The following is a 288358-nucleotide window of genomic DNA, read 5'->3' as shown; positions in this document are numbered from 1 at the left end:
CTTTGTCTGAAACAGATTGCAGATGGAATTACTCCTGACCTTTTAATATGTCGGTTGTATTTAATGTCCTTTGAATCGTTATCATTTTAGGCGATATCAGAGTAGCTAAAAGGTCATTGGTCCTTCCCCCTGTTTGAGAGGCGTTGATGGCAGACTTTGTGCATATCTATAAAATGTCTTGACATTGGTCGTTAAATTATTACTCTTGCAATGTCAAGTTGCGGAACTACGGATCAAATTACTGCTCCTGCAATACCAGAACATGGAGTCTCACACCTAGTAACAACTCGGAGACTGCGCTTGTGAGGGTACCGCACACATGAATTTCTTATTTTTGTTAGGTCCGCTTCAGGAAAAAACACGAACGGCTGAATTTGACAAGCAATCCTCAAGGGAGAGTCAAATTTGCAAGCAAATAGTTAACAAAATATCGTTGTAAATTGCTGTAAATATTTAAATTAATTCTTTGGGTCTGTTGTAAAATTTTGTTTCATTTTACTTATTTATTTTTTATCTGTTGTGAAAAGCTTAGGGTGTTTTGTGTTTAATAAACTTGTTGCATGTGTTTTAAATATATGGAAGTGAACTCTCTTCTCTCCCGACGTCCAGCAGTGATATTTCAGTTCTGGTTAGTGATCCCAGTTCTAATCCGTCTTCACATTCAATTCGAATTAAAAAAGAAAACGTATCAGTGAGAAATTATGTCACAATTGTTTTCACTTCTTATAGATAGATGGCTCCAGTGTTTTCTTTGCTCTTCCTTAGCTGGAACTTTCTCTTATTTTTATCTTTTGTTATTGTCCGAGGAAAATGCTTCCTCGTCGCCATTTTCATTCCTGCAGTTGAAGACGAAGATTCTATTTAACCTCCGAAATCACACTCGTGCAAATTTACTGTCCTTTGCTGATTATTTGAAATAACTATACAGTAAAATTAATTATCAAAGGGATAATACGCGGAAGAACAAAGTGTTATTTTTGTGAATTACGTGCTCCAACTTTAGCAAAAGTGTTAGAATTGGCATTCTGCAGAAACTATAAATCGAAGAGCCCCATAACACTGGCTTGGACTGCGAGAATTGGCAAAGGTCAAGGCGCATGGTGTATTAATGCTGCGTTAGCGCAACGAAGAATGACGTCAAAAATTAGAATTCTCGACCATCCCACACCCGTCATCTGATAATGACCAATGTCGAAGAGCTCGAAACAATATATAAGAGAGAAGAATGAAAATTTAAGCTTAACATTTGAGCAAATTGAATTGGCCTTAGATTGAAATAAAATTAAAGCTTTAAGGAAAAAATACATTTAATCTTTCAGGCTTTAATTTTCATGCTCACAAGCTCATGATTTTAATTATAATGCATTTATAGTGGAGACAGATCGACCTCTTGCCAATCACAACTTTAATTACAATTAGCTTCTTATTTGCTGCTGTAATACTTGCCCTAAATTAACTCAAATTCATGGTTACATTTTAAGGCAGTTAAACTCAGTGCAAGAAAGAAGAATAACCCGAATTATAATTCAAAAAAAAAATAAGCAATTATTTTAACATAGAAAATAAGCTTTTATTTTAAAGATTAATAAATTAAAAATAGAAAGGTAATTTATCATGAAATTTAATGGAAATAAGAGAATAATTCTCTTTACACAATTCATCTACAGCCTTCTGTCACGAATGATAACAACGTAGGACTCCTTTCATAAATGTATAGAGGAAATAGCTTACATTTTTGACAATGCAGTCAAAGTAATGGATTTTGTTATTTATGTACCCACACACTTATTATTCGCTGATGCTTTTATTTATTTTAAATTATGTATATGGTTATAGTCCCCCCCAAAACATACATATATCAGTATCAGTTTACTTACATTTATGAACATCTAAGGAAAACTGGCTGGAATCGTTACACACGGAGAAAACGACTAAACTACTCATGCATCCAGCCCATTCACCAGGAATCGAACTCAGGTCAATTTTCCAGTGTTCAGGAACTTTACTGGAACTCGCAGTAGGCGAGAATGATCATGAACCTCGTTACCAATTGGTAAACAAAAGTTTTAATTTATATTCTCTAAATATCGTTGTTTAGTAAATTAATCATTCAAAAGGGCATTTAACTTGCTCCATAATAAATTTTGCAACATGTATTATTTTATGACAACAGTTCCATAAATAAGAAAACGGCTCATAAGCTACACTATAAGGCATTTTCTCTCTCCTTTTTACATCCCTTCGTGATGTAACGGTAGCACACTCGGCGCGTATTTGAGCGGTCTAGGTTTGAATCTCGGGGAAGGCATTGCTCATTTCTCATGTACTCCTGCTTCAAAAATACCTAATGTCTCCACAACACAATATTAACTGCAATATTTCTAATTTGCGTCCGTTGTCGCTTTCATCCAGAATTTTATTTAATTTTTGTGAGCAAATTGTGCAGCTGTATACAAATTTCCAAGGCTTCTTATTTAGCTTCATACAAAGAGTAATATGCGTTCAGTATTTGAATAATTTCCCGTTAAAACATTTTTACGATAAACAAAAATTTGGATATTTTTTTTGCACTGAAATTCCTTTTTAGTCATAGCATTTAATTAACAGTAAAGATTTAGTTTCACGAGTTGGCAATAATTGCTTTATTTTCATTTAAGAAGAGAAATGAAATATTTGTATAAGTTTAATATTGTTACTTTTTACTTCCTTTTACGAAGTAAAGGAAGTACTGAAAAGGGAGTAGAAAAGTAGCGAAAATTTTCGGGTATCATATTTCAACGAAAATATCCAATTTTTACCGCTATCGAATGCAATTTAACGATGATTTTGCGTAACATCTGTACGTAAGGACATAATAAAGGACTCTTTTTTCTCCAAACGAATTATAAAACTGATTTAAAATGGATTCGGAAAAGATTTTTTTCGTGGCGTCTGTACGTACATACGTACGTATGTATGTATCTCACATAACTCAAAACCAGAAATTTTGTGTATAGGGCTGTTATAACATGTAGTTGTGCACCTCCCGTTTTCGTTGCAATCGGCTGAACCAAAAGTATACATATGTACACCCACTCTGTTACTCGGCTCGGTGAGCTCAGTTTTTTCTTATATGTTGGTAAATTATGTCTTTTTTGCTTTAAAAATCGTTGAATTATGTTATTCTTATCTTCAGGTTAAAGTTTTTATGCCTTTAGTTAATCTGCATGTAATAGTTGTAGAATTATGAACAATTTCAAAGTTGTGTATTTTACCATAGCAGCGATATTTGTTTTGAAACTTAGCAGAATAGTGAATTAAATCTGTTTCCCCATCTTCAGTGTCTTTTTGTGGAATGGGACCAAACGTAATCCTTCAGTTTTTGCACCGAAAAATCTGCCTTCTTGTTTGCTTGACAAATTACTTGTTTTTGTGTACAAACGCTAATTTTAATTGTAAGAATTATTTTTGTTTTAACTGTATTTGATGCATTTTTTCTATATTTTTCAAATTTTAATAAAGATAGTTTGAGGTTTTTATGTGTTTTTGCTTTGCCGCGAAGTGAGACCTGAATTGAGTCATTCAGAGAAATATCTGTAATGAAATTCGACGAAATAAATTTAAATGAAATGCAGCAAAAAATTCGTACAATTTAATGTTCCGTGTGGTTTACACATCATATTTTTTAAATTAAAATTTAATCGTAGCAGAATACGACAAGAAAGGTTTCGAAAACTTTTAATTTCCCGAATAAAACATGACATTTCTTTTACTAACAAGTCGCGAAACCCATTTTTAAAGCCATTAAACATGTAGTATGCGAATTGTAGTTAATTAACCTATACATCTTTCATTTTGTTGCTTTAATATTATGTACAGAATAAAAAAAATCTCCAATTCGCACTAGTTTGAAGCGAGCTAAAACTACTGACGTGATTCTGTTTTTCTCGAGTTGGCTTGCACTTTTCATGCAAACGAAAACACCGTTTGGCCTTTTAGATCGCGAAACTGCCTTTTAAGAATAGAAATCAGCATGATTTGAACTTTGATCTTCTTCAACAGGTAGTTTCGACATATTATTCCTATTTGTGTCGCTTGATGCGAGCAATGGAATGCATCGCTGAACAGAATCATCGCTTCAAAAATCCTAAAATAGCTTTCTTCGTGACTCGAGAACAATCATCAAGCGTAAGCGAAGCTCCGGTTTAAAAAAAAAAAAAAAAAAAAAAAAAAAAAAGCTTTAAGTTTTTTGAATAAGTGGATTGTAAAGAAAACGAACAAAGCTATTTATAAAATCTCCATTCAGGAGAAATTGTATTTTAAAGGAGTGTTTTTAATAGGTACATATAAAATGCAAACTATATATACTTGTTAAGTACATAAATTTTGCGATGTAAAAGTGTATTCAATTGAATTTTAGTTTTGCAAACATTTCTTTGTGTGTATACATTTACAAAATGTTCCTGATTTTAAGTATCTTACGTGCTTTCACGATCACTTACATTTTTTTACTTATTCATTCAATGTTTAATCATGTATCTTCTTCAATATTTACTTACACGTAGAACAATTATGTACATTAAACATGAGTATAAATCTGTCGATGTTAGATGGGACTTTAACAAGTAATACTAATTCTGGTGACGTAATAGTGCGGTGGTAGAGGTGTTGCGGTCTGTCCTTTTTTTTTACCTAATATTTGGTAATTAGACCATTTGTTGCTCGAGAATGCTGCTTTGGATTTCCTGATGGTGATGCTTGCCGATAAATTGCAACATTGAAGGTCGATAAATTACTGCCGTTCTGTTCATGTCAAAGTTCTATGCGATAGCATGATATGACTTAAACGAAAGTAAAAAATGCGCTTCGGCTTCAAGCATTGAAAAGTCCTTTGTTTCTTGTAGAGAAAGAGATCATCTGAACGTGAATCCGAACAGGAATTTGCTCTTACCTCTTATCGGCTACTTGAAACCAACGATTAGGTTTTTGTTTAAGCAGCGTTCTAGAATATAACAATGAGGATGTTTAGTTCAGATTTTAACCTCAGTTTTATCTTTTTCCTCTCTTGTTATAGATGAGCTCTTTTTCAACATTATATTTCATCAGTTTTCCTGATAAATAAATTAACTCATTCATTCCACTTATTCCACTTAGCCAGCATATTTACTATGCGTAGTTACGCAGAATAATGCATAGTAACGGTGATCTGATACTACTACTCTCGAGTTGGACGCAAGTGATTTTAACAGTGTTTTATTCTAATTAACAAAGCTAGACAATAAGTGGTTTATAAGACTGCGAATTCATACTGGAGAATAAACGTTTCGCCATAATTACCGTAATTATTATAGTCAGAAGTTTTTGATAGACAGACGTTTTGAGGGCTTTGGTACTGAAATGTTTTTTTAATCTGTGATGTTATGTCTTTAAACAAAACAATGGGCCTCGAAATTAATACTGAAGACGTGAAAAAGTTACTTGACAGCCCAGCAAGAAATATTGGAACAATTTCAGGAGCAGTAACAAACGTTGATTGTGGAGGAAGTGTCTTTTGAGGAAGAGAAAGAAAGAGTAGACGAGCAAAGTTCTTCTAATGTTCTTTCGAAATTTGCGCAAAATGGAATCAGATGCAAGTATTCATGTGATAGTATCACCTTGATAAAGCAATAGCAAGTTATAACTTAGGCATTTTCAGTGACAGACCCATATCTCACTTTAGCAAACTTTTAAATAGTAGGCAACAGCAAAGCAAATTGCACACATTGAGTGAAACCGGAGCTCTAGTGAGTTTTAAGCAGAGTTGAAAGGTGCTACGAAACACAATAAATAAATATTTAAATAAAATTCAAAGTGCTCCAGAAAAAAAATGTTTCCTGATGTTCTTATGGAAGGAGATTGCTTATCTAAACAATAACATTACTTTCCATTTATACTGTCCGTTCTCCTTCGTAAGGGCCCGGTAAAATTAAACTAAGTTTTCATGTTATTTTTATTTGCTTTCACAGTTTTTCTCTTGGATTTAAAGATTTTGATTTGTTTTGTGTTATAAACATATGCACAAAGCACTATTTTTAATTTTATATAATTTACCATCTAAGAAAAGAAAGCTTCAATCAAGTTTTCTAGTAATTTTTTCGGAGGAGTGGATCGGTTTCAGTTTATGAACATTCTGTATGATGAATGGCCTTCCGGAAAAACTTAAATACGTGAACTAAAATTTCTCTTTATTTCAATAAGTTTCTAAACCTTCTATAACGCAATTAGGAATTAACTGATGTGGTTCTTTTAACAAATTTCATCCAGAAATTCTTCTAATTACAATTTTTTACTCTGCAAACGGTGCGACATCTATAAGAGAACACAAACTACGTCATTATAAATACTGAATACGGAACCATTTTTATTAGCTCTGCTTGAATATAAGATAAAGTATATTGAGCCTAAAGAAATTTTAGTTTCTAAAATGCATTGGTTTCTAATTCAATTTTTCTGAAAAATTAATTTTTTAAAAATTTAATTTTTTTAAAAAGTTTAATTTAATACTTGACTTTACAATACTTATTTCTCAAAAAACTTCATTGGTATTTTCCTTTTAGAACTTTAATTTTTAATTGCTAATTTCTAAAGGTACCACTTTATTGGTATTTCTTTTTGGACATTGTTCACTCTTTACTTTTGGTTTTGACTTTCACCCTTGCCTGCATGAATGACGAAACACGAATAGAATGATTGAAGAGTTAGGTTTGGAGGCAACTTTCGCTTGATAAGTCTGTCTCCTGCCTGATCAACAGTCATTCACTTATGCATTTTAAAAAAAAAAGTTTTTTTAGATTAATTTTAATTTGCTAAATTGGTGAATTTATTTTCATGGTTTGGTTTTGCACTTAATTTGCTTATGCTATCTGAATTTAAATGATATTGTAGATTAGTTCGAAAATTAAATCTTTTATATGTTTGCACATTTTTTAATTATTTTAACTTTAAATTTGCTTTTTGAAGTATATACATGTTTTTAAACTTTTAATTTGTTTAAATTTAAATTTCATTACTTGCAGCAATGGCTCAAAGAATGAATTTAAATTAAATTTATTTAAATTAAATTTATTCTTATGAAACAATTGAGCCTAAAGAAAATATTTCTGTAGGAATTATTGGTTATAAAAGAGTTTGCAAAGAGTGTTTTAATGTCGTTGAACGATCTCTATATACATGATATTTTAAGTTATCACATAATCTATAATCTCAGTTTCAGATCTAGAAATCTGGATTATCATTCATACACGAAACCCTTTTCACTATAGTTTGAAAGTAAAAGAAAAGCGATATTGATTGATTCTCTGGCTTCCTTGACTTCTAATGTCTGTATTACTTCCAGTTAAAGAATATTGCTTATAATACTTGAGTATAACGTCCACTTTTCATGGCGATAGTTCCATGGCTCAGTTGTTATTTTCATCAAGCTGTTTCTGTCTAATGGCGCATATTTTATTTAGCAGTTAGAACAAATTGTTCTTGGAGAATGTTCTTTTTGAAGTTATTAAAGGCTGTGTTTGCGAGTAGACGGTAACAAATCTGACTTTCTTTGTGGTTATTTTTTAGTGCAGAGGCTCCATCTTGGACCTTTAGGGGCCATCACATGACGCTTTGAATGATTAAACTAAAAGTGCACTCTAGGTTTATGAATTGCGGTACCTACATCTATGCCACTGCAGTTCAAAAAACAAGGACATGGGCTCAGAGCACCTTTGTTTTTCGTCTGGAGCACATAGTTGCAATTAAAGAATTTTATTAATTTTATTATAAAATATATCTAATATAATCCATAATTCCACTCATTTCTGTATTAATTATCTTAATATATTCCCTAAGTACACTGAAGTACATAATGTTTCAAAATTGTACTTGCTTGGCACTGAATTCCATTTAATTAAATCTGTTTAAAGGTAATGGAAGCGTAAACCATCTTTATTTCATGAGATTAATAATATCAATGAGGAAAACAAATATGCAGAATTTGCTAGCAAGCAAATTAATCATAAGTCAAACAAACATTTTAATGTAATAAAAATTAATATTAATGTAATAAATGCAACCGTAAATATTCACGAACTTAAGTCTCAATTTAGAATTATACAAGTTATTCATGAAAGACATGTACTTTCAGTTACAAAATTTCTCTAAAAATGGTAGATAATTTTATAAAAATAGGTCAGTGTTCAAGACAGAAAGATTCTTAAAATTTATTATAAAAATATTTTTAAAAAATACAATAAACTTCATGAAATTTGCTAACAGTAGTTTTTTTACGCATTTGATCCTTCGCAGAGAACTGTAAGAAAAAAACGGATAAAATTTTCTTTTTTCCAACGCAAAGTAGGCTTTCTTCTTTGTTTAGAAAAGAAATGTAAAGTTTTATTGGAACATGATTTGAGAAATTGCAATCATAGAGACGAACTGTTTGTTAAAATAGCGAAAAGTAGCTTCTAAACGCAATTTCTGCCTCATTTCGTTTCCTCGAAAAACATTATAACATTCAAATAAGTTTCAAAATATTCCATTCAGACAAAAAAGAAAAAAAAATATTTTGATCTAATGTTAGCATTTTGATGAAAGCTTTTTTTCGGGGGGGGGTCTGTATGGAAGAAATGAATTTTGAAAGGTTTTGTTATTTCTCAGGGAATCTCTATTGTTCCATTTACATCTTAATGCAGTCTGTCAGATATGTTTCAAAATCATTTGTTTGAGAAATGATACGCTGAGATGCTCACGCTGACAATTTTTGTTCAAATATTTAATAACGTAAGTTAAATTAATGCAAAATAAATTCAAGCATCAAACGGTATTTTTTTAACTTTTTTTTTCCGTGAAAGTATCTGAATATTTTCCTTTTCCAAATAGCTTATGATGTTTCCAAATAGCTTAATGATATTCCTATGATCGTTTTCTACATTAGATTTAAGCGCATTTTCAAATATATTTATTAATTATGTGGTCGAATATAGTTCACTAATCTGAGTGGTCGAATATAGTTATCTGAGTTATATTTTGGCCATATTTTTTAACATTCACATACATACATATAAAGAAGGGTAGAGAGAGAGAAAAAAGAAAAGCACAAAAAAGGGAGGACGCAGAAGGTAAGCTTTTTTTATATCGAACAATTTTTAAACTATTTTGAGTAGTATCTATTTTTTAGGTGTTTTTCTTTTCCAGAAAACTTCCTGGAAACCGAAAAAAAAACATTTCCCATAACATCTTGTTTTTACATTTTATATTATAAAAGTTCCTAAGTAAAAAATATTAACAGTGAAAGTATTAAAAATTCTGAATTTTTTTCAAATTTCTTAATTAATTTTCAACAGGTGTTATTAAAATTTTTGTCATCAGCAAAAAAAAAAGTAAAATGTTTTTAATCTGGTACATTAGCCCGTTAGGACTGAAAAATGAAACAGGCACTTCCATATGGACTGTAATTTTTTCTTACGGTGTAGAATCCTCTGCGAAGCCAGTACTATAGCGATTCTTTTTGGGATAGAAGATTTGTACAATCAATCAATGATATATCTACTATTCCACTAGTAAAATATAGTCCATTTTAATTCACAATAGGTGGAAAAGTTTCAAAGTTAATATGAATATTAAAGGAAGTAAGAAAATGTACTCTGTAGAGTTCAACTGGCATCCTGCAAATGATCCCATATGCATAAAACTTTCAACTGCTGCTATGCTATTTTCCCTTATTCTAAAAAAAAAAAGTTTCTAAAAGATAATTTATTGCTCTGTGAACTTTATCCCTTTATATTCGTACAATACGTACTTATCCTTTGTGAATTTTTTAATTAAAATTTCAGATCAGATGATTCCTTCCGAATTACCTTATTAATTGATGTTTCTTAAACATTTGCAAAATGAGTGCATTAAATTGAAAAACTGTACGCGCAGATGCTCAATATTGTAATACATTATTTGTGACATAGGAAAAAAGAAACAGTTGGTAAATATTTTCCTATATACTGATGAAACTAAAAACAGTTAGCATACGATGCCTTATATTTCCAGAATGATTCCGCTTATAATATATATGGCCATATCTGACGACTATATATGCCTTATATAATGGACCCTCCTACTTGAAATATCGGGCCCTTTATAAGTCTGCTATACTATATTTAATACTAAATTTATACAATAGTTTAATTTTGGGGGGCCCAAAGTTATAGCTTTTGTAGCTTATACGTAAACCTTGCACTGTTTAAATGCATTTATTGACCATACTTCGTGACAGGAAATCTCATTCTTCTAAATGCGAAGATTTTTTTCCGTGAAAGATTATCGGAGGCTGTTGATGCCCTGCAGTGGTTCCTCCTAGAGTATGTCTGTCATACATACTCTATTGAATTTACGTACGGAGACTTTGCTGGTCACACCAAACGGCTAATATCCTTTTCTTTCTAAAGTATATTTACGGTTAAATTCTGCGTAATCTCACATTACTGACCATAAACGTAAAATCTTCCAGCACAGCTCCTTAGATAAACCTCGTATAAGGTGCAAGAATCCATCCGTATAACGATGTGCGTTTACACTACCTGTATGGAGACATGCATTGGTGTGCAGTCGTCTAACCTCCTGCCTTCTCATTTAAAAATTCCATTTTCGCCAAAGAGGGCGATTTCCTTTACGCTGAAGGCTCTATAGCATCTTCCCGGTGACCTTTCAGATAAAAATTGGTCTCAACTGGTCATCTAAGAGGACAAGGCTCTAGTTTTGTTCGGTCCAAGAATGATGTGCCTGACTCAACAAACGATAGGCTCTTTTGTGCAATCTGTTGAAGGAGGAAGAACATATCATACAGTGTCTGCTCTGAAAAGCACTGTTACAGACGCAACGGTAGTCATATTTCTCTCCGTCGGCTTGCTTTTAACTCCACCTACTGACCTCCTTCAGTAGTTGAGACTAGGCCGGATCACCTAGTGATGGTACTGTAGTTTGAAAATTTAAAACCTTTACTTGTGTATCAGCAATCAGTGCACTTGTAACCATTGGGAAACGGATCTTAAAACTGGCCAGCCTCAAACCTACTGCAGACTTAACATCTCAATCTATCGTCTAAACAATTGCAAGAACTAATTTTAACTGAACTCAGTCTTGCGATTGGTCTTCCAGGAAGCATAATTCTATAGATGAATTTCACAGTTTCGGAAACCAGATCACTTTCACGGTTTCTTAAAAAACGCATCGTTTTGAACTTTTAACAAACATCACATGCATACGTTACATTTCCACACATACACACAGTGGTATTTTTATCCGTACATTTTACACCTAGATATAGTGACAACTCTGCCGGCCGATCGCTTAAGTCATCTAGCCAGAAAAGTCTCTATCTAGCAGAAGAGAGAGGAATGTTACTGACTATGGAACTACTGAATGTAATAATGGAAATATAGAGTAAAAATAGAAGATGTACATCGCTTTTACCGTTTCATAAATTACATTCTTTTGCAAAAACTCGAAGCATCATGAAGGAAGTAGTTGTTTGTGATGAAACTGAATATGTGTATAGCTCATACACAGATAATAAAAGGATTAAAAAATCGAGGTCATAGTACCTGTTCACGGCTCACAATCACCCAATGAATGTACAAATTGGTAGTTGGTTGAACCGCCCCTGGAGGCAATGCGTGCTTGAATTCGTCGAGGGAAGAAGTGGTAGAGGTTCCTAATGCCATCCTGCGACACATTCTGCCAGGCATTCATCAGCTGTCGCTCCAGATCTGCGACATTTTGTGGTGCCCGAATCTAGAAGCCTACCATTTCCCAGACATGCTTGATTGGTGAAAGGTCTGGTAACCTTGCTGAAGGAAGAGTATCAACCGCACGGAGACTGTCCAGAGATATGCGATCGGTATTTGGCTTGGCATTATCTTGCTGTAAAATGGCCCCAGGATGACGTGCCATGAAGGGTAATGCAATCGGCCGCAGGATGGCATCAACATATCATTGAGCTATCAAAGATGTACGGAGGGTGACTAAAAATGGCCTGCTCTCATACGAAATAGCGTCCCACACCATCACACCAGGGGTTATGACTATATGCTGTTGTAAAACAAAGATAGATTGGAACCGCTGGCCCTGTCCTCTTCATACACGAACACGGCAGTCATCTGTTTCAAGAGTGAAGCGGGATTCATCGCTGAACACTATACGATGCCAATCTGATGGCAGCCATGAAAATCGGCAACGAAACCATTCCAGACGACTCAGCCGATGTTATGGGTTCAATGGCAAACGTCTTAAAGGCCTCTGTGAGCATAATCCCGCCTCAGAAAAGCGTCGTGAGATGGTGGACAATCCTTGATATATTATGAATGTACTTTATTCAATTGTATCTCTCTATGCCCTTGTTTGGCCATGTAAATATTTCTTTAATAAATCTGACGCCTGGGCGACGGGGTGTGGGTCCCCTATGGGCCTTTGGTTCGTTGAACTGCCCTGGGTGGATCCGGCGTTGGGCTTGGTCTCTCTGTGCGCGGCTCTCGTATGGCCTCTTTGGCTGCTCTAGATCTTGGGGGACGCGGTGCTGAACTGATTCACCCTATGGTAAAGGTACAGTGCTCGCGTCTTCCGTCAATGGAATGGAATGGTACCGCGGGAGGTATACACGTGGCTGTAGCTCGTTGAATGGTCGACAATGACGGTTAGGGCTTGGAGAACAATAATCCTATCTTGCCTCGCATTTGTGCTCATTGGCCTTCTAGAGCCTTCGGCCTTGTAGAGCCTTCATTTCGTCGACAATTTCCTTGTAGCAACCATTGCTGTCAACATGTTTGCACAGCAGTGTCTGTACGCTGCAGGTGGCGACCTGTTGCTTCGTATGACCACCCATCTTCACGCAACCCTACAATGCGACCACGTTCGAAGTTGTTTAGTTGTCTATAAGCTCTTTGATATCGTTGTAAGGGCATTTTAGTTGCTTCTTTGTAAGGATTATGTTAATTTTATTAACAGTTAAATTTTAAGTTAAAATTCCTTTCCTGTCAAATTCTTAACTTCAACTTAATACTTCCGGCCAGAACGTAGTTTTGGAATCACTCTGAATACTTAATGAGGAGGATCGGTATTTAAACCGCGAAGTTGTACTTGCTGAGTTAGAGAGAATCAGAGTGATTTGCGCGCGTCTGCCTTTTAGCTACTCTCTTTCAAAGCTGTTATTACACTCGGCCGTACTGAGGCCCTTGATAAACTTCGTAGTCAAACAGAGTTAAAGGATCAACTGGATTAGAATCTTGATAGCTTCAGCTATATCTCTTTAGTTAATCTCAGTTTCAGTTTATTTCTTAGTCTCTTAAGTTCAAGCACAAGTGTCGGCTTTTATTGTACACTCCAAGACCGAGTTTTGTTAAGTCTTATTGGAGTCATAGAGGGTTAGTTACCCTTTCATCTTGTTGTTTCTTGTTACACGAACTTAAGCGATTATTCGCTAACTAGTTCTTAAGGTTACCCACTTTTTACTTAAATTACACAGCAACAAAAAAAGATAAATTTTCCGTCTCTGTTACTGGTTTTATACTTTGCGAATTTTGCACTAGAAATGCGCCCTATGATTGCAATTCCTGTTCATTTACCTTGAAACTTTGATTATTTGCGTGTTCGATCAAGATGTCTTTGCATACCAAATTTCGTCACGATCGCAAAAGTCCTCCTTGGTGCTTCGATTTTTTTGCAAAAGAGTGTATATATGAGATGAGGTTTAAAATATCACTGTTATCTACTGCAATTAATGCACTAAATATGCTTTGTGTTTTATTTTATTTGATATAACGTGTATTATATATATAATACTATCAGAAGCCCCCGATGCCAGTTAAGTTAGATTGAGAGTAACGCATCTAACAATAGAGAGAACAATACCGCTCTAATCCTTCTCTAATAACGATGCAAAAAATACGATTCATAATCATACATTTTTCAGTTTGATGCGATACGGAACCCACATAAAAAATTTCGATAGAAAAAGAAGCTAAATCTCTCATTATATCAGCAACAATGGCACGCAGTTTTTAATGATTTTCGTTTTTCTAATTAAATGGTCGTAAAAGTTCAAATTCCATCCAATATTTCATCTCTATTTAAATTTTAGACGATTAAATGTGGCAAAAAATTTATCATAGTTGATCAGAAATCAGTAACGCGAACAAACAAACACACATACAGACATTTTTTCTTTATATGTATAGATTGTGTAAAATTTACAAATTTTTGATTAACAAACTCTACGATATGAAAGCGAGCAGTAATAACACTTTTTTTTTATCTCCAACACTCGAGACTGTTGCCATTCGGAAAAATGAGTGCGAAAATTAGCGCTTTCAGAGTTTTTAATTAATAAGCCTGATTTTAGCTACTTTTGTTTTTGGAAAAAATGTGAACGTCGACCTTTTGCAGGACCCAGGAAAGAATCGTAAAAGGTTTGGCGACGATAGCTATAGTAGAGACTGAGTTATTAGAGGACAAACAAACATACTTTCCTCTTTATATATAGAGAGATAACGGGTCTCCGAATAATTATTTTTGTCATGCCTACAAACATATTTTCTACATCTTTAATTTCTCTTTCAGGAATTATTTTGACGGTCTCGTTTTCGAAGAAAAATTAAACATACTTTCTGTTTTTCCACTATTCTGTTTTCTTCTTCTGTGTAATTAGTTTTTCCCGACGGATAATGATCAAAGAAACAGGAATGAAGAAGACGAACCGCTCGTTAAAGTAACGAAAAATATGTCTGAAACACAATCCCGTAATTCCTAGCACATTTGTTTTCTCCCGGGATAAAATAACATTCAAATAAATATTGAAAGATTCTTTGATTGTTCAGGAAATAAAAGTGCTTAATTTATTTTAAGCTCACGTTAGCATTTTTACAAAGCATTGACTAAAGAAACGATATTGAAATATTTCCTTTTTTTGTTAAAGAGAATCATTTCTCCTATTACTAATAAATTCACTAAAAGGCTAACTGAATTCAAAATCGGATGTTTAAAAAATGCTCAAATCAGAATATAATATGCCACCATTTAAAGATATGAAATCATTTGTGTCAGGTTAAATTCAGTTAAAGTGTCAAATAAACCTGCGGTCTTTGTTTTTTAATAAATAGCTGGAGGTTTATTCTTCAGAAAATAAACTTATTGTTAACATGCAGTTAAATTTAAATAAAACCGCAAATAAAAGCATTGATTAAACAGACTTTTTTCATTCTTTAAACTTATTTGCATTATTTACTTGTTGCATTCATTTGTTACACGGAAATATTACAAGCTGAAATATTTTTCCTAACTTTTTTTCTGGAAAAAGCATTTGAAAAAGCTTGCCATAACCTTTAATATTGATCCTAGACATGTTCTTCAATTATAAAATATCTCAAAATAGGTACATAATTTTATGAAAACACTTTCAATATTGTTAAGTACATTAGCGGCTGAGCGGATAAAAACCACCGAACACTGGTAGTTCGCCACGTCTTCAAATCTCAGCAAGCGTGTAGGATTGCCCATTGTGTAATTCTCAGTTGAAAGTGAAGAATCTTAAGAACTAGTAAGCGAATAATCCCTTGAATTCGTGAGACAATGAATAAACTTGGAAAGAGTTAAAATTTTATTATTCAAATAAGATTTAACAGAACTCCATCTTGGAGTTGTACAATAAAGCCGACACTCGGGCTTCAAATTAAGAAACTAAGAATTAAACTAAACTAATCTTAACTAAAGAGGTATAGCCCAAGCTATCAAGATTCTAACGAAGTTGCCCCTTAACGCTAATAGACTGCGAAGCTAACAAGGGCCTAAAGTACGGCCGAGCGTAATAATAGCTTACGAGAGAATAGCCTAAAAAGGCGGACGCGTGCAGCCAGAATATCTCGTATCTCTTTCATTGGGGGGGCACAGTACCTTTGCGTTAATCGAAATAACGTTAAACACGACTAAACGCTACCTTCTGTTACACAAATAATATCATAATAATTTCTATTTTTTGCTTATAGATGTGAAACACACACCTTTTTCAACATTGTGTTTAAAAATAAAAAGTTTCACTTCAATAATAATTTTCAAATTGTTGATTTAAAATACTCATGATTAACAGATAAATAAAAATCAATAAGTACGGCGCGCATCATAAAATTTTAAAAAAAGTATGCAGAAAACAATTTTTGGTCAAAATCCTTTTAGAATATATCTAACTTTAATTTAAAACCAAAATATATTAAAAAAACTACTTAAATTTATAAAATGGTAAAACAATTTTAAAAAATTAAAAATTATCAAAATATTTCGATACTTTTTAATCAAAAATTTAAAATTTTTTATCAAAATATATTTTTTGGTTTTAACATGTAGATAATATAAAGATACACATATTATTCAATTTTCATGTATTTATCATATATAGTTTGAAAGCAATTATGCGCGCAATCTTAAAATTTAACATTTTGAGAAAACTCAATTCAAAGTTTTAATATTGATTTTTCCTTATTTATATTTTAGTAACATTAATCAAAAACTTCCAGGTGCATAAACAACACCTTCTTTTAGCTTATTCATTTCATCTTGTTTCTTTTTGTCCCTTCGCTTAGCTATACGAGCCTCTAAACTGTTAATCAGCGTTCGTTGCTTAGCAAATTTTAAGAGAAGTTCATCTTCGTTTTTAGCAAATGTTTTGCTTTCAGCACCAGATGTCAATTGTAATTCACTCATCAAAGATAAAATTGCACATTTTCCATCATTTAAGCTTGCTACAGCTAAATTTACTGCAATTTCCACAATGTTTTTTGCAGAATTTGTTGCTTTGGGGCAAAATGTCCAAATCAATGAATTTAACGATTCATTCGCATTTTGCGTTCGCTCGCCAATACACCTTTTTAACAAGTCTGGGTGAGACAAATCTTTAAAAATAGGCTTTATGGCATCCATAACGGCCACAGGTACAGATTTTTTATGTTTAAAATTTTTCAGTGCACCAGTAAAAAAAGCTTTTTTGTATTGACATCAAGAATCTGCTCCATCTAGACAAAAATCGTGAATTGCTTCGTTATCATTATCAATATGGGCCATATAGCCCATATTGCTTTCTGCATATCACGATAGTTGTTACAGTGTTTTCATATAGCATTACCATAATACGTAGTAAGTTGGTCGATCAAGACATCGGTAAGACGACCTTTACCACAAAGAGGTTTTCCGTGACTTAGCTTTTTTCCACGAAATTCACTTTTTAATTTTCTTAAACGTGTACCCATTCTTTTTTGAACATAACCAGCACATTCTATTTTAGAAATGGGATCACTATATGTGTTATTATTCGAAAGTGCTAAATAAGTTTTACAGTCATCATCACCAATATAGTTCACATAACGAACACCATATTTTTCTTCTGATCGAGAAAACATTTCAACCATCCCGTTCACTTCCATCTTGGCAAATGATCCCGAATGATTTTTTGCACACTCTTTCGCGTGAAGACGTTTCCATTCTAAATAGTTTTCTGTTGAACGAAAATCTTTCGCAGTTTCACAACCTTTACAGTGCGCACTAGAAGTATATCTGTCTATAACTTTGCCTGTCTCACTGCCAATTACAGACGTCACACCGAAACGTGACGAATGGCCCCTAGTTTTCCAGATGCCATCGCCACTAACTGTCAAATCCATGGAGACTGGACAGTCCACTGGACCTCTTCATCAGCTGCATTTTTCATACTTTTTTCTGCAACAGTATATGTAGCTGCATGTATATGACTTACAATCTTGTCATAAGTTTTTTGTGCGACAGGCGAGGGTAAGTCCATAAGTCCACAAAAGGTTTTACTCTCTGCTAGTCCTTTGCCAATGCACCTCATGGCCAAAATAAATCGTCTATTTAAGTCAGAAGCATTCTGTTTTTTTCCAACCATCCTAGAGTTTTTGAAAGAGTAAATTATTCCACAGGAACTGCATGTAACATTGATTTTTATCGTCAGACCATAATTTATTTCTGAATTTATATGTATTTTATTATGGCATATAGAACAACATAAACATTGTTCTAATGCTGAAAATAACAGTTTTTTATCAATAATAGCATAACCATCAAAATTATCATTCATGTTATCCACAAGTTCAGCTGATGCAGATGAATTGTTACCGATCTATCTTGCTGATGCAGAAATGTTTAGGTCTATGTCAACACACTCACGCTTTGTATATTGATTTCCATAATACTGATGCCTCTTCCGTCTTTTTGGTCTTTCACCAGATGCTTTTAGCATTAACAGCATTCATTTTGCTTTTAAAAAAGCAGTTTTGTTTTGTGAAAACGGCAATTCAAACTTTCAAAATTGAAAGAAAACGATAATGTATAATTCTAACTCGAGGTAAACAAACAGCTAACGGAAACGAATATATAAAGATGAGTAGTTACCTTCCTGCTTCTCAAAAGAGGAGTGAAAATAAAAAATTGTGAGGCAGCAATCATAAAGAAAATATTCGAAAGGAAAGAAATATCGCAGCTGCAGAAATAAAACGTAAACAGTCACGTGGGCGTGTCCGCCCCTTTAAATGGCAATGGCTGCCCTTTTATCAGATTGTCTCTTGCATAAGGATTTGCGTAAATGATAGAGAGATAATAGGAATTTTTCAATGCGGGTTTTTGCATCGTGCTCAGAAATGTTAATAGAATCAGATTAAATAAAAAAAATTGATTTTTTGAATAAATAAAGGTGCTGTGCCCCCTTAAGACAGTAGAATTTCGCGGTTAAATACCGCTCTTCCTCATTAGGATTCAGACGTGATTCTAAAACTACGTTCTGTCCGGAAGTGGTAAGTGGAAATTAAGAAGCGTTAGGAAAGGAAGTTTAACTCAAAATTTAACTGTTAATAAAATTAACATAAATCCTTACAAGCGAATTGGTTTTAAATGGGAGATTTTGTGTATTTTGTTTCATGTGTATCGTGAATGCGATTCAGTTTCTCTTAGAGAATTAAACCACCAGCGGTATAGAAGCTACGATAGCTGACCACTTGTAATTAATAACTCATTGAAATCTTCCTGACGATAGCTGACCACTTGTAATTAATAACTCATTGAAATCTTCCTTAATGAAGCAGCTGATTGGGTGCTTTTATAGAGTTCCAAATGTGTAAAGTGAATGCAAGCCAATTTCTGCAAGAAAGCCTCACCAGGTACCCTTTCCCTTAGTTACGTAGCCCGAGTATGGTTTGTATTAATTTATTTGATTTGCCATAATCCTAATACAATAGTATCTTAGATGAGGCAACACGAAAGCATTCTTTTCTTTAAACAGATATCCCTTGAATATTTTGCCGTAATCTAATAAAGCCAAATGGAACACTGAATATGGGAAAGTTAAATAAATAAAAATATCTTCCTCTTCTTGCTGTCTTTTAGTGTAAAAAAATCCAATTAGTAGCTTGTTATACATGAAAGACGTTCATTGACTTTAATGAGTTAAAATATCGCATATTGTTAGAAAACAAATTTGCAGAGACATGCGTTATTAATATTTTTGAACGATTAACTACAAAATTAAAAATTATTAAAATCTTACAAAATGTGAATGCAGCAGTTTTATTCAATCCTATACTTTGTTGAAAAACATTTTCATTTCGGCAAAACAGGTGCTGAAAAGAGTCTAAGACAATTAATGTATTCTTGAAAATGTAGAGCATTAGGTTAATTAAAAAAGCCGGAGAGATGAAAAATTAGCAACAGCCTTCGCGGGGAATCCAACCATGGACCTCTGGAACACCGGCCCAACGTGCAGAACCACTACACCACGAAGGCACGTTAGGAAAGTGGGAGAAATACCTTATAAAATATCCGCTGATGCTACGAATAGAAAAAAATGGAGCAAACACACTACTGTTAACACAATAGAAGAGGTGCCAAATTATCAATGAAAATAAAGAAACTCATTTTTAAAATGAATTATGATTTTTTTGCTTTCAACATTGGAATACGCCAAAAGAAAATGAAAAGAATTTTTTGTTATAAACAGCCTACCTGAATTTTAAAAAAAAATTAACAAAATCAACTTATTCTCAAAAGAGATGAGGTTTTACTGAAGGGAATATATCATTTTCTAACATTAAAATTTATTATGACAAGTAACATAATGAAGTTATTTTGTACTTGTTATAATGAACTGCACATATTTAACTTGCATAAAAGCTATCATGTTGCTGTAATTTTCTACATTGTCTTCCATTACTTTGTACTGATCCTTTTCCGCCATAAGAAACTTTCCAAAGTCCATTTATAAGGTATTTCTCCCGCCTTCTTAGCATGCCTTCGTGGTGCAGTGGTCAGCACGCTTGACGCGTATTCGAGAGGTCCATGGTTCGAGTTCCGGTGAGGGCATTGCTCATTTTCACATCTCGTGCTTTCCCCCCCCCAAAAAAAACTTAATGTCTCTACAGTGGCGCCCGAACTAAAAGGTGGTGAATGATGATTCTTTATCACCACTATTCAGCGATTGGGTCCCCTAATCCCCAGTCGCCCTTTAAAACGGGGTGTATATTCTCTCGCCTTCTTAGCAGGACTTTAGCACCGTCGACCGTATTCGAGAGATCCGTGGTTCGAGTCCCGGCGAGGGAATTGCTCATTTTTCACATCTCCTGCTTCCAAAAAAAACCTAATGTCTCTGCACATTAATTGAACATAGACTCTTTGCAAATGCTGCGCTAAATGTTCTGTCAGCTAAATGCCCCTATATTCTAAATTTCTATATCGCTTGTCTGCTAAATGGCCGTGTTTACTAAATGTCCTGTCGGTTAAATGTACGTGTGGGCTAAATGTCCTCTCGGCTAACTGGCCGTGTCGGTTAAGTATTAGCAAATGATTTTTTGCAGGATTACGCATAAGATCCTATTGTAATAGCATCCAAAGACTAACTAAGGATGTTTGAAAATGAAGTGTACCGTGTCATTAGTCTTTGCTCCAATCTGTGTAAAATTTTCTATCGAACGAAACACATGGTTCGAAGTTTGTCTTCTTGCACTAACATTCAGTTAGTGAAGGAACTATATATATGGTTTGATTTATGGATATCGTATATTACTCGTATTATTTTTGAAGCGGACCCATATTGACAGGAGAATTGAATAGTTTGCCTCATTCTTTGTCGACAGGAATGTAAATATATATGTTTACATTTCTAATACAATAGTATCTTTTTTAAAAAGAACTTCCTTTTTTAAAAAGATTTTTTTTATTTATAGTGAAATAATAAAATTAATTTTTAGTTTCATAGGAATACAAATGGAGGCTTAAAATTTTGAATATCTTGTAAGAGATTTAAGGCAAATTGTTCTGCCTAATTCTAATATGACAGATTCTGACATAAAAGAGTACTTTCTAAAAAGTCTGGTTTTAATCATTAATTCTCTGAGAACACAATTTTCTCACGGATGGATTTAATCCTCGTCCATTTAATCGTAAGTTCAATCGTCATTGAATAGCTGCATGCGGGAATAAATTCTCGCAGAACTGGTTTTTTCTCTCTCTTTCTGACGACGTGGGCGTTTTCGTGGTTTTCCTCGTGTGTAACGTGTATACGAGCCAGTGTTCCTTAGAAAGTCCTTTACGAAGGCATCCCTTCCCTTAGGCAGATAGCCCTCGAGGCTTTGCCATAATCACACACACACACTTTCTGACGACGACGCGAAACGGGTGAGAGGAGTTTCGTCCCTTGCTCTTCCTGTAATAGAATGTGCGCAAGGAAGACTTAGTTGAGGCTGAAAAGGAAAGAGCACGAGAAAGGGATCAAAAGTCTGCGTGTTTCTAAAATGTTTTCAGATTGATAATCTTCTACAACATAAGTATGTTACATCGTGGTTTTTATATTTCTGCAATTTTTATGTATTCCTTCGTCATGATTGAAGCATGTGATGCGCATTTTGTGAAACTTATGATGTAGCTGAGAAAGACCTAATGGTCGAGCTTAAAAAATGAAATGAATTCCATTCCAGAATCTTTTGGGCAACAAATAAGTGATACTTCATGAGCAGCTTGACTGCACCAGTGCAAGTGAGAATAAATTAATTTTTGCAAAGAGGTATAGCCTGCGATGATGACAGATTATATCCGAAGGAAAGTGGATGCACGTACCGCGTTGTGGTTTTGTGTGCAAATACCTATTTAACTAGATACTTACAAGTATCAAATCAAAGTTACATGTGCCCAATATTTGCTGGCTTGAAAAACGATATCTCGTACATTGCGTTATAACCCTAACATAGAGAATAATAAAATGCTTCAATACAGCATGAGGCTTCAGAGACAATTTCCTTCCTCAATCTCACTTTATTTAACTACTTAATCATTATCTGGATTAAACACATCATATTAAAATCATAGCACACAAAAATATAAAAACTGCGCACTTTTGTAAAAATAGAAAGCAACGCTAAATCTAAAGTCATCGTTACCTTATCTCGTTGGAAATCTCTCAGCGTTTCGAACACACATTGAAGATGTTGCTTTGCACAGGTCTAATGGACTATTCCTTTAAATACATCATGTATTTCCAGCATGAATGGTTGGTATCTATGCCACTCGCAAGAGAATTCAATGGACACGGCCTCAGCAGCTCCACCCCTAGGTAACAACTCGATGACAATGGCAGCTACCTCTTGAGCAAACACACAGCAACAAAGTTAGTTCAAGATATATTAATTTTCAGTATAATCATTTCGTGCAATTTTTAGCCTGCTTCTCTCCATTTTTACCATTGATGATACGACTGCATTTCAAGAGTGCGAGCTACGCAAGGGCCGCAGCCCCGCATACTCGTTGGAGCCGTAGTCAGCAAAGAGAAAGAAATCTGTTTGGCGCGTATTTATGCACGTGGTAGTTCTGAGATTCCGATTAATGTTACGATAGTGTCCATGATGACGAACTGCGGGGTGTGAGAAACTTCCGTTCTCACACGCGTCTCTAGACAATATTTGGAGAAATAATGTTCCCGTATTTCAGATTTCATATTTAACCGAGAAGATGATATTCATTCATGAATGATTAAATAAATGGATTGATATAATTACGAATGTATTTATTGAACAATTTATTATTATTATTTTACGCAGCGAAGTAGTGGGTAAGTGAAATGTTTTATGTATTTTTCTTTCTAGGGTTATTAACACAATGTACTAAAATTTAGTTTAGGCCAGCACTTATTGGGCATATGTAACTTTCTTTTCGACGCCCAGAGCGTGTTTCGTTTACTATTAATTACTCACCACCACGCTATCACAGATTCTAAGGTGATCAGTATAAAAGAATATTTTTTAAAACATATGTTTTTTCCTCAAAACATTTTAAAACAATGACGTTTCGAGATGACAGAAACGCGAAGACAATGAAAAACATTAAAGCGATGAAATGTAATTTAAAATTTAAAAAATTATTTAAAACATCTGAATCATTATCTCAGGATTTTCGTTCTTGATTATTGCTGAGAATACAAATTAGTGGAAAATTCGTATTTGCGAAATTTAACTCTCCTTAATTTTAAAATTGTTCTTATATTGTAGAAATAGCACTGTTTTTCTAGTTACAAAATCACGTAAACACGTTCGGATATTTTAAGAAAAGCCAAATGGTTTCAACATGACAATTTTGTTCATTTTGAATTAATATTACCATCTACATAAGATTATTAATGTAAATTAACAATTGCCATGTATTTTGGAGCGTTAATAAATAAAATAGGAATAATAGCGGCAAACTTTACTCTCGATCCCGCACTTCGAATACAGGAACCTCCCAGCAATTTATATAAAGCGTTCATTTACATGTTTGCCTCAAGTGAAATAATAAGTAGGCATAGCTCTGTTTAGGATATACGTTCTTTAATTTAATGCAACGATTTTCTTACTTTTATATCTGCTTATCGAAATATTCAGATGATTTTCAACATTTTGATGTGTTACTATATATTAAAATACGTTACCCGAAATGCAGAAACAAATGCCCGAGGTTATAAAATTGTAAGTTTATTAGCTGAACTTCAATTTTTATTTCACAGTAAAACTATACTTTATAATTTGGCAACTACAGGCATTATATTTTATTTATTTAATGGTAAAATCACTTCTAAAGTCTTCAACTAAAGTTATTTAAAATTTTGGGAATCTGTTTGTTTTTAGAAATTATGCAAATTTTAATTGCAAATTTATCCAGCAAATGGATCCAGGAAGAACATGCAGCGGCAGCGCCAAACAGGCGATACGGACTTAAAAACTGTACAGAAAAGCGCCAATTGGCGAAACAGTAAACCCGTTTGGCAAACCTACAGGCTGACGGAGAGAGAAGATTTTTCCCCGACAGTCAAGCGGAACTACTTCAACAAATGTGTGCGTCTCTGCTTCGCCGAAATATGTGATCTTGTGTACTCGCAGCTGTACTGTGCTCTGAATTTCTTAAGCCGTTATAATGTACCCGGCAACTGTTACTTTTCCTTATTAAATTTGATTATTAATTGTAACATGTCTATCTTAACTAAGATTTCGGCTTTCCTAGTTAATGTTAGGGATATTTTCGTATGCACGTGTTACTCACACGTACATCATTGGTGACCCTGTCCCTCGCTCCTTCTGTTTCGATCCCTAATGACTATCTGTCTCAATCTTTGTTTAAAAACTAAAAATATGCCTTATTTTGATGCCAATGCTCTTCCTTATGACTGATAAAGGCTCAACCCTATTTATTTCCTCCTCATTTTATCGTACGGATTACACGTGGTTTATCACACTTAAGGAGGATTTACAGGTATGTGGTCAAATTTTTTTAATTATCTGTGATTGGTCTTAATTATGTTTTTGTGATATGTTTTGCTCTAAAATTATAGTTTTAATTTAATTATTGATTGTTTAAAATTGATCTTTGGGTAATATTCGTGCTCACACTTTTATTGAGATATTGAATGTCTTCATTATTTTATTCTAAATTGATACTGTTTTGATAAGGTATAGTGCAAAACATTAAGTTTACGATTTACGATATATTTATAATTGGCAACCATGCCAGGATCGGAAGGCCAAACCAACGAGGAATCGAATATGGCGGTTCAGGAGCCACAAATCTCACACGTGGCAGTTAAAATTTATGGAAAAAAAATGTTAAACTTTGGTTTATTCAAGTTGAAAGTAACTTTGCTTTAGCGAAGATTAGTAGCGATAGTACAAAATACAACCACGTGGTTTCTTCGATAGACCCTGAAACTCTTTCCGCAGTATCAGATATTTTATTTAATCCACCAGCGACGGCTAAATATGATGCCCTTAAAGCTAGGTTAATAGTAGAATTCTCAGATTCGGAAAGCGAGCAAATACGCAGACTTATTTCTGAATTGCATTTAGGGGGCGACAAACCATCTCACTTATTGAGAAAAATGAGAGAATTAGGTGGAAACTGTATAACTGACGAATTTTTAAAATCATTATGGCTGCAAAGGTTACCTTCCGAGGTGCATGCCATTTTATCAATAAGTTCGGAATCCTTAGACAATTTAGCAAAAATGGCTGATAAGATAGCTGAAGTGCGCACGCCAACGAACAACAGCGTGTTCGCGGTCCAGGCAGCTTCGGCGAGTTCCCCCAGAAACCCTAACGATTCTGGTGCCCCCCTCGAGGAGCTTAAGGCCTTAAGGAGTGAAATCTCTGCCCTAAGTAAACAAGTCGAGCGACTCTCCCGCGGAAAAACGAGGAATAATTTCCCCCGGGATCAACATAACAAAGCACGTAGTTTATCGCGTGGGCATTCCCGAGAGCGTGTGAACAATTATTGTTATTTTCATTCGCGATTCGGTAATAATGCACGAAAATGTCGAGCACCTTGTTCCTTTTCTCAGAACACTACGGCCCAGGAAAACTAGCAGTAGCGGCTGTCGATCGAAATTCATCGGCAGTCGCGCATTCATGTCGTTTACATGTTTACGATAACAGACTAAATTTAAACTTTTTGATTGATTCGGGCTCGGATGTTTCATGTGTGACACCGACTTCTAAGTTTAAGAAAATGCATCCTGATTCCCTTCAATTATTTGCCGCGAATAATTCCAGAATTTCTACGTATGGAACAAAATTGTTAACTGTGAATTTAGGACTTAGACGAAACTTTTCTTGGAAGTTTTTAATCGCCGATGTACCAGTGCCTATAATAGGAGCCGACTTTTTAAGGCATTTTGATCTTTTAATCGATTTAAAACGAGGTAGGTTTATCGATAATACTACGAAATTAACTCGTATTGGTTCTCTTTCCGATTCTAAAAATTATTTTTCGGTAAAGTTAATATCTGGTGATTCACCATATCACAGAATCTTGAAAGACTTTCCGGAAGTACTGAAGTTAAAATCCGATTCGGGTAAAGTAAAGCATAGTACGGTTCATTACATCGAAACAAACGGTCCTCCTGTGCACAGTAAACCGCGTAGGTTAAGCCCTAAGTTATACGAAGCAGTAAAAAAAGAATTTCATTTTATGATAGATCAAGGTATTTGTAGACCATCAAAATCAGCATGGTCATCACCTCTTCATGTAGTTTCTAAAAGTTCGGGCGACATACGGCCAGTAGGAGACTACCGAAAACTAAACGCGTGCACCGAACCCGACAGATACCCTATCCCGCATTTACAAGACTTTAATAATACGCTTAGCGGAAAGACAATTTTTTCAAAAATTGATATCGTTCGGGCATATCATCATATACCAGTCCATCCAGATCATATACCGAAAACTGCAGTTTGCACCCCATTTGGTCTTTTCGAATTTCCGTTTTTAAATTTCGGACTGTGCGGAGCAGCTCAAACCTTTCAAAGGTTTATGAACGAAATTCTTGGAGATCTAAAATTCGCCTACGTCTACTTAGATGATATTTTGATATTTAGTGATACGGAAGATGAGCATAAATCTCACCTACGTACTGTTTTTGAAAGATTAACTTCATATGGATTGACAATTAACGCTTCGAAATGTGTTTTAGGCGTTCCGGAAATATCTTTTTTAGGCCATATAATCAATAAAGATGGTACCAAGCCTCTGACGAACAAAGTGGAACCGATACTTAACTACCCACTTCCTAAAACGGTAAAAGATTTGCAGAGATTTTTAGGATTTTTAAATTTTTACCGTCGATTTTTACCCAACGTAGCCCAGAATCAAATACATTTAACTTCGTATTTAAAAGGGGCTAAGAAAAATGATAAGACAATCCTGACTTTGTCTGAGGAAGCGCGGAGTGAATTTCAAAAGTGCAAACAGCTAATCGCTAATGCTGTTCTTTTGGCACACCCGAAGAAAGATGCCCAGTTGGTTTTACAGGTTGATGCGTCAGACTTCGCGATCGGTGGAACGCTATCACAAATAGTTGATAGAAATTTACAGCCTCTCGCATTTTTCTCACGAAAGCTTTCGCAGGCGGAAAGGAACTATAGTGCGTATGATCGAGAGCTATTGGCAGCTTATGCTGCTATTAGGCATTTTAAGCATATGTTGGAAGCACGAAACTTTTCTTTAATCACCGATCACAAACCGCTCACGTATGCATTCCGACAGCGTTTGGATAAGTGTTCACCTCGTCAGGCTAGGCAGTTAGACTTTATCTCACAATTCACCACTGAAATTCGCCATATAAAAGGTTCGGAGAATATCGCTGCCGACGTACTTTCGCGTATAGAAGCAATAAGCATGCCTAACCCTATCGACTATGAGGAAATCGCTAAAATGCAAGAAATCGACCCAGAATTACAAACATTGCTTAAAGAGTCAAAAGTTCTACATCTCAAAAAAGTTACCTTACCGAATTGTAGCTTACCGATATATTGCGATGTGTCAACAAGTAACGCCCGTCCTTACATTCCTCCGGCATTCCGTGAGAAAATTTTTGCCACCTTGCACAATTTGTCTCACCCCGGCATTCGCGCATCAACAAAGTTAGTATGTTCACGGTTTGTTTGGTCTTCCATCCGCAAAGATTGCGCGAAATGGGCACGGCAGTGCATTCCGTGCCAGAAAGCAAAAGTAAGCAGGCATACTAGAACCCCGTTAATGAAGTTTCCAGACCAATCACAGAGGTTTGATCACGTCCACCTTGACCTTGTTGGTCCCCTACCTCCTTCTCAAAATAATTATTACTGTCTAACTATGATAGATAGATTTACTAGATGGCCCGAAGCAGTACCCTTACCAGACATAACAGCACGCACAGTAGCACAGGCTTTCTATGACCACTGGATTACTCGATTTGGTTGTCCGACTGTTATTACTACCGACCAAGGGCGACAGTTTGAAAGCGACTTATTTCGAGCCCTTTCCCAATTATTGGGAATCAAGAGGATCAGGACGTCTCCTTACCACCCACAGGCGAATGGACTGATCGAGGAATTCCACCGTCCTTTGAAAGCTGCCTTAAAAGCGCACGATACCAGTGACTGGGTTGCTGCCCTTCCAACGCTGCTGATGGGTTTCCGCGCCGCTCTCAAAGAGGACATAGGTGCAACCACTTCTGAACTGGTGTATGGAAAGACTATCCGTCTCCCAGGAGAATTTTTCAATCCGACACCTCCGGATGCGTCCCCCAAACAGTTTGTGGAGGATTTAAAATCTCACTTTGCCAGTGTCCGCCCGACCACGACTTCTAGCCACGGCCAGCGAACATGTTTCATTCATCCACGCCTTCACAAGTCCACATATGTGTTTGTTCGACACGACGGAGTTAGAAAACCACTTCAAACTCCTTATGATGGACCATTTAAGGTGCTAGAAAGACGAGATAAAACGTTTGATCTCGAAATAAAAGGGACTAAGCAAACGATCTCCATAGACAGACTGAAACCCGCTTTTGTAACCATGGACTCTTCTCAAGTTGCTTCCAAGAGTGTGAAAAAAACTTCGGACAATTGTATCACCCGTTCTGGACGATTAATCCGACCCCCGCATCGGTATGTCACATTTCGTTGACACTGCGGAGGGACTATGCAGCGGCAGCGCCAAACAGGCGATACGGACTTAAAAACTGTACAGAAAAGCGCCAATTGGCGAAACAGTAAACCCGTTTGGCAAACCTACAGGCTGACGGAGAGAGAAGATTTTTCCCCGACAGTCAAGCGGAACTACTTCAACAAATGTGTGCGTCTCTGCTTCGCCGAAATATGTGATCTTGTGTACTCGCAGCTGTATTGTGCTCTAAATTTCTTAAGCCGTTATAATGTACCCGGCAACTGTTACTTTCCTTATTAAATTTGATTATTAATTGTAACATGGCTATCTTAACTAAGATTTCGGCTTTCCTAGTTAATGTTAGGGATATTTTCGTATGCACGTGTTACTCACACGTACATCAAACATATACTAGAAATCATAAGGATATACGTTAATGGATAACGCTATGAGATAAAACACCATGATTTTATCATGACATAAAGCACATTCAACGAAGCGTTACTATCTTAATAAGGAAACACATACTTCAATATTGTGGTCTCTGAACTTTTGGACACGTGGTAGAGGGTTAACAGTTTATTGAAACACTCAAAGGGTTAACAATTTGTTGCGAAATTGCAAATTATCTTTCCAAATAAGGTAAAGGATCAATAGTTTCTTGAAAGATTATAAGAGATCATTGAAGCAATATAAAAAATCAACAGTTTGTTGGGAAATTATAGAGAATCTTAGAAAGATGATACAGAATCAACAGCTGGCTAAAAAAATATAGAGAATCTTTTGAGATGTGGTAAATCTCTAAATCGTAGACTTGTAGAGTCATTAGCATCTTTTGAAGTAGGAGACGTGAAAAATGAGTACGCCGGGACTCGAACCTTCTATTTGTATACGTTTCTGATATGAGTAAATATCATGACGAGCTAAGAAGAAATAGAACAAAATTATATTTAAAAAAACCTATCGTTGGTAAAACTTAAAGCAGCTACAGGTATTATAAGTTGCCACACTGGTTGCTGCAGTAGTTCAGGATGCTGAGTACTGTATTCAAGAAAAGGCTTGGATGTTTGTAAGTGTACCAGTACCTTTAAGCAGGGAGCGCTGGAAGACCTTTGAACCTATTCTCCGGAGAATGCTCTTTCAAAACCGGTCTTGATTTGAGGTCGAATTGTTACCCACATAAGGTAACCAACGATCGTGCCAATGACAAGCACATTCGTGCTCTCCTCACCACGATAAAATTCGTGAACTTGTTCTGACTTCAGATAACTGAGATAAGTCACAAGAATGGTAATTAACAAGCTACTACCCAAGTAGCAGTAATAATATATGATGTGTGCCAAATGTGATGATAAATGGGTGGTGTCCGCAATAACCCAGAAATACTGGATAACGTGCAGGATGAAATGTGTGATCTGAAAAAAAATATGGAAGTAGAGTAACTTACCTCCAAAGGATGACACTTCAAATAATGTGAATTACGAAAAATTTATTACATCTTGACATCGTGAAAATTTAAATTAATACTAGTATAAATCAAGAAAAGATCTCCAGACAGAAGACAATAGACCGCGACTACTGCAGCAGTAAGAATCAGTCCTATCATTTTGAGTCCCAACATTTCGTGCACGAAATGCGTAATATTCCAATCTAAGTAAATCTCAGTTCATCTTCGTTAAACAAAGTTACATGATAACAAAATTCCATTTTTATAGCGAAGGACATTGATTTGACTTATTATTCCAATATATTTTTGTGGAAACACGAGACCAATTCTAGCACCAAGATGCAACACGTGCACATGAATTCCTTTCGAGGACGTCTCAAGTCGTAAAACATCATTAATTTACCGCAGAAGTCAGCATCTAGATAAACTTAGTTGAATCTTCATACCACTTACTTTACTTTACTTTACGCCACGAACTGAACTTCTATCGACCCACAGGCTCAGGAGAGGCTGGCAGGTCAGGCAGGCATTTATTTTCAATATTCAAATTTACATAGATCACAGTACAAATGTTACAGAGGAGTCATCTTTGCCAAAAGGCCACAGAGTAATACAAGTAATAATTTAGCACAAACATGATGAACAGCTATAACTGTATACAATAATATGATGTGTTAATACATAATTCAGCGATATAAATATGATAATACAAGACAGCTATACAACTATAAAAGAATATAATACATATGCTACATACAGTGCAGTGGTACTATACAATGCAATATAAATGCATAGCTTAATATGACATTATATAAGTATGATATTATAAGACAGTTATACAACAATAAAATAATATAATACATATATGTTACTTGCAATACAGCGATACTATATAGATTTGATTCAATGCAAGGTGGGAAATACATATAGTAAGACATTAGGGTGACAACATGAGCATACATATAAGATATACAAGTGGTACATATACACAATATATATAATGGGTTGGAATACTAATTTATAAATAGAACAATACAATACTATACAAATAAAATGAAAAAGAATAAAGTAACATAGAAATATAATAAAATAAAATGAAAAATATAATAATAATAATAATAAAGTAATAATGGAGAAAAGTTAATGTGTCCAACAATAGTCTTATGAGATGAGTACATTAGTTCCAGTTGAAATGGTACATGCATATCTGCATATGATAAACTTGTCAACTTATACTAATTTCAATCAGAAGTCATCATAGATCATTAAGTCATTATCAATAGACTTGGTAATATGACGCAGAGTTCTATATGATAGATAATATTGGACTCTTACACAGGAAATGACATAGTGGCAATACAGATGGATTATAACTAGGAGACAATTTTATAATACAAATGATAAGTGAATATATAAGGAGCATATAGAAGATATAATTTATGCAATAATATTGTGTATTGCAGAACATATACTAGAATGAGTAGGGTGAAGGGATGGTATATACAATAGACTTGGTCAAATAACTCATAAAGTTCTATTGAGAGTCATCGTGAGAGTTCAATAGACTCGGTCAGGGAGTACGCAGAGTTCTATTTGATGAACAGTTTTAGACATATACAAAAAGTGACACAGTAGAGAGTGACAAAATAACGCATAAAGTTCTAGTGTTAGTCATCGTAATAGTCCAATAGACTCGGTCGATGAGTACTCAGAGTTCTATTTGATCAACAGTTTTGGACACATATATGAAGGGACACAATAGGGAGTTATGGGATTATGATAAAAACAGTACATTTGTCGACATATAGACAGTACAATCAAGTGATATGAATATAATATGTAAGTATATCATAAAGACACAGACAGGAAATAAAGAAATATAAGAAATAACAATGATGTGATTGTATTGATACAGTGTAAAGAATATAGACAATGTGAATTAGAGTGAGACAGAGAATATGAGTGTATATGTACATGTTGAGTATATGTATAAAGTGGAGCTCAAAAAGTTGGAGTTCTGCATAAGTGTCTAGGCAGTTGGCGAAATGTCAGTGGGATTATCTGCAATATTGCGATAGGCACAGCGTTCATTGCACCAGGACATGATCGGGAGGCGTTTTCCATAGAGTCGAGGATGGGAGAGGGTATGCTTCAGCCAAAGTGGTCATTGTTCTCCGGCAGGACAATTGAGATGGAAGTTGAAGTCAGTGCACTCAAAGATATAGTGATAGGGCGTGCCTGTAGCTTGTAAGCATTCACATTCGTATCTGTCCTGGAGGCCAAAACGATAAAGATAAGATCGAAATGGACCATGCCCAGTCAAGAACGCTGTCCAGGCTGAAGACGTAATAAGGGAGTCAGTGGACACTTTTGGTAAAAATTGAAAAGTTCTTCCTGTGGATGAAGTCGACCAGCGTTGTTGCCAGATCCGTAGTAAATGTCATACCACTTACTATTATTTTTTTGACAAAATGCATTCTCTTGAAACTATATGGAGATGGTCATGAGAAAGGTACGAAAAAGAATAAATTCCAGACGCGCATCATCCGCGGTGAGGACGGACAGAAGCCCGCCTTACACCTTCGGAGTCTAGCAGCAGAAGAGACAGAAAACAAACAGACAGAAAACCGGTTGTAGTGGTCAATCTCGCTCTGTCATTGAGCGGTCGCAGTGAAGAGACTTGATGTTGAATAAATGTGGAGGCTTGCCTGCACAGTAGCAAAAGACCTTGCAAACTGGTTCGAGAGGTTCCAAAGCAGTCGTAGTAACTTTTACGATGTCTTTACCGCGTTGCGAAGACTCAAAATATTTGCAGTTGTATCTTGGCAATTTGTCGACGTCGCTGAAACGTCATGATATCACCGCTTTTAGACGTAGTGGTTTTAGCACTTTTTTCACAGTTCATCAGCGTTACATTTAAAATGAAAAGAGACTAAATCTGCCCTTTCAAGAATCTGAAGTCCGCATAAGATTTACTTTGCAATGTTTCAATACTTTATTTCATCTAAATATATTAATGTAAGGTAGATACATCTAATGAAATATAAACTTAATATAAATAAATACTTTTGATTCATTAAATTTAATTAGTACTAAAAATACGTGCTAAATTATTGTTTAAAATTTTGTTAAAATAATCAATACTTGAAATATATTTTTATAAATATTATAGAAAAATATTTAAAATTCAAACTAATCTATAAACCAAATTATTAAGTTATGCATTTGATATATTTAAAAAAAATCATAGTTCCAAAATCAATGCAAATCACATGTTAGCACTACTGAAATATGACTTTATTTATTATTTTTGAAATAAGGACGAATTTATTTGAATTAATATGGTGACATAATGTGGAATATTTTACCACATACAGTGCAAAAAGTAAAATTTTCGCGAAGATATGATTGTGCGTGAAGATGTATTCACGAATAAAAATGGGGCGATTTTAAGAATTCCGAGAAAACGTCCAATTTTAAAGACGATGCATATTTAACGGCTGTCCAATATATATCACAGAGAATTCACCGACAGTCAGGAGAAGCAGAATGGAAAAATTAATGGAAAAGAGAAAGAAATATTAACACTTTTCATTGAAAACGACAAAATTAATGGATCTGATAAATTACTAATAAATGTTGACATAAAAATTAGAGAAACTATGAACAAAAATGCAAAATTTATTACCTATAAAAATTCTGATGAACTGTTTGTGATGTGTTTACGTTTTTGTCCATCTCCATGCATTCAAAAATGCTTGGTTTAATCCTATACGGTGCACTCGGGATTTGGCGACATTGACATTATAAATCATCAGAAGAACCGTCGAAAGGTTTAATGCAATCTTATAAATCGCTGAAAGCTGCATTGCATTGCTCTTCAACCGATGACATTCCGTGTAGTCCATTATTTACCGAATGCTTATATAAACGAACATCTCGAGATTTACGCGCTTTGGCTAGCTGCCAAATTTGAAGTTGTTAACTGCGCAATTACTTGAGATTCCAACAGTTCTTTCAAGTAATTAGGTAAAGATGCCATCTATAAAGCATATTTGAAAAGACTGACTGCATGTTTGAAATTGAATCAAGCAATCACTGATATAAATAATATTGCTTAAATAAAAATTAAATGTAATGCACTGTCAATCAAAGAACGCACTGTGAATCGTTTTCATTGTTCTGCCCCTATCTACTTACTTCAACTGCCTTCAGCGAGTGAAGTTGCATTGCTGTAGCTCTTGTTTGGAAGCCTCTGAATTGAGGAGTAAACATCGTGAGAATGCTGAATTAGTGCTTATTTTGTTTCTGAATATCTGCTCTACATGAAGACACTAAAATTTTGTATACATCATTTAGAAAATATCGGATGCAACGTGCTACAATGCTAAATCGTGAATATAGTGTTCGTGAAATACTGTTCTGTTTTGGTATTTTATGTGTTTCCGGTGATTAAAAAGTTATATCATGCTGTTTTCCAATCTTATGTGGTTCAAGTGGTGCAATATTTGGATAACCTGATTAGCGTTGTGCTTCCGTTATAACGTTTTAAGTGCTATATCGTATATCATTCATATTAATCGATTATTGCGTTCATAGTGAAAGGTTGGTGCTCAGAATTAATTCATATAAAACCAAAAATAACAACGGTAACGCACTTTCTGGTTTTGCTGAAAGTGCAATCAATGCAGATGCAACAACAACTTACGCTGTTATGGTATTCATTCTTTTCAAAATACAAAGAAATTATTAGACTGGTACCAGTACTTAATATGACTGCTGAAAATTAATTAGATATTTGTAATAACAAGAAGATTAATTAGATATATGTATATTAAAATTAATAATAATGCACATTTCATAATCTGCAGAAAGGTTAATGATTTTAAACAGTGTATAAAATATATGATCGAAAAAATAGTATTAAGGAAACATTAGCATTACTATGAAATATTGTAATCTACAATTATGCGATATTTAATTGTGTAATATTAGAAAACACTAAATTTTTTTTATTGATTGCATATTGCAGTTTTATTATTTTTCGTTTGGTATTTATTCTTCCAAAACTGTGTAATTCGCTTTTTTTAAATATTGCCGTTATGTATGTTTATTAGATTATCTCAATAAATGAATTTTGGAAATTAGGTTTTATTTTTTATTAAATTTAAGTATATTCTATTTTCTTCGCTTACTTTTTATGTGCTTGTAATAACAAAGAAATTCATAATAAATAGAAACAAAAAGTTTCATAATGTGCTATTTAACGAAGAGCTAAATTTAATGTACTTAGTTTACTATCGTATATTAAATTATTTAAATTATTTCTGCACAATAACAAAAGAAAGTTATTGATTGTAAAAAGTGCATGAAATAATCATTGTAATCTACCATTATTCTAAAACGTAGGAACTGAAAATAAGTAACTACATTAACATATGATCGAAAGAAATGGTGTTATGAAACATCAGCATTACTCGTAAATACTGCAATCCATAATTATTGCACTTTTAATTGCTATTTAAAAGCACAAATAATTTTTTATTAATTGGAAATTTTAGTTCTGTTTCCTTCCTTCTGCAGTTTATACTTACAAACACTGCTATTTCATGTTTTTTCTTAAATAGTGCTGTCGTGTATGTTGTTTGTTATGTTATTATTTAATTTTAGATATGAATATGGGAAGTTTTTTTGGTTATTAGATTTAGGTATATTTTTGTATGTAATATTTTGGATCACATTTATTAGCTACTTTATAGTCTTTCATTTGCATATCTTGGAGCTATAAAAGTTATTGGTTATATTTTTAACTATGAAACGCCAATAAATTTATACTTAAGTTCAGGTAAAATACTGATTATGTTACCTTAAAAACCGCTTCCTAATTTATCATGACAGGGGCAATTTTCAATATCTCTGAGATTTAACAGAAATAAATGTGATAATGCTGTTATAATCAGAAACGCTCTTTTTTTTAACCCACATATATATCTTTACTTTAATTTATGTCTGATTGAGTTTTATTTACTTAAAACCTACTATTTATATTATATATTTATAATAACCACTTTCATACTTACTCTCACTTTCATACTAAAGGATTAAGAAAAAATGATGAAATCTTAAATAATCGTAACTTAGAATTTAAGTTTTTTAAAAAATATAGTTTAAAGTATTGAAAATAATAATTATATTATTAATTATGTATATTTAGTCTAAAGAGAAATTTAAAAACTATAATTTAAAGTACTGAAAATAATTAAAGCTGTTATTAATTATATTTAGTCTAAAAAGAAAAAATTGTATTATCTTCTGGTTTTCAGGAAATGATAAAATATTTAGAAAATACAAGAAATACAAAATTTTGAAAAAGAAGAAAAATATAATAATTATTAAGCTTATTTTTCTGCATAAATCAATATGTAACACAAGGACATAATAACGACATTTTCACAACTAGCAAAAAGGTGGAATTTTGCGAACATTTAGACATCGTGATGCAATGCTTTCACAACCAAAATAAACTGCGAAAGACGCAATAACGACGTCTATGCAACAAAAACCTCATCTGCAAAGACTTAATAAAGACATCTTTGCAACGATTGCAAAACAGTGGAGTTTAGCGGACATCTAGGCATCTTAAAGACGGCATATTGCAACGTTTTTGCAACATGACTCGCGACCAGTTTGCAACGTCGTTACGACGATTTCTACCCAAGTAATACGGCAGTTCTAGTAATACGGCAGTATTGTGAATGTAATTGAACTGCCGTATTACCCAAGTAATACGGCAGTTCAATTACATTCACAATACGGTTCTTAAATAAATATATATATATATATATAACAATATGCTAACAATACGGTAACAATATGCTAACAATATGGTTCTTAATAAAGTTCTAGTTACAATTACATTCACAATATAGCTCTTAAATAAATATATATATGTATAACAATATGGTAAAAATATGCTAACAATATGGTTAACAATATGGTTCTTAATAAAGTTCTAGTTACAATTACATTCACAATATAGTTCTTAAATAAATAAATATATATATATATATATAACAATATGGTAAAAATATGCTAACAATATGGTTAACAATATGGTTTTTAATAAAGTTCTAGTTACAATTACATTCACAATATGGTAACTAGAAAATGCCTATAATAAAAGAGTATAAAAAGAATGAAATCTATTTATTACGCGTTTCTATATTGGGTGTGTAATCTGTTCAAAGAGAATTCCCTGAAATACGAGATTTTAAATATGTATACTGACTATTAGTATGTTTCTTAACGCATAATTAACAGACCAACTACGCATGGACAACCATCTGGTAGACCTAATTGTAACTCGAAAATACTTACGATAAAAATAAAATAAAATGCATTTTATGTATTTTTTCATTTTCTCCGAATTTGTAATTCATTTTTAATTTTAATTTACTTGAAAAGCAAAAAATTTTAATTTTATTAAGTAACATTAAGTAACTGAAATTTTTTCTAGGTAGTGTAAAGCATATCAAAAGTTCTGTAATTCATACAAACTTTTATAACAAAATTTAGAATTAGGTAGAATAAATTCCTGTTGCAATACTTGTCATCTGTTTTCAGTAAGGTTTAGTAGGTTAAATTAAATTATTCGAAGATGGACAAACCACGAAGGCTCTCTGCCTAAAAGGAAGGATGCCTTCATGGAGGACTTTCTGAGGGAAACCAGCTCGTATTTATATTACACATGGAAAAAAAAGCACAAAATACAACAATGCATCAGCCAGCCTATTCGCCTGAAATTGAACACAAGTGAGATCAAAGTATCAGTATTCAGCGGTCTTAACCACTCAGCCATCGATGTGGATAGCCTTTACTAAAATTAGGCTTTTGAATTGGATGACTCTGTGTCAGGTCCTCTTTCAAGCATCAAATTATTGTCTTATTACACTATGCAATGTATTAATTTAGAAGTCAAACAGCAAAAATCAACGCTATATTTTCAAATTTTCACATATCACATATCATATATATATATTCACTATCGACTAGTTTCGATGGTTTTACCGAACCATCATCCTCAGCTGCAAAAGCGTAAATGAACGAGATAAGATATAATGATTAGACAAGATAAGATAAGAAAGCCTGGACAGGAGATAAGCTACTGGCACCATTTTCTGGTTTCATCAACAGATGGCACCAGTAGCTTATCTTATCTTATCTTATCTCGTTCATTTGCGCTTTTGCAGCTGAGGATGATGGTTTGGTAAAATCATCGAAACTAGTCCTGTGAAAATATGAAAATGTAATTCTGATTTTTGTCGTTTGACTTCTAAATTAATATTTGTTCGGCGTGTTATTGTATCTTAATTATGTAATGTATTTGTCTCCAGAAAAAACTTTCTTTTTCCTAAATTGTTTGATATTGGCTAAAATAAAGTAAAAGAAAGGGAAGAAGAGAGTAAAATTCCCTCATCTGCTATACAATAAACACATATCTAGGGTATTAATTGTTGTTTTACGCTATCAATGTACTTGTTTCCTTTAAACAATTATCTTTAATTGTTTGGTATTTGTTAAAAAAATAAAAGAAAAGGATGGGAAAAGTAGAATTCCCTCATTTGCATTCTAGTAAATACATATTTAGCATGTACATACATACACACAAATACGTACAAAAGACAAAAAGACAAACCAACTATTCGAATTTTATCCGGACGAGTCCAGTTAGATTACATATTTAACATCCTACCTTAGGTTTTCACTGTCACGCCGAACAAGAAAAACGAATAACCTCGGAGAAAGTGGAACTCTTCTGTTCCATTTTATTCGAAACATCTCTCTTTACGGAGGCCACTCCAGAAGAGAACAGCAGGGGTGCTCCCACTCCGTCACTTAACTTTAACCGAGTCAGCTTTCGCCATGTATCTCGAGGAGAGAGTCTTTTGTGGTCTCCGTCAGCATGTGAAAGGCAAACTGTTGATTAACTCAAACGTCTACAACACGCAAAATACATATCCCGGGCAATTTATCTCCAGAGCCTTCTTTTGTTGTCACTCGCACCAGGGAAACACCATTTATTTTGTCACTGTGAGAATTTATGTCCCATATTAGGCTTTTAAATGGGAAAGGAAGGCCTGTGTGAGTTACTTTCGTTTATATGGAACTCATCTGTGAAATTCTTTAGCGTGGGTAAATAGGTTACAAAGGTTTCTTTGAAAGTAGAAAATTGGTTAGAAAACTACGCATTTAGCTCTTTATTTGGCAGCAGAAGCAGCTTATTATAGAAAGAGCAGAGGGCACTTATGTATGCACTGATATTACAAAATGCAATGCAGGGTTGTACTTAAACCTGTGAAACATTTTAAAAGTTCATACTAATAAACTACACAACCGATACCGAGTTTCTTTTTATTCAAACGGAGCTAAACTCACTAAGTTATTTTTAATATACAAGGTTCCCGATGCCGAGTTCCGTTCTACTGAAACGAAGGTAAAGTCACTAAGTTTTTTTTTAACATGCAAGGTTCCTAAAAGAGATTCTATAAAAAAGAGAAATTATATAATTATTTTAATGAGTCCGATTAGTGTAATTTCAGAAGTCCAGTTAGAAAGTAAAAATAATAGAGATTTTATTGTTTCTGAATCACTGATTTTGTTAGTCAAAAATTCCTTAAATTCGCATGATATATGAAATAAGTTTTTAAAAAACCTGAAATTCGCAATTCCTGATTCAAGGTATACATGTTCTGGTGAAGTACCGCCATTTATTCACAATGTGATAAATAGTGCACACATACATACATACATATATACATACCGATACTTTCCTCTTTTAATGATGAAGATTTCGCAAATGCACCTACAATCCGTCGTTGCTGATATTGCACATATATCAGCAACTAATCCATTTTTCCCACAGTCAGTAAATCACGGTTCACCACAGCCACAATTGGCGATACGATAGCGATGATTCTGAGGGTCAGCGGAGTTTGAAGCTATAAAGACAGATCGTCGCAACAAAAGCTGACATAGCGTTAAACCCGGAGATCGGATTTGCCTCAGCATATCAATGTACATTAGGTAATTTTCCTCTATGATATAGTGGCTAAATGACTGACGTGTTTTATATTTACAGACGAATATTTTCCACCAAGTGTCTGACCGTCAACAGTAATTTATACCTACTCAATCCGGTGGTGATGCGAAAAAAAGAAACCAATCAGAAATGATTCCAAGAGGGGTAATTTTCGAATTGTGGGAGATCGCTCTAATTGATCCAACTTCAGCTTTCGCCCAATTTCCGTGTTAATCTGAGATAGCAGGTAACTACAGAATATAAATCAATAATATATAATGTAATCTGGTGTAAATTGACGTTCGTGGAAAGCGTTTTTTCTGCGTTTGGGGAGAGAGAAGAACCGTAAGTTTCCTATTGTGCACTTATCTCAAATTGCAGTCACTCTGTAGGCACCATTTTCCTGAATTGTTTCAATGAATCACCTGAATTTTCCCTATGGATATTTGCTTAGATTATTTAAATTTTATACAGTTTTATACAAAAGCTATACTGAAACAACAAAACATATATACCGGACTCAGTTTTGAACATAACTACAAAACTCTTAGAATTTAAAGCAAGCACTGGACAGCAGAATTCAAGAAGGGCAAAATTTTCAGAATTTAGTAAGACACGGGCTGCAGACTTTTCATAATTTGGAGGTAGCACACCACAGCAGAGTATAGAAGTGGAACAATTTTTAGAACTTAGGTGAGATGCAATTTTCAGAATTTAGGGATACAATGAGCAGCTTAATTTAAAACTCTGTAGAGAATGCACCAGACGGTAAAATACCTAGCGCCGGCCATGCTTACACCATAAAATAAAATTAGATAGACATCTACTCAATAACAAGAGAAACATCCCACGAACATCATCGGCAAAAACACAGAAATCTTCTAAAAACCGCAACAGGGTTATTTTTAAAACTGTTTTTATTGTTTCGCAGGGAAGAGCCCCACCGTGTCCTCACGTGAAACGCTTCATCGAAAGCGACATATCTGGGTCGAAGGAGGGACAGAGTCATTCCGTTTATACAGTGGTGGTCACAGAGAGAATCCATCACCGAGTCAGCGATGGGGCGGACGTGACTTAACGAACGATATCATTATTTCGGATGACTATTTATAGGAGTGAGACCAATCCATCATTTTTCCGGTATGAGCAGTGACAGGATGCGCTATAAACTACTTATTCCAAAATGCGACCGGACTATTCGTAGAGGTAAATGGGAACTCCTGGCTTCCGTCTCTTTTATTGAGATCCCGGTAGCGATAATTTTCTATTCTTTGGATTAAATTAAAAAAAGCAGTCTATTTTCATAAAAGCTAAACTTATTTTCATTCTTAAAAGAAGTTCTCTTATAAGTTGTCGAGCTAGGCAAGTAAGTGTTTTTGTTATGCTAAAACACTCGAGAGTTATTTGTATGAGTGTAGCCAAACTTGCTTGACAAAAACCGCACAATGCATAAAGAAGAAAGGATATTAATGTAAAAAAATTACTTTTGAATATGCGGAAAGCTTGAGAAAAAAGTAAAAAAATACTACGAATACTTTCTATGACCAACGTTAAGCAAAACATGTTCCTGTAAACATACAATAAGGAAAGCATAATATATGTATTACGGGACATTAAAGGATCAAAATTACCAAAACTTCTCCAAACTGAGTATTATGTGGGAATCTCTGCCATCTCAAGGTTATCCACTTTCCTTTTACGGAAGTTCAGTTTTATGTTGACAACGTTGTCCGATGTCTAAGAGATACTCAGCACTCCGCATGGAGCAGGCAGCTAGGTTTTGCATCCACTTTACACTATTGTTCAACGTTTCGCAGCGCGCATGTTTCATGTTATGTCTTCATACAATACTTTCTGCTTATCTTTCATAAAGTACTGCCATCCTTTAGTGACTTTATGTTGGGACACTCTGTAAAAATAGGCATAATTGTATGCAATTACGACTAATGATATTATCTCAAAACAAAATTTCAAAATTTTTAAAAAATGAAACTTTACAATAACTAAAACAGGATATTCATTCTTAAGAATTCAGAATTACATGCTGATTTCGAATTGCGCGGGATGTTTGCATCCTTACTCTCTATGTTCAACGTTCAGTTATTCAAATTAACTTCATTGCTTACTAACAGTATCAAAATGGCAAATGTTAAACTAAGGTAATTTAGCAAAATAATAAAACTCTTTTCGTAGTATGTTTTGATCTTAAATGACTGAATTCTATTTCTGCTACTGTGTCTGATCTATGTGTTTGTATCCTGTACTTTATTTATATCTTTTCGCTTAAGGAACACATTTTCAAATGTGTTTTGAACCCTGGAAATAAATATAAATAAATAAAGAACAGTAATTAGTAAAATTTATTAATGAAAGTACATTACATTAACGACTAAAATTTAGTAATTTATGGCAAATTAGTGGACTAACAAGACAGCAGTTAGACAACCTTGAAATGCATTTATAATATAGTATTTGTATCACGGAACCCTTAGCGATTTGTCCTAGAACACTGAGGTTCCAGCCAGCTCCAGTTCAGAAATGCTGAACTAGATTGACATTCATCTAACGCTAAAAAAGCCCGTTTCTGTTTCCACTTTGATACTAACATTATTCTGGCATAAAACTAAAAACAGAACGGACATCAATAAATATAAAAACTGAAATTTTCATCACAATAAAAGCTTTCTGCTATCTGCATATATAACAATTGAGTCGAAATTTAAATAATTTGGGTAAGCTTTCGCAACAGAAAATGCAATAAAACTGTCATCTTTGAGTAATCTGACGCTTCTTCCCGAGGCAACAGACTGAAATAGACGCTATAAATATGTTATATTTCTACCATCTTCTTTTCTCGGACGACGTTTCAGCGCCGGGCAACCAGCGAAGAAATAAACCTGTCAATTTATTTTTCAGCTTCCGACGTGCAAACCTATGTTACAACATTATCTCTAATAAATCATCCAAATATATCTTAGTAATTTGTGTCCGAGACATCTTCAATATCCATATCAGTAATTTATTCTTTTATTTAAATAGGACTCTTTAGAAAATAAAATAAACGTTTAAGAAAAGCATTGCTTGCGCTTTTCAACAAACTTGCCGCTTAGTAGTAGTTATAAAAATGAAGACATACATTCTAATGATTTGATGATATCGACTAGTGTAATTCACGGCTCTGTTTAGGAAGTAATAATAATATAAATGAAGAACTACTTTTTATCCTTTTAAATCTCCCTGTTTATGAATCAATAACGATAGGATTAAATTGGAAAAAAAAAATTAATGTCTTACTTTTTGCCAAATGGCAACATACCGGACAAGAGAAAAGAAATATTTTATTTCAGGTAGAGTATATTTCTTTTAAATAGCTGACATTTTCTAATTAAATTTGAAACACTAACATATTATGTTTTGGCAAACATTTCTTTTAATTCTGTTAATTAAAATTTCAGCAAACAAAACAAAAAAAATTAATTTAAAATCATTCGAAATTCAAACATTCGGCTCCGAGGTGCCCATGTTAGAATGTAGGATTGCGTGCGCTTAAAATTTTCTGGCCCTGTTATCCACCATTTTTCCACAATGCGAGAAATTATGATGCCATAAAAATAATAGAGAGACTCTTCATTATTTGATAATAAAACTTAAGTATGATTCGTTAATTAGTTATGGCAAAATACTCTTGAGTTTTATGTATTTTCAAACAACATTCTCCATACTATTCATCTTACAATGTTTGATTCTAGTTACAAAGTCTCTCGAAGTAAAGTACGGAATTTTACGAAAGTAATTTCAGTACTCATACAAAGAGGATATTTTCCTTTTTTCTTTTCTCCCCCTTTCTCCCCCTTGAAAACAAACTCCAACATTTTATATTAAACCATATCATTAAAAAAAAACTAATTCGTAAAACGTCCATTATACCCCGATCTTTAAACATCGCTACGCAGCCTGTATTTTCACAACCGTTGGTCGCAGACATATACTTCTAATTGGAAAAAGAAATTGATGGCGTAAATATTCGGTTTTAGTAATTTTAAATTTTAAAAAAATCAGTTTTATAAATATTATGAGATCTGACATTTTAAAGTGTTTTTTATGCCTCATAGTTATATATAGTAAGGTTCATCGTTATATTCATAATATATTCATTATGTTATATTAGAAAAGGCGAAAGCAAAAACATATGTGTGCCGTGAACGCCCTCAACTGATCAATGCTTGCGTTTACAAACAGTTAAATGTTAATTCAGAAGTCAAACAACAAAAAATCAGCGTTATATTTTCACATTTTCACAGGACTAGTTTCGATGGTTTTACCGAACCAGCATCTTCAGCTGCAAAAGCGCAAATGAACGCTTTAACGCTGATTTTTTGTTGTTTGACTTCTGAATTAGTATTTGTTCGGCGTGTTATTGTGTGTTAAATGCTGCTAATTTTTTTTTACTTTCTTGTACGAAGTTAAAAGGAAGTATTGTAATCGCGAAAATTTTCGGGTATCATATTTCAAAGAAAATATCCATTTTTCCCGCTATCGAATGCAATTTAACGATGTTCCTGGGTGACATCTGTATAAGGACGGAATAAAGGACTCTTCCCCCCCCCCAAAAAAAAATTATAAAACTGATTTTAAATGAATTTCGAATAGAATGTTTCGTAGCGTCTGTGCGTACGTACGTACATAAGTATGTATGTATCTCGCATAACTCCAAAACGAGTAGCCTCAGAACGTTGCAATTTTGTATATAGGACTGCTATAACCTGTAGATGTGCGCGTCCTATATTGGTTGCAATCGGCCGCACCAAAAGTTTATAAATATGTGTTTGTAAAATATAAAAATTATGATGGCTTTGCTCTAAGCGAACACGCAACCTCTAATTAACTTTCCGCAACTTCAGGATCTCCCCCTAGACCAATACTTTCGAGAACATTCTGGCATGTTATGTAACCGCTATTATAAATGCGGAGTTCGTGACATTTTTAGTCAGCCTGTCGACTTTTCTGCCGCTTTTCCCATCTATCTTCCTTTATTTGAACAATATGGCACAGTAAATTTAAAATTAATCCTATTTAATTTAAATTATTATCGCATATGTAATCTTGGAGTATCTAAAAGAATAATGATTTGCCATTTGAATTGAATAAAGATGTGAAATCAAAACAGCTAACTTCTTCTCTGTCGTCATTTAGATACCGCCTTACACTCCCAGCCACGATGACTGCAAGCTGATTACTCATTTGTGTGCCCGGAAATATTACATGTTATATATATCTGCACTTTGTTACTCGGCTCAGTGATCTCTTTCTTTATACTTATATGTTTGTAAATTGTGCATTTTTTGCTTTAAAAATGATTTAACTGTGTTGCTATTAGCTTCCGGTTAATGTTTTTATGCCTTTACTAAATCTACATGCAATATTTGCAGAATTATCAACAATTTAAAAAGTTGTTTAAGTGCGGTTGTGAAAAAACTGTTTCTTTTTTGTTTTGTTTTCTTAGTTTCTTTTACATATCGTTGTAGCTTTATTATAGTATTTGAATAGAACGTGTGGCAACGATTAGATAATTCTTCAGATGATATAAATTTTGTGCATTCTGAGTTATAATATGAAGGAAATATAACGCTGTTAAGAGAACCTAGAGAGTCGCTATGGTAAACAAATATAGTGAATTTTAAAGAATGCGTTTATTATGTTGTAGTAGATTTATTTATTATGTTGTGGTAGATCCATGAAGTAGATTTAATTGAATCCAATAAGCTTAAATGAAATGCAAGAAAAATGCGTATAATTTAATATTCCGTACAAGGAAGTCCTGTGGTGTACACATCAGATTTTTTGTTGCAGTCATTTAGGCAAATCCCTGCTCAAGCAAGCTTAATAATGTTGTTGTTGCTTATGCTCACTTGGCTGACGTAGTCAGCCTAAGCCCACGAAATTCCTCGTGGGAAAGAGCGCTAGATTACGCCTTTATCAACAGTCTTGAGCACCATTCAGTGATATTACAGTGGGATTTTGCTCAGTTCCGCACCCAATTTTGATGAAGAGCACCGTGGGAGAGACGGTCTGAGGGTCTCCCACCCCTCTCCCCATTCCACCAAACCATACGAGAGGATTTTCGGCTTGCCGCATATATAGAGTGCCGCCATGGTGCACCGACAAGATACATTTACAAACATCCATGCCTTCTCCGGGATTCGCACCCGCGCACAGCAATCAGCGATGCTAACCACTATACCGGTTGGGCGGTGAAGGATCATAATGTATTTCCATTTATCCCCTGCTAAATGTTTTTCATACAGGGTTATACAAATTGTTTTGCTTTGAACCACATGCCTCGAGAAAAGCTGATGAGTATTATGTTTTATTTTTTTAGCTTTTTTCAGTTGTAAATCTTAGTTTATTATTTTACTTACTGTTGCTACAGATGTATTTAAAGTCTTCGCAATTGCGTCGGCGGTTTTTCTTTTGTAACGAACGATTTAACCTTAGGAACAATAGAAACCTTACGTATCTTCTTCACATATTCGTTGGAGCAGCCTTCCCATGTAGAAGTAACAATAAAATTTCGCTCTTAAATATTTTAATACCATGTATTTCGCACCGTTTTTAAATTATGGAGCAGAAATATTTTTCTTCTGAAAGCGCAAAAACATATTCTTCAATGCTCAGTTTATTCACACGAGACATTTTGGAAGACGAATAAATTTAAAAGCATATGGTATTTCTCATTTTGAATAATACCTGTGGCCAAAAATTTTTAATTCGAAGCATTTCTTTAAAATTTTTTTATTGAAATCGATCTAAAAGTGTTTAAACACCCTCTGTTAGAGAAGAAAATGTATATTTTTCTAGCAATGCTATATTATGAAATGCTTGCAGTTACAGATATTATAAAATGTCAGTTAAAAAAAATTAACCGTTTTCGTTTGCATGATATTTTATGAGACAGAAATAAAATATGAAATTTACGTGCTAGTAAATGATAACTTTTAATTTCAAACCTAATAGCCATCTAATTATTAGTGCCGATAAAAATAAATGTTCGTAGAGAAAATAAATGATAGTTTTAATAATAAATATTAATACTTTTAAAAACATTTTTATTTTCTTTTAAAACTAAATATATTATTTCGCTTTTCAATGCACTGTTTTGTTTTATTAGGAGATTAAATATTTTTTAATCAAACGTAACAGCGAATAAATGTTTAAAAAATAATACTAACCAATAATAATTTTTGTTTATCTAAAAACTTTCAGGTTTCATACTATGCTCAAAAGAGCGTTTTTGTCATTTACGCAGACTTACCGTTTCGGCAGCATTTGGTCTAATGTCCCTTTGGGCTAAAAATACTTAAAAACAGCATATCTTTAGAGCTTCCGATAGACAGTCTCCCGCACTGGAGATAATTTTTTTTTTCATAGTGTTACCACTGCACGCAGTTTGTTCAAAAATTCGTTAAAGTTTGGCAAAATGTGAAATAGACAATAAAACAAATTCCAAATTTCAAATTTGGTATCCCAGGTGCTCAAATTCGAGTGGATGACTACGTTAATTAAAATTTGGTGTCTCTAGGTACCGTTGTTTTTTCAGTATGCGAGAAATATACATACATTCATGCAGATTGTTCATTATTTAATTTCTTTAAAAATAATACAGGACGATAATATTTAGTGGCAACAATTTGAAAAGCGATACACCTGTTGACAGTGGACGACGCAAAATGCCGTTTCGAGACTAATAGCTCTTCTTGGTTAACGCCGCTTTGAGGTAAAATATAAATGAAAAAGAAACAATCCAATAAAAATGTAAGTAATTTTACTCAGTAAGGACAAAAATGCTTTATGAAATAAATATTATGAAACTAATTATTTGTTTAAAATACATTAATTTGCAATAAAAAATTGCAAAAATTAATGAATAGTGATTCTATTAAACTTTCTTCATTAGAAACTGAGAAGAGCATTTTTCACGAATATAATACAATTGTAGCAATCAGCTTCTTACAAGGATTTTGATAAGAAATCTCAGATTTTGCGAAATTGTGATGAAAAAGAAGTATTTCTTGGTTTTCATGCCACAATAACCTTAGGATTTAGATTTTTAAGTATTGCCATTATTTGTTGAATATATTTCAAGATGCACGTATATATAGTACTTCTTAAAAGGTCACAAAAATATTCTAGGCCGTAATATATATATATATATATATATATATATATATATGGCCTGGCCGGGCAGAGGGCTAACCATGCCTTGCAAAAATTCGCATTTCAGTTTTATATAATATATAAAATTTATAACTGCGTGTAAGAGTGCTTTAAATACCAAAGCATCCTTACACGCAGTGATGTTGCGAGACGTTTTGCCGACAGAGGCAACATCCGAGTTTGTTGCCCAAGGCGATCCGTGAATTCGTTACTTTTCTCGACATACAAGCAAATAGATAAAAAAAATGCCAAAATAACCATACTCTAATGCCATGCAGGGAAATAAATTTATAAACTCTGTGCTTGTCTTTGAAATGTGAATTTCGACATTTTAAAATTATATTAATTACCTCATTTTTCTGTTCGCAAAACCTTACGTTTATGTATACACTGTAGAAAGATTTCTTAAATACAAAATATTATTAATAGGTCTTAAATACTTTTTAAATGATTCTTATTAAGAAAATTCTGCTTATAAATAGCAGCACTTTCAGTAACTATGAGGAAAGTTTGCCGTAAAATTATAATATTCATTACTTTGTTCTGGAGATTGTGTTTCAGAATAAACTGCAAAAGTTAAAAAGGACAAACCTTCTGAGATCCTGTTTTGTTTTTCCAAAAAATAACGGATGAAAACTTTGAAATATTTAACGAGGAATACTTCCCTTAAAGTCATTGTGATCAAAATTTATTTATTATTCACTGTTTTCATTCAAACATTTCTTCGGAGTAAAGAAGATATAACAAGTAATATATAATACAAGAATATATTACTGTTGCAATCTCCAAGTTACTTCTTTGAATGCTTTAACATAAAAATAGTGTTTTTCCTGAATTTAATTCGTTACTGCAACTCAGGATCTCGTTATTCTACACTTGCTTAGGTGATTCACATGGCTAACGCCTATAAAATAATGCTTCAAATGAAAAATGGTACTTCCTAAAAATATACTTCCAGGAATGAAACACCCCTTTCACCCTCCCCTGTAAATATGCTTTTTTTGAAAATATGTACAGATGGAAAAGACATATAATCGAATAGCAGCTTAAAAATGTATTACGTATATTTTATAGCTGTAGAATTTGAATCCCACAAAATAATTTACAAATAATTTGGTTACAAAAATGATATTTTTAATTAAATAATTGAAACAAATATCGCGTTTATTTTATTCAGTCTTACACTAATCAAATTTCTTAATATCGGTCTCTGAATGGAAATTTTCAAGCATTTTTTTACAGTCTTTGAGTCAAGAGTAAGTACTTCGAGGAATCCAGGTGAATATCATCGTTCTCCATTCAGCATTATCGCTGTGTTTCGTCTTGTGGATAATATCATCTTCATTTTTGCCCATAGCATAGCTCAGGCATTTTCTTCATTTTTTGCCCAAAGTCCATAGCTCAGGCATTTTCTTAAAATTGCTTCTACTTACTTACTTTTACTTTAAAACTATTAGAATACACAGTTTCCTTTTTGCATGTGTGCGTGTGCGAGGGCATCTTACAATATGCAGAAGAAATGAAGAATCATATTTTACTCATTAAACCTAGAGCGAAACTGTAATGTAGAAAGGTTCTGCATATGTTTGAGAATGATAATGGTGATCACAAACGAGAATTAAAGTAAAATTCACTACACTATTTTCAAAGCGCCAAAAGTTAGAGAATTGAGAAAGACAAACTCTATCCGCCAAAAGTGCCTCTTCATTCTATAATGCTCTGCTCCTTATTTTTCAAATGATAGCCGGAGTTGATTTGGCATTCATCTTGAGTTCATCTGATAAGTCTAAGTCTAAGTTAGTCGTCAACTACTTATTTTCACGTTTTGGTGACTATAAGCTGGATTTATAGGATGATTTTATATTCGGCTTATATATAGGTTTTTCGATTTTGGCTAAATATTGTCGAAAAATTTTACCTCCCCCTTCATACAAATATCGACTTACATTCGGAAATGTACTGTAATCCTCATCTTTAGTTTATAGAGTTTGACTTGCTTTGACAGCATAACCTATTTCCAAACATTTAACATAGCAGAGCGAATTATCGCTGTATCTGAAGTAATCACAGAGACTTGAAAAGGTTTCAAGCAGAAAAAAGAAACTGAACATAAACGCGCGTCTTGTGCTGAACAAAACAACCACCACTTGCGGCGATAAAACTGAACAGGCGAATTCAAATTTAAAACCCTGATTAGTAGTCAAATATTACATAATTATATTTAATTCTAAGTTGGCTCAAAAACCTCTCACCGGTTTAAATATCGGCAGCAAATAACGCAAAACTGAATAATTACAAATTTAAATAGATATAGCTGAACTAAAGTATCGTGTCCTCGAGGGGAACAAACACGCTGTGTCTTACAGACCAAAATCCTCAGCTTAATAACTCATTTAAATTTCTGATGGTAAGAAATGGCAAGGAGAAGTTGCGATAAACATCAAAATCATAATAATTGTTTAATTTCAAATAATATCTCTACAAATTTATTTAAATTATTATTTATAATTTAAGAAAATAATGAAAATTTTTCATTTTTAAAAATCATAAAAATTCAAAACCGCATTAGTATTTAAAAAAAAATGAGAAAGAACATGTGTTTATTTTTGTTAATGGCTTTGAAGAAATAACACCTTTTTCCCAGGAAGATTTCAACTTAGGCTTGATTTCAGTTTTCGACAATAAGTCTTAAACGAAGTAATAGGAAAGCAAAGAACAAACAATCCAATTTAAACGTGCTTTTGCTAAAGTGTAGAGGAATAAAGCGCTTGCTGTCAGCAAATTGTTCACAGTGAATAGCAAATTACTCCCGAATGAAGTGCCTTCCATCAGCCAACCTATCTATTCAAATTCCATTGTTTATGCTATCCTTCCAACCTATCTCCCAGTTACCAGCTGAATTGAAGACTTCTTTCCAAGTTCAAATAAACCATGTCTTCCTTTCTCCCACACGTATTCCAAATACAAGTTTGCAGCACTACCAAGTACTATAGAAATTACTTTCGAAGAAATCTTTCAGCTGTGAACGAAATATCAATGAATAAATCGCAAGGGAAAATATGTATAATTAAGATTACTCATCGTATAAATGAAATATTTTATCATTAATATGAATGAGTAGGAACTATAACTGAAATAAGACGGCGTTTAAATGCTGTTGTTCTTATCTCAAATGGTCGGACACTTCCAACTTAATGCATTCATTGGGAATGGCCAGCAGTCATCGGTCGTTTAGCTGTCTCATCACGAAGGGTGTTGCCCACTGTCCAAAGTGCACGTCAAGGGAAGATCCATTTCACACCCATGATAACGAGTTTAACGTTCCAGTTTTAGCGGAGAACATCCTTAACAACGCATCCGACTGTCTTGCACCCCTCCTCCTTCACCACCAAACCTCTCGAGAAGATTTTTGGTTCGACAGTATTTTAAGTTACTCTATGCCGTAAAAATACTACAAACTAACAAAATTCTATGTCTTCTTTGCGACTCAAATTGTATTGCCCGTATTGTCCCAACAATACGGTAGCCAACAGCGCTAACAACTGTATCGATCAGTCTGCAGATTTAAATGTAAGAGACGTATAAACGATAAACATATAACTGGTGCCTCACTGTAAATAGTTTAGTTTGAAAAGGAGGTAATTAATTAAATTTATTTCGCTATAAAATCGTCTAGAATGGCAGGCCATATTATGTATATATGCAATTAAAAAATTGAGTTTAGTTTGATAAAACTTTAGGATTTCTATACGAAAAATACTCTTATATAATTGAAACAAAATCTATTATTAAGGCCATCATTAATTTGAAATTTATTATGAGACAAATATACATTTTACTTCTTTAACAGCCAAAATACAGCTTTAATTGTTTGGAATACTTAAGTAATTATAACTGCTAGAAATAATTACCTTAGGTTATCCGAAAAGTACTGCAATCCTTGCTCGAGTTACTTAGAAATTTGTATACACATTAATTCTGTTAATTTCTGTTTCACAATAATACTTAAGGCCAACAATCTAGAGGCATTATTCGTTCCAGATAAATCACTACAGACAAAACAGACGTAAGCATTCAAAGAAATAATTCGCTTCTGACCAAACAAAAAGAAATAAACAGTGAAAATGAAAAATAAATAAATGAAATAAGTTTAACAAAACATTCAATTTCCCTAAAAGCTACTTTTCTAGATCTTGTTCAAGAACATAACAAGACAACAACAGAAAATTGAAACATCCAGATCCTAAAAAGTCTGAATATTGTCGCTGAGGTTTGGTAATAGTCCAAGATTCAATCAGACAATTCCAGAAAAGGCACATTGCCAAAACCACTCAACTCGTCTCGCGAACAAGCGAATAAGATGTGATACAAGGAAATTTCAGATTAAAATGAAATCTGAAACTATGTAGACAGCTCTTGCCTCAAAGTGTGACGATATTTTATCTTTTTGACACATTTATCAGAAATTTTATCGAGTGATAAAAGTATTTCACGCTTCGTGTTTGTAATCAAGCTTGTAAAGGGGAACCATTTGGGACGTTTTATTGCAGTTTAATTCTAACAAATTCTTGAATATTTGCATATTCGAAACTCTGCGTCTTTTACTTGACTTTTTTCCTCCAGACGAATAACGGTTGTAAAGAATTTTGTTCTTTTTTACCATGTGGTGTAATTGGTTGCACATTTTCTCCTTATTCATCTACTAAGTACACCAGCTCTTAATACACTTAACACTGATAGTTTGGTCCAGATTCAAATTCTGGGCTAGGTTCATGGTTTTACCATGTGTAACGTGGGTACGAGTCAGTTTCCTTTAAAACGTCCGGACGAAGGCATCTCCTTCCCGCAGGCAGTTATCCCTCGAATTGCTTTATTTAAACAAATGGTCTAATCGGATCTCTTTCCTTATCGTCTGCATTTGTAGTACAATTAGAAGCACATCTGGCTGGCATTTGAATCCCGACAAAGGTATTGCTGATTTCCCGTGTTTCCTGCTCTGTAAAGTGTAATCGCTCAGCGCAGTGGACATTTAAAGACTACAGAAATGAATTCGCGAAATTCCTCATGTAAAGTAAGCAATTTATTTGTTGTTTAATTTCTTACTTTGTAGAGACATTAGCTTATTTCGAAGCAGGAGACATGAAAAATGAGCAATGCCCTCCCCGGGACTCGAACCTCAGACCGCTCGAATACGCGCCGAGTGTGCTGACCATTACACCACGAAGACATGCTAATAAGCCGAGAGAACTACCTTATATTTATATTGAAAGAAAGCACGGTTCATATTATACACTTTCTGAGCACCCATATGTTGATATTTGCTCTTAAAGTCAGTGTGATTTTATTTAACAGTATGTTTCGTAGTCTTATCAGTGCACTATATGACAGCCATGATAAGTCCTTGGATGGAATTTTCTAGAATATTTTTCCTGTTATTGTGTTGTGCACACATGCGTCCTCCTCATCATTTTCACTCATGCAGTTAAAGTAGTGTCTGTTTAATTTTCAAAATTAATTTATTCTACAAATTAACGCAATTTATTCCGATTCTTCCTGCCAAAATATTTTAACTTTTGAAGTTCTGCAGTTTTTTACTTTTTTATATGAAGTAAAATAACTTTACTTCTTCCTTTCCTTGTATGAAGTAAAGTAATTTAATCGCAAAAAATTTCGGGTGTCATATTTAACGAATATATGACCGCTCTCGAATTCATTTAGACGCTTTTTTTCCGTGACATTTATACAGACAGAACAAATCATTATTTTTTACAAAACAGATTGTGAAATGGATTTAAAATGGATTCATAAGGAACTTTTTTGCTACGTTTGTACGTAAGTATGTATGTATCTCGCATAACTCAAAAACAGTTAGATATAGAACATTAAAAGTGTGTATATGGGACTGCTACATATGTAAAATATAAAATATGAAACAAAATTACTAAACTTAATTAGAAGCGAATGGAAATAGATCTTCAAATTCATAAGTTTTTATTAAACAAATCCCCGATTCAAAGACAGGTTTTGCACCAATTTGCGCTATTATGCTGTATGTTACACCGCTCTTTCACTACAATATCTCTCTGCTGCTACGTCTTTAGCCCAATCGCTGCTTAGGATTAACACATCTCGGGTGATAAAGTTTCGAGAACTTACGAACACTTTTCCACAGCAGTCAAACGCATGGGTTTTAATTATTCTGTCGACTGTCTGTGATGATGTGGCATTGGGGGGAGATGATACCCAATTCGCACTTGAGTCATGGCCGAGATGACTGTTGCTTAGATGACGACTAGTGCGAAAGTTGCAGCTGGCTTGATGGTTAAAACATCATTTTTACTTTCAGAGAAAAAATTACTCTGAAATAACACATCTTTGTTTAATACTGGTACAAGACTACGTGTGTTAAATGCACCCCACAATTTTGATATATGTAATTTACATTTCAGATAATAAAGTAAAAGAGTGAAGCGAGAGACGTTGTTTGCTCCAACAGCAAGCAAAGGAAGAAAAAACAATGCCTACTAACTTCGGTTCTATTTATAGTCGGAAAGTCATTATATTAAGCCTCAGCAGCGATTGGCCTACAAATGTCGCAGTGCAGAGAAATTGCAGGAAAAGAGTGACGCAAAATGGTGTAAAGCGTATCTTTGAAGCAGAGATATGTTTAATTAAAATTTATGAATTTAAAGATCTATTTTCAATTGATTCTAATTAAGTTTAATGATTTAGTTTCATATAGTATATTTTGCTTCATATTTTATATAAATATAATATTGTATATATTACATATATATCCACTCTCTTAACCGGCTCATTGAGCTCTGTGTTTTTACTCTTATACGTTTGTAAATTGTGCATTTTTTCTTTTAGAAGTCATTGAATTATGCTCTTCTTACGTTCCGGTTAAGGTTTCTATGCCTTTAGTTAATCTGCATGTAATAGTTGTAGAATTTTCAACAATTTAAAAGTTTAAAGTGGGGCTAAGTTAAGGCGGGCTACCTAACTAGGCCGCGATTGATTTACATTTGAAATTCTTAGTAAAATAGCTAATTAAGACAACTGATGTACCGACTTCAGTATCTTTGTATCCAACGGGACCAAAAATAAACTTTCAATTTTGTCTATCGAAAATTTTGTCTTCCTCTACGTTTTGGCTTAGAAACTCAAATTTTAAAAGTAAAAAATTTTTACCCGATTTTTAACTGTAGAAATAGCAGAGGAACATCTTTGTGTTTGGCGTAGAAACTCAACCGATTTCAAGGGCAATCAGCTGCAGGTCCTTCTTCATCAGGAGTAAAGAAATCTACAAGACTAGAAAGAAGCGGTTGAATTTATGCCTTTACTGCCGCAGGGTATAAATACGGAAGTTGCGCCCGCTGCTTTCTACTCTTGCAGATTTCTTGATGAAGAAGGACTTGCACATGTTTGCCTTCGAAACCGATTGAGTTATTGACTAAATCTACCCCAGACACAAGACTGTTGCTTTAATCTGTGTTTATTCTGCGTTTCCCTTTGGCGGGCTTCTCTTCTGTTTTGTTTTAAACTGCATTTGGTGTTTTAGGTTTTTCGATATTTTTAACGAAGATGGTTGGAGTTTTTATGCATTTTGCCTTGCCGCAAAGTGAGAACTGAATTGATTGAATGAGAAATATATTTCTAATGAAATTAAAGGAAATAATGCGTTTAAATGAAGGGCAGCAAAAGTTTAGTTATTATAAACAGTAAAGATTTTGACTAAGTTCTTACGAAATGAAAAGTTGAGGAAGAAAGCAGTGCTTTTACTTCTTAGCTTTTCAATATACAATCGTTTTAACGAAGACGTAGCACCTCCAGATAGATGCTATATTCTTTCATAGCGGTCTTATGGAATCCTGTTTAAGTCTGTGTTTGCGGTTTTCTGAATCACTTTAATGCTATTAAAATAATGATCTTTACGAAGAAACTTCACTTTAGAGAAGAAGAGTTTTCGAACACTAATGCTTGTAAATAACTGGCTGGCTGACTTTGCAACACTTTTCTTAGCCAGAAATAATTTGGCGGGAAAGGAATTGTGTGGAATCTCATTGTCGTGTAGCAGCAACTAGTTTCTAAATTGTTCTTTTTCATGACTAATATACATAATTCCGTTCAGAAACCTCTCTATTATGTATTCATCAAATAGAGAGTTTAATTTTTGATTTTCCCAACAAAGTTTTGTTGCTCTTTTTAGCTCAGATTTCAAATCTATGACGCTAGAAATTCAACGGTTAATGTTTTTAGTCCAAAGAGGCTTTGTCCCTGAAGAACTAATGTTTTGGTTTTGCGATTTTGTGTTGAATCACTATAAATGTCCGTTTCACTTTTCAAACTGTTGCCACCAAATGTTAGAGTCCTGCATTATATTTGAAGAAATTAAATAATGAAAAATCTGCATAAATGTATGTATATTTCTCGCTTTGTGATAAAACAACGGTACGTAGAGTCATGGAATTTTGAATGACATAATCCTCCTACGAATATGGGCATGTGAAAGACCAAATTTGAAATTTGGAATTTGTTTTATTATCGATTTCATATTTTGTAAACCTTTAACGAATTTTTGATTAACAGACTCAAGGATCTCAAAGCAGACAATGACAACACTCTGCGGGGGGAAAAAAACTTTTTATCTCCAGCACGCGGAACTGTGTATCGGAAATTCTAAAGATAGGTTCATTTTGAAATTATTTTGCGACATTGCTATTGAACTGAATTTTATGATTTAAGTGCGAAGAACATTATATTTAATAAATAAAGGTAACACACAAAACCCTAAAAACGCCCCTTTGGACGTAATTTAAAATCTGAAACTTTTCAGATTTTTTATTTTATTTCATACAACTACTTTTGTCTTTTTTACTAATTTATTTATTAATATGTTCTTTTACAAAATTCTTAAATAATGAATACAGAAGAAAGGATCTTTGTCGTGTAATGGCAAATCATGAATAAAACTGAATGAAATAAGATACAAATTAAAAAAAAAAAAAAAACTTAATAATTCTGGATTTCCAGTAAAATGATTTATTAACTTTTGAACAACTTAACTTGATCCGTACATTATGAGATAAGAATAAGACGGCCAAAGACAGAACACTAAAAAAATTGAACAAATTCGAAAACTGTTCGAACTGAATCAACAATTTCTGTTAGGAACTAATGACACATGAATCTCTGCTCCCCCTCCTTAATTCTGCACTTTAAGAATCTATATTTTATTTTATTTTTTATTTTATTTTATTTTATTTTATTTTTATTTTTATTTATTTGGAATCGTAATTGAGTTATAAAAATAACATACAGCAGTCGATAAAATATTAGATACTTAACGATTATGACTTTAAAAAGTCCTTCTATGTGAACTTGTTAACAATATTTTGCAACAAGTGAGTTATTTTATATCACTACTTGTCACAAGTATGTTCCTTACAATTTAAATTAGGTTAAATGCAAAATTTCTGACTCTATTTCTTGTGAATGATGTTAAAAACAAAATGTAATATCAATAATGAAATGTTTTAGAAATATACCGATTGCAAATATGTTTCTCTTATCTTCCTAAATGTATTCAATTAATGACGGAATTTTCTTATATTTAAGTACTTTTCTGCTTATACTATTTTGCTTCTAAAAAAAGAAGTACAGAAACAGAGTTTTTCCAAACTGAATTACGTTTTGACCTGAGGTTTAATATTATTATTTCATTTCATGATTTCCTAGCAATAAATTTTCTTTGAAGATGAAAAATATTTTCATCCTTTTAGAAAAATATTTGGATGCATATTATTTATTTTTTTAAACGGTAGCACTTTTAGAGGTGTTAGATGTTTGTTTGAAATTTACATTTTAAAAATTATTTTATTTACATACCTACTTTTCTATATTTTTGGATAAATCATAAATTATACTGGATAATTATTTCATATAGCATATGCAGTATGTACAGTAAACACTTGCCGAATGCATAATTTACGTTATCAACATACTGCGCGTACGAAACAGTCGCGTTCCTCAACTTTAATTTTTATGGAAACATGGATTAAATACAATTCAGATTAAGAGAGTGTGTACAATTTATATAAAATTAAATATTAATTAAAAGAGGAAAATGAAACAAATGCTATTGTAGTGGGTTTCTATTACTTCCTAATAAGTATGTATATGATATTATCACTTTTTAAAATAGTTGATGATTTTTGCTAGGGCAGTACCTGACGCAATTTATATCATCTAATTCTTCATTTCGCATTTCACAATCATCATTCTAGACTATTTTGATTTCGCCTTTTTCCATATCTTAAAATCCTTCACCACCTATTCCTTTTGCTGCTGGTACGATTTCCTTGAGTTCATTTTCAATTAATGGAAAGCTTTCAACATTGTTGACAACTTCTGGCCAGCAAGTTTACATTGTCAATGCAAGCAACAATGGCCAGCAAGTTTACATTGTTAATGAATTCTCTTGAATAATGAATGTGTTGATGGATGCGGGTTTAATCCTTTCTATGCAATTTTCTTACGCTGGACTACTTCCAAAATACCATTAGTGTGGGAATTGGTTGTGTTAAAAAAGTGGTATTCCGTGGTAAGAATGAAACCTCTATATTTAGACTGTTGGACATTTGGAACTTCTACATTGTTGATGAAACCTCTACAGCTGGATTGTCGTAATTTTGGATTGTTGGATTATTGAATATTTGGAGCCTCTACATTGTTGGTGAATTCTCTTGAATAATGAATACCTTGATGGATGCGAGTTTAATCATTTTTATTTCTTATGTTGAACTGCTTTCGAAATGCAATTAATGTGGAAATTGGTTGATGTTCGGTGGAAAGAATGAAACCTCTACATTTGGATGCAGCGATGTACCGTGTCCTGGAGCACTATCGAGAATTACAAGAAGTTTAAAGCTCAAGTTTTGTTGTTCAATGTAATGTTTGACTTCTTTAATGCATGAGTTTTGAAACCGATCGTTAATGAGGACTTTCGTGACGTGGCCGACGCTCTCCAGCATACCCATATAATTAAAATTCTCTTGTTGAATGAATTAAATGGAGATAATTAAGATAACGCGTATATCCAAAATCGCGTTTCTCAAGTTCGCGTTTGGGAGTGGTTTACTGTATAGTATTAAAATGCAAAATGAAGTATTAAGAACTATTTTCCAAGTCTTTCAATTTTTTAAACAATTAGCCGATCAAGTAGTTATACTACTTTAATTTTTATTATAAAAATGAAAGTCCTAATAATTGTTTCAATAAGTACAGCTAATGAATATCACGGGTCTATGTAATAATTAATAATAATAAAGATGAAAAAATGCTTTTAAATTTTTTAAATCTCTCAGCTTGTTAACAAATAACACACAGATTAAATTTGAAAGGCAAATAAATCATCTTAAGATTTCACAGATGGCGACTGGCGCTTAGAAATTAAAATATTTGGTAATATATTGTTAGAACGGCACCAGTTAAAAATGAAGAAAAAATGAGAAGAAAACAATGCTACAATAACACGCCAAATATCGTAGCTCGAGATTTTCAATTTTCGTTTGAAATATCTTCACACGTTAATATTTTTGCTATATTTCGCCATTTTTTAGTACTATGAACTACACAATTTGGAAATTGCCTTGCCTAATAGCGAAGAGGCTGCCATACAATTTATTCAAGACAAAAGAATAATTCATAACAATTGACTTTGTTCTTAAAATTATTCAATGAAGTTAACTTTTGACTCAAACAAAGCTCCGGTATGGCGCTGTAAGGCCCGTATGGCAGCAAAATCGTAAGCAATTACGTTCTTGCTGCGAATAAAAAAGGATTGAGACACAAAACATAATTTGAAGGCTCGCATCTGCCTTTCCACAGTGCCGTTCCTTTTATTTATCTGTGGTGACGGAAACTGATAATTAGAATAACCAGTTGAGGGAGGTATGTGCAAAAGTAGCTTGATGTCTCGCAAAAGAAATAAAATTATAAAATTAGTGGAGCCAATAAAATTGTAGAAATAGACGGAAGTCTTTTCATAAAAAGTAAAAACAACATTGGATATGTTCTTCCGAAACAATGGATATTCGGGGGTTTATGCCGGGAAAGCAAAGGATGTTTTCTGGTCGCCGTACCCGATCGTTGTCCTACAACATTGATGACTGCCATTCAGGAAAACATCGCGCACGGCAAGACAATATTTTCAGACTGCTAGAAAGGCTATGAGAAAGAGGAATTAAGAAATGCTGAACATTTCACTGTGAATCACAGTTATAATTTTGTAGACCCCGAAACCGGATGCCATATTGAAACTGTGGAATGATTGTGGAGCTCTACTAAATGGAGAAATAAATTTCAGCGGGGTACTGCTTATTTTTTATTTATGTGTAGAATACTCTAGATTAAAAAGTTAAAAAGAAAAATTTTCTTTCTTTAAGAATTATGAAACTTTAAAAAAATTATTATTTTTTAGTCTTTTGAACTCTATTATTAGTTCATAATTTTATACTTGGCAACAATTGGGGGCCAAAAAAAGTGGCGCATTTTTATCTGACACTGCTCTTACGAAATAGTACCAAATATTCTATTTGAGCAGTGGCAACACTTTTTTTTTTAATTAACCAAGTTTTTGGTTAAATTTGAAAGACAAATATCTTACACTTTGCTAAATGGAACCAACAAACGTACATACATACATGTGTACAGATTCTTTATTATTTAACAATAGCGACAGATATTACAGTTACTTTTTGCGCAGTGACGAGCATATGAAACATGGAATGCCGATATACTCAGAATTAGCTGTTTGACAAGTCGCGTGAGTAAGGGTAAACATAATTAACAATGGAATTATACCTCTTTAACCTTTTTTCCCCTGATGAATTTTCGTAACAAATTTCGATATATAAACAATATGAAACTTCAGTTATCAATTTGGCTCCAGAAATGGGAATCACAAGCCCTCTCATTAAATGATGTGACTGACTTTGTAAACAAATATACAGGTCGCCTAGATGGTCGTCGTCTTGGCTAACCAGCTATATTGCCTTGTTACCCCAACAGTTTCCAAAACTACAAAGTCTCTCACTGTGGGAATTGTAATAATGGCTGATGGAAGAAATAGAAAGCATAAAATAGAGACGATTAATCTAAGAGAGAAGAATTAGCTTAAAATAAATCTTACAGTGTAGCCTTTTCTTAACGGTTTAATATGCAATGAAGTAAAGTAGCTTCATTCTCTTCACTTAATATCGTTCCAATAAGCTGAGCTTCTCATCAGTTTTCGTAGCCGTAAAATTTCGTGCTTCTCTCCCAAAAATTAAAAATCTAAAAACCATAAAAGACTACGAGACCAGCAGTTATGAGATTAAAGGAATAGAATTCCTCTCTCCGAAAATGAGAATCGCATTTAAATGGGGAATGCATGGTTAGACTTCGTAAAATGATTGGCGTTTAAATTCAATATCTTTAGCATTCAACTTCGATGGCTGCTCTGTATGTTAACTGTAAATCGGATAATGAGATTAAACATTTCATTTCGATAGCCTTAACGAAGCTTTCCGAGTATCATAGAATCGAAGACATTATTCCACCTGTGGATTAGAAATTGCGAATTTAGTTTGAGAATCTAATAGACAAATCAGTTGCACTTACCTTTTAAGTACATAAAACCAATTTTGTTTCGTTCAACGACATAAAATAATTAAAAACACGTAGATAAACTACAAGAAGCATAATTATGAATAATAAATTGATAGACTAGAAGAGAAACACGCTAATGTGACAATCAAAATCGTAAAAAACAACCTTATATTTAGCGTAGGTATAATGAAACACTCAACCGATTTCGAGGGCAGCTAAAGGTCCCTCCTCATCAGGAGAAAGAAATACATAGAAAGAAGAAAATAGGAATCACAGAAACACGTGGTGCTTATCAGCACTGCACGTGGTTATAACTAGATTTTTTAATCAGAGTTGCACTGGCAGCCTACTTTTACTGAGCCAGGCTGTCTGATCAAGCATAAAGAAATATTAGCGAAGTTAAAATAGGGAATGCATGGTTAAAATAGGGAATGCATTTGCCCCTCGCTCCCTATTTTAACTTCGCTAATATTTCTTTATGCTTGATCAGACAGCCTGGCTCAGTAAAAGTAGGCTGCCAGTGCAACTCTGATTAAAAAATCTAGTTATAACCACGTGCAGTGCTGATAAGCACCACGTGTTTCTGTGATTCCTATTTTCTTCTTTCTATGTATTTCTTTCTCCTGATGAGGAGGGACCTTTAGCTGCCCTCGAAATCGATTGAGTGTTTCATTATACCTACGCTAAATATAAGGTTGTTTTTTACGATTTTGAATAAATTGATAATTGATGAATAATTTACAATTATTATTATAAATATCATACTATGTATTATTAAATTATTTTATATTATTTATCATCTGATACTTACTACTATATTATGTATTACTATTGTACTATATATATATATGTTTTTTCATCGTGAGAAAACGGTGTTATCTAAAACTATTAAATTGCGTACACACATGGTTCCCAATCACCCGAACACGTGCACTGCAAAACCCTAATTTAGAATTTTAAGTCTGCTTTTTATTTACCACATTTGGTTCGCGTACTTTTCCCACTCTCGCAGTTTTTCCATTTAGCTTTTCAGCGCAAGTTTCTGAAAAACTCTTAAGTGTTTATGTAATTTTCTCTTTCTTTAAGGCATTCAGAAAGCAAGCTTTCTTAAATTTTAAAACGGAATCGTCTGCGTAGGGATTGTTTCCATCTTACTAATTAATTTTCTTCAAGGTTTTGAGTGCATAAGCTCTGATTGAATAAGTAGTAACATCGAAGAGATTCAAGAAAACTGAGTTACGGTTCATAGATCGTGATATTTCATGATGATTCTAGAGAACACTGCGTGGGAATAGAGACTGAACGGTAACGAAGGTGATGACAGTGATAACGAGAAAGACATCTTCTAAGCTGTAACAGGTGACACAGATAATAGTTCTACCAGCATTCAGTCATTTGAGGCCTAGGAAGGAGTGGTGGACAACAATAAAAGAGTGACCAAAATTGAAGATACAGGCAGTAGAAATGAAGATATCTTATTAGGTATGGGTAACATTAACATTCTTATGCATTTTATCGGAACATAGGTTTCTTTTATATGAAAAATATTGAGATAGTTACCAGTAGTTTATTCATGAATACTTTTCATTTGTTAAGTTACGCCATACCTTGGTGAACAGCCTTGCGTACTTTGCTATAACAAAGAAACTAAACTATTCATAAAAATAACTGTGGCATCCCGTAAACTATGCATTTTTTGCTTCCTTGTACGAAGTAAAGGAAATTTTGTAATTGAGAACATTTCGGATATCATATTTCAATGAAATATCCATTTTGACAGTTTCTGAATCAGTTTTGACTATTGTTGTGCGAGACATCTGTACGTACGGACAGAATAAAGGACTCTTTTATCCAAAATAAATTCTAAAATAGATTAAAAATAGATAGATTTTTTTTGTGACATCTGTACTAGAGTTGGACGATCCGCTCTGGAACTGATTCGAAGAACGGACTCACTTTACTGGACGAATAATTAGTGACCCAGCGAAAACGGTGAGGTACTACTTTAACACTTTACAAAGAGCTTTTGTTGAGAAGCGCACCACAAATTTGATTCCTCTTATGTAAACACTAACATTCTTTCCTTTATTATTTACCTCAAATGTTTTGTATCTTTTTTATATATGTATATTGATTTATATGTACATATATGGGCTTTTGGTTTGCTTGTGTTCCATGCAATATTTTAAAAATAAAAGATTAAGTAAATCGACGCATTTCAATTGACCACCACTGTTTGCTAATGGATTGAGTTTTTTCCCATCTAGCAGTGCGAGGATCTGCTTAAAGAATGTAAATTATAGGCAATAAGTTTTCTCCTCGGACGCCTGTCATCGCTCCGGCGGCACTTCTCTAGCCTCAGGTCTGGTTCTTTCGGAGTCTTGATTATTCGCTCTTTTCAGCGCTCTGGCGCTCCTCTAGCCGCACATCTGGTTCATACGGAGTATGTCTTCATTATTCGCTTTTTTCATCGCTCCGCGGTTCCTTCTGACTCCTACGTAGTCTTGATTATTTGCTCTTTTCGCTTCCTCGAAGCTCTTCCTTTGAGTTTCATTTCAATTCTTCGAATACTTTGTCATAGTACAGCGATGCATATTACGTATACTTTCGTATACTTCAGCTATGCATACGTATATTTTCGTATACTTCAGCTATGCATACGTATATTTTCGTATACTTCAGCTATGCATACGTATACTTTATATGCATTGTATACTTTACTTATATGCATTGTATACTTTACGTATACTTCAGCTATGCATATTACATATGCTATTACGTATATAATTATTTTACATAAATGTTATAATGATAATCCAATATCATATTTTTATTTATTTTACTAATGACTTGTAGTCAAGAGCTGTGAATTTCTCCTTGATTTTTTTTAGTCATTAGCTTTTAACAACATAAATTTTTCCAAATTTTTTCTAGGTTGCAGAACCAAACTTCGACCCTACCGCATAGAAGAACCTCGAGCGATATTTGGTATCATGTCATATTCGACAAAAAGGAAAATTCCTCTATTGTCAGCAGACAATTTCCTGTTCTTTGATATCTGCCTCTAATCTAAAATTTTATTTTTACACTGTGTTAGTAGTAGCAACAAAATATCAATTATAGTAATAAAATAATGTAATCTTTAAGAAAAGTGAGTTTAGTTTTCATTATTTTTTATTTTTTTTATTTTTTTGAGTACATTGTCATTCCAGAATTTTATTGTTAGTTCTATGTAGAAAGGTGCTTTTAGGAAGCCTCAAAAGTGCAGTTGAAAGAAAGCAGACCGGGGAATGAGCGAGTTGCTTCCACCGATCCTATTCCTTCTTCGATTCTTTCTGTCTTAACTCCATCTTTGCGTACTGCTCTTGATCCACTCCTGGTCCGAATGCACTCATGAAGGTTAGTGAGTGATGAATGTTATAAAAGAACTGATTTACGTCAGCAACCGAACGGTTCCAATCTGATCCCTTAAATGAGCGGTTTTGTCCACCTCTAATCTGTACGCGAGTATATTAGCAGCACTAGAATTTACCTTACTTGTGTTAACCCCCTTTATTTAAGACTCTTGCCCAACTCTAGCGGTACAGTTTAACTTTTAAAGATATCAAAAAACTTAAAATTAAAATAAAATCCAAAAATTAAATAATCTTAAATTTAAAAAAATATTTGGATATTTAAATCATTACCTATCATTCCTATGTTCTAAAACTTACTATAACTTCATGCACAGTTAATTTTATAGTACAATTAGGAAACATTTATTATTTGATTTGGCGTAGGGTTCTGGTAACCTAGGTACTCAGGTATTACACCGTTCTACAGAGTATATATCTTGCATAATTCAAAAAACCATTAAGCATGGAACATTTAAATTTTGTATACCGGACTGCTATAACATCTAGTTGTGCACTCTCTTTTTCATTGTAATTGGCCATACTAAAAGTATAGCTACATCTATATCTATCTCTCTCTATATATATATCCTTACCCCTTTTACCTGGCTTAAAAGTTCTTACTCAGCTTTATTTTCGAAATCGTTAATCGTAGTCATATACTTCCAGTACAGAAATGTTTTAAATGACGAAAATATTCATATTTTGGCAATGTCAATTTTTTAAAAATTAATTTTGTACAAATAATGAAATCTAACTTTTAATGCGTCTCCCGTTTATTATACTTATATTAAGTTTAATAAAAGGTTTTAAGTTTAATAATTAAGTTATATAAAGTTTTGTTCTTTTTATGAAAAAATAATATTATAAGAAATTTGGCTCCCGTACCTCAAAATTCGACTATGATATTTAATTTCAAAATTTGCAGTTCGTGATATCATTGCCGACCTTGAGGGATCGGTTAATTAATTAAGTTAGAATAATTCGAGAAAATAAACTTAAATGCAATGCAATTGAAAAAATTAGTATAACTTAATGGGATGTAAAGAAACTCATTTGTTGCTGACACCAGATTTCTCACATTGCTTTTATTTCGTTACGCAAATTTCGTACTAACCTAAAATACTTTTTTTCATACTTTATTATTTCTTCAACAGTATGATGGAGTTTCGTTTCCCCAGAATTTGCTGGAAAAAACCTCGTCTACTTCTGGAGATCTTTCAGGCAGAGGCTCGCCTTCTGGGCTATAAATGGAGGCTCAGAAACGCAGTCTTCAAAACTTGCACTAAGAATAAGAACTCTTGCTGTAAAAATAGGTAACAGAAGGTAAAACTATTACCTATTTTTACAGCAAGAATGTAGTTTATCTTCTCTCTCCGACTCTAAGTTCATTTGAAACAATGCTATTATTTATAGTATGACTCAATATTACACAAAGAGCATTTAAAGTGGTCAGTTTGCCATACTAAAAATCATTGAAAGTATATAACTTAAAAGGTAAATGAGGCATCTTAATTCAGGAAGAATGGTAACAGATCGCATATTTGGATAATTTTCAAATGACTTCGAAGGCCAGCCTAGTAATAGCGCAGTATAATGCAACGATGAAAATATCAAGGCAACGCTTGTAAGATATTTTATGCTAATTAACCAATTATTACGATTTAAACCTTTACTATAAATTCTCCTTTCCGTATCCCTCATCAGGTTGCACATCAGATTGAAAGGTATTCAAGTCAAGGTTTTCAATATTTCAGGTATCGAGCTGTCAGCAGCGACGCCAACTGCTTACGTTCTATCGTCCAGCTGTATGTCAGAGAATATTTCGGTTTCAGCCATTTCGCTAGCCGACATTAATACTAGCCATTTGATCACCTTAAGTAGGCCAATTTGTGTAGTCTCTGACTATAGTACCTTTAATTTGAAACTTCAGCTTTGCTATTTTAAATATCTCGAAGTGGCGAAGTTTATTAGTATGCGCAAGTTGTGCATGTAAAGAATTAGCAAAACGTTTTATTTAAATGTTCTTGAGAATTTGAGCCATAATTCGCTTGTTAGTCTAATAGGGACTGAAGGACTTACTAGTCTAATAGGATCTAAAGAAGTTAATATTAAATAATTAGGATCCTATAAATGCTAAAGAAATTTTTCAGTTCTACTATCAAGAACAGCAATATCTGATTTCAACACTGGAATGAACCACGTCCATCTACCGTTAGTCTCTAGAAAAGATTTTGGAGAAGCGGTCCTACTAGGTTAAAACTCAACATTCACAAATACCTATACTTTATTTGGCTTTGAACCCGCGTTCATCGATTAGGTGTGGTGTATTTAATTATGGCAAAGCACACTAGGGCTCTCTGCCTAAAGGGAGTGGAGGACTTTCTAAGGGAAACTGGCTTGTATACACGTTACACATTCTTCGATTAGGAATCTCTGTTGACAATCAAACTGGTCGTGAGGACATGCTTACTATGCAAACGTATATTAGTTTGAATTTTCCCTTAATTCCATATGTTGAAGCATACATTTTTCGCAACATCGATTTTTCCGGTCTGTGGTTTTGGGTTAATGCCTACGATAGGATGTATTTGCTAAACATAAATTACGTATATTGAGGCAAATAACTGCTATAATTCACGTTAGGCAAAGTTTCAATTTATAAGAATTGCGCTAAGTGCATAAATTGGTTTTCGATCTGTTGTTTTTTCCTTAATTTATTTTCCGTTGTTCTTTAATGTAGCCAACCAACTTTTCGATAATGAGAAAGACTCTACTAACTCAACCAGTTAATCAAATTTCTTAACCTTGGTAATACCTTTTTTATTTCCATTCGTAGCATCACAACTCCGACAGAGGGCGCTCCCACCTGATCAATAATGCCTCGATCGAAGCGAACCGCTGCTAGCAGTCGTTACTACTTAAGTCAAGTGTTGAATTTGATTGGATACGTTAATGTCATTAAATACCATAGTTCGCAATTTTGCTTTTGGAGCCGCGCGTAATGTTTTGGATGAAAAAAATTACTGGTAATGAGGTCGAGAAACATGTTTTTCAAAATTAGTTACCTGGATTCATCATGTATTAAAAAAAATGAATATATACTTATTAAAATGGTTTTTGATGTCAAAAACGTTCTTAACGGAATCTTTCAAAAATATTAGGAGCATTATGTTACATTGGTAAGCTTAATCTCTAACGAATCGAATAAACGTACGCGCGAAATTTGTTAAGGCATGAATAGCATGAGAATGAGAATGAGAGAATTAAAAAGTTGATAATAAATCTAACTTTAAAATTGTGTGCTCATTCTAAGACTTAGAAATAAAAGATTACATAAAATTCAATAATAAATAATAATATTAAATGAAGATTAAGCAAAGGTTGATAGATTATTTCATTGTTTTATTTTACGATATAACTAAAACTTTGTGTAACAATGAGTAAAGTTAACAGAATTAATCAATTCATAAAATTAATGAAATACTTCACTCAGTGTACATTAATGTTTCGGGTAAAAACACTCGTAAACACTGTTAAATGTTATTGGACATCTAACACACATGTACAGTGATTTAAACTAAATGTAAACTTCGGAACAGAAAACACACCTTTGATTTAACTAAAATATAATAATAGATTGTAATACAATCAGGTATACAAAATTGGTTCAGGCTTGTGCTTTGCGGTAGGGAAGGAGGAAAAAACGAAAATCTCTTTGACCTTGATTTTCTGAATGCGACCCATTCTTTATCTCTTAGCCTTCTCTCATATACAATTACATTACGCTACCATTATTGGATTAGGTTATTTAGATGCACAAGGGTCAGACATTCTTTCTTGGAAGGATTTTTGAAAAATTGTCGGGCATTCATTTTTACACGTGCGCAAAATCTTAAAAATTTGCAGGCATCTAGCTCATATCTCTGAATTAAAATCCTGGCGGAACATTTAAAGTTGAGTGATTTCAATGCATGACAACTGGTGAGGCTATGCTACCATAAATTTACCATTCATGCTGCCCGGCACAGCAAGAAAAATTTTACTGCTCTGCATTAATGACAGAATTACCACAGATCACTGCCCTTGACGGTTAGCAGACAGTCAATATACTTGTTGGCCACCAACACATTTTCTTTCAACTTTGTTTTAATAATTTATTCATATTGCCAAACTGTAGGTCATCTTGCCACTTACACCGAGCAGATGACTTTCGTCCAAGCCTCCCGCCGTATGAATTTCAGTGGAGGTAAAAAATACATCTGAAGAAGATGTATTTATTACCTCTACTGAAAATGTAATTATACAATTTCAGTGAAGTTATCATTTTCAGTGTAATTATACATTTTCATTTATCTTAAGATGTAATTATACAGATTTCGAACATGCGTAGCCTTCCCAACCTCGATGAAAGCATTTTGAACATCGAAATTATTTTTTATTTACGTTTGAGTGAAATTAATAAATTTTGATGCAAATTTAAAAAGAGTATATCGTCACTCCGTAGAGATTAAGATAAAAATTTAATCAATCTTTCGAATTTAATTAACAAACCTATCGATTTAAAAGCCACTGCCTCAAATTATATGCTTCTGTTTTCCATACGCCAGTGTGTTATGCGCTAGAGTGCCAGTGTGCGCCACTCGTTAGTGTGCCCGTGTGCGCCTCTCGTTAGTGAGCAAGTGTGCTGGCAAAGTAGAATTATTCAATTCTTTCTAACTTTTCCATTTAATTCTCTATTTTTCTCTTTCATTCTATTCTATTTAATTTTATTTTCGAATTTAATTCTATTTCAATTAATTTTCTCTTTCATTCTATTCTGTTTAGGTTTCCTGCTTCTAAAACAATTCTACTGAATTTTTCTTTCAAGTTTAATATGCCTCTCATTAATTACGAAACTAAGAATTTAAAAGCCATCGATTCAGTTTTTTTTTTTTTTTTTTTTTTTTTTTTTTTTTGTTTAAATACAATTAAACCGAACGAGAAGGACAACTCAAGGCTAATGATCACTGATCAGCGCAAGACCGGGATACCATATTTTATAGGTGAGAAATACTTTAACTTATAAAGTCAATGCTTTCACTTACAAAAGATATAATTAAAACACTGCCTATCAAAAAATCATCTAGTGATATTGATTTAATACTACTCTGGAACAATAGAGTTACGAGCTGAATAAATGATACGATTAATAATATAGAATCTGAACTTAAGAATAATATAGCAGAAACTATGTTATTCATTTCAGATAGACGAGACAATATAAGTTTCGAATGTTGATTGAGTGTCGAATGAATGTAGCAATGCCATTCATGAAGATATGTTGTTTTCTAAGACAAATTTTTAAAGTCCTAAATGAGTACATGCAACAGCATGAAATTGATCAAAAGAAATGTATAGGTTTCTAAACTCGGATGGGGCTTCCACGCTCGTTAATAAGTACCGGTCAATTGCACCTTAAGTCAGAGCCGTGGCAGCTGATGTGGACCCATAGTTTCATTCACAAGAAAACCCATGGCGGCCAATGTTTATGTCATTTAAATTCAAAAATTTCTAAAAGATTAAGATAATCATCTTTATTAAGGCAGAGCCAATGAGCAGCATAATACGGAGATTGTAAATTAAATAGTGGCAACTTAACCTTGAAACTCGCAGAAGGGCGGGCGTGCGCAAATAGAATATTGTAGCGGTGAGGTGGCACTGTTGTCGATGTGTAGAATGTAAAAAACAGTCGATCTGCTTTAGAAGGGTAGTTATTGTGTGGCGTTAAAGTGAAGAGTTTCGTTTCCATCGCTCTAAAGAATGTTTTCAAAAGGTTGTAAGGATCTTAAGTTTTACTAACGTTTATTTTATTTTAAATCTTTACTATCACTTCTTATTTTCTACTTCCGGCCAGAATTAAAAGCGTTAACTTATTTATGCAAAATTTGTCTGGCGAACGCCAAGTACTTAAGTTGTGGCTTTTTGCCAAGCGAGAGAGAGAAAGGAGTTAGTCGAAGCAGGCCGCTTGCCTTCGAAGTTTTACTCGGTTGCTGGTTGCCTTCCAGGCCAGAGGTTTAATCCTCGTGATAATTTTAAACGTATTGTAGTAACAGTTCTCTGTACTACATACGGCTTCCTGTTAATATAAGGCCAATCTTCCACGTTTATTATTCCAAATTTAAGTTAGAGTTTAGTTATATTTTTATATTCTTACGTTCAGACCACAAGTAGTTGGTCTCTGTATTCCGAAGTACGGAAATTATTGTAAAGAGTGAAAAATAAAGGGTTTTGTATACCCTTCCTGTGTATCCTGTCTACTTCCCACATTTATTGAACATAGCTTTAGCTCCCTGTTCCGAGTCAGGTCCTTGCATGTTCCCAAAGAAAGTAAGGTGGAACATTGAACCTGATAAGGTGAGCAGCGGTCGTGGCTTATAATCGAGGTTGCCCGTGTCAAAAATGCAACAGAATGCTATCGAGGATTAGTGGAAGCCTCTGGCACAAATACTTTACCGTATAGGACAGTAACACGATGAGTTCAAGCATTTCGTTCGGGTCGGAATGAGACTGCGGATTTGCAACGCACAGATCGGTCGCTCACATCAACAATCAATACCTTGCCATTGGTCTACAACGGCTTCCCGACATTTGGCAAAAAGTTATAAGCTTTGCTGGTGATTACATAGAAGGAATGTAATGCAATTGTACTTGTAAGTTCATTAAAAATTGATTTATACCTATGTTGCCATTACTTAATTTACAGCCCTCGTATTTTCATTATTTTGCGATGACATGGGTATCGAGCACAAATAAGCTTCTTCTTCATTCTGAAATTCTCTGATTTTAAGGAATAAATCACAAGAATCTTTGAATTAAGACAAGAAGTCCTGTTATTTGTAACTGAAATTAATGAGGATTTCACGTAATATTATATTGAGGACAAGTGTCTGAGTACATTGGAATACCTTTCAGATATATTCTCAAACTTAAATCGACTAAATCCTGTCCTACACGGTAATTATTTGGTTGTTTCAGTGCCTATGAGAAAATAAAAGGGTTTGAATTAAGACAAGAAGTCCTGTTATTTGTAACTGAAATTAATGAAGATTTCACGGAATTTATAATTGATGACAAGTGGCTAAGTATATTGAAATATCTTTCAGATATATTCTCAAACATAAATCTCTGTCTACAAGATAACTGTTTGGTTGTTTTCAGTGCCTATGAGAAAAAGGGTTTGAGATGAAATTTGATTTGTGACTTAGTTGTATAAAACAGAGAAAATTTTCGTCATTTCCAATCTCATCCTTTTCAGTAGAAAGCCATAACATTATTGGAAAAGAATTATGCAGTTATTATGTTTGCAACTCAAAATACTGAGGCCACAGACTGAAACCTTTCATTAAATGGATATAAACTGCTAACTAAACTCTCGAATAGCACCGGAATTAAAATCAAATTCTAAGCAGATATATTTTATTTCTGGGAATCATTACTAGTGCAAATAGTATATCGTGATCTGCACAATGATGCTTTAAAAATTATAATTCACTTTACATCTGCATATCTACGTGAGAAAGTGTTTTCATCGCTAACTGAAATCAAAACAGAGTACCCAAATCGAATTCATGTATGAACTTATCTCAGAACTAAGTTTATAAGGTATTTCTCTCGCCTTCTTCTCGGAGGGGTTCTTTCAACTTCGTAGTGTAGTGGTCAGCACGCCCGGAACGTATTCGAGAGGTCTGTGGTTCAAGTCCCGGCGAAGGCGTTGCTCATTTTTCATCTCTCCTGCTTCGAAATAGCATAATGTCTCTACAGTGACGCCCGAACAAAAAGGTGTGGAATGATGATTCTTCACCACCAGGTTTTGGCGATTGGGTTCTCTAAAACCCCAGTCGCCCTTTAAAAAGGGGGAGTATATAAGGTATTTCTCTTGCCTTCTTATTACACCTTCATAGTGTAGTGATCAGCACGCTCTGTGCGTATTCGAGAGGCCCGTGGTTTGAGTCCCGGCGAAGGCGTTGCTCATTTCCATCTCTCCTGCTTCGAAATAACCTAATGTCTCTACACGTTCACCAACATAAATTACGTTGATAATTAAGCTTATCAACCAAAATATAAAATAGCTGTGCAAGAGTCCGAAAGCTCATCCATCTCATTAATATGAGTACCAGCATCTATTTAATATTTAATTAATGAGAAAAATATTATGCTAATTCTAACAGCTTTCATTTCTTAAAAACAAATGTAAATTTTCTTCTATTAACTTAATATCAAAGTAAAACTAAATTAATTTCAATTAATTGTGATTTAAAAATATAAATATAATTTTAGTAAACTTCTGCTAAAACTTTTCTTTTGAAGCGGCCAGGGATAAGGTGGTATGCGAAACAATCTAATTTATAAAAAATTTGGTTCCCAATTGAATTAAACGTTTGAGAAACGCTGGCAAAAGAATGTCTTTGAAGGGCATTTAAGGAAAAACGTGAAATTTGGTTGGTAATTTACATATTCTGTTGGTAATTTACTTAGCAACCTATCTTTCAAGGCAAATTGAAAATGATGCCAATTATCTAAAATTTTGAAATTTAATATCTCACTCAATTTTTATCGGGAGTTAAATTTCTTGTTTCTTATTTTTTTGTAATGAGCATAAAATTTTGTTAAATATAAGCAACTCGCCGTGGGAACAATATAAAAATTAATATTTCGTAATTTCTTTCGTAATACGCAAAATAGATTTCGGAATATATTTTTTGTCATGTTGAGTTGATTTACTGTTTTAATTTTAAAATGCCAAAATATGACTCTTTGTATCATGTAAAACAACAATATACCTGAAAGTACATGTCTACGCCCAACATTTAAACGAAGGACCATATGTGAATGGTAGCACACAGAGAAAACGTTTTACAGAGAATACTTTATGCATTGTAATAATAGTACTGTCAGTGTGTACATGAGTGCAAGAAATAGCGCAGAAAAATACATCAGCAGGATGTAGGTAACTAAAGGTCTTAATGGAAACTAGCGTCGTTTTATTTAAATTTATTTTAACATTCTATTTGAATTTAAAGTACGATTATCATCGTGAGAAACCGCCTTGACGGGCACAGTATTTATTTTATTTCAGTCATCTGCTTACTTCGTATAATTTTAAACAATATAAATTTATAAAAGGCCAAATTGATAACCTTTAAGAACGCAACATAATTTTTCTAACGCATGCAATTTAATAAATATGTTTTTAATACTATATATTACATACATGACCCTATAATTTCCTTTTATTTATTCCACTTCAGAAATTATTGCCATTCGATGCCGCTTAAGATCTCCAGTTTATTTTTCAGTTTGTAATTGTAATTTCTTAATAAACTGGCTAATTTAAATCTAATAAACTTACTTTGAATGAAATGACATAACTTTATTGATATTAAAAAGGCCTCCGAAAGAATCTGGAAAGTGTTTATACCGCCAAGGTTGGCACCTTACATTACTGTGCATTGATAGCTTCCGCAAAAAGCATGACAGATTTTACCATTGCATGAAACGGACGGAAGAAAATTATGATAGAGGAGAAACACGGGTAGATTTAACTTAAAATTCTATCAATTTCGAGAGAAAAACTCTAAGTTCCTCCACAGCAAAAGCAAAACAAAACAAAAAAAAACGCAATTTTTGAAAGCCTATTAATTTCTAATTTTTGACTAGAAATATTAAGCTTTTTCATATGCTTTATGTAACTAATGTAATTTGTAACACATCTGGTTGATAAATTTTATAAAAAATAAAATAATTCTGAGAAAAGGTTCCTAAAGTTTCATATTGTGTTTCGCGGCTCCTTATTTATGATAATACACCTATTAAGGAGTTTGTTGTATTTTTTAAATCATTCATATTTATTATTCACATTTTAATAGGAAAGCGCAATGTCAGTACTTTATACTTAAGCTTCTAAATTAAAATCAATTGAACGTTAAAACTCTGAGTTCACAAATTAAGCCTCCAATTTACAAATTACTTTCAGAATGATAACTAAGATTCTTCAGAAAAGCTCACTAAGATCGATAATATGAATAATATTTGAAATCTTATAATCATATTTGCTGCTGAAAGCAAATGAACCATCCAGAATTGAATAATAAAGACACTAAATTTAAATACTAATCACCTGAAGCCACTGCTTTTATCAGGCGAGATCAGTTTAAATACGATAATTCTCATTTCCTCTTACAAGGATTTTTTTTCACTTCTTTAATGTCATAACTACCGGTTTCATAAGATTCCTTTATTTTCTTTTTTAACATTTTTTAATAAATTTCTTTCTTCTGGAGCACGAAAATTTGACGATAGAAGTTAATTAAGTTTGTCGAAGTAGATCGTAAAATAAATGGGAAAACAAGATTTTCTTTTTTTTTTTTTTTTTTTTTTTTTTATGTTAAACGCATTTTTTTAAATAGAATTGCCTTCATCTTAACCTACGAAAGATGGTAATAAACGTCTTCAGACGTAAAATATGAAGGAGATAAAATGTCTGGAGGTGATTTTGGTATGCTGTCAGAATAACGAGAGCATTTTGATATTTATCATACATCACCTCAATAAATCTGATAGTAATCATGCAGATAGTGATTATACATTTACATCAAAACACACATAAATTTACATATTATATGATTGCCTCCGTGTTTAAAGAGAACACCTAAAATGTTTCATTTGTCTCATCGGTTATGACAAAATACGCGAGGCCTAATCCTGTAAAGCAAGGGATGTCTCAATAGAAGATTTATTTCATAAGGAACATTTGCTTGTATTCACGTTACATATAGGAAAACACAACAGAATGTGAGTGGAACAGGACATTTGTTTGGATCGAACATGGTTGGAACTGTCAGTGTTCCCTTACTGAAAGAAAGCGAAAAGGTTCTGAATGTTAAACAAAATATTAAGCGGTTAAAAATCTTAATTATAAAACATATTTTTAAATATAGTGTTTTGCCCACAGTTTCGTTATGAAAATCAGTAGGGATACCATTCACCACTTTTATTTTCCCATTAAGGGAAGGCAGGCTCCATAACATTTAAGAATATTAATTTTGCACTGTTTCATTAAGAAGGTATCCACTTATGCTTTTTGTATCCCCATTAAAGATTAAATGGCAGTTGTTGAAGTAGGTCCCTCTTGGAATAGCCAGTAGTAGGTAGCCCCACGTCATGGGCAGTCAACCGATATGCCTTAAATGATGGTACAATTGTCCATGTTGTGGTTCCTTGCCCTCCCCATTAAAGGCAATACTGAGCACTGCTTCATTTTTTTATTCAATGGACAATGTTCAGTTCCCACATTTTCGCAAGAAGGTCGCCACTGATTACAGCTCCTTTATTTCATATGAAAAACACCTTTGAATAAAGTTCGTCTTTCACGTGTCTCCAAGAAAGTCACCACTGAATCTAATTGACACACTGATTCGAAGTCTTCTTTGAATGCAATTTGCCTTAAATATTTCCCCAAGAACGTCACTATTGGCTGCAGTTTCCTGGAGTTCATCAGTGGTTCACTGTTCATTTTTCATATTTCTGCAAGAAAGTCATGTAGACAACAGTTCATCCTTTATGTACATGTTTCATGTTTTCTTTTGAAATCGAATCGCTATTAGTTTAAGGTCCAAACTTGATGTTCTCCTGCGAAGTTCCGCCGAACAAGGTTCATCTTTCAGGTTTCTCAAAGAAAGTTGCTATCGGATAAAAGTCCAGAAACGTACCTCATGTATTGCATTGAAATATGAGGTAGAATTATGGTACCGAATAACACAAAAGTGTAATAAGAGTGACATTATTATGAGTAATATCTAAACTTCAAGAACGATACATAAGATTTACTAGATATTGTAAACAAAGGGAGGCTTACATAAATATATTATTTCTATAAATGCTTTTAAATTATGTGTTTACTAAATGATATCTGATTATATTTTCCTTAAAATCTAAGATAGGATCTGGCCAAAAACTGATAGGCTATATCATGTTAAATGTGTAGGGTTATTATTTAAATTAAACAGTTTTTGTTTCTTCAGTCATTACTGGAACTTCTCTTTTCCGTATTCCTCGCAAGAATGCAAATGAGTTTTCAAGTATTTAAACTGAGGTTTTGGGATTTTAAGACAGAGTGAGTTTCTGCTTCGGTTTCCTGCCAACTCTGATAAGGGTAAATATTTGACTTTACATTCTATAGTTTCCGACCCTTTGGTTTCGACGCTTCGGTATAGTAACTGAGCCACATTGTAGTAATATTTAATAGTGTAGTCTTTGACTGGTGTTCAACGTTTGGTTTAAACTGGTCTATTCTATTTAGTTGCATCTCCATGAGCTGTGGCAGATGTTTCAGAATAAAATGAGTTTATTTTCTAAATTCTTTTTAAATTTAAAGGGTTATTTAAACGTTCTCACAGCTGTTTGTTTAATTTTTTCACGATTTATTAATAACCTATTTCGACAATTTTAACTTTAGAAATTCAGCACTTTGAAGAATAACCATTTGTTTGTTGTTGAGAACAACTTCTTACATGATTAATTATTCGCTAAATACCTATCACACTCAGAAAACTTAATGCACTGCAATCCCATTGTCTATTAACCAGGAAATACTAAACAATCATTCTATATCTAAATACGAAATGCATGTGGCATTAGAAATATCTTCCATAAATCACAAAAATATTTTAACTGATTGTAAAAAATTACCATTTGAATGTATAATAAACTAAATTACTTAAAATTGCATTAATTGAATATAATATTAGGAAATTAAGCAAAGACCTCAGTTATTAATGTATGTGTGTTTACTTATTTTATATCGCACATTTTGCTAAGCAGTTATAATTTGAAAGATAACTTAAGATCTCATATTTCTCGCAATGGCGATTGTGAATAGTAAATGTATGGAATCATAACGAAACGTAACGTTAGGAAATATTTCATAGGAATTAAATGACATTTTTTTTAAAGTCAAAATAATGTTAAATCGTATTTTATGTAATTAAATAATGGATAATAAATATATATGTATGTATGTATATTCCTCTCATTGTGGGAAAAATAGACGCATCTAGAACCACGAAATTTTAAAAGCACCTGCTTCTCTATCCGAATATGTGCACCTCAAAGCTGGAATTTCGAGCTTTTTGTTTAACTTATTTTATGTTATGGGCAAATTTAATGGAAATTTTGGTTAACATCTTCAGCGATTTAAAAGAAATTTATTACACCTGACAAAGTTTAAGATATTTATGTTTCAAATTTAATCAGAAAACTGAAAATTTTTAAAGAAATATGTTGTTACTGTCCTGAATAAAATATTTTTATCTTCTACGCGCCAGTGTGCTGTCATACGGTAAAGTTATTTCATTGTTCTTTCAAATTTAATCTGTATGCAATTGATTAACAGAGAAATTTAAAGTATCCGACTACTTTCGACACCTAAATTTTTGAAAATAGTACAAATAAATTTATTATTGGTTTTATTTAGCAGAATGCTACTTAACAGAAACACATGATAAACATATTATTATAGTTTTTCTTTCACATATTGAATTAAAAGTGAGTTAAAATTTCAGGATTACTAGATATGTTCCTCCAAAAATATTTATAAATATTTTACTTTTATTTTTTCCACATACATTTATTACGGTATGATTAGTTAAATAGACTAAAATCTAACTAATAAAGTAAAATGTCAAAAAAATGTGACAGTTTATGTACACGCACCAACTATTTTTTGAAACATTTTTCTGTTTTCATTTACAAAATTTTCTGCAAAAATTTTTAAAGTTGGAAACATCGTTTTTAAAAAGCAGGTTTATAATGTAAGGTACACATAAATAGGATGAAAAGAAAACATTGCCAAATATGAAAATTAAAGTGCAAATTTAATCTTGTTCCCGAGCACATAGAAAGTTTCAAAATCATCTTTTGAATATCACCGAAAGTGTTTAAATGAAAAAGGTCTCAGTTTAAAGTTATTTAAAGTAGTCTGTATCTCTTTAAAAGTCAAGTTCTTAAACAAAAACTTCCGGTTCACGGTGTAGAACAAGAATAGCCATTACTGTGCTTCTACCGACTGGAGAGACAAAATGGAAGTAGTTTAGGGAAGCTAAATATATGAACTTCAAAAATTTCATCAAAATTGATGATTAGAACTTATTCGGTTACCTTAAAAGCAATAAACGCACGTCATCCCCATTTCTTCTTATTACTAATTGTTAAAACATCTAAAACGTATGAAACAGCACTAGCTCGATTTGATAAAATTATTACATATATATATATAATTTTTATAATATCTATTTTAGGCGGCTGGTCGCTTTAGCAGCTAGTGAAGTTGTCTATATGTAACTGTGATATGAAGTTTATGTTGCTATATAAAATGTATCACCTGACAACTACCATCGAGAAGGAACAACTTTGGAATCGAATAGCTGGCTGATCTGTGTTAATCTATTTATTTTACCTCTTGATGTAATGCTCGTTGAGGCCAGTTGTAACGAAAATAAATTAGAAGGTTTTCTTTCAACGTAAACCGCAAGGAATAAGTAATGTTTTGAGTATTGTGATGCGCAGCAGGGTTTCGAAACTCGAAATTCCAATGTAAAGAATATTCATCGTATATATAGCGAAATTTTACGAGAAGCGACTAGAGAGAGAGAGAGTGAGAGAGGAGAGAAGCAGGGAAAATGCAAGGGCTTTAGCGCCATCTGTTGAGCAAAGCGAATTACAAAAACAATGATTCGCGTATATGGTAAATGTGCAAGAACATTTTAGCACATTTTTGCAGTTTTACATCTTCCTCGTGATTCCGCAAAGTATACAGTCAGTCAAATAAAAGAGGAATTTTTTTTCAATCTTTGCTATGTTTTTGGCATATGCAGTTCCTTTGAGTATGTGTTATGTTCCGAGTACTTAACTTACTGCAGTATATACAATTTACCAGCCAAGTGAATATCATCTGACACTAACTAACATACTGAAAATAGTTCATTTATATAGTCTAATAATATGATAAGGAAAAAATCGTATCTCATATTTAAGCAATAAATTCCTAAATATGAACGAATACCTTACTTTTAAAAAAGGGAAGTATGATTTTATGTTCTTTTACATAGAATTCGGTGGTAAGAAAATACGCTTGATCAATAGAGTTACGTAGCATAATTAATTCTTTATGTCGTGCCACGTGACCCAAAAGTCGTTCACATCAAACGTCCAAATTTTGGGGAAATTCTAAAACGGCTATTAAAGATAAATTGTTACAATAGATGACTCCCTTGTGATATTACGAACTCAAATTTATGCTGTTAGCTTTCTAAGCTGCTTGTTTGGTTCAAAGTGGAGACGAGCTTTTCTTATGCAAAACGGATTTTTAGAGATGAGCATTACTTCCCAACGTATCCATTTGAGTGCGATGCCATCTATCTCACATTCCTTGTTAGAAATTGTATCGTTTGATTCCTGGATTCACGAATTTTCTCTTTAATCAGAACATAATCTTATGTTCATAAAAGAGAAATTAACAAATCTTCAATGGTTAATCAAAGTTAGAAATTTAATCCGTTTTGACTTGGGCTCTGCAAAAATTATCCTAAACCCTTCTTACATTGGTGAACTGGATTTTCTTGAAGCTTTTCACATTCACAAAGGTATATCTTGTTTATGTAATGGCTTTAACTCCAGTGCAGGCCTTCCCAATGCTTTTAAAATTCTATTAACTTAGTTTTTCAATTTTTGTTACTATTTCTGTCAAATATGTTACTATATCTGTCAAATGGCGCTATCATCTTATTCGCTTTACTACTTTTCGGTATAAATACAACCGTGGCTTCCTCTTCCTTGCAGGAGCAAAGAATCAGCAGCGAAGATGCTGGAGTCTTGACTAAAATCTATGCCATACACTAAATTATTGTTTTGCCTAAGTTTATGCTCCAGAAAAGCTGAAGACTTGAGCATATTCTGTTTTGTTCCTTTTTCTTGCTAATCTCAAAGTTCAGCAAGTACGTTCAAAACAATAAAATATAGTACTCTAGTATCTAGAGTACGTATTTCATATAATTTTGAACTGTATCTTATTTGAAGCAGCAATGTCTCCTTTTTCGAAACACTGCTGTATTTTAAATTACAGAAATTTAGGGCATTAATTAATTTGGAACACATTACATCCTAAAATGTCATTTTTAGTGAATTCTAAAACGACAACTAATATGTAATTTTTTTATTTATCGATTATTTTAATATGGTAAACTTCAGTGGGAAAGTATTGATTAATACTTAATACAATAAAGTTCACGTTTGAATGTAAATGACAGTCAGTGGCAGTCAAAGGATTGCAGACAAGTTTAAGAAGTTTGAGGGACCAGAATATTAAATTTGGAAACAAGCCATGCTGTTTTTGAAGGTAAATATTAATAGTTTTTAATATGTGATATGCGGTCGAACTCTTTTTACTTCCTTGTACGAAGTAAAAAGGAAGTATCGTGATCGCTAAAAGTTTCAGGCAGCATATTTCAACGAAAATATCCATTTTGACCGCTATCGAATGCAATTTAACGATGTTTTTGCGTGATATCTGTACGTAAGGACAGAATAAAATACTCTTTTCCTTCAAAAAAATTATACAACTGCTTTAAAATTAATTCTGAAGAGAATTTTTCGTGGCGTCTGTACGAACGTATGTACGTACGTACGTATCTCACATAACTCAGATACGAGTAGCGTCAGAACGTTGAAATTTTGCATATAGGACTGCTATAACATGTAGATGAGCACCTCGTATTTTAGTTACAATCGGCCGCACCAAACGTATATAAATATATTTATATATATATCCACTCTGTTACCCGGCTCAGTGATCTCAGTTTCTTTACTCTTATATGTTTGTAAATTGTACATTTTTTGCTTTAAAAATGATTGTATTATGTTGTTTTTATCTTCCGGTTAAGGTTTTTATGCCTTTAGTAAATCTGTAAGCAATATTTTTAGAATTATCAACAATTTTAAAGTCGTCTAAGTGCCGCTAAGCCTTTTTTCCATGTCGGCCATTGATGTTTACATTTGAAACAGGAGACTAGTGGATTTGTTGCCAATCTAGAGAAACTTAGCTTCGCAACAACAAAGATAACGCATTCATTTATTATTGCCAATTAAATCATGCTTAATTCTTTCTGGAATGTTTTCGAGGAAATAAGTGTTTAAGATTTACTTTGTAATTTTTAATATAGATATTTTGAGTTTTTATGTATTTTTGCCTTCTCGCGAAGTGATAACTGAATTAATTAATGAGAAATACTCAATCGTTTGTGAAAAACTGTTTCTTTTTGTTTTGTTTGCTTAATTTCTTTTATACATCATTCTAGCTTTATTATAGTATTTGAATAGAACATGTGGCAACGATTAGATAATTCTACTCTTTAAATGATATAAATTGTGTGCATTATGAGTTATAATATGAACGAAATATATAAGTTAACTGTTATATAATTATCGGATTATATAACAGTTAACTTAGTTTCCGTTATATAATTATTATATAAGTCAACTGTTATATAATTATTAATACTGTTAAGTGAATCTAGGGCCAGAGTGTCGCTATGGTAAACAAATACTAGAGCGAATTTTAAAGAATGCGTTTATTCTATTGTGGTTTATGCGCTGTCGGCGAAGTAGATTTAATTCAATCCAATAAGTTTAAATGAAATGCAAGAAAAATGCGTATATCTTAATATTCAGTACAAGGAAGTCATGTGGTGTACACATCTGATTTTTTAAATTAAATGCAAATGGATGCGTTTCGACGGAGTTTAATTTCTTCTCAATATGGTTATAAAAGAACTGCCTCATTTCTAGGAAAAGTTTTGACTGTTTCACTTTTTGGTTGAATAAGCCTGCTTAAAAATTGTGTAAACGAACTTACAAAAACAAATGATACACTTAAAGTTGTAGAGACATTAGGTATTTTTTGGAGGCAGGCAAGATGAAAAATTAGCAAACGCCTTCGCCGGGAATCGAACGACGGACCTCTGGATACCGACCCAGCGTGCAGAAGCACTACACCACGAAGGCACGCTAGGAAAGTGGGAGAAATTTCTTATAAAGTTAAATAATCTATTTAAATATTTAAAATCACACTTTTGTGGAATTTATTAACCTATCAATATTCAAACGAAAATTTATTTATCTTTATAATACAGCAACCTGTTACTTACTATACAGCAACCTGTCACAACTAAATTCCCAAAAGATTTTTTACGAAGAAACAGGCCGTTCCTAGCGTTGGGCCACTGCGTAATTTGCCTTTCACTGACAAATTTATGCCAATCTACACAAGAGTCAAGTACATCTTTTCAACATTCTTGTAACGGCGGAGAGAGACGTTCCTTTCTCTCTCTTGTTCTCACTCGTTTATAGCATCTAGATGCTAATTGATAATTTATATTTAAAATGGATAAGATCTCTGTAAATATCTCGTTACAATCATAAATATCTTGCCTGCATTACAAAGTGATTAACTTTTAAATCAGTACTTACCAATTGATGTGCTGCGGGGAAATATTTAACCTCAGATATCTGAGTTTCTGATTATGGGTGACAGTACCGGAGAACAGAAACATTTCTGAGTACAAGAGCAGCGACAGACTAAGAAGACAGTTAAAAGCAGTGCTGATGGAAAATTAACTGGAAAATCTGAGTACTTGAAGAAAAGAAGAGTCTGTTGTTTTGACCTCTGATCAAATGCTGATATTTTTGTAGCCACCAAAAAGGAAAAATCAGTTAAAGAAAAGCGAAATTTTGAGCAGTGATATATAAGTTGAAAATGTACATGATGTCTCGGAAGATGGCCATTTTCGTTCCTCTCCCATTTAGTTACATCTGTTAGAAAAGTGCATTTAGTCGTGTGCATTTTGCATTTGATAATAGGCTGTATATCACTTGGCACATATATTTGAAACTTTACACTAAAAGTGATCAATGAGTACTTTAATACAAGCAAACTTTCATGGAAAAATTAAGTAGGTTTTGAAGTCGACAGGTGCATAAACTTGTATACTTATGCACCAAGAGGCTGCAATGTTAGGAATGGTTCATAGAGAAGATCATATATCAATTAGTTTACATCGAAAACTAAAATACGCATTTAATTACGTTATACAAATGGTGGATGCGTTCAAAGATAGACGATTTCATTTGCTTTTTTTTTTCAGTTTTATGAGAAGAAAATGGATCAATCTTTGTTGTTCCTTATTGAAGTTTGTTAGAGACTATGGAGAGGAAACGTACTATATACATTTCATGACATGAAAAAAGAACTGAAAGCAGTTTTTGCAGGTAACTCTTAGTATGCAACTAAGGTGTAGGATAATTTTTGATTTCAAAATATGGTCTACTTAGCATAAATACTTGAATATCTAATTGGAAAACGCAAGGGTCACTTGATAATACATTAACTTATACTGACAAAAATGGATTCAAAAACAAAATTCAGCTTTGAAAAGATATATTGAAAAAATATGCTACTTTTAAAATGTTTAGCTTGTGTTGTAAGTTTAAATCCTAGAACAGAACTAGTAAAACTTGTGCATCATGCCTCTACGCGTGTTAGGAAGGAAGTTCCGTTGCTGCTTTGAATTATCGAAAACAGAGAAATTCGAATGGGTTCAAAATACCCTTTGTATCTTCATTAGATTTCGCTGCATTTGATTTGCGTGAAACAAAAGGAAGAGTTACTAGGTTTGAAAAATTACCGTAATTCTTGAAGTTGAGTTTAAGGATGCTCCATAATCTGAATTCTGGACGGAGTTCCCATTCATCGGCGAAGAAGCTATAAACATTGTTTCAATATATACATGTTGTTTAACTAGTTGTTTCAATATATATGTACATGTGTATGAAGAAATTACTCATCTGCGCTCACTATCAGAAATTTAAAGAAATCATCATTGAAAAGATTTGATCATAAAGGGCGCGTAGTTCTTTCATTCATTATCCCTGATATGATAACGCTGATGTGAATACGACATGACGTCCATGTACGGCCTATTAAATTATACACACTTTTGGCTACACTTCGTTTAAATGTATTTTCTCGAAATTCATTAGACATATAATTCTTATTCAATCAATTCAGTTCTCGTTCCGTGGCAAGGCAAAAATATAAAAAAACTTAAAACATCTTCATTAAAAACTAAAATATAAATACCAAAAACCCACCAAATTCGGTTAAAAAGTCAATTTTGTTTTCAATTAAAATTAGAGTTTCTATGCAAAAATAAAAGCAGTCGCAATCATGAACGGGCAGAAAGACAAAATGTTCGGTGTACCAATATTTAGTTAACACTCGGCCTCACTGCGCAAAAAGATATTGAAGTTGGTGCGACAACTGACTTAATTCACTATACTACTAAGAGTTTTATATATGCAAACAAATTCCGCCTGCTTAGGTTTAAACTGCGGATAATTCTACAGCTTTTAACTGGAATATAGAACAATATAATTCAATCACTTTTAAAACAAAAAATACAAAATGTACCATCATATAAGAATAAAAAAGGCAGAGCTCACCCAGGTAAGAGGGGAGTATATATATATATGCGTTTGATAAGGTCGATTGCAATAAAAAAGAGAGATGCACAACTAAATGTTTAATAGTCCCATATACAAAATTTCAACGTTCTAAGACTAATTGTTTTCAGTTATGAGAGATACATACTTGAGTACGTACGTACATCCAGATTTCAAGAAAACAAATCTCATCTGAACTCATTTTAAATACATTTTAGAACCCGTTTTGGAAACAATGTCCTTTATTCTGCCCGTGCATAAGACGTCAAGCGAAAATATCATTCAAATGGATTCGGGAGCAGTCAAAATGAATATTTCCGTTTAAATATGATATCCAAAATTTTTCGCAACTACAATACGTATTTCGCTTCGTACAAGGAAGTAAAAAGATGTGTTCATAATAATCAAGACAGGGCATCTCATTGAAATAAGGTGTTACAAGTAATGTAGGTATTAGAAGCAAAGGAAAATTGCAGAAATTTGTATTAATACCTAAACTAATTATTTTGCCATTAAATCTCTATTGTTAACATGTTTATATACAGCAATTCTCTTCTGTATGTATAATTTTTCGTTTGTATTTTCACAACACAACTTTATAAAACGAGTGTTGTAAATATTTAATTACCATTTCACTCAATCAAATCTGACAGTTTAGTTCATAGATGGGATATAAAATATATGACAAGTATTAGCCCCTGAGGATGATGGATTAGGCATTTTCATCCCATTTGCGTCGGTTATTTCGTGTTTATAATTGCAACTGAACTTACCTGAAACGAATGTCTAGCTGGAATGTTTGTGCTTTAACGCGAGAATATTTGAAGGAAAATTTTACCAGTTGCTTTCCTAGTAGGAATTAATAGATGAAATTAATCGCATTAATAGCAAAATATTCCCTCACAGTATGTCCTGATATTATTTATGCTTGTGAAGAGTGTCTTTTCGAGAAAATGATTGGGGAACATTGCTTTAAACAATGCATAATGCGTGACCTAACAATTCGCTTTTTTTAAAACTTTGCTAACAGATTAAATGACCATAAAAACTTTCAGTAGCACATATAATAAAATACGGTAAATAGATAGATTATTCAAAAACAAAATATAGCAAATTTAATTAAGAAATGCATATTGATTTTAGAAACGGCTATAGCTGAGTCTTTATAATTTTAAAGGATCGATAGTTTACGTTGCATTACTGTATCAGAGCATATAAAAATTTAGGGGCTTGGCAAGTGCTACCTTTTCCAAAGAAATGAGATCTTCAATACCACGCTGCCCGTTAAATAACAGTGCTAATATTCGACATAATCTAAAATATTTAATTCTTCTTTTACATTATTATTGTAGCTGCTTAACATGAAAATAAACAAAGCAATGAATTTTAACTCAACGAATTTTGTCTTAGAATTGTCAACTTAGAATTTTGGATTTGTCAAAAGACTATCGATATGTTTAAGGCAGTAATTTTATCTTAGCAATAAGATAATTTAATATTTTCGCGATTAATATAGATTAATATTTTCACGAAAATGAGATTTTTCTACTAATGTCAAATATAGAGAATTTTGGATTCCTTCTTATTATTTTTAAATTTCAGTTATAATAGCTAGATTATTTTTTATGTGTATAAATAATTTTAAGTATAAAAATCGTCTAATAAATGTTTGGGATGAACTTGTGTGAAAATAATATCTAATAGAAACTTCCATTATAATTTTTGCAAAAAATATACTTGAAATTAATCTTATTCCAAATTTAAAATCAGAATTCTTAATTAAGTTTTTTCCTAATTTTTTTAAATACGAGAAAAAAATCGTATCCTAGGGTTACCTCGTTACGTTGCTGTCGCGGCCACGACAGAATAATCCAGTTTTGAAATCTTAATGAAATTTAAATGAATAACAAAACATCTATTTACGTAATGCATAAAAACTAATAAATGGTATTTTGTATCTAAACCGTTTGCGTTGAATATTTTTGCAGAATTTGATCGATAGATAAAAGAAAATTTAAATTAAAATTGCGCAGTACATTACTTATTTATTTACATACTGATTATTTGTGTTTTTGCTTCGTTTCTAGTAAACAACCTCTTGTCGAAATGCTAAACTAAATTCTCGACCACCGAATTTTTCGATAATATTTCACTATGAATTTCAAAGCACGAAAAGGTCGCTTACCTTCGTTATTTTCGCACAAGTTCTGCCTTTCTTTCGTTGTAAAACTGCTATCTGAATATGAGCAATTTAGTTTGGTAAATCTTGTACTTTATGCACTTCCCAAAGCGAATAAATAACAACTATATGGGCGGGTAACATATCCTAACCTAACTTAGTGCTTCAAAATTTTAGAAAAGCTGCTGGAGACTAATATTTCACTAATATATCAGATTGTGGTTGAAGTTATTAGTCCAAAGGGGCAATTTGCCCTGAAAGATTATTAATTTCGTTTTGGCATTTTGCGTTGGCTCGCTTTTCAAATTGTTGCCACCAAATATTAGAGCCCTGTATTATATTTAAAGAAGTCAAATAATGAAGAATCTGCATAAATATATGTATTTTTCTCGCATTGGGATAACACAACGCTACCTAGAGCCATCCAATTTTGAATAACGAAATCTACCACCGAATATGGGCACCTGGAAGCTCAAATTTGAAATTTGAAGTTTGTTTTATTATCGATTTCGTATTTTTTAAATCTTTCACGAATTTTACAAACTCAACGATTTCAAAGCGAGCAATGGCAACACTTTACGGAAAAGAAAAACATTGCTATCTCCAGCGCACGAGACTGTGTATCGGAAAATCTAAAGCTTTGCTCATTTTACAATTATTTTGCGATATTGCCGTTGAATTGAATGTTATGGTTTAAGTGCAAAGAACATGTATTTAATAAGTAAAGGTAACACACAAAACGTTAAAAAAACGCCGCTTTAGGCGTAATGTAAAATCTAAAAACTTTCAGATTTTTTTTTCACTAAATACATTTCAAATTTATAATTAAAATTAACGTGTTCGTGGAAGACTTTTGAAGGAAACTAGAAAATAATCACGTTACGTACGAAAAAAAGCCTCGAAATTTCTCTCAGGACATTCGCACGGTTGGTTTGGTGCTGTTTGATTTATCGCAAAGCAAACCAGGCCTGTCTGGTTTGCTTTGCAATAAATGGATTCCATTTAGGCGATAAGAGGAATGGACAGTTTCGTGGAGAACTTTCTAACGGTAGCTGGTTTGTATTCACGTTACACATGGGAAAAGTATAAAAAGGCTCATGTAGCCAGCCAGTTTAGCGGGATTTTAATCCCGGTCAAACTGCCAGTGTTCAATAACTTAAACCACTTGACCACTGACGAGCCGCAAAGAAATCCAGTTGAATTAACAGTGTTCATTGGTTTTATCTTCATGAATATTTGTAAGCTTGCTGTGGTAAGTCAAACTATAGAAAAGTTTCGTCATTATTTTGTACTCAGTCAGGCTACATTATAAACATATATGGAAAAGAAGGAATGCGTATGAACTTTAGAAACTGCTACTTGTAAGAAGACGTAAATAAACATTTAAGTAACCAGATATAAGCTATTTGGTTAATTATGCAATTTTAGAATTTCTTTGAAATGGAGCACTCCCCAGAACGACCAATTAAAATCCATATATATAAGAGGGGGAATAAATACTGAAAAAATTCTAACCAAATTCTAACTTCTACAATCAAACGATTTTATAACTAGAAATATAATATTTGTGAACTTTAATCTCAAAAGCTAAAGTTTAAGTGATGAATAGCGTATCGTTCAAAATGAATTTTCTTTGTGCATCATACAAAATGTTTCTGATTATGTTAAAGAACACAGGATGGGATATTATTACCAAAAAAATTAAATAATTGTTTAATTAACTGAGTTAAATAAAACTACAAATAAAATGATTAAAAATTAACACCTGGAAATACTTTATAATTTACTACTTTACAGTTTACGAATATTATTCATTTAAATTTTAAATAAATAGTATTCACTAAAAAAAACTAAGTTAAATTAAGAAACAAATTCATCTTTGACCAAATCGAAATTATTACCCTAATTTTTATTTTCCATTCTCGTAATATGGGAGTATTCTGATTATGCTGAGAAAAAATGATGAAAATCTATAATTTGCGGAGCACTTTTAATATATTTTAAAACATATTTTGCATTTAGGGTGTTATTCAAAGTTTCTACTCTCATTAAATTTCTTCTTTTTGACTTGAATTAAATTAACATGGAAAAAAAACTTTCCATATCAGTATTTGAGTGAACTAAACACAAAATATTACATTTTTCTAATTGTAGGAAATATAATATTTCAGGTAGCCTCTAAAATATCACAGTTTACAAATTGAAATCACTAAAATAGGGATATGTCTCATGAAGCAAAATACTATTGTTAAATAATAGTGTGGTTATGCGATTCTGGCTCCAAATTTCTAATCTAGTCACCTAAAGTTTCAGTTTATTTAGTTAAGGCAAAGCATAGACGGCTAAATGTGCTTAAAGAAAGAGATGCCTTTGTGAATTATTTTTAAGGCAAACTGGATGGTATCCACTTTACAAATTCCATCCTTAAAGACCCAAGATTCAAGGCCAAATCTTGAAATGAAATCTTCTTGCTGAAAAGAAATAGCATCTTTGAACTTTTTAAAGCACAGATTTGGGGGGAGGGCTAGAAGTAACTGCAATGTAACTACATATTATTCCACTTATTATTAAATTAATCAAGAAGCAGATTTTTACGGCATAAAATAAACATATTTATTTATTTATCTGATATACTATCATGACTGCCTTCAATACAGTAATTTCTCAACTCACCTCTGTTAGCATCGATAATGGAGTTTGTTACGATAGCCTTATGCCGAGTTCTAATTTCGAGGAAGGCACAGATATTTGTAACTGTATAAAATCTTTGGAACATAGGGTACTTAAAATGTTGTTCACCCGAATGTCTTTTCGAGAGGCTGGTTGGAGAGAAAAAAAGGTAAGACATCCTTGGATCCATATTTCGAGTTCCTTCATTCCCCTTCCGAGAAAGGGATGTCTGTACTATCAAACGTGCTTGTATTTTATTTGCAACTGCCCAGTATGTACCAACAAATACAATATATATGTAACTATCATTTTCTTCAATATTTCAATGTATAGTACTGCTTCTGTTACTGATAATTATTATCATTATTTTCTTGTACACATTGTCTATTTTATTGAGTTTTTTTAAAGTTTCGGCTGTGTTACTGTTTCAGGCTTCATTCTACATTTTATTTTATTCCATTCCATTTTAATTTATTTATATTATACATTCATTGTTACTTACTAAATTGTTTTTTACCTTAGCAAAGTGTTACATCTTGACCTGTGCACTTCATTATAGTTATTGGCCACATCCTTCGGAAGGTCTTCCTCCTGCCCGAACCGTCATTTCGGCTCCTGTTTGAGGTATTGTAATTAGAAGATTCAACTTCTGGTAGAAAGCGCACTATAGTAGTACTCTCAGACACTGGTAAGCAGCCCTGCCAATGGAGGTATCACTCTAATGGCAGGGCGCTAGCAATATTGCTATCGAATATCCTTTATCACAGAATATCCTCTTTGGAAAAAAAAAGTTTAAAGAAAAGTTTTAAAGAAAAGTTAAAAATTTCACCTATAAGGTATTCAAGACCTTGGCCAATGACAGGCCTTGACCCTGACGACTTGACTACGGACATGTTCAACACCTTTTTATAATAGAAGGTTAAACAAGAACGACTCAGTTGACTAACAAGAATCAAATATAGAACCATTACACAGTGGAACATCGGTATATGTTCGTTTTGAAATACGTCTAATTTGGTATGCGTCATTCCCGAACGCGGAAATTTTTGTTTCATATACGATATTTATTTGGAATATGACTCGAATTCTATGAGTCACGAGTGCGATCACTTGTTTATGTCTTTTGAGACAATGCCATAACTACCAATGAGCGTCAGTAATGTCGCCATTATTCAGTAAATAGCACACGCTATAAAGCTGAATTTTAATTTATTTTGTGGTTTTTCGAGTAAATATTTGTAGATGCATTAAGAATGAATTTTAGGAACGATAATGAGAGTAAGAGCCAAGAAACGAAGCAAACGTTTAGGAGGGTAAAAAAGAGATTGTTGAAGAGTATGAAGACACATAATCCGAGACTTGGCTATTACATACCGTATGCCATGTACGATGGTATCTACGATTGTAAAAAACAAAGATGCCATTAAATCGGCTATTATTGCGAAGGAGATAAAACGGATTACCAAAGATCAGACGTGTTATAGCGTGTTAAAAATTGCTTTTGATCTGGATAGCAATATAACATTTATTTACAGCATCACATGCAGTTCTTCATGTAAATACGGTACGAACTTATCCCACTACTTTTGCAATTTAGCATCAAACAGTGTTAATATAATAATACCAGCGTTTTTAATAAAAGTAAATTAATTTTTTTCCCTTTATTTTATATTTTAAAAGCTTTATTTGGTATACATCCAAGGACCTGGAACTGATTAATGACGTAGACTGATATTACATTTTAGTCTGATAACACTTTCTTTGCACATAATACTCCAAAAGTACACATTTTATTCGTTACTACTTACTGATTAGGACGTCTTCTGAACTTTTGACAAATGGGTCTTCTGGTGAGTATAATATGGTTGTACACCGTACATTTATAGTGCAATATAATAACGTATAATTTTTTAAGAAGCAGTATAATAATCTGCGGACTGAAATAAAAAATGCAATAATATATCCATGTATAGTGAAAATAGCACTTACATGACTAAATTAAAACGTATGTAACAATATCCAACAATCTGATTCAGAAAACTTTCCAAGAAGTTTCATAGTATTATGAAATTATCTTATTATATCAGTATATTACTAAAATTAATATCAAACAATAAATGCAGAACATTTATCTCCTCGTAGTCTCCCATTGTCTTCTTTCTTACCAAAAAACAAAAAAAATCAGTGTGTTTTCTTAATTACTTTAAAACTATTTTTCAAGCAACCAAGTGAACGAGAACACAAATATTTATGTAATGCTTATACAGTCTTTACGTCCACAAATAAGTTTTTAGAGTTTTTTTTTTCGAAAGCTTAAGTGTTTAGGAATATCTGTAATGCTAAATGAACATTCTAGCTCAAGCGAAAATAAAGTTCGAAAGCGAACTCAAAATGTAATTAGAAATTTTTATGCCTTATCTTTTCCAAGCTATTCAACGAAACTACGAACCAAATCACAGAATATTTGTTATTATCTGATAATTTATTTCCGTAAATAGTGACATTCCTGTTCCTCATGTTTTATACTGGCTTCGCTTAGGTAGTTATAAAGCTTTTTTTAATGTTTGAACACGGCAGAGCACAAGAAGGCCATTTGACTCAGAATAGCAATGCCTTCCTAGAGGAATTTTCTTTTAGTATTTATTGTGAACGTGAAGAAATATTTATGGTAATCTTTTTAAAAACTAAAGGTCGTTCCTAATAGCAATAATTTTACACTTTTTCGGATATCCTGCGCTTTTGAATTAGAAGGTACACTTCGGCATTCTATAAAAAAAGACTTTCTGAAGAATATTTATGTGTAAGTATGGATATGTTGGATGTTAAGTAACTCTTCGTCTAACATATGTACTTACAAATATTGATTTTTATTGAATTTAACAGTGATAAAAATTTTGACATATCAAATTAATATGAAAAACTTTAAATTATCAATGCGAAAAAAATTATCAAATTCTAATTTTTATCAAACGTTGTGGATATATGAGCGCTTTCAAGAAGGAAAAGAAGGAGTTAAACTGATTTACAAGTCGAAAGAAGCAATTAAAACTTGCTTTTTCTTTGTGTTTCGGATGTACATGCAAGTATTTGACAAATATTCATCTTACCATATCACAAATTCTTTGCATTCTGTACCAATCAGAAAAGTCACTAAGAATTCAAGCGGCCATAAATTCAGTTTCGACAATCATACAAAAATTTCAAAAATTACTTACGTGGAACAACGAAACTCACTACAGTACTAATTTCATCTCTGCATCATGCGCGTTTCCGTTTTTTTTTTTTTTTTTTTTTTTTTTTTTTTTTTTTTTTTTTTTTTTAACGTTTCCGTTTTGAACAGGAGAATGTGGTTCTAGAATCGTTAGGTTTATTTTGAATCAGGAAAGACAGAAAATGACCAGTCCTCTCACCGGGATTCGATCTTCTTAAGTCCCAGCTACCAGCTTGACGTGCTTTCAGTTACCACGAAGGCATATGGTAAAGAAGGAAGTCCTTACATTCTCCTGCACTTGAAGGCCATCCTAGAGGAGTAGATCCAGTCACCAAATCTAGGGGCAGGAATTATCGTCAACCCCATTTTAGTTCGAACACGACTTGCAGAGTCATTAGGTTTATTCAGAGGAAGAAACATAAAGAATGAGAAATGCCTAGCCAGGATTCAACCTTAAGACCTCTGGATTGACAACGGAACTTGGTTTCAGTTATATCACGAATGTACACGGTAAGGAAAAAGAAAATTCCTTGCAACAACTGCAAAGAGATAAGCAACGAAGCCAATAATAGTCCTCATTTAAAACACGCCGGACTGCTATTTGCGTACATAAAGTTGTAAACAATATGTGACACATTATTTGCACTTTAAGTAAGTGACATAATATGTTCTAGCATTAAGTTACGATCTAGGCACAAAACACGTTTCACTGTTACCGTACACGAATTACTGCCTCACTTAATAAATGATATTTTCCGTTTCCTGGAAGAGCTGTCATCTTTCAGGTTTTCGAGCGTGCTAATATATATTGATATTGCTATAATTGATATATACAGTGAGAGAGGGATTGATATGGTATACAGATTGCTTGTTGAAATTAAAGGAGCAAGAACGTAGCAGGGCGCTACAATGAAATGCTGTTTGAAAAGCCATTCATCCCATTTTTACCAAGGTAACTTTCCTTAGATTTCCGGTAGCACCAAACTATGTCAAGTGTAATTATTCTACAACCTACATTGATTGTCAGATGATGTCAAGCATGTTTACCTGTTGAATCTGCTGTTATCATTCTATTTTATTTAATGATTTTTTTTAAGTTTAATATCCAGTGAGGGACAAATATTGTAGCGTTGTTAAGATTTAAATCAAGGGCAGTGTGTTTTGATTCATGTTACAAATGGTAAGTTATATTGGTGAGTAACCTTTTTGTTATAGAAAGCTATTCCTCCAATTCCATACTTTAATTCACAAAAAATAATATTTCCATCAGAGCTCTGCAAATACTTTTAAGACAATTTTAAAACTCCCATCAAACAGAATATTTCATAAGATGGCTGTCATATTAAGTTGGACCACAACCCGGGCATTCCTACGCTGTTTTGCGAAATAAACCAAGAAAAATAAGGTAAATTATCTATCACACAAACAGTACTAAAATGCTGTCCTAAGTAATTACCAAAGTCTCTTGAAAAGCGTCGGAAAGGCTAAGTCATTTAGGGATTTTCTGACCCTCATCCGACCTTTAGAACTGTCTTTTGATGTAAAAGAAGTAGTATAGATTACCCGCAAACACAATCGCGCTATAGTCATGACTGATTATCGAATAGTTTGATGATGTTGCATTAAACAACTGATTAGTCTGATAAAAAATAACAGCAAGGTACTATTCCTGTGTGATGATAGTTTTAATACTTTTTGACAGCAACAGGGTATGTTCTTATTATTTATTTTTCAAAAATAAAACAAACCACCTATTAAACGTACGAGTTATGATACAGAGTGACCGCAACAGGGAATCCCTATGCTCTTTAATCTACAAAAACTAAAGTAAATTATTTATTACACGAACAGCACTGCAATGTTAGGTGATTGCCGAAGTGCCATTAAAAGTCCCAGCGAGCCGGTTTTCCCAAAAGATGGCTGTTATGATATTCCCGACCGCAACCGGGAAACAGAAAAACAACCATCGGTGAGGGTGATTTTCGCTGGGAGGCTAGTAATCTGCGCTCGGAAAGAAGAGAAGATGCTGATGACGCAGATGCTTTCTGGCCCAAAACGAGCAAAGTGGGGGCGAGCGCGAGAGCGAACTGTTGCGCCTGCGCCCCGACGCGGTGTCGGCTCGCAAACGGGGGAATCTCGCACACGGTGACGAGGAGCCCGAGGAGCGAGAGGAACCTTCTCCTGGTGGACGAGTTCCCAACTTGAGGGCAGTTAAAATTACGTCCCTGTGGAAGATCGCTTTTCTTCTGCATCGAGCGACCCTGCGTTCGCTCTTTGGTGGTTCGTGTTCGTTGCGTTGCGGGATCTCCCCAGCGCGGCGTTCGCTGAAGTTCTGGAACTCTAGGGAACCACCATCTGTTGTTATGTTTCACCGCTGATGAACAAATGGATGGTTAAAAAAACTCCCACAAAATTCCAATTATAATCTAACTTTTCGAAAAGGACATACTTGATCGTAAAAGTTAATCATTGGCTAAAGAACAAAAAGACTAAGAAAGTAGTTAAAAATTAATAGCAAGGAATATCTGCAGTATGGCATACCATGTCGATGAGATCTTTGCAGAAGTTTCGGTTCTAATCTTATTTAATTAATGCGGATGCTGTTGGCAAAAAGATAATTAACTGTAGTTCATCAATAAAAGTAAAGTGGTAAAAATTAAATCTGACAAGTAGTGACAAATTTTTGAACTGGACTTATTCTTTTAAGAAACGCGATTTTACAGAGCTCCATTTTTAACGTAATTTGTTAAACTAATGACTATCATATCTGACCAATAAGAACTCCAAAGAGAAGTAATTAAAAGTTTAACTCATGACAAGGCGAAATTTTTCAGTAGCTGAAACATTAACAAATCGCTCAGATATTCAGGAAGATCTCGTTTTGAAGTAAGTTTCCAAACAAGACGTCATTTACCAAAAACTAGTAAAACAGTGAAGGCAAAGAGATCATAAAATGAACTTTAAAAATAAATTTAGCAAATGAAGTAAAACTTTCGTGAACTGGAGTTACACTGCCAAATACTTGAATTCTTCCGGAGTATTCTGACACCTGTTGATACAGGAACACAAAACAAAAAAGTATTATATTTGGCAACTGTCATAACGAAACTTTGTGGAAGCCACAGTTACTACAGGAATAAGGTCTTTAATTATTTCTGGACGTATATTTTAAAGGTGAGTACCATTTTTTATGAATCACACATGTTTTATTAGCATACGTTTCGTTGATACGACTTGCCAAAGAATTAATTTAGAAACCCTTGCCATCATGCAAACAAAATTAGGGGTTAATAACTAAAAACAAAATGTACATTTTTAAAAGCATATGTATTTTACGTTTCGGCAGTATTACTTATAACTGGCAGTTAAAAATATCATAACTGTAATAAAATATACATTTTAAAAATTATCCATTTTACAGTCGTCAGTTTGAGTTACAGTTAGCAAATAAACATGCATAAAATTACAATATGCAAAAATTACATATGCATATATATTATGAAAGCATGCATAAATTTACAACTAAACATGTATAAAATGACACATCTGTTTTCTAAAGGTCTTTTTATTTTACATTCGTTAATAAGAGATTTAAAAACTAAATTTAAATGAATGAATTTAGCATTTAAAAATGAGGAACGTTTCTTTTAACTAGAAACTATACACAGTACACAAAAGAAAGTTGCGACGATTCTTTTATAACATTCTCATGATCCCAAAAGAGGGGAGCGACCCAATAACTAAGCATCGTTCCATTATTGTAACTCTAAAACGTTTAACATTATTTACCTTACATAAATTTAAGGACTATTCTGTAAAACAAAATTTACCTTTCTAGTCATCTTTTGTAAGCATTATAATTCAGATGTACACTACTTCATATTTAAACATTTTTATTTAAATTTAAGACTTATACTGTTCATTCTGTTGCCATTTTTCTTATTCATGACAAATCAATCATAGTAATTGCCCTTTAATTAGATGATTTTACTGAATTTTACTGACTGCTCTGTAAAATAAAGTTTCATTTTCTCGTCATCTTTCGTAGGTATTGAAATTCAAATGCTCAATACTTTAATCAATTTTACTTATTTAAGAATAATTCTGTTCATCTCCTTACCATATTTCCCATGCATTACAACTAAATTGTATTTATTGCTTCATATTTAAATAATTTTACTTAAAAACCATTTTGCATAGCAAAATTTATTATCTTCCTTGTAATTTTTCTTATGCATTACAAAGAGAAATTTAAATAACTTTATTTAAATTTCAGACTGTCCAGTATAGCAAAATTCTTAGTTATCTTTCATATGTCTTACAACTCGAGTTTCAGTATCTGAAAAGTAGATAATTTTACCTAAATTTAAGAACTCCTAATACATTACAAAGTAGTTACTACTGAATGGCTTTTTGACACATTAAGGCGCTAATACTATAATTTCCTCATATTACGTAAATTTAAAATGTTTACTATATAGTATAATTTAATTTGCACTCCGCAAGCTTAGTACAAATTCTCCTACTATAACTCTCTATAGGTTAAAAAATGTTTCAATTTGACTTCCAGTTCCTATAATTTTTTATAGCATTAATAAAGTATTTCTCATAATTATACCGAAGTTTTAAAAATGCGCTACGCCCCATATTTCGGTTACTATATTACGCATTACGGTGCTAACGTTCTTTATTTCAGCAGCCCACTGCCGTATACAACCGGTGAAATTTTATGCGCCCCGAAAATACATTTCAGTTATGCATTTGTTGCAAATATGGTTTTTGCAAAAATTTCAAGATTTTAATTATTTGAAATCTGAATTTACATTACTTTCCTTCCATTAAAAATTACCGTGAATAAAGCACTAAAAAATCTATAAATTAGGCTGATTTATCTACAATGTAGTATAAATCTTTTTCAAAGATATAGATTTGATTAACTTTTATTCGCATTTGTCAAAATAAAAGTACACTGAGTTATGGATTTTTGCACTAAGAATAAAAGCTTTGTTTGAGAATATATTTATTTATGAACAACATGTTTTCGCAGTTGAAAATTTAACAATGGAAATATCGCTTGACCTATTATTATTTATAATCTGAGATAAAGATAGTTTCTAGTATCTTTTTTCTGACACTTTTCAAGTACATGGCTATTGCGCAAAGAAATTTTGCATTTGCATACAAATTTATAATTATATATGTATATATTATAATTATATATTTATATATATATATGTATTTTAATTTATGTATCGAAGAAATGTTTGATAATTAAGAGAAAGAGACTACGTTGCCATTATTATTCTCACGTGTTGTACCAATTGGCAAACTTTCTCTGAAAATTTAAAAAGTTTCCTTAGTTTGTTTATTTTGAATGTAAATTGAAGTAAATTATTTGATGATTAATTAAAAATGATAGAATTATTCGAGAGCAATGTTAGTCTGGAATATAATATTTACCAGTCAATATATTTGAATTATAAAGTATAACCAACAAAAATATTTTGCAGATTCCATTATGAATTCTGTTTCTTCAGGATAAAATACATCTTCTTTTGAATCATATGAACTCTTGTAGTTTTTATGTTCTTGACTTTACATTTAATCGGATACTTTTTTACATTTGCAAACCATTGTCCATTTGTCCAGGAGGGTTGCAGCACACTCGTATATTACATTACATTACATCATGAAAAATATTCATTTTATTGCGTAATATAAGAGTTTGTCTCGGTATCAATGTTGAGGTTGTTTCCACATTTTATGCAAACATTTCGTAAAACTGTCACAACTCTTCCTTAATCAAATTCCATCAGATTAAAAACAGCTGTGTTTTAAATCTATTACATTTAAGTGTATTTAAATTACTGTACAAATTTCATTTCATCATGTCTTAAACACGGAGATCAAAAAACATTGTGTCTATTACTGAGTTAGCTCATATAGATATTCCATCAGATTAAAAACAGCTGTGTTTTAAATCTATTACATTTAAGTGTATTTAAATTACTGTACAAATTTCATTTCATCATGTCTTAAACACGGAGATCAAAAAACATTGTGTCTATTACTGAGTTAGCTCATATAGATATTTGATCTTTATGAACCTGTGAATGGCTTCCGTGTGTTATTCTAAGGATAGATTATTTCCTGAGGCATATAAATCATACATCCATACCCATATTGTACGCCTTAAACAAAAATTTCTTTTTAATAATAAAAAAATAATACAAATACTGCATTAGCATTATTTGCAATGCAGAAATTTTAATAATGCATAAATATATTTAACATACTGTACTAAAGCTAATATTACTACAAAACATACATAATAGAAACAGAAGCATACATACAAAATCAAAAGAATATACGTACAGAAATTTACTGTACGTACTGTATTAATACTAATTACACTAAGTACATATTTCACTAATAACACTAAATACATACTGTGATAATACTAATAATATTAAGTGAATTGTGAGCTGATACTAATAACTCTACGTATGTGCTGTGCAAATACTAATACCACTAAGTTCATACTGTACTAAACACACTGTAGTAATAAAGAAATCTTACTAATAGCAAAAGCTTTACAAATGCAGAAATTGCAACAAAAAAAAAAGCCAAATACCAAAAAATAAGATATTTTAAAATTATGCAAAATTAAGGGCCTTAAATTACTATATATATATTTATACACTTTTAAAAAAGACGAATTTGAATTCATTTTCATGCTGAAACAACATTTCTTAAAATAATTGTGTATTGTTAGTTTTTGATATTAAGATGAAACTTTAAATGTGCCTTCTGATTTCAAAATTCTACTACCTGATTTTAATTTCATTTTTATTTGAGAATCAGGCATTCTTAGTAAACAAGTATTTCCAGTCTCTCCTGTTACTTGATTTCCCCATCACACATCTTATACATTTTACAGTGTTTACGCTCTTTATCTTGTGCTTGCATAATTTGAGTTCAGCTTAAGGATTCTTCTGAATAATACAATTTGGTTCTCTATTAGTTAGTTATACAATGCATTATAACTCTAATACTTAATCTCATGTTCTCATGTTCAAATAATTTTGCCCACACATTGAACAGCTGTTCTGGATATTTCGGTTAAAAACTGACTGGTTTCTTTTTAATATGTAGTTAAGTTTTGTTGAAAAGTGCTAAAATTTGAAGCTGTTGAATTGGTAAGATTTCAGTAGAATTCATTTCCAAAAGAACCTAAATATAGATAGTATTTTCAAGGTTCGAAAGAATACTTTTTAAAATTTGTTTATAAAGCCATATTAAAAAGTGGAAGTATTAAGAGTGGAAGGCACTCTGCATAGGAAGTTCTAAAGATATCCTCATTTTAAAATTATTTTGCGACATTACTATTGAACTGAATTTTGTGGTTAAGTGCAAATAACATAATATTTAATAAATAAAGGTAACACACAAATACACACGTCATTTACATTAATTACACACATCAAAGTCGCTGGTTCAGCGACTTTGCCGCTCGGCCGCTGGTGGGCCGGAAATTCATTTGGAGTCTCCTTTCCATGCAGAAGTTATGACTGATGGATTTTTCCCTCTTCCAATTAATAATGTTGCTTATTTTGTACTTAGAAGTTTTAATACGATGTACTTTACAGTATTTTTCAATAATGGAATATGAATATTTCTCTACTGAAATCGTAAGAATATATTCTTCAATCCACATCTTGCTTACATGTGACATTTCGAAAGAAGAGTACATTTAAAAGGAGCAGACGATATTTTTCATTTCAAATAATAGGCATGCTAGAAATTTGTATTCTAAAACATTTGCTTTTTTTAAAACATTCCTTCTCGATATCGTTCAGAAAATGTGTAGACACTTTTTGTAACATAAAATAAAATAATAAGTTACTAATGATAAAAAAATGATTGAGAAACAAATGTTTCAAATTTAGTCCCAAAATTTCCGCGATTAAAATAAATGTGTTGTCACCCGGCAAAGGGTATTTGTCTTTCATATTTAATTAACAACCTTGACGATTTAAAAGAAATGTATATATTCCCGATATACATTTTTTATCTTCCACACATTGCTATGCTACGATTTGGTAAAGCGGGATATATTTTTTTTTTCAAATTTAATCTGTATATTCCTGAGCAACAAACTGAAACTTTCCAGAGCAATAAACGCAGCTCTTCATCAGTGTTGTTGTTAGATCGATTCGTCAAATTTTACTAGTTGGATTCATTATAATCATTGTATGTATATTTTTCAATATCTAACATACCAGTATTGCAAAGGTAAAGAAGCACTGAATAATCTCGAAGGGGGCCTAGAGCAAAAAGAATTCTCGAAAAGAGGTTGATGAATCCATACTTTTAAAAACTATGGCTTATATTTACAAACAGAAATAACTAAGATTCTATGGAAAATGTTAACTTTTCTAAAGTGCGTAGTACTGGGGTTTCTGTTTGATAGCTTACCGTACTTATATGCACGTAAAAAAGCACACTATATGGAACCTGATTATTTAAAATGTTAAATTCCTGCTTCTTTAAGACAGCCAGGCTATTTATCGCCTCATCTTAATTTATCACCAGAATAATACCAATTCCAGAGAAGGTTCAAACGAAACCCTTTTATTAGACCCTCAGTCTAACAATTCACACCGTTCGGGTAATAACAAAAGTCTCTGCATCTAATGAGGTTAACAGGACGCAAAATCAAACTTAAATATACAAAAATATTAGATTCGAGAAAAACTGTCAGGTAAGTTTTGGTTCGGGCCTTCAACTCACCCCAGAAAACACGGCTAGCAAAGACTAAAGCTGATTCCTATTATTTAGAAGCTGGGCAAAAATAGCAGTTACAGGTAGAAGTGACTAGAATACTAGAATTCCACCACTGACAGTACAGGTATAGTCCTTCGCACTAATAGTGGAGTTCCACTCCAGTTTTGAGAGAGAATACGCGGAGGACGGCCCTAAAGGGTCTCCCACTCCCTTTCCCTACCACAAACCTCTCGAGAGTACTTTCGGCTAGCTCTTTTTGCCACATAGATACTATACCAAGGGGTTCTCAACATTTTCTATCCCATGCATCTCTTTCACCGTTGCTAGAGCATCATTCTTTTCTTCTTCTTCTAACTCAAAAAATATACATACATTTATTTAAATGTAAAATACTTTGTAATGTGTTTTATAAATTAAACACGAAAAGGTATTTTCATAAATATCAAAAGTTGAACAAAAGTAGTTTTTTATACTCATAAAAGAAATATAAACACTTAACAACTAAATAAGAGACTGACCTTATGCTCCCTTGTTGATTCATAAGCCCCTGTGGTTGAGACCTACTACAGTATAACGCTTAGGAATATCGATAAGATTCGAACCCGGACCTTTTGACATGGCAGTTAACGTCACGGTGAGATAGTCAGTGGCTGCTGCTGGAAGCTTTCTGCTAAATTTAAGAAATTTATTCTTATAGCCATAAACTAGTTTGCATAAAAAAGTAGTAGCTCGTGTAAAGTAGTAAAATGATGTGTTAACAAACGTAAAGCTCCACAACGATGAGTATTTGTTTCCTTCGGTTGGCGTTGGGTATTTGTTTATCATGATGAGATCCCGTGTCTATTTTCCTAAATGTATGTGGTTGGAAAGCTGCCAGATAAAAGACATAAAAATAAGGTATGTATTTACTGCACTCGATAAGACAACAAAACTGTCCTTAGTTTCTCTATGTAATATATATAATAAACAGAAATTTCTTGTTGGCTTCGGTATATAAATAGGCAAGAATACATGAATTCTTGTGTATTAGAATTTTTATTTTTCCTAATAAGAATTTAGGAATGCAGATGATAACCTCGGTACGCTCATTCTTTCAAAATGCTTTGTTTAATACATACACAGACTTCAATATCTGGACAATATAATAGTACTGAGTGATCGGAACAGCCGCTGTCGCTTAAGCGATAAAGCTTCGTGGCGTCATTTTTTGCAGCGCCGCGGCAAGTAGAAAAGACAATTTCCAACAAAAACAAGTGCTGTTTGATCTACAAGTACTGTTTTGAACTCTTTACATCGTGCTATAATACTAGAAACTTAAAAGGAAATGAAATTGCATAAAAGTCTATCAATGGTTAAGTTTAATCTTAAATATTTGCAACGATTAGAATTCGAATGCATACCGAATAAATCTAAATAAAAAAAGCTTACTGTGACTTTATAAAAAATTATATGCCAACAGACACAGTTGAATAAAATTTTTTAACTCTTGTGCTTTTTTCTGATGTGAAAAAGTGACTTGATAAGAAACTGCAAAGAAGCATAGCATGAAGAAATGTGAATATGGATGAGCGACTGGTTCACTGTTTTCATTCATTAATATTTTTATACGATTTCTAACTAGCGAAATAAATGTTTCTGCTAACATGTATTTAAGAAATATTTTATTTAACTAATGTTACCCGTTTGCCCATTTCTCTATTTAATAGGTAAGCTTTCCACCTAAAGCATTGTATACAAGAGGTTGTATTAGCCATGCAGTAAGTATATTCTCTAAATTCTCAGTGCTTTCAAGTTGACTTGAGTTTCTTCCGCTAATGGCTCTATGGAGCAGCATTTTAACTCAGATATGATGAATATGAGTACGTCTCCCTATTTATTCATATTCATCCTATTTATCTCATTCATCATCTTACGAAGCATGCACGAACTATAATTATGTAATTTTCAAAATTTATTCCGTTTCCTTCTCTAAGCAAGACCTTTAATTAATTTAGAAAAGAAGTTATTGCTTTCGTATAAAAATTCCATGTAAGAGTTTCATAATTTGCAAAATATTAATTGTTAACTTTTCACTTTTGGGGATATTCTTACAGGCTCGTCGCGCTAACGGAAAATAAAGCATATGCAATTATGTCTTTCAATGATTCTTTTCTTTATGTATTAGTATGAATATATCCATTAAATAAGTTAAATGAATGTTCTTCATTATTCTTATTTGATTGCAACTGTATTTATTCGAACTGTAAATTCCCACGTAGATTTGATATCAACTGAGGCTGAACCATTTCTGAAACTATGTGGATGGTTTATCCCCACCCATAACAGCTAAATTCACCTACATGGATAAAATCCTGAAATTTTATTCTGAAGTTCTTCCACTAAATATATTAAAATAATAGATTGGTAAATTTACTAACGTCTTTTAAGCAACGGTAATTCGGTAAAACTACCAATTAAAACCATTTACGGGTTACAATTAATTTGTCTTATTTTATTTCCTAATCATATTGAAAATGTAGGAATAAATAATCCAAAAATAGACTTTTATTCAAAACTTATAACTGGAAGTATATCCTTTTACTGTTAATTTCAATTTTTCCCCTCTCCTTCCTAAAATTAGTAACTATCAACGTATCAATCTAAATTATGTCATTTCAAAATTAATCCGCATCGTAAGATCTTGTGTAAAGCTGCTATGCAGATACCTTTTAGCCAATTACTGAATAAGATTTCTATTGAAAATCGAAGTCTTTTTGACTTTCTGTCTCATACTTTCTTCTGAAATGCATCACTCCTCGCTCTTCGAGCCTGCTCCTACCGCTGCCTTCAGAAATATATTTTACCAGTTCATTCGTACCGATGTAAAAAGTCTTTAAGACCAAGGCGCTGTAACGCCCATTTGACTTACTTTAGCATAATGGAAAGTGTGAGTCAATTATGAATAATAAGGAAGTAATTGAATTCGCGCAAGTCTACAAGCTTCTGTTTCTTTATGTATCTATTTGAGCCATGAAGCTTTCCTAGTTATTACATATACATGCATTATTTCTGGACAGTACGATGAGAGAAATAAGAAAACACCAATTAATTGGCAGTAGTGGTGGAGATGATGATAGAGGTTTGTAGCTCGCACACAAATTATGATGCCTCATAAAAGATAACTTAAAACTGTTGTGTAGTAGATGAAAAAGCACAACTAGCTTGATGGTAAAAACATTGTTTTTTTGCTTCACGACGAATTTCATAGCACATATCTTCTTAATTGGTATAATACTAGAGGTTTTATAAGCGCCCCACAGTTTTATACAAGATGCATCACATTTTAAAAATAATATATGAAAAGAGCCAAGCGATTAATTACGTGTTTGTGAAGCGACAGCAGAATGATGAAGAAAATGATGCGTATTAAGGAGCAAGGCCCGTATGTAAGTTCGGAAGGCTTTGTTTGATTCTTAAATGATGATTGGGCAAGAACGTTCTTCGTATTGGGGTTTATTACAGGGAACAAGTGGCGTCAGTGACGCAGTACAGGCCTTTGAAGGGGTTGTATTTAAATTAAAACTAGGAATTTAAAGGGGGTTTTCCAATTACGTTAGTAATTTGTTAATAAATCTCCTTCATATTTTTATATCTTACACACATTATATACATCACACACATACATATATATATATATATATATATATACAAAATAAAAAACAGTTCAGAACCCAATTCGACTGCGAGGTAATAGCAGCAACAAATGATGGTAATAATGCAAAATAAAATCAAAGAGAAAATTCTTTTTAAATTCTTTTCATACGTCTCATAGATTCTCTCTCTCTTCAGAATTCATCCTTATTTTTTCCTTTTGAAAACTGTGAGACAAACTTGAAAACTTATTTAAATTTTCTGTTTGTTCATTTACTTATAGTGATTGCGAACTTCATGCGGAACTTATTTTCTCTATTACTGTTACCATAGCAACATATGTCGACAGACCTGAGGCTAGAAAATTTTCTACATCAGTATGGAAGTGCTATTTGTTGTAATTCAAAAAGCATCTGTTTGTTAACATGTGTGTGTTCAATTACTTTCATGGCTTTTTTCGTAGTTGTAGCTCTTCTGAATTTATTAAAAGTTCCTCAGTTTCCTTTCTCTTTAGTTTTTTTACGTCAGGATAAAAGTTTTTTTTAATTTCATAATAGCAAAGCAGGCAAGGACTATCTTTCTGAGGTAAGCGATACCTTCGTGGAGTATTTCTAAAGGACAACTGACTCCTATCTTCGTCAACATGGGAAAAACTACGAAAACGCCCATCGGTTCGTTTACTAGGATTTGAACTCTGTAGAGCTACATGTTCATCGTTCTGTTCCATTTGGCCACTAGTGGGGAAGGTCAGGTTCAAAAGGATATTACAGAATTATCAGAAAAAGTAAATTTTTGTTTTTTCTTTACTCCAAAGCACAATTTCGATACATTAACTACTTAAACAATTTCGTGACTTAAAGCTGCCATTTGATTTTTTAGTTCGTCAGAATAACATCAGCAACGTATTTTTCAAAACATAGGATTTCGTAATTGCGTTTTATAAGTTTTACGGTAATACTGTATTACGAAAACATATAAACTCATTACCTTTAAAATTTGCATAAGAGTTTTACTTCATTAAAATACTTCTAACATATTACCTGGGTGTACACGGACTGCACTGGTAAATGTTGTTTACTAGTAATAATGTAGATTTAGTGATAAAAATTTCAAGCTAATTGCCCCTTTTTTACTAGTAATTTCGGATTGATTTTTTTATAAATGCTACAATATTTTTTCTCCTTGATAGAAATGATTTATCATTGTAAGATATAGAATGATTTATTTTTTGTTTCATTAGTCAGAGTTAACTAAATGTGCTAGAACAATTTTTCGAGTTATTTTACATATATATGCATTACGTTTCATAATTAATATCTTTCTTTTCCCGCGTTTTTAATTTAATTTTTGTATTTACAATTTCTATTTATTTTTCATTTTCTGCATTTTATTGCCATTTATAATCACTGTTATCTGTTATTGAGCCTCCTGTTTATTATTACTGTTATTACGACTTATTTTTAAAATTTAGCCATGAATAATAAAGGTTTTGGAAAGATAGTAAATTATTATATTTGTAATGAGACCAATTGAGTTCTTCTATTAGATGTAAATCTATACATTGTTTTGATTTTTAGTAATGGCTCAGCTGTTTAGAGCAATTTAAGAATAAAATCGAAAGTGGAATACTGTCTGGTGACAAGTCTGCAAGACTTTCTTATGTCGCTTAATAACTTTGTCTTCACGCGTAGACGAGCTTTTTCCCCCAAAAATGAATTTTATTTTTACGCGGTACGTGTTTGCTGTGTAAAAGTATATTTCAGCACAGCAAAAAGTAAAGGGATTTTTAATATTTTATATCACAGTAAAATCTAAATTATTAGTTTTAAATTCTTATATATTTCAATCCTATTTTTAATATGCAATCGATACATACGAAAACAAAAACAAGGAAAAAGGAGACGGACCATTTTTAAATAATAGCACGCTTTCTTTAGTAGATTGTCCAAATAATGCAGTTTCGCACTATATTTTTTCCCCGAATAACATTATTTTTTATATACGAAGCTCATTTACGGAAAACTACATAAATAATATTTGCTGGACTTATTCGGAAAGTTAGGCGATTGTTTATAATTTGTAGCCCAAACTTCTTAATTAAAGTAAAACATTTTGATTTTCTCTGATACAAAATAGTAAACTGGCACACAAATTTTAAAAATTTCAAAGTCTAAATTTATTTTATATCTCTTTGTAAATCTCGAACTTGTTTCAAATATTGTTATCAATAAATTCAGTTTTTGAAAAGAATAATATTAAATATATTCTTTAAAAGAAATGAAATGAATTAAGTCTTTGGTGTACCATATAGTGTTAAGTGATTAAATTTTTGCCCAAGGTGGTTACAGCAGTTTCCGACTGATATGTGACTTAAGTAAATTGCGCTATTACATAAATACTGGTTTCTCTTTTGTTTAGGAATTTGGTGGTAGAAGATATAATAGTCATTCTACAGTAATTATTGGTCCTTATTATTACAGACCCCATTTTTTAAACTCCAAGTTGGCGTCGGTTTTGCAGATAAATTCATGTTCACTTCTAACTTACACTTAGGGGCTGTCATGTTTCCTGGCTTCCTTTTTTATATGTTAACAGGAGCATTTTCTAGTCCCGAAGACTTTTGAACTTTAACTTTTGAACGAAGCTACGCTGATCGGTATAGTGATTAGCCCCGTTAATTATGCTCTAGCTAGGCCCTAATACGAATCCTCGAGAAAGCTTAGATGTTTATTAGTGTATGTCTGTAAGTTAATGTCTGCGCAGTATGAGCTCGCTCAAAATATTGGCGAGACGAAAGTCTTTTCGAGTGGTTTGGGAGTAGGGGAAGAGAGGTAGCAGCCCTTTGGATAATGCCCTGAGGTTTTCAACATCAAAATGAGGTATGTTGCACAATAAGTACCGTGGGATTGTAAGTGTACGAGCAATGGTGAAATTCTGGTATCCCGCCTACTTTTACTATGTAACGAAACATGACGAATCTTTCTCAAAGAACCCACCAACAGAATGAAGAAAGGACATTAACGGGATATCACCTCAAGATCCAGCGCAGATTAGATGGAATAAACATAATACTGTAAAATATTATATAAGCATTACTAGCACAACTCCAGTTAGACAAGACAATTAAATGCATTTTTATTTAAATGCACAAAATTAAAAATTTTAAAAAATGTATTGTTAAGAGCTGAGTTTATTGCTTTTAAATCGTTTAGTTAATCACTCAGATTAAATTTAAATTTTAAATTCTTACGCTTTGCCAAATAGCAATACAGTGGCACGTGAAAGGTAAAAGTACTTAGTTTCCGACAGTAGCAACACATAACTTTTAAACAGTCACGTTTGTTGACCAAATTTGAAAGGCAAATATCTTACATGTCGCCTAATAATAACATACTGGTCTGTGGAAGATAAAATGTTTTGTTTCAAGCAATTGCAACAAACTTATTTTAAATAACTGAGTTTTGTTATCAAAAATTAATTAAATTCGCACGATTCCGTTCAGTTCCGCCCCAATTTTGATGGAGAGAAGCCCGTGGGAACGTGTCCAAAGATCTTCTACCCCTCCTCCCTACCACCAACCTTTCGAGAGGGCTTTCAGCTCACCATTTATTTAGAGTGCCCCTATGCAGCAAAGACACTATACATTTAAAAACATCCATGCCTTCTCCGGGATTCAAAACCGGGCCCTTCGGTAACGCAGTAGGCTCTCCTAATCACTGTTTTGTCCGGAGAGCTACTGATTCAAAATTCTAACTTCAAACTGCACGAACGTGGGAGGAGAAATAAGTGTGTTCAGAATTTGAAGACTGTAAATGCCACCGAATTTTGACAGTGCGAGGAACAAATACCTGTATATGCATTAATACATGCATACCGATTCCTTATATAATAATAGGGATAAATATATTTTAAAATATATTTCATTCATAATATAACTTTTTACTAACTTTTATGTATATTTGCGGTTTTATTGCAACTAATGAAAGATGTTTCTAACTTCATTCGTAACGTACATTGTTACAACATATAATTTTTGGGAGGGGAAGAGAGCGAGAAATTTGAGGCATAGAAATATGCAGTAGTAGTCTATCATGAACAATTAAATCTTTAATTACTTAGTTGTTTCTAAAAAGACAAAATTTCAAACAATACCTTACTTTGGAGCCTACTACCTTTAAAATTCTCAACTCTGAAAAGGAACTTTACATGTAACTATTGTAGAAAAATTTCTCCTTTTTTTCCTCTTTCCTTCTTTTTAAAACAAGCAAATCTTTTTCCCATTCCTGTTTGAAAGACGTTCTGAGAATCAGAGAACAAAGAGAATGTTCCATGATTTAATTACGCAAACAATTAATTCTGTTGCATTTTTAATTACATCAAGTGTTTGGGAGATGAAACATTTAGTCATTCTTCTACTGAAATACAAAGGTAAAGGAGAGATGTGGGCTCGTTGAATCCTTTGAAGAAGCATTTTTATTTAATTTTTGGATTCCTATGCGTATTTTGATAATCTACTTTTTTTAAACTGATGCATGAGATACGAATTTGGAAAGAAAGAAAATTGCTTTTGTTCCTTTATTCATTCTTACAGGAAAGACTTTGCACGGTGTTTTTTTTTTTCACAATTTTTAGGCCCAGAGGTACTAGGTGTCGTGATTCTCACATTTTTGTCGATATCATGTTGCCACCAAATGCTATTGCCATGTTTTATTTTTAAAAACTAATATGGCGGTTATAAAAATAATTGCGGCAACATTTAACACTCCGCTGGAAACCTAAAGCTGATTTTCAGTTTTTGTGATTTCTGCTGTTTAATTTTATATGAGGTAAATACGAAGAAAATTATCCTTCATAAATTCAGTTAAAAAACAGAAAACGTTAATAATAATAATAATAAAAGAAAGTTGAAAATAATTAATGGCAACACTAACACTGTATCGGGAATTTTAAACATATGCTACTGCAAACATTTTGTGATTCTGCTGCTGCATTCTATATATTGCGTAAGCGTGAAGAAAGTGCCATTTAATAATAAAGTTAAAAAGACAGAAAAACTTGTGTTAGCAGGAGCGAGTCCAAGAAGATTCTGATAAACTGCGAGCTCAGGAGCGAACCTTAGCAGCGACCTTAGCTTCCGCAGCGAAGAAAACACATAACAAAGAACAAAACAAAGAAAAAAAACATTATGTTATATTATTAATTTCTTTATAACAAAGAAAAAAATCTTTTCAAATTTGTTTTCTTTGTTATAAATGTTTACAAAAACTTTTTATATATCTCTTCCACATAGAATATCCATTTTTAACCAATAAATAAATTAAAAATCCTTCAACACATTGAAAATTATAGTCTTTAAAAAAAAAGTCATACATCCCCATAAAAAGGATATTAATCTGAAAGGGCTCATACTTTAAGGTTCGCCCATAAGGGCTTGTCAAGTTTTTCTACACTCTCGCTGAGCTTACAGTCTACCAATTTGCTGTTGCACTCACTCCTGTTAACCCATTTCTTTTTGTCTTTTTAGCTTTATTAGTAATCATAATTTTCTTCGCGCTTACGCCCCACACTCAACAGCAAAATTACAGAAATTTTGAAAGCAGAATAGGTTTAGAATTCCCTATGAAGTCTTAAGTGTTCGCATCCATTTTTCTATATTTTTTCAGTCATTTCTCAGTTTATCATATTAATGTACAGTTTTCCAAATAAGATGGCTTTTAAAACGTTTTTATTAATCATGTTTTGTATGCTAAATTTACTAATTAAATAGCGTTTTCTTTTCACTTACGCCAAATAAAAACCAGTTGAATAGCAAAATCCGAAAATATTTAGAAACAGCCTATCTTTAGAATTTCCGATCTACAGTCTCGCTAGCTGGAGATAACAATGTTTTAATCCGTGCAGGGTTGCCGCTGCTCTCTTTCAGATCGTTGAGTTTTTAAAAAATTCATTAAAGTTTTACAAAATATGAAATATAAAATCTGAAATTCAAACTTCGGGCTTCCAGAAGCACATGTTCCTCTGCAAGAAGCAAATATACATTCATGCAGATTCTACATTATTTAATTTCTTTAAAATAATACAGGGCGATAAGAAATCGGGGCAACAATTTGAAAACTAATTCAAAAATTTAAAGTGATACGCCGCCAAATCCGCTTTCAAAATGAATAGCCCAGTCGGACTAACATTCTTTTGGGTTGATAAATATTAATAATTTATTTTTATTTGTTATTCATAAATAGAAAAGCGACCTAGTTGACCAACGGGATAGTGGTTAATGACTCTAACTACCGCGCCGAAGGGCCCGGGTGCGAATCCCGGAGAAGGTATGGATGGTGTAAATTTTCAGTGTCTTTGCGGCATAGGGGCATTCTAAACATATAGAGAGCCCAAAGTCTTCTTGTGTGGTTTGGTTGTAAGGGAACAGGTGTGGGAGATCCACGGACCGGCGCCCGGTGTTCTCTCCTTCAAACTTAGAGTGGAATTGGGCTGTATAAACTATGGTATCAAAGGATCTTTTCTTGGGCGTGTTCTGATCAGGTCAGACAAGTGAGATTAGTCATAAAAAACGCGTAAACATTCTTTTTTGCTTGAAACTTAAGCTCGAAAATCTGCTTAAAAAATTATGAAAGAATTTTTACGAATAAACCTTAAATTATTGTAAAACTTATGTATCTAAAATGTTACTTTAAAGCAAAAACCAAAGAAAGAGATGGTAAATATGCAATCGCAATTAATAGAACTTATGCTTGAAAGTTAAGAAAATTGCTGACAATAATAGCTATGACGTGTTTTCATTATTATTTCATTTACGTCATTTCTAATATAATTTAATTAGAAATTTACTTCTATTATCTCATAATAAAAAATATGTCAGTATATATGTGTGGTCCTTGCACTGTTAAAAAACGCAGGCACTTAGAGCCATCAAGCCTTAACTACACGTAATCCTTCCCTCGAATTTTGAACCCCGAATTTTAAGTTTCGAAACCGTTTTTCTATTTACTTTATGTTTTCTGTAAATGTAATGAAATTTTGATTAACAAACTGGGAGATTTAAATGCATTGTGTCATCACTCGGCAAATCGTAAGCTAATTTATCTTTCAAATTTAATCTGAAATCGCAACGATTCAAAAGAAATGTGTTGCCCTCCAGAGAAGCGTAAGATACTTGTCTTTAAATTTTAAATTATGAATAAATTCAGCAGTTTAAAAGAAATATATTCTCACTGCCCGAAATAAAGTATTTTTATCCCTCATACCCCAATATATTCTCATTCCACCAACTGTAAAGTATTTAATTTTTCTTTCATATTTAATCTGCTTGTTACTAATTAACAAACAATGCGATTTAAAAGCGACGACCGACGTTCTTTATCCATTATTATTAATTAGTGTGTTAAACTGGACGCGTTAAATTACACTAACTAATTAAAATCATTACATACACTCATTAAAATCATTACAAAATTTGGTCGTTCTAGGTGCAGGCTATTTCTTCACAATGTATAGCAGTCATGCATACATATTCTTGCGTGTAAGGTTCTTTATTATCTAGTAATACAGATATAAACAAATTTAAATTTAGATACATATATATTAAATTTACAAAGAAATTTAACACATTACAAATACAAATATATATATAGATTTGTTGATTGACTGATTGAGAGTTTCCTCCATATTTTGTTCTTAGAAATAATATAAGCATACTAACATATGTATGCGTCATTCATAATTAAAACTAATAAAGCATCTTCTTATAACTTCCGTATTCTAAGCATAAACCCAGCTCACTCACTATTGCAGAAGAAAAACACATGCAGTTATGTTATAGCATTTATATCAAATTCGAGTGACTGCACGAATACTATTTTGAGCAACTAAACCGGAAACTTTCTCAGCTATGCTTGAAGAGCCAAATATTTAGAACTGAGCAGTTGATTGTAAAACAATTCTTGCGGTTTTCGTCGAGAAAAATACAGTTAGACCTCTTTCGAGTTAGAACTGGCAAGAGTTAGCAAATCATCTCTTTAGTGCAGAGACACCTCATTATTTGGTTGCAGCCGGTTTATAGTTTAAGTGCTTATACGGTAAGCTGCTGAAGATAAAATTGCAAAAATTGAAGTTGGAAACTATAGGTTAGTCTTTCCATTTCCTGTGTTCTCTTACGTTTATGTTGCGCTACTATAAATACTAGTCTGTTAATTATTACTCTTTTAAGAAGCAAATTTCCTCACCTATCACCCACGCGGAACAGCATATGTCCAATTCGAGAGGTTTTGCAATTCAATGCTGCAAAAAATCTTTATCGTTCAAATTAAGACAGTACATTATATTTAATGAGCTGAAACATTTTAAAGTAATGCACATTGCGCAAAAAATCAAATTCTGCTTTTTTTAAACAAGCCTTGTGCAAGTAAGGATTTAATTGTTCAAATTAAATTCTAACTTTCATAGTAGTGCTGCCGTATAAACCATTGGCACCTTTACGAACATTGTTATGAATATCTTAAAACCGGATCTCCATAAGGCTTACGTCTTTATAGCAGAGAGACAGACTGAAAATAGGTACAGGGGGCCCCAAAACATCGCCATGGCCAAAACTGGTATCGACCCCACTGCACTAACCATCTATGGAAGTGCACCCTAACGGCGCACGCTAACTCCATACTCGGTCATTTGTTTATATTGTAGCACTCATAATACAAAGTTATATATTAATGGTACATAATTTGCATTGCAGACAATATTGTCTAAGATATACTTTAACGGGTACTTTGCAGTTGGATGGATAAACACAATAATTACGATGGATGGACACTCTTGGGAAGGCTTTAAATTTGACTGTCCGACCTGTAAAAATACTCCTGTGCTTGTGAAAGAGGGTTGTGCATTAATAGGCCTCTGTAGAACAGAGCCATATGCGACATATAAAGCCTGATTGATCCTAAAATTATGCAAAATTGCGTTTATATGATGAAAGTCAGATTAAAAAACACGTAACGTATTTGTATGGTGGGATGTAATTATTTCTTAAACATGTATTTATTTGTTTATTTAATAAACAATATTTTTCATTTAAAGCCTTGCTTTGAAATGACATTTAGCTTATTTTATGCCCAATATTGTCGGCTAAAGCGGAAATTAGATAAGCAATAGTGGATAAAAAACCACTTAGCCTTATGTTCAGTTCTATTCCAATAACTGAGTACGCTAGTTACATGGAATTTCCGTGATTTTTCTCCGTGAATAGGAACCAGCTTCGCTTTGAAAACCCTTCTCGAAGGCATCTCTCATCTTACACGGTAATCCCTCACGTAATTTCCAAGCAATTTGCATATGGTAGTGTGCCTACAACGTACTCATTTCTATGATTGAGAATCAAGTGTAACAACAACCTGGCGTTAAAAAAAGAGGAGGGGGACATCTAGCATGCACTAGTCTTTCCTTCAATCTTTTCAGAACACGTACTTTCTTAATGAATTTGCTGAATCGCTTCCTTGCTGCCCGTTAAGTTATCCATTTCTCTGAAATATTTAAATTCTCCATGCCATTCGAAAACTATCAAATACAACAGAGTTATCTCTATAAATGCGATTCAACATTTCGAAAGAAGACGTCTTTAGGTAAGTAACCTTCATAAACGTATTGATTTCTGTGGTTCGACCCGTAATCAGCCCGTCGAGATAACTCCATCCCAGACAGACTTCTATACAGTATTTGAAAGTTATTCCGCAAGAGGGAATCACTATTCCACGACCAAAGACAAGTTGACAAACCGGATATCCTTGTTGATAAGCTAAACTTGTTATACACAAAATTCTCAAACATCCTAATCCTTCCTCTTTATTTTCGAAACGTAGACATTTAATTTCAACTACAAAATGCTGGAAATGGTCATGTTTTGGTATTCTGAAATTTAAAAACGAAATTATAAAACTTACGAAAGCTAACTCTTTTTTGCGGTCAGTTGGTCCTAATATTTATATTTAAAATAATTTTTTACTCATTATAAAAACGAAACTTTTGTCATCCGTAAAGCCCAAAACTGACTGAGATATTTATTTTCACATTTTGGATTAACAGATGTTATTCTCAATTTGCCTTGAAAACACGGTTAATCAATAAAATTGAAATAATTCGAGACTTATGAGACTTAACCCCCCCCCCTTAAATATCATTGTGATAAGTCTTCCGGGATTTACTAGAGTATAATACTCTTTAAATTATTATTTTGTTGCAAAAGACATGCAGAAGTAAATTTCAGCGCAAGTAATTTTGAAGTTTTTATACGCTAAAAATACGTTATTAATATTCTAATAACGTTTTATTACTTTACAATCATAACTTAATAACAATACAAAAATATTATTAAACTGGAAATATGCTTTACTTTACATTTTTGCCAATAATATTACGAGTTAGCTACGTGCCAATATGGAAACCTGAGAGTCTTTTTTGGAACACGTGTTCTATAAGACTAATAAGCCCTGGTTCTCTAATGAATCGAATAAATGAACGAGAGAACCTCGTTACAGTACAATTACATGGAATGAGAATGCGTGAATTCGAAAGCGGAGAATAATCCAATTTTGAAGTTGTACGTGCATTTTGAGTCTTTGCGACAACATTAAACGAAGACAATAATAAGCAAATAATATTAAAGTTTAAACGAGTGCGCATTAATTATTAGCCCAAACAGTGTTAGCCCATAAGGGCTTTTAATTTTGTTTGGCATTTTGCGTCGATTCGCTTTCTGCGTTGATTCACTTTCCCAACTGTTGCCACCAACTATTACAGCATCTATTATATTTAAAGAAATTAAATAATGAAGAATCTACTTAAATGTATGTATGTTTCTCGTATTGTGATAATGAGCCTAGAGCCCTCACATTTTAAATAAAGTAATCCTCCAGCGAATATGGAAGCCCAAATTTGGAATTTGTTTTATTATCTATTATTTATTTCAGATTTTGTCAGACATTAAAGAATTTTTGATTAAGACACTCAACTATTTCAAAGCGAGAAATGGCAACACTGTACGGAAAGAAAATGTTTTATCTCTATCGCGCTAGACTGTATATCGGAATTTCTAGAGATATGCTCATTTTAAAAATTTTTTGCGGTATTGCTCTTGAACTGAATTTAATGGTTTAAGTGCGAAGAACACGATAATTAATAAATAAAGATAACACACAAAACGTTAAATAAACATCCCTTTGGGCGTAATGTGAAATCGGAAAGCTTTCAGATTTTTTTATTTCATTTTATTTATTTATTTTTTGTTTTCTTTTACAACATAAACAAACTTTGTGTAAAATTGAGCATTAACTTTAACAAAATAAACCGGCTCGTGAAATTAATCATAAACTTCACTGTACACAATGTTTTAAGTAAAATTAATGTTAAATATTAATTTTCATGTAATACACGTGTACAGTACTTTGAGACAAATGCAAAATTCAAAGCCAAAAACTCGCCTTTGGTTTAACAAAAACGTAATAATGAATTGCGCCATAGTCAGTGTACTAACAACGTTTATCTCTATCGCGCCATAGTCAGTGTACTAACAACGTTTATCTCTATCGCTTACATTTTCCTTTGGATAAAAAAAAACGCCATGCTTTCACGCTGTGGGAATAAAAGAGAGGAAAGATCGTTTTGACCTTGAAGCAGCTGAAAAAAAATTGCGTTCATGACACTCGCACCTTTTTTTCTTCGCATTTACTAATGCAAAATTTAAATAAAAACCTCCTTTTGGAATTGTATTAATTAGTTCTTTTACTGGCAATCTACATAGAAATTTTCGTCACTTAATCTATTAATATCAAAATTCATTTTCTAAACTAATATTCCATTTTTCATTATGTAAAAATGTGACTTTTCACTTTTTTATTTCTCCACGGCTCTTGAAGAGGTTCTCTAGCTTTAAAATAAACTATCTGGTTAATTTTTATCATACGAGAGTATTCATTTTTATGTTGAATGTAAGCCTTTAATAAAATATATTCATTAAAATCTTCTAGCATGGGAACCGGGATAAAGTACAAAACGTTATATTTCATGATTTGAAAAAAAAACTGATAAATTTAAAACTGCAAAAACATGAATCTTTGTATCATTTAGAAGCACTTTTGTAACTGGAAGTGTTTGTCTACGACCAACGGTTGTGAAGGTAAAGGCTGGGTTCATTTTTTACGGGACACTGTGCTTAGTTACTAGTTCTCACATTAAATAACAACATATCGTAAAATAAAAAAGATTTTATAAACAGATAGTCGCTACAAGGAAATTGGATTTAATACCGTTTCATCATCTGTGAATTTGACCCTGGTAACTTTGATGAAAAGCTAGCTATAATGAGCAGTAGTTGTCACAAACTTAGATTGTAATACACCATATTACTTACCGTTTACGCTCATCGGCATATTGTCGTATTGATAATATACATTTTTATTCTTATAAAGTAATTACACAGATGATAATCGCTGCATACAATCGAGAAACAGTACAGCCCATTTATTAGATGGATTGGCATAAATGTGCAGGGACTTTTGTGACTTTTAAAAAATAATCTTTATAATTAGGCCGGTAAAGTGCCGAGTTACAGTTACGTAAACAGGCTTTCGTTTTTAGATTATTACTCCAATTATTGAAACAAAGAAAAATTCGTATTTGCCTCGCAATCTCTAGATACTGGAGCCTTCAGGAAGGTTACACTCCCCATGAGAGTCAACTTTTACGATGCACCTTGCTTAACATTTCCACTATAAAACATATCTTTGTGAAGTTTCCAATACCTTTATGCTGGATCTTCGTTATGAAACCGTCCTTTCGAAGCTGTCCATAGTAATTTGCGCAATTGTATGCAGAGCACGCGGTGTTCAAGTCATTTTTCGTGCATTGCTAGACATAACATATGTGGTACGGAATAGTTTATACTACTGCAGAGACTGTTTGACATGGCTTGAAGAACGTTTTTCGTATCAAAAGGGGATTAAGCCGCAATTTAACTGACAAATCATAATAATTCTGCTACTTATATGAACTATCAAACGTACTCAAATTCGAATTTCTGGACTCTTGAAGATAATAAGTACATTTGCAAAAACGTAGCTGGAATAACCCTACCATATTAAATATTACCGTCAATCACCAGCAATGCAATGCATTAGTTGATTTCCAGTGAAATATCTAGTCCGTCCCACCCATAAATGTCACCACGCATAGGCACTTTAATCCACAAGTCATCAAAACAGTGACGTGCAATTCCTTGTGACATTTACATTGTTAGCTTTACTTAATTTTTTTATTTAATATTTCATCTGAAATTCAGACAATCTTCGATTTATAGTCCTTATATTCATTTTAATACGAGACCCTTTCATGCCAGTATAATGTTGGAGATGTTTTTCTAACGTTTTGCAACTGTTTTGGGGAATGTTGAAAAAAAAGTGTGATATTAATAAATTATGTTACAAGCATTTCTGAGCGGATTATTGGGAAAAATATTAATTTTTTTTTCAAAAAGGAGATTTCGCTCCCAAATTCATACAGAATTTGTCTTCTAGAAAACACTCGCATTCTTCAGTATTGACACGTAGCCAACTATTAATATTATCTGTATTGACTAAAAATGTAAAGTATTTGAAATTTAATTAATTTTTTACGGTTACCAGTTTATGATTGTAAAGTAATAAAACTTCATGAGAATATTAATAACGCATTTTTAGACACTGAAAACAGGAATTTTTTGACTGAAACTTTTTCAGCATATCGAATGTAATGAAATTATAAAGACATTAGTAAATCACAAAAGTATATCATTGTACGGCATTTAAGGAGAAAGAAATTAATTTCAAATTACTCTTATTTATTTATTAACCGACCTCTGAATGAAAATTCGAAATGGCTTATAATATCTTAAATTTTGAAATTAAATATCTCGGTCAATATCTGTCGTATGGGGGTCAAACATTTTGCGTTTTATTTGTTATCACGTTTTCTAAATATAAATATAGAGAGCAGAGGAGGATATAGAAAGTTATATTTCGCATTTTATACTAAATTACTTCTTTAAATACAAAAAATGAATCTTTACGTCTTTTAAAACAATTTTGTAATATCAAATATATACCTATGGACAATGTTTGAGAAAATAAGATCCAGGTAAGTATTTTTCTGGACGCTGTGTATATTTATTCATTTTAAGAAAGAAATTTGCTTACAAGATTCCAAACCAATTTCTTTTCAATTTAGATTTGATAAAAGTGAGATTTTTTCGCTGTCAGTTATGATTTCTCTGCGCTGCTGGCTAGAATTTCAAGAAAGTTTAAATACATGTTGAATTGTTGCATCAATCAAAAATGACCAATTAATGTACTTTTAATATAAAAAGTGTTTATAAATACAATTAAAAATTTGAAATCGTACGGAAATGTCGACTCATCACTTTTCATTGTCTCAAATCAAATTATGATGATTATATTTGCAGTACTGATTCAATGCACAAATTTGCCTATTTACAAATTTTAAAGGATGAATACATTTCATATCTCTTTATTCATGCTAAAAAATGGATATGTGTTTACGAATATTTAAAAATAATTATATATTAAATTTACACTTTAGAGGAATCAAAAGTATAACTTTCCGACCTAGGCCACATATTTCTCATGAAACCTTTGGTGAGAATGTCGAAAACTTTTGGTCAAGGCAGGCTAGGTCTTTACATAAATATTTACAAGAGAAGACCGGTACTCGAACACTGAGTGTTCTGGAAAGATAGCAGTCGTATCTATTCCGGTATGTTTCATTTCAAAGCCATCAACAATGACAGAAAACTTTGTGATACAATCTACTCGAAATGTATTTCTGAGATTTCGTTCGCTTCAACGTCAAGATAACAACTCAGACGATATTGACTATCTTCAGACCTCAATAGCAAAAGTGACAGAATTTGCTAGAGAGTAAGATTTCTCTTCATAACCGTCTTCCTTCATGCTCGATTCTGCCATTTTAGAACCAAATTAGCTTTCTAAGGATTTTTTTTTTTCAATTCTCTTATTAGTTTCTTTTTATATTGTTTTAGAGTGTTCTTTCTTTTATCTTTCATATTTCAACAAATAATGCTGAATGATGCCCGATTTTATAAATAATACTCTTTAACTAATATCCATACATATTTTCATACATGCATATAAAAATACAGTTAAATCTCAAATCACGAACGCACGCCTCAGTTCATAGGCAATTAGGTTCAAAAACGTCTCAGATGACGGACGGTGTTTCGAGTTACGAACACTTATGTCAGCAACATATGATTTTGAGAGATGTTTTGATACACATTATGCTACATAATTAACACTCCTGGACTACTGGAACCATTATAGTAATATTTTCCTTAACTCTCATTGACAAAACCTGGCAGCAAGTGACTTACAGTGAATTTTATTGGGAAGACATTATCGTCAGATTGAGTTGCAAACGCAGACTTTGACACTTTTGTTGTTGTTGTTGTTGTTGTGATCTATGAATCTGTATGTTTAGACAAAGCCATGACGTAGGAAGTTAGCAATGAAAATGTGGTGAAATTAATAGAGGATTATAAAAATGATTTCAACACGAAAGAACTGTATTTTTGAATCAGCAACGAAAGGTGACTGTGGAAGGAATATCTTCAAAAGGAGAGGATGAAAAGAAATGACTGTAGTTCTCAGATCCATGAAATGTATGCAAATGGATTTAGATACAATGTTTTCATGGAATGATAACCCTGATAAAGCAGTGGCAAGTAAAAGCATAATCATCTTAAGTGGTGTTGCCATGTCTCCCTTAGAAACGTTTTAAAACTTAAGCAACACTAGAGCTTTGGTTGCAGGCGAAGATATTGTGGCAAAAACGGCGGGGACGAAACGTCGCTGAGAAAACAGCGCAAGACAAAAACATCGCCGTACATCGTGGGAGAAAAGCAAGTAAAAAAGACATCACAGTTCTAAAGCATTGTGGTATGAAACATCGTCATTGAAAATAAAGCCGTTAAAAAGTATCTGAGTTTCAGTAGATACTCGTAAAACATAAAGCACCTTTAAATCATCACAGGAGGTAACATCACACAAATGTGTGTTTCAGGCTTTAAAACTTGGCTTTAAATACTCCTAAAATGAAAAAAGGTTTAAAAGTTGCAAACACTAAGATTATTTACGTTTTTGCTAAAATCGTTTTTGCTAACTACATTTTTCACAATGACTGTATTCATCTTTATGTAGAGGAATTTTCTTAGCCTTGGTATTTCTGAACCCTAATTAAATTTACTCTTTATTTCTCACGTAGAGCCGTTCCCGCACTTCCAGATACAGAAATCAGCACTACGTCTAAAACGTAGAAAATAAGAAACAAACTAACTTAACTGTATAAGAACTAAACTTAGATGCTTTACAGAAACTAGTACCGCAAAGATTGGCCTTTTGACACTACGTATGTAGTGCCCGAGGTGCAAAAGATTACAGTATGTCTCCAAATATCAGCAAGAATTAAGTTCTAGCCTTAAAGACAGACATGAACTGACTGAAAAGCACGCGCGTGGGTGGTAAGGTAAAGGTAAAGGTAAAGGTAAAGGTAAAAGTATGGAGGACACCAGCGATGTACCATAGGTCAACTGGTAATGCCTTCCCATACTAACTCTTTGAGAGAGAAAAAAAAGGGGGGAATTGCAAGTTTTATAAGAATTTGCATAAAATGAAGCTTTTCAAAAGGTCTAAAGTTTGCCTATTATGGTACATCGTGCAATTCCACAGTACTCCCTGCATCCAGTATTTATTAAAAATAATGGTGTAGGGCATAAGTAGATTACAAAATAGTAGGAATACAATTTGAGATTCACAAGATAAATTGAACATCTGATTTGGTGCAACAAAAATAGAAGATAAACATAATAAATAAACAAATAAACATAATGCGATAATTATAATTAGTACTGGCAACACAATGTTAAATGAATTGTTATAATAATGCTAAAGAGGTAGGTGTCCATGGGTTATTTCAGATATATTGGTTTACTGCAGTTTATAAAGCACGCGCGTGGATCCATTTTGTCCATAATCACAGCATGTAAAAGTTCACTAAGTTTAAACTATATGTGGACTTACACTTGACAGAGATCTAGGCCGTAGGAAGAGAGTCGTTGCATAATTTTCTGAAACTTTGGATATTGATGTTTATCTTTAATTAAAAATCTTTGGAATTCCAGGAGGTCAGTTCTTGGGGATTTTATGTGAATATCCTCAGTTAAGGGGCATGAGAAAACGTAGTGATCAGGAGTTCCCTGTTCCCCACATATGCAGATGTCAGAATTTGCCAAATTTCTTGCGTAGAAATATGTGGGGAAGGGTCCATGTCCTGTTATAAAGTAATTTAGGGAAGGATTCTAGTTCAGAGATGCTAAGCTTACATTGGGCATCAAGTTATATGTGCGTCTTCCCTGTAGAGCATTGTTCCACAAATCTTGCCAAGATTTTGAAGCAAGTTGTTTTAGTTGGTACTTGAAATTTAAGCGAGGCCACGGAATGATGATTTCAGTACCATCTTGATTAATAGCTGCTTCTTTGGCTAGTTCATCTGCCTGATCATTACCAAAGTGGCCACTATGTCCTTTGATCCATGAAATTTGAATTTTGTAGTTTGGGATTTTTCCAAGAAGAGAATTTATGTCGGATATCAATAGAGAGGAAGGTAAGGGATTTTTAATAGCTATAATAGCTGCTTGGGAGTCAGATTTTATGCTAAATTCGTTGAGATTTTTGAGAATGGCTATTTCAATTGCTGCTTTTATAGCTGACGATTCCGCTTGGAAAACACTATTATTATTATGGAGATGGTCTTTCCATTTGATGATATTTGAGGGGTAATTTGAAAAAAGACTGCGGAACCAACTTTTCCTTCAATTTTTGATCCATCAGTATAAGCAATTGGAGATGAACTTGAATTTTCTTCAGACGTGGGGAATATTATTTTGCTGAAGCGAAGCGCTGGAGGGATAAGATTGGGGTTAGTTTTCTTTTCATAGTTGGATGACCAAAAGGTTTGGTTGTTGAATTCTGCGGCTTGGTTAAATTGAAGAACTTTCATATAGGTGCATTCCATTTCTGCACTGATTGATAACAGAAGAGTACCAGCTAGAGTATCAAGTGCTATATTTGAAGCTGTGCAATACGCCCGGGTAATGCAAAGAGTAAAAGGCCTTTGAATTGAATTTAAACATTTCATCTTTCTTACTGTCATTGGTTGTGTCCAAATTCCGGCTCCGTAATTTACCATTTTTGAGATGACTGTTTTTAGAAGAATACGTGTTATATGGGGATTTAAGCCCCAGTTATACCCATGCATACGTCGTAGGCAGTAAGCTATTGATGTTGTACGAAGTTTAATATTTTGTAGATGAGGAATCCAGGAGAATTTTTTGTCGATTGTTAAACCGAGGTACTTGATTGTCAATTTTTAGAGCTAAAGCTTTAGTTATATTTTGTCCTGGTTTATGGATCACTAAGACTTGGGATTTACTATGTGAAATTTGTAGTTTTTCAATTTTGCAAAGTTGGTTAAATAACTGGAGTGTTTCGTTGCAATTATTCTGTAAAATGTCTCTGGTACTGCCACTTGTAATAAGAGCTACATCATCTGCAAAAGCTACAATTTTTGAGTGATCTGGCCATGGATTGGCAATGATGTTGTTGAAGCTGATATTCCAGAGATCTGCACTCATGCAAGACCCCTGAGGACATCCTAGGACTTGATTACGCACAATTTCAGTGTTGTTGTAAAGAATCATACTTTTCCTGTTTCTGAAGTAATCTTGAATAATTAGAAATAAATTTTGAGGGCACTTAAAGGAACGCAGCGCTTGTAAAACTGCTGGCCACCATAAAGAATCAAAAGCTGATTTTAAGTCGAGACATATTATTGCAGAATGAAGTTGGTTTATTTTATTGTTTCTGACTTGTTCAAGAGCTGAATTAATTGCATGACTTGTTGAAAGTCATGCAATTAATTCAGGGCTGGGAGAAGATTTATCGGACGATAAGATTTAGGTTCATCGGAGCTTTTATTCTTCTTATTGAAGAGTATTATATTACCAATTTTCAGGCAATCAGGAAAGGTAAAGGGTTCTATACATCGATTGCAAAAACTACAGATTATTTCAGGATGGGCTTGATTGATTAATTTTATAATGTGGTTATCGATGCCATCTGGGCCTGGTGCCTTTTTTAAAGCTAGGTTTTTAATTATTTGCTTTATTTCTTGTTTTGTGAAAGGAATATCGTTGTCTGTTTGTGGAATGTCATTGCAGTTACGGATTCTGGTTTGAGTAGGAAAATCTTCATCTGGATCATCTTTTAGAAAGACAGAGTCAAGAATCTCATTTAGGGTTGAGAGAGTGGCATCCTGAATTTCAGCAGAACTTGAAAGCAAATTTGAGGGAAGTTGGATTTGTGACGGTTTAAATATTTTACTACTGGCGATCTTGTATAAGGTGCCATAAATTTCTTTATTGTTTGAACAATATTTTTGCCAACTTTTTAATTTAGATTCGAGAATCATCTTTTTGTAGTTTGCATTTTCTTTTTTGAATTTGAGCCAGGCTTGGTGTCTTAATTCATCTTCAGTAATCGATTTCATTTTCCGTTTAGCAAGAAGTCTCTCTCTTTTGGCTAAGAGTCACCTCTTAAATACCTATACAGTTTTCAATCTGATTAGCATAAAAAATTTTACTCGCACTTAAACTGAACGGAAATGGAAAATAAGAGAGGATAGCAAAGTTTTAAAACAAAATAAATGTTAGTAAAACTTAAAACCCTTACAATAGAATGTCTCGAAATTATATTACATGCTTAGTAACTTAATAATACAACATGACTTTTAGATAAAATTTGCTATAAAAGTAGTTTATTTCTTAATGGCATTTCAAACTCCAAAACAAGCACTCCGATTTGAAATTTAAAATTATACAAAAAAGGAGCCCAACTTTTGCGTAGATTTAAAAACAAAAACTATCGATTCCAAGGGAGGCTATGTAAAAGTGTATGTTTAATATGAGCAAACATTTTTGTTCGTGGAAAGGAAAGATCTTCTGTCCAATCGCTGTAGAAACCGATTTAGAGTTATTTGAAAATATACGGCAAAATAAGGTTTCCTTTTTCCCCTTAGTTAAAACAGTAGCATTTGTCATAAAAGAGTTTTGCATTTTAGCTTTTTCGCATTCCATCTGAATAAGCAATGTCTGTTAAACATATCCTATTTTTCAAAATATTCCGAGAATTTTTTCCATTTGAAGAAGTATCTAAAACGGCTAAAAAAAGCTACATCATAGACTACATCACAATAAGACATAAAACTCTATTTTGGAAGTTTCGCAGCAGTTTCCTATTGGCCTTCTGCCATCGCGGAGAGTACGCGACTGATAAATCATTGGATGATCCCAACAAATGTGTGATCTCTTTTATTCTGTTTGAATATCAATATTTTCTGCATCCTCTTCACTATTTTCCCCGCAGAAGTGCTAGTAAACGATCCGCAAAAAGAAAGAATATACTATTCATACTTTAACTCCTGCTAATTCAAAGCTTATATAACTTCCGCTTAAGATTTCTCATTCTGTGAAAAGATTGATTAGTTAACTCATTAAGGCAAAGCAGGTTTATTTGTTTAAGGTTATTAATGCTGTCGTGAATGCCGTTTACAAAAGCCTCGTTTTAATACATATCAGACGTGAAGAAAAATATGAAACTTCATGCAGCAAGGCCTTTCAACAGGATCCGAACTTGGCTCAAACTATTAGGATTCAAAAGTCTTATCCACTTGGTTCTCAGTAAAATTATACTACTGTAAAAAACCGAATGTGCAAAATAGACAGCTCTATTATACATCTTAATATTAAGTAATGTTAAAGTAGCAACATTCTTGTAAAAATTGCTTACTTCTGAAGGCTTTGTCATTAAAATGTCTTTTCAGAGTTTATACAAAGTTTTGAATCGCTACGTTATGCTGTAAAGATCTTAAGTTTTACTAACGTTTATTTTTATTTTAAATCTTTACTATCACTTCTTATTTTCTACTTCCGGCCAGAATTAAAAGCTTTAACTTATTTATGCAAATTTGTCTGGCGAACGCCAAGTACTTAAGTTGTAGCTTTTTGCCAAGCGAGAGAGAGGAAGGAGTTAGTCGAAGCAGGCCGCTTGCCTTAGCAGTTTTACTCGGTTGCTGGTTGCCTTCCAGGCCAGAGGTTTAATCCTCGTGATAATTTTAAACGTATTGTAGTGTTAACAGTTCTCTGTACTACATACGGCTTCCTGTTAATATACGGCCAATCTTCCACGTAGGCCCTTGTTTATTATTCCAAAGTTAAGTTAGAGTTTAGTTAAATATTCTTACGTTCAGACCACAAGTAGTTGGTCTCTGTATTCCGAAGTACGGAAATTATTGTAAAAAGTGAAAAATAAAGGGTTTCGTATACCCTTCCTGTGTATCTTGTCTACTTCCCACATTTATTGAACTTAGCTTTAGTAAGCTCCCTGTTCCGAATCAGGGTCTTTGCATGTTCCCAAAGAAAGTAAGGCGGAACCTAGAACCTGATAATGCTACCCTGCGTTGATCGAAATACATCCCCTTATCGAGCGTAGTAAGATGCACTTGTAAAGCTTTAACAATACATAGAAAATCAAATTTTCATTTATCTTTTACTTCGCTTTTCAAACTAATTATTCTCAGAGTATTGTCAGATGGCTAAACTAATTACATGAATTTCTTACCTTGAAGTAATGTGTCTAAGTTATATAAAGTAAAATACATTTAATTTATCAATCGTTCAACTGTAATTTTTGTAGACATTTTCAAAATTACTGCTATTACTAAGAAATTTCAAAGGCTATATATTTCAATAATATATCTATCTAATGATAGTAATTTAGAAACCAGTTCATTTATAATCAATCCATTTTAAAATTACGAATATTTTCAGGATCATTGTAATTATTAGAAGATATTTCTAACATAGATAAGTAAAGTTTTTTGACAAATCTTTGATAAATATTTAAATTTATTGATTCGAAACTAAATCTTTTGATATAAATGTTAGTAAAGTCTTTAGTGCTGCTTTACTAAAATATTTCATTACTTTATCATCCATTTGTTATCAATACAATTTATAAAGTGTTCTCAATGCCCGAACAATAAAATCATGCATTTTTTTTACATGGCTTGGCAAATAATTTGCTGAGTGCTGCCATTTTAAGGGACCCAAGAATTTTGACTTTTCGCTACTCTTCACAAATAGAACGCTTTAAAAACAATCAAAGCATATTTTAGTAATTTGGATCCAATAGTTCACAAAGTGTTGGTTGCGATACATCTTTATTGCTGCAATTACTCCGATTAGACATAATTGTCTGCTTTATCTAGTCACATATTTGGATATATCCGACATGTGGGATATTTACCAGTCCAGTATGCAAATATGACGCTGACTATTTCCTTATACGTAAAAATGACTTGCTGTATTTGCAACGAATACAGCATATAGACGTGCACTGAAAATTTCCGCTCCTTTGAAATCCAATACATTTTCCATTTATGGCCTATAATTCTTAATGCCACTCACAATTCAAACTTCTACTGATGGCAAAATTTTAAAATATTCAGGTTTACGAAAAGTTCACATTACCAAATAAAGATTACGCTAATAGATCGGCAAAGGCTAAAGCCAACAGCAAGAATATCTACAAACTGCAATACATCTATAACAAATCGGAAACAATATCTACAATATTGTCACAGACTCAAAATTAAAATCTAGCATAAATTTTATTATCGATAACTTGTGACTATTAAATTTTATGTTACGTAACTACATGCAGGGGAAGAAGGATTGGAGACCTTCCGATCCAACACCCGAATGTTTTTTATCAAAAATTAGATGGAATTTCCCCGTTCTTGAAGGTGTTAAAATCGGTCATCCCTATGATACACCTTGGCTAACATTTTCAATGATGATATGACTAAATGACAGATGGGTACTGATTATTTTTGACAATTTCTACTGAAAGTATTCGACCATTTGAAACAACATTTATTATACAAATAAAGAAAGAAAACTCGTAGCTAACACTATAAATATATGTACACTGCGTAAAAAAATTGGACAGTTCTATATCTCCCGTTCAACTGGGCCGATTGACAAAATTCAAATTGCGTTCTTCGTGTCTGGAAATCGCGATTTAGAATATGTATTAGATTTATATATAGATCTATTCTAACATAGTTATTTTGACACGAAATCGAACTTTTTCTGAAATAACATGCTAATTTTTTTCCATATTTCGATTCTACGACTCAAATTATGCCTAAATATGAAATTGTGTGAAATTTGCGGAGAAGTTCACAAATTTATGTTGTCACTTTTTTTTCAGTTTGCACCAAGAATAGTTCACTTGGCGAACTTCTTAATATATGCCAACCTATTTTCCTTTCCCGTGAGCGGAAAAAAGTTACAATCGTTCCTTTTTTCAAATAATATTCTTTATATTATATTTTTAATTATAATTGTTATTATTTTAAATAATTTTTTTCTTTTCGAATTTTATTTTAATTGTTTACGTTGCATGGTTTCATTCGAATAACTGTTTTAAAATTTTTTATTTACCTATTCGAACTGCATAAATAAAGGTGCATCGTTTATTTTTTTTTCAAATAGTTTTATTTATATACTTTTTGTCATAGTTATTATTTTAGTATATTTTAAAATTTTAGACTTTTATTTTAATTTTTTGTGTTGCATTTTCTCTTCAGGTAATTGTTTTAAAATTTTCTATTTATTCATTCGAACTGAACATTTTAAATATATTTATTAATATAAAGTTTCCAGGATTTGATTTTATTTAATTGAATTGCGTTTCTTTCGGAAGAACATTTTGTGTCCCAGATTACGATGCATCTGAAAACTGAATATATTAAAAGAGAAAATACAGTAAAACACAGTTAACACGCCTTTCAATGTTCCGTTCAGAAAAGATATATAAATGAGAAAGATGTATAACCGACATTTTAACTTAGCATGACTTGTATATATTGCTTTAAATAGCTGTAGAAACATTGGGTATTTTTTGGAAGCAGAGGAGATGAAAAATTAGCAATGCCTTCGGCGGGAATCAAACCGCGGACCTCTCAATTACTCACTGAGTGTGCTGATCACTATACCACGAAGTCTCGATAAGAAGGCAGGAGAAATATATTATATTATATAGCTTTAACATTATGCTCATTGCTTTACACAATTTTATCATTCTACATTTAGTTTCTTAAAATGATATTCATATTTTATTTAAATATTTTATTTTTGAAATCGCAAGAATCAAATATCATAAGATTAAAAAGTTTTAAATTTTTAAAAATGCTACATTTTATGCAAAAATTTATTTTTTTCTTCTTAATGACTTGCTCATTTTCTTCAGGCATTCTGCAAGTATATTGAAAAGCATCCAACTTTTCGAAACATCTTGGTATTTCTAACATTCATTTTAAATAAAGTTATCGCCTTCCATTTCATAAAGGAGCACAAACGCCCGAGCGGTAAAGTCGCTGAACACTGGTAATTCGCTCCGGGGTTCGAATCTCGGCGATTAGGCTGGTTGCATGGGCGTTTTCGTGGATTTTTTTCATTATAACGTGTATACGAGCTGGTTTCCCTTAGAAAGTTCTTCACGAAGGTATCCCTCCTTTTAGGCAGATAGCCCTGCTTGGTCATAACCTAATAATCCAATTCAATTCATTTCATCAACATTTGGTAAAAGCCTTAATCAGTGACATCCACATAAATCACTGGATAAATTCCTGAATATTCAAATAATTCGACTAAGAAATCATGGCATTCTCCGTTTATGATGATATGATGTTTTATAACGTAATTTAAATTTATACAAACATATAGTCGGAAACCAGTCGTTCTTCACTTTAATCTGCAATGATATCGTTTTTGTCTTTTCCGTTAGCCACAAGCTCAATTGATGGTATTTGCTGGTGTACACGTCCAAGTGTTTTCTCTTTGAACACCCAAATTCCTTGAAGCATTCTGAAAGTATATTCAAAAGCATCCAACTTTTTGAAACACCTTGGTATTTCTGACAGCCAAATTCCCCTTCAAATTTTTGCTTTTTTTTCTCCCTAATTTTCTTATTCCCTTCTACATTTATTTTCAGTGCTCACCACAAGAAATTTAAGATTTTTCGATTGCTACAAAGAATATAAAATTTACGGAAGTTCATTTCCATAAATTTTGCATACCTGTTAATTTTTTTAACTGTCAATTACATCAACTGCGTTTCAGTTGAAGACAGCTTTTCATTTTCTAGGCATTTTAACTATAAATAAAATTTAAAGCAAAGTCCAAGGGATGAATATTTTACTTAAAAGATTTTTTGCTAAATGACAAAGAAATAAAACAGTCCAGCAGTGTTTATTCTGTACCACTGAGTGACTCGATTATTTTATCGGCTACATACAATATAAATAATATTAAAGATCATGTTTTATATACAATCTATAACACGAGAGAAAATTAGCTACTTAAACATTCTTTAGAAGAGAATTAATGTAAAAATATATACCTATCTATATAATTTTTAAAGCTGAGACATGACCCAAACTGTCAACGTCTTGTTTGCTTAAAAACATTGTGGAAATAAACATCAAACGAACTTTTTCATTTTTAGACAATTAAATTTAAATGCAGTTAAAGTAAAGTAGCAGAGGATAAGATGGCGAAGGTAAAAATTTACTCCTACAAATATTTAAAAAAAATGAAGAAAGAAAGAAAATTTTAAAAAGTTAAAAATTTGAATAATATCATCTATAATTTAAAAAATAGCTTTTCATATAGTATTAACAAATATTTATTACGCCTCATTGAGAGGAAAAAATTTATATAATTAATTCTCCGGAAAAATTTATTTGAAATTTAAGGTTAAAAATAGCTATGGCAATTCACTGTACCAAGAATCCATAAATCACATTTGGCGTTATTATCGTTCAAAACAAAAAAGATGCCAAACTTCAAAACGCGAAAATATGTAAATGTGTGTATATCTTAGAAGCGTTTGAATAAAATACTCAAATTTTTTGCAGGTATGCTTAAAACTACACCTATTTTAAAATGATGGTAAAAATTTTATAGGTTATAATTAAAAATTCTTTTCGAAAAATTTATCAAAATTATTTAAAATATAGAAATTTTAAAAATAAAACACGAAAAAATGGGTGACTTTTATTTGGAGTGAATCTAAATTTCAAAATGTAAAAGGAAAAAACAAATAAGCTGAATAAAAAAGGAGATATTAATAAATATATGCCCATTTCAACTAACATTGAGGAGCTAAAATTTTCAGGGCTAATTTTTTTAAAAACTACTTGTACGACTACTTGTTTTAAACCTACTTGTTTTAAAAAACTTGTCAGTCTGGCATAATTTGAGTCATAGAATCGAAATATGTAAACAAATTGGTATGTTATTTCAGAAAAAGTCCGATTTTGCGTTAAAATACCTCTGTTAGAATAGTGCTATATATAAATCTAATATATACTAAGTCGTGCTTTAGAGACATGAAAAACGCAATTTCAATTTTGTCAATCGGCCCAGTTGAACGGGAGATATAGAACTGTCCCATATTTTTTTTGCGCAGTGTACATAAAAACATAAATACCATCAAAAAATAAATAAATAAATAAATAAATAAATCTGAAATATTTCGGATTTTAAATTACGTCCAAAGGCGCCTTTTTTAACGTTTCGTGTGTTACCTTTATTTATTAAATATCATCATGTTCTTTGCACTTAAACCATAAAATTTAGTTCAAATTTAATAGCAATGTCGCAAAATAATTTTTAAATGAGCAATCTTTAGAATTCCCGATACACAGTTCGACACGCTGGAGACAAAAAGATTTTTTCCCCGTAGAGTGTTGCCATTGCTCGCTTTTAAATCGTTGAGTTTGTTACTCAAAAATTCGTTAAAATTTTACAAAATATGAAATCAATATAAAACAAATTCCAAATTTCAAATTTGGGCTTTCACATGCAGATATTCGCAGTAGGATGACGTCATTCAAAATTGGATGGCTCTAGATACCGTTGTTTTATCACAATGAGAGAAATATACATGCATTTATGCAGATTTTTCATTATTTAATTTCTTCAAATATAATACAGGACTCTAACTTTTGGGGCAACAGTTTGAACAGTGAACCGCTATTATAGGAGTCCGACACAAAATGCCAAAACGAAAGTAATAGTCCTTCGGGACTCAAATCCCTTTGGACTAATAAACATAAATATGTACATAAAACCCAAAATACAATCAAATAAAGGTAAATATATACATAAAAACCAAAATAAAAATTTTAAAAATAATCATATCATTAAAACAAAAATACAGTCAAATAAACATAAATACTTGCATAAATTTGTATGATAATATTTTATGACCGATTTTTATTTATGTTATCAAATTTCAGTCATCGGAATGTTACATTTTGTTTATACAGTATTCAACATTTAACACAAGCCAGAATAAAAAAGTTGAAACATATTCTTTAAAAGAATATAATGAAATATGAAACTTTTTCTCGAATTTTTATTGTGGGTTTAATTGATTAGCTACTAATTTACCTGATAATAAACCTAATATGTCTGAGAACTAATTTTGTCTCAAAAATATTCATCGTACCAAATGGATAAATATTTAAGAACTTTATTTCAAGCCTTTGTTTGTTAAATACTACATTAATTTTTTTAATTTAATATTTACTAAAAGCAATGCGGCTTTTATTTTATATTTACCCTTGTATTCACCTACAGTGATCCTCAATCTGTCAATCACCGGAGATCCTTGGATTACCATGAGAAGTAGAAAACCTGTAGGCGGACACAGCCTGTAGTTCCGTTTGATCTTCGAAATTAATAGTACTGGGTTATACTTCATCTTCGATTGACCTTTGGAATATCACCAGCGATCATCAACTTTTTAAGTCGCTAGTGACCCTTGGGTAGACCATCAGGAAGTTTTGACCCGCTAAATTCCCGAGTGATTAAGATTACTGTCTACTGGGAGTTCAACTTGGGTTCGATTCCAGGCGAACGAATATGAGCCAATTCCTCCTGAAAATGTTCGCGAGGCATCCCTTTCTCAAGGCTGATAGACCTCATGCGCTTAGTCATAGTCAGCTAGTCTAACCTAAGTAATATTCATCAATCTATGGTTCACCGTTGATCTTTAGATACCATTTATGATCGTCAACTTGTAGGCTGACAAAATCTGTAGTGAAAAGGTCTGTTTCTTTCGAAATTATACCTACTACTACTACTTTTACTGCCTACACCTGTGGACCTACTGATTGTCTTATCAGACTTATGAACGTGAAACTCAGTATGAATTTTTTTAAAGCCATACGTTTCTCCTAAAAATACAAAGGAAGACCTCATACAGGTATTATATATAAAAGCAGAACATTCCTGTGATTGATTGATTTATGCGAAGCTATTTTTCCAGCGCAATTTTCCCCAGCGTGTAAAATAAAGTACCTACGCGAAACAGATCGCTCAACGCAACACTTTTTACAAAGCTGACATTAAAAACCTGCCCCTGAAATTCGTCCTGGGAGACATGCGCTTCTCAGAAAAGTTTTGTTCTGCGCTTCACATCCGAAGATGTGAAAAGACCAATAGTTTGTGAAAATTATTTTCGTAATTTTGGGTTTCTTTACTATTGGGTTCATTTTCCGCATATTTGTAACATTTGAAATCCATTTTGGCAACAGAAATCAAGTTTTATCTAAAGAAAAAATTAAATTTATTATTCCAAAAATGCTAACAGTAGATAATTTAAGATCTTTAATTGGAAACCAAGGTTTATTTTGTCTTCTTACCTTTATACACAGTTTATGTCCAAAACAAAAATGGCAGTATGATGACAATAAAAAAAGACTGGGAACTGAAGGCTGACAGTGCATTTACAGCGCCGGTAAAGAGGAAAACAGTCAAAGAAGTAGCGCCCTCTTTCCCATTCCCTCGAATTCTACAACATGAATAAAACAAATTGTCTGTGGAAAGAGCGCGAAGCTTAAAAGAAATATGAGCGAACAGAAGTTTTATGGGAAATAGACTGCTACGACGAATACAGCACGTGCAAGATTCACTGTTTTCAATTCTGGAAGTGCATCTGCAAAGATTGGTGTAAGGATATAAAACACTCTCTTCCGATAGAACCTCTAGGAATGTTACAGCAGCAGTTAAGAAAACAGGCAAGCAGTTTTTTTTTTTTTTTTTTTTTTTTTTTTTTTCTAAATTTGTCTCTAGTTTAGTCGGTAACTAACAATAAGGTACTTTTAATAAAGGAATATCAGTAGGTAGGATTGAGTTAAATTCTAAAATATAGCATTTTGGTTTTGTCTAATATTTGCAATTAGTTCTTGATTTATAAATGTATATAGTACTTAAATCTTAAAATTTGCGTTTCCATTTTTAATCTGTTATTTGATTTCCATTTTTAATCTGTTCTTGATTTACTTTAGTTATCTTTAATTTATAAAATTGCTTTTATAAATTAAAGATAACTAATATTCGGCTTGTAAATGTATAAAGTAATGACATCTTAAATTTTACATTTCTATTTTTTTAAACTTCCTTTTCCAATATAAGGAATTAGAACCAAATAGGCTAAGCTATAGGAAAATTTGATCCTTTTGAGAATGATATCAACAACGTATTTGTAAGGTAACTTTTTACTCAAATATTAAGTAGTTTAAAATAAGTAAAGATGCGATCTTAAAGCGATGAAATTTCTAAATAAAATTCTATTGATTTTGAAAGCGGTTAGTGACTGGCTTCTTTCCCTTAAAAGCTAAATGATGTTTGCAAAGCTGATTCCAACTCCAGCTGGTACTCTATACTGTGAATATCCAGTGATTCTATGGGATTTTTTTCGATTCTTTAAACATACTCCAAGAGCGCATAACAGTAGATTTTACTTAAAATATATCTTAAATCTCTCTTTCAATTGTACGCCCTTGACAGATAGAGTATAGTAACGTGCAAAACGTTCATTGTAAAACCCTCACAGACCTACAGAGAATTCCAAGTTATGTCATGAAATTGAAGAAAAGCACTCCATGGTAGTGTAGCATCATCTATCGTGCCCAGAAGTCCATACTGAAATCATCTTTCATGCAAGAAGCAGCAAGAAAAATCATATTTCTCTTCCTTCAATTACCTTCACAATGTAAAGTTTTTCTTCTTGAAATGCAAAGCTAAGAAAAGAGGTAAACTTTTTATATCGAAGTCAATAGACAGAGTAAGGCAAAAGCGAATACAGTGCCACCTGTCGAGAAAAATGGAAATAAAACATAAAAAATCTATAGCATTAGATTTAAAAGCGTTGGGAAAAATGGATTGGAATTAATGTCATTAACTAAAGAATTTAACCTTTTTTTTAATGCTAAAGACTTCATACAAATCCAGTGTGCAAGCTGAAGAAGCTTCTTTTGATAATATTCTAGAACTGCAGTCAAAACTTAGGTAATCAACTACGATTAGCTATCGGAGATATGAAAATTTCCCGATTTCGAACATAGAATTAATGTTCTATGTTCCAATGCATGAAAATAGAATTCATATTCTATGTGAGTTAACGCGGTTGTAGTTTGGCAGATGTATATCACACCCCACTAACAATATATGCTATAAATTTCCCAAGAGTTAAAATCAGAGAGGTGTTCTTTATGAACAGAAAAATGAATTTTATTCATAGCTGAGAAAATGAGCTGAAGTTTTAGCTTGAGGAGAATCTGAGAAAATTTCTAACTAATACAATGATCAAAGGAGGTGACAGTAAGTTCGGTATGATTATTTTCAATAGCGGAATGTCTTTTATGACACTAAAAAGAAAATGTTCTAAAGATTTTACCACTTTTATTTAATTAATTTCCAATTAGCAGCGTATACTATAATGCTGCATTTATAATACAAATGTCATCCTTTTTTCAGATTTTTCTTTTCTGAAAATAAATTTCATATCCGAAGGTAAATAGTCTTTTTTGATTTCAAAGAAAGAGAATGAATTTCCTTTTAAATACATATGATCATAATCACTATATCACATGCGCTGACATAGCTCATTCCCTTTCCATGATTCGAGGATGATATGCGTTTATATTGTGCTTAGAGTTAATTCCTGATTAAATGGCGTAACACCTGGAAAAATGCGATTTTGAGATTCGAATCTCTCGAACGCGTTGACTGCATGGGCACTTTCTTGGTTTCCACCATGTGTAATGTGCATATGAGCCAGTTTCCCTTAGCAACTCTTCCACGAAGGCATCCCTTTCCTTGGGCAGATAGCCCTGGAGGCTTTGCTGTAATCCCATAAAGCAAAAACCAAACATTAACAGATTCATCAATTGAAAAACAATAAATGCAGTTCTTCATCGCTACCGTTATTAACTACAAGCCGGATCAATGAAATGACAAAAGATGGACTCATTAAAATCCTATGCACATATATATTCTATAATAACTGTTTTAAGACACTGGCCGCAGAATCGACTACTAAACTAAATAACTATTTAATTAAGCTTAATTTATAAACGCAAAAAACAAAAGCCAGAAAACTCGTCGAATCCAGCTCAGCTGACCAGTGTTTTATCAACAATTCAGCGTAAATGTTAGTGCTCATTATTTAAAATTTACTTAATTTACATTGCTGGTAAATCTAAGAACGTATACGACAGATTTAATAAAATTTAATCTAAAAATAATGTGTTAATTAAAATAATTTTACAAATTATACAACTGAAATAAATAAACTATTCTAAAATTAAGATTGTTATTGTGAAGACGACTATGTTTGAAAATGTATTCAAGAAAAAAAGAAACCTTTTAAAAACTCGATAATTCCGAAAATTAAGGCTTCGAACAATAAAATTTCAAAGGTCGTAAAGGTTTAAAAAGATACATTTTGATATTAAATTCAATCTTTTCAGGCTACACCACTTTTTTCTATTTCGAGATTTTTAATGCAATCATTGTTTCAAATAAACTGGGCTTGTGTTTTAATGAGTTCAAGTAATCATGCTTGTGCCTTAGTTAATTTGTTAATTTGTTTCATTTCTATACGCAAGTGTCTTTAAAATAAAAAAAAAGACTTTCAGATTTGTGTTTAGAAAATGATAACCTTATGTTCGTTATTGCCAAAAAAGGTCGATCAATCATACAGCGAAGAAAAAAAAGAGCTTTTTCAGAAATAAAACTTTATCCATTATGTATAAAAAGAAAAAAATGGACAATCCATCACCTATTTCTGCATCCTTTATGACACAGATCTGCGTTTTCAAAGACTTTTCTTCTTCCCACAGCAAGATGCAAACTAAATATATCATGCGGATATCTACAGGAATTTTCAACTTCCCTTCCTCCCACTGTAAAGTTTTTTTAATAACTTTCAACAGTAAAATGTGCAATATTTAAAACATGAAATATTAATAAATATGTTCATACTGTTTGTTTTCCATAAATCTTCATATTACGTTAATGAAACCTCATTACCCAACTTGCACCTTATACCCAATATATGGTCAATATATGGTGCTTTTTAAATTATAAATAAAATGGCTCTGCGCGTAATTTTTAAGCTCCTAAACCCTGCTTCTCCTCAATGTTTTTTAATTTAGAAAATCTCTGCCGTGAATATTATACTAAGCGTACAAAACCTCCACACAAGATTCCTGCTACTCATGGTCTACGGTTCTGAATCGTACTGCTGACTTCATCTGTTGAGTTCTGAGTGTAATCTCTGACAAGGCATGAATGTTAGTAACAGTATAGTGCCAACTTTAGACGGACATTAAAATGTATTAATACCAAAGACTTCTTAACAAGTCTACGATATCCTAGTAGCACACAAGCACACTACAAGATAATGATAAACCAACGTCCTCTGGCTGCAAGGTTAGCAAAATTATTAACAAACTACCAAAACACGACACTAACCAATGCTTTGTTATGTAAAGTTTTTTTCCATTTTCTGTATAGATAAGTGGGTGCAATTAAAAGTGTAATAAGAAGAAAATATACAATACTGGAACTAAAACAAAACAAATCAATCGCATAACATAATAAAAATTATATAAAAAGTAATAAAATAAAACAAATAGTTGAAAATTCTTTGGTCTTTTCCAAAAAAGTAGCCGACAAATTTACAACTGCGCTACATTACTGAATTACATCTATATGATTATAAATGAAAAATAAGTGCCAAATAAATTAAATTAATAAAAACAGTTAACGGTCATTAAAATTCTTTTATAATATTGTAACGTTGCGCGCCTCCAACTTGCACGCAACCAAGAGGTGACTGTGAAAACTGGATAAAATACAGAGTCTTGTGAAGGGTTTAAGTCCCTTTTTATTCAACGTAAAAATTACAATTGCGTGCTCTTGACGCTCACAGACTGCGCCAACTCGGCGGTCAAATAAAAATAATAACCTGAAAAGAAACTAAAGACAAGACTCTAACTACGAGGCTCTCTAAAATAACTAACTCACCGCGTTTTACTATACCGCTGCTAATTCAGCAGACTTGAAGCTCACTTGAACGATTAACACTACTTCCCGCCAAGCACATAGGCCGAAACGCGGGGTTCTTCAATTTCTCGCTAACTACCTCCGCGCTCGTGAAGTAAGAATATCACACACCGAACTCGTTTCCTTCCTATTTAAATCATAATACTTCCGCTGATAATTTGAATCCTTGCGCGTTCTACTAAAATTTACATATTCTGGCATTGGCAGTTCCAGGGGAAAGTAAGGCTTGACAGGAAAGATAGTTTAAACTTAAAATAAATGTTAGTTAAAATAAATATAAACCCTACAATATAAATAAAGAATGCAATAAAATAAGCAATAATTTTTTTAAAAAAATTTTAATCGTTTAATAAGTTGTCAAGATATAACTTGCTTCGATATAATCGAAAACAAAAAATACTGTAAAAAACGTAAACGATCCAAAACAATAATTCTCGAAACTAAATAAACAGTTGGTCAAATTGGAGACAACAAACGAAATCAATGCTTTTTCAAAACTGCCAAAAAACTGTTTCTAATCGAAAGCAATCAAATTCATAAACTTAAGGCTTGAAAGGCATCTGAACTAAAGGCTTTTTTTCACAATAGTGGGCTATTAGCCTGAATTGGGAAATATTTCAACAAGCAAAAGACTTAATATTAGGAAAAAGAATTAATAAAATAATAAATTGTAATGAGAAGTCTTTCAAGAGATTTATTATTAAGAAAAATTATTACAGCCACTTTTATTAAAAAAGACTGAATTTATATTTTATATTAGTGCAACTTTTATTTGCATCACATAAAAAATGTTAATGCTCTTAAATTATTTTATTAGTTTAATTTATTCGGCATTTATTTCTGAATTATAATCATCTAGATATAATTCAGAAACGTAACTCTACTTAATATTTTTCGGCTGCTTCTTGTAAAAGAGCTAATAATTTTCCACTATTTGTTTGATTGTATTATTTCATTATAGTAATATGATGAACTGTCTTTTGTTTCTGTCTTGTGTATTTTCTTCCTATTTGTTTGTTAATCCCCAAATTTATATACGTATATAACATAGGGACCGTGTCCATAACCAGAACTTAATATTCCCAAACGTTTTTCCTAAAAGAATAACGTTGTGTTGCAGTGTAATCGGATGTCTCGCTAAACGTCTCAATGTCTCTCGTAAGTGTGGTCCATCGTCTATGGAATCCGTTTGAATGCGAGGATTCTGTGTCTAGAAGACATGTTCCTGGCAGACCTAGAGTTACAACATCTGGGAGAGATCATTATTTAGCTCTTTCGGCCCAAAGGAGTAGTAGCATTACTGTGCCTCAACTCATAGCAAATCATTTAGTGGAAACAGGAAAAAGAACCTCAGCTACTATAGTGCGCAGACGCCTACACAATAAAGATCTGTACGCAAGTAAACCAGTTGTTTGTGTCCCCTTCACGCGACACAGACGTGCCCGTTTATTTTGGGCAAGAGAACACATCTCTTGGACCAGTCAACAATAGGCATCTGTTCTCTTCACATATGAGTCTAGGTTCACATTGGATAGTTATCCATGTCGTCAGCTGATCTGAAGGGAACAACGCACCAGATGCAACCAATCCCACAATGTGGAAAGACACAGTTACAGATGTGGTGGAATAATGGTTTGGACTGGGATCTCTCTCTGTGGTCGCACTGAGACTAGAAGGATGTATGGAGGAACTTTGAGCGGTGTGAGACATTGAGACGAGATCATTGATCAATATGTCCGTCCATATGCCTGGATTTCTTCTGATGGTCCTTGATTTCTTCTGATGGACGACAATATGCGACCGCACCAAGCTCAAGTTGCTGAAGACTATCTTGATGGTATGGAGCGGATGGAGTGGCCAGTACAATCCCGAGACCTGAATCCAATAGAGCATATTTGGAACTACCTGGAAGACAGGTTGCTGCTTTAAGTCCTCCAAGGTCATTAGAAGAGCTTGAACGAGATTACCCCGCTTCCCGTCGTAGTTACCCATTTCACTGACTGACAACATAATTTACAGTATCGAACGTCACAGCTGCCAGTGTAGTGTAGCTAGGGGTTGACATATTCCTTAATAGAACTCATTTTTGCAATGTTACCACCTGATTTGTCATCAAAAAACTGTGCTATACTGTTTCTCCAAGACTGGATTTCTCTGTCAATAGTGCAATTTTTTGCTGTAATTCATGTTTGTGTTGAACTTTAGAAACATTCTTTGTCGCATTCATCAAAGTACTGTTTAGCGAACATGTTCACTAAATTTCTGGTTTTCAAGTTGCTTCATTTTCAAATTAGACACAAAAAACATGCGGTTCCTTAACTTTTGACGGGTAGTGTAATTCTGAAAAGCTTCACTTTTCCAGCAACACTAAGCTTTTGTACATTTATACAATACATCTTACGACATTTGTACTGTTATGAAAAAACGTATTGTGTCATATCCTCTACCAAAAATTGTGGAATTTTTTCAAATCCAAGGATTAGCCATAGATTTGATCATCCACGGTTAATGGATCATCAAATCTATTTATCAACCATGAATTTGATGATCCATTCAAACCCATGAATCCAATTTAAAGCTTTGAGTTGCACAATACACACACTTATCGTTAAGGAATTTACGAAAATTGTTCCCAAATGCTACCAAGCAACATTCTTTGGAAGATGGGGAAAATAGTGGTCCAATGGGTAACCAGTCTGAGTTACCGAAAAAATGGAAGTCTTTTTTCGAATAATCCATTAATAATGCTTTCAAAAAACGAAATTACCGCATGGATTGTAAATGATACAAATGAGCCAATTTTGGAAGAGATAAATGAGGTTGACATACTTGAAAGTGTATTTAATTCTCTAGTAGCCAAAATTTGGAGCAGTATCGAAGAAAAAAGGTGATTGAATCAAGATCAATAGACCTCAGGCTGGTTAAATATTACACTTGTGAGCTTCTCCAAAAGACGAAAAATAAGAAAATGTATAATATTGGAAAACAAACGAATATTTTTTATAATTTAACCCTGAATAAATAAATTTATTTGCTAAATAGATAGGTAGTGCCCAATGCAGAATTACCATCTCAATACGTTCAATAACGCACAAAATAAATGCTTTTTATAGTACTGTACAATTTCAGTTCAATAATCCGGCATCGCTAAAGTTCCGGATGAGGCTGATTAACAGATTTTGCTGTAAATTATATTTTAGAATTATATTACTTACTTTTATGTAACATCAAATTTATCAAGTTAGACCATTACGTTCATTTTCCAATTGATAAATTTAGATCTTATATACAAGGTGATTCAAAATTATTCAACAAAAAATGTAAATGTCACGTAGAGGGTGCGAAAGTAAGAAGGTTTTGTAAGGGCTTGTGAAAATGAAGCTGTTGAGCAGTAGGTAAAAGAGGTTTCCTTGAATGAATCGTCATTCTCGAAGTGGATTTGTAGCAGTATGCATCATTATATGAATGCAGAGCTCATCGGTATATATTTTATCTGTGGGGTTACAGGCACAAACAGAGCAGCTAATCAGAGGATGTACAGTGAACGATTCCCAATTATCTCCTTTGACTAGTTGATTCTTTTCCATCCACAGCCTATAGATAAAATGCAGGCCATTTTCGTGTAGCGGTACATAACGCCGTGTATTTTCAGTACATCCATGCTGCAAAGACAGTATGTGTATATAAACATCCAAGCGGTCCCAACAGCATAGCAGCCATCAACGCTAACTACTTTCAACACTAACCACTGTGCCTATCAAGGTCACTATGCTATAAGGTTTGTTGTTCTCAGTTCATGGTCAACCAGCGTGGTGACATCTACGTCCTGCTGCAAAACAATGTTTCTCGTAAAGTGACGTCACTGAGCAGCCAGATAAAATACGTCACTGTCTCAAGAGTTGAAAAGAGAAAGATTTTTACCTCGGAAGAGTATAACCTTACCTGTCTGCTGACCTTGATAACGATCAGAGTGGCTAGCTCAAATAGTAGGGTACTATTCCTTTGTAAATTTAACTTTAAGTTCTTTAAACCCTACGAGACTGACAAGCCAGTTATCGCTAACGATTTCACCTTGCAAGCGTATAACCTTGCCTCTGTACTGACCTTGATACCGATCAAAGTGGCTAGCTCAAATACGAGGCGTATTCGGAAACTAAGTACCGTTTTGAAAAAAAATAGTAAAACAATTTTTTCGAATTCAATTTTATTTTTACATGAAAATACATGTCTTAAATTATTTTTCAACATAGTTTCCGCCAATGATCAAACACTTGTCATAGCGGGTGACAAGTTTTTGTATAACATCGTCAAAGAAACTTCCCGCCAGTTTCGATAACCACGACTCCACAGTATTTTTCGTGTCATCGTCAGATCCAAAGCGCTTGCCGCCAAGCTCGTGCTTTATGTGCAGGAACAAGTGATAGGCGCCAAGTCCGGGCTGTACGGCGGGTGATCGAACTGCTCCCAATGAAACTGTCGAATTAACGATTGAGTGACACCAGCAGTATGGGGCCGAGCATTGTCATGGAGCAACACAATTCCTTTACTGAGCATTCCTCTTCGTTTGTTTTGAATGGCACGCCTTAGTTTTGTTAAAGTCTCACAATATCGTGCCGCATTAATGGTTTCACCTCTGGGAAGAAATTCAGTAAGCAAAACGCCTTTCCTATCCCAGAAGACAGTGTACATGATTTTTTGTGATGACATTGTCACTTTGAACTTTTGTTTTTTCGGAGAATGAGTGTGTCTCCACTCCATCGATTGTTGTTTCGATTCTGGTGTAAAATGACACACCCAAGTTTCATCGCCTGTCACAATTTGGTTTAAAAAGTTTTCTCCTTCATCACTGTACCGCGTGAGAAATGTCAGGGCACTACCAAGTCGCTTTGTTTTTTGAACATCAGTGAGCATTTTTGGAACCCATCGGGAACACAGTTTGTGATAATTCAAGCGGTCAGACACAATTTCGAACAAAACAGTGCGTGAAATTTGTGGAAATGCCTCTGAAAGAGTTGTTATTGTGAAGCGTCTGTTCTCATGAATTGCTTCATCAACTTTCCTTACTAAATCATCGGTGACAACAGAAGGCCGACCACTCCGAGCCTCGGCGTGGACATTTGTTCGACCTGCATTAAACATTCTTACCCACTTTCTCACCATTCCATCACTTATCGCGTGTTCCCCGTAAACTTCTGTCACTTGACCATACATTTCGGCCGGTTTAACATTCCTCGGGTTCAAAAATTTAATCACGGCACGAATCTCACAGTCAGCGGAAGAACTAATTGTCTTAAAATTTTGAATGTGCACAGCAAACGGAAAACACAACATAGAGCAACCAAAATGGCGACAATTGAAAGTTAGTGAACAAGAAAGACTAGTGCGCATGCGCGGGACGCCTACCACAGCGCTACGATAGCGCTAGAATGAAACGGTACTTAGTTTCCGAATACGCTACGTGGTAGGGTACTATTCCTCTAAATTTCTTACTAAATTTAACTTAGAGTTCTTAAAACCCAACGAGAGTGAAAAGCGAGTTATCGCTCTGTCTGCGAAAATACTGCAGACTTCCATGAAAATTTTAAAATAACCATTTTATTTAAAACTTGAATTTAACAATGCCACAGCTTGTTCGTATAAATGAAATTCCGCCACTTACGGATATTAAATAACAGAAAATTGAGTTTACAAATTAGAGTAATTTCGTAGCTAGAGACTACAATAAGTGGCTTAACTACGTGTTGGTTCAAAGTCTTAATTGCGCGATTCAGCTTCGATTAGCAAAATGGATAATACGTGAATACTTAGTTAGGAAAGCTGGACGAGAAAAGCACAAACTGTGAGTGTCGCGAAAAAAGGCTTTACCATTAAATCCTTCAAGAACTTCGTCTTAAATACTATTTAGCCTTAAATGTGATTATTTAACTGCATCATGTTGAGGGCCATCGAAAAGTATAAGTAAAAATATTGATCCATATCATAACAAAATATGTTAATTAACATAAATCATAAAAATTGTAATAGTAAAAATAACTCAAAATGTAGCATAAAATATAGCTCTTCATATATATATATAATCATATCATATACTATAGTTTTTTATCTTCAGCTCTTAACTGCAGTTTAAATATTTCTATCCACTATATCCTATTCGTGTAATACATACCGCCCATTTGATTTGTAAAATTCGCGAAAAAGGAGAAGTCTTCCTTTCATATTTTTGTTATTTTTCCCATGTTTTTCAAACTGTCACGGAGAGTTATTTGTTTGTACAAAACGCAACTTCAGCTGTAAAGGTGAAAACGTTTTTCGATATATGGGCGATATAAAAAAATTGAAAGCGCACATAAAGAGGCTAAAAGTCAACGATTACAGAAACTTGTTTTTCTTTTCAAATTTCTCAGCTGTAAGAAGGTTTTATTTTTAAAGCTGCAAATATTTTCTTTTTGTTGCTATTCTCTCTTTTCCTGAAGCTACGTTACGTTGCTCTATCGTCTCAGTTATCATTCATGACATCTCGAAATTATTACCGTTGCATGAGCCTTAAGAGCTCCTTAGAAATCTTACGATCTTCCGGATTTTTCGAGAAATTGTTACACCTTTTCGATTTTTGTCATTATATATTACATTATACCACGTATTTATAATTCACGCGTTTCAGCAAGTGTTGCAGTAGAATGAAGCATAACACTTCAAAATTTGCTTTTCATAAACCTTCGCAAGAAACTGGTTTTCAGGGTATTAACATTTAATAAAACAAAGCAATTTAATTTATCTTTCAAACTGCATTAATCTCAATCGTTTAACAAGCAAAGGGATTTAAATCAATAAACGCTTTTCTTAATTACTTAAAATTTTGTTTTAAATTTGATAACATTTTAATAGAGAAAATTAAAAGTTTATTAAATTTTCAATATATTCGATCATATTTGTTGTGAATATTTGCGGCATTTTTGTAGCAAATAAAACATATTTCTAATGCCATACAATTGCATACTTCGGTATAATATAGTTTTTTAAAATTTATCTTCCCTGCAGTCTATCTTCCTTGCTGCAAGTCAACATCCTACTTTAATTTACTTTTCAATTTAAAACTACACTCATTAAGGAATAAATTGCAAAATAAGTTAAATATATAAAACGCAAAGGATTATTCTGTGCCGAGATACGTATTATATGAAATTAGAATCACCTTTTATTAAGACACAATAACACGCCGAATAAATACTGATTCAGAAGTCAAACAACAAAAATCAGCGTTAATTCACAAAATTTTCAGAGGACTAGTTTCGATGGTTTTACCGAACCATCATCTTCAGCTGCAAAACCACAAATCAATGTCATTTGTGGTTTTGCAGCTGAAGATGATGGTTCGGTAAAACCATCGAAACTAGTCCTGTGAAAATTTTGTGAATTAACGCTGATTTTTGTTGTTTGACTTCTGAATCACCTTTTATTAATTAAAATACTGCTTAAAATTCTCGTACACATTATTAGTTACATCAATTAAACATAAGTTAAATCAGTTAAAAAATAAAGATGTGAGTTGTTAAAAAGTATATTTATTGCTTTTTATATCGCTCTGTTTGTTTAGCAGAAACAATTATAATTTTAAAAATAAATTAAGATCTCATGTCACATGAAAAAGTAGAAAACAAATATAATGTATTATGTTTTTGCCAGATTGCGCGAAATATCGAAAACGAAAATTTATTTCTTATACACTGCTCCCCTTTTTCAAATTGAAAGGACTGGATTTAAAACTTATTAGATTCTAGCAAAGCACACTAGAATTATCTGCCTAAGATGAGGAATACTTTCGTACACACATTAGAGTAGTCTGCCTAAGAGGAATGCTACCTTCGAAGAGAGTTTTCTAAAGGTCCTTTTTCAGTTGCATATGAAAGCAAAAACTGTCAAAAACACACATACAACCACCCATTTGGATGGGATTTGTTTCAAGATTGAACTACCAGAATTATCCGCTCGGCCACTGCGTGGGTCTTAGTTAAAGGGATAGTGGACGTTTTGATAGTACCATAGCTTAACGTAACAGCACAAAATATTTTTAAAACTTTGCCTCAGACATTCCTAATGTCAAAAAGTCTAGAACAGAGATTCTCAAATTTTTTCAGTACTTACATATTATCGCACCATCTTGACGCAGTTTAGCATATTTTACCGAAGGAAAACAACATTAACTGTTATTGTAAATATATATATCATATATAGTACACATATTTTATGTTTCACCTATGTATTTATCCCGAAACGCAGTCAGTAAACTTAATTAACATACGAGTTCTTGATTTTGCTAGGGCGGAAATTTCTGAGCGATTGCTTTTAGAAACATGTCCAACCATTATTCTTCTAGCGATTTTGCGCTAAAATACTGTAATCCGGCAAACAGAAAAATCCCAGAAGCGCAAATTTTAAAATTCTGTTTAACACAAAGTGTATTCATTACTTTTCTTTAAAGGAACCATTGGAATTTTCAATAGAGGGATTGGGATTACTCAATTATGGCAAAGCACACGAGGGCTATCTGCCTAAAGAAAGGGATGCCTTCGTGGGAAACTGGCTCGTATACACGTTACACATGGTAAAAACCACGAAAACGTCCATGCAGGCAGCCCATTCGAGGGATTCGAACCTCGGACCGAACTACCAGTGTTCCGCGTCTTTACCGCTCGGCCGCTGGTGGGCCTGCAATAGAGAGAAAAAAGAGCATATGAAAATGGTAGTGTTGAAAACTGAATACTTAGCATTTGCATGTTTGCCTGAATAATTGTTATGTGCGTTATTAACAGGTTTAGGCTCAGTTTATTATGGTAAAGCACACTAGCGCTGTCTGCTTAAAAGGATGGATACCTTTACGAAGGACTTTCTAAGGGAAACTGGGTCGTATACAAGTTACAAATAGGGAAAACTACGAAAACGCCCATGTAGCTGCCCGTTCGCCTGGATTCGAACCTAAGTCGGAACTACCAGCATTTAGCAGTTTTACCGAACGGCTACTGGTGGGCACGCGGATAACAGCGTTTGCGGTATTCTTCTTCGCCGACTTCTGCTTACATGGTTGCGATAATGCGTAACTGCCCTTTTCTCAAGGTGGGACTACTTTTATAAAATTTGAATGTTGTGCTACCTTATTCTTGTCTCCTTGGAACACAGTTTCTAAGACAGCACTAATAATATACTTTAAAATAAAATTCATTTTATTTTATGGTATTTTAATTCATTAACAGAAGAAAATGTTTATTTGTTTTTAATAGTTCGAGGCCTATAAGAGCTTAGATGATCTTATTAAATATAAATATTTGCTGATGTTGACATGAATGAGATATATGATCCTGCCGACTCTGGTATAGCTTTTCTACATTTGGACATGTTCTAGTAAGAGACACCATATTCATAGTTCTTTGAATCGCTCTTTTATTGCTAAGACTAAAGTGTGTGTGTGTATTTAATTATGGCAAAGCACACGAGGGCTATCTGCCTAAGGGGAGGGATGCCTTTCGTGGAGGACTTTCTAAGGGAAACTGGCTCGTATACACGTTACACATGGGGAAAACCACGAAAACGCCCATGCAGCCAGCCCGTTCGCGGGATTCGAACCTCGGACCGAACTACCAGTGTTCAGCGACTTTACCGCTCGGCCGCTGGTGGGCGCTAAGACTAAAGTGAGAAAATAGTTAGTAGGGTACTTGGTTATAAAATTCAAAATGTTAGGTCTTGGGAAATTGTGATAAATATCGCCATGTGCGATTTCCAAATTCTCATATTTTCAGCCTTAATATGTATAGTAAATCTAATTAACAGGAATTTTATTTTATTTTTTTAATTTTATTTATTTATTTTATTATTATTATTATTATTATTATTATTATTATTATTTATTATTATTATTATTATTATTATCTATGAGAGGCACAAGGCCAAACTCCGAGGACTATTCTTGGTCTGCGGACTACAGCTGGAGAAAATTTGGGCTAGAGTGTTTTATAAAAGTGGAACAGTGTTAATATTTTTGAGCGTTAACTAAAATGAATAATGTTAATACATATATGTGAGTTCCAAAGTATTCATCACACTGCAGCAAAATTTATCAAAACTTTTATCATTGTTGATTATGAATACATGAAAAATGTTTTCCTAAAGTATCTCCACCATTTTTTGTCATCATTTTGCTACATATTTCTTCAAACTGTCTTCTTATTGTCATTTTTCTATTCTTAAATGTTGGAAACTGGGAACTTTAACTTCCATTTCTGTAATCAATCACATTGCTACAGTTCCCGCATGGATATTGTGCCGTTTGATGGCCATGACTACACATTTTAGCGTCGATTCGAGTAGAATTATAACACTTTACGAAAATGATGGAGCATTTTAATGGTGTTGCATTCCAAACATACATCTACAAGCACATTTATCATTATTCAGAATCTCTCTCCTCCCACCCATACTTTTGAAATCTATAGCAGAGGCTGCCTAGGGAAAAAACGAACAATTTTTTACCGTCACCCGGCGGATTATTGATTCGATTTGGCTTTATTATTCCTTCCGAATTTGACGTCACGTTCCAAATTCTGTATACTTTGTTCTCTTCTTCGATGACAGGAAGTTATCGAACGAGTTCTTTTCTGGAAATGGAACAATGGCCCCTTTGCCTCGTTCGTCGTTGGAGCGAAAGCAAATGATGGTAGAACTGTATAGGGTAACATTTCGTATGACTTGAAGGAACTTCGAATTTCTTGGAAACAGTTCCATTTTTAATGCTATTTGTTTCCTTGCCATACCACAGCATATAGAGGGGGGATGGCATTCATAATGTCGATTCCTTTTGCAGTGGAGCGGTTTAAAGTCATAGTTCATCCGTTGACGATTTGTAGCCAGAAGTCTGCCAATGCCTATCTGCCGCCGTAACAGAGAAAAGGAAAGAAATATACAGGCATTGGTTTGTTTTACAATATGTGGCATGGGATCTATATTAGAGAAATATTATTTGTGAAATATCGCCGTTAAACTGGCTTAATGGAGAAATGTAATGATCGTTCAACTCATAAATAAATGTTTTAGCTACAGAATGCAATAAAATGAGATATTATTAGTATATACAGGAGAAGGCAAAATAAAACTGACCTGGAAAAGAATTTTCGAGATTTTGTGGAAACATGCTCTAAACAGCAAAGAGATCACTAGGAATTGAAACAGATACGATTTAGTTTTAGAGTTTTTATTGTCTCTGAAGCTCTAATTAAAGTCCTGAAAAACCTATTAGACAGGTAGCCATTTATGGCTAAGTCTTAAATATTCACAAAGTATTGAAGAAGGTGTAAAATAACCTTTTAGTCGTATACTGAATATAAAGGCAGAACTTGTGCTACAGACGAAACATCGAATTGGGGCTATTTAATTTAGCTGGTACAGGTATAGCTAAAAGCATCGGGAACTCCAGCGATGCACCATAGGTCTGCTGGTAATGTGTTCTCATACTAACTGTTATAAAAAATGTAAGCTTTATAAGAATTTACAAAGAAAGTTTGAGGAAATGGGCAATTGACGCTTTCCAAATGATCTAGAGTTTATCTCTCAGGGTACATCGTGCAATCCCACCGTACGCCCCGCATCTATTATTTATTAAAAACAGTGATTTAGGACTAAAAGAGATTACAATATAATCTCAATGCAATTTGAAATTCACAAATTAAACTAAATATCTGTTTTGGTATAACAAAAATAGCAGGTGAACATAATTTGTATACAGGTAAAATTAATGAGATAACTATAATAAGTGCTAGGAACACGATGCTGTAATGAATTGTAATAGTAATACTAAAACGGTTATTTCAATCCATGGGGTTATTTCAATTATAAAAGGCTATTGCAGTTTATAAAGTTCACAAGTGCAGTCATTTTTTACATATTCACAGGATGTAACAGTTCACTAAAGTTATGCAGAACTTAAACTTGAAAAAGATCTAAGCCGTAGGAAGAGAGTCGTTGCATAATTTTTTTTAACTTAAGATACTGATATTTAACGTGACAATAACAAGCACTTAAATTCAAACGTTGCTAACGTAGTCTAAGATTACACACTAAATAAAATACGCTGGCTTAAACAATTTACCGACACGTTATTAAAGCACCAGCTAGTGAGAATGTTAAAACTGGAATATCACTAATAAGCAGAGTTGGCGTAAAATACTAACTGGTTTTAGGAAGAGGTGTTGACGTTTTTAATGGACAGTTGAATTCAACATAGCTCCAGCAAAATATGCGGTGGAGAATTTAGTGACAAAGCACCTCGAAACAGGTTCTTTAGCAAATGAAAATTCTATTCACCAACAGAGATAAATTTAGCGTCAGAATTGTACACGCTTTCCGGACCAGCTTTATTTTGGCTACACTGCAGCTTCTTGGCATCTCAAAGCACATTCTGTTGTTTCAACTGCGTGGAACAGCAGACAAACAAAATAATAATCTTTTGCTTAAGACTGTAGGAAGAACACAGGTATGCTAATATTAATTCTGAAAAAAGTTTGCAAAATTAACAAAGATTTCGTGAAATTGCTTAAACAGAAGTTCATCGAGAAGCCTGACATTTCTGTGCTTCAAGATACTTTTAAAAACTTAAGATATTAAGACAACGGTTCAACGAATCAAGAAAGATTGAAGCTTGAAGATTGATACCGTAACGACAACATGAAAACTTTCAAGAAATCAGAGTTTTAAAAAAAATATTTAATATTTACAAGCGTTTGACTCCATCCAAAAAATGTACGAAATTTCTTCATATATGTTGAATCGCATTTTATAATTGATTGTAATTTTATGGGCTTCCAATAAATATCTTTATTCAATATTCCCTAGCTATATCCTTCTGTAATTTCAGGCTAAAAACAAAAGAAAATTTTGCATGAAAAGTAAAGAAATGATAGGCCAAAGACGTAGCCCATCTTTCTAAACAAATATTTTTGTCTGATCCATTATACGAAAGGTATGATAAACTGTTTAACAACTAGAAATATGATTTTGTATCTAAGTAATGGACCTTAGAGGTATCCAAATGTTCAGGGGTGCTTTTAAAAGCAACAATTCCATCGACAAAAATGAGCTTAAAAACTTGACTCTGTTCAAAGGAATTCAGTTTCGGCTTTTAAAGGATACAGTCGAACCCCACTAGAAACAACTTGGCAGAATGTTTTGCTCGTTATATCCATATCGGATTTGATAGGAAAAAATGGATTATCTCACAAAATTAATTGATTGCAAAAATTGATTGATAAATCACACTTAAGGTCTGATTAGCACTGCAACATTTCCCAAAAGATTTTATTTATAACATTTGTTTAAAAAAATATTAAAAGTTAATTATAATAAAATATTCAGTAAAATCTCTAAAGGTATATTTATTTTGTGTCAATTGTGTGCCAAGAATTATGTGCTACACTTACCTTCTTTAGAATACAGGGAAAGGTGGGGTCGAAGTTAAAAGAACAGAAACAGTAAAGAGATTTTCAGCATTCTGAAAATCTACACAGAAAGCGTTTAAGCTTTAGTAAGTTTTCAGTTGATTCCTGCAAACATTCTCGAAACAAGTTTGAAAAATACAAACATTTTCAATCCAAGATATTACAAAGTTCGTTATATCCGATTTCTGTGTATTTAGAAGCTCGCTATAGTCTTAAAAAACAGCATTACATGAAAAGGAAATTGGACGGGACCAAATCGTTCGTTATACCTTCGGTTTCGTTATAAGTCAAATGCATTATATAGGGGTTTGGGTAGATATCTAAAGAAACAGGAGAAAAGTATTAGGATAGCTGGGGGCTAATCTTCGTCATATTGATCAAAGAGTAATTTATGTATCAGATTTAATGCTGCCATTGAAGCAGAAATGCCCGAATGATGGTGGAAATTATAATTAATTTAATGATGCAAGTAATTCTAATATAAATTATAATTTTTGAAAATTAAAACGTTAACTTCAAGAACAATCTCTTATGTGTCTCCTTCTTATTCAAGATGCCCTTTATTTAATTTAATGAAAGACACTTATGAGAAGGTTAGTTTATTTTAATATGACAAAGTATCCGAAAGTTAAATGCCTAAGGGATGATTTTGCGGATGGTTTTCTATGAGAAACCAGCTGGTATTTAACTTACATATGCTGGAACACACTCAAATCCAAATGGAACACAATCAGCACTCAGCGATCTTAACCATTCAGCCAGCAGTTGGACGAAGACTCTGAAAAATTCAACGCTATAAATTAAATTCAGATTGATTAAATATCACTTTAAAGTTATCAGATATAAAAAAATCAATTTAACTCACAAACTGTGTCTGGATAACCTTTGCGAACATCAAAAAATATTCGGCAATGAATTGCCAATTTATCACAAAGTTTTTAACAATAGTTTTCAAGATTTTAGAAAATATCAACTGCATGCCAATATATCTGGTATTACATTATCGGTTGTGGCTAAACTTATATGCGAAATTACAAATGTAATATACAGGGTGGAGCTTTACCTATTACTTATTTTGAAACTAATATAGTCGGTGCCAGAGGCAATGAAATTCCAAATATTTTACGATGTCGTTTGTGCTATACTTGTTCATTTACAGACACGCCATAGAGATTTTATCGCTGATCTTAGTGCCCGTTCGGTACTATATCTGCGAAATTAAAACTTTTCGAAAATTATTGGAAATGAACAGTTGACTACACGACGTGAAAGGATGATGACTGAAGACTTTTGAAAATAACATTTACTTTATGATGATATTCAGTAGCCCTTCAGATCACCAGACGTATATGATCCAGACTTTTATTCCTTTAAGGACACCTGAAGGATAAGGTGCATTCAATCAGATTGGAGACTGTGGAAGAGCTGAAGGAAGAAACTCGAGTAGAAATCTTACTCCATAACTCTCGATTTTTTTGTCCGTGTCATGCAATCATTTTACGCATTGCACTGCTGAACAAAGTGGGCATTTGGTAGACATAGTATTTTTAAAATAACTACAAGCAAATGCACATTAAGGACCGTAGTAGTAGTAACATCTACTAGGCATTGAATGAAAATGGACAAGTGTATCACAAAAGGTGATATAAAATATTTAGAATTTTTTGGTCTCTAGCGCGGAGTATACTACTTTCAAAATGTGCAATCGCAAAATTCTCGCAGGTCAGTATGTAATGTGAAGGAAATTTATTTAAACAAGCTTCTATAAATTTTTCTAAAGGAAAATTTTCTTTATTTCATGAACGTTCTTTAGGTTATTTTATTATGAAAGTAACTATATTTGGTAGCACTTTCTTATCCTCATATCGAACATGCAAAAAGTAAAATAAGAGTAAAATCCTTCAGTCTCTACGATGTCTGTCAAACTAGATACACATTCCAAACATAGACTCAAAAAAATGTTAACTTAGATTTTAAATGTAGGGCTTCGCATTTTTTTAATATAAACATCTTATAGCTTAAAACTTTAATATTACAATTAACAGTTCCTAAGGTATTTTCTCCCTCCTTTTGGCATGTTTTCATGGTGTAACGGTCGCAAACTCGCGGCATATTCGAGAGGTCCTGCTTGGAGTTCCGCAAGGGCATTGCTTATTTTTCATCCCTCCTGCTTCAAAACAACCTAATGACTCTACAGCGCCTGAGCTAAAAGGTGATAGATGATCATTCTTCACCACAAGGATTTGGCGACTGGGTTCCCTAATTCCCAGTCGCCCTTTATAAGGGGAATTATATAAGGCATTTTCTCCGTCCTTTCGGCAGGCATGCCTTCGTTGTGTAAAAGTAGCATACTCAGCGCATATTCGACAGGTATAGGTTCGAGTTCCAGCGAGAGCACTGCTCATTTTTCACGTCTCCTGCATCAAAACAAACCTAATAACTCTACACGTATTTTAACACGTACTTTATTTCTGTCTTAAATTATATTAAACTCTGTGCGATGCTATTAGTCTATCTATTGGGACCAGAAGTTACGAAAAGTTTGAAATTCTTTCGTAAAAATCTGCATTCGTTCTCCAGAAGGTATGCCATGTATCGAAGAACTAGTTAGAGCATATCTGTCAGGTGATAGAATGTATACCAATACACAGAATACACAGAAAAAGAAAAGTAAGATAATGATACACATAGTGTTATTAAAAGGGCAGCTTTCAGTAAATATTTTTCTGTGTGATTCATTGTAAAATCTGTGAGGAAGATGAAAAAGCTGCATAAAAATGTTTCGGTGACATTTTTTGACTGTTATTATTAGTTGTAATTAAGATAAACATGCCCGCAAGATAAGTGTGCCCTCGCGGGTAACGTTCTAAGATTGATTATCTTGTGTTTAAGTTAAAAAATGAAAATACCTAAGAAAGCGACTATGCAACTAGGCAAGTTAAGTTGCCATAACTTTAACAGGTCAAATTACCAGTTTTCTGTCGTCTTATTCGCTTGGTCACTAATGAGTCTGCAATGATATTAATTACTGGCTTTCAATGAATATTATTCTCTTACATACTGTGCAACCTATGGAAAAAATATAAATAAAAAACTATTGAAATTAATATTTTGTACTTAATAACAATTATAAATGCAGGGAATATTACTTCTTATTTGAGTTTAATAATTGCATTGAAAGTTTGATATGTGTTGCATTCAATTTTTGGGTATTAAAACTTGCACAAACTTATTTTCCTCAAGAATGTTAAACGTGTTTCTAATGTCATTTTTTGTGCACCTCGGGCTATGGATTTTGTTTCAATTTAATGAAATGATGATTGACTGCTATAAACAACACACTTCCTTGTCAAAACTTAATCGCTAAATTTAACGAGCATAGCAACTATTCTCTTAATAATGATTCTCAAAGCCCTCCAAAAAAGCTTTCGAAACTTTAAGTATCGCCATGACGGGCAGAAGCTCTCTTCTGTTCAAACTTTTACATGTTCGCTACAGAAAATAGTTTCCAGAAAGTTTGCTGGGAGGAAATTTATAAAAGCTCGGAGAAACTACATGAAAAATGGAAAAGTTTTAGTGCAATAATCCGTAAAATGTAGAAAAAGGCCGAGGATGATGATGGTATCTACGTCATTATTGTTCGCTTCGAGTGCACATAACTGCGATCAGGGCCCTAGGTATAAAACCGGACAAAATATGTTACGAAGTCTGTTATTTAATTCTTTCAAAATAATAAAGTATGTCAGGAAACATAATTGTAATTTCACATTTTTATTCAGAGTTATTTAAATAAAAATATATATTTCACCTTTTCGAGTGTTTTGTTTTCATTTTCTCAGTTTGATATGTGTTGCATAAAATTTAAAGTAACACATTATTGTTTTACTGAAAGAAACTGAAACCTGACTGTAAAGAATTCTTATTGATATTAGTCCAAATCTTATTTATTATTGTATGCTCAAAAATATAATTTATTTGAGTAGAAGGTGCCCATCGGAAACTTTGCGGAAAATCATTGCAAACGGAATTATTGTAGAAAAAACAGCGCAAGGAAAAATATATCGTTGTATAAACTAGGTGAGGAGAAAACTTTGCAATTTTAAAACCTCGCGGTACAAAACAAATTTATCTAAATTATAGTAGAAAAAACATTTCTCTGTTTGAAACCACCGCCATATAAAGTACCATGATAAAAATAAAGCAGCTAGCTACAAAACATCGAACGATACGAACATCACAGAAATATGCTATTTACACGTCTACGACATTAAAAAAAATCTTTTTGAGAGCGCGGTGTTTTTTTTTTTTTTGAGTATAACAAAACTTCTCTAAATGATCATTCACGATTTCATATGATACTGCACGTTACGTAACTATATGTAAAACTGATACAAAAAAAACAGTGTTTTATATTTTCTTAAAGTTAAAATACAGTGAATCCTAACGTAGCGACCACTTCCCCAAGATCTCAAAATAACTAATATTTCTAAAAATAAATTAGCATATTTATTAAACATTACCTCCCTAAGATACCCACCTTCACCGAATCATCTGAAACACTGACCGATCTTCTTATAAATCTTTCCTGTATGAAGTATCAGTACTAATAGAAATATTTTGCCGACAATTGTGATCATTTTAGATTCCTTAAATATATATTTCTGCGATGTTTTTTCCATTTGATGTTTCGTAGCTGCTTTATTTTCTACCACGATATTTTGCATGTCGATAATTTCAAACTGCGACATTTTGTCACCACTTTATTGCTTTGCGCCGCAAAGTTTAGGAATCACGATGTTTTCCCCTACAATGAAATTTTACTCGGCGATATTTTCTCCTAGTGTTGTTGTTTTCGCGATAGTTTCGCAGATAACTGAATATAACCTGACGTTCTACTTGTGAACATTTTCATTTAGAAGAAAATGAGCTTTTTTGGGCATTATCAAACGATCCTAAAGTAACGGTGTTTTCTTTTCATCTTCTGCCATTTTTCAATTATTATTATTATTATTATTATTATTATTATTATTATTATTATTATTATTATTATTATTATTATTTGCAACAATTTCCTGTAACATTCACTCCGCTTGATGCTCTTCTTACTAACGCTGCATAATAACTAATTGCTTTCCTCTACGAAGTGTGATTCACAGTGGCACCTACTCAAATGTTGGCGTGGCGTCGAATTTAATTCATCTGATTGTTTCTGCTGCATTCTGTATTTTAGCCTTGCTAATAATATTCTTATTTCTGTAAAATAGTGAACGTGTTTTTTAACGTTTCTATAAAACTGTGAACACGTCCTTAACCTTATTAACTCATGTCTCTCTCAATGCCTTCTTAACTCATGTAAAATTGCATCACGTGTGCCACCAACTACCGACAAATATATCAAAGCATGGAAAATAATCCTCAAAAAACCAGTGTTTGTATATTTCGAGGAACTTGAATGCTCTTGTTAGCAGCACTAAGCTGAGTAATCGTAAATTTGTGACTTTCAAACCATATTAACTTTAGCCAACTTTATTCATGGGCAGTGTACTTCAGTTTAATTTTTCTTAATGATCTATCTAAATTTACTGCACCTCCCATACTAATGACTTATCTGTTGAATGCTGACGACAGCCCACATGTCACGAACGACCAATGAACAACCTTCAAGGCTATCTCCGGTTAATAATATGTTTAACTTATGTTATTTGTATTGCGTTTAATTTTATAATATGTCCAAATGACGATTTTAATGAATATTTACAACACTATTTTAATTAATAAAAGTTAACTCTCTCTCCATATTTTTCTTCATCTGATAGACAGTCGTTTAAGTTTACTTTTTACACTTTAAGAACTTGACAGATTGCCAATTATACAGAATTTTTCTAATTTCAGCAAGAAGTCTTTAATTTCTTTTAAAAATTATGACACAGCATTTAACAATGTAAAAAAACGCTCAATTTAAAAAAACGTTATATACAATTCGTAGTTATTTTATCTGTGCAATTTGCAACAAATCTACTTTTTCATTGTTTATTTGCATCATTAGAATAATTTTAAGAAAATTAAAGCTTAATTTTAAGAAAAGGTGTTTAGTGATACCTAGTAGCGAGTTTGTTTTATTTTCCCCCTGATTATAATTTTTCACTATTATTTCGGCAGTTGCTGATAAAAAAAATCTTCATATTGGTATAATTAACAAATTATATTGTTTTTACTTTAATGTATTTGATTTATGTAATTTCAGCTTATTTTCATCGCATGGAAAAAAAAGTAACTTGAAATATACAAACAGTTATCTGAATAACTTTTATTTTTCATACATCAGGTAAAATCAAGCTTAACCTTAATTTTTAAGCAATTTCTTAATTTTTTTATTTATTTAATTGATGTAAAAAAGTAAGACAGTGATATCATATAATTTTAAAAATTTATAAATTAGTTTTAATTAATGAATGCAGCAAATACATTGCCCTACATTGTTTGGAAAATACGAAACCTAAAATGTATTTTGAAGAAAAGCAACTACACAGTGATAAATCAAGTTACTGTCCTTCGTTCTTTGTTTACTTTGTAAGTGATTCATTAAGCAATTAGTTTATGAAACAGGACAAACCAAATGTGTTGCTGTCATGCCAATTCCTTTTTCATGCAAGAGAAAAATCGCTGTCTTGCATTTTAATAAATACCTTGTTGGTTTAAAATGATAATTGATTAATTAATTAAATTATAACTTCTAATTAATATATAAAAAGCTTTTTACTTCCCAGATTACAGTCTGGTACCCAAAGACGATCTGACTTTAAATAACTTAAAGCAATAACTACTGTTGCCAACTGGTAAAAACACATTTTTGCTTTAAAAAAAAAATTTAGCTAAAAAATTACTTCAGATTTGGAAGTTGTGGTGCTCGCTTCTACATGCCCTTTTTGTAGCATAAAATGGTATAATGAAAAATAAAAATAATATAAAAGAGTAGGTGCACGTTAGAGTGGAAAGATAGCAGTTTGAGAAAAATTTCAAAAGGGAAGAGAAAGAAACTATTATTTTAATCTGTATTTTACCATAGCTTTTCGTCATTTTGCTTTGATTAGGGTAAACAGGATACGTAAGAAGAGACATCAAGAAATTTTTCAATAAAAATATTATACGTCGTTAAACCCGATAATTGTTTATGTATTTCTACCAAGTAAGATTATTGCAACAGATAATCAAATACATTAAAAATTACAAATAACGCTGATTGCTAATAATCACTTTGTTACGCTGATGAACAACACAATTTTATTATGTAAAAATACTTTAGCCTTTTTTTGACATTTTCTAATTTTTGCTTGTTTTCAACAAGTTCGCCAAGTTAAAGCCATAACAACTTTCCGATGCGTTAAAAAGATATCTGATAAAACAACAAAAATGAAATATGACTGGTTTTATCTGGAGTCTTTCTGTTCCCAGGTAAAACAAAAATCAAGTTTAGGGCTGACCAAAAAAAGGAATATAGAAAAACACTTTTTTTCGAGAGAGAGAAAGAAAGAAAGAGGAAACATATTTTTTAAATATTTTATTCGAAAGTGAAAAGCCAAATAGAGGAAAGAAGAAAAGTGTAATCTAAACATTGTCGTGTCTTACAATGCGAAATACTAATTCATTGAAGTATTCCATGTGTGCTAATTAAGTATGGTGACCTCTAATATGCTAATGTTTCCCACAGAGCTAAAGTGGTAGTCATTGAAGTAATCCATATGTCCTAATGCCTAAATATGATAAATCCTAAAGTGATATTGTGTCTCATAATGCAGAACGCTAAGTGTAATTCATTGAATTAATCCACGTATCCTAGCGCCTAAATGTAATAACCGCTAATATGTCCCACAACGTGAAGTAAGTCTAACTTAGTGAAGTAATCCACGTGTCCTACCGCATAAATAAGATAACCTCTAATGGGTTAATGTGTCCGATAATGCAAGACTCTAAACGTAATTCCTTGAAGTAATCCACGTATCCTATCATCTAAATATGATAGATAACTTCTAATGTGTTCCCCAGAGGGAAATACTATATGTCCTTCACGGAAATAATCTATGTGTCATTACGCCTAAATATGATAACCTCTAATGTGTTAATGTGCCCCACAGGGCATTAAGTGTTACTGACTGAAGTAATTCATGTGTCTTAATGGCCTAAATACGATAATATCCAGAGTGTTAATCGATAGACAGTTCATCTACGAAGATATAGGACTAAATTTATACAAATTTAAGACTAAGTTCTAAGAAGCCTTAGGACTCTGTTAAAAAAGTGATGAACAAAACAATATTCTTATTTCCTCGTCTTTAATATCAAATCCTTGCATATTTATAAAATGCTTGGTACACTCGAATAGTATTCATTCGTATTCATTAGTATAATGATCTCTGAATTTAGAGAGTTTTTTGTATGTACCTAATCTAATGAGTACGTGGGTTTGTGAATTATGACACTTTTCTTTGCTTTTATTGATGAGAATGTAAAGGTGTGGCTACGCTTTGTCGGGCAGCAGGAACCAGTTATTCGATTGAGCTTCTTCAGTATTCACACGCTATCCCTTCAGAAATATATCCTTTACGTCTTCATGAAATACGCAATTCACCATCTGTTCGTCAGGAGCAGATTCCTTTTCCAATAGAAAATGGTCACCATCGTGTTACCATCAGAATAAGACTTAACATTCAAAACCTAATATTCAGAATAAATACGGTACATTAAAAAGCTTATGTTTTAGTTTAAAACATGCGTTAACAATGTATTTATTTAAAATAAAGAATGTAAGAATCAGGCTTTGTTTCATAATCCTTTTTTGACCTAATTAATTTCAGTCTATTAATTTTGTGGTACTAAAATAATATAGTAATAAAATATATTGCAAGAATACTTTAAGGGAGGGGTTGAGGAGATCGCAGTTCTGAAAGAGGAAGTTAAGGGTGCTCTATGTTACAAATTATTTTTAAAGGGATATGCGAGAAGGAAACCGTTGAGAACATTTTATCTTTCCCTAAGGCCCTACTCTATAATTATTCCATACACTGTCTGTTTATCACTAGAAAACGATTTCCTAGCATGGTTATGGATGTTAAATATCAATTTCAAATGCAGTAGCTGAATAGATTGATTTGGTAATACTTTCATGCATAGTAAAAAGGTCTTGTTGACAATTACTAATATGAAAAAACATGGTTCTCTCAGGTTTAACAACAGCAGCTATTCACAGAAAAATCATTCTCCAAACGCGCGTAGGAACTTGTAAGAACTTTTTTAAGGGCCGTCGTTAACTCAGGAACTTCCCACCATTAAAGCTCTACAACACGTTCGTTGCAGAAAATCACTTCCGGAAATTCTGGGCAGATGAAACTTATTAGAGTTCGAAGAACTTAACTGCGACATAAAAAATAAAAAGTTAACAAATAACTCCCCGCAACGTAAAAATGCGGAGGCCGATGATGACTGCAATCATCATTACAGTAATCATCACGTACTCATAACCGCGAGGATATGATGAGAAATCAAAACAAAATAGGCATTTCTTGTATACTCACTACACCGTCCTATCTAGTTATTTTAGTTCCGAAATGTACCAGAGAAAAGAATTGGCTCACTTAAAAAGGAAAACGGAGAGTGCTTTACCACGCAGCTTCGTCCTTAGATGAATCCGTAGACTACCTAAATGTTTTCTTTCAGATGTTTTCTTTATTTTTCCAATATTTGTTGCGCCAACTAAAGTATTTTTTTCTTTTCCTTTACCGAAAAATAGTTTCCATCAGAAAAAAGTATGCACTTTTAAAAGAAAAAGATTAAATGAATTTTTGTTTTCAAAGGTGCGTTTTTGTCTAATGGATGTAAGGATAAATTCTGAGTTTTTCAAGTTCGTTTTTGATGGTACATCGTTAAAGGAGTACTTCTCATACTGTGGTTGTTTCTTTTCCTTTTAGTGCTTTACATTAACCAGTTTGTTTCAAGCAGAATTTCTTAAATATTTTAGTAGGAAAACAGAATTTAATAAATAGAAATAAAGTAAATTTCGAAGTTTTTTTAACATGTGTAAAGTATTTGGGCTTTCTTTATTGTAACTTGTGATCTAACCTTAATACTACTTTAAGCCACTTACTGTTATGTCTTAAAAGTATAATAGAGACTTGAGTATAAAACACCCTTTATTTTAAACTAAAACGGCAGACGAACAGAAGACACACACAAATCAGCCAGAATTTATGGTGAGAACTCAGCGTAGAAATTCATTGTAAATCTAAATAACTAATAGTATCGCGAGTATACGCGAGTAAATTTGCATTCTTGCTGTAAAAGTGAAACAGATAAGTGATAAAAAACGCTTCAAAACATAAAATAACTCTTTAAGCAAATTAAATAAACCTTACACATATTTCACAAACGCTGTAATAATGCCTATGTTTGAAGATACGACAGACATTTATGCTTGATCACACAGATGAATGGAAATAATGATTATTACTTCTTTTCGATTATTAGTTCAACAAGGCAATGCTGGACTATTTACCAAAAAGAGCATTACAGAGAATATTTGAATATTTGAGGATATCTCAGTAAAAATCATTTGCGTTAGATAATATAAATTTACAGCTACAATGGATACGACATACAGGACAAGATGATGCATAATGCGATGGCCATTCCAGTCACCGGACTTGATCACGTGTGACTTTTTCGTAACTGGAGGTATCAAGGAGACTTTTATTTGAACTTCCCCTTGCCTCTGATCACCAGAAGATTCTCAAGTATGTTATTGATCTGGTCCAAATTAGATACATTTGCTTGGTTGTTAGGTGAAATGTCCCCCAGATATCTATACCACCTGCAGGTATGGCTATATCAACAATTTGTGACATACGTTTAAAAATACTGGGTGAGTTTGCTTCCATTTCAGCATAATGAAATATGGTAGTCGCTGCATATGTTATTAGTTAAGAATATTTTCTGTCTTTTGAATAATCCTGCGTAGTTTGTGTAAAAAACATCATTTATAGACGCATATTTTATTTTAGAAGAAGCGATTCTAGATATTGAATCCTATCCCCTTCTTCGCCACAGACCCATCAGCGGCCGAGAGGTAAAGTCATTGAACCATGGTAGTTTGACCTAGGCTCCATTCCAGTTGATCGGAATGGCTAAATAGATTTTTGTGATTTTTTTCCTTATTTAATGTGGATATGCGCGGCTTTCCCTTAGAAAGTCTTCCTTGAAGCCATCAATTCATTTACGCAGATAGCCTTCGCGTACTTTTCCACAATCAAATAAACCAATCTACTAACCTACTCAAACATGTTTGTGAGATATAGCTCACAACAAAACCAGGAGGACAACTTAGTTGAACGCGACTGCACATCGCACACAGTCTTGTTATGCAATCTTTATATTTGTATAATTTGCACACAGTCTTGTTAGGCAATCCTTATATTTGTATAATTTGCATCCGAGTAAATACTGCTGGTAATGTTTCGTTCATAAAATATTACTTTGTAAGTAACAGGCGTATAAATATACAGTGAAGTTTTAGTCCGTTTGGAAATCAGCAAGTGACGAAGACTTATTTATTCAATCAAGAGTATGTAAAACATTCTTACACGTATATCTTGGAATTCATAGAAACAAAAATATATAAAGCAATGTAGACGAACAAAATATGCAGATAGAATTTAGATATAATGTGGAAGGAGCATTATAGGATTATGATTTGAACAACACTTCTTCTTTATAGCGTCTTAGGGAACCTCGGTGTTCCTAGACCAAACTATTTGGCTTCAATAGCGGTATTCGGTTTATAAGGAATTGAACAATCTATCTTCTTCTCTTTCCTTTTATGGTGATAAACTGTAGATTTTTCTAATGCCATATTCATTAGCAAACTCTCTGATACTTTGATCCAGCTGTTAAACTTCTTTATAATTTCATTCAAAATCAATATTATGTATTTAGTTTCCGCTAATAATATATTTCGCGACACAAATTCTTTTCGGTGCAAAATTATTTAAAACAGCAACGTTAAGGTTGTGCAAGAAAGGTTATATAACTGACCGCGCACTCAACGAATACTGCTAAAGTCGGTTTATAAGGAATTTATTACGTTATTTACACGTTACTTTATTTAACAACGAGTGAGCAATATTCATTAAAATATGAATGCAGGATGTTTCTGAAATAAATGAGGAAGAGGCCTTTCGGGACTAAGAAAGTAACGAAGATACTGCTATTATTGGTCGTAAACTAGTAGGAGCCATTTACAAATTGCACGATAAAGCTCGCACACAAAAATATTATAAACGCTGAAATATATATTGTAATACATATAATATTGTCCTAATTATAAGGCGAAACAGGTCAGTTATAAAACATAGAAGGATCTTATTTAATGATTAAAGGAAGATATAAAATGCTTTAGAATCTTAAATATTGCAAATAAATCTCAAAATAGAAATTAAAAATTAACAAATTTTAATACGATACAGAAGTGTTTTAAAAAACGGTTAAAACGGAAAATTAGTATACCAGAAATGTTATTCTGTCAAATCAATCTATTAAGTTACCGTATTTTAAACTAACCTGCAACAGCAAAGCCTATGCTAAGAAATCATTTTACAGCCAAATGTTAAGCCTGGATGTTGAGCCAAATGTTGAGACTAAAAAGAAAATTATTTAGAGAATTTTAGAAATTTAGTTTCAAATAGTATTTGAAACTATTAAGCGGGGTCTCTCTAAGTGCAAAAATTTCAGTAAACTTCACGGAAGAATTCAGAGATAATGATAAGCGAGATTACTTACAAAATTAAACTGATTTAAGCGGGAATAAAATTTAGGGGAACTTTTGGTCTTTCGGTATGGATACAATTGCTTTAAGACTTCTTCATAACGTGTTAATGTAAATATAGTCTGTATTTTAAGATTAAGCTCTGTGTAGCTTAAAAAAAGCACTAATTTAACCTTCTTAAACTGCTGAACAAATTTACAGTCTATTTTTGCAATTTTCTAGCTTATTTTAAATTTACCAGGGTATTGAAGATAGTTTTGCTTTGTCTTTATTGTTCCTACACTTCAATTACCCACAATTCAATTCTCTAATCAACAGTGACAATTGTTATAAGCTCTTATTAACCTCCTAAATTTTATTTTTGCCGAAATCAATATATTTTTGCAATTATCTTGCTTACAATATCAAAGGGACTTTTGCAATTAATTTCGATTTTTCTTATTCCTTAACTAAATTTCATGCACTTAGATATCCCACATAATAGTTGCCTTTACTAAAAGCTCCTCTTACCCCTTCAAAAATTTATCTCTTCCGCATTTATTCTCAGTCCACCCGAGCTGTACGTTTGATAGTAAAAGCATGTGTTGTTGCTGTTGCAGGTTAGTTTAAACTAAAGTGTGTGTTATTTATTATTTATTATATTACGTTATTTGAATATCGCCAAACACACTATATGCTTTAAAGAGAAGATTGAAAACTTTATAAGGGAAACTGCTTGTATTCAAATTAAACAAGGAGATAAACAACAAAACTCAACCAGGTAGCCGGCCTGTTCGCCTGGAATCGAACCTAAGTTGACCATTCGTGGGGCAGGACTAATTTTTGTAATAGTTCTTGTTCTATTCCTTTTTTTAATTTCGGTTATTTCTCCATTTTCAAATTATATTAAATATTAACACTTTTGTTGATTCTTAATTTGAGTCTTCTTAATTGTATTGCACATTTAAGTGGACTTTCTATACTCATTTAATCATATTTAACAGGATCCTTCAATGTCTGACAGCAGGACTGTTTGGACTTCTAATTAGACTGCAATGTTTGCATTACAGTATATCGTTTAGTATTAAAGCTATTTTTGTACATGACCAGTTTCTAAGTGGATTCCAATTTACCACTAATAGCAACAGCATCTTCAGGAATTTCTCAGCACCCAGAGTTATTAGGAAACAGCACACATTCCTATTTTTAATGAATGTTGGCCTTTTATTGGTAAATAACTTTAAGCAACAAATGCAAATCATAAATTTAATAATGCTGATTTAGGGATTATAACGGTTTAGCAAAGCTCGCATGGGAGAATTTTTCAGAGTAAAATCTTTGCTTAGCGAATCGGTAACGTTAAATAGACTCTTTAAAGCAAGGGGCTTCCCTAATTGAGCCGATTCTCCGTTCTGAATATGATCAGCATCATACATCTTCTAATAATGCTAATATTCAACAAGAAGAGGAAGACAATAGGCCTTTTACTTTAATGTTAAGAGGGAGAAAAGATAAGCACAAACTAAAAGCCTTCCTCGCTGCTGCTACTGATCAAAACAGAACCTTTGTCAATATTTACACACACACCTTGTCTTAGAAATTAAGGTATAAGATTCAAATACACAACAGCAAAGAATTACTGGGCTGTTTCAAAAAAGAGAATATTCTAAACCTGAAAGACACAGTATCGTCATCCAAGAATTTAAGAAATCTCTAAACCTTAGAGTAATGAAACTAAGCAGAGATCAATAACTGTCTTTAGCATCCTTCAAACATTACGATTTAGTTAGTACACCCTCAGATTTCAGAAACAAATGAGATATTGAATTCGTTGAAGATTATTTTAAGAAATTAGGAACTCGGAGTAAAATATTTTTTCTTTTGTCCTCTTCTCGCTTATGTAAGGGTAACACAGTTTTTAGTTGTAAAAGTTTCCAAAACTGATAAGGGTGGACATGTCGTTGTTAAGGACAAACAAGCATACATAATTAATGGAGTCACGAAACTGATAAATGAAGGCCCATATTGCTTGATCCCTAAAGATTCTTCAACTTCTCATCTCCCGAAAGTTAGAATAGCTTTTGAATCTTCTTATACACTCTTAGACAAAAAACAAGAGGCACCAAGAAGGAGTTATCCGAATGGAAAGAAAATCGGTAGAAGTGATGTACATGGACAGAAAAACAAATGATTATAGTTTGAGAAAAATTGAATGATTTATTGAAGTGATAGAGCTTCACAAAGTGAAAAGTCAGTAACGCGTTTTTCCACCTCTGGTCCTTATGCAAGCAGTTATTCGGCTTGGCATCGATCGATAGAGGTTGCGGATGTCCTCCTAAGGAATATCGTGCCAAATTCTGTCCAACTGGCGCGTTAGATCGTCAACAACCCGAGCTGTAGGAGGGCCCTGCCCATAATGCTCCAAACGTGCTCAATAGGAGAGAGATTCGGTGACCTTGCTGGCCAAGATAATGTTCGGCAAGCACTAAAGCTAGTAGTAGAAACATGTGCAATGTGGGGGTGGGCATTATCTTGCTGAAATGTAAGCCCAGAGTGGCGTGACATGAAGGGCAATACAACGGGCCTTAGAACTTCGTCGACGTACCGCTGTGCTGTAAGGTTGCGACGGATGACAACAAAAGGGGTCCTACTATGAAATGAAATGGAACCCCAGACCATCACTCTTGGTTGTCGGCCTGTCTGCCGGAAGACAGTCAGGTTGGTATCACACCGCTGTTCGGGGAGTCTCCAGACTCGCCTTCGCTCGTCATCGGGACTCAGTTCAAAGCGGGACTCATCACTGAAGACTATTCTACTCTAGTCAGTGGCATTCCAGTGCAAATGAGCCAGACACCACTGCAAACGGGCTTGACGTTCTACAGAGGTCAATGGTAGTCAGCGCAAGGGGCGCCGTTACCCCAGCCCTCTTTGTGTGAGCCGTCTGTGAATGGTCCTTGCGGTCACTGAAGCACTAGTTGCACGTACAGCTAATGGTAATGATGTATCTGGCGCTGTGAGTGCCGCTCTAACGATTGCTCGGTCTTCACGTTCTGTCGTTTCTCTAGGCCAACGGCTTCTTTCTTGACGCTGTGTGCGGCCATGGTTCACCCATTCCTGCCAACATCCTCTTATAGTGGTATCGCTTCTGCTCAAATGTCGAGCTATTCGCCGATAAGACCAACCGGCTTCTTTGAGTCCAACTACACGACCTCTCTCAAATTCTGACATCTGTGCATATCGTTCGCGCAACTGTATGTGAGGCATAGTTACTCTGTACCAGGGTACACGAAATGAAATTCGGGAAGAGTTTATGACCTGGAATCATAATTTCTCTTAAATATCCTGCCAATTGCGCAGATCAGATGCGCTGTAGCAACAACCGTTCATTCATTGGCAACCAAAATGTAAAATTTTGCATTTTCCGTCGAAACCTCTATGCATATCAATTTGTGTCCAATTTGCTTTCTATCTTCTCGGTGCGTCTTTTTTTTTTTTTTTTTTTTTTTTTCTTTTGGCTAAGAGTGTATACTCCCAACTCAGTTTAAAATATCTAAATATTGCTAACTATGCTAGGATTTATGCTCGTCCCAAAGTCTACAAAACTGGAATTCCTTTTCGTCCTATAGTTTTTTTTTTTTTTTTTAGTCCAAAGGGATTTGAATCCCGAAGGACTATTAGTTTCGTTTTGGCATTTTGCGTCGGACTCATAAATGTCGGTTCACTTTTCAAACTGTTGCCACAAAATGTTAGAGTCCTGCATTATATTTGAAGAAATTAAATAATGAAAAATCTGCATAAATGTATGTATATTTCTCGTATTGTGATAAAACAACGGTACATAGAGTCATCGAATTTTGAATAACGTAATCCTCCAACGAATATGAGCATGTGGAAGACCAAATTTGAAATTTGAAATTTGTTTTATGATCGATTTCCATGTTTTTTAAAACTTTGACGAATTTTTGATTAACAAACTCAAGGATTTCAAAGCGAGCAATGGCAACGTTGTGCAGAAAAAACATTTTTATCTCCAGCGCGTTAGTCTCTGTATCGGAAATTCTAAAGATATGCTCGTTTTAAAACTATTTTGCGATATTGCTGTTGCACTGGATCTTATGGTTTAAGTGCGAGGAACATGATATTTAATAAAGAAAGGTAACACACAAAATGTTAAAAAACGCCCCTTTGGACGTAATTTAAAATCTGAAACATTTCAGATTTTTTTTTTTTTTTTCCGTTTTTTTTTTATGAAATCGTCGATAAACTTAATATGTTTTTCCCTGGGTTCCATTGTGGGTTTTTTTATGTTAAATCACTTTTTACTTATGTGCGGGTGGAAGAAGCACTAAAATTTCTAGGAAGGAGCCTTCGAGAATTTTATTTCACACGTACTGAAATTGAAGAACTATTCTCCCTTAGTAAAGTCTCTTTGAATTCAACCCAATTTGTTTACCAAAACAAAATATTATCATCAAATCGAAGGCTTAGCTAAAGGAAATCCCCTCAGTTTTGTAACGTGCTCACATTTTCATGCATTATTTTGAGGTCAAATTATTTGAGAAATTTTCTTTTCGTATTTAGAAGACGACATTTTCGTGCTTCCCATTGATAATAAAGAAGATTTATACCATATTTTATATATTACAAATTCGACTGATCCAGCTATCCAGTTCACTTCTGAAAATTAATCTGACAACACACTTCCTTGATATTCTTACAATCTGCAGTGAACCTTATTTCAGCACTACTAGTCACAGCAAACCTTTTTTTGTTTTTTTGCCTCGCCATACTAAGTCATTTCACTCGGCTAAGCAAAAAATCGCTTCTTTTTACGATTAGGCATTTTTCACTCTCAAAGTTTGTTCCTAAGGTCCTTTGCTTGCTTATGATGTGAATTATTTGAAATTGTTTGCCATTGACCGAGGATTTTCTTGGATGGGTATTGAAAAAAAGCTCTAAAATATTTTTTATCTTACCATTAAAGAAGAGATTCTGCAGTTAAAAATAACATTAGTAACATTGTCATGCTTCCATTTCATTCATCTGACAGCTATAAATTTCCACGGATTCACCAGCAGTTCGATTTTTAAGTCATTTTTTCGCCTATCAATAAAAATCCATGATTCTATTCTTAAAGATACCATTTCTAACTTTAATTCTTAGATAATATCGTATAATAGCGTATATAATCTTGACAGTGTTATTTAAGATATATTGGCCAAACTAAAAGTTTTGAATTAAGGAACATCAATCTTATGTCCGAAAAGCTGAAATTATGATGTCTTCAATAGCTTGTTATAGTTGCTAATCGTGGTTGGAAATTTAATCATAATTTGACTTGGGTCTGCTAAAATTTTCTAAAAAGCTTCTTCCGTTGGTGAACTGGATAGTGCATCAAATTTCCGGGTTCTTGATGTTCATTATAGCGGGGTTTGACTGTGTATGTTTATTTGTCTTGCTTTGTCACTATTGCAGTGACCTAATTATTATTTTGGAAGATGATCGCGACATTTCGTTTTTAACATTTTTGTTAAGTAGTTCTAACGCTGCTTTTATTTTATATTTTGTAGCCTATTTTTTATCGTACTACTACAAATTTTTGTAAAACTAAAATGTATTTGATTCTATTGTTGTTTCGTAAAATGTTGCCAATACTGCGATTTTTTTTGGGAGGGATAAGCTTAATTTTTTCATTTAGGGTAACCGTTTTAGAATTTGTTTTTGTCTGATTGAAGGTTTGGCCTCATACTTTGTATATAAGTATTTAGTTCTTGTATAAATTTTCATATCTTTCAATTCTGGATCCAATAACGTTTCTGTTGTTAAAAGAAAGTGTTAACATAAGATATGGGCAAGAATTCTCCAATGCATCCTTAATTAAAAATTTTGTCACAACGCTGGCGACTGATGACTTTCTAGAAGTTTAAAAAAAAAAAATTCATTTTTTCAGAATCTCTCGCAAGACTTTATAAATAAGGCTGCAAAAGCCAGAATGAGTCAGTTTTTAATAAGCTCTGATGAAGCTTTCAATAATTCATAGACATTGCTGTCCAAAGTATTAACTGAACTGCATTTCAGAATTTATTCTGAAAATTCTAGATTAATTAAGATTTTTGAAGCACGAGACATGAAAAATGAGCAGTTCCCTCCCCGGGACTCGAACCTGGACCTCTCGAGTACGCGGCAAGTGTGCTACCGTTACACCACGAAGGCATGTAGAAAGGAAGAAGAAAATAGTCTTTAAAAGGGTCGACTGGGGATTAGGGGACCCAATCGCAAATCCTGGTGGTGAAGAATCATCATACACAATCTTTTTTAGTTCGGGCGCCACTGCAGAGTCTTAAATTATTTTCTATCCGGAGATATGGAAAATAAGCAATGCCCTCGCCGGGACTCGTACCCGGACCTCTCGAATACACCCCGAGTGTACTACCGTTACACCACAAAGGCATGCGGAAAGGAGAGAAAAAATGCCTTATAGAATAATATCCGTAGTTCACAATATTCTGGAACATCAAAGTATATTTTACTATTATCTGTGCTCCTCTTGACTTACTTACAATTATGAATTTTGCTGTGATTTTTTATCTGTTGCAATGAATTTTCAATGTCTTCCTGCTTATTTTTAGCAGACATTTAAAGAGACATTTAGGAACCCGTAACTCGAAACAATATTATTGACTTTTAATCACACTATCAAATTATTTTGTTGGCAAGTGCATTATTTCAATAGTATAATATTTTATTGAAATTGTTGAGGTTTCTGTTAATTTTGTTATTTCATCAGTAGTACAAAGTACAGATTTTGTCTTATTTTGATTATACAGATTTGTACAAAATTACTTATTTTATTTTGTAACAATCATTTTTGTTGAGTTCATCACATTTCACTCTCTGTCATACTAGCATATTATATATTTATTCTTGCACTGACAACGTTATTAACCAGCTTTATAAGAAGAACAAAACTGTTTATATCTCTGTTAAATGAATGGCATGTGCTCTTCTGGCGCAGCCTTTAGCTACATGTAACTTTAAACAGATTTCACTCTGAGCTGGCTTACCTTAAGTTAGAAGTCATCTTAATTGTTCGTTCACCTTGCCACGTTCCGTCTTTAACTTAATAAAGATTTTTCAACCTCCTCATCGCGAGTCTTCGTGATGTAATTGGACATATGTTCATGTGATCCAAATGGAAACAACGGAGAGGTTCAAAGTTCGAATCCCAGTGAGGTCACTGCACATTTTTCTTGTTTCCTGCTCCAATACAATTCCAATGACTGTATTACTTCAAACCTAAAATACAAAAGTGACAACATTAGAGTAAAAACCCTAGAACTGTTTTCCTATGTCAGCTTGAAGCTACAGAACGGAAAGCGTTAACAAAATTAACTTCTGCTGCTTGTGGTTTAGACAGACAATAACTATTCAAGGTACGTTTTAAATTTAAAGCCTACAACTGACTTCATTAATTAGTGACATGAATGGAATTTCTATTGATGGCAAACTCAGTGAGTTGATCAAGTAATAATAGAGAAATTTTAACACAGCAGGCTGCGATTGCCAACACTCTTACGAAAACTTAGATGCTAATGAATAACTGGTGGAAGAGAGGAAACAGTAGAAATCAAGATTCAAAATAAGAAATAGTGCTTTGAATAAAATAAACTTAATAAAAACAATGTAAATTATCTGCTCATCGATGATTATGTAGGGTAAAAGTTGTCGTGACTATTATGTCCCATTGCAGGCTTTCATGACATGGTAAAAATTGTGCCATTTTAGGCCTTTTCCTTCCTTTTGCTGGTATTCGCGATGAGAGCATAAAAGGTTCCTGCGATTTTAGCTTTCTTTTCATATAGTAAAAGAACTTTGTATTTTGAAACAAATATTTAAAAAAACTCAAAGCATATTGTAACTTAAGATTATATTGCGTAAATACCAGATTGACTACACATTACATCTGATTTGATTCTTCACTGTTGAATATTTATTAGCAAGAAATTCATCTCATTGTTTGCTTTAAAACAGAAATTTAAAAAAAAAATTCAGGTATTTTAAATAACTGCTAAACAAATTATACTTAAAACAAGGAAAGACGAAGAATGACGGGGAACACACTTATTTTAGCTGGAAAAAAGCATCTATATGAACACCATACATTAACTCTTTTCGGCAATTAATTATAAATAAATCCATTTTCTTTATATGGATCAACATTTCTTCTGTGATAAAACACACCTTTCTAAGGAATTAGTAACAAAAATAAAGACTTTATTTCATTAAAAATTATGATTGCAGCATTATTTACGATTTTCATAAATCTAAGGAATATTACATTTTTAATTTAGACTTATTGCCAGCCACAAAAGTTTTACATTTTCATTTCCTTTCAGCTAGCATAATTTTCAAAATATTTCATCCACGATTATTCCTTAAAAACTTATCATACAATATCTCAAGTTAACAAAAACGCTGAAAGGTAAACATATTTTTCTAATGTTTACTGCATTAACTATCAGCATTATGTGACATTAATGTTGTATCTAAACACTGCATAAAGTTTAAAGATAGAAGCACAGCAATCCCTTCATACATATTTCACAGTTATGTATCTTCTGGTAAAATTTGTGGATTTAGCTTTTACCCTGAAAAGGCCGAATTAGGGAACATTCTTTCTATCTCACTTTTAAAGCTTGAAATGGGACGAATTTTACAAAAGTCTCATCTGAGTAAGCCGGATGTGGGACAAAACCCTCCCAGTTGCCTCGATCGAAACATAAATTGCTTTATCTTAAAAAGTGCAATACTGTAGATTAAGACATACACATATATCACGCACACATTTCCCTAAATTAATCACTTTTCAAAAATGTAGGGCACTATATTTCCTTTGTGTGTCATTTTGATCCGTGAAACAAATGAAATCTAATTAAGTTAATAATAATCTAATATTATTTGCCCCAGAAAGAAGCGATCTAGATAACTGGAGTTGTACTGTAACAGACATAAGCAGAATGTTCCACTTGTTTATGATCAAATAACAAAGACTTTGGTGAGAGACCGAGTGAGTTAAAAATATTCCTTAATTTAAAATATTACGTCGCTGTACTATATCATTAAAGATGCAGACAGCTGACAAGAGCGCAAATGCTTTAGAAACCATAAGAAACCGACCGTTCCAAATGCCAGCATATTCAGACGGCATTCATTCTCATAATCATTTCGTTTCATTTAACTTGTCAAGTCTGTCCGCCATTTTAAATAACGTTTCATTACCGATATGTCCGAATTCTCTGATACATTTATTAAATTTGCGGACGGGATAACATTGACTGTTGAATCGGATGAAAACAATGCCTGACCGACTGAGTACGGAAACCGTCAACTGTTCTATGCCGAATCCTAGTCAGGTTTGTTTCCAATTCAGAGATTATATGAGTAGAATTGTTCCCGCTCCGTAATAACTCACAGCGATGGCTTTGTGCCAAGCGCGGATTTCTAATACAGGTGTTCGGAACACATAATAGACAGCGATTAACAGATAATTTACGATGAAGAATGGCGCAAATCGAAATGAAATTGGGTTCGGTTGACATATATAAACATGGCCAAAAGTATTTTCTATCACTTTTATATGACTAGTAGCTATTCGTCAGCCTCATGCGGATATTAACAATTATCGGTGTGGTATAAACTTTATCAATTATGAATGAACTCTATGCCACTTTATGAAATATTACGCTTCAAATTTATTGATTTACAGGAAAGCATTTCTCAATATTTTTGACATTAGAAACTCCTTTAGGGTGCCTTTCTATAATTTGGGACAATATTCATTACATTATAATGCATTTATTCTTACAATATGCTAGTATGTGTTATGCATTACATAGCAACATTTCTCAAACCTTTTGACATCAGAAATTTCATTAGTGGTACCTTTCTAAACGTTTTGGGCCATATTCGTTATATTATGCTACTGTGCACTTACCATTATACTTTGTTACATTGCACTGTGGTCAAGAATTTTTCAAACATTTTTGACATCAGAAACTTCTTCAGTCACATTTTCCAAAATTTTCAGTTATATTCATTATATAATGCTACAATATACTATTTATCATTACATTATATTATTATGCATTATACACTACAGTGTAAAATTTCTTAACTTTTCATATGGAATAAGCTTCTTTAATGGTGTCCTTCCAAAATGTTGGACCATATTCGGTGCACAATATTACTATGCATCTTTCGTTTCAGAATGCTACTATGCATTTATCTTTACAATATCCTATTATGCATTATGTCGTACAGACGAGCATTTGTCAAATTTTGGACATCGAAATCTTTTTTAATGGACTTTTTCTAATATTTTGAACCATATTTGTTATAATTACGCTACTTCGTATTCATCGTTATATTTTGTTACTATGCATCATCTTTACATTATGTTTCTAAACATAATGCATTATAGACAGGCATTTCTCAACTTTTTAGACTTCTGAAACTTGTTTAGCAGTGTCTTTCTGAAATTTTGAACCATATTCTTTGTGTCATACGAATATGCGTTTATCCTTTTATTATGCTACTATATATTTATCCTTACATTTCACTGCTACGTATTTGCTGCCCACGCACCTTGGAAAATCTTGCCACGAACATTCGACGTGATTTTATTTGTCTTTAAAATTATAACACCCTTTAGAAAGCCTTTAAAATAACAGCTTGTCTTTAAAATTTTACAGCCTTTAAAATTATAACATATTAAGATAGCGATACAAAAACGGTACATGCAGAGTCTTAATAACTTAAATCTTTATTTTACTTTCTTAAGAATTAATCTAAATTTAAGTACGTTTAATTTACAATATATTTAATTAGTATAGTTAGCATAAATACAACTAGTAATAAGACGTGATTTTAATGCCATTTATTAAGATAATCGAGATAAAATTATTGGCCCTGTGGATTTCTTGAAATAATACTAAGACTTCAGGAAAACACTTCAATGAAAATTATTATTGTATTTACTCTGATATATTCCTCCCTCTGTTTTTTTTTACCCTTTGAATTATAGCACAAGTTTCTAAAAAGTATTTAAGTATTGACCTGACTGTAAATTCTTCAAGGTGTTCAGAAAACGAGCTTCTCTAAATTTTAAAATGAATTCCTCCACGTAGTGCTTGTTTTTATCTTACTAATTGATTTTCTCGTGGATTTTGGTTGCATAAGCTCAGAATGATGAAGCAATAATAATGGAGAGCTTCAAGAAAACGGAGATATCTAAGGCTCTTGATAATTATGAAGATCATTGCGTGTGGGAATACAAGCTGAACATTGACGAGGACAATGGCCACGAAGACGATGGCGACGAACTCAAAGCCGTAGAAAGGACACAAAAAGTATTCCTGCAGCATTAAAAGATTTGAAGCCTAGGGAGCAACAGTGGTCAACCATAAAAGAGGGTGAGAGTCGAGATTCAAGGACATAGAAAGAAAGATATTTCATTAGGCATTGTAATGTTAATATATTGTAATTATATGTATTCTTATCGGAATGTAGGTGGCATTAATAAATAATATTATGATAAATATTTAAAGTATTTACCATCATCGGATTGCCATTTCGAAATCTTTTATTTATCCTCTTGTATAGCGAGAGTGCTTTTGAAGCTGTGTCCCACAGAACAGTGAAGCTCCTCGAGGGGATTAAAACTCCTCCTCGTGGGGATTAAGCGTCAAAATTAAACTTAGAAAACAATTTTGAATACCACATATTACACAAAAAGAAAAGTAAATGTCTAAAATAATTAACTAAATACATTATATTTGTATCGTTATTGCTATCTAAAATATTATGAAATATAAAAGATGTGTTTTATGAATAAATTATTATGAAATATGGGATGAATTCTTAGTTTTCTCGAATCTGAACCCTAAAAGTTTTATTAGACCTCTCCTTCAATAAAACCTTCAAACCTCCATATAAGAACAATAAAAAGATGAAAAAAGAGAAACAATTTACTTAATATTAAAATTTTTCTATTAAAGTAAAATTTGAAATCTGGATTTAATTGAAAAATGTTTTAATATAATTTTGGAAAACAGCCCCGCATTTATTGAGATAATATAAAATAAATACGTAATTAAAACCCTAGAATTCTGATTTTTGGCATTTTTATATGTAATTTGACAAATATACTCGGTTAACAACTCACATTTCTTACACTTTTCATAATCTGTCACAATCAAAGTAAAACAGAAAGGCAGAGAAATATTTAAAAAGTTAACGTTAAAAGTGAAATGCTGAATTCTCTCTGGAAAATTATATATGTGGCGCTCAAGTCTACCGTGAGGAGATATTAGTGGTCCGGGTTCATTGAAAATGTCCAGATATATTTAAAATTGTAACAGTCACGTTCTTTAAGATACACTGTTTCTTGATATCAACAAAATTTATCTTTCCGAACATTTAACTTCTTTTCAACATTTAGAATTTAAAAGATTGGAATAAAAAAAGAAACATCGAAAGATTCGAGTTTCCGAATCATAAATCTTCACGATTCGTAGAATTCGATGACATGTATATTCCATTCCAAGAAATAATGGTTTTCTTTTCCTTTTCCACATAGCATGCAAGCAACATTTTTATATTTTCAATATTTTTCTTCTATGTTTTCTTATCGAAGAGGTATGTTTATCACAAAAGAATTTTAGATTTCAACAAAGTTTTAAGATTACTGCATTAAAGTAAATAAATATTTAGTCTACAGAAGAGAAGCAACCTAAGCGCTCTAAAATATTCCAGTTATCAGAACGGATTATGCTATCGATAATTTCGGATAACTAGAGTTATACATAACAATGTTTTACAAAATGCATCCTCATATAAACTTTCCGTACGGGCCACAAAACATTTTTGCGTGACAAGGAGAAAATTCTAAATTGCATGATAGGACTACACAAAGGATAATAAAACTTTCACGAAAACAAAATTGCAGTTTTATAGCTTCTTTCAAAAGACAAAGTTATAGTAAACAAAGCATTATAGTAAACATGCATTTGGCATATATAAAAAACTACAACGCAATCCTGCTAATATTTGAGTTATACGAATGGATAGCTGATGGATTATATGATAGGCAGAAAATTCTGATGCCTATAATAGAATTATTTTGAGAAGGGTTGGAATTCCACAAAAATAAAATTATAGTTTCATGGATTAATTCAATAGACAAAGCTGTTCAAGAATCAAATCACTACATTTCGCCTACCGAAAACAAGCAATGCAATCATAGAAATACTCCAATTATTTGCAGAAACTATGATATCAGTTAGTCTGGATAACTAGTTAGTTTAGGTTACTTGTGTATTGCAAAGCACACAAGAGCTATCTGCCTGAGAAAAGAGATACCTTCATGGAGGACTTCAACTTCTATTGATAATATACAGGGTTATTCTACAATCATGGGACAAACTTGGAGGGGTGTTTGAGTGTCCTAAAAGATGTATTTTTTTATACAGGAATGGAGGGTATATAGTGACAGGGTACTGTTGGTGATCGCAATTTTGATCATTTCTTGTAAATACTGTATTGCTGCAAAGAATCATTTTGCGCTGATTTTGTAAATAAACACATTTTCCCTCCCGTATCATTTTTTGCGTTCGTGCCTTAATACATAACTTTAGCCCTTACATTCTTACACAAAAAGTACACGTACATACATATGCTTAACCAGCATAACAAGTTTATCCCATGATCACAGAATCACCCTGTATATCTAAGATTTAAATTTATGTTACGCCTAGTAACAAAATATTTCTAAGGGTTAAATTTATGTTACACTCTCCGGAAAAGTACGAAAGCCCGCCATGCAGCGAGTTCCTTTGCCTGGTATAGAGCCTGGATAGAACTCTGGTATTCAACCGAAACCACTCAGCCACTAGTGAAAGATAGATCGAGTTTCTCATTACTCAGATAAATTGAGTTTCTTATTACTTGTACACTCATGTAATTTTGAGTAATTAAGCATTCTTGTGGGAGACAATTTCAATAACGTACATGAAGTCAGTAAAAGAGATGCCGTTATATCCATACATTTATATTTGTGTAACCACAACTCTATAGAACTTTGTTACTTAGCATAATTTATTCAATCACGTTGCAGCCCAAAGCTATGTTGAAGTTGCTACAATGTATAACACTATACTCACTTTTCGCGGTCAAAAAATTAAAACCGAGAGAGTCATTAAAGTGAGGCGTGTCAATCATGCGTCCACGTCTGATTAAAAAATCGATGGAAACTCATTTCCGTTTTGGGTGTCACGCGACAAAACGCATTTGCGCTCGCCCTCCCACTTGCGGACGAAGGAGACATGTCACGAAATTTGCCCGCTCGTCTCCCCTCTCATCACAGATGAGACATACAAAGGTAGCTGTTGAAAGCTCTCTTCCTCTCGCACAAATAAATCAAACTTGGTTTTCACACACGAATAATTCCCCTTAATAAAAGAGAAGGGCATTATTTTACCTTCGATTGTGGATTGTAGGTAAGATGAGGGGTTTAGAAAAAGACAAAATTAGCAGAGCAATCGCGCAAGAGATAAATTGGAAAACCTGGAAAATCTTTCGCAGCCTGAAATTTATATAAAAATATTTCCTTTAAATACTTCACAATGGAGGATTTACATTAACATTCAGAGGGAGGGGAGTTTCTACAGGAAGTGAAGCAGTAATGTTAATAACTGCTGTGTAACATTTTGAAGTAGTGCAAAGTTTTTCGTATATTATATTGTACACACATGGAATATTATCTATCTCTCACTCTAATATAACTCTCACTTGCGAAGCTTAGCAGCAAATGGCTTATAAAAACCATCAATTCGGCCTAGTTGAACTGATGCCCAGAATGTGCCGACTTTAACACTGAGGATATTTTTGTTATCTATAATATTATATCGCTAAGCAAAACCACGGGCTTGAAAATTAACAGTGAGGATATAAAAGATTTACAAGAAAACTATAAAAATATTTCAACACGAAAAAACTGAAATACTTCTCAGAAGCAGCAACGAAAGGCAATAGAGGAGAAAGTATCTTCATAGAAAAAGAAAGAAAGAGAAAATGTATACATTCCTTTTGATATACGTAATTTGTACAAAATGGAATGTGCCAAGTTTCATATATTGATTTGATTGTAGTAAAGCAACAGCAAAGCATTTTCAATGGCAATCCTATGCCTCATTTTAGAAGCATTTTATTAATGATTTCCGTTGGTTTGGGTGAACGAATTTATGCACAAAGTACTGTTGTAAAATATTTAAATAAACAATTATGTGTAAATCAGGAATACACTAAACGATTTTACAGCAACTCCTACGGGGAAGATAGTTTCAGTTTAATAATATTTCGAATGATGGATAATCTTCAGGAACGAATTAAATTCGTAAATCGAAGTTTCAATCTATACAGAGTGAATCCGAAAATGTAGCCAAATTTTACTTTTAAAATTTGATAGAACACAGCTATACAAGCAATATTCCAAGAACAAGCAAGAAAATTTGGGCGGAACGCGAACGGCGAGCCTCACTAGGTGGCACTGTAAATGGTATAAAAATGGTCGGTCTTCGCGCACAAAAGCATTTTCAACCGTGGATTGCCGAGAGAATGGTTGGTTATATAAACCACGAAATTTCCAGGGCGTTGGATTGGTCGAAGTGATCCCATAGCTTGGCCACCACGATCACCGGATATTCCGTATTTGGACTTAGAGACTGTGAAGCCATATTACCATATAACCTAATCTACAAGTGCTCCTTTGAAACTAATATGGAGTTCGTTGCCGGGAACGCCACTGTTGCTTGAGATACTCGGGGAGTGCCTGGTGTCAAATTAGGTGACGAAATCACTTTGTGAGGTTCCTGGGCGTCGCCCTACCCTGTATGTAATACGTGAAAGTATTTTGGCATATCTTTTTTTAAGCATAGTATTGAGTTGAAGTAGTAAGCAATTATTATATAATCATATCTACTTTCATAGCAATTCGTAATGGCAGTTATAGGCGTGGATTATAGGCATTTGAGTAGCAATAACCGTCGATGTAAAATAGTCCAAGTAGGAGCTCTTGTAGTTGCTTGAGAGCTTGAAACGATCCACTTCAGTCCTTCATCGATTCCTTCCGGGAGCTAATTACCCGGTTAACTGCTGAAATAGCTGGCCTTCTTCGCAAATGTGAGTCACTCCCATTCGCGCTGGTATGAAGCCTGCATTACAGTTGACGGAAGGTCTTTTGAGCAATTTCTTTGAGCATGTACATCAATCACATTCCTGTTAATAAACTGTTTCTCTCATTCTTCTGTTAATTCTTTAAATGTGACACTGGAAAACTGCCATTTAACTTCTCACCCCTTGCGTTCCGACCATACATTCTATGACGAATATTGCTTGTATAGCTGCATTCTATCACCTCGTAAAATTTTGCCCACTTTTTCAGATTCACTCTACATATGTGTGAAGAAATTTAAAATATCGGATCGGTAGAAAAGGGCAGAAACTAATAACAAGCTTTGAGATAAATAAATGTAGAAATTAAGTTAAATAATCTTAAATTAAATTTAATTTTAAGAGAAATAGCTTGTTGCTATTTAGTCTTTCTATCCAGTAAAGTATAAGTTCGTATCATAATAATTATATTCGGCTGGTACAGCGGAAAACAGCTGGCTTAATTCAAGCATATTAAGCCAGACATATAGCTAAAATGCAAAGAAAGTAATAAGAGAATCTGGGATCGAGCTTTGAAACACTTTCTTCATTTCAATAAGTTATTTATATTTAGTCTTGCAATTTTGCTTTTCAGGGTATAAAAGGAGCATTGTTATTTTACTTTACAAACAAGTTTTTTTTCTTTTTGTCAGTAGCTGTGTCTACGTTATTTAATTTCGTTATTGCATTTTTGACCAGGTGTTTTCCTTCTTTCTTGTCGCTAATTTTATTTAGATTATTTTTTGTCCGTTATTTTGCTTGTAGAGCTATTATGTGTTTTTGAAGCAGGAGAAGTGAAAAATGTGCAATGCCCTAGCCGGGCATCGAACACTGGATCTCTCGAACATACGTTAAGTATGCTTCAAATTATACCATGCAGGCATGAAGAAAAGAGGGAGAAAATACCTTATATGCTTTTAAAGGGTCCTTTTCTTTCTTCTTCATATAATTTTATTTACATTATTTTACATTCATTTGGTTCTTCGAAGTAAAGGAAGTATTGTAATCGCGAAAATTTTCAGGTACCAAATTTCAACGGAAATATCTATTTCAATCGTTCCCAAATCCATTTGGACAAATTTTTGCATGACGTCTGTACGTATGAACAAAATAAAGGACTTTTTTTTTCCCAAAACCATATGAAACGGACTCAGAAGGAATGTTTTCCCTTGTTGCCTGTATGTACGTATATATACATATGTATATATATATATATCGAATATCTCAAATACGATTAGCAGTAAAACGTTGAAATTTTGTATATGGGACTGCTATAACATCTAGTTGTGCGCCTCTATTTTTATTACAACCGGCAGTACCAAGCGTGTGTGTGTATATATATATATATATACATACATATGTATATATATATACATATATACCCGCTCACTTACCCGGCTTTTATTTCAGCAATCATTTATTTTAATCATGTATTTCCAGTTACAGAAATGTTTTAAATGATGAAAATGTTTTTGCCAATGTCATTTTTTTCTAATTTAATTTTGTATATAACGAAATTTAATTTTTAATACGGTCTCTCGGTTCCTATACTCATATTTGAGAACGTTTTATACTCATTATGAAAAAATATAAGCTATAAGAATTTCGACTCCTATACGACAAAAATTAAGCGGTGTATGTAATTTCAAAATCTTCAAATTTGATGTCATTTTCAATTTGCCTTGAGAGATCGGTTAATTGAGTTTAAATTAACCCTAGAGCACTAGCGTGTTTATATATGCCGCTATCACTAGCGATAGGTAAAATTTACGTGCTCGTTTAAAATTCATTTTATTTACTTATATTACATTAATGATGTTTCTAAATATGTTTTTATTTGCTGTTTTACCCAATATTACTAAATTTTCATTAACTTGTAATTAATTGTATTTCAAAATATAATTGAAAACTATAAAAATGTATACTAACAGCTAAAATATAAATAAAATATAGTTCAGCACATTCTATTTTAAATAACACATATTAAAATATCAATTAATAATAGGCTTAAAAACCACGAAAACAAAAAAAAAAACTGTAATAAAAGTTGTTCGCCTTTTAAATTTAATATGATCGATACAATTGAAAAATAAATTTACATAATAATTAGTTACCAATACAATATGTCTATACACAAGAAGGACATGACTTCTTCTGGTGCTCTTCACATATAACTTTTCAACATTTGCAGTAGGTGGTTGTCATGCTCTTTTTTTTATAGTCACAAAAGCTGCAATAGGTTCGACGACCTTGCTGATTTTGGGGAAGTTTTAAAATCTGTAGTTCCTGTCCTAACGCTTTTGTGATTATATCTTTCAATTCTCTTGACAGATTTGGAACATTTAGACGTTGCAGTTGCCATTTCTCACATAATTGTTAATGAAGTTTCAACATGAAATTCAATCTTGATAATGGCATTCCATTTCCAGTGCGATCTCTGTAAAAATTATGCAAATAAATTACGTATGCATTTATTCCTGCTATATTTATAATATTATAGAAAAAAGCCATTGACTTTTTTTTGGTTTTTCTGCCACAGTTCATATGATGACACAATTGATCAAAACAGTCAATTCCACCTTTTTGTAGAATTGTATGTCATAACTATTTCTGGTTTTCCGGTTGACTGGTTAAGTTCTGAGTTAGAATGCATCGCTGATATTAAAGTCACAAGTTTTTTCTTTGCTTTGTAAAATACTGCAGTGACTTCATCGTGAAATAAAAACAAACTACAACCATTCTTTCGCTCTTGATACTTTACATCAGTAAATTCCGGAAGAAACTCTCTTTTATTTTTCTTTATCGTGCCAACCATTGTTAGTTTGTCTCCTTTTAGCATCTTTACAGCAAGAGGCACGTTCGAGAACCAATTGTCCATTGTTACGTTTCTGTTATTGTTCTTGATAGTTTCGGTCAGTTTGTTTACAAAATAGTCTGCTGCAACCATTCCTCTCTAGGTACACTTCCGCTTCCTAAATATGGGACCGCATTCATCATGTATTTAGTGCTGTTGTCGATTATCAATATCACTTTTATCCCGTACTTGTTGGGTTTTGACGGAATGTACATACGAAAAGGACACCTTCGCTGAGATCCAATCAACTGCTCGTGTAGTCGTGTATGAACTGGGTTTGTAATATTTTTTTTACAATTTTCAATAAGAATTTCCTATATTTGGCGAATAGCAGCTAATTTATCAGTTTTTTTACGCTCCTCCCTTGTGTCTTTTTCATCAAATCTTAAGCAATCCAAAAGAAATGAAAAGCGTCTCTCAGAAAATGTTGCTCTATAACCTTCCACCAGAAAATGTTACATCAAACATAACTTTTGTTGACAAATGGTTATCTTAAAAGCTGCAGAAAGTATTAATATTCCAAACAAGGCATTCAGTTCATCGTAATTTAAATTATTTTGTGAAATATCCGTAACATTTTCATAACATATCTTCTTTCTGTTTATCTCTGCGTTTGTGTGATTTCTTCCTTTACTACATCGGAAATAAACAAATTAAAACAATCAATTGGTTCCTTAGCAAATCGAGCCTCAGCAACTGGACCTGGTCTAATATGAACTATATTTTTTGCGCTGGTTTTCTGTTTAGTGGTGTCATTAATTTTCGTACACCACTCATTTATTCCTTTTTACTCATTTTAAGTCAGCATCCAGAAATATAATATGCCCTTGTTCATTTGTATCTTCAATATTTTTAGTCTTTATAGTTTTCTTTTGAACATTTAATTCAACTTTCTTTTTCTTACTTTTGTCCATATCACTACTGCACTCACTTTCTTGTATCGGGGAATCAATCACTAAATAAGGATCAATCTCTATTCTATCATCAGGAATATAATCCGGATCATCATCACTGTCATCAGATTCAACATTATCACCACTTTCATCAGATTCCAAAAGCATTGCTTGAATTTCTTCATTCGTTAAATAATTGCGGCGTTTCGCCATTTTTTCAACACAGTATGAAATAAGAATCGAAACACATTTATATATGCCGCTCACAAATTTAAAAATAACAGACGCTATCACTAGGACTACGTTAAAATTACGTATTTAAAAAGTCGTGTATTACTAGTGACACGAAAAATTTACATGTTCAAAATTTCGCATATAGTAATACGTACAACACGTAAAATTCACGTCTGAGCTCTAGCTCATCTAACGAGACAAATAAACCGCAGACGAAAAAATCAAACCACGTGGCATGCAGCCAACTACATAACGCCTCGAAGCACTCAAGGTCAAACAAGTGTATAGGTGAAAGGGAAAGAGCAGAAAGGAACCAATAAAGGATAACAGCACGTAAAATTTACGTACCCTAGTGTTCTAGGGTTAAATCCAGCCAAAAATAAATTTAATTTAATAAGCAGTATAAGGAGTCATGTGGTATCCACATCAGATTTTTTATTATAGTCAGGGCCTTTTTCTTTCTTTCCTCCTTAACAATAATTGTTTTTGATTATATTATTCTTAGCTTCACAGTTTTATTTTTAACAATAGCTCTCACTCCCCCATATTGCAAATTTTATTTTTCAATGAGATTAACATTGAATTAAACATTTAAAATCACAGTGATTTCAAATATCAATAGTTTTGCACCTTTTGCCGCTTTGTTCAATAATTCGATGGCCAGGAATTACTATAATTATTAATTTATTACCCTGCATGGTATTTTTGTCCTAAAACTCCATTTTCACTTCAAATCAACACAATCTAAAGCAGTTTTTTTTTTTTTTCAAAAACGTTGAAAAAAGTCAAAAATGGCCCTTAATAATAAATAGCATTATAATATAAAAAAAATGGGCATAATGGAGATTACAAAATTCCTGTGGGAGCAGTTCGTACAGATTATGTTACTTCTAAATTAAAATACTTCATTTGTTTACGGCAAAGCACTCGAAAGCTATCCTAAATTTATTTATGTATTATTGTTATTAATACCACTTTAAGTCCTTGAAACTATATGAGATCCCTGGACACCGGGGTTTGCCCTCGCATTGGAACTTAATTGATTGTTATTTCGGCAAGAGCTTAATTTATTCAATGAGTAAATATCAAAACTGATGTTGCGTGCGTTAAAAGCAAGCTAGTTTAGGCCATTAGATGAGTAAGTCTACAAAAAAAAAGGAAGTAAAGAAACATGTGATCATTTCCGTAATTAAAATTTACCCAACAGAATAAAAATTAATAAATACTAATGCACACGAAATGTCAACTGAAGCTTTCCACTGTTATCAATAGATGACGCCACCTCCAAACATTTCCGAGAACTGAGGGAAAACGCAAATTTGGAGCATATGTTCCGGAATTCGTCTCTTAAGTTCATAAAAGTTAAAAGCAGTTAAAAAAAAAAATTCTGAAGTATGTCATGAATTCAAGATACTGCTAGCGAGTAAGACGGGGAAATACTATTTTTCTCATTATTTAACATAATTGTACTCTAAAACTTCAGTTACAGTTTTTTTACAAGATTAAAACTAATTCTGGATTCAAATTTGCGTACTTTGCTGTAACTGCTATTTTATAACTCTACCATAGCCACAATCTTCGATTTAAGTAAATGTTGCAAGATAAAAATGGCATTTATGCATGTTATAAAACTACAGTTGGACGTAAATCCGTATAATTTTCAATATATTGTGATTGTAAACAACAAGAATTAGAGAAATCGTCTATTTTAAAATGAAAAAAAAAAAAAGATGTACTGTCTTTTGACGTTAATTTTAAATACCTTTCATTAGCATATCTTACCTAAACTTCAAATATTCGGCAACAGGATACCGAAATTATCTGGCATAATAGCCGACAAAAAAAATACCAGTAAAAAACATCGCTCTTATACATATAATTTTAAAGCCTTTTCTGAATTTTTGCTGCTTTAATGTATCAGAATGAAGCATTTCATTTAAAAGCAGAAAAATAAAAATTCCTTTTTTCCCCTTAAGACTGTGTACGATATATGAGCGTAATCTGCAATCTAATATATATTATTATTATTATTATTATTATTATTATTATTATTATTATTATTATTATTAGAAGTAAGGTTGTAAGAACAAACGAAAAAAGACCACTTTTGGTCAAAATTTTACGCATTGTGCTGAAAAATTAAGGAAATTAGAAGATAAATCAAAAAGGAATAAATAATAAACAAGACGACAAGCAGCATGGGTCTTGCCAAGACCTAGAAAAACTTTTAGAGAAAAAATTAGTATAAAAATCAGACATGGAACAATGCTGTCTTCTTCGGTGACGAAGAAACTCGAAACGGACTGGCTAACCCCCTAGCGCTTCCATTGCCCTCCAACTTGTCGGATGACGTAGAAAGGGGGGAAAACAATGTCACTGGGCAATAGCGAATGTCAAGTGACTGTCCGTTGGCGGCAACCTGACTCATAGCAAAAGGGGGTGAAAGGCGTTAAAAATGTGGAAAAAGTTCAAAATGGCGTTTTGTCATAGTAGTTTGGAGAAAAAGGACTGTGTAAAAGTGAAAATGGCAATTTCAGCAAAAAAAATACCTAAAATGGCCTCTAAAGTAAGATAAATAATGAAAAAATAGTAATTTGTTAATTAAAGTCGTAATTCTTCAAGCTAGACGGCTTTCAAGCTGCCAGAAACGAAAATCGCCCGTTGGTTAATAACAGAATAGAATTGGCCATCAAAGTAATTTTAAAACTATTTAAAAATAGTATTAAAAGTATTGTGCCAAATTTTAAGAGGAAAAAAGACGTAGTGACAAGAATTATCTGTACATTTATACATTAGATCTTCAGAATCAGCCATCCACTTTATACCGTCCCATTGGGCTTTAAGTATAAAATTTCATTATCTAATTCAAAATATCTAAAAATTGGTAAGGCTAATGCCAGCTTTTATTAAAGTATTTTGAATTACTTTTTGAGGAATGGGGTTATTTTTCAAAATTGTCACGAAGTATAGTATAGTACTTCTTCTTGAAGGTGTTTTGCTGTATTGCAGATTCTTTTAATTCTAAGCAGCTTTGAGTAAATTGTGTTGAGGATGACTCTTTTAGAAATATTGGAATTTCAGTTGGCTCATTCTGAGCGAGGATTTCATCTTAGAAAAGCTGCATTTGTTCTCGGCTTTTGTTGCTAGCTAGACTCGCTGCTGCTGCCTCTCTTTTAAAAAATGTAAACAATTTCTAGGTCAGATATGCTTATTGTCCCATTTTCTCATTTCAAGTGTTGAAAAGTTGAATTCTCTTCTTTTGTCATAGATTTTTAAAAAATTGTAATCTATGAGATGCAAATCAAGGTAGACTATATTATGTTGCACGGTATTTGTAGTATTAAGTTTTAGGGACGAAGGGTAGATATTAGCATTTTCTATCTTGTTGAAGCTGTTCAAGGCTATGACATCATCAATATATCGGAAGATGTGTTGGTAAAATTTATGATCTTCCTTACTGAGTGAACGTATAAAAGTTAATTCTTTTGTAAAAAGGAATAATTCACAGACAGAACTTGAAAAATTACCTCCCATTGGAATTCTCTGTATTTGTTTAAAGATGTTGTTAAATTGAATAAAATCATTGAAAAGTACGCATGAGAAAAAAAGTTGCCATTTTTTAGTATTTATTATTGTAGAAATTTGTGGAAATAATTCAGGAAGAGCAAGTAAACTTTTATGAATTTCTTCAAGTGGTAAAGTAGTATAGATGTTTTCAAAGTCGTAGCATTGGATATGTTCTATTTTAAGTGTATTTATAGTATTTAGAACCTGTAGTAACTTGAAATCATCCAGTTGCAATGCAGATCTTTAAAATCATAATTATTAATGAGGTCACGTATTAGACGTAGTAAATTTGATCGGAGTCTTATGAAATTTTGGTAGTGCATATAGATTTGCAAATCTGTTATTATATTTCCGGAAAATGATTTTAAGTTTCTTATGTAGTGCATTAAATTTATTGAGTAGAATTTTAGTGCTGGTAGTAATCTTTTGGTAGGTACAAGTGTTATTCAATTCATTATGCAGAAGGTTGAAATAAAACTTTTTTCAAATATGAAAAAATATATTTCAAATTGAATATATTTCAAAAGCTATAAAATTTGCTTTGAAATATATTTCAAAAGCTATAAAATTGTTGCTAGCTTTGAAAATCTTTGTGATGATAAAGTTATCTTGCTGTTTCTGAATAAGAATTTCTAGATGCTTTTTATTGTGCAAATATATATATATATATATATATATATATGCAGAAATTTGTGGAAATTTGCAGAAATTTGCAGAAATTTTATACATATATATATATATATATATATATATATATATATATATATATGTAATAATAAAATTCCATAGTCAAGAATACACTTAAAATTCTAACTGTATGTTCTTTTCTTTTTTAATGGGGACGGTCTCTTATTTGAAAGTACGTGGAATTAAATCCACAGCCCCGTAGTCAAGTTGTTTTTCCCGCCTTTTCTACACGTACAGTTATAGAATGTTCTGGAAATATTTAAAGCGAACTGGATTGGCTGACGTCATTTATTGGAAGCTCCGCCTTTCCAGAGGCTATAAAAGGACTCGCAAAGGAATACCGGAGGCTTTTTCTTAAATGTCACGATGCAGTAAACTTCATACAAAAAGTTATTAGTAGTTCTTTTTATTTACTCCGGATATCTGATTTTGTAACTGCTATTTTCTACTGAATAATAATAAATGGATCCTGTTTTCTTTTAAACTTATCGTCTGATAATTTAAGCTACGACTAAAGCTGGTACATCACATATATATAGTGTAACACAGCTAGGCGTTGTTCAAGCTATTTATTATACAGAGTATCACCGAGCTGTTGGATTCTAAAGTGGCTGTTGGTGTTACAGTTTTGAGCCAAATAAAGAAAAGAAAAACACCTAACCATTATGTCGCGTAAGGATACGCGCTGGATCCATGGAACCAGCTCGTTTGCATAGGACTGAGCCTGAGCAATGATCACTACGGCTTAACCGCTTGGCCACTGGTGGGCCGGTGTCCGCCGATAACATCGCGGACGAAAACGTCGCGGAGGAAACAACGCAATGCGAAAACGTCGTGCTACAAAACATCGCAAAGAGAAAACATCGCAGTTCTAAAACATCGCGGTACAAAATATCGTCGTCGAAAATAAAGCAGTTCAAAAACTTCGCAGTTTAAAAACATCGTCGTCGAAAATATCGTGGTAAAAAATAAAATATCTACAAATCATCGCATGACGATAACATCGCAGATATGCTTTTTTCAGGTTTTAATAATTGTAAATGGATATTCCCATAATGATTTGTGAGCGCAAGATGTAAAGAAGGATAATTTTCACTTTCACATTTTTTTTATTAACTAATAAATTTTTGCTGAAAAAGTAAGAAGGAGACTTAAGCATAGAAAACCAAATGCAACTTATAGATTATACTTTTCATGAAAAATTACCAGTGAAAACTTTACAAAAAAGGATTTATTAATGGCCTTTGTTAGTTAACTATGTCGGTTTAAAATTCTATTCAATGCTATAAGTTGCATTAAATTTCTATGCTTAAGTTTCTTTTTTATTTTCTCAGCAAAAATTTATTGATTAATAAAAAATATGAAAGTAAAAATTATCCTTCTTTCCATCTTGTGCTTACAAATCATTACGGGAATATCCATGTATAGTTATTAAAGCCTGAAAAAAGCATGTTTGCGATGTTATCGTCATGCGATAATTTGTAGATACTTTATTTTTTACCACGATATTTTCGACGACGATGTTTTTAAACTGCGAAGTTTTTGAAGCGCTTTATTTTCGACGACGATGTTTTAGAACTGCGATGTTTTCTCTTTGCGATGTTTTCTCCCACGATGTTTTGTAGCACGACGTTTTCGCTTTGCGTTGTTTTCTCCGCGACGTTTTCGTCTGCAATGTTTTTGCCGCGATGTTTTCGGCTGTAACCGGTGGGCCATGTGATAAAGACATTAAGCAAAAAACATCAGAGAAGATATATGTTGTAACGTAAGTTAATTTGTAAATTAATTTTCAGACATATATGAGAAAAGTGAATGCTAAACGATGACAAGATATACAACCATGATTCCACTAAGTAACCTGACAGCGAAACTATCACTTTCTGACAGAATTTATTGCCAAGGACACAAAATTATGTATTTATTTTGATAGACGTAATCATTGTGAACCGATTTATTCTATTCAAAACTCATATCAGGATAATTTTAAATGTAAGCCTATAATCTTTATTTCATCGCTAATAAAAATGCAGATTTCGAAACAATTTAATAATGATTAACCAACAAAAATAATGTACCGAAAGTTAAAAGAAAATTTTCATGTTCCAAGAATTTACAAATTGTAAATGTGTACATATTTGATTTCATCGAAAATTAGCAGTAACATAAGATTAATCTGAGACGTTATACTCGTACATCGTGCCCGCAAAAGTCCATAACCGACATTTATTTTCATTTGTAGGTCGAAGACACACAATTCAAATTACAAAAATATTTTAAAGGACTAAATATTCAAGTTTTAGCATTTTTAAATTTAAAAAACTCAATTTTATAAAAATTATGAAATCTATCTTCTTATACCTTCTCCTATTTAGAAAGACTCCTGAACTTATGTTTAAATAAATTTATACTCATAATAAAAAATAAAATACAAAACTTGCGACTCCCTTACGCCAAAAACCGACTGTTATTTTATTTTAACGTTGGTGATCATGTTCAGGAGCTGTACACAAATTGAAGAGCAAAATTTGAATTGTACGTATCTAAAAATAAAATATGAGCTCAGGAAACGTTTCCTGATGTTAACAGACTTAGTGAGAACTATGCAAATTACTGTGAAAAGTATTGATCAATACATATATGTTCAAAAAGGAGATCTTATTCAACGAATTTATAAGAATGCGTGTGTTAGCTAGCACTTGCAAGCTATACAATTGGTAGATAAGCAACTTGTAACGTTATTTACATAATTAAAAACTAGAATGTTTCTAATTTAGTAAATTTGTTGCCTGATTATTAGACTATAATTTTAAAATTATAAGGTATTTCTCCCGCCTTCTTAGCATGCCTTCATAGTGTAGTGGTCTGTACGCTGGGTACGTAGCCCAGAGGTCCGTGGTATGATTGCCTGAGAGGGCGTTGCTCATTTTTTCATCCCTCCTGCTTCCAATTAACCTAATGTCTCAACACTGATGCCCGAACTAAAAGGGTGGTGGATGATAATTCTCCACACACAGGATTTGGCGATTGGGTCCCCTAAAGCCCTCAGTCACCTTTTAAAAGGGAAGTATGTATATAAGGTATTTTTGCCACCTTCCTAGCATGTCTTCGTAGTGTAGTGATGTGCACGCTGGGCACGTATTCCAGAGGTCCGTGGTTCGGTTTCCGATGAAAGCGTTGCTCATTTTTTTCATCTCTCCTACTTCCAAAATACCTAATGTCTCTACAAAGTATTAAAATTTGGTGAGAATAATAATAACATATTTTTAGTGTTTGCAAAGCTATAAATTACTTGCGTGAAATCTATAAATTACTTGCGTGAAATCTATAAATTACTTGCGATATACCAGTTGTAGCAAAATTATAAATCAAAGAATATTACACTCTACAAAATAGTGCCACTGAATTTCATTCGAGGGGGGAAATGAACTCTTATATATTTTGATCTGTTTGGTAATCGACCCTTCAACAGTACTCGAAAATGTTATCAAATATCCAATTTTTTTACATTAAATATCTATCTATCAATTTTTATCTTAAGAAAGTTAAACCTTGCGTATTTACTTTTCATAATGCACACAAAATTATCCTAAGCACAGGACCGATTGAACATATAAAACATTTAGAACTGGTAATTTTTACAAAATTGGATTTTTTTAATTTAAAAACGGTGAACTGTGAATATTTCAGTCATTTAAGGTATTTCTGTACTTTGTTACTATGACCAACGGCCTCGAAAGTAAAAACCAAGTAAAGACTTTTGGACACGGTATATATTGATACCTTCTCACCTTCCTAAATGTTAAATTTTTTAATACAAATTACATTTAAGTATTATAAAAAGAATGTAATATTTCTGAAAGAAAAAATATTTCATATTTTCCCTTCAATAATCCACAGTCTGTGAAGGAATAAACTAGGGGGTTTTCTCTGTGGAAAATAATTCTGCTTTCACAGGCTTTCGAAACAATTACAGAACGTTATTAGGAAAACGGAAATTGAGGTAAACTCTGGAGAGAAAAATTGTCTGGGGCAAAAACTTTTTCTTCAACCTAATCTCATTTATTGCTCCACTGCTGCGCGGGACGTTCGAGGAAAGTTTCAGCCCAGAGCAGAAAATGGAAAGTTTTTATTAGTTTCTACAAGCTAGATCAAATGCTGAAAGCAAAAGTAGTTTGAAGCTTGGAATATTATATCCATCAATGTTTTTTAATGTAAAGCGTATTTATTCGAAAACATCTCCTTTAATCTAGAGATATTTAATAATTTTATTAAACTCTAAATACACACCATCGAATGAGGTAAATATTTGCACTAAATGTGAAAACTGGTCATTTACATAATTACAAACGCAACAAAAGGGTTATTTAGCATTTAAAATGAAATCAACTAGCAATTTTCTATGGACTGATATATTTATATCAATGTTATCACATTTCTCTGCGGTTTTGGGCTAAATACTTTAAGAATGTTTTTATTATATAGTTTTACGCTTTCATGCAGTACATGAACGTAAATACTTTATTTCATTCTGTACAGATTAATTTAAAATTTTTTATGGTGTCGACGCCTAGTGCATCTACAAGATTTTAGAACAAATATTTTTACTACATTGCAACAAACCTTCCATATAATAATTAACAATATTTTTATTATAGTATCTCAGTTCGCTTCTCCTAAAACACGCACTGCTTCTGGACAGAATTTTCTGTTAACCATTTGCTTTCATTAAGAGAACATCTGCTTTCACGGATTCGAAAGCTTAGTAAAAAGTAGTTCTGCTGCGAAGAGGGAAAACATCAACGGAAACGCTTAAAATGTTGTGTAAAGGACCATCTACACAAGGCAACAAAGTTGCTGGGGGTAGCAATAATTTTTATTTTTTATTATATCATTAATTCAACTTAAATCATTAACAGCTGCAAGTTGTTCATCATCATATGATTCCATGTCGATAATATGATATTTGTTATTTACGGATGAATAGAAAATATAGGGAAGAATAAATACGGAAATGTAACATGACTCTGCAAACAGTGTTTGGACTAATATCACATGTTCGCCAAGATTTATATTTGTTTGTAAATGTGATGAAGATGACCTACTAGGTAGATAACATGTCACGTACTTTAACCTTTCTGATTAGCTTAAAAACCTCAGAGCAACTTTAGAGCAAAGTCACCTTCTACAGACGAACTTTTTTCAGGCAACAAGTTTACGAGAGAAAGATATTGCGCCCGCGGAACTCTGTTACCTCGTGTAGGCCTGACCTAAGCTATCAAAAACGAGGAAGTATTGATTAGGAGTATCCAGGAGTCTTTCGCTCTTCTCTCCAGGAACGAAAGTAATGCTTATAATCACAAAAACCAAATTCTGTTGAAGACCTTCCAAATTCCATCTATTTTACATTCCGATTGCCTTTCCTTATCCTAGGTCCGTCAATTTCAGTCTGTACATGCTTCCAATTACACCAAAACGTACGAAAGTGTGCAGTAAGAAAAGAAAAAATTTCTTATAGTCTTTTTCACTTAAAGACCTACCAGGGAGGAGAGAATCTAGTCAAAAAGTCAAAGTGGTGACGAAATTTTCTTCTCCGCGTTTTAGTCTCCGCGCTCCACTATTAGAGATACTTGGATTTTTTTCAGGAGACTATGAGAAGTCAGAAAATACGATAAATCAGCTATGAACTGTCCAGGATTCGAAATCTGGACCTCCCCAATTGCCAGCTGAAAGTGCTTCTAATTACGCCACGAAGACAAGTGGTAAAGAAATCGAAAATTCCTCACAACATAGCACTTTCAAATGCAGAACTTCTAAAGGAGCGATTCTTTGCTATTAACGTTCAAAGAATTTGAATAAAATTTTAAGGCATTGTACATTTTTATGCATTTCTGACAATAAACATCATAATGAGTCTTAAAAGAATGGCTGTTCTCTTAATTTCTAAGCACGCTCAGATTACCATCTTACTAGACACACCGCTGTAACACTATTTATCTCATCTAACTCAGTGGCGTGAGAAATGTTTAATAAGTTCATCAATTTATTAATAAAATCTCTCCTAGTCCATAAGGGTCCTTCATTTTTATGGTTGAATGATTTACTTTTAGTTGGTGCTTAATTATCTCCAGACATTGTAATTAGTTGCTGATAAATTTTCTTTTTCCTGCTAAGAAGGGAAGAGGCAATTTATTACGCTTGGATGCTTATTAGTTCTTATTATCCTCCTCCCCTTAGTTGGCCGCATTACCTCTTATGGTGCAAATACTCGCCTTGGGTCCAAAAGACCCTTTAGAGAAGATGGTTTTATTAAGCTTCTTAAAAGGAGTTTATTTAATAAAGAGTCGCTATTAAATGAACGTTTTCGTAAAGTAAACTGTTTTTAATTGCATATAATGAAATTAAATCATTTTTCTCCTTGTTTGGTATTTATATGTTAAGTAGTATAACTTTTGTGAAGGATAATTTACTAAAGTTATTTTTTGTCACTAAAGAATTCTTATTTAATTGGATAAAAGCTTTCATTAGCTCTTTAAGTAATAAAATTTTAAACCACCACTTTATTTTTATCAAATCTGTTCTCTCACTCTTGACTTTACACCCATTATTTTCGTAAATTGATCGATCCGATAAAATAACAGGATAAGTGTAATCAACTGATGCATGAAATTTAGTTAAAAAAGTGGGATTTCTAGTTAATAACCGAATTACCCTAAATATACGAATACAAAAGTTATTAAGTTTGGTAACTATTCCAAAATGAACAAAATCAAACTTCGTTAAGAGGTCTCCTTTGGGACCGAAAGAATGGATCCCAAAGTAATCCAAAATTATCTGAAGTGACTAGTTAACCGTATCTGTAAAAATAGACCTTTTAGATATAAATAAGCAAAATTATTAAATAACGAGCACGATATTATGATAATATTTTTCGTCAAGCATTAAAGATATATTTTAAAGTAATTGTATGAAGGAACTTTCTCAAAGAATAAATACCGTTCTATTGAAGATAAATAATTTTAAACCAAACTATAAGGTTTCTGGAATATCTATTGAAAATTCTACTTTCAAATGAATACAAACACTGTCTATCTGTTAATGCTATACAGCGTATACTTTCTAATTGTATCCGAACTTCCCAAACATCGTTTTTCTGGTTTGCTTTTAGGGGAAAAAATCGCTTTCAGTCACATTTAGATGCTCTATCTTCACTCAGGTTTCTTCCTCAAGCAACAGCGTGTTAGGATGTTCTGGAGAAATGGGCTAATAGTCTATTAAACTTGGAAAGCAATTTCTTCCCCTATTTAGAGTCCAGGCCATGGGGTTACAGTAGGACTTTCAAACACTCTCCAATGTTCTTTATGTTCATCACATGTTCCCACAAATGCTTTAAAACTAGTACAGTCCGAACCTCCGTTGCTAAGTAGCCAACCATTACTTTGTCGCGACAATTAGATTTTGTAAAGATGTTCTAATTATTCAACTGCATGTCATCTGGTATAGAAACCAACCTACCACAGCAAGCGAAACATGAACTGATATTCGATCCAACAATTACTAGTCTACAAAGTTTTCTCTTCTCGACCAACGTCAATCACGGCAGTAAATATTCGACAAGCAGATAAATAAGATATACGTCACTGTCTCGAGCATCAGAAAGACAAAGTTTCGACCTCGAAAAGGCATAACCTTGTCTACCTAGTCTTGCTTGTCTAGTCTTGTCTTGTCTAGTCTTGTCTAGTCTTGTCTAATCTTGTCTACCGACGACTACGCTGAGTCAGCTGCATGCGTATGAGCAGCTTTATTTTCAATGACGTAAGTAGATATAATGCCTTTTACGTTTTATGATCATGAAAACTGTGAGAGTTATGCTCTCGTTTGAACGTTCTCTAACGTGCAGGTTTGCACGCCGTATTCAGCATGATGGTTAGAGGAGCTGAACTGTCATGTTGCTGATCCAGGATAAAAATCCCAGACTAGACACAGATGCTTTTAGTTGTATGTCCTCCTTCTTGCGGATGGTATGTCAGTCACCCTTGTTGGGCAATGAATAACGCTGTCGTTGATGAGATGGATGATTAACCAATGGGTTTAGCCTATGCAGATTGCTATGCAAGTAGCCGGCCGTCTTTAACATGATCATAAGAAGCTTTTTTCTAGAGACACTTATCTGCTTGCGCTGCCAACAGCCTAAACTTTTTATTGTAAGAAAGAAAATAGCATTTTATTTTGTCGAATGGCAACACACTTGTGCGTAGGAGATTAATAAAGTAGAAACATATTGCTTTTAGCTTGTATAGTTTATCATTTAAATTTTAAAAATAAATATCTTACCTTTTCCGAGTGGCAATACATTTCTTTTGGGACGCTGAATTTTCTGATTAAATTTGAAACAAAAATATCTTGAGTCGAATTGAAAGACGTTGCTTTTAAATCACTGAGTTTGTTAATCAAAATTTATTAAGTTCGCATAAAATATGAAATAAATAAAATGACAAATTCGTAATTCGGGCTAATGTTTGGGGGGGAAGAATTACGTGTGTTCAAAATCTAGTGGCTCTGGGCACCGCTCTTTTTTCATACTATGATAAACGTACAGTTGAACCCTGCTGTAAGGACCTTCAATCGGCCGGAAGTTTTGTTCCCTTTATCTGATTCGATTAAAAAAGTAGATTATTTCTCAAAAATATAAAAAAAAGTATTTTTTATATCTGTGGGAAAACCTATATCGGAAATTACTGTCAAATTTACCTTTAATATTTATTTAAGATATGTAGGGTTGCAAAGAAGAGGCTCAATAACAGTAAGAATATCCTATGTCTTTTAAAAGATCTAAAGAATTCAAGAGCTTCATTCGGAGTTCGGAGGGCAGAAGTTGGATAGCATTTATATTCAAGCCAACAAAGAACAAAAAATTCGGTAAGATTTAAAAAATTTCATTCTCTAGATCAGCGGTTTTGACTAACGCGTACCATCTAAACAAAAACTGAAAACCTTTAGTACCACCACTACAAAGTACTACTACTACCACCACTCCTGAACAAAGCTCAGATCGCATAAGTTTACGATTGTTAGAGAAACGTCTTTTAATTTTTGAATTTAATAGTTAAAAATACTTCGCTTCTTTGCGTACCACCGGTTGAGAATCCCTGCTCTAGATGAAGAAACACCAGAATAGCTCAAAATTCATAAGATTCACTAATTGCTACTTCCTTGAATACCGAAAATCTAAACATTCCATCATAGCATCAGCCTTGAACTCATTAAAAATTTTTTAAAGGAATAAAGGAACTGACTTGAGTTCTTTGTTTTTATGGTCACGTAAGCCGCATACAAAAAACGCCATACGGTGTCTTAAGATTTGCTTATTGTGTCCCCGCTCTCTTAGACTGGGTGTCACACATGCTTTGCATAATCTTTGTTGAGAATATAAAATAAAGTAAAGTTGCGCATAAAAGAAAGGCAATGTAAAGGATGGAATGTGGAATATGGATTCTAACATCCTAAACAAGTAGATATTTTTAAAGTTTATTATTTTTTTTGGCTAAAATTTGCAAACATTCCGGTAAAAAATACGAAAACTGTAAAAAGGTTTCAATTGATGATAACCATATAGTTCCTTATATCCAAATTTCAGTCCCTTGAAAGTTCGCTACAGCAGTATATATATATATATATAAAACAAGTGGTTGTTAGAATTTTTTCCCTACTTACGGCTATGAAATATTAAAACTGAGAGGAAGGCCATCGATTTACTAATAAAACCTCTCCCAGTCGATCATATACCTTCTTTACTTACGGTTGAATAGTTTACTTTCTTCAGGTCCTTCATTATCCCTAGACATTGTAATTAGTTGGGAGATATTTTACTTTCGCCCAAGCAACGAGAAGGAATTTATGACGCTTGCAAGCTTATTAGTTCCCACATTCCGTATTGGCTTTCTCTTGCCAACCATCTGTTGCTATGGGATTTTAGTGCTGGAGCAAAATTCTAAGACGAAACCTAAAAACGAATTCCTTTTAGGGCTGTTGCTGCTTAGATAAACCTTCGAGGAATGGAAGTGCTCTTCGTAAACAAGTGCAGTGAAATGGACCTGAAATCACCCCTTATACTTTCAGACATATTTTTTATGATTTATGCCTAAGAGATATGATACTCTCGTAGAGTATTTTCCTAAGGAAACTGGCCGCATACATGCTACACGCGGAAAGTATAAAATCTCCATGAAGTTAGCCCTACGTTAATAGTATACACTAGGTTTCTTTTTTTTTTTCGGGGGGAGTGGCTTTCAAGATTTAATGCTTACATTAAATGAATTTTTGTATGGTTTAAAGATGTCTCACTTTGACGGTTTATCTGTGTATCAGAGCTCTATCTGTCATATTATTCTTCCTTTAAGTACAAAGGTTTGGCCACTTTTCAGGAATTTTCTTCTTCTTTATTACGTAACTTCCTAGCGTAACTGACGTCTAATTGTAATCTGGAGGTCCGGAACTCGAATCCCGACGAAGGCAAAATAGATTTCTGATGTCTCCCTGAAGCAAAATAAAAATTCTTTATGTCTCTACAAGCGGCGCTCAAACTAAAATGCACTAGTTCACTACTTGGATTTATCAACTGGGCTCATTCATCTTATTCGCTCTTCAAATGGAGAATAATGTAAGGAATTTTCTCATTCTTTAACTCTTGTCTTTTTGGTGAATATAATAAGTACGTTCGGCTAGCAGTCGGGAGTCCAGAGTTCGAATCCCGAGAAAGGCATCACTTATTTTCCTTCTTCCTGCTCCGAAATAGGCTAGTGCCTCTACAGCCTTATAATGGATAAAGTTTTTAATTCACTCTGGCCGTCCTGGAAAGCCAAAAATTTGGAATTAATAAATGTGTTTTCGATTTATGAAAGAGTTTATAGAAACGCTGGAAGAAACCTTACAGAAACCATTAAGTGTTTAGAAGAGATAGATGCCAAAAATCACGTCTGCAAGCTTCGAGATTCAAACCACAGATCTTCTGATGTTGGTTAGATATAACAACCAGCTTCATCACGAGAGAATTCACAAGAAAAGGGGATAGTTCCTTATATTCTGCGCCACTTGAAGGATAACTGATAGAGGCTCGAGACCCACTAGGCAAAATTTAAGCGGTGAGGAATTATCGTCTATCATATTTTAATGCAGTGGTCAATGCAGACGTTCAATACGTTTAATTGTGTTCTAGCCGGGATTCAAACCTCAACTCTTCCGCCTACTAGAAGAACGTGTTAATCAATTATAACTTGAAGAATGTTTAATTTTTTACAGTTGGGAATCTTAAGAAAGGAACTTGTTATTCTCGACATGAATTTTCCATTGCTAGCAAAATGTTATCCACTTATACCATAAGAGAACACACGTAGTAATGCAAAACTTGTGTACAGCCTGTATTCGAATTTTTCATTACAGAATAGAATCGTACCTCGGTATGCATCCACTTTGAAATGCATCTAACTTAGTATAAGTCTTGCTACTTTGCCGCCCGACGGTAAAGTGGTTAGGGTAGCCGACTACGATGCCAAAAGGCCCGGGTTCAAATCCCGGAGAAGGCATGGATGTGAATTATCTCTTCCTTCATAGAAGATAACGGTGGCTTCCTATAAGGTGCTTCCATAGTAAAATTACCATCACTTCTGACCTTAGGAGTGACGAAAACTTAAAACCGGATAGTTCCTGTCATTTTAATATATATATATATATATATATATGTCTTGCTAGACGCGAACAGTTTTGTTTGCTATACAGTATTTGTTTGGAACACCACTCGAGTGCCATTAGCTAACACTGAATGCACTATACTTGTTAACTTTTTTTTGACGAAATAAACGATTATTGAAAAGTAGAAAGATGGCATGCATGTTCATAACTTGGCTGTTGCATTCCATATGCCAAGCACGCTGGTATTTACGATTGTGATAAACGAAGACGCTATTAAATTGGCTAATGTTGCGTAAAGAGTGAAATTTATCATCAAAGATCAGAGACGATGTTAGAACATGTCTAAAAATTGCTTTTAATCTGTATAGCAGGAAAACATTTATGTACAATGTCATGTGCAGTGCTTCATTTACGTACAGTATATAATTCACCCATTACATTTGCATTTTAGTATTAAACAGTGTTTTATATATATATATATATATATATATATATATAAGATAGAATATTTTTCTGAAAACAGGTTCATTATTTTCTTTTCATTTCTTGTTGGAAAAATGCGTCCAATAATCCGGAACGGATTAACGGCGTATACTGAAGTACCCCAGTATTTCCCTTTCATTATCACACAAATTTAGCTCTTCTAGCGCTCATCTTGAGAAAAGGTAGACTATTACACAATCTTTTCAACATATAAATTACATTGCACTAACCTAACCCAATCTTCTTCAACCTTCAGCACTCTATGAGTTAGAAAGCTTTGTTGTAGCTAAGTGATGAGACGAGTTACGTGAATTAATGATCAATACGTGTCCTCGCATGTATTGAAGCCGTTCGTTGCTGACAGATTTATTCGGAAACGGATACAGTTAATCTCGATCAGTTAACGGCAGCTTATCTCGGACCGAGACAAGTTCACAATTTACGACTCGTGAAATGGCTGCATTGTATTAATTAGGTTCACGAATTAATGCAAAGGGCAAATGATGCGTACATGGAAACCGAGTGCGCTGATATGAAAACTTAATATAAAGCGAAACATCAACCTCAAACATTGATGATATGACGCAAAGATTCATGTTTTTAACATTTTTTAATTTAAAGAAATCAGTTTTACAAAATTTATCCAATCTAACATTTTAAACGTTCTTTCTGTCCCTATACTTACATTTAGGAAAATATTGTACCTCATATGAAAATAATATACAAGAAGTTTGACTTCCATATGACAAAAACTGACCCATATATTTAACTTCAAAATTTGACGCCATACTCTATTTTTTGCACAGAGGTTAAAAAACAATTAAAATAATTCAAGGTTATATTTACCCTTAAATTTTATTCAGTGATATATATTTATGACTTCGAATTTAGAATCTTTAATTAATAATATTCTTACACTCGTTGTTTTGTAAGAATTGATAGCGTGATTTTCGGACCAACAATTCTACAGCCAAAATTATTCAAGAAACATCTTCCATTGGTGAATTGGATTTTCTAGAGGCATTTCACATTCAAAAAAAAATTTCTGTGCTGGTTAACGAGCCTAATTCCAATCCATCTTTGCTTTCAGCCTTTAAAGAAATTATGTTTTAGTTCTGGTTTCATGAACAGATGACGCCAGTAGCTTGACTCCTGTCCAGTCTTTCTTATCTTATCTAATCGCTATATCTTATCTCGTTCATTTGCACTTTTGCAGCTGAGGATGATGGTTTGGTAAAGCTATCGAAACTAGTCCTGTGAAAATTTGAAAATGTAACACTTATTTTTGTTGTTTGACTTCTAATTAGTACTTGTTCGGCGTGTTATTGTATCTTAATTAAGTAGTTTATAACTTTTCTAAGTCTACAAATATGTTATCAAACTTCACGTGAAGTTTTACTACTTTAAAATTAAAATTTTATAATTGTATTATCATAAGAAATATTTTTCATTTTTAATTAATGCAAATAACATTAAGAGCTGGTTACGTATCAATACTGAAAAGTGGCAGTATTTTCTAGAATACGAAATCTATAAGATTCTGTAATTAAGATATCTTATTTTGAAAAAAAAATTATATTAATCAATATTTTCGCAACAATCTGCTATAATGAAGTTTTTAAAGAAATTTCACCATTTTGATAGAACAACAAGTTTTATTATTCAAATTCACAGGAAAAAACTCAAAACATTTCATAAGTCATGCATCTTATCTTCAAGCAAGAATACTTTATGCGCGAGGTTTCTTTATATTTTTTACTGGGTATTATGATAGTTGCGTAGCAACGCAAAGATGTTACACTGCGTGTAAAAGCTGGTCACCAAATCTCTTAGCATAGGAAATAATTTTCTAACCCAATATTTAATTTTTAGTTACGTACTCATGCAAACAGTTCCTTTTTCAGTTTGTGAACGGCCCCTAAATATGATCCTCGAATTTAATATCACATATCGATCTCTTTTGGCTACAAATAAATTTGTCGTCAAAAATATTTTTTAGCTAAAAATGTCTCGAAACTTTAGTCTCGAAACAGCATTTTGCGTCTGTTCACTATAAACGGTGTATCACTTTTCAAATTGCTGCCACCAAATATTATCGCCCTGTATCACATTTTAGGAAATTAAATAGGAGGTACCTAAAGCCTTCAAATTTTGAATAAAGTAATAACCCTGCCCACCCCCGACCATGGGCACCTGGAAACCCGAATTTTGCATTTCGAATTTCCTTTTGTTGTGTATATCATATTTTATAAACTTTTAACGAACTTTTTATTAACAAACAATGATTTCAAAGCCAGCAATGGAAGTTTGGCCTACGAAACTGTAAAAGTAGTGATATATTAATCTTTATAGGTGCTAATTTTTACTTTGAACTCATTTTGTTTACGTTAAAATATGTATATTACGTTGTAGAGACATTAGGTATTTTTTTTTTTTTGGAGGCCGGAGAGATGAAAAATTAGCAGCCGCCTTCACCGGGAATCCAACCCCGGACCTCTGAAATAACGGCCCAGCGTGCTACCGTTACACCACGAAGGCACGCTAGGGAAGTGGGAGAAATACATTATATACTCCCTTTTTAAAGGGCGACTGGGGTTTTAGGGTACCTAGTCGCCAAATCCTGGGTGCGGAGAATCATCATCCACAACCCTCATCCATCATCCACAACCATCATCCACAACCCCACTAAGGTACGGACGAGATTAATTCGGGCGCCACTTGTAGAGTCATTAGGTTCATTGGAAGCATAAAAGATGAAAAATATGCAACCGTCTTCGCCGGAAATCGAACCACGGACCTCTGGAATACCGGCCCAGCGTGCTACCTTTACACCACGAAGGCACGCTAGGGAAGTGGGAGAAATACCTTACCTTATAACGTCCATAAATTTCTACCTTAAACCACTTCTAAGTAGTCTTCTTGAAAGACGTACAAGGTTTACTTTGCTGTAGTAAATTGGATGATTACTGTCATTAGTTATTGTTTGGGAACTTCACTGATGTTAGTAAAAAAAAAATTCAGTCTTGAAACTTTGAGGACGCACTTGTACATAAAATCCATCGTCACTTATTGCATTTCTCTACCACAAACCGTAAAAAAGTCACGTAGCAAATCCCATTTCAGACAAGGAAAAAAAGGGGAGGTGGGAGTCCATTGTTGTGGTTCTCAGCCCATCTGAAGGTCTCCACATGCCGCACTTACGCAGTGTCAGAGAGAAACCTTAATTCAATTCTCGATGTCAAAAATCAATGAAAGCTATTTCCACTCTACGTAACGAAGTGCGAAATAAGTTTGGTATCCTCCCTCAGATACGGTGGAGAAAGAGAAAAAGAGAGAAGCACTTCCCCAACCCCCTTCTAGTTTACCAGAAAGAGCTGAAGGTCTGAAAATGAAATAAATAGTTTGAAGAGAGAAACCCTTCTCAAGTTTCTTTTACTTGTTTCCCTCAGCACTCGAAAGTCCAGACTCTTTCATTTGTGAAAGAAGCATTTCTGAGGCTTCCAGGCACAATATAGAGATGTTTTATCAGTTTCATATTGGGTGAAATTCCACTTTAAATTGGCGTTAACTTTAAAGAAATGTTTTATGTATTTCGATAGAATCTGACTGAAATCTCTCTTTTTCAAAGTAAAAAATATTATAGCAAAGCAGATTCCATAAGTAGCATTTCTTGTCAGTAAGCCCGAACTTCCTAAGAATTGAACTTCCTACCTAAGAATTGACTTGAATTTTTCTTTTTTTGAGTGTACTTAACAAGAAAAAACCATGTACAGAATACTATTTTTTCAGTGTCAGATAACGCGGTAAATCAACTCTGCCTTCCGCAGGACTCATTAGGACGGATGTTCCATTTGCTAGCTGAGCGTGCTAGACACTTGCACCACTAAGGTACGGACGAGATAATGCAATTATTCGTTTCTGCTATATTTTGAACCTAAATGTTTTCTTAATAATAAACATTGTCTTTCTTTGTGTGAGCTTTAGTTAGGTCTCCGAGGCAGATAGCCCTTGAGCGCTTTACCAGGCCTAAATAATCCTTATTATGCATCTGACAAACTAAATTCTATTGGATTATTTGATTATGATTGAATGGATTATGAAAATATATCTAGATTAATATTTAAGGAAATAAAACATGTTTCAGAATAAGAAAGATGATGCGTTCGTGATGGACATTTTACGAAAAACACGACAGTATTTGTGCTACATATGAGGCCCATAGACACCTCATGCCACTAGCCTATTAAATTTGCCAGGACTATAAAACAGGGATGAATTTCCAATGTTCTGATGCTTTAGAATTCAACGACAAGTCGGCATTGTCACATTTACAGGCGTAGAACATTTAAGCATCCCAACGATCACAAAGTACAACTTATCATCTAAACATGTACAAACATCTGGAAGAAGTAGGTTGTATAAGAGCAAATCAAAATCACATAGCAACGCGGGGGTGGAAATACATTTTCCATGCGGTAGAAAGCGTTGTTCAGCCACGTAGACTGCTTGTATACTCATTCAAGATACCTTCATTTTCAAATAAGCTGCCTTGGATGGTCGTCAGAATTAGCATAACTTGATAATTTCTATTAATTTCTATTGAGTCTACATCAAAGAGGTGGTTAAGTCAATTTCATCGAAAGCTAAGATAACCTACAATGTCAATGAAGAAACTGATGTTGGCTAAATAAATCCCACAAGCCTGCAACTTTGTAGCTGCCTCGGGCCAAAATTTTATAAAATATACATAACTATATAATCATGCGAGCTATATAATCAAACGAATATATAGCTCGCATTCGGAATTTTGAATATCTTCTGTAACCTTAGCATGCTTCTCAATTATATTGTGACTAATAAAAAGCATTTTGGTCGCTTGTGGCACTATATTAGTTTCACTATAACAAAATTCATATTTATTTTACACCTTTCCCTATTGTCTCGTTTCATCACGAGCTCGCTCATTACAGAAATTGTGCAAATTTGACTGGCAAGCAATTTGGCACAGAGATATTAATATATAGTTTATTAAGGAGGAATATAGCTCGTAACGGTATGTGGAAGCTAACGTCTAAGCCTACCATTCAGCTTTTCATTTGACGAATAGCTGCTGCTCATGTAAGAGTAAAAATCTGGACTTGATGGCGAGTTTAGATCTTGCGTAGCTGTTAGTAGACCTTATTGAACTTGTAACCTCTATTAGACTTCCGTTGCCTTAATCGTTCGCTTTGCTTAAATTTATGTCACTTTTCAGTAGTTCTGCAGAATATTCAAGAAAGAACTGACGGATAAAACGAGACGCACAGTCCGAAATCGATATGTTTATTTCAGTGCGGTTTACACAGCTGGGAAAGAACTAAAAAGTTTTATTCGCCGGAAAGCCCCCTTCTAAGGCTTTTGCCGAACGTGACCGTCAGGCTTTTTTCTTTGAGTGTTTATGAAAGAAAGAGTGCATAGAACGTATGGGGTGGATATAGTAATTTTCAAAATCAGATTGTGGAAGCAATAAAATTAGTTACACGAAACATGCTTTCGAACGTATGGAAGGAGACAGTGACTGAGCCCGTTCCCAACGCAGCCTGAACAGAAGTTTAGCCATGTTCCTAGTTTAGCCATAGAGGGGAACATTTCAGTAATTTTATTCCCAATTCAGCCTGATCGAGAAATATCTCTTCATTTCATTTATAATGCAGTCTGTCATTTTACACTCTATTGTTATAAATAAGAGAACGTTAAGTCAGTACATTCAACAACATAACTTTTTTATCACAATTTATCATGCTTAGGTATGATTATATAAGAAAACAATTTTACATAAACGTTTTGACTTTAGTCCTGTTATGTACGATTGAAGTCGAAGCTTTTAACCTCTTTTTACAATTTTCTATGATACACCACAAAGCAGCTTGTTATCGTCTGCCAAAAATTTTAGCAATTAAAAAGACTTTGCTACAAATTTGAACCTATGAAACAGCGTTTTTTAATTTCTATTTTTTTTTTTTTTTTTTTTTTTTTTTTTTTTTTTTTTTTTTTCAAAATTGAAATGTCGAGCTTTGAGAACATTTGCATATTAAAAGTTCATGTTAAGTTCTTCGTAAAAGAAAACAATTTTTAAAAAAACTTCAATTAGATGCACTTCTCATGGTACATTACTTTAAAAAAAATATGACAACTCTCTAACTAAACTCATTCTCCTATAAGTTTATGTGCAAGGGCAGAAAATACAGGCTATTTCCTATTCCAGTTGATTCGGAAAATCACCGTTCAGGATGTTTTAAGACAAAGTTTATTTGGAATATTATCACGATAAACATACTGATTTCGGATATATATGCTGTTCTTTTTCATCACTTCTCTCCCGAACACCTTGTATTTTGAACAGTTCGTTTCAAATATCTTATGTTTCATATTCTGTGTTTTGTACCTGCAGTATTCATTATTAAATTGGTTGAGACCTATCGTAACTTATTATCGTTAGCTGATTAACTTAATTAAGATATTAAAAAAAGATTAGATTGCAATTTTGTTTTATATATTTTTTTTATTTATATTTGGAAATTTTACGGGTAAACTAGTGGAGGCAATTAGATTTTTCACAGCACGAAACGAGAAAAATGAGTTGTGCATTGAGCGGGATTTAACCATGTATCTCCCGATCGCTAGATCGATGTGCCAACTACTCACAGCAAGGAGAAATGTAAAAATACTTTACGATTTCTACTTTGAAGAGATAAACTAGTATAATCAGAAGTTTTCAAATGCTAGTATTTTATTTATCTATTTTCTATATTTATGCAGGATAATAATCTGAATTATATTAACTTATTTTATAAGAACCCTTTCATTGACTGTATTTTATTTTCTATTTTTACTTCCTTTTACGATATAAATGAATTAATGAAATCACAAATTATTTCGGGTGTCATATTTAAACGGAGATATCCATTCTGATCGTTCCCGAATCCTTTCGACGATTTCTTGCATGACATCTGTACGTACGTACTGGAAAAAGTACTCTTTTTCACAAAGCGAATTGTGAAATAGATTTTAAATGGATTCAAAAGGTATTTTTCGTGACGACTGTACGTACGTCGTGTGTATGTATATCGAGTAACTCAAAAACGATTAGTCGTAGAACATAGAAATTTTGTATATGGGACTGCTATAGCATCCAGTCGTGCCTCTCCCTTTTTACAGTAATCTGCAGTAGGAACATGTATTTATACACATAACTACCCCCTTGTCTGAGTAATCTGCATTAGGAACATGTATTTATACACATAACTACCCCCTTATCTGAGTAATCTGCAATAGGAACATGCATTTATACACATAACTACCCCCTTATCCGACTTAAAGCCTTTACCCGGCCTTTACTTTTGCAATCACTTAGTTGGCCTTGACTTTTGCGTTAGTCGCAGTATCATATACCTCCACTTACAAAGGTGTTTTAAATGACGAAAATATTTATGTTTTGGAAATTTCAAATTAAAAAAGAAATTTTCGATAAATTGTCAAATCTAACTTTTAATACGGTTTTCCGGTTCCTATACTTATATTTGGGAAAGTTTCGTATTCATTATAAAAAAAATAAAACTGTAAGAAGTTTGACTTCCGTACGACATAAATTAGCCGGAATATTTAATTTCAAAATTTGCAATTTTTTATGTCATTTTCAACTTGCCTTGAGAAAACGGTTAATTAAGTTAGAACAATTCGAGGAAATATGTTTAAATGAAATGCAGCAAAAAGTGTGTATAATTTAATAGGCCGTACCATGAAGTCATGTGAAGTCCATAACAAATCTTTTAGTCTCAATTACATGTTATCAATAAAAAAACGAATACCGCCGATTCGTACTAAACGCTCCAAGATGGCACATCTGTTATTCCAAAAGGATTTTCACACAAGTAATCTTTACATATTTTCGAAGTCTAAAATTATATTATTAAAATTTTCATTCAGTTTTATTAGTTTAAAATCATAATCTGCTAATCACAAAAACTTCAAAAAAATATTAATATTTTTCCTTTTTAACAAATGCAAATAATATTTTTAATTTTCTGCCGTAACAGCACTAAAAGCTGCCAATATTGATTAGAACACTAATTCTCTAAGTAAGATCTCCATTTTGAAAAAAAAAAAAAAAAGAGAGAGATACTATTCCGTTTTGAAGACTGTAAAAAAAATTGCAGCGAAAATGTATGCGCAAAAGCACCAAATCTAGAAACCGCGGCCATTTAACAGCGCGCCAAATCTAGCGTACACGCTGATTTCAGATTGTGTAAGTTTATATAGTTCTATATTTCTTAAGACGCCATTGAAATACTAGTTTAATTTTTAAATCCTTTTTTGATATCCTATGGATTTAACAATTTGGGAATTGCCCATGACGAAAAGTCGGCAATAGAATTTTGGGTAAAGTGCAGAATCACCCACTGCTTGACGCGCTTTTAAGAATTGCACATACTCGGTATCCATGTGCACATCGACCTATTTTCACGTTAAAAAAAAAAATTTTCAGAATTGCACAAAAATGGCACTGAGCACACCTTTGACTTTATCTATGTACATATCGACCTATTTTCACTTAAAAAGTAAAAGAAAATTGACAAAAATCCAATTGTTTTTACCCTTGTAAAAAGGGGCAAACAAACAAGTGAGCGATTCTGCACTTTACCGCGAATATTTTCAAAGAAAAGGCATCATTCATTATAGAAAATTACATTTGAATAGCCAACGAGATGAAATTATGCTTTAGCGATAAGTCGGTAGCGAAATAGCGATGCAGGCATCCATTCAGTTACGTTTAGCAATTTTTATATAAATTATAATAATGATTTGAAATAGTTATTTACTCTTATGCTTCCATTGAGTCATGTTTAGCCTTTTTTATATAAATTATAATAATAAAATAGTATTATATGAAATTAACCTTTCATCTAAATTAAAACATCAATCTTAGATAGTTATTTACTATTATACTTCCTTTCTTGCAGGGTTGCCGCAATTATTTTTGGCAGCATTGTCATCAACAATAGTTTGGCGATTTTTTACGGCCCTCAAAACCGAATAGTACCAAAAAATATTATATTGATTAATAGTTTTCATAATAGTCAGCACATAAATGTTATCACGTAGTCTTAAAGTCAGAAAACTTTTTCTAACCGATATTTTTAGTTATTTACAAATGCAAACATGTGCTTTTCAATTTGTGCATGCTCCCTGAATATGATTTCTTATTTTAATATCAAATATCTCGGTTAGTTTTTGTCGTATTTACTATATTTTATATAACAAGCAGAAAATTTTCGTATGTATAAATAAGTGTAGCCTGGAATAATGTGTAAAAATTTATGTTTCGTATTTCATACAAAATTGATAGTTTTTAATTTAAAAATGCGAAACGCAAAACATGATTCTGTGTCATTTAAAATATTTTTACAAGCATACGTGCACGAGCAATGGTTTCATATATAAAACTGAAGAATAATTACTTCTGAAGATATATGTATATATATATATATATGTTGTATGATCTTAAATATGTATGGCATTAAATATATATTAATATATTAGTATTGAAGTATTTCTGTATCAATACAGATCCAAACTGTAATATTCCATCTTTTATCTTTTTTTTTTTTTTTTTTTCCGATCTCCCAATTATTAAATAATGAAGAATCTTTATGTAATTTCTAATCTAATGTAATCTTTATGAATTTTTTGTTGTGATCTCTCAGTTATTAAATAATGAAGAATCTTTATGTACGTATGTATGCATGCATGTTCCTCGCATTGTGGAAAAAAGAAGGCACTTAGTGTTGGATTTCAAATGAATATAGTTTTTATTTTATATGTGCTTCAATTTAACATTACTTACTTTCCTTTAATTTTTTATTTAATGTCGTTTGGTCACTAATAATTATTGTTAGTTAAGTTTCTTAGAAGTGTCAAAAAATAATTTATACTACTTATACTTGTAGAATTAGGAAAATATGTTTCTGTAGTTAGGTTAGGCTTATTTAAAGAAGAATGACATGTACATGAATGATGTTTTACTTACGTTAATAAATGAATACCTTAGAACACTTTTAGTAGTCTCTTAGAGTCCGTGATACGCTGGTAGCGTTATAGTTTATTTTGACGCGTAAGCGAACACTTAGAGCCCCCCAGTTTTGAATAAACATAGTCCTCTACCCGAATATGTGAAAGTTCAAGCCCAAATTTTGAATTTCGAATTGTTTTTCTATTTATTTCTTATTTTTTGTGAATTTAAGAAACGTTTGATCAAAACCTCAGCGATTCACAGCTTCGTGTTGCCATTCGGTAAAACTAAAGGTATTTTTGTTTGAAATTTAATCATAAAATTCAGCTACATAAAAGAAGTATGTTGCCAGTTTACGAAACACGATATATTTGTTTTTAGAATTAAACTACATTGTTTAAAAAAGGTGGCATATACAACCACCAAAATTTGAGCACAAAAGAGTGTTCCACACAGACACTTCGGCATCCGAATTTTGAATTCTTTTTGTGTATTTTATATTTTGAGTGATTTTAAGGAACTTTTATTTAAAACGTAAGGGATATAAAAGCTGTATGTTGCCACCGTGCAAAGCATAATATTATTTATGCTTGCTATTTAATCAGAAATGTCCGGTATATAAACTATGTTGCCGCTACTCAAAACGCAAAACATTTGTCTTTTGAATTTAATCATCAAACTCAGCGATCTAAGAGAAATATGCTGCCAATGCAAGAATTAAAATATTCTTATCTTCCATCCTTATTCATCAAAGTGTAAGATAATAGTTGATATTTCTTCAAATTTATTCTTTTATTAATTAGCAGAAATCGGTAAATTTAAAATCCGTAAATGTAGATTCTTCGATTATTATTAATTACTAATTAGACTTGTGCAATAACAAACAGTAGCTGTATTCATTAAAATAATTATACATATTCATTTTTAGAAAAACTTACAAAGCATAATCATAAACATCAATAAATCTAAGTTGCAAACATTTTAAAGCAGAAGAATTTTTTTGTGTGACGAAGCTAATTCTGATAGTCCTTTTTTACACGTTTCCTCTAATTGAAGCAATTTATTTTGAAGCCTGCACAGTTTTCTAATGCTCAAAGATCTATTATATAAATTCCTAATCCTTTATATTTATTTACTTAAGATAAAGCTGAAATCACTCGGAAGCTCATGTCTTAAGAAAGAGATAAGGATCTTCTCTTTTTATTTGATTTTTGACAGATCGGAAACTGATTCCCCTAACAAAACAAAGGAAACAGTTGCATCCCTTTCTTTGTTCCCTAACGCAAAAACACCGAATCCGCAGACACAGAAAGAGCAATTTATTTTTCGGCTCCATAAAAACAACGGCGTCTACGAGACGAATGAGCTACTCTAAGCACATAAATAAATGCTTTTGTTCCGATATTCCTCTTGTATTTAATGGTACAGGATCTGCGGCTTTATCTTTGGCAAAGCTGGGCTTCCTAAAATTGCATCCGGAAAGAATGCAACCTTTTCTTGGTGCAATAGAATTCCAAATATCCGAACTAAATGGGATGACAGCTTCTCCGAATATGCGGAAAATTGGAATAACAAGATATTTCAATCTTTTCCAGCATTGGTGTAGTAAAACGATGCCGGCAAAGAAGAAATAGCGTTTCATAACTGTAGGTTTATTCATAGACTGAAACATTTTTAAAATTCATCTTAACTATTAAACATCGCAATTGATATCAATTTTTATTATATTGAAACAAAAGTTAATTCATTAATTTTACTATTATTATTATTAAACATGTACCACAAACTTTACCTTTGTTTAGATGGCAGATATCTAAGCATCCCATGACCACTATCAAACTCATTTGCCAGATTATTAAGGTCGTATAGAAATGAATAACACAAATGCAGTCACAGAGAAGAATAAAATTTATTAACAAAAACCTGGTAGAACATCAGTTAGAAATAATCCCCGCCCAAGTCAATACACTTGTGTCCCAAAGGGCTTTGATAAACCAGTCTGTGGAAGTGTTGGTACAGCACCTATGGACAATTGCATTCAGTTTTGCTGAAGATCCAACATGTTGGACCCTGACCGCGTCTTTCATCTTGTCAAGCAAGGCGTAGTCCGAGGAGCTAGATCGGACGAGTACGGAGGGTGTGGGAACACAGTGAAGCCCAACGCCTCGTGTGTGTCGCCTATGTTCTGACTGGTGTGGGGATGTATTGCAACATCACATGCCAGGCCCGTTTGCCCGGACGGCGCCGTTGAATGCACCGTCGCAGCGCTTTGGAAAACTCGCAGTACCAGTCGCTGTTGATGGTGCACCCAGGCTCCAGCCAGTCTAGGAGAAAAATGCCCTGGACATCCCAGGACACTGTTGCTATTTGTTTCTGCGTGTTCAACGCCGGCCTAGGCTTCTTGGGGACGTGGGCTTGATGCATGCTTCCACTCCATCGAACTGTGTTTTTTTTTCGGGAGTGTCGTGCAAAACCCAAGATTCGTACCCCTTGACCAGGCTGGCGAAGAAGTCATCCGGATCGGCATCGTGTAGTGCAAGAAGTTCTTTGCAGATGTTCTTTACATTTGTCATCTCCAAATCACCATGCACAATCACCTGCAATGTTCCTTGCGCAAACTCTGTCTCTTCCTACATCTTATTGAACGTTATGTGTGCCTTTTTGCCATGATCAAATCCGCTGCGGCTGCCACATTTGCTGCTGTATGCGATGTTTCTGGTTGTCCTAAGTTGACACTTTTGATTGAAGTCTCCACTCCACTGCTGAACTTGGCCTGCCAACGGGATATGGTAAGTTTTGAGGGTGCTTTGTTTCCGCACATCGACACCATGCGACGATGAATCTCACTACCCTTCATCCCTTCCTTCCATAGGAACAACGCTGCCCAACTCTCATCATGATGGACACTTTTCATCATTGCTCTCTTTGCTCTCAATCACAACGGCGAAAAAGCCAGGCGCTGACTCATACCGTTCGCTTGCGGCCAGCGCTATCTATGCATTCTGAGTAGTTCACGCCTCTCCCCTTGCGTCTATTTCACTTGTTCTCCCTGTCGCATAGCGTAATAGTTTCGTTGTGAGAACCGTTGTGTCAATCATTTCTGTGCGATCCAAGTATTTCAGGGAAATTTCACTGTACAAATAAAGACATACTGTGAAAGTTACCTTAATCAACTTCTAAGTAAAGGAAGTATTGTAATTGCGGAAATTTAGGATATCGATATTTCAACAAAGATATCCATTTAGACCGTTCTCGAATCCCTCTGAACTATGTTTTTGCGTGGCATATGTACGTACAGAGAGAATAAAGGACTATTTTCTCCTAAATAGTAAATTTGTAAATTTTTATCCCATTTTCCTTTTTTCTGTGTGCCTCCCACACGGGAAAGCGGTTAGTATCTCTGATTGCCGTACCGAAGTGCCGATTTCCAGAAAAGGCAAGGATGTCCCTCCATATGTTGCATGGACCATATGGTACTCTCTTGGTTGCTCCTTCGTTGTGGTGATGCTATATGGTTAGATTTCGAAGATTGTCCTTGGTTTGGCTTCCCCTTGATCAACACTGGGAGACGGTCGATGTCTAACATGACTTCTATGTCTTTTTCGATTGATTCGTTGCAGTCTTACATTGTCGAAGCGTTGCAAAACCCAGACTTTGTGAAACCGAAATTCTCACCCTGGGTTAGCTGGGGAACAGGCCTCCTTGAATCGCCTTTAGGGACTGGGACGATTAACCGTGTAAGGCACTCTGGAGTAAGCCAGGTCTGGCTGACCTTTCCTCCTAGTACACTGGCGCTTCATATGAGGAACTGTGGCCTACTCATATGCTTCCATAATAAAAGTGAACACCAATTTCGGCTGTAGTAATTGCCAGAGCCTAAAATGGCTATAGTGCCAATCATAAAAAAAAACATTTCTGTGATTTTTACGTAGATTCTTTTGGGATACATTTAAAGCTCAGAAATGAATATACTGCCGCGATGATTAATACGGTGGTTAACAATGCGGCTGGTAAATCTTTGTCCCTGGATTCAAATCGCGAAGGAATGGTGGATGTTTACAACTATGCATTGCTTTTGCGGCATAAAGTAGCTAAAAATACCATCCAGTGAAATGTTCCCTCGATATATTTCTGACAGGAGAAGAGTGGTACAGTATATTGGATCCATTCTCCAGGGTGTTTTCCTTTAAAACATAGCACAGAAAATTCAGAAAAATTACTTAACGCAACATAAACACACTTAGTTTAAAATATATATTTTTCCGTGTGATTGTTCTTGCTTCTCATATTCCGTGATCCCGTCACTGACTATCTACCTACATTAATCTGAACCTTGCGTATTGGCTAAAAAACTCAGCTTATTTACAGAAAAGAGTTGATCACAACTGATGAAAAGAGTTGATTTTGACAAGATGAATAGCTTTATTTCCTGTTTTGGCAAGATTTTTCATCAGTCCTTGGTTTTTTTATATACTGCCTATCACACAAGCAACTAGAAAGTATAAAAATGATCTGAACAGTTCCAGCAATGAATAAAGAATGTCAGTGTCCACATGAGTCGGCGAATCATAGAAACATTCCATTTTTACCTAAAAGGGGAATCGCAATGTCTCTGGGACGCTTCTAGTTCGAGAATTAACATCGACAGGTATAGTTTGCTTCTTTAAACTAGGCACTTCAAGGCATTTAAAGTGACGTCTTTGAGCAGATATGTAAGATACGTCACTGTCTAGATCATCAGATAGGGAAAGGATTTACCTTGAAAGAACAGAACATTGTCTGTCTACTGACCTTGATAATACGTATAGTACTTACTTTCTACGTTTAGTTAGAGACTGTAGGTAGCTCAATTCAATCTTCATTCGTGCGCTTTTCCCGACGTTCACGAAGTTATTTCTCACGAAACGCTTTTCACTTGTGAAAAGCCTTAAACAGAAATTTAATGGGAAAGAAGAAATTAGGTGACTCGACCATCTAGCCGCAGCTGTCTTTAAAATGGCTACGAAAATATCGGGCGGGTAAAATGACCCTGATGTGCTTATTCCAATAACTATAGAAACCCTATCTCTATATAGAAAGACTATAGAAAGACCCCATCTCTTCGTTTCTAATTTTAAGGGACCACTACCCCCTTGAGATTCTCTTTCTCTTTTTTTTCTACCGTCAGCTATCCGAGAGGGAATTTTACAGAGTATGAAATGTTTTGAAAGATTTTTCTGATGCGTAGTTTTATTATTTTTTGTTTTGAAAATTACTGACAGCGAGGTAAAGTTACTCACATACCAATACTATATCACGCTCAAAAAAGACAGATAAGAAATAATACCGAAATATTTTTCATTTACACCTTTTGGTAAATAAATGATCTTGAAATGTTCTGTGCTAGACAGAGCCATTGGTTAAAGCATCCATCTTTTTCTAGGGAAATTCAATCTGGCCGTGGTAGGGCTTATCGCAATGCTTGAACTTCCTGCCAACCATTTTTATGTAACTTGATTACCAGCACGTTCGGTTTATTCAAACTAATACTATGTGATGAAGAGAAGGTTCCCTACTGCTTTTACTGCGATAAAAATTGCATTTCTGTTACAGCTCGTAAACATCCTCTTGAGTGTTTAATCTTCTCTGTCTTAACCATGGAGAACTTTACAACCCAAAAAATAGGTTCCGAGAATGTAAACATTTGTTTCATAACCGTCAGCAGATGGCTCTTGCATACTTCCCTAATTGCTGGGCAGGAAGAGTGTATTTTCTTCACTTAGAATACTCAAAATTATCCTTGGATTATTTTTAACTTTTAACTAGGATGTTCACCAATCAAAAGTATGTCGTACTAACGCAAACAAAAGAAAAATCCTAGCTACGAAAAGGGTGTACTAAATTTATATCCGAATTATTTTTACTCTCTACGTCACGACATTATTATGGCATTATCTTGTTATTATTTATTTATTAAGAAAAATGGAGACTCTCATCTTACTATAGTCGCCTATGAAGTTTACAGTTTTAGTTATTAAATTCTCCAATACACATACAAATGTTTGTTACCTCATATGCTGTTTGGATGTAAGCATTTTCTTCATTTGATATAGTAGTTACAGATATCCTTATACAAGAAAAGTACTAAAGACATTTATTCATTCTTTTAGCAGAATTTCGGTAAATTTGTTTACTCTTAAGAAACAATTATATATGTCGCTTATTTCTGTTTTATTATCTTAAAGGCGCGTTAGACCCAAAAGGCTATTAATGTCAAAACGGCATTTTGCGTCCTTTCACTTTCTGCGTTGATTCACTTTTCAAACTGTTGCCACCAAATATTATCGTCGTGTATTATATTTAAAGAAAACTAAATAACGAATAATCTACATGAATGCATGAATGTTTATCGCATTGTGAAAAAACAACAGTACCTAGAACCCTCAAATTTTGAATAACGCAGTCCTCCAACCGAACATGGGTACTTGGAAGCCTGAATTTTGAATTTCGAATTTGTTTTGTTATCTATTTCAAACTATGCAAACCTATAACGAAATTTTTATCAACAAACTCAACGATTTCAAACGAGCAATGGCAACACTGTATGGAAAAGAACATTTTTATCTCCAGCGCACGAGACTTTGTATGGGAAACTCTAAAGATATGCTCTTTTTATATATTTTGTGATATTACTCTTGAATTTATTTTTATGGTTTAAGTGCGAAGAACATGATATTTTATAAATAAAGGTAACACACAAAACGTTCATAAAACGCCCGCTTTGCCGTAATATAAAATCTCAAAGCTTTCAGAATTTTTTTTTTAATGGAAGAACTTATTTTCAAGGAAGGTTATTATTGATTACTTACTTTATTTTTGTTTATTATTACTACTAGAAATATTTTTTCAGTTGCTATTGTTTAATGAATGCTGCATAGTTTTTAGTTAATGTCGTTAAATTATGAAACATCTGCTCTCATTTGTTATTCCAAAAGAACTTTTAATTTCCAAAATATTATTCTTATAAGTCATTAGTTTTTAACTTTATCAATACTTCTATAATCCTTGACATCGATACAGATGCGATTTTGTATCTTAAAATCTTGATAATTATTTTCTATAACTCTGCAATTACTATATCTCAAAATCTCCGTAACTATATTCGTCAGTTTGATTAAGAAAATTCAATTTGAAATAATACGAGAAATATCTGATATTAAATTTACGAGCTACCTAAAATTACCATAAATATGTAGTAATAGTTTTAAAGTAATTATAAAAAAGAAAGACTACATAATATATGATTTTTGTTATATCAGTATCACATAATATAATTTCAAATGTATTATTTGCTACTTAACATCATTCTATGTGATTTCTATATTCAATGTTCATACCAAATATCTTGGTAGGTAAATGTGTGTATAAGGGTAACATAACAAAACATTTCAACTAATATTGTATCAATCACATAACATAGGAGTTTGAGTAGTTATTATGGTGTAACATAAAAAACAACAATTCTAAATTTCAGGAAGTTGCGTTGTGTGACATAATGTCGGGCAATAACCCGTTCAAAAGCTATGGTCCAGTGCAAAGTCAAATAATTAAAATAATTACAAGGCTAAGTAGGTAAAATCAATCTAACGTTTATTAAGGAGAAAATAGTAAGAATATAGTTACATTTTAAAAAAAGTAGTGACCGGTCAACCTTATATCTGAAGAAATAACTGAAGTTTACATACCTTCTTTACAAATTTAACAATTCACCGTTTCCGTTTGGGAGGCATCATACAAAATTTTGGGTACTTGATACAGACGAAACACTCGGACAGACACTGTCACAATGCAGGTAGTAACAATTAAACGTCGGTAGATACTTCTGTTAGATACTTCTGTAAGAAAAAAAACAATATGAGAATTAATAATGTGCAACCCTTTCGGAGGCCAGGCTTTCCACCCCACAGCCGCTTCCAACCGGTAGGACTCCTGTCTTCCCCGAAACACCGGTCATACTAAAGTCAGTCAAACTCAGGATTTCTTGATTCAATATGCCTTCCTTCTGTGTAGGTTGTCTAATCGTTCATCTCACCAGGAACTCCGGACTGCTGGTCTCCGCTCTGCATCTTAGAAGTCATCTCTCGTTCCTTTTCTTCGAGAAAGTCTCCTTGGCTCCGTCAGAAAGAAAAGCGTGTAATCGAAAATTTTTTCCTCGTCTCCCTCGAAAATCTAATCTAATCGGTATCTTTTACAAAATTGGCCTTGGCTACAACGAGCCTTAATCCAATCGGTTTTGATCATGCCATACGGCCAGTTGAATAGAGAGAATAGTGGTGCAATACGCACCCGCACAGAGGCGAAAAATTCAAAAGGATAAAAATCCTGCGATTTTAAGCGAAAACAAAATGAGCAGTGGCTGTCCGAGCGGCGAAACGTTTCTGCGTTTACTCCTGAATTTCTTCGCTCACCCACAGGGTCGTCATTCGTCGAGGCCAGTCACGAGGGTGGTCACCCACCCAAGTGCTGACTCTCCGGATGCTGCTTGAAAAGAAGCCTAAAGTTAAAAGAGAGGTTCATGGCCTTAATGAATAGAATTTTTCAGATAATATTTTCAACTGTGAAACTTGAAGTTAATCAGAATCCTCGGCGAACTTAATTATCGACATGACTGCTTGAAATCCTAGCATAAATTTTTCAGCGGAGTTCTTCGCTGTTCTTATTTTACTTATATGATTGATGATGTTACTTAATAAGTTATTGATTTTGGGGTCTTTGATCCATTCTATTGCTTCCTTAAGATCTTCAGGCGGAGGTTGGATGTTTCTACTTCTATTACGACTGGATTCGGCGTTTTGAGTGTTTCCATAATCAGTTCTTGTCGGGAGAGGAGAACCAACGATTATTTTCCCCTCCTCAAAATACGCTGTAGAACCTTTCCCCGCTCGCTTGTCCAGTAAAACAGGGTCCACTTTTCAGGAAACTCCAGATGGTGTATACATCCAACACGTCACCCGCACATAAGGTTTTTCGCTTGGGCGAAAGAATTTTCGGGGTGCAGTAATCCTCTGACAAGGAATCCCGAGAATGAATTCCAAACCGGCGGTTGGCGTGTGAAAATTTTCAGAACCAAGTCAACACAAATGACTTTGGGAAATTAAAAATTAAACTACTAATTACACAACAATATAATTTATAAAAAAATGTCAGCACTATATAAATTGTTTCTTCAACAGCATTTTAAGTATACACTCATAACCCAGATTGAATTACAATTACTATTGATTTACCTTACCGCCAGTCAGAAAATATGTATTCGACAACTTTAATAGAAAGAGGGATAAAAAATTTAAGTTAAAAAAATTAGCACACTAAAAGGGCAGCAACAACTTTAAAATAAGTTAAAAGTTAAACAACCTTAAGGGCCAAAATAAATAAACTTAAGTCCCTAAACTCAAACTAAGCAACTTCAACTCAAGAAAACTTTTAAAGCAACCAAACCTAAATTTTAAAGTTTACAAAAGTTACAGTTTAAACTTACAACCAACTTTAAACAACTAAAGAAAAAAAAATAGAACTTCAATTACAGATCAAAACTGAAATAGTAAGCAAAACTTAAGCTTGAAAATAATAGCGATTAATACATAACAAATCAATGAGTCCAGTTAATGTAATTTAACCTTTCATGCTAGTAGTTAACTACAATAAAGAACTTCGTTTATTGATTTAAACTGCTTAGTTTGTTAATCAATTAGAGACAGATAAAATCTGAAAGAAAAATTGAATATCTTACTCTGAAACGCATGGCAACACACAAAAAACATTGTTTTTCTGCATTAGTAACACACTTATAAATCGTTCAGTTTTCTAATTAAATTTGAAAAATAAATATCTTATGTTTTGCTGGGAGGCAACATAATGCTTTTAAATATCTGAGTTTGTACATCAAACTTTATGTATTAAATTCACACAAAATATGCAATAAAGAGAAAATAATTCTTAATTCTATGTTTGAGCTTCGAAGTCCACATTTCGAAGCTTAAGTTTATTTATTATAGAGGATTATAGATGCTCTACGTGCGGCCGTTTTTTCCCCAACGCGAAGAACAAACATGCATGCATACGTGCAGATTCTTCATTAATTAATAATAGAGAATACTATGTGTAAAGTGAATGTTAAGAGGAAATATTTCTTTTAATTAAAGGAATTTTTTCGTACAATTAAAACTGGATTGGCTTTTTATATGTGCTTACATCTAATTTTAATTTTATTATATTATTCAGAAAGAGAAAAATCCCGTCATAATAGATTTGATGTTAAACATACTAGAACGCTAAACATTTATTGAAAGTACTATAAATCTAAAACACTAGAAAACTATTACCAGTTGTCATTTTGTCTTCACCTGCCAGCTTGAAATGCACAGGCGATCTCCAATTAAGCGAATCCCAATTATAAGTAAAGCAGTAGAACATTTTCAAATCACCTCAATGGCAGAAAATTCGTGTTGCACACAGATCATGCATCTTGACTTGACTCTTAAATTTCGAGAAGACCGAAAGGCAAATAGCCAGATGGATACAGAGACTGCAGGAATATGACATTACTATCCATCATCACAAAGGATTATCCCACGGAAACGTTGGCGTTCTGCCTAGAAGACATTGCCGATATTGCTTTAGGGTCGAAACAAAATACGAGCTGATTTATGTCGTGCGTCAAGCTAAAAATTCAATACCATCTGAGTCAGACCCATGGAGTGACGAAGTCGCGAAACACCGATTGGAAGACTGTTGCATTAAATTCATCATTGATTTAATGGAGATTTTAGTTAGAAAACCTACCTGGCAGGACATTTAGATGTACAGTTCCACGATAAAACAATTTTCGGCTCTCTGAGACTCACTCGTATACGAAACGGCGACTTGCATCGGAAGTCTGAATCGGATGATGGAAAGGCATTCCGATGGCAGCTGATCCCAAATCCCGGACGTCCTTAAAGAACTATTATAGCAGTTCGACAGAGTCAGTTCGGAATAATGAAGCATTTGAATAGAGTTCGACAGTTCTTCTACTGGAGTAATGCAAGGGATTACGTGCAAAAGTAGTGGCAATACTGGATGCTTGGGAGGAACCAGAAAGGGCCGAAGAGACGCAGCCTTGGGAAGTTGTAACGTTACAATATAGGAGAGCTTTTTGAACGCGTCGCGTTTGACACCCTGGGACCTCTGCTACGAACAGCTAATGGCAAAAAATAGATCCCTGTTTTCATTGATTACTTACGGAAAAGGCCTGAAGTTACCTTATCCTTGTTAAAGAGGCTCTATCAGTAGCAGAAGAAATGATAGAGCATTGGATTTAAGATTTCGAGTGCCTTTAAAGTTACATTCCGATCAAGAAAGGAATTTTATATTAGCTGTAATTAAAGAACTCTGTGAACTACTCGGCATAGACAAAACCCAAACGACACCTTTAAATCCGCAGTCATACGGCGTGGTAGAGAGGATTAATTTAACCATTTTTAATAACTTTCATTGACGGTTTACAGAGAGCAATAAAACTGGGACTAGAAGTTACCCATCCCAAATGCTCTTCAGTCGTGGCCTTCGTCTGCCTTAGGAGCGGTTTTAAGTGATGCACAGTTTCACACGACAGCGAACAATGAACTGAACGACAGTTAGCTTTGCGACGCAGAAGTTGAAGACCCGTTACGACGTGAAGATTACATTATTACCGGACACCGATTCAGCGAATGTGACAAGATGAAACCCGATTCGATAGAAAGACTTTCTCCTAATCTACAATCACTTTGGGACGATCCTTAAATAGTCCTAAACAAGGCCCCCGCCTGGGAAGTACTGGTTAGGATCTTTACCTAGGCAGTCTCAACCACGGGGGTATATAATTTGACTTCACAGGACTAGAGCACGAGTATTGTACTGAGGTTGGTTCAGGCATGGTAGAGATCGTACTGGTACTGTCATGTCTGTTCCTTCGGCTGTGGTGGAGCTATATGGAGGATTTGTCGACTAAGTTCCCTAGTGTTTGACCCCATTCAGTTCTCGTGGCGGGGACTGACAAAGCGAACAGAGCACCTTTTTACAATGTGGTTTTGCCGATGGAGTAGTGCCCGGAGGCAAGGTGACAAAGTTTCAACATAGCAACGTTATTGTTCTGCCCAATGCTTAGTAAAAGCCGGGTGGGGACTGCGGGGGGTTGCGCCCGCGAGAACGAGGTCCAACGGACGTTGGATACCCCAAACTCTGAATGGATCCCATATAATGAAGACCTGGGACGGAGGTCCTTCGTCTGGTGTGTCAGTCCTAAACACGCTGAACGACGACGAAGTTCGGATCCGTACGTTAGCAAATTCTAAGCCTAAAATCGTTCATTATGACAGGCTACCCCCTAACTAGTATATAGACGTCATTGTGTGTTTAGTGTAAATAGTATATTAAAACCACAGTCCTATTTGTATATAAATTTGTAAATTTATGCATTTATTTATGTACAACTTTTAGATTTTTATCTATAAAAAATCACCCAAATGCGCCAAGCTGGTTGAGTTAGCACATAAGTACCACAAAATTTAATTCTATTTATAAGCATTATAATCTAGAGAATCTAGTACCATAAATTGTATCAGTATTCTAAAGTTATCTTTCTCTACAATCCGATTAATCAGAAGTTCACTGTAATTCTTGAGAATATGTCAGGTAATATATCATATTTAAAGAAAAGAAAAATGCATAAATATATGTTTAAAATCCGATACCTAAATAACAACAGAAAAAGAATTCGTTGGATCTCTCACAAGCAGTAACCCAAACTAGCCCGGTATTATTTTTACTTTGAAAAACATTGCGGCAAATTAAAATGCAAACAAAAGACTTACTATTCTCCTGTAATGAGAACTCTTTTTTAGTACATAAATTAAAATTTTTTAATTTACAGTTCTTGATGAATAACAACAATTTCACATTAGAATGAGAATATACAGCTGCAGTTTTAGAGAAATTTAAAGTCAGAAGCAGTATAGAGATTTTGGGGGGTTTAAAATGTCTTTATAGAAATCTTCCCAATTTTGAGAGCTGTCGTGATATGCTGCTATGAATATGGCTCTCTGACAGAAGTAAAAATCATAAAAATTGCAAGTAGAGTTTAACCCATACTTTGAGTGGTAATTATTTGTTTAACGTTTGGTACCCATATCAATAGTGAGATCTTCATTATATAAGTATTCCGTATTACATTTAGAAATTCGACTCCAAAAACAAACAAAAAAAAAACAAAAAAAAAAAGAAAAGAAAAGAAGGAAAGAAAGAACAAATGCAAATTACAGGTTGGGTAGTCGGAGGCTTAATTGCAAAATTATTCAATTTTCCTTTCGCGCGCACGTAAGAACTACATCTCAAATTTCATTTTGTTATAATCATCCATTACTTTTATTCAATAAAAAAAAACAAGCACATGCAACCGCGTAGAAATTAATTCATGTTTTTATTTTTTTAGCAAAAAGAAAAATTTTATACCTTATCTTCCAAGAATTATTGATTTTGGATTAAATTTGCAGGAGAAAAAGTTGTAATTTGAAACCCACTATAATTCCTTGCAACTGCAGTTGTTACACATCATTTTCATAATTAAATTCAGAAAGAAATGCCTTCATAATGACAAAAAAAGATTTAGAACTCTTTTTCAGTTCATTGGAAAACTGAATAAGAATATTTATAAACAAAAGTAAAAATAGGGAAACTTTACCTACGCGAATTTTTTCTACCCTTTTAGCACCTTTCGAATAATACTTTGTCTCTAAAATCTAACAAAAATTTAACTTTAAATTTTAACTTAGGGTTCCGTGAGAACTAAGAAATATTGGAAATGTTGCCCCAGAACAAAAGTTTTAGACTTAACGTACGCATAATATTTCATTCGAAAATTTCGGGAAACTGAAAAACATTTTTAAAGTTTTCTCAAAACAAAATAATTCATACATAACATAGACAATTTAGAAAAAAAATTTTATTCGTGGGTTTCATGACACTTGAAATAAAAAATATTTTAAAAGTCCCCCCCCAGAACAAACGCTTAGGTATAACCTAACTATAATATTGTATCCTGGTTTTCCGTGAGATCTGAAAATATCTGATAGTTTCTTCCAGGATAAATTTCTGAACGTAATGTAGATATAATATTTTATCCAGGGGCTAAAAGAGATCTAAAAATTATTTTAAGAGTTCATCTAGAACAAAAGGTTTTAGACATAAAGTAGATAATTTTTAAAATCAATTATATTCGTGGGTTCCATAATACTATAAACATTTAGATATAGTGAAAGCATAGTACCTCATTGAAGGACTCCATTAGAAGTCCATTAGAAGTGAAAAATACGTGGGACATTTCCAGAGTTCTAGGAGTTAGGCTGTAGCTTATTTCGTAATACCTATTACAAACAACTATATCCGCCAGAGAGGAGTCTTGACAAGTTTATGCAACTTTCCATTACAGTATAGAGTAGTCTGATTCAGCTGTTTGACTGGATACTGGCGCATTTTTTGTAGTACTTCTTTTGAAACTATGGAAGATGCGAAGACCAATTACTTTATTTTTATGCAAAGAGGGTATGAAGACCCTTGTCGGGGGGAAAACAGTAGTATTATGTTACCACATTTGGAAAAACCTTTATCAAGTGTTCGATCTGAGAGTTTAACCGTATCATAAAGAGAGTGAGAAAGAAGACGAGGAAAAAGCTCCTTGAGGACGGCATAAAAAATAATTAGCATTTCGTTGGAATAAGCGCATTCAATTATATGAGGATTACGTTTAAAAACTGCATTGCAATGCTAATTGTATAATGGACATTGGTTTGGTTTAGGTAATTATAGCAAACCCTTGAGTGCTATCTGCCTAAAAAAAAGAGATGCCTTCGTAAAAGACTCTCTAAAAGAATCTGACTCGTATACCCATTACACACGCGGAAAACCAGGAAAACGCCAATGCGTTCGCTGGATTCGAACCTCAGACCGGACTACCAGCTTTCAGCGACTTTAGCATTCGACCGGTGGTGGGTCTTATAATGGCAAATTGTTCAACGGATGATATTGCTGCAAGTTAACATATCACTTGGCATTTCAATTGCAGTTTATGTTGCTAACTTTAAAAACTATTTGCTTGATTGAGCATTACTTCGCAACGCATATATTTGAATGCGATAGCTTCTGCCACATTTTGTTTTTAATTGCAACACTTTATACCCGAATCTGTCCATTCTGTTTCAAACCTATAAGAGAGAAGCGGCAACTTCATTTCTTACGGTAAAGGTTTTTAGTTTCTCAAAATTACGTAACTAAGTGGAAAATGATTTTGTTAGGCTCTCGAAGTTTTAAGAAAACCTCTTTAAACAACTTTCTCGCATGCGAAGTAATTTTCAATCATAAAAATTTATTGTGCTTATTAAAACCTTATCTCGAACTAAACCAATGGTTTTTAAAGTACAAAGGAAACAGAATTGAAATTTCTGTTCTCTTAATTTTGATGAGCCCTATCATTCTAACATGATATGACATGAAAATAAAATAGTTTAATAGTTTTTCTATAATCATGCTAACTTAAAGTTCATACACTACAGTTCTGGAGTATTATCGATCTTTCACTTCCATTTTACGAATTCTGAGAGTCATCATTTGTCATTCTATTCACTTGTATATTAATCAAATTCTTTGAATGCATAGATAATTTTTCGTTTTGCTGAATGTCACTGCATATGAATTATTTCACTGAACTTGCAGAAAGCTTAAAACATTCTTCGCTTTACGAAATAAATAAAAACGAATAACGATCTTAAACTCACCTTTAGAATAAATTTTGTAATCAAGTTAGGGTTTTCAGCGTAGAGAGGGTGAACGGTTTATTTTGGCTGTTCTTTGAAATCTGCAAATCAAATTTTCTCCTACTTCAACTATATGACATGATATTTTTATTAAATAAAACCAATTTAGGCAGAGCGGTGTTGTCACTTGTTTACGTTTCTTTTCGAACGTGTTTTGCAAATGATTATCATGCTTTCGATGATTTATCTCAAAATTTTAGCATTTATTTATGCTTTCGGTTTTTCTTCAACTGATAAAAAGATGAAGGGAAAAAAACTTCACTGTTTGATGTGTAGTAATTTAAAAAATCCGTACTGCTTGAATTGTGGCGATTTTGTAGCGGCACACCGTTTTATAGGTGCCAGCACCTTTATGAAAGTAGGAAAAGTGTTCGGAGTGCCCTGATATAAAGGCAGAACTACCTAATGGTGACAAAAGCCGAATGTCACAGCGGTGCCTCTACACATACTAACATCGCAATTGTTCTTTAACCTTTATACAGGTTGTGAAATATTCACCAAGGTGCATGGACATAATGGTGTAAGCTGTTGTACGAAGCTCATGTTCTGGATCATTTCTGTTACAGAACAATAACAAAGTTACTCCCTTTGCACTTCGCACTCCAGGAAAACGCCCATGCAGCCAATGCGTGAGCCATACTCCATGAGCAGAACTGGCCTACTATTATGCTTAAGCTGGTTATTACGTGTATCCTGGACAAGAAAATCTAATGTTTGTGCACCACGGCCAAGGCTGAGGAAGGTTGAAAATATGGCGTAATTTAAATAATTTTTGTTTGAGTTACATATGCATACAAGGCCTTTGAAGGAAATCATTTGGAATCCTGTGTTGCTGCAAGTGCACAGTATATCATAAGCTCAAAAATGGCACTGAAGAGATTATAGGATTATTTTACATCATTTTCATAGAATCACATACATCATGATAGGAACATTTCACAGAAAATTTGCAAGTATTAAAATCATAATTGACAGGAATTTTTACATATTATTTAAAAAAAGAAGTTTAGACAAGAAGAAGAAAATATGCAAATTACAGGTTAAACTTTATATGAGGCTCAGTAATGTACTTCGCAATAGGCAGCTCTGACTTAGGAATAATATACTGTGCGAGAGGACTAAATGTTATCAGCATTAGCATTGATATATGCAATTACCTTGAGAGCTATCTTTAGATATTTTTTTAATTTTCCACTAGTCGAGCTCTCCAGGTCTGAAGATTATTTTCAGAGAATTCTGAGAGATGTATGTCCTGCGTTAGAATGCATTTATATAAATAATATCTCAAACTGCTTACTTTAACATGAGACTCTGGTTTGATTCTCTACGCCCGAACCTAATGAAGATAAATCGGAGTAGAGAAGTGTTCAGAGTACAGTTGGATCCGCACGGGGTTTTTCTGATTTTAAGGATAACGAAACTAGTGGAAAATAGTCATGGGTGATATGCCCCGTTGTCTCTGTATCCTTTGCCAGCTTGTACAGTAATGCGACGAAGCAATACCTGTGTGAGCCATATGCAGAGTTCTGGTGCTCTGTCCACTTTTCCTTGTCCATGCCTTTGCCAGCTGTTGTTCTCATTTATTCTGAATTTTCAGTGTTGACTCTGAGCTCGGAATATGTCCCATAATCGGAAACCTCTATGTTGTTGCTACCTTTGCGAACATGTCCGCCTTTTCATTTCCCTTGTGCCCTACGTGGACTTTGATTCATTCTAGCGTGAAACCATCGCTACTGAGTAGAAGCTCCCTAATGGCATATACCAGTTCCCTTTTAGAAGAGTCACTACTTATAGCTTCAATACCAAACATGCAGTATGTGCGTATAACTGTTCTAAAAATTTTATTAGGTTTGGTCTTCTGTGACGCTACTGACTCATAGTCCGCTCAAAAGTAATTGTTCTCTACTCTCTTTGTGTCTTAGTTTCTCTGACTTCTATACGTCGAGTCATTGAACTCGAGCTTTGGAATTAACCTAAAGCATGTTTGTATACTGACCTTGGGACAACGCATCAGTTTTTCATCAAGAATCAGTTTTTCTGTTGATAAGGATTTACATGCCAGGTTATTAGTAGTACTTTTTCTGATTCTTATTCATGTGATTTCGTATGAGACACCGTAATAAAGGTAAAAACCAGCACTGTTACTTATTGGCCTTTTTTAATGAAATCAATTACTTGTAACTCTTGTAGCAGGTAAGTACCGTCAATAGGTTTTCAAATTAAGTACCGTGAATAAAATATTTTTAAAATCAGTTTATTTAGTTGGATTTGTTTACTATTAATTATAAAAATTAGTTATAATTTGAATGCGATTTAAAGCAGATAAGCGTATTTCTTAATAACAGAAGTTATTATTTTATTTTCTTAATAACATATCTTATATCTTATTGATATATATTTAAATTTTACTTCTAATTTATGATCATCTAACTCAAAATTTATATAAACATTTGCAGTTTCACTGTAATTAATAAAAGTGTTTTTAAAAGCCATATATTGCGAAACTTGGTACAGAATTGTTTGATTTCTTTTTAAACCTTTTATTAAAATTCCATTTATTAAAGTAATGACATTTACCAAAGTGTATTTAAAAGATGCAAATCTTAATCAATTTTTAATGTTTTTCTGAAATTTTAATTGTTTTTTCCCATATTTTGCATACATTCTATTGCTTTTGCATAAATTTCACTTAAGTTTTACTTAAATTTGCCTATATGTATTTCATGCATTAACCGTTCTGTTAAAATTCACATGTTACTTAGATTGCATACACAGTTAAAATACAAAAGACGTGAAGAAAATTCGAATATAGAAAAGGCTTTTCCCCTTTTTTTTTTTTTTTTTTTTTTCGTTTAAATTTTCTCATTTAATTTTCTATTGGATTAAAAAGATTTTTAAGCCGTTTATTTTCTAGGTAGGAGAATTTCTTTCTGAATTTAATTATGAAAATGGTGTTATAATAATATCTGCAGCATAAATTAATAACGGGTTTCGACTCATACTCTTTTTACCACGAATTTAATCCAGAATCGATGAACGTCTGCAGGTAACGCACATGAAATTTCCTTTTTCTCTTTTTCGATGAAAATGTTACTGCTTCCAGCTCTGTTACATTATGTTTATTTTTGCACTACTTGCTGCTTTATTGAATAAAATTAATGGAAGATTAAAACAAAATTTAATTTCGTATTCAGCTTTTATGAGTCCCAACGGAAAACTGAATAATTTTGCTCTTAAGCTTCCAATTACTTGCAAAAATACTTTGCCTTCTTTTACACTTCTACTTTTATTTTCTAGCTAAGTTTCAGTATATGGAGTACGATATTAAACAAAATCCGAACTCGATTTATTTAAAAAATAATGAAAATAAAAAGAATTAGTATGCTTTCTGTAAATGATTAGAAGGGTTTTATGAAGACTGAAGAAATAAAAAATATACCTTAATTCCTAGAACTTTGCAAACATCCTACGTATTTGAAATGCTCCTCCAGAACAAACTTTCAGACGTAATACCCAGGGTTTCCGGGAGAAGATAAAATGTTTCAGGTACAAAAGATGTACACAAAACATGGGGAATATTTTATTCGTGGGTTTTGTGAGAGCTCCAAGATTTCCTCCAGAACGAAACGTTTGAGAAACATTTGCTCTCATCCCAGCTCTTCAAAATAGCTGCGATATCATCTATACGTCACCAGAGGCAGCAGTTGACGACACAGTACTTAATGCCCATGCTATTGCAAAAGAACTATCGCCATGAATACAAAATGAAATTCGTGTTCAATAATTCTGAAATTCTGTAGCAATCGGTTTAGAGATGCATAAATAAACGGCCGAAAATTTCTATCAATTAAAACTAAGATCTCAACTTTTTTTATCTATTCCCTGGGAGCGTTCAGGCAGTGGTTCTAGCCGTCATTATTGCTGTACAGTCCTAAACCGTTAAAATTCGTTAACGGCGTTCCCACCTGTGGAACAGGGTTTAATCGTAGCTCAATAGGGAATGTAAAGTTGCATATGCGTGAATGCATAAATGAGTAAGCAAAATCATTGACCAAATATCAATTCGTGCTCCCTTCGCTCTGATAAGTCGTTTCTTATACCAGACTGGTATAAAGTTGAACAGTTAAAATATTTAGATAAAATCCTTATACTATTTTCTGTGATATAAAAAAAACCAGCAACGAAGTTCTGTCTATGCCACCTGTGACCACAAAGCCTTCGTGTGAACGCTCCATCAAGCATGCAATACGCAAGTTTCGAAATTGACTGATAAAAGCGTTTAATTCATTAATTCTTAAATTACACTGCATTGTATTATAAAATATTTAATGCTCATTTTGGAATTTCCACAATTTTTGAGGGTTTGAAACCCGCGGCTTTTGGAGTATCCTTTAGTACAGAACCAAATCATCAAATCAGGTGGTAACAAATTAGAAGAATCATCAGAAATCAAATCAGAAGTAATAAGAATCGGGTAACAAACCACCAAAATTATCAAATCAAGTATGTCAAACAATTTAATGCAACATTTTTTTCAACTAGGATTTATTCGATTTACTATTATAAGTAGTACAAAATCACTGATTCTTTATAAATATTTCAACTAATTGCCAACCTCCAATGAAGATTATCATTAAGAGGCCTTCTTTGAAACATTCTAATTCGGGCAATAGCGATAACCTTCCTGATTATAAAATTGGTGTGATCTTTCACTTGAGACCCACATAAATATTTCAGTCAAGGCGACGTTCATATTTACTCAACACCAGTTTAAAATCTAGAAGCATTACAGTTTTAGATATTTGTGATTTTCTAGAGACCACTGCGCTCATCAATTTTAGGTTACCTTGCAAAGCGCTCGTCAAGTTTAGATTACCGTGCAGTTTAAAATATCAAAAAACAAAACAGTTTTCTAAAAAACGGAATTTTATAAGAAATGCAACGAAAAATAGAAGTTACTTTAATTCATTTCAAAAATATAAATTCCTACTCAAAAAAAAAAAAGAGAGAGAGAGAGAGTTTATATATTTTACAAGTGTTTAAGTCAGCAATAACAGCTTACCGTTGTTAAGAATGGGATTATTGGAGCAGCGAATTAGTTACCGATGCAAAGGTCTTTCTTTTTCTAGAATGCTGCATCTCCATATGGCTTCCACGGTGGTATTTAATTTCATTTCATAACCCTCCTCAAAAATTCGGATGGAGGAGTAAAGTGCCGCTTTCCCGAGAAAATGCAAAAGCATGATTTTTCACTTGATGATAAATTGAAAAATTTCTTTATTTTGAATCCGAAATAAGGATTTCACATTGCTCCTTACTTGGTACTTGTTAAGGATTTTTCTTTGGTATTAAATTCCCCCAAACGTAAAGACTGACTGCTGGTCTTAGGTAAAGCCCACAAATACCCAATCAAATTTACAAATTTACGAAGTTAAAATCAAATTTACATAATAAAATGCTAAAACGTACACATATATTTTCTCTTTAACCTTGAAAGCTGGTTACCATCGAACTATGATTCTTGGTGGACACCTGCCAATCATTCTTTTCGAATTCTAAAGGAACTCACGCCTGTTTGTTTAATATGGCCAGTTCCTTCTTTGCGCTTCTTGAAAACGCTTTGGCTGATTTTTACTATTATGTTAGGCCTTTCCATTTTACCGGAAGATTTTCGTATAACTGTATGAGTACAAGCCTCGCCCAGGTGGTTGTTCTAATCTATTGCTAGTTTGTAGGCTATATGCAGCTAATAACATCCTGTCGATTAATACACACTTTTTATGATAGAAGGACATTATACCTTTAAAAACCAAATACTACTTATTATTCTGTAAAAGGCAGGTCCCAAATTTTAATCTTTTTTTTTTTTTTTTTTTTTTTTTGGCAAAGTATGAGAAAAATAGAGGAGTAATGTTAATTTATGTCTTTGTTCATAAAATCCAAACATGTCCTACGAGCATAGAGAACCAATGGGGGTTACGAAAGCGCTTGTATTATGGGCGTATTGTGACGTCACGCTTTTCCATAATTGGCGCTAAATTATTCTGCCTTTCAAAACTTTAGTAGGTAGACATACGGTTCACATAATAAGTAAGTACCATAATAAATTATATAATTTTAACTTTTTAAAATTTTAATCAAAAAAATATTAAAACGTACTTTTTTCTGGATTTAATTATTTATTCTTTAATCTGTTATGGGAGAGCATATCAGAGATACCTGTTTAACGGATTGCGCCATGGAGAACTTTCCAATTACCTTCAACTCGTACTATGCAAGATGGGCATAGTAATCAAGGATGCAGCCATTCCGTTCCCGGGGATCTGAACATGGGTCGAATTATAAGTATTCAGTGATCATTTCAGTGGCCAATGGCTTGTCAGTTGGGTAAGATTAGGTTATTTAAATACTTCAAGGTGCACAAGTGCTATCTGCCTATGGAAAAAAATGCGTTCGTGCAATTTTTAAAGGAAACTGATTTCTTATTCGTGTTACATGGTGTGAACTACTACGAAACCAGGCATGCAGCCAACCCCTTTGCCTGTGTTCAAGCCTGATCGAACTACCAGTATTCAGCGGTCTTAATCTATCAGCTAATGGTGAGCAGCAGTATTGTTATTTGAGAATATTAATTTAACACGATGTCTTATATTAACTAATGAAAATATAATGCATTATACAGGTGCTGAATGTAAAAGTGAACCGCATCCATGAGGATGCATAATTTTATCATTTTATGAATGGTTCTTTGATTCCTATATTGTTCGTTTATTTGTAAAAGTGTGATAAACCATTTTGGTTTTCTCAACTGCTTACGTGTGATTTACTAATACTAACGCAGCGTGAATTCTTCAGAAGCAGAAAGGAATTTTATTTGCAGACGGTAAAATTTTAATACAGTCAGCTTCAAACTTAACCAAGAAGATAACTGAGGGAGCTTTTTCTTGGCGACAGAAGTATATTTAAATATTCTGATCACCGAAATGCCCAGCTTTTACCAATTTAAGCTGCTTTTGTGGGGACGTTAAAACAAAATGTGTTCATAAATAACACATACACATTTGAAAAATTCAGATTGAATATTACTATTGCCATACACAGCACAGATAAGGAATACATCTCTCTAATGCAATGTATTTATTTATCTATACCTTTTTTATGTTTCTTACAACGCTGCGAAGTTTTTTCTATAGCATATATTGTCGGAAAGAACGCATCTCGTGAATGCTTTTCTTTTAACCTGAACCTCTTCTGCGTGCTTACAAATCTAAAATACATTTTTCTGCATCCGATTAGGATTCATTACGGCTAAGGCTGCCGAAGAGAAGGGAGGGCATTCCGTAGAAGACTTTCGGAAAGAAAGTGGCTTCTATTCATGTCACAGTTGGAAAAAAAACACAAAAAAGGCCCACGCAGTCAGTTGATTCGCCAAAATTTGAATCTGGTCCTAATTATCATTTTTGAGCTATCTTAGCTGCTCGAGTACTTACAAATTCCTATACACAATACTGTGGGAAGGTTAAGAATAAATGGACTCGCATTCTGATTTTTCTCATATCTCTTTGAAACTTTCTGGATGTATAAGTTTTGTAAGGAAGGGGTTGATTACAAAGAGAATGAATAGCAGAATAAAAGTGCAAGCTGGAAGTGACATAGTAAATGGAATTTGCCTTTTAAATTGTGACGAAAAAGCAGAGTATTTTGCATTGATAAGTAATTTAGTCATTCTGTGTTTTCGAAAACATGACGTAATAAACAGAGTAGCATATTATCCAGCCGTCAACTGAAAGAGATTTGATTCTATTTACATTATAAGGCTCATTGAGGCAACTAACACAAATCATATTTTCAATTACTCTCTCTACACATGCACTGCGTTGAAGGATAAATTCACAGTAATACCTCAAATATAATCACGTAATTATAGTATTACAAATCTAATTTAATCAGTTGACGCCAACAGGAATTCTCTCGCTCATCGCATGTGAAACGTATGAAACAGCCGAGCTCTAATATTTATCATCCAATACAATTGGCATCGAGTCGGAAATTCGCTGACCTAATGCATATGTAAAATTAGCTTTTGTACTATTTAAAAAATCAATTTTTTTCTAGTATTTGCCTGTGTCAACACGGAAACACAACATTTACTCGATATGCAATTAATTGAATTTACTCTAAACGCGATTGTCATTGCTAAGTTGCTAGGAGAGAAAGCCTGCTACTCGTTAAATTGGATGGCAAATCAGTATACAAGGTGTTTGAAAAATATCGCACTACTAAATAATTTTCAAAAGGTTTATTCTAAGGCACGGGTCCATTTAAGAAATGTATACATATAGATATAAATACATTTTGTGGGGTTCCTAAAAGTGTAATTTTATTTTTTAGAGCTCCTATCATCCTCAAAAAAACGAATGCTAAAATCATATTGAAAATATACCAATGCTGCGTGCACGTGATATGAAAACAAAATCATTATTTCATATTTTAGGTGACAATAATAACAGAAGAAAATACTATTTAATTCATTACTTTGATGTTTAATTTTTGATCCAAATAGCATTTAAACAATCTTTCAAATTTTAATTTCGACTTGTGGATTTCTTAGAAAAGTTACATGAAACCCAAAGATTCAACAGAACAAATTTGAAGACAACTAGGAACAGATGAGATTGATCTGACTGGGACAGCCGGCTTGTGTGAAGATGCCGACACCTTTTTAAATATTTAGCACTATTTACTCATATACAAAGGTACCTAGCATGACATTACAAGTGGACCTTTTGAAAGTCAGTTTATATAGCTGACAATCCAACCCATATCAAGATACCGGAACGCTCATGTGAAAATATTTTTTCTTAATCATTAGTTGCCGACTTGCGTGAAGGTTCGCCCGTGTTAAAATCGTGGTCATCGAGATGGCGGGAAAATGAAAATTTCCCACTTTTATTATATGGAGGGAAGAATTAAATCCATCGGTTATGAATTTGTGACGAGCTGACAACTATAGGATTAAGGCCATAAGTTCAAAACGTTTACCGTTATTTCCTTTCAATTTTTGATTGGAATGTCATTAACTCTTCATTTTCCAATAAGTTTACCTTTTCTGGAGGGGAGTGAACGATCCTGTAATTATGATTAATGTTTCGTCTGTTCTTAAATTATGGAGACTAGATGATAAGGCTGACCTAAACCACCTTTGGGACTTCGGGGAATTTTCCAATAGCCTAATCCGCTCCTCAGGGCAAATGAAATAAGATAATCTTCAGATTACGATAGGCATGCGATTTCTTTCAATAAAATTTGGCTAAATCTTAAGTTGTCTACGAACTAGAGGAAAGAAGCTTCAGTCAGACATCTTATCCTCAATCGAATGAGTCAAAAATAAAGATACATGTCCTCATACGTTTAATGTTTCATGAAATGTCATTTATTAAAATTCATGCAAGCATTACTAAAATATAGCTTTGCATATTATGATTCTAATGCATATTTCAGTGAGACACATATTACATAAGAAATACGAATAGACGGTAGAGTGGTTAGAGGAGAGTACTGTGGTACCGAAGAGCCTGGGTTCGAATCCCGGAAAGAGCATGGTTGTAACTGTCCGTCCCTTCATAGGAAGCAACGGTTATTAGGTGCCACCGTTAGGTGCCTATTAGGTGCCTATGGTCCCTTAATCATCGTCATGTTCTTCGAGTGAAAATAGTTATCTCTTGTAATTTTAGCAATTTGAGTGTCCGTTTTGTATATACTGAAACGGATTCTTCTCTTCTTCTTAAAATATCTTTAGTTATTTTAGAAACAATTTACATGCCAACTATATACTTTTCTGTAAAATGCTAACTCAACACTTTGAGGTATTTGTATGTTACAGCGGTTATTGTGAAAGAAAGTCTCCAAGCAAAGCGCGGCAAAAAAATAATCATCAAGCAAAGAAAACACAAGTGTAACAAAAACGTTATGAAAAGTAAAATAAAATTAATTAATTAATAAACCTGAAAGTGTTCAAATTTTAACGGTTGCCCAAAAGGGCTCATTAATATGTTTATCAACAGAGGCTAGCCATTGAGATGGTCCATGTAGAATAGCGAAACATTTTATTTAAATCCATCAGGTTTAAATGAAAATCAAAAGCTACATATGTTGCTTTTAAATAGCTCAGTTTGTCAGTAACAATCAATAATAGGCAGATTCAATTTGAAAGGTAAATGTCTTACATTTTGTCGAAAGGCAGCAGAACTCAAACAAAAAGTGAAACAACGCATTTACAGTGGGCAATATTTAAGGTGGATTAATATAAAATCGTGTTTGGAGACTAATAACCCTTTGGGGCTAGTAAGCAAAATTACATTTAAATTTATTCCCTGTGTGCTTTTTCTTATATGCGCTTTCTGTAACATTAACATCCGCAACTGCGTCATTTTCTGACAATTCTTTTCTTTCATAAAATGCTCGAGACGGCACTTATTCGTTTCACGTTAATTTTTACTGCCTTTTACATGACGCATTTACCAGATTTGATATGAAAATTAAGTAGTTATTGTAAATAATCCTTTATTTCTAGGCATGTGGTATTTTATCCAAAAAAATCGCAAGTTTTTCAGTTCTTGCGTAAATTCTACATGGTGGAGCGTAGAATGGAAATACTCTACAGCTGACAAAGTATTAGAACAAGAACTGTGAATTAATTTGAAAGAAATCACTCGCCTTCTTATTTACAACAGTTCATACTCTGGCAGAGACAAGATAATAATCTAGTGAGATTTTGAATGTAAATAATATGAACAGAAAGTATTGTTGGTTGCTTACCGGTTCGTAATAGATTAAATGCACACAGAAATGATGATAATTGATAAAATTTATTTCACCAAACAGATTCTGAAACTTTCGACAAAAATACTCGTACAACTCTTCACAGTATCACAGAATACAATCAGTAATTACACTTCAAACTACGAAGAACGTTAAATACAATGCAATGCAAAACGCAAAAAATATCGCCAAATGGTCACCAAATATGGCGGCTTTTGGCGATTTCACCTCAAATTTGGAGGAAAACATTAGTCACTAAAACCACTGCCAACTTGGCGATATCTCACTAGTTTAGCGAGATAGCCATTTACTCTATATTAAATAGACTTGCCTCTGTACTCTTACTTTTCCGGCAAAGCACCGCCTCTTTCGATTTTCACGTTACATTATATTTATTTTATAAATCTAAATTATTTCACTAGGTCTATTTATATATGTACAAAATTCGTAACAATATACTTCATCGGCAAAACGAGACAATAGTTTATTGGCTGTGTATCAGCCAATAGCAGTTAATGCCAAAATTACGTACGAAAGCTATGTTATCTCAAAGAAATTTCTCTCCAAGGCGCCTCACCACAATTAAAAGATTTATCTAATTGAAGCTAATTTTATCAAACACTATTTAAACTGTAAGACTTATAGATTTCAATTCATTTGTCTCATTTAATTTTCCCTCGCTCTCTTTTAATTCTTTTAAAATGTATCAACTTTCTTTTCTTCAGGTGCAATAAAATAATTAATAAAAGACAGTTATTGGAAACAGACGAGAATAATTCTTAAAACAATGATAGAAATAAAGATTGTAAAAAAATTGGAAAGGGAACGAATTAAACAAACTAATTTTTGTCTTTCCACATTTAAAAATCTAGTAATAGCTCTTGAAATATTACTTTATTTTACTTTCGAGTACATTAATAATTTTTGTTCTTATTTGCTGTTATTGCTCTAAAAATAAATATGATTTTTTAATTCATAAAATTGTTTTCTAATATTTGTGCTATGCTATTTTAATATTTACTATCTTCTTAAGTTTTCTCATTTTACTCTTGTTATAACTGCTACTTTTGATATAAAAGATTAACAGCATTCTAATGATTAATTTTTCAGAAACATCAAAGACTAATTACGCATAACTTTAAAAAAATTAAAAGCTTTTTATGAAAATTTCAACACTGGACTTGATAAATTAGGAGACATCAAAATATTTCCAGATAAAAGTAGCTTTTAAACAACTAATCTACTCCATCTACACGCAGTTCAATTTTTTAATAGATCTGGCAGATAATTTCGCTTCACACTTCGTAAATGTAGGAAGCTCCAGCATATCTCTGAGTTGTGATGGTCTAAAATCACTTATATGAGAACTACATTTTGCGACTACATCATCAAAGGAAAAATTAAACACACGTTTTCTTTTGCAGCCTTGAAATATTTCTGTGTATAGTGTCTGGATTGTAACATTGCAATTAAAACTGAAGTCTGCTTGATTACTGCTATTTTTGGAGTAATCATAAATTAATTTTATACGCTGTTTGAGCTTCTCAAGTTCATTGACTGAAACGTTTATGATTGTTGCTTTTCCCCAGTCCCTGAATAATATGTATAAATATATTGTTATTGATTTAAATGTATATGATTAAATGTACAAAAATATACATAAGGTATTTTCTCCCTCCTTTCTACATGCCTTCTTAGTATAATGGTAGCACGCTCGTCGCGTATTCGAGAAGGCCGGGTTCGAGTCCCGGCGAGAGCATTGCTCATTTTTTATGTTCCCTGCTTCGAAATAACCTAATGACTCTACAAATTCACGTTCAAAATATTTTGTAATTATTGTAACAATAGTGCAAGCTCAGTATCTTAATTGCTGAATATTTTTTCAGTATGAGTATTTATTAAGCTAAAATAAATATATAGGTAATTAATGAACAAAAAGCAAAAGAAAAATACCTCTAAACTTTGAATTTTGTACATTATAATATTCTTTAAACATGCTTAGATTATTTGATACTTTATAATATGTTTATTTCTAATACGCTTTAAAATAATACTCTTACATGAAAATTATTTTTTACAATAACCACATCTAGTCTGTGTTCAATCCATCGTTAATAACTAAAATACATAAAATAAGGTATCAAAATTTTAAAAATAAACTAATAAGATGTAGATATTTGTAATTATTATTTTAAACAAATACATGTTGTACAACAAATCATTTGAACAAACTATTTTATTGATAACAAAATTGCGTATAGACATCGTAAGAACAGAATTGGATTCACCATTAAGCAAAATAAGCTCATGCTTAAGGCATCGAGGAAAGCAGGCGCCATAAGATGCTGCTTAGGAACTCGACAGGGCTTAATTTCTAAAATTAGAAATGCCAGAGCCCTATGGGAAGGCCGTCAGCAAAGAGGAAAAAAGTAAATAAATAAATAAAATGACTATTAAAATTATTAATAATTTTAAAATTAAATAGTTGATTATTATCAAATTAATTAATAATTATTTAATCAATGTTAATACTTATTATTTATCAATTATTATTTAATTAGATAAAATTAATTCATTGTTATTTATTTAAATTATTTAAGTTAACTAAAATGTAAAGAGATAAAAATAAGCGATTTTTAATACAATTTTATTGCAAAAAAAAAATTTTCGTCATCAGACTTCTACTGAGATTGTTGCTTCAGTTACGTAAAAGAAGTGTCGGAGCCTTCTTAGTTACGGCTCCGTAGAATTAGGATTTAACCCAAAAACTAAAAAGGGCTCCGGTGGGCTCCGGCGCAATTTAAGCTCTAGAACTCCAGAAAAGGGACATCATTCCTTGTTCTACCATGGAATGTATGCAGCAACTAAACTAAATTTGAGAGAAAAGGGATGAGAAGAAAAGCAGATGTGTGTAAATTGCCAAAATAATTTTAGTACTTAGGGTCTCTAAAAGTCTTAACTCGGCTATGTGTAAGATACTACACTGCGTGTAAAGATGTCAGCAGTTTCAAGGTTCTAAATACTTGATCCAAGAGAATTCATGTAATTTTTATGCTCCAGCTGAAAAAACATGAAAATGCTCAGGTAATTTTCATGCTTTTTCTGCTTCATCAGCACAGGAAATTTATGAGAATTTATGAAACAGCTGAAGATTTATCAGAATTAAGATAGCAGCAAAGTACATGTAACAGAAATGGCAACAATTTCAAATGACAGTTTGTGAACCTGTTATGACTCTAATGCACACTGGCTTCAAAGTAACTAAAAACAACGATAACCAGAAGTTTCTATAGTGAGGTTCATCATAAGATGCGTGTCGCTATTTTAAATTATTATTTAAGAAACAGCTTCCCACTTTTAAACCAAATACTATATTCGACTTATATATTCTGATAAATTTAAGTTATATTACTTAAATTTAATAACAAATTTATCTAAAATATTGATACTTGAATATCAGCAGTATTCAAACGAATTTTTGTTAAAAATCACACACTAGCAATTTTTTAACATCATTTTAATGAGATGATTGCAGCCCACCCAACTTATTTTAACGTATAGTTACTCTTAAAAAACAGTTTCTGCAGCTCTTGCCTTCATGAATAATGCTTAGAATTATTAGCAAAATCATACACAAGTCTGAATACACTTAAGTCACATTTTTAATAACAATCATTTTTTAGCAGTTCTTGAGAGCCAATATCCGGTATTATAAGAGTTAGCATTCTATTTAATGTGTTGTGTAATTCAATAGCATCAGTATCAAAATTTTGAAACAATATCACTTCCAAATTTTTATAATAATTTAGGAACGCTTATTCAAGCAAATTTTTAAATAAATTATCATATAAAACGTTTGTAATTTTTAAAATTTATTTGAGAACATCGCTAAATTGTTGTAGTTTCATATCACAAATTAAATTTCCAAACTAATTATTGTGCTTTCTTTTTTTATCTGTCAATTGTTATAATTTCGAAATAAGAATTATTTTAAAGACTTCCCGTAATTTTTTTTTTTTTTTTTTTTTTTCTCTGATGTGATGTCGTTTGAATAAACGTTAACTCTCTAAACTTTAATAACTTATACTTGAAAAGTGTTCTTCTCAAGAGTAAAATTAACGTTAATTGATTACATATGTATACTAATAAGATTGGTAACATTTATAATCATAATCACAAGAAAACAATTACTGCAAATACGTACAGAAAATTTACTTTGTAAATCATCTAAATCTATACCAAAACTTTACAGTTCCTTTTCTTATGCTTACAATTAATTTAATGCAATTCTCAATAAAAATCAGGCATGTTCACTTATCACTAGATACGGCAAACCAGCGGCCGAGCGGTAAAGTCGCTGAACACTGGTAGTTCGGTCCGAGGTTCGAATCCCGCGAACGGGCTGGTTGCATGGACGTTTTCGTGGTTTTCTCCATGTGTAACGTGTATTACGAGCTAGTTTTCCCTAAAAAGTCCTCCACGAAGGCATCCCTCCCTTTACGCAGATAGCCCTCGAGGCTTTGCTATAATCACACACACACACCATAACCCATACCAGATCTTGGTAACTTCTTATGAGTTTTATTTGTTTTCTGATGTTTAACAACAAAATCCCTTCAATAAAATTAAAAACCAGATTATCGGCAACAAAATAATTGTTATTACCTCCCAAAATTAACAATTCTTTCTTAAAATACTATTCAGTTCACTTCTGCTTTCTTTCTTGTGGCACAAAGCTCTCTTTCTTGTGGTAAAATAAACATCCTGGTTATTTTGGCCTCAACCAAGAAGTAAACTGACGCCAAATGTGATGCGCCAAAGTAGCCAGAAAAACAGAGTGGAGCTTCCTCCATTTAACGTAGGCCTTTCATTTCTGACTACTGTACAGAAAGTTGAAAACGAAACTTGAAAGCGAATATTTGTTCAATTGACTATGGCGAAGCACACTATCTGCCTAAGGAACAGGATGTCTTAGCTAACAACCTTCTATGGAAAACTGTCTCGTATTTTATATATAGAGAGAAAATCATGATAACACTCATACAGCCAACCTGTTTTCTCGAGATCTGAAGCCGGGTCTAATTGTTCAACAGTCTCATCGAATCAACCAATTTGGTGCATCACAAATCTATTTAAATAAATAGAGAGGCTCTTTATATTATCAGTTAAGATAAGTTTTTGATACACTTACATCATTTCCCCAGCTCTTGACCGAATTCGTATTCCACTAAGATAATCTATGGTAACATCATAAATTCTCCTACTAGAATTAAATAGTTTGGATCAAGAGCTAATATAGTTCATTATGGTAACTATGATTATTTTTAGGTTCATTATGATGAACTACAAGACGTCTATCCGCTTTAAAGGAGAAATGCCTTCGTAAAGGGTCCCTCTACGGGAACCGAAAAACCTTGAAACCGCCCTTGCAGACAGCCTGCTCACCAGAATTTGAACTCGGGTCGAACTACTGATTCTCAATGGTGTTAATCACTTAGCTATTGGGTGAGACCTAATTTAGATGAATATTTAAATCATGCAGAGTGAGACATTTGAAATTCGTACTACCGCGAATTCGATAGATTACGCAAAACAATACTTATTTCCATTAAATGTCCTTTTAAAAGTCGCACATGACTTTTATTAAGAAGCCTAATATCTAAAATCATATTAAGAATGTAGCAATCTCGTTTAGTCACTGGAAGAAAGATTCCACATTTCACATCTGAAAGCTTAACATGTTTTCAGTCTAGTCTTTAAAGTACTCTCCTATAAATCAAATGATCTATGTTTGGATGCTAACCGACGGAAACTTTGGCGTTCTCATTCTCTGCAACAAATTTTGTCACCACATCAAGTTATCACAGAAAATATACATAGCAATCACAAGAGATTTTATCAATTATCCATCAGCTTTCAAGTTAAAAGAAAGCATACTTACTTAGATTTACTTCAAAGTTAAAACCTATGTTATTTCTATATATTCTTTCTGAAAACCTTTAATATTAAAGCTGACTTGATAAGAAGCTGCCTTTGTATGAATTCAAGGTTTTTTATAAGAAAAAAAAGTATCTCATATATGCGTCCTACTATATTTGCCTAGCATATTTATAGATATCGGGGCCCACCAGCGGCCGGGCGGTAAAATAGCTGAACCCTTGTAGTTCGGTCCTAGGTTCGAATCCCGCGAACGGGCTGCCTGCATGGGCGTTTTCGTGGTTTTACCCATGTGTAACGTGTATACGAGCCAGTTTCCCTTAGAATGTCCTTCCCGAAGGCATCCCTTCCTTTAGGCAGATAGCCCTAGTGTGCTTTGCCGTATTCTCAATACACCAACACCGCATTTATAGATATCTAAACGTTTTCAGGGTCAAATTCGGAATTCACTTTTAAAATCAAGAATTCAACTTGATTCGTTTTCCAAAATTACGCTTTATAAGTTTTGTTTTGAAATGTTTGTAGGATTCTCAATTGTGCAATTCTAAATTACAGTTAAAAGTGAAGAATCGTAAGAACTAGTAAGCGAGTAATCGCTTGAGTTCGTGAGACAATAAATAAACTTGGAAAGGGTTAAAAGACCCTTTGTTATTCAACTAAGATTTTAACAGAACTCCGTCTTGCAGTTGTACAATAAAGCCGACAGTTGGGCTTGAAATTAAGAGACTAAGAATCAAACTAAACTATTCTTAACTAAAGAGATATAGCGGAAGCTATCAAAATTCTAACAGAGTTGGCCCCTTAACGCTAATTGACTGCGAAGCTATCAAGGGCCTAAAGTACGGCCGAGCGTAATAATAGCTTACGAGAGAGTAGTCTAAAAAGGCGGACGTGTGCAGACAGAATATCTGGTATCTCTCTCAGTAAGACAGTAGAACTTTGCGGTTAAACACCACTCTTCCTCATTAGCATTCAGAAGTGATTCTAAAACTACGTTCTGGCCGGAAGTGGTAAGTTGAAATTAAGAATCGATAGGAAAGGAAGTTTAACTGTTAATAAAATTAACATAATCCTTACATGTTTATATTGGTTTTAAACTAAATGATTCGTTTCTTCTTTTGTGCGAGTGTGTGTTCCAAACCTACTACTTCACAATATACAATAAACACTTTTGTCTCTTTTCAGGTACGAGAAATTTCAGGCGTCTTGGGAAACAGCGCCTGTAGGACCATATAATGTGAGATTTTGACTCCTGCTTGATTTGAACGTAACACAGGAAGAAGGCGTGACCTGAATACAACTATGGATATCCCAGTCGCGATTGAAACGGGGGATTTGACAACTACTTACCCAGATGACGATGTCACGGGGCATAACTACAGTGGAAATTACAGCGACGACTACTGGCTCCCAGATGCGAAAGACCTGCACATTCTGATGAACGTCACTAGGGATGTACCACTCAAATATGCCATGCCACTTTTTGGGTACATCATGCCTTTCCTCCTTCTTGTCACCATCATCGCCAACACGCTCATTGTGGTCGTCCTCGCTCAAAGACACATGAGGACGCCGACCAACCTGGTGCTCTTGGCCATGGCCATTTCAGATCTTTTGACTCTCCTCTTCCCAGCTCCTTGGTATTTTTATATGTATACCCTGAACCACCACTCTGATCTCTTGTTTCCACCATCGACGTGCTACGCCTACCACAGTATGATAGAGGCTGTACCAGCTTTCTTTCACACTGCCTCCATATGGCTTACCCTCTTACTTGCTGTTCAGAGGTATATCTATGTATGCCATCCTACCACTGCGAGAACCTGCTGCACAGTACCGAAAGTATGGAGAGCCATGGCTTGGGTCTATGTCCTCGCCTTTGTGCATCAGTCAACTCGTTTCTTCGACAGAGTCTTTGAAGCTGTGCGTTTCCGTTGGAGAGGTGGTATCCATGAGGGCTGCATTTTCATGACAGCCCAATGGGTAACGGACACCATCACTGAAAATATCTACTACACAATGTACTACGGGTTCCGAATACTCTTCGTGCACGTTGGTCCTTGCCTAGCGCTGGTCATTTTCAACGTGTTGTTGTTCTGGGCACTGCGAAAAGCTCAGCTCAAGCGGCAAAAATTGTTCAAAGAAAACCGTAAAAGTGAGTGCAAAAAGTTGCGAGACAGCAACTGCACCACTCTGATGCTGATCGTGGTAGTGACTGTTTTTCTTGCCGTTGAGATCCCACTGGCTGTGACCACCCTCTTACACGTGATGCAGAACGCACTGGATTTGCATATAGCAGACTATGATGACCTTAATTCGACTATCTTGTTCACCAATTTTTTCATAATGCTGAGCTATCCAGTCAATTTTGCTATTTATTGTGGTATGAGTCGCCAGTTCAGAGAAACCTTCAAAGATCTCTTCTTGCAAGGAAAAATAGCAAGTGGCCGGGAGGGCTCTTCCCGATATTCGCTGGTAAACGGACCTCGTACATCCACCAACGAAACTATTCTGTAGGCGGAGTCAAAGGAAATTGGATGGGCTCACTTATTAGAAAAGCATCATTAAATACTGTCTGTCGACGAAGAGAGCGACCATGAGCACAAAACGTGCTTGCTTCTATCCGATTTATTTACGAGACACAATCGGGTGCTGCGAGAAAACCAATTTATGTTTTTATTTCTTAAATCTCTTCAAGAAATCAAAGGTAAGTATAACCCACAGGGTAGAGGCTAAAGATACGAAAAGGTCGTTTTAACATCCTACCTACTCCTAATTTGCCGAAACTTTTCAACTTGACATTTTTATGGACGAGTCAAAACATTCTAACATAGTGCCAAACAGGATCGCCCTACTCGTGGTCAGACAGTAGTTCAGATGCACTTCAAGAAACGAAAATGACTTACGATAATATATTCCCAACGTTACGCCTGTTGAAGAGTTCAAATGTTTACTTAAGCCCGAAAAGTGGTTCGTTTTGCTTCTCAAATCAAACCGAACATCTATTGAAAAGCTATTTTTATCTGAAGCAAAGATGGGAAGGAAACATGGCAGACTTTTAAAAACGTTTTGCTTATGTCTTTAAAAGAACAAGACCACAATGACGAATACATGTTAAAAATGCTTATTAATATTGTTTTATTACGTACTTACATATATAAATATAAATATAAATATATTCCCACGTTTCAAAAAGATTGCATCGCTGAATATCTCTTGAATGATTTGTCGTACTAGTTTAAAGAAAGAATCACATAAACGAGACATTTAGACGATGATGATTTCGGTCACATAACACATTTCTGAAAACATTCATGACTTAAATTTTGCATGGGTTGCACAATAAAAAGCAATTAAGTAAAAAAATGAGTCTGATAGCTAAATTAGTCTAATAAAATAAAAGCCCTTAACTATGTAATCAAAATTATGTAAATTAAAATTTTCAGCTGATAATTGAGAACGTACAAATACACATTTTCGAACACAAACTTCTAAAAAATGCTGCATACTTAAAAATACGTGATAGTAAAAGAAGGGTTTCGAATTTCTGTTATAGTAATACTGTGGATAAGTATTCTTGAATTTTCCGCGGTAGAAATTCAATTAAAGCTATAAAATCGACATTTTAGCCGATAGTTCTATTGGATGAAAATGGACCGAGTCATATAATTTTAACAGCTTTTCAAAGATGAGCTTTATATAACACAAAAATTTAGAAGTATTTAGTATTTTAATATTCTATATTTCAAATATGACCCAGACGCACAAAAAACTGATAAAAGTGAAACAGTTAAATGCTTGCAAATCATAACATTACTCGAAGTAATTCTTTTCCCCATCCCGCGCACCAAAAAATCTTTCCCACTGTTCTAGAAGTTATTTCAAAGAAGAAGTCCTAGGAGTTGTTTCTTTTCTTCAAAGGAAGGAACTCGGCTAGAAATGTATCCATTCTCAAACTGCAGTGGAAGTGAAATGTGCTGCAAAATGCTAGATAGTAATGTGGAGGCAAATCCATTCATCAACAAAGACGTGATCTCTGTACTGTCGTAAAGCTTCATCGAAATTTGAAAGCCTAAGATCTCTTCCCATTACTAAAAACTGCAGGATAATTCTTTTTCATGTTGATAAAAGTTCTTTCTACTTACTTATGATTCTCACGGGTGACTAAAACGTTAGAGCTCTCACTCTATTACAAGTAATATCTGATAGTTGAACTACTCAATACCGCTTACTTTGCACAATTCTTTGCAGCATAAATCGCAGAGCAAAAAAAATCCAGTAGTAAGGGTGACATTTGAAAGCTCCGTTGCAGTAAGATAAGAAATACTAGGTAATTAGAATTTTATAATCAGTAATTAGAGCTTTTCTTGCAGAAGAATTGTACAAAAACTTCAAAATTTGATAATTTTACAAAGAAGAATGGCGTAATTAATATCTCCACAGTTTGAAACCCTATCGTATTTGTTAAACTTAAGTTAGAAGCTTACGACACCTCGCTCAAGATTTCTTTTCTCATGCAATCTTTTTGGAGCATCATGTATATCTAATCTTATATTAATGTGTCTGATTGGGTGTTTAAGCACATTTTAAAAGCTGTGGACGAATGTAAGCGCCAAATACTTCAATATGATGTGTATTTACTTTTTCAAACTTCACTAAATTATCAAAATCCCTGTGTTGGTTTATGTGTGTTGTGTGAATGGGGCACATTTCTCCGTATAGTTCCTCATTCTAAATCAAAGTTTCTTAAAGGAAAGGTAATCCCACTTTTGTATTTGGCGCTCTCTGGTCTCTTTGCAACATTACGTGTATCAGTGTTTTCTTCTTATGGCCCTGCAACGCAACCTGTCGGGCGATTCTGCTACTACTCGGGGCTCTAGTGGAAGACCCGAGGGGTGTGTATGCCAGGTGCCGGTTAAAATGTCTGCCTTACTGCTGATACCTTTCCTCTTCCGTTGTGAGCATTTTGTGCGTGCACGATCAAAACCAGTGAAGGTGCTTGTTGTGAAACTAAATAAATATATAATTTTGCCTCATTTCCTTTCTTTTTTTTTTTTTTTTTTTTTTTTTTTTTTTTTTTTCCTTCTTTTAAATACAGCATTATTACAGAATTAAAGTGTTAGAAACTTTAAACACTGAAGCCACGATCCATGATTCCATACAGAGACTATGATTCTGTACGGAAAATATTTTAATACACGAAACGTCACGCGCTGGAAATGTTTTTGCTAAGCAGGCACATTTTGAACGTAAAAGAATATAAAAATATATTTTATTACTTTGATCTTGTTAAGCGAATGAGAAGCTAAAAAATTATGAAATCATATTACGAACGCATCAAAATAAATCAGCACGTCGTCGAATCAAATCATAAAAGTCACGGCAAACTCACATAACAAGATCCTTTGCCTAAGATTTGTAGTACCAAATAAATTTACCAATTATATTTACAATTATACACATATTATTATATTTACATAGTACCAATTATATTTAGATCCATTCTCAGACAGTACAGCGATTAACCCAACGTAATTGCTCTAAGAACAACAACAAAAAAAAATAATGCAAAACCTTTTAAGCAAATTAAAATTAAAAACAATGACTAAAATTTTTTTATGTAACAAACTTTGTCAAATGGTCAACAGCCTATAAAACAAATCTGTATTAAGATATCAAAACCCTTTCTAATTCCACTCAAACCTACAATATAAAAGTGAAAAAAAGCGAGAAATGTCTCAGAAAATTAAAATCAAACAATAGAAGAAGCTTATTAAGATTTCTACACGAAACAAAAGTGACGAAAATATCTAGAACCAAAATTAAAATGGCGCAGTATTTCACATTTTAAACGCATAGCGTAGAAAGTACGGAGCAAGGCTGCCCTTTCAATGTGAAAATCATTCAAACGCTGAAACAGCCAAACTAAATAATGTGCTTTAAACAAAAACCATGCCAACGTTGTTGAAATAACGACGTAAGCAAAAAAAAATCTGACACAAATAAAGAAAAAGGAAGAATGTTCAAGAACAAATTTATTGCGCTAATAACGAAATTTAGGTTTGCCAAAAGGTAATGGAAAGAAAGTGTGTGATTATGGCAAAGCCTCGAGGGCTATCTGCCTAAGTGTAGGAATGCCTATTGCGCTAATAACGAAATTTAGGTTTGCCAAAAGGTAATGGAAAGAAAGTGTGTGATTATGGCAAAGCCTCGAGGGCTATCTGCCTAAGTGTAGGAATGCCTTCGTGGAGGACTTGCTAAGGGAAACTGGCTCGTATACACGTTACACATGGGGAAAACCACGAAAACGGCCATGCAGCCAGCCCGTTCGTGGGATTCGAACCTCGTACCGAACTACCAGTGTTCAACGACTTTACCGCTCGGCCGCTGGTGGGCTCTGCAATGGAAAGAAACCAGTAAGATGGTAAACAATGTTTACGCTAGCTTTTAAACGTTAATTCAAAATATAAGCTTAAATTCTGACAAAAGTTGCGGAAAACACAGTTAATAAAATTAAAATCAATAGTATGTACCCAAACATAGTGGTTGTGAGATTTTAAAACTAAATTAACCTAGTAGTAAAAAAAAAAAAGAACAATAATTATAATAAAGAATCTGTACATGAAAACAGAATTATTTACGTATTAAGAAGTCTCAGTTTTATTTACTTTCCTGCATTATTCTTCTTTCGGTTTGAAATATTCCAATCATTTCGCAATGTAAAACCAGAAAATATATTTGACAGTTAATGCCTATTTGTTTTTTTTTTTTTTTTTTTCAGAGTAAAGTTAATGCAATATTTTGGAATTTATTTTCTATTAATGAATTAAAGAAAATCAGGATTTCTTCTTGTAATTAATCAACTTCGGTATAAATAGTTTTATTTCTACGTAGTTGATTGCGAATAATGTTATTTATAACTTTTTTCGAAATGTTATATTCCTAGTGAATTAATTTAATTAGCGTTAAAATTAAAGTTTCTTCCTTTGCCTCAAAGTTTAATATTTTTTAAATCAAAATATTTAATTTCTTTAAGAGTAGCGTTAATTTAAGATAGGACTACATTAGATGGGTATATACGCCGTCCTTCAATTTTCTCAAAATCATTTATTGCAATAATATCATCAAAATAACTAAAAATATTACTGAAGTAAATTTTATCAAATCGATTAAGAGATTTTGGAAAATGATACCCTTTAGTGAAGAAGTAAAGGTTACCGACAAGAGTGGAAAATGAAGTTTTCATAGGAAATTCAGTATCTGTCTCTCTCTATATATACACTACCCGACATTAAAAATGCAGCACCAAGATGGAGTGGACAATAAGTGAACAGCGAACAATAAGTGATCTTTATTTCGAAATGATACGCATAATACAGAGCAAGAACAGTGTTGTCTTCTTAACGGACGCCACGAGTGCAGGCTACAAGCCACCAGTCGACGGCAAATGGTTCTAGTCCACATGAGAGCATCCAGAGTGTCTTGAACATGCTGCAGAAGGGAGGTAGAAGTCGCTTGTGGGTGCGCCACCGCTTGTCGACCGATGCGTCGATCCATGCGTCCTGATGTCACTCTAGCTGCGCCGGCAGCCCTCGAACTTGCCACATTTCTTTGTTCCAACCATCATCGCCACAGACGGTGCACTGTGGACGCATCCAGGTATGCGTCAGCTGAGATTAGCCGTATGAACTAATCTGTCCTTTTCAGTCCGTTCACCATGCCTCTCGTAAAATCGTCTGCTCGAACTATCTCCGTTGACGACGGCCTGGCATTCTCTGCTATTATGCGCGTCCTCTGAGACAAGAACAAATTTTCTACGATGATTTCCTTAGCAGAAATAACGGCATAAAAATTGAACATTCTGCAGGTTCCTTCGCTTATATCTTAAGTACTGTGGAGCTGCGCATTTCATATCATTCGCATAACTCGGTGACATGCATCTACCTTGAAATTTGCATAATTTATGGTCCACTCCTTGGTTTTGCATTTTCAATGACGAGTGGTGTGTGAGTGTGTATATAAATATATATGTATATAAGATAAAAACTATAACAGCAAACTTCTAACTTCAATTGGCTATAACCTCTTTTATTTTTTATTCAATTTGGGGACTTTCATGCTCTATCTTAAAAATAGCGCTATAAGTCTAACGTTTAAAAGCTAACATTTAAAAGCTAGCGTAAACATTTTTCTGTGTCATTCAAATTAATCATGCAATCCTGCGTAACGCTTAATGCAGATACGTCTTTCCCAGTGACTCTACTGTAAACCAAAACTTTTTAATCCGAACTAAAACTTTTTGACTCCTTCCCTTCTTCCTCTGAATTCCTGCGACACTGCTTAAGCTTTTCTCCTGGCCAGACGCCTTTTGGCTACTTTGTTTGTTCATGAAATATGTGCTGAGCTAACAAAAATGTAAGAGTGCATAAGACACTCGGCCGTATGTAAAAAAAAAATATTGCGAATACAGAATTGCTTTCCTTAACAATAACATTATTTCCTTAACAATAACATTATCTTGAAATCCTGCCATGTATACCTTGCCAAGTTTCTTCGCTACGCATCTATTACGCTACCGCCGAATTCCAAATCATTCATATCATGTCATTTATATATATATACACACATTCCCGCCGTGTTTCGGTACCAGGATTACAAACCTTTAGGAGGGGCACAAAAAGTGCACCCAGATGACTCAATCGCATAGCAATTCAGGCTCGAAAATGCTTTCCTTGTATGGCTGATGGCATTGCTTCGACAGCTTTTGCAAGGAAACTCCATTTTACGCACGGACTTTAGAAGTGGTTGACTTGATGACCATACAAACAAAGAGTTAGCCAATAAATAGGGTTACTCAGACGTTTGCCTATAATAGGTCAAATGTGATGGTCCGGTGCACTTGTTTGTTTCATCGTCAGTACTATCGTACTTCAATTACCTCTACTGACAGCATAAAAATACTGCTGTCTCACATCCCCATTGACAGCACTGAGAAACGGGTTACACGTGTCGCAATAACTGCCGGGGAAGTTCGATACATGGCCGCAACCTGCCAAAATATTTGTAGATGTGATCGTTGCTTTACAACTCGTGAAGAAGATTTCAACAGCCTTCTTTTTTACATCTGTTACATTTGTTGAATGTACATTTTATTATTTATACCATATTCATTTACGTTGAATCTTTTCATATGTGGTGTTTTCTGTGTACGCTACCGCACGTACATGTAATTTCCAGCCTTACATTATTATGTGATTCTGAGTCATACGGATGCACCTAACTCCTCCCATAAGTTTGTAATCCAAGTAATGAGACAGTGTTTGTAAACATATGCCTCCTATCTCTAACACAGCAATCATATAGTACATGGCACTGATTATTAATAGTAAAGCTCTATTAATAATCTCCCACACATGTGTCTGTATCCTAGCATTATGGTTTCTAATATCTGTATACAGAACAGTAGTGCGACAGCATTGCATCACTGTTGGAAAAGTACTAGTGTTCTGCTCACTTACCTCTGACGTATCATGAAAAGTTGAAATAATTCATTCAAGTTATTAGATTTCTTTCCTAATACTAAATATTATCCAATTGGTCTGAATTATCGGCGTTGCTATTAGCTGTAGTGTAGTGTAGTAAATAACTACTCAAAAAGAAAATTAAACCATAAAATTTTTTTCTGCAACTTGCAGAAGGTTAGAAACCAAATTTAAGAATAATTTGTTCACCGCTTTCTGAAAAAAATTAACAAAACTGTTGAAAACTTAACATAATAGGATGAAGTTTGCCTCTGGAAAGCATAGACAAACGTCATAAAGGAAACATAAGTTTTTATTCATTAATTAGTCACCAGTTAAGTCTGAATATTGATAGTAAGGCACAGTTTTATTTAACATGAATCAAATCGGGTTTGCTTTACTCTGCTCCCATGGTGGCAGATGCCGCAAAATATCATAAACATCAATCCCTTTTAATCAGAAAATTTCTTCCTTTTTATATTAATTTTTGCGTCGAATTTCTTCATTTGTATTATAAATCAACAATGAATGCAAATAAAATCATCTGTAGGCAGATCAGATTCTGAAAAATAGCTCACATTTATCCAATATGCAGACTAAGTAATTTCAAAAAGCCATCGAATAGATTATTAATGAGTCGTTAGGAGATATATTGAATAATCCCGTACAACCGGTGAGATACTAAAAAAAAAAATCTGATGTGGCCAGCACATGACCTCCCACCATTAACATGTTAATACATGAAATTGGCGGAATATCAACTAAATTTAAGTAAACGATATAAACTAAGTAAATAAAATCTAATTTTTGTTTGTAAACTTTATCGCAATTATAAGCACAACTCATTTTTTAATATTCTATTCTCTCATACAGCGGATAATGATAACTATGCGTGTATAATGATAACCATATGTACACATCCGCTCTCATGCTTTGATTTGGAAATATCGTATATCCTCTGGTCATATAGTGTTTTGGATTCACAAATCAATGACTTAACATTAATAAAATTAAAAGCAGCATATCTATAAGGTTCCAGAAAGAATGTTAAGTATTGCCCTGCATTTCTTTTTATAATCGCTATATTTCTTATATTTGCTATATTAATTCATTTAAAATAATACATAGTGAAAACATTTGGTGGCAGCATCCTTTTATCTGAAAAGTGATCCGACGGAAAAGAGAAACAAACACAAAATTGGGAATTGAGTCTAATACATTTTATTTCTTCTTACCGAAAGCTTGTCTTCCGAAATGAGCTTATTATCATTGCTTTCGCAAAAAATGAAAGAATACATTTAATGCTTACAAATCTAATATACTGTTCCTAATCACAAACCTATTTTAAAAAATTAATTTCGGAAGTTTTGGACTATCCCAATATTTATTTTTATGAAAGTTTGCTCAGAGCCTCAAGAAAAGTATCACTTCCGGTTTATAAGCCAAAATCTAATTTATTGTAACCCTCGATATAAAAGTCTTACTTAAATATTAAAAGTGGAAAGTTTTGAATTAGATTTTACAATACAGTTTTTCAATAAAAACTGTTATCATCCGTGAACGAAACGTTCGTTGCAATGGGCGCCTGGACTGAGAGTCTTATCCCAATCGATGTTACGTCATTTTTCGATCATTACTTCCATATGGTGCGTGAAGGCATCTCGTAGTGAAAAGCAATAAGTAAGGCAATAGTCTTTGGTAAGCAATACACTGTAGAGATGACACAAGAATTGGAAATCCGCAACCGAAGGGTCAAAACCTAGCATCAGGAATACTGGCAGGCAAAGCGCGATGAGAGAAGTACGTCTAAACACTGGAGGTGACGTCGCTTGAACTGGTCGGTCAATCAATCAATTTATTGCTGGGATAGTGCGCGAAGCGCGCTGTTTCCAGCTCACGAGGAGTTGCCAGGAGGCATATGACTTTAGAAATTCTGAGGTGGAAAGTTGAGGCACTGAGGTGGAGAAGAGGCTGAACTATCTAAAGATGAGGCAGGTCATGTGACACAGGAGCGTGCAATGGCAGGTTTGAGAAAGAGTTGCAATTTGAAAAGTTGAGGGAGGTCACATGCAAGCTGGGATTTTTGTAAATTTAAGATGTATTGATTAACTTAGAAAATTTTTCAACATTTGTTTTTTATTTTTTTTATATCAAATATTAGTTAAAGATGTTTGCTTCTTCACATATATTGAAGAGTAAAAATAACTTTTCCATGGGAGTTTCTGCTTTTCTGAGCTGATCCAAATTGGATCTTAATGGGCTTCAAGTAAAGTACCACTGTCCAGTTTTACTCCAAATCAAATCAAATCAACTTTTTACACGAACGCAGAAAGCTTAAATACAGAAAGTATAAATTTTTATACCTTTCATATAAGATTTATCGTGGACGAAAAAATCGTCAAAAGTCAACACACAGACATCACTCTAAAAATAGTAAAAACGTATTGCGAGAACCCTAAGTCTTGCTTATTCACTGAACAATCACTAATGAATTTTTGGATCGAAAACATTACCACTCTTTGTATATAGGTTCGCTGGAGATAAAAAGCTTTTAAAAAAATTAACTGAATCAATCCAACATTATGACTTGCTCGGTTTGGAAGTAATATGGTGTTTTACGTAATCCAAGACAGTCGTAATTCATTATTTGTCATATTGTTTCATGTTAATTTGCTACGCTTCTTCTAGCAGTATATGCTCTACAAATAATTTTGAAAATTTGCAAAGGTCGCACTGTTTATTCTCTGTCTCTCTCTATTAAAAGACGAAAAAATATGGAAAAGCTTTAAAATGTTACGCTTAAACCATTTGCGTAATACTCTTTGAAAAATCAAAATACGAATGTGGTACTGAAAATAATGCGAACGTAAGCTGAACTTACTAACACAGATTGACGAAACTCTGCATATTAACAGTAACTCTTCCTCTACACAAGCGTTTGATAACACGACACAAGCTTCTCTTCATTGAAAATAAATAATGGATATGAAGCGAAAATTACGTGTCATTAACCGAGTTCTTCAGAAAAGAAAAAATTTTGTGCAGACTAGCTGTCATTCACAGAAGCCTCTAAATGCTTACAGAGACGATACCATTGAAAGAAGAGGACAGGTAGGATGAAGAAATTTGAAAAAAAAAAAGGAAACTTGCATTGAAACTAAACCACGAAATGGGAGATCATTAAGGGCAATCAAGTAATAAAATATCAATAAACAGTCCAGCACTTAGCTATCTGTCAGTAATTTATGCCGCCATCTAGTGGCAGGATAGCAAATTATTATGGTAATGCTATCACTTTAGAAAATAATTTAGTAACAAACAGAAAAAATTTTAAATATAAATTTTCAAGTAGTGGAAACTAAAATAAGAAAAGTAAAGAGAAATGTAAACATTACAAATCCTAAATCCCCACGCAAAGTTATGATAGATGGCTCCAAGTCATTTTGCAATGCTTCCTTACATTTGGAATTTGATGCTGAAATAGTGTTATTACTGTCAAATTCCCACCATAGCGAAACCGACTTATAACTAACCACTGGATATAACGAACAAAGTTCTTGGCCCTGTCCAATTTCCTAAAGAATTCATCTTATTTTATATAGCTAACTTCTAAACGTATGAGAATTGAAAATAAAGAGCTATGTAAGTATCTTGAAATGAAATTTTTTCTAGTTTTCGAACTTATTTCCATAATTTCGGCAGCTCTCAACGGAAAAATTATTAGCGTTTCAAACCTATCCCATTTAAGGTATTAGAATAACGAAAAACACCTACTGTCAGAGAACACTATGCTCAAGACTGATTCTTGTTCATAATTGCAAATGCGTATTTTAAATTGAAAAATGTAAATGGAGAAAAGAGTCAAACCAGCAAAAACGAAATTCAATAATTGTAATTAACTTTTATTTTTTTAACTAAAGCTATCATTAACATGTTTTAGCAGATGTAATGATGCTAATCACACTTTTTCGCATGATTCGTCAATCCCTTTTTACGCTATTTTTTTAGATAACGCCCTTTTTTATCAGATCGGATAAGGTGAATTAAATTTCGGTCCTTGAAGTTCGTTATACCGAGGTTTGACTGTATTGAATTTCATTCCTTTTGCTCATGTTCATCAGCTTCACCAATAAATTAATTGCAAAAATAGTGCGGTATTTGTTGTCATTATGAAAAATCACCATTTACACAGTTTTGGAACATCTCTTGTGTTCACGAACAGATGGAATGGAGCCCTCCACAATATTTTTTCAGCTGCCCAAGATTATTCATTTCACATTGAAAGCCAATACATGGAGTGGTATAAAAGGCTTTGCCTAACATGCGTATAACGTTCAACTTTTATATACTGATGACCACCAAAACTGTTACACTATGAAGAAAGGGCACAAAATTTTTCAAATTTGCATAAAAGGTAAAAATACGCTAGGATGCGCAAATAGTTAGCTTTTAATGACATGCACATATCACAGGCAAAAATAATCACATCTCGAAGAAATATAAAAAGGCGGACTGAAATACCGATTTTTAATTTCGAAACCGTGTTTATTCGTTGTTTGATATATTGGAGATCATCTTATGCATCGTATGAAAAAGAAAATTTATACTCTCACGTCTCCGAATTCGATCGTGGAAGAATGTAGACCTTATGGAACATCGAAACGCTCCTCTCACCAAATGCTGAGTTCGACAAAGCATGTGGATCCATCAATGACGGGACGTAAAAGGGTTGCGCCTACCTAAATTCTACAAATTTTGCAGCCTCTAAATTCTGCCGCCTAATGCGGCAGCAAAGGCCCTGCTATTGCTTGTGCAGAACATCATGATAGCCGTATCCTTGTGCAGAGGCATCTAGAGCAACGAAAGTTGGAAGACTGCGTTCTTCCTCATCATACTGACCTGTCCCTGGATTTCTGTGACAGAGTGCAACTGGATATACATCTCGCTCACTTCTAGGCCCCATATCTGGCTCTCTGAGCGGTCAGGGTTTCATTATGAAGGTTTTAACAGGACAGTGCGGGATTGCAAGTTTACCAGCCCCTCATTTCCTCAGTTCATATTATATTCGACTCCTCCCCTTGCCAGCATGTTTTCCATATCTACCATCAACTGAAAAACGTTTGGTGCGTTTTTCAGAATGACTTCATTACAGCAGCTCCAGGTAATAAGAAAAATGAACTCTGACATATAACTGAAGCCGTATTAGCTACACTATCTCAATATGCTATCCAGTCTATTCGATTCCATGCCCGGCCTGCTAATGTTCCTAGATTGTAGCTTGTAGCTAACAGATTCTATTGCTGTTCGACGCAGATGCTCGGAGTACAAATTTCTGTGTATTTTACATTTCTGTATTCAATTTTCGTACGTAATTGGTTCCTGAAAGTGTGAGCGAAAAGTTGAATTGTTCGAAAGTAGGGGGATGTAAGAAGGTAATGCTCCAAAAACTGCGTTTTAAAATATTTGTTTATCAATATTTATGTATACACATTAAGTAAAAAGTATTTTTTATTAACAAAGACTGTGTTGTGTCTTTATAAAGTTGTGCCTTTCCAAATAGCCCTAAATACCTGAGATATACGTTCTCCATTGTGATCTCATTCTTCGATGAGAGTTGAAAATTTATCAAGATGCATGAAGGCTTCAAATTGTCAAAGTCTGAAGGTTTTTATCAGCTTCCTCTTCCTCACTGTCACTGTATTTTCATTGTTGCTCAATTGAGTATTCATTTGACAGAGGTACTAAGATTCAATCAACTTAAAAACACCGTCGTTATTGACGTCCAAAAGATCCGTTCATTCATTGGGCTAACTATTTCATCTGTTATAGCTTCCGGCGTTTCTTCGTAATTTATAAAATCACTCATCAATTGTAGGAATAACTGTTTCCAGTAACCTTTCAATATCGACTCTTTTTCAGCCATTCGCATGGACTTCAGCCGACGAGTCTCCTATGCCGTTCTTTGCGTTCTATATATTAGATTTCTTCCAAAAATCTATTAATGTATGTCCATCTTCCCTGTCAGTTGCCTTGGTGGTCTTAGACATTACTGTCCTCATATAATATCCTTTAAAAGTAGCTACTACTGTTTGGTCGATGAACTGTATAAGGCAGGTGGTAGTGAAAGGAAGAAACGCAACTTTGATTTCCAGGTATAATTTCTGCAGAGATTTTGTGTTCCTGAAGAATTTTCTAAGATTAATAATGCATTAAATTCTTAATTATATTTTTTATAATGTTGTTTAATTGACAGCACAAAATGAAAATAGAACCAATCTTTAGATATTAACGCAGAATATTTATTTGATTTCCAAATAACTGGAAGTAATTATTTATCTTTCCCTTTCAATGTTCTGAGATTTTCCGCTTGGTAAACTAACAATGGCTTCAATTTTAAATCACCAGTTAGTTTCTACCAAGAAGCCTTGGTAATCGGTGTTTGGAAATTTGTGGGCAACTGATTCTTCCTTCGATAGAAATGTATGATTACGCGCTTCCCTGTCACCTCCCTCCAAAAAAAAAAATAAACAAGTCTCATCTACATTGAATATTTGACTAGAGGCATATTCTCCATCTATAATAATTTAAGACAATGAGGAGATAAATTCTTCCGCAGCATTTTTGTCTGCATCAGCAGATTCTCCACTGAATGTAGAGAATATCTCTTTTATCTCTTTTTAAATTTTTCCAAGCATATTTTAATCTGCATTTAATCTAGTCTTCCAATCTTCATGCAAAGTAGGATCCTTAGCTTGAATAATTAAAGAACTCAGAGAGACAGACATTATTATGATGCTCATCATCAATCCATGATGGCAAAAGTTCTTTCCATTTCGTTCATCTTTATGCCGTATATCTATGTCTTTTGTAAACTACCTTTGAAGATTCCCCAATTTTGAACGTAGTCCTTAATTTTACTTTTCAAAATTAAATATATCGTAGATCTGTTTACATCATGCAAACTTCCGATTGAGGCAAAAGATTAACCGTTTCAGAAATATTTAAACATAAAGAAATAAAGTGAGAAAACACACAGATTGTTGACGCAAGCCGTAATGCAAGACAAACGATTTTAACCCCTTGGTTGGAACAACACAATGATGATTACGATTCCAAGAAATCCGATATTGTAGGAAGAAATGTGTGTCTGTGATGTGCGTTACACCACCCCTACCTCGTCACGGCTGCGAACGTCTCCTACTAATGAGAGTAACAAGAAAAAGAATTAATAAAAAGCAGAAAGCTTTCAGAATTTAAATTCAGATTTCAGAAGCACAAAAAGGCGTTCTGTTCATTTACACATACGTACACGTTTCGAGAGCATTTGGGCTAACGCCCCTTGGGGCTAAAAATATTTATAAACAGCATACCTTTAGAATTTTCGATACACAGTCTCGGGCGCTGGAGAAGGAAATACAGTGTGTTGCCACTACTTGCTTTAAAATCGTTGAGTTTAATCAAAAACGTGTTAAAGTTTAAAAAATATGAAATAGATAATAAAACAAATTCAAGGTTCGGGCTTCCAGGTGCCCATATTCCAGTAGAGGACTATGTCATTCTGAAAAACGCACCAAACGTTTTTCAGTTGATGGTACATATGGAAAAGATGCCGGCAAGGGCAGGAGTCGAATATCCTGTGAACTGAGGAAATAAGGGGCGGGGTAAACTTGCAATCCCGCATCGAGGGAGTGGCTTCTAGTATGAACCAATAATCATCTAGCAATATTTCTCTCATGTCACATGACCCTTCGCGTGTTTTAAGATTTAAGCAAGATGGTTGAAAACATTCTGCAACGCAATTTTGTATACAAAATAATTAAAGCATCGTCAATTTCTTCTGAAAATTTTCATTGCAAAATTAGATCAAACATAAGCAATTGTGAAGTTTTCATTACCTGGTTAAAAAATTTGAAATAAATGTGGATACTCCGCAAAAATATCCATGTGAATATTACTTAATAAGTGGTAAATAAGAAGAAGAAAGAAGTATGTGATAAACACCTGAGCCCAAATGCTATCTATGCATATGAGAAAAATATTTACACCAGTTATATATGTAATATAGTAAATAGAAGTTATATATGTAAATAGAAGTTAACCAGTTATATATGTAAATAAAAGTTAACACCTTTTTTTGCAGTCTATATGAAACAGATGTTCTGTAATAATAGCCAATGCAGAATTTTATTGAAAGTGAAGGTTACTAATTTGCATTCGTATACATTTAATATGTTAAATTTCACATTTAATAACTGCTCACTCTTAAATATCTGTCTACACTGTCTACACAAGAAATACTCATCAAACAGGATAAATTTATCTTATTCACAACGAATACATTCAATTTATTCACATATAACCTTTAATGTTAACTGTCATGACGTGATGACCACGCATGCGCAGTTTAGCCGAACGGCCTGCAACGCCTCTCTCTCATGAAACTGACTAGAGAAGAGTAGTTAAAAGGTAGTAGCGAAGTAACGAAGGAAATGTGTTGTATGTCAGCTTAGATGCAAGATACGAAGTGATACTTGTGTGTTCATCGTTTGTACTTATTATTTTTATTTGTGTGTTAATAAAGTTTTGTGCCGTTAAAATGGCTGTTTTATGCAACGCACACAATACGATACGTCTACGGTAGGAAGTAAATACATATCCAGAAGCTACACGCCCAAGAAAAAGAAGGATATGACAGTGGTGTCAGAACAGGAGAATATGTCATTCTGCAAAGTTCACGGATAAATGCGTAAGTGAGTCTTCAGAAAGGTAAGAAATTTGTTGAATTTATTTTGTGGTAAAGTGGAATTCAAGGTTACAAAAATGGCTGAAGAGCTAACGAAATCTAAGAAAGAACGGAAAGTTATTCGTTCAGCCATTACTGAAGTAACAAATGCTATTGAATCATTAATTGCAGCTGGTAACCTTGAAGATTTTGAAGAATCACTGGAAATTTTAAAGACGAAAAAATTAAAACTTTGACTGATGTTAATGACATTGAAACCGAAATCGAAAGTGCCTTGAAATACGAAGAAAAAATTTCGAAATGGAGCTTTAGAGGCACAAAATTATTGAAAGAAAAAAGAAATAGCAATAATTCGCTAGTTTCTAATGGTTCTTCTAATGATAGTAACAATTTATCTATTTCTGGTGTCGATAAAAGTTCTGATTATAATGTTAAATTGCCGAAGATTATGATTGATAAATTTTATGGAAATTCTGAAATGTAGCAGACATTTTACAATTCTTTTGATACGGCAATAAATCAAAACGTAAAACTATCTAAAGTAGATAAGTTTAATTACTTGCTTAGCCTGTTAGGCGGTGCAGCTTTAAAAACAATAGAAGGCTTTTCTTTATCTCCAGAAAACTACGACGAAGCTTTTAAAATTCTCAAGGAGAGGTATGGTCGAAAAGATCTCCTTATTAATTCTTACATGCATAAACTTTTAAATTTACGGCCTGTCCAAAGTTCTAATGACATTAATTCTTTGATATATGATACCTGCAACGTACAAGTAAGGTCACTAAATTCGATAGGGGTCAAGACCGAATCGTATGGAAAGTTACTATACCCTTTGTTAATGAAATGCATATCTCAGGATATAACGCTTGATTTTGCTCGTCAAAACGCAGATGAGGAAACTTTTAATGTCGACAACCTCATGAAATTTCTAAAACGGGAAATTGAAAGTCGCGAACGAACTTCATTAAATTTATTTTATGCTAAGAGTCACGCTAATTCTCTTGGAAGGCATTCACAACCAAATGAAAAGCGAAACAACTTCCACACTCGGAATTCATTCAACGCCAACAAATTTGGGGCCAGCTATTCCCCTAATGTAAGCAAAATTTCAGTTGTTCGAACTTTCCCTTGTTTATTTTGCGAAAGCGAAAATCATGCTTCGGAAAAATGCGTTATGTCTCCGGAAGAAAGGAAAAAGAGTTTAAGGGCTTCTAATCGGTGCTTTCTTTGTTTCGAAAGGAATTGTAGAATAAAAAATTGCCCTTCTCAATTAAAATGTTCAAAATGTAATTCTAAGTATCATAATATATTGTTGCATGAAGATAAGGAAAGGGTTGCTAAAGAAGAAATTAAGAATAATTCTAACGCCGTAACTGCAAAGATTTCTTCTAAATATTTTACTGCGAATCAAGAGGTTAAAGAATTAATAGATGACTTGCCAACCCTTAAACTTATATGTGATGGTAAATTAATTAGTGCAGTAGCAGATACAGGCACGCAATTAACCGTTGTCAAGACCGACATTGTACCAGAAAAATACCGTACGCCACATGGAAGTGTTATCCTCACGTCAGCTTTCGGACAAGCTTTAAAAGCTCCTCTCATTAACCTACCTTTAGTAATATATTCTGAAAATGATAAATTTATGTCACCTATTTTTATAACATGTGCGATGGTGGATAAGTTATGTAATGATTTACTCTTGTCGTTAAGTGCTTTTAATGAGTTAAGGGGAGATGATAAAAGAAAGTTTAATTTTGAATGTAAAAATGTAAGCATTGCTACTGATAGTTTCGGTGAAATGCCTTTTCATGAAACTGAAAATTTTGACGAAATACTTAACCATGATAGGGAAAACCTAATTAATGAAACTGTTAAGAAGATAATAGAATGTTGTGCTCTTGTATATGAAGATACAGGTAAGGATGATTCCAAAGGTAGCACGGGACACGATCAATGTGTTTCGGATTCAGAACTGTTTCGAGTGCAACAAATGAATGACCCATCTTTAAATACATGCTGGCAAAATGTTAAGAACGGAAGTAATAACTTTATTGTTATTGACAACTTTTTTTATCATAAAGATAAAGTTCTAGGAGAAAGAGTTTACCAGTTAGTCGTTCCTAAAGAAAGAAGAAAACAAATTTTGGACTTAGCTCATTCTAGCTTGTGGGGAAGCCACCTGCGAACCAAGAAGACAGCCGAACGTTTGAGATATTCGTTCTATTGGCCGGAAATCAAGAAAGATGTAAATGAATACTGCAGTGCTTGTACTTCTTGTCAACTTCAAGCGAAAAAGCGTCCCTTTGATGAAGTTCCGATTACGCCAGTAACACGTCCTAAAGAACCATTCCAGGTAATTAATGTGGATATCCTAGGACCTGTAGAGCCAAGCTGTAGAGGTTACAAATATGTTCTGTGTGCTGTTGATCAATGTACAAGGTGGCCCGAAGCGGTGCCATTGAAGAATTTGAATGCCAAAGCAACATGCGATGCATTGTTGCAAATCTTTTCACGCACCGGAATTCCTCAAATTGTTGCTTCAGATCAAGGAACTAATTTTACTGCTTCGTTGACCCAAGAGTTTTTGAAAAGGATCGGATCGTCCCCCAAGGTTCTCGACTCCTTATCATCCAAGTTCAAATGGCCTGGTAGAAAGATTTAATGCTGTTTTAAAGGGAATGATACATCATACCGTTAGAGAACATTCGAAAGATTGGGAGAAACATCTACCGTATTTACTTTGGGCTTACCGTGAAGTTCCTAATGCTACGACTGGTGTTAGTCCGTTCCAAATGCTTTATGGAAGACGTCCTAATGGCCCGTTGTCTATTTTGAAATCGTCATGGACTAATGAAACTCCTGTTCCTCATGGACAGTTAAGTTCAGTTACCGATTATCTGAATGATTTGAAGACGAAATTGGAAAAAGCTGCTGAATACGCAGGACTTACAGATGTTGGAAAGCAACAAGCTTATGCATTCTACCGTAACCGAAAGACTCGTCATAAAGAATTCAAGGAAGGTGACAGGGTTATAGTTTTAATCCCTGATAGCCAAAACAAAGTTTATGCCAGATGGACGGGACCTGCTACGATCATCAAAAAGCATACTGATTATAGTTACATAGTACAAATGCCTGACAATTCATCGAAGCACGTTCACGCAAACAAGATACGAGAGTTCAATACCGCTGTGAATAATGTCGATGTGATATATGATACAGATATTGATTTCGGCGAAGTTGAAAACGTTCCAAGAATTGTTCCACGGAAAGCAAAAGAACACTATTCTAATGAGAAATGTGATTTTACACACCTTGAACTGCATAAGAAGAAAGAACTAATGGAAATTTTAAGAAGGCATAAGAACCTAAGAACTGGTATTCCGAAAATCGCCAATGTGGGAGAACACAGCATCAAACTGAAACCTGGAAGTATGCCAAGAAAGCAGAAACCGTATCGAATACCTGAAGTTCTAAGAAATGAAGTTGATCGACAAATAGATAAACTATTGCAGCTAGGACTAATTGTTGAGTCGGAGAGTGAATATGCACATCCGGTAGTTTGTGTATCCAAAAAACACGGAACTGTTAGATTATGTGTGGACTATCGATACCTGAACTCACAGACGGAAACCGATGCCTTCCCGATGAAAAATACTGTAGACCTAATTTACCAGGTGTCAAAGTCCAAATACATCACTCTGATTGATCTTCTTAAAGGGTACTGGCAGATACGACTGAAGCCCGAGTGCCAACCTTTGACGTCGTTTGTGACCCATAGAGGACAATATGCCTTTATAGTTTTACCCTTTGGATTAAAGAATGCCGCCGCAACTTTTCAGAGAACTATGAACAAACTTCTCGCCGAACATAAAGACTTATATTGATGACGATTCTTATATTGATGACGTGATTATATTTTCTGATGACTAGAATACACATCTGGAACATCTTAACAAAGTCTTAAGTACACTAGAAAAGGCAAATTTCACGGTTAATTTCAATAAGTGTGACTTTGCAAAGCATAAAATCAAATTTCTAGGACACGTAGTTGGTTCCGGTTCACACGAACCTGACCCAGAAAAAGTTGAAGCCATACAGAATTTAGAAGTTCCCCGGACTAAGAAAGATGTAAGAAGTATTTTAGGACTATTATCGTATTACCGGTCTTATGTACCCAATTTTTCTGCGATAGCACAACCTTTAACGGCGTTAACAAAAAGAAGGGCTTCGAACGAAATTACTTGGTTGAAGGAACACGATGAAGCGTTTATTCAACTAAAACGTGCCATTTGCAATGCCCCTAAATGTTACTCTCCAAATTTTAGTTTGCCTTTCATCATTTACGCAGACGCATCGGCATACGCTGTAGGAGCTTGTTTAGCTCAACAAGATGAAAATAGTGTGGAACACCCAATAGCCTTCGCTAGTAAAAAGTTGACCGAGACACAAAGAAATTACGCTGTTATTGAAAAGGAAGCGTTTGCCGTTATCTTTGCCCTGCAGAAGTTTGAAGCTTATATCTTCAGTTCTGAGATAGGCATCGTTAGTGATCATAACCCTCTCAGATTTCTCACTGAATGTTCTTCAAAAAGTTCTCGTTTACAACGCTGGTCTTTAGCATTACAGCGATTTCATGCAGTGATTACACACCGGAAAGGAAAAGATCATATTAATGCAGATTCGTTATCTCGATTGACTGCCTCTCACTGGAAGCATGACTGACGTTATGAACTATGAACTATAAGACATTGACTGTTTAGTTTGATTTTTTTTTTTTTAGCTAAAATGCTAAATTTTTTTTCTAACGTTAGGTAATGTGTTTAAAGATTTAGCTAGGATTTGCTAAAGTATTATGTTTAGTGTTACTGATTGATTTGTATTGTCTCGTTTATATGATAACTGCTTATATGATTATGATTATGTGAAGGATTTAAGTTTGAAATGTTAATTGAATGTTACATTTTTTTTAATTAATAGGATTACTGAATTTATGTTGAAGTAATTTTAATTTAAAATGGTAAGAATTGGTTAATTAAGTTCGAAAATTTCATGGATGTTATTTTGTTTTGTTTCAAGAAATGTTTATATATGTGGATTTGACAGGTCATTGAAAGACGCAATCAAATCTTTTCGAGGGGAGGTGTCATGACGTGATGACCACGCATGCGCAGTTTAGCCGAACGGCCTGCAACGCCTCTCTCTCATGAAACTGACTAGAGAAGAGTAGTTAGTAGGTAGTAGCGAAGTAACGAAGGAAATGTGTTGTATGTCAGCTTAGATGCAAGATACGAAGTGATACTTGTGTGTTCATCGTTTGTACTTATTATTTTTATTTGTGTGTTAATAAAGTTTTGTGCCGTTAAAATGGCTGTTTTATGCAACGCACACAATACGATACGTCTACGGTAGGAAGTAAATACATATCCAGAAGCTACACGCCCAAGAAAAAGAAGGATATGAGCTTGAATAATTGAAGAACTCAGAGAGACATTATTATGATGCTCATCATCAATCCATGATGGCAAAAGATCTTTCCATTTCGTTCATCTCTATGCCGTATATCTATGTCTTTTGGAAACTACCTTTGAAGATTCCCCAATTTTGAACGCAGTCCTTAATTTTACTTTTCAAAATTAAATATATCGTAGATCTGTTTACATCATGCAAACTTCCGATTGAGGCAAAAGATTAACCGTTTCAGAAATATTTAAACATAAAGAAATACAGTGAGAAAACACACAGATTGTTGACGCAAGCCGTAATGCAAGACAAACGATTTTAACCCCTAGGTTGGAACAACACAATGATGATTACGATTCCAAGAAATCCGATATTGTAGGAAGAAATGTGTGTCTGTGATGTGCGTTACACCACCCCTACCTCGTCACGGCTGCGAACGTCTCCTACTAATGAGAGTAACAAGAAAAAAAATTAATAAAAAGCAGAAAGCTTTCAGAATTTAAATTCAGATTTCAGAAGCACAAAAAGGCGTTCTGTTCATTTACACATACGTACACGTTTCGAGAGCATTTGGGCTAACGCCCCTTGGGGCTAAAAATATTTATAAACAGCATACCTTTAGAATTTTCGATACACAGTCTCGGGCGCTGGAGAAGGAAATACAGTGTGTTGCCACTACTTGCTTTAAAATCGTTGAGTTTAATCAAAAACGTGTTAAAGTTTAAAAAATATGAAATAGATAATAAAACAAATTCAAGGTTCGGGCTTCCAGGTGCCCATATTCCAGTAGAGCACTATGTCATTCTGAAAAACGCACCAAACGTTTTTCAGTTGATGGTACATATGGAAAAGATGCCGGCAAGGGCAGGAGTCGAATATCCTGTGAACTGAGGAAATGAGGGGCGGGGTAAACTTGCAATCCCGCATCGAGGGAGTGGCTTCTAATATGAACCAATAATCATCTAGCAATATTTCTCTCATGTCACATGACCCTTCGCGTGTTTTAAGATTTAAGCAAGATGGTTGAAAATATTCTGCAACGCAATTTTGTATACAAAATAATTAAAGCATCGTCAATTTCTTCTGAAAATTTTCATTGCAAAGTTAGATCAAACATAAGCAATTGTGAAGTTTTCATTACCTGGTTGAAAAATTTGAAATAAATATGGATACTCCGCAAAAATATCCATGTGAAATATTACTTAATAAGTGGTAAATAAGAGGAAGAAAGAAGTATGTGATAAACACCTGAGCCCAAATGCTATCTATGCATATGAGAAAAATATTTACACCAGTTATATATGTAATATAGTAAATAGAAGTTATATATGTAAATAGAAGTTAACCAGTTATATATGTAAATAAAAGTTAACACCTTTTTTTGCAGTCTATATGAAACAGATGTTCTGTAATAATAGCCAATGCAGAATTTTATTGAAAGTGAAGGTTACTAATTTGCATTCGTATACATTTAGTGTGTTAAATTTCACATTTAATAACTTCTCACTCTTAAATATCTGTCTACACTGTCTACACAAGAAATACTTATCAAACAGGATAAATTTATCTTATTCACAACGAATACATTCAATTTATTCACATATAACCTTTAATGTTAACAATGGATATAACCAGATCATACACAATATGTATACTGAATTTTACACTTCCAAATCAAAAGAATGCAAGCACTGAACTAAAAAAATAGATTCATTGTAACACTTCCAGTCCTTCTCAGCTCAATTAAAAAAAAAAACTAATCGCTTGAATTATCTTAATTTACAGGCGTTAGTAAATGCATAATATTCGAGGCTAACTGAAGCGTGAGTCATTTTCTCGATGTAAAGAGCGATAATATGACGTGAACATCAATCTAAATATTAATGCGTTATAAAAAATCGAGAAAGTGGAATGTTAGCGATTAATTCAACTCATAAAACAAAAGCACTACGAGATTTTCTACTATTATGCCATACATTCATAACTGCGAAACAAATGCGAATTAAAAGATAAACAGCATACGCTTACATGCACAAAGATTTAGCGTCACAAGAGACGTAGAAGCTCATTGGTCCATTTTGGAAACCACTCCCTCAGTGGCTACGCTGATGTGCACTAGTGAAATATGCATCCCGCACTGTCCTGTTAAAACCTTCATAACGTAATCCGCTATTTTTTTTTTTTTTTTTTTTTTTTTTTTTTTTTTTTTTCAAAATTCGAGTAGAGGTGTCGTTGTTTTTTCCCAGTGTGAGAAACATACCTACATTCATGCAGATTTTTCATAATTTAATTTATTTTAATATAATGAAGAGCGATAATGTTTGTTGGCAACAATTTGAAAAGTAATACAGTAGTTTATACTGATTCGACGGAAAATGCCGTTTGGAGACTAATAGCCTTTTAGGACTAAGAATAGATGGAAGGAGTCAGACGAAAACGGTTGATGCGGGGGGCAAATGTTTTCATTATCGACAAAAATTTTTGGAAATCTGAATTTTTTAAAATGTGCAAAATAGCGAACTGTGCAAGAGTCGCCTATTTACCTAAAAATTATCTGAAAATTTAAACATAACATCCTTTCGTTACAACGTACTCATAAATAAATATGATGTTTTCTAACCAGTTTCCTTCGTGGTTATAGCAATCATAACAACTAGGAGTGTTTGTATACAGTGCAGGGTTTATGTATAAGGGAGGGTGCTACACAAGCTTGTAGCTTTCTTGAAGGCCCTCCAAAAATTAAAATATAGTATAACAGACTTATAAAGGGCCCCATATTTCAAATAGCTTAGGGCCTTATCAAGTCTGAATCCAAGCACTATGAAACACAAGGTCCATGTCAGACACAAACTGTTTAATGACTAACTACGTATAAGTGTACATTTATGATCAAATAGATTTTGAAATAATTTAAAAAGTACTCTGTACGATTCCAGACACAAATCTAGGGAGTAGAATTAAATGATCTTGAATATAATCACCCAATTTTGACTTAAAAATTACTTACTGCTACAATTTATTATTATAATTAGTTACAGATGCAGCATAAAATTCAGTATTTACATCAAATTAAAAAATTGGCTGAACAACTGTCTGCGAACATTTATGTGAATAGTCCGGTAGATGGCACCACCACACAGTTAGCTTATATTCCATGAAAAATCCATATAACAAATCTCCTTCATCCGAATTTAGCGAATCTGTTTGGGTCAGAAGCTTTTCCATTAACCTTATCCTCAAGTTTGTTTTCAATGGGATATGAAAATGCCTCATATTTAATCAGTTTCGAAATTAATATTATATCGAATGCATTTTCATGCAGATTTTTACAGGGTTCGTACACATTTCTGCACACAGAAATTAAGTACTTTTAAGGACTTTCAAAGGCCATTAACGAAACAATGTGTGGTGGTGTGGTGTATTTAATTATGGCAAAGCACACTAGGGCTATCTGCCTAAGGGGAGGGATGCCTTCCTGGAGGACTTTCTAATTAACGAAACAAATTAAGGACCTATTGGCAAATGTAAGCTGAATTAAATTCAGTTAAAGATATTATCTATGCTTGAATTTCACTATTGTAATACCATCCTGAAAATAAAAATAGATCCTTAAGTGGGATGCATTATTATTACATAATTATAAAACAAAGTTCAGAATAAAATCAACTTTAAATAAAATTTATCAAGTAGCATTGAATATTTTACACTTACAATAGTTAGACATATTTGAAAGAAGATTAGTGACATTTTATTATATTTTACTAACGATTAGCTTCATACTGATTTTTTCCTTTTTGTCTCATTTCATCACATTCCTCAGACTAGAGGTTTAGTAAATAGTAGGTAGATTTTATGTCAACTGGCATAGGTTAAAATGAGATGTAAGATCATAATCAGCATGATTAATAACAGAAAATTGGTTGTTGCCACCACTGCTGCTTCCCTAGAGAGAGACCTGCTACTCAGAACAAATCTGAAAGCCTGGTGTAACTACGGTTTGCAGGATTTGAAAGTTAGTTGTGCTCTGTCTGACGCAGATAGTGCCGCAAGTTCGTGTAGCTTCTGGAGTTCTAATCCAGTTAATATAGTTTAGAGTACAAATAAGCTACTAAAGCACCAGAGGTGACAGGTTATTTTGTATTATTTTAGTCTCACTAGATGCAAACAATAAGTTTTAGATATTTTTTTTTTTTTCTTTTTTTTTCATTTTTGTGCTGTATTATATAATCAGGGTAAAGGTTAATGAAAGGCAATAAATCGCTTTAATATGCAGAGATAATTTTAAGGCTGAGCAGTTAGTTACGTAGACATAGAAGCTCATTGGTCCATTAATAATTAAATTAGGTAGTTAGATACTCTTAGTTATAAATTTACATGGCCACTAAAAGTTTTATTTATGTTTTTAAAATGTTTGTTAAAAAAGCACCGTTGAATCCCATTCTAATAATATTTCACGGTTTAAAATACAAGCAATTTGTGGCATTGATTCTTAAACAATATTAGGATAATTACACATTAAAATCCATAAAATATTTGTATTTTGTAACAACAGCACACAAAATATTTATGCGTCTTTTTAATGTGAAGCCTTCCCAGACATTTTAGCTAATTTATATCAGTTTCCTTCTGTTTAAACATATTTTCTAACAATTAGAAATTGGTTTAGAACAATGAAATTAGAAATTGGAAACAATGTTCCCACTAGTTTCTGCATGCTTTATCGCCAAAATTGTTAGTCTCTCGGCAATGTACTTATACGGTTCTGCATGATCTGGTGTAAGTTAAATAGTCCAAAACCCCTGACAGACACGAAGAAAATTATCGCTATGTGTGAAAGTAACTACAAAATCAGATAAAGGTTTAAATGACCCTCTTTTTTGAAAAAAAAAAAAAAAAAAAAAAAAATAGAACATAAAGGCGCATTCTTATGCTAACAACATAAACTACAGCTCGTGTTCATGTAGTTAAACAGAAACAGTCAAATTCAGACTAAAATGTGGACTAGCAGTCAATTAAATTTTAAGCTAAGCTGGCTCATTAACTCCATCGTCATAACAAAATCAAACGCAATGATAACGCAAAGATGAATAATTGCGAATTACCAGAGGTGGCAGGAACTAATGCAGCGTGCACACCAAAGCCAGAAACACACTCTGTTTTACAATCCAAAAACGTCAGTTTAGAAACTGTCTAACTGATTTTTGCATTCTGGCGAGGAAAAGGAAAGGAGATGTTAGAGTAAAGACTGAACTTAGAAACAACTGTTTAATTTCTTTGAAGAATAATTTTTTTCTCTTTATGTATTCAGTTTCTTTCTTCAATACATGTTATCTTCATTTTAGAATGTTGGGATTTAATTAAAGATTTTTGTTACTCTAAAAACTAAATGCACAGCTGCTAATTTTATTTCTTTAGTAATATGAACATTCAGAATAAACATAAAATGATGCATGGTAAGGCCCACTTACGGAGCCAATGTGGCCGAATTTTTAGAATTCAGTGACCCTCCGAGCAAAAAATCTAGAAATAGCGAAACTGTTAGAATTTGGGCAATGGGAGCAAAATATAGGAAGGCACTAGGTAGCAGAACTTAGTATTCACAGAGATTGCATCAGGTGGAAAAATGCCTAGCGGCAGCCCGTGTAGGATGAATTGAGACATATAAGATGACTCTTTTAAATTGTCAGTTTTCAAATTCTTTATAAATAGAAAAATTATTTTCTATTAATGTCTGTCCATGTGATAAGATTACAAGCATTTTTGATATTTTCCACGCATTTGTGTGGTGAAAAGGAGAGAAAATAGAGGAAAGAAAAACATGTTAAAAAAAGACATCCGGTGTCACAAGTAAAACATTCAAATATTATGTTTCCATTGTTCTTCTAAAAGTAAGAAATTCACCACAAACTTTCTGTAAAATGCACCCTTTTCGTGTTAATATCAGGAAGACATTTTTCATTTTGTCACATTTTTAGAATCTTAAGTCAATAAGTCTTGCCTTCAAATCCTTATATACTTTCCAAGTTGCAATGCCTAAAATCCTAAAGAAAAATTAGCCCTACCAATCCTGTAACAGCGAAATGCCAGAAATATTTTGAGGAGGGAAAAAAAAAAAAAAAAAAAAGAGGAAAAAGTGTGTAAAATCATTTTACACAGAAAAGAAAAGCGATGCATATTCTGAGATAACAAAATTAAAAAGAAGACATTTTAAATTAATTACATAACTATTTTGCTTTTGCTAAGAATTATTTCATAAATTGTGCTTTATTATCTTGCTTATTTTTCAGATTCAAAATTTTGCATAATAAGTAGCCAAAATGGAAAGTAATATCATTTTATAGTATTTCAGTGAAAAATAAAAATCTTTCATTTTAATATTACTTCTTAAATATAATTTCGATATATTATCATTATTTTAATGATTTCCAATGTTAAAATGTTTAAAAAAAAGTCGAAAAATTCCTAGACCTTCGAAAAAAAAATTTTCTATGGAAACTGATCTTAAAATCTCCAAAATGTTGATACTTCACCAGATTTAGAACGCTTTAATAAAAGAATTAAGATCACTAAAAGCGAGAAGTTGTTTAAAAGCTCTTCATTAGAAAAAATTAAATAAGTTCGAAATGCTTATGTTTCACCTTTTGCCCAGAATTTCGAATATCCCAACGTTTGTTTTAGAAACAGGAACAAATTATAACCCATTTTATAAAGATAATCATATTTATTAGTGAACCGGCAAAAATATTCCTGAAAATGGTGATTCACGCTCAAAATGGCAGTCGCAAAAACAGGCAGAAATTTCAGATGATTAAAATTAAGGAACTTCTGCCGATTTCGGCCGAAATTAAGGACCAAAATTCAATTCCAAAAGAATTAAGAACCGTACGAACCCTGTTTTACACTTTACACATTTAATTTCACTTAAATAAAATTAAAGGAAAATATACGTGCTTGTAGCAGAGATCTAATTTACTGCAGGTTATAGACTTTCACCTATTCAATAAATATCTAGCAGATAATGACGAACATTTGCATGAGAAACATTAACAGGATATTTACGAATTTCGGGTAATACGTACCGGTAAAAAAGATTGGATTTAAATTAATGATGACGTAAATATTTTGTATTAAGATACATCTGTTTACAGCAGTCTTTCTCAACTGGAATTACTTCAAGGACCGGTAAAATACACTCACGTCCATAAATTAAGGATAATTCGGAGTCACGCGGAAATCGAACTCTAAAATAAATATATCACCTGTAAAATCACTACACACATCTTCAAGAATCATATGCAAATTTCAGGAAGTAACCAGATAGCACCGATGGTACGTCACAATGATGAGAGTGTAAGAAAGTGATATATAAGGAATACAGGCAAAGAAGTAAAATTGTTCACAGGCGCTTTATAAGCATTTCAGTGCAATAACCGAATAGTTATGACACAAAGGACGCATTTGGATGATTTTTTATGTGGTAGAATTATCGGCCGTCTGGAATGTGGGCGTACCCAACTGGAAGTATCAGACGAACTTGGAATTGCCCAGAGTGTCATCTGCAGGCTTTGGCAACAATTCCAAGATGATGGTAATGTGAGTAGACGTTACAGCACAGGTCGCCGCAGAGTTACAACGCCGAATGAGGACCGGTATTTGACATTTACTGCCAAAAGAAAGAGGCGGAGCACAGCCTCAGACCTGTCTCGTCAGCTCTCTTCAGCCACTGGTACGACAATTTCAAGGCAGACCGTGTACAGACGCTTAGGGCAGATTGGTCTATATGCTCGTAGACCTGTCAGATGCGTTCCACTCACTGAAACTCACTGTCGCCTGCGGTTAACCTGGAGTAGAGAGCATGCATTGTGGACACCGTAACAGTGGGCTTGTGTGATGTTTTCCGACGAGTCCAGGTTTAGCTTGCAGTCTGATTCTCGCCGGACTTTCATATGGAGAGCTCCAGGTACCCGTTACCACCAAGAAAACACCATTGAATGACACCGTTACGGTGGTGCAGGAGTGCTCGTTTGGGGTGGAATTATTCTGGGTTCCAGAACTGACCTGCATGTTCAAATTGGAACCATGACAAGTCAAATCTATCGGGACGTCATTCTGGAACAACATGTACGTTTGTTTCGGGCGCCATGGGCGCACAATTTGTGTTTATGGATGACAACGCCCGTCCTCACGGTGCAAACATCGTAAGCGAATGCCTTCAATCGGAGGATATCATCCGTATGGACTGGCCAGCATTCTCACCGGACTTGAATCCAGTAGAGCACGTATGGGACATGCTTGGCCGACGATTTGCAGCCCGACAACCTCCTCCTACATGTCTACCGGAACGTCGGAGAGCATTGCTTTTTGAGTGGTGTAATATCCCCCAAGATCAGATCGATAATTTGATTCAGCATGCCTAGGCGTTGTACGGACTGTATTGCATCGTCTGGGAGACATACAATGTATTAACAATCATACCAACCATGTAATATTGGTAAATAGGTTTTTTTTCTTTTTTTTTGTAATTTGATCCAGGGAGAAAAAATTGCTAATTTTTTTAATAATATCAAACATATAGCATCTTTTTTTTGCTCTTTACCTTTTGTTTAATAAATAAGCTTTACAAATAAGTCAAATTTGTTTTGCTTCTAACTCTTCCTTTGCCTGATTTTGCATTATCCTTAATTTATGGACATGAGTGTATTTCAGTACGTTCTCGCGGACCAGTAAGTTTAATAATTCGACCCATTGGTAAAATTTTTTCACATAAATAAATCATGAAAACAAAAATATTTTTAAAGCATTTTATTCGTTATAGTTTACATATGTACATTAAACTTACTTTGGATTTTGAACAAATAGCTCGCTATTTCGCGGACCGACAAATATTTCTTGCGGACCAACGGTTGAGAACGCTGGCCTAGAGTATCAACAATATCAAGTGGTCAGTTTAGTCAAAGAATGTCAAAAATCTTTTTTCTTTTTTAAATAAGTCACTGGATTCTTTAAACTTTTGTTTTTGTTAGGTCTTTTTCAAGGAATTCCTTTAGCAGAAAGCATTTGCAGAAAACATTTGCAGAAATGCATTCATGAGGAAGAAAAAGCTGATGATTTATTTGCTGCAAGAACAGGGTTGTTCATAAATATTCTACTATGAATGAATGGGCTAATCTATGCTAAATACATTTACATTGCTGACGAAACTGGTATATACTATCATCCCAGTCCCTCAATATACATTGCTATTTAAAACTGAAATTTCAAAATGACGTAATGTATTGAAAGATCATGTGACTATTTTTTGTTGCATAAATACATTTGGTTAAAGGCGGGGAAAACTATCAGTAATCAGGATAAGGGGGGAAATGCCTAATGTTTTAAAGGAGTCGAGAGTTCATCAATAGTCTATAAGTATAATACCGATGTATGAATGATGGAATTTTTACTGAACGGCTTTTGAAATGAGCAACACATAACATAAATACTGCTCTGCATAACATAAAACACACTAAAGTTGTATATTTAACAGAAAATACCATAACCATAATTCAGCCATGTGATCAAGAGATTATTAGAGAAATGAAATAACATTATCACCATGAAATGAGTGTTACAGGTCTTTTGAAAGATAGACGATATGCATATAAATTCAAATGAATTAGAAAAGAAAACTACCCTTCTTGATGAAGGGTATTTGCTGAACATGTCTTGGAACCATGTCTCATAAAGAAAATAAACCATTTTAAGTATGCTACCTGAATAATGATGGAATAGAAGAAGCTGAAGAACTAACAACACCTTTCTTAAGTAACATGAATTAATACTTGGGTAGATATTGAGGAAAAAAACTCAAATTGGCTACATTAGTCACAGAAGAAGCTATTATTTAATCACTTTCTGAAAAAAATCCAAGCACATCATAAGAGAAACTTTCTAGAGATAATGATGAAATTGGTAAATATTCTAAAAATTCTGAAATGTGAAATGCTCTATAATTATTAAGATTAGTGGTACAGTTTGATCAAATAATGTCAATGTTTCTGCATTATGAATATGTTCTTGTAACAGCTGCAGGCAATCAACTATTAAAGATTTTCTTGAGATTTGAAAAATGAACAGTGCACTCGCCAGGTTTCAAACCTGGACCTCTTGAATACCTGAATAGAGTGCTACCGTTACACCACAAAGGCATGTTCCATGGGAGGGGTATAAAATACCTCTTATACTCTCCTTTTTAAAGGACGACTGAGGATTAGGGGACCCAATCCCCGAATTCTGGTGGTGATGAATCATTGTTCACCACCTTTTAGTTCGGGCACCACTCTAAAGTCATCACGTTTTTTTGATGCGGAAGGCGTGAAAATGATCAATGCCCTCACCAGACCCTCTCGAATACCACGAAGGCATGCTGGAGCGAGGCAGAAAATACCTTATACCCTAATTATAATCCTTTGAAAATAAGAATTTATATGTTTTTAGTTACTATATTTATAAAACAGCAACAACAGTTTGGGCATTCCCCGTTCCGCAACACATTCAAGGTCGCACTGCAGGTCCCCCCACTCCTTAGAACCAGAGTCAGAGGGTCAACCTCCTTTCTGGCCCCTTTAGAGAGAGAGGCGCACCACCCAGAAAATCTCCCGGAACGGCACTGGTCGCCATTTGCTACCCACCAGTCGCTCGAGCTGCCCGTCGCAGCGGGACATTACCCAGCATACCCGGAGGAAAACCCCCGGGCTACTAGTTCCACGCCATGCTAGGACGTGCCAGACCCCGAGGTCGGCCAATAAGTGACCTCTCCCGGAGCCTTCAGAGCCACCAAGTTCATAAATTTTATACCCCCGTGGCCGAGACGGCCTAGGTACAGAGTAGCTTCGCAGAGTTCTCTACGTCGACACCCGGGGGGGGGGTATAATACAACAGTCAAATTTCATTGATTATTTTGAAAGGTATTCTTTTTATATATATATATATATATATACTCTTAAGTAAGTAGACAATTTTCATTATTTTCTAAATTTTAAACTTTACATTAATAAAAAATAATAAATATTTTTATTGCAGATCAACATCATACACAGCTTTCATATCACTGTTTCTTAAATTCTTAAATCACGTCATATTCTATAGTCTTACTAGAATTCTATACATTCTACAAATAAAAAAAATCTAATTTCTCACAATGAAAGAAAATAAACACTACAAATTTGGAACACTAAGCAATGCTTCACACACACACACACATATTACCAATGAACTCATATTATCAAGTGCAATTGCGATAGCAAATACTATGTATTAAAATTTAAAAAATATAAGTTATTTATAGGGTCAAATTTTGCTACTATTGAGTAGATCGTCAGATTATCGATATTTTTCGGAAAACATTATCAACATATCAAAAGCAAACAATTAAAAATACAATTAAAAAAAGATGTCTAAAGTATAACTTACAATTAAAACAATGCAAATTTAAAATACACAAACGACACATTAAACATTGCATATAAAATACATTACATTACAGCTCGGTATAACTTACAGCCTCGCTTTATTCATGTGCACAACGATCTGTATTCGCTCGAAAAACTTCAAAGAATTGCAAAAACTTAGTGTCGATGTACACATCCATCTATTTTCACTAAAAAAAATCAGAGAATTGCACAAACTTGGTATTGCGCATTGCCTTGGCTTTGTCCATATGCAAGTCGATATATTTTTACTTAGAAAACATTAGAGAATTCCACAAACTCGGCTTTGCGCGCTACATTGGCTTTTCCCATGTACACATCCATTTATTTTCACTAAAAAAATCAGAGAATTACACAAACTAGGCATTGCGCACTGCCTTGGCTTTGTCCATGTGCAAGTCGCTCTATTTTTACTTAGAAAACATAAGAGAATTGCACAAACTTGGCATTACGTGCTACATTGTCTTTGCCCATGTACACATCGATATATTTTCACTTAAAAAGCATCCCAGAATTGCACAAACTCGGCATCGCGCACAACCTCGGCATTGCGCATCACATTGGCTTTGCCCATGTGCACATCGACCTATTTTCACTTCGAAAAACATCCCAGAATTGCACAAACTCGGCATGGCGCAAAACCTCGGCATTGCGCACTGCATTCGCTTTGCGCATGTGCACATCGATCTATTTTCACTTAAAAAAACATCCCAGAGTTGCACAAACTCAGCGTCACGTGCAACCTTGGCATTGCGCACCACATTGGCTTTGCCCATGTGCACATCGATCTATTATCACTTCAAAAAATATCCCAGAATTGCACAAACTCGGCATTGCGCACCACATTGGATTTGCCCATGTGCACATCGATCTATTTTCACTTCAAAAAACATCCCAGAATTGCACAAACTCGGCATTGCGCACTGCACTGGCTTTGCCCATGTACCTATCGATCTATTTTCACTTAAAAAACATCAGAGAATTGCACAACCTCAGCTTTTGCAATCTTCTAGGATCGAGCCAAAGAGAAATACAAAATATTAAAGAAAAGCAACTTTAAAACGAACCATACAAGAAAATTTTTTTCACGTACCCTTTTCAAGAAAAATGTAAAATCTTTTTGAGGGGTTTTATATATGTATATTGAATTTATCTCAGGGGGAAACATTTTTGGATCCTCCCTCATCTTTAAACAAATTTACTAACATTTTATACTCCGTTTCCATAATATATGTAGAAAAAAGGCAAAAACCCTAAGGGAGAAAATACTCGATTAAAAAAGAACCACCACATAAGAACATTCAAACCACAACAGAATTAACTGTTCAAATTAATAAGTAAAAATTTTTTAAAAAATTAAAGCTTTCAGATTTTACATTACGCCCAAAGGGGCGTTTTTTTAACGTTTTGTGTGTTACATTTCTTTATCAAATATAATGTTCTTTACACTTAAACCATAAAATTCAGTTCAACAGCAACATCGCAAAATAATTTTTAAATGAGCATATCTTTAGAATTTCCGATACACAGTTTTGCGCTTTGCACGTAATTTTTTTTTCTTTTTCCACGTACTGTGTTGCCGTTGTTCGCTTTGAAATCTTTGAGTTTGTTAATCAAACATTCATTCAAGTTTTAAAAAACATCAATCAGATAATAAAATAAATTCAAAATTCCAACTTTGGGCTTCCAGATGCCCATATTAGTTTGGAAACATATGTTATTGAAAATTTGATGGTCCTAGGTACCGTTGTTTTATCACAATGTGAGAAACATTTATGCAGAGTTTTCAATATTTAATTTCTTTAAATATAACACAGGGCGATAACATCTAGTGGCAACAGAATAACAACACAGTTCAAGACATCGGGTTAGCCATGTTGGCGCATTTATTGCCCATTGAAAAACAATCGCCAAGTAGTGGGCTAAACCGCATTTCAACCATATTGAGAACTGGAGTAATTTTTAAAAAAATAATGTGATAGTTTGATTACAAATAACTCTTCTTTAAATGATATTCAAAAATTGTTCTATTTGCGTTCTGCATTAAAAGGAGACGCAAAAGTTGTAGAAACTCCAGAAGACAGTTTTCAGTCTTTATTTGAGGTTAGAATAGTTATAGATATGAAAATAAATGGTTGATTGTTAATTCTCATGAATATTTTAAATTTTGGGAAAATACATGTTGAATCTTATAAGAGTCTTAGAAATCTTGTTGATGTTTTGAACAAAAACCTAAGAGGTTTAAACTTAATGAAATTAGAAGCTAATGAACTAACACATCAATTCCTCATAAATATTGTCATTCAAAATTTAGATAAAGAAACAAGAAAACAATACGAAATGAGTTTAAAATCGACTGAATTACCCAAATTTAAAGGTTCATGGAATATTTAAAAAACGATCCCAGATGTTAAAAAATTTATATGGAGTCCAATTACCGTCATTAAAAATTAAAACTTCTTATACAAATAAAACCAGAAATTTCCTGTTAAAGTCAAACAGCAATTCCTGCATATTGTGTAAAATGTCACATTTGGTATATAGCTGTTCTTTATTTTTAAAAATGACTCCACTGCAAAGATTTAATATTGCTAAAAAACATGCAACTTTGTATAAACTGCTTAAGTGATAAACATAAGCTTGCATCATGCAAATCAAAATATTCTTGTCATTTAAAGAAAGCACAATTATCTATTGTGTAGGTATGAAACTAAAAATTCCTTGTGTGAAAAAACTTCGCCAGATCAAGATATTTCGCCAAGTTTGCAATCGGAAAATCTTCCCATTTCAGAGACTGTAGATGCTCGTAATACGCAAAGCAAAAAGTTCGCCCAATGTAATAAAAAATCCAAACTTAACTGAAGTGGTAAAGACTTTTGCAGCTTTAAATAAAATGTCAAACAAAACAGTTTTGCATTCTCCAGCCATGGTTTGGTCACCGATTCGGAGTGATTATATTAGCGGCAGAGCGATACTGGACAGTGCATCTCAATTGCATTTTATGACCTCGCAGTTCGCTTGGTCTTAAACATAAGGTAAATATTCCTGTTAATGGTTTAAGTGGAAATACAATGAATATTAAATGAAAATTAAATGACTTTCTTATTAGTAATAATGGCTGAAATTTACAAACCTGAAAAATCATCTACGAAATTGCACATTGTGTTTAATGCATCAGCTCCTACTACTACAGGATTGAGTCTGAACGATATTTTACTCTCAGGAGAGGTTAAAGAAGATATTTTTGATTTAATTGTTTGATTTCGTAAACACAAAATAGCACTGGTCGCAGACATTAAACAAATGTTTAGACAGATTTTAATTGATTCATCGCAAAGGAATTTTCTACGTATCTTAAGGAAAGAGCATGAAGACGACTCATCTATTATTTGTAGATTGAATACTGAAACGTGTGGGACTAAATGTGCCCCATTTCTAGCTATAAGAACTCTAAAACAGTTAGCTTTGAATGAACAGCAGAAATACCCTTTAGCTTCTGAAGTGATTCTTTCTGACATCTATATGGACGACACAGTTACAGGAGGCTCTGATTTTGAGTCTGCTATTGAATTAAAGAATCAACTAATAAAGATATTCGAAAGTTGTTTGGAATGTCTTTACACAATTGGCAATCTAATTCTAAGAGTGTATTAGACACTTTAGTATCTAAGGAAGAGTTTCACTTTGATTCAACTGAATTTACGAAAACAGTTGGCATAATCTGGCAACCGGAATCCGACATCTTTACTTTTAAAGTCGCTTTCCAAGGCAAGTCATCTTTTACGAAAAGAGATGTCCTTTCAGTCATTGTGCGGTTGTTTGATCCTATTGGCTTTATCAGGCTAGTCATCTATAAAGCAAAAATATTCCTTCAGAAACTATGGTCTTTAAAACTGAACTGGGACGATGAATTACCTGAACCATTTGCCAGTGAATGGAATCGTTTCATTTTAAAGTTAAAGGAATGGGAAAATCTTAAGATGAGAAGATATGCTCTGTATTCTACAACCGATAAAAGGGCTATCATAGGTTTCTCCGATCCTGCAACATCTGCATATGGAGGAGTGGTCTTACCTATATGCCACTCAAGATAACCCTTGTTTAAAGATACTGGCAAGCAGATCTCGAGTAGCCCCTTTAAGGACTCTATCTTTACCACACTTAGAACTCTCAGCTTGTCTTCTAATTGCTAAGCTTGTTAAAAAAGTTCTGACTTCGCTAAATATACACATTGAAAAGGTAACATTATATTCGGATTCGACAATAGCATTAGCATGGATAAACGCTTCACCACATCAACTCAAAACCTTTGTTGGGAATCGTGTTGCGAAAATTCAGTCGTTATCAGAAACTTCGAGTGGAAACATATCCATTCTAAAGAGAATCCTGCTGATTTGGATTCTCGCAGAGTCGAGCCTAGCGAACTTTTATCTTCAGAATTATGGTTCAGTGGACCTTCTAATCTTGACATGAATGTTATAGAAAAGGCTAGTCTGGATGTTAAGAACTATGAACTTTATGAATGCGAAATGAAAAAAAAATCTCCAGAAATTTCTCTTAGTATTACTTCTAGTGCTGATTTCATTAACTATTTTCTTTCTTTAAGTAATTATTTTGTTAAACTAATTCATATTCTTAGTTTTATTTATAGGTTTATTTCCAACTGTCGACAAGGTAAGAGGTCATCATGTCCTATTACTAGAGATGAATTTACGTATGCCAAGCTAACAATGGTAAGGCTAGTACAGCGAATAGTATTCAAGGAAGAAATTCAAGCCCTTAGATATGGTAAAATTATAAAGGATAGTCACTTAAGTAATTTAAATCCTTTCATCGACGAAAATGGAATACTTAGGGTAGGTGGCAAATTAAATAAATCATCTTTATCCTATGACCAAAAGCATACTATTCTGCTGCCTAGGGATCATAACTTAACTACTATAATTATGCAATACTTCCAATTAAAAAATTTACATGTTGGTGCTCAGACTTTGCTACATTGTGTTCGACAAGAATTTTGGCCACTAAACGGCAGAAACACTGCTCGTAAAATAGTACATAACTGCATTATCTGTTTTAAAAATAAACCTAAAATAGCCCAACAACTTATGGCACCATTGCCGAAGGAAAGAGTTTCTGCGAGTCCCCTTTTTCTGTAACTAGAATTGATTTATGAAGTCCCTTTTACATAAAATATAAAAATCAACAAAGAGGTACCTTAAATAAGATATATGTTGTTATTTTTTTATGTTCAGTTACTCGAGTGATACATCTCGATTTTGTTACAGATCTAACATCACAGGCTGTAATTGCAACATTAAAAAGATTTTTCATGCAACGCGGCCTTAACTCAACTATATATACGGATAACGCTACCAACTTTGTCGGAGCCAACGCTGATTTGAAAGGGACTAATAAAACGTGGAATACCGAACTTATGTATTCTACCTATGAACAATTGATTTAGTGAATTTATCTGATAATTACCTGTATTAATATTGCATATCTATTTTATTGTAAAATGTTGTAATTTGTTTGTTATTTGTTTAATAGTATTATTGCACTTAATTGTTTCTAACTGATATATGTATTAAACTTTGAATTTCTTAAATAATTTATATCGGCTTTCAAATTAGTATTTCAATGCCAGGCGGGATGTTGGCACCTGATTGTCAGCTATGCGAAACCTTTCGCCTCTAAAGTAGTTGCCTAGCAACGAATCTTGGTAACGCGCATGCATCAATATTGTTTGCTTTTGTAATTATTTTATTAGCTTGTTTGATGAGAAATTTTTTGCTTGGATTTTTGAATGGCTGCTAATTGAGCAGTTAATTTTCGAATAGAATAAAAGATGGATTTAAAAGAAAATTAGTTTCATTATTTCATAGCTACAGTCCATAACACACACATTTTCAAAAATTATTTAATAATGTGGAAAAGATTGCAAAGTTTCACTTATCAAACATTTTAATTGGAGATGACAATAGAAAAACAAGTTCTCTAAACCAAGAGGCAGAATTTTCTTTTGTTCAACATGTACGGATTTCTTGTTCTTCGCAAGAACATGCAAATCACACTCTCCAGATTCTGTAGGTTATTTATTGGAAACCAAAGATACTGAAAACTTGCTTTGCCTTTCTGAAAGACAATCTGATCGGTGCTGTGAAAATTGGCTCTATGCCAGCTGCTAGAATGATGCTCAAGCAATACATAATTTGCCAAGAAAGTGATCCAATTTCAACATTAGTGCAAAAATCACTTTTTCATTAGATTTACATATGAAATTCCCCAACTTTTCTCTTAACTTTTTGGTCAATGTTTGAATCTCCTGAGTTTTTCTAGTTTTCCAGATAGCATAGCAACCCTTATTTTATCATTTGAAACATAATTTCTTAAAATAAATGAGTAAAAAAAAATAATTCTGGGCAAAAATGCATAACATATATTAGACAGCATCTTAGTAATTCATGTAAATGCTCAATAACTATAAAAAATGTTGAAAGGTTTATAATCATCAATGAATATATATAGTAAATAAAATGAATTTTAAACTAACCAATTAAACAGATTATTAAAAACCAAAAGATTTAAATTATTAAAAAGTGAGCTTACTTTTTTAAATCTTTCACGCCGTTGAGACATTACATACTTAAAGAAAAATGAAAGTTCTCATACAATGGAAATGGTAACATTCTGAACACTAACTACTTGTTAAGCAATTTTAACCCAGCCGAAGTCTCACCAAGAAAAGTTACTAGAGTGGGCGTTAAAATATGATAAAAATAGTATTATATTTAGTTTTAAAACTTTTTTGTTGTTGTTGTTGTTGTTGTTTTTTTGTTCTTGTGTATTATAAATACGTGAATAATAATTGGGTTTCAAAAAATTAATTTTCGAAATAATCTTAGAGTTAAAATTAAGATAAATGAAAATAATAAAAAAACAAACATCATACCTTTAAGTTTCATTGCATCTCTAATACACCATGCTTATTTTATTTCTTCACACTCTGAACGAAATACATTCATGTATTCTTGGCACAGAATTTTTT

At 33.4% G+C, this 288358-nt stretch overlaps 1 protein-coding gene across 1 annotated transcript; it reads left to right on the top strand.

Moving 5' to 3' along the window:
* Window positions 1-96465: 96465 nt before the first annotated feature.
* SPR (G protein-coupled sex peptide receptor) lies at window positions 96466-251145 on the top strand. The gene is made up of 2 exons (XM_035371335.2): window positions 96466-97581; window positions 247295-251145. Exon 2 carries the CDS (start codon window positions 247412-247414, stop codon window positions 248624-248626), a length of 1215 nt encoding a protein of 404 aa, XP_035227226.1. The 5' UTR covers window positions 96466-97581; window positions 247295-247411; the 3' UTR covers window positions 248627-251145.
* The last annotated feature ends 37213 nt before the right edge of the window (window positions 251146-288358 follow it).

Source organism: Stegodyphus dumicola, chromosome 1 (genome assembly GCF_044657685.1).
Source record: "Stegodyphus dumicola isolate Sdum_Otavi_A_Nest chromosome 1, ASM4465768v1".
NCBI lineage: Eukaryota > Metazoa > Arthropoda > Arachnida > Araneae > Eresidae > Stegodyphus > Stegodyphus dumicola.
The sequence above is the reverse complement of the archived record's forward strand: the minus strand, read 5'-3'. Positions and strand labels throughout refer to the sequence as shown.

Bases quoted from the DNA above. Each gene is read 5' to 3' on its own strand.
- SPR (XM_035371335.2), top strand. From the start codon at position 247,412: ATGGATATCCCAGTCGCGATTGAAACGGGGGATTTGACAACTACTTAC.